Here is a 288,358-nt window from a genome sequence, read left to right as displayed (position 1 = left end):
TTTTGTGGGTTTGGAAATCTCTACTTAAATATGTGGGTTTGGAAATCTCATTAGGGTAGAGAGAAATGGGTTTCAGTGGGGATGGGGGATGGGGTTTGCGGTGGGGGATTGGGTTGTGGTGGAGTTTGATTGTGATAGAAAAATTGGTGAGGATGATGAAGAAGATGAGAAGATGGTGATGGCTGGTGTTTTAATTAATTAAATTTTTAGTTAATTTATTATTTTAATTTAATGAATTTTCAGCTTAAAAAAAGGAAATTATAAACGTCTGTTAAGTTTTTTTAACAGAAGGACCAATACGAATGACATTCGCTACATTCAGGGACCGCAAGCTGGATAAAATTCATTCAGGAACGAATGTGAAGTCGATGTACACTTTCAAAACCAAAGTAACCATTTACCCGCGAAATTATTATCCGCCGCATATTACTTTATTTGAGCTGTTATTGTCATTGTGTTGTTATTTTCCCCTATATTATTATTTTCACCTCATCTATTCTTAATCAATATGAGACTCCAATTCTTACATGAATTTCAACACTAGTATCTTGTAATAATTATTGTACGAATTAGACAAAAGTACATTAATAATTTAGATATTATATTTTTAACCGTTAATAATAAAAGGTGGAAATAAGCTCAATTTCCACAGTGGAACATAGAAACATGGTCGGGGAGGAGGAGCAACTTGAATAAGAACTGATCATAAGACTTTCTAGCTAGCTAGCGGATCTAAATATCCAATCATGCACAAAGAATTTCCCTCAACCCTACTGCTATATGTTTTACCCACTTGAAACTCTCTAACAGTAAGTGACTCTTTCAACAGTTAAAGGTCAATTCTCAACCCACCAGTCAGAACCTATTTAGATGCTATATAAGAAGTGTAGTGCTTAAGACAAGTAGGAATGTGAAACCATAAATTGCCAACACCCAAGATGACATTAGCATTATTGTCCCAACACTCCCTTCAAAAGTATGTGGGAACAGACATGGCGTAGTGCTGAGATCATAAAAGATAACACACTTCTTCACCAAATAAAATTCAGCCCCCACTTCCATATTCCTTGCTCTCAATCATTAATTGATTCCTCCCTCTTTCTTTCTTCATTTAAGAACAAGCACTTCTATTTCCATATCCCTCTATAGCTAGCACAATTGAACCAAAGAACAATTCTAACCATAAATAGGCATTATTACTATGGGGGAAGTTGATGATCAAGTATCAATCAATAAACAAGACATGGATGATGGTGGCTCACAAAACATTGCCAACAATGAATTTGTAAGCACTGAAGGGGATAACAACTTAGGACAATGGTTGAGTTTGGGCCTCAGAGGAACCATTAATCCTCTTGAAGGTTCTGATCAATCAAAACCCCTCCCAAACAAGGTGTTCTCATGCAACTTTTGCATGAGAAAATTCTACAGTTCACAAGCCTTGGGGGGTCACCAGAATGCACACAAGAGGGAACGAGAAGCGGCAAGATGCTACCAATCTCATAGAATCATGGTAGCATCAACAGGGCGTGCTGCTTACTCTTCACTTGGAATCCAGCCACACTCGCTTGTGCACAAGACAGGCAGAGAAAGGTCTTCTTCTCTGGTGGCTCGGTTCAATGATGCAAGTTCTGGGGTTGTTGGAATGGCATTAACACCTTTTGTGCTTGAACAAGCTGCAATGGATTTGATTTGGCCAGGGAGCTTTCGGATGGACTTGCCAAAGCAAGAATCAGACACAAATAAGCTTGATTTAGATCTTCGGCTCTGATACAGCTTCAGAGTATTGATTTTACACTAGTGCTTTCTTCTTAATTTTTCTGCTCTATCTCTATGCTATATTTAAGATTTTTAAGTTGTGGTCACTGCTGTCGTTGTGATTATGTTGCGAATTACAAGTTGACGCAACCACATATTATTGTTGGGAGACTCAAAGGCCGCGTTTGGATAAACAGCTTAATTAAGCGCTTATGGTCATAAGCGCTTATGACATAAGTGCTTATTCATAAGCTATTTTTAAAAATTTATTGAAAAAAATTAAAAATAAGCTGTGTATAAGCATAAGCTGTTTTTCATAAGCTATCCTGAGTAGCTTATGAAAATAAGCTGAAAATAGCTTATGGCAGACCATAAGCTGTTTGCATAAGCTCTCCCAAACACTGGTATAAGAGCTTATGTTGTCAGATAAGCTCAAATAAGCTCTTTCAAACTGGGCCAAAATCAATTCATGTTGCGGCCGCAATCACAGTTGTCAAACATACTACTCAAGTTTTATTAGTTGTCTTGAGATTGGAAAGGGGAAACTAGATGATGTCGATGTGCATTATAAGTTTACATTAAAAGTTACCTTCCTTTTTATCTCTGAAGGTTAGATTATTACTACTTTATGTATATAAAGTCATAGTAATTCTGTTAGGTACTATAGATGATAACTTCCCTGTATCTTTTTGGTTACAAAGGAAAATTACAAAGCAACACTAACTAAGCGCATCCTGGCACAACAGAGGTACCACGATATATGGTTGAAAAACCAGAATAAAAATAATAAATAGGGCTGATACTGGGCAAACTTTTACATGTTGGTTCGTGAGAGGGGGTTATAATGCTGTTTCCCTCATACCCAATCAACGAATGCCATGTGTAACAGTGTGACATGTCATTTTAACTTATAAAATTCATAATTTGATCATTCAGCTATTTTTATTATAAAATTTTCCATATATAAAAAGCACAATTATTTTTTTCCATAATGTATATTTTCTGATTTTGAAATTGATTTTAACTTGAAATTAATTCTAAACATTTTAAGTTGATTTGGGGACAATTAACCTAATTCTTCCTAGTTCCTTCAATCCTCCTCTGTGTTTCATCTTCTTCTGTCGTGTTCATTTTCTTCTTTACCAAGACGTCGTATACTTTGCCGCTGTGTGTTGTGGTTGATCGTCGTGCCATCATCGTGTTGTCGTGGTCTTCGTCTGCTATACTAATGGGAACAGAAGCAATTTCTTGTTAATATTCTTCTCTGCGTTGTTCTATATCACGTGGATACAGATTTAGGGAATATGAAAATTGCAGATGAAATTACAATTGCAAATTACTAAAGAAACATTGATGGGCCTATAGTTGCTTGAGCCTTTTCCAGATCACATCATATAGCCTAAGTCCACTTAGGTGCTGTTCTCCCCCTCTTTGAGGCACGAATCACACCTTTTTTCATCGTTTCCGGGTGGAGGGCATCCTTCATATTCATGGTCTTCATCGTGTTCATTGAAGGGAGAGAGGAATTTTTTTGAAGGGAGAGAGGAATAGATGTAGGTAATTACAGATTTACTAAATTTGGGGATTTACTTAGGGTTTACTTAAAAAAAAAGTCAAATTAATTGGTGGGATTTAGTTGTGGGATAAAGTGAATAACTTAAGAAGTTTAGGGACCCAAATTTAGAACATAAAAATTTAATGGTCAAATAGATGACATGACACCATAACATCTTACCATTGGTCACTATAAGGGGGGCATGGCTGTTGTTTAAAATACAACCATCATTTTTAAGTTCCCTGATACTGGACTAAAGAGGGAATAGGCCGAGGTACTTGAATACGAAGCTGCTTTTTTTATTATAATTAAGGCTACTTTATTTCCATCCAAAATGCAGGTCAAAATATTGCATCAGAATGCAGGCTACTTTTCAAATCCACCCTGTTATCTAATAATTTTGAAACCTCACTCTGGAAAGTGAGGCACTCAAAAACCACACCTTCCTCCACAAATATCCACGTCATCTTTTCTACAGAATATACCCTCTTTCTCTTCATTTGTGAAGCCGTGTTCCTCACGCGCACAAAACTGCTTCACTCTCACTTTCGGCATTCACTTCCCTCAACTCCTGAAATTTCTCCCTTCTAAATCTGTTATCTGTTATTCCTCACTCCTGACATCCGCTTCCAATTCACATATCATGGATTTGAAATTGAATTTCCCAAATCCAGCGCCCTGTGCAAAAATTTTGTGCTTTTTTAGGGAGAAATTCACGGGTTTCAAATTCATCTGCTTAGGTTACCGCTATCTATTATCATTCTGTAGTCATATGTATGGAACTGTTTTCCCAATTGTTATTTCTGCAGAAGATTCATCAACAGGTTCAAAAATTTATTCATCTCCTATCGGCTTTTTTCTTTATGGTTTCAAATTCCCAATCTATTTTCTTTCATGTACAGATTTGACAAATTGGAGGGGAGGCCCTTTTCAATATCAGATTCTTTTTTGAGGTTCCATATAACAAGGTAGCGTGAGCATTATGGTTTAGTTCTTTATGCGTTATATTTGCTTATATGACCTGAATATCAATGTGAATTGGGAACCAACTTTAGCCAAGTTTGCCAAGCTTTACTGTGTTATAAATTTGGTGCTTAATTCCATATAACTAAAGTGCATTTTTGGTTTCAATTTATTTGCTTATATGACCTGAATATCAATGATTTGGAGGTGGTATTACTAATGCATATTTTTACACAGACATTGTGTTTAAAATTGATGTTTTTTTACCCTAAAAAAAATCTCTGCAATGGTTCATTCTTTTTAAAGATCATAATGAGTAGTTTTAAGGTTCAGCACCAATGTTACTTTTGAGTGGTCTCATTGACCACCACTGTTACTTTTGTGTAGTCATTTAATTAGAGTTCAATGTTAATTTTGTGTGGTTCATTCTTTAGTGTTTAAATATTGATTTGCTTGGCCAATTTTCATATCAGTGCGATAACCAAAACTAGAACCCAAACTACATATAGTATACTTTGGTCTTTCATTTTAATGTAAGAAATACCATTGTCAAATTTGTGTATACTACTTTGGTTCTTGCATGTGGCTTATTATATTTAGGTGCTTAGGATTCATTCACCTCTTTCATTCTCTTGTTAAGTGATCTTTCCCATATTTATTCTCTTCTTTATAAGCAAAGCATGTAGATTTGTCCTGCTACAAAATTTATAACTTAAAAACACAAATTAGGTTGTTCAACTTTATTGAGATCCTTATTTTGCAAAAGCATTCTATTTTTGGGTTTTGTAGGGTACACATGTTGATTTCTCATGCTACAGATTTTATAACTTCAAAACACAAATTGGATTGTTCAACTTTATGTAGGCTGATGAGTTGCTCGGTATGCCTCCTGTTGCATTGGATATTTTTGTTGGAAAAACTTTCATATTTAAGATAAAAACTGATGATAGTAAGAATGGAAAATATGCAAAGAGTTATTCTGTGTACACAATGACTGATGCTCCTGATATGATCAAACTTTTCACCTCAAGTAATGACACAGTAAAGGTATGTCTTAGTCCTTTCATGTTATTTTTTTTAAATGTCCTTAAGTGTTATTATTGATGGCAACTATCATTTTATAGCCTTCGTGAAAAGCATCAATCTCCTTACATATGATTTTCTTTTTTAGGATTCGTTGCAAATTAGTAGTATTGATGCAAAATTGCAAATAGTGAGTTATTTATTCAAAAGCATCAATCTCATGACACTGTAAGATTTTATTCATTGTTTGCACACATATATTTAATTTCACAATAATTTATGAAAAAAAAAATCTAAAAGTATGTGGTTTGTACTTACAGGGTAACATATCTATTACAAGTGAAAATGAACTTGAATCATATTCTCAGCACAATGTTACTCCTATGAAAAGAATGTCACATCAAAATCTTGATAGTTCTGACATAGAGGAAAACTCTTCCTCAACTAAGGAGTTAAAACGTGTTAAGATAGAGAAGTGAAATAAGAACTTGATTGCAATGAGACTTCTCTACATTAGTTTATGTTGCAAGTTTTGCTATTTATGGTGTTTAAAAGAGTTAATTACATTATTTGGTTTGGTATTAAATAAACTCGAATGACCAATTTTAATATTATTCATGGATCTATTTTGATTTTACTTCAGACTATTTCTTTTTTATTTTAATACATGACTATAACACATGATATTATGACATGTTTTAATTATTTATTAATTTAACACAATTACTTAAAAAAACTACAATAATAAAAATAGTTTTAAAATTACCCGTGCATTGCACGGGCTACATACTAGTTTCTACAATCCAAGAAACATTGAAAGTAATTAACACTATTTCAAGAATCAAAATAGTAGATTTTGAAATTTAATAAAGAAAATACTTCCCCCGTTCCTAATTATAAAACTTAGTTCTAAATTTTTTTAAGTTCCTAAATATAAGACCTTTTACAATAATCTAGCAAAGAATATTTTACTCTTCCATATATACCATTTACAGTAATTGTGTGTTTTTATTTTCAAAACTTTAATTACCCCTTACATTAATGCAATAATTACTAGTGAGAGAAAATGACAAAGAGTAAATATGGAAGAGAGAATAATTTTTTTTAAAACAAATACACCAATTAGGCACATTTAGTGTTTTAATAAGCGCAATTTTTTGCATTATAAGGAACAAATGGAGTAATTAATTAACCTCGAGGAGTTGGTATATTAGTGGAGTATGACATGGTATTTGTGACACCCGGGGCCGACGAGGGCGGGGAGTGATCGCTGATGTAGTGAGGCACAGACAAGGACCGGCTCCTAGCAGCCTTCTAGGCGGAGGGACACAGGAATGAGTCGATCTCGCACCCAAACAAGAGATATTCTGAGTCTATACAGTTGAGGAGGGCATAAAAGATCTGATTGGTACTACTCATAACAACAAGATGCATCTTCTTTTAGGGAGCCCAACTCATAAAAACTCCAAGGTTAAGTGTGTTTGCCTTGGAGCAATATTATGATGGGTGACATCCTAGGAAGTTTTCCCGGGAAGTGCGCGAGTGAAGACAAAGCGCACTGAAAAGACTCATGTTGTTACCATGAGGTCAGTCGTCTGATCGGGATATTACAAATGGTATCAGAGCCAACCTCTCCTAGTATGGTGTGGTTCGAGGACGAACCAAGCGGAAGCTAGTGGGTCTGTGACACCCGGGCAGACGAGGGCAGGGAGTGATTGCCGGTGCAATGAGCCACGGACAAGGAGCGGCTCCTGGCAGCCTTCTTGGCGGAGAGACACAGGAATGGTCCAATCTCACACCCGAACAAGAGTTACTCCGAGACTATATAGGTATGAGACTATACAGTTGAGGAGGGCATAAAAGATTTGATTGGTACTACACATAAAAACTCCAAGGTTAGGTGTGTTTGCCTTGGAGCAATATTATGATGGGTGACCTCCTTGGAAGTTTTCCCGGGAAGTGCACGAGTGAGGACAAAGCGCACTAAAATGACTCATGCTGTTACCGTGAGGTCAGTGTCAGATCGGGATGTTACAGTATTGTACTTGACAGATCGTAAGTTCGCCTCGCTAGTGCTAAATGTAACTCTTTTATATGTGCTCTTTGATTCAGATAGCTTTCCTTGACTTCAACTGAGGCACCATCTAGCATGATTAGCAGTTAAAGACACTGAATTTGCACAACATTCTTCTGGTTGGAGAAAGATTTCATAATGAACGAGTTTGTCAAACAGTTCATCAAAGAGAAATGGAGTATCTCTAGCGCGAATAGAGGTTGTGAACACCTTGAAGCCTTGACCTAAACTATTGAGAGCATCTACAACGTGGCCAAGGGTCGTGATCATGAGCTGCATGGAAACTGAGTGCTAGTTCACCAACAATTGACTGAGTCGAGCGGAGATAGTCATGACCACTCAATGTACCTTTGGTAACATGTTTGAGTATCTCTTTGAGAGACATTACCAATGCACGGGATTTGTTGCCAAATACTTTTTGTAATTTTGACCAAGCATCAAGGGAAGTAGCGAAGGACATGACATTTTGCTCCTTAGGATCATATTCAAAAAGGGCTAAGGAATTATGGTCATCTTGGCGACACCAAAGAAAATAAGCTCGATTGAGAATTGCACTGGTGCCTATTCCAAATTTTTCATCAGTGATTTGCTTCAAGAAAATGAGTAATTTGCGTATGCCATATTGAGTAGTTGGTTGAATTCAGCTTGATGAGTAGTTTGTAGGCAAAGTTGAATTCAACAAGATCTAAGGAAGTAAGTGTGGATGGCACCATGAAGGATCAATAAAAATTGTTAGGTTAGAGAGTAGTCGGATACCACATAGAAAATGATAAAGATATAAAATTCTTTTATTGAAATATGTGCACATTACATTAGTAGAAATAGAGTACAATGAATAATAACAAATACACAACAAGAAAATATTTTGGTACAAAAGATAATGGAAGGGAACTTTTGAATCTGAAAATTGGTAACAGATTCATTACCCAGTTTTATTGATGACCTACAACAGGAGGTCCCATATAAAAGAGTACTTTATGCTTCCTTTACGTCTAACACTTCCTGCTTGAAAGTGTGTGCTTGAACATCATATAGTTTTGCTTTGAAAATGAGTGCTTCCTTGTCCTTCACTAATATATGATAGGATTTGTACGAGTTATGATATATACACATTTCACCATTTTTTTTCCGCCTTCATTTTTATCTATTTCTATTTTCTCTATCAATCAAATCACCTATCACATCTTTACTTTATCTCTCTTTTCTTCCTATCTTTCTCTTCCTCCACCTCTCAACATCTATTTTTGAGATGTAAAGATATAATTATTCCATTTGTACTTCTTGAGACAGCTATTTGTACTCGCAGCTAATGCTTTGTTTTGGGGACAAACAGCTGATGGGTCAAAGCATTTCTCAATAATATTCCCAATGGACACAAGATGAATCGACAATCATTTCCACGGGCCAACACAATTCATGAGAGAGAAATTAGGCCCGCCCTTATATAAGTCCAACAAGCCATTGGCTTAGCTAGTTCAAAGGGGTACTCTCCAATGATAAGCCATTGAGTAACTTTTTTTATTATTATTATAAATGGGGAAAGCCCAAAGAAAACAAAAACAATAGGGAACCACTCGGGGAAAAGCAACCACAATTACATCATCTCTCAGAACAGAACAGGGAAAAAAGAAGGTGGAACATGAGCAAAATAAAACTCTTCTCCCTGGGAGGCATGCCCACGTCGAGCCAAATGGTCAGCCCAGCGATTAGCTTCTTTAAAAATCAACTTAAAAGATAAGAAGCTAGATACCGGATATCTTGCACAAGGTCTGCGCAAGGATGCGCATTCGGACATTTAACCGTGATTAGATCGTGGGTTGTTTTTTAATCAATCTCCACAATTAAAGTTGCAGGGGCAATGACACCCGCCACTCTAAGACCCTTCAAGACGCCTTAGAGTCCGGCACGAACCGTGGAACAGAGACTAAGAAGGAAGGAGAAACCAGCCACTACTCTTTCAAAGGAGTCTCGAATTAGACCACCACGGGCTGCTCTAAAGTTAGCTTGGAAGACAGAGACATAAGAATTTAGTTTACATGAACCTGGACGTGGGTGACTCCAACGGATGAGCTACATCGATTAGAGAGAGAGAGAGAGAGAGAGAGAATTCGCTACATTGAGTAACTTTGGACGTCAAAATAAAAGTGATGTTAATGTTAAAGATGAGAGAGCACAAAAATAAACAAAAATATGTGCTATGTAATGAAAAGAAGAAATAAAGCAACTCATACTCTATTTTTCATTATAACTTAGGTTGCTCATTCTAATATTTTAAGGATAATTTTAATTTTTAGGCTTAATTGCACGTTCGATTCCTCATCTATTGCATGTTTATGATTTGGCTCTCTCATACTTAAAAGGAGCAAATTTGATCTCATAACTTTTAATTTTTGAAAATTAGGTCCTTCCATGAGAAGGACATTCAAAACCTAATGGAGTTGACTTACATTAAATGGCGTAGATGTCAACTTGGGTACATGTAGATGTCATGTCAATTTAAAATAAAAGTCCAAAGTCATTGACGCTAAGATTTTCTTTTGTTTTTGGAAAATGATTTTTAACCCTCCAGGTAAAATAATCGATCACACATGGCGCAGTTGTTGTCGCAATAGGTTAGAGTTCCATTAACCAGTCTTCCAGGTCTTGTGTATGTTGATCACCCTCATGTTGAAAAATGAACATTTAAAGGGCTGAAAGGGTAGCGACATGATGTAGATGTTGATTTTGGAGGTCGTGAATTATAGTTATAATGACTTTTACACGGATGATGCTTCACCAAAATTAAATCTATCTTAAGGAAATGTAGAAAAATAACTGAGAAGTTTGAGATGTGATAAATGATCTAATTAAAAAAAAGATTTAAAAAGTAAGAATATAATAAAATATTTATCTTTTTTTTACATAAGGATTTGATTTTGATCATCACCATCTCTTTTTCTTTCACTAGGTTTTTAGAAGGGGGGTTTTTCGTAGTAAGGTTTTAATGAAGCAACTTTTTAAAGTCTCACCTCCAAGAAAGGCTCTTGGGAATTTGTATTTTTTTTTCTTCCTATTATCACTACTTGTATTGGGTTGAAGTACCCCTTGTACTTCATTTTAATATATAATTAGAAATAATACATGTGCGTTGCACGGGTAACGCACGGATTTATTTACACTATTTTTTTAATATATTTTAAAAATTATTATAGTGCAATTGAATTACCAAATATCAAAAATAGGTTTTTACATCAAAATAATAGTTTTGGTGTATTAACTTGCTCGTACTAAAGTTCTCTTTGCGTAAAAAAATAATATCACTCAAAATTAGTAATTGATAATTAATTTTAAAAATTTTAGTTGTAACATATTCAATTGATTTGGATTCTCTGTTTTTTGGTTTATTTTTGTGGTTTCAATTGCAGAGGGGCTGATTTATCATATATCCAGCTGTAAACATTGATACTCAGTTAAGGGGAATATTGTCTCCAGATTTTATTCTATTTTTTTTATCATAACTAATCCTTAAAAACCAATTTAATAAGTTTTTTATTTAAATAATTTGAAAAATTCTTAAGTGAATTCGAAATATTTTAAATCAAGTAATAAGGTATAATATAAGTTATAATAACATATTTTTTTATACTACTTTATCAACAATGAAATAATTTTAACTTTCAAAATTATAATAGGTTTTAAATATAATTTTAATGAGTACCGCTATTTGGTACGAGAGGTTAGTGCACGAGCAAGCACGAGCCTTGTCTTACAAATTTTGTTAAAATATAAATATAACTAAATATATATTCAATTAGATGAAAACAGAAATGCCTAAAAATCTGCAAACTTTTTTTTTACTCCCATTAACTTTTCGTCTCTGTATCTTATCTTTCTCCCATGGCTACCCATTTAATTCTCCACCGAATCACAGCGACCTCAACGAAGCTGTCGACAAAGAGGAAAAGGCGGTGGTGGGCGACAAGGATGGTGTCGCCGGCGGGATGGAAAACTGGCAAATTGGCGGTGCAGCATCAAGCTTTGTGGCGACCTCACTCCCATTTGCCTCCGGCAGGGAAATAACATCGTCGTTATTTACGCCCGCGTCGGCGACGAGATCCGGTGGCCGCTCGCGACGGACAAGACCGCCGTCATGGATCCTCTCACTTCCTCCTCTCTCTACCCCTCAGTCGATGTTATAGATCTGGTCCAAAATTTCACTTCACCGATCTCGACAAGGAGTGCAGCGTCGAGCTTTGCGACAACTTCACACCCATTTGCCTCCGGCAGGGGAGGACGAGACCGTCGTCAAGGAGAACGATGATGATTCTCATATTTAGACTTTAATGGTAACTGGTAAGAAAGCGAGAAGAAGAGGAGAAAGGCTGGGGTTTTCTCTGATTATTTTAATCCTCGTGCAGTGTGCTTGAGTGGCTCGTGCCATTAAGTATTTTCCAATTTTAATATCATAAAATATTATTTAGTAAATTTAAAATTTTATTCAACTTTTGTTATAATTATTTTTCTCTGTTATGCTTCCTCAAGTTATTTTTATTTCTATATTATAGATCAAAAATCATATTTAAAGAATAATTTTCAAATAATACATACATCCAATATAGTAACAATAAATATCTTATAGAGCCATGTTTTGAATTTTCAGCTATTTTTCGACATTTTTTATTAATAAATATTTTTTTATAAGTAAAAGATAGTAATACGTTTTATTTGTTATTTTTTAAATTTCTAAATTATGATTTATAACTAAAATTAAAATAATTTTTAATTATAATTATAATTATTATTAACAATTAGTAAAGAATATAAACAAATTATTATTAACAATATATTGTTGTCATTAATGTAAAGGTTGTCAATTTTAATTTTTATTATTTTTAAAAAATTCACTCAAGTTGTAATGAATAATTAAAATTAAAATTATTTAATTTTAAATAAGAGAAATTGAAAAGTTTTAAATTTTAATATTTACATTTGAATATGAGAAATTGAAAATTTTAACAATTAATAATTTGTTAAGAATAAAGTGTAAGCAAGAGATGGAAGAGAAAGGAGAAGAGAGAATGCAAGAGTGAGACAAATGATTCTGTGGAATGAGGTGTGTGATGCTTGGTGCATCATCCTCTTATTTATAGCATTAGGGAGACAAAAACAGATGGGCTTGGCCCATTGGCCCATGTGGTCATCTATTCACAACACTCCCCCTAGATGATCATCCCTTAAGAATGTGTCTCATTAAAACCTTACTAGGTTAAACCCTGTGGGATAAAAACCTAGTGAAGGAAAAAGAGTACATCATTCTATGGTTTGTCTTTGTACATTGTCTCATTAAAAACCTTACCATGAAAAACCCAATGGGAAAAAAACACGGTTAAGGGAAAAAGATTACAATGCATATTAATTTGAGATCTTTCAGCCGACGAACTCCGATATTTTGCACTAGATTTTGTGGTTGGAAGGGTCTTCGTAAATAAGTATGCCAAATTATCACTTGAACGAATTTGATGGATGTCTATGTCATCATTCCTTTGTAGATCATGAGTGAAGAAGAGCTTCGGTGATATGTGATTTGTTCTATCTCCCTTGATGTATCCTTCCTTAGCCTTGTGTTGTCTGCAAGGTGATGCACGAATCTCCAATGTAGAATTTTCTCATATTCAGATTTAGGCAATGGAACCGAAACTGGTTAAAACAATGTTTCATTTTGTCAATCAATGACCAATTCAGAATCAAACAACAATGCAACATCATTTTCCACATTTGGGGTATAGACTACAAGTCCAAAGACTCTTATATTTTTGCAAATGAATTGCTTCTTTATATGTTGACCAACCACACCCTTTAATATGGGTTCAATATTCTCGCTCTTATAATATTGAGCGCTACTTCATTTGTCGACAATTTTCAAGTTCTTGGTTCCTTGTTTCAACTTGTAGAGATATAATTGATTGAGATCTCTTTGTATCAATAATCATAGTTACTTGAACCTCTTCAGGAGGTTTAAAGAGTTTTCGTAATCTCTACACTTTTCATGATAGTTTTCCTCATAATAAGACCATCTTCCTTCTCTAAGATTTATCTTTGGAACCAAGTTTAGGCATGTCTTAGCCTAATAAAATTTCAATAGAGAAGAACATTTGCAGCATAAAGAATTTAGAAATCTCTTTTTTGTTAAGAGAATGCATATTCTGAACTTCAGGTTCATATTGTTGTGCGCGAGTACATATATGCATTATATACAAGTTTTCAGAGCTGCTTAATTTTTCTCTCCCCCTGATGCCAAGAAATAATGATAAGTAAGATATGCAATATCTTCTAGAAATAACTCAAATTCATAGCATAATCTCATCTAAGTGTTGTCTGCTGGACAACGGAGAACACATAGCTCACATAAAAGGTTCTTAGCTGAGACATATTAGGTTCCTGACAATGAACCAATTGCAATGGAGAGAATTATAATGACTCATTGGCTTGATGCATATAGATGTTGCTACTAGCAACATCACATATCCAAAGAAAAGGACATTTGTTCTCTTAATACTTGACTAGCTATAAATAAGAAGCATTTAGCTAAATATCTTTGCTAGATCATTTTAAATATGAACATGTGCAACTCGACATTCAAAATCATGTCACATATCAAGGTTGGAAATTTCACTCTATCAAGGTTGATGCATCAATAAACACATAATATGCGCACATGTATCACATCAAATATATTCAAGAATCATAGGGAAATCCCCTTATTTTGCCACAATTTTAATTTTTGGATTTGAGAACAACATCTAAGAAATAGACTTTCGCATCATAATACTCGGGATGGTCTGATCGGTCATATGTCAATCACACACTACAAGAAATTTGCCATATACCAACGGATATTTTTAGTGACACTAAGGTAAACCGTGGGTATAAACATTCTTTACTGACAGAAACATTTGTAACCGTGGCTATAGGTATTATATACCTACGAATTGATATTACTGTAACTAAACTCATTAGTGACAAAACATAAACTATAGGTAAAGGCATTATATACCAACAAACATCTTATTTTGTCACTATATCTTTTAGCGACAAATTTAAAAGTTGTGGGTATATATTACCTATACCTACATATGTAGGTTTCGTCACTATATTATATAGTCATGGATATAGAGCATGTGGGTATAGACATTTTTTTACCGACGGAAAAATTTGTAACCGTGACTATAGGTATTATATACCTACAGATGGATATTACTGTAGCCAAAGCCATTAGTGACGAAACATAAACTATGGGTAAAGACATTATATACCAGCGGACATCTTATTTTGTCACTATATCTTTTAGCGACAAATTTAAAAGTTGTGGGTATATATTACCTATACCTACAGATATAGGTTTCGTTACTATATTATATAGTCATAGATATAAAGTATGTGGGTATTGACTTTATATACCAATAGAAAGGTTTTTACCGTGGCTATAGGTTTCATATGCTGACAAATTCTTGTGTCGTCGCTAAATCATGGCCGCCAAAATTTTCACAGTTTAGAGCCTTTTATTAAGGTTTTGTTTTCATTAAAAACTTATAAAATGTACAAAGGAAAAAAACCATTTATTATCTCTATGTTGAAACGCAAAACCTAGCACTTGATTCATCCATCACCAAACCAGGTACATCATCACCAACTAAGCCTCGACCCCCCTTCAACGCATACAATTGAGCATCTTTTATTTTGGCAAAGGCTAATTTTTCATTAAAAAATTATATAATGCTCAAAGGAAAAAAAAAATCTTTACTATCTCTTTGCTGAAACGCTGAGCCTAGCTCTCGATTGATCCATCACCAAACCAGGTACTCCACCACCAACGACCACCACTAAGCCTAAATCCCCTTTAGCGCAGACAATTCACCGCCTTTTATTTTGGCAAAGGTTAATTTTTCATTAAAAAATTATAAAATGTACAAAGGAAAAAAATACCTTTATTATCTCTCTTCTGAAACGCAAAACCTAGTACTCGATTCATATCCATTAGCAAACCAGGTACTTCACTACCAACGACCACCACTAAGCCTCGACCCCCCCCCCCTTCAACGCATACAATTGAGCGCATTTTATCTTGGCAAAGGTTAATTTTCATTAAAAACTTATGAAATGTACGAGGGAAAAAAAACCCTTTACTATATCTCTGCTGAAACGCCAAACCTATAGCACTCGATTCATCCATCACCCAACTAGGTACATAATCACCAACGACCACCACTAAGCCTCGATCCCCTTCAGCGCAGACAATTGGCCGTCTTTTTATTTTGGCAAAGGTTAATATTTCATTAAAAAATTATAAAATGTACATAGGAAAAAAAAACCCTTTACTATCTCTCTGCTGAAACGCAAAGCCTAGCACTCGATTCATCCATCACCTGACTTGGTACTTCACCACCAACGACCACCACTAAGCCTTGACCCCCGTTGAGCGCAACAACGACCACCGTCCCATACCTCGAAATCCAAACGACACCACCGTGCCTCAAAACTCTCATCTTGACATGAACCACAAAGATCTAGAGACTAAAGCTAGACCGAGCACGAGGCCCCTCCGCGGTGAATCGCACAACCCGACCACTATGAATCCCTTATTGAGAGCCAAGTTTCGGCGAATCACGGTCAACAACACAAAACCTATTTGAAACACAAAACTTCTTTCCAAAACGCAAAGCTCGATCAATGGTGTAGTCCACACCTTCTCTACCTCGCATGTGTTGTCCCTCGCCTCCTCAACCTCGCGCGTGGGTGTCCTTCTTCTCCTCCACTTTGTGCGTGCAGTGTTCCTTCTTCTCAATCTATGTGACCGTGCGACTCCTTCACCTCTGTGCGCGCGACCTTTCTTCTTTGCGACAGCCATCACCGTTTGTACGATAAAAAGTGTGAGTCTTAATATTGACCATGACTATAGATATGACATACAGAACTAAAGTATAGATTGACGAAATTGAAACCATGGCTATAAACATTATTTTATACTAACCAATATTTTAATTCGTCATTATTTGTTTTAGGGACAGATTTAAATTTGTGGGTATATATTACATATACCTACAAATTATTTATTTCATTAGTATACTATTTTGTGATATATAAACAAAAAGATGGTATAAACTTTGCCCGCCAAAATTTTCACCTCTATGCGCCTTTTTTTCCTGCCAAAATTTTATTTTTCAAAAAACACTTAAAAATAATTATAATTAATAATAACTAATGTTAACCCTTTTCTCTTTGTACCAAAGTAAAACCCTTAATTTACCAAACACGTTCCAATCACCGTTCTTCTAAGCAGCTATGGATTCCTCTCACGGCCCTTCTTGTCTGCACCACAACGAGTAGCGCAACTTCTCTCTCACCGGCGACCTCTGTGCCACTTCTCTCTCACCGGCGACCTCTGCAAGGCTTCTCTCTGCTTTCTCTTTACTTTAGGTACACAAATCTTCTCTTCCCTTCCTTCTCTGATCGCAACTTCTCTCTTCCTTCCGTTGCTTCTTTTATTTGAGAGTTGAGACTATATTGGCCAGATTTCAGAATCAATTGATATACACGAATGTTTCCTCTGTATGCCTTGCTAATTGTGACATCATCACCAGTTATAACATAACTAAGTCCATTACATTCATTGTCCAATTATGGTCAATGCCTTGCTACACGTGAATCCCAGAAAAAACATACATTAATTTTGTCATTTTCTTGTTGATGGGATACACATGCATATACCCATTCTCTGTTTTGGATTTTGCTGTTTTAATGCTACTTCTACAGGGAAGAGACACTTTCACTAAGCTTTAGTGAACACCTTGTATAGTCATAGAAATTAACCACTCATCAATCGAGACCAAAATTCCATTGCATTTTTCTTTACAATACAAAGAATACCAGGATGTGAAAACTCAATGTTCTGCTGAAAATTTGTGAAAGAATCTGAAATAAGGGATGATTAAAAAAAAAGAGTTTTCTTAATTTCTCTTTTGTATGTTTGTGTGCGGTCTGTTGTTATTTGAGCAGAGATGATGACACTGTGCATAAACTTTTATTACATCCTCATTATTTTTTAGAGAACCCATGGGATTTTTTTCTCTAATTGGTAACCTCTTTGCTTCTCTAATGCAAGTTACTTCTGACTGCGAAATCAAGCCAAGGAGAAGAACACCAACACAAAGACAGCACCCAAGCGAGGAGAAGAACACAAACGACTTTAAATCAACCTTTATTCTTCCAGCAGCAGCACAACTACAACGGGTAATGTCTCTACATTGTGGTTATTTTAATGTTCTTTGTTTTGTTTTGCTGGGCTTTTTGTGCAGCATCCATGAGGTTACTTAGAATCCTTTCTAAGTAAATTGTCAATATAAAATGAGACTGCTATGAATTCATTGAATTTGTATATGAATGGTTGTCACTTTTCAAACACTTGAGTGCATGTCCTTCCCCTTTTCTTCTAAATTTGATTCAATTCTAATTTATAGAATTGCAGATTTTTTTATTAGGTTGGTGATTTTAGAACTGATAGTAGCCAAGCAGTTTTGAACTAGGAAGCAAAATTCAGTATCTTCTAAGATGGGACAATTGTTAATGAAAAGGTTGCAGGAGTAGTTGTAAGATTTACTTTCTTTGTTTCTGTTTTGTTTTAACTTTTTTGCATAGTTGACTTAAATTGTTTTTTGACATATCTATGATATACATTCTTGCACAATAGTAACTGTTTTTTCTTGTTTGTTGGCATATCTACGATTTTCAGCAAGAGTTAAACAAACACACTGATGCTGAAACATCTCAATCAACTCAAAACACACAAATGCATACATCTTGGAAGGATGACATATTCTCTAAAGTTCAAGGACTTGAGAAAAGAGGGCGTGTTCGCTGCATGGGCAAGATGCCAAAATGTAAAAAATCAAAAGTTTCTTTATCTAAACATGAAGAGCTAAGTCATCGAGTGAATTATTTGGAAAACTTGTTGACAAGTTTTGTGTCCGCGGTTCAAAATCGTTTACCTGGAGAAGAGTTTAATGATATTGCAAGACAGGTGACTTTTCCCACTTCAATGCTCTTTTTTCTACACTAATAATATAAGTTTACAAAATAAATTTAGATACATACAAAGTGACAACCCCCATCCATGTTAACGCTCTGAATGTTTGTATTTTACAAGTTAGGGTAGCTGAATGCATCTGTAACTGGAGGTTTGCTTCATGAGTTTATTGCTGCCACATGAGTTTCTGTTTCCTATAATTGATATGATTGTAGCTAAAGTTAGAATGGTAAAACTAACTGAAAGTTTGTATGTCTTAGCTATAACATGTTATCTCCATGTTCTTGCACTTGATATGGGTCCACGATGTGCTAATGTACAAAAGAGGCAGATGCATCTTTGAAGTACATCTTTTCATATTTGCTTTGATATTGAACACGCCTCTCTAGCATGATATTTTAATACATGATGGGCCTTGGTTATTTTCTTTGAAGCTAAGTACTTTGTTCTCATGTTCTCATAAGGTGTTTAGATCTTCTTCTTTAGTTTACGCAGATTACAATCCGTAAGTTGCATTCTTTTACTTTTAATAGGTTGCAGATACTTCGCGTGCTCGTGACCATTTGAATTCTCCAAGTTCAAGCTCCAATGAAGATAGTGAATATGGTATATATCTTCTTAGCATGTACTAACTTGTTACTAATTTAAATCAACATCTTCTGCTATTCTTTGTTGTCATAGGAGCTTTGAAATTGTTATTATGTTTTTCTTGTTCTGTTTTTATCCTTGCATTGGGTTGGAGCTCACTTTATTGATCAAGCTTTCACATACATTTAGTTATTTGGCAGTTTACTTTTGTTGGTGCTTATTTTTTATGTGATCATTTTATATTTTAATGTAAAGCTTTGTGTTTATATTTTAGAAAAAAAGTTATATTTTGTTAATGATATGTTCTTTTTTATACTTGCAGATGAAATTATTAGGAAGCGGCTACTTTGTCCTTGGAGATTAAACATGCATATGATTTTGTGGAACCTTTAGGATTTATAATTAAGTTGAGATTTCGTCTTCTGAATTGTTTTGATTGAAAAACTACTTATGTGCGTACTTTATATTACTATGGTACTTTTTGGTGGTGATGATCCATTATGTTGTATTGTGATGTTTCCAAGACAATGATAATTTTTATGTGATATGGTTGTGTATAGAACAACCATTTTAATGTCTCACTTCATATTATGATCTTCCAATTTTTAATGTGAGATGCAATTGTATTGGTGTTTTTATCTTCTGAAAACAACAGGGCCACTGAATCCCATAATAATAAAGCTATAATTGTGATTATTGCAATTTAAAATGAGTTATTAAAATATATAAAAAAAACCGTGGGTATAGAAAAATTATGTATATGAAGTATACTTTATACTGACAGTTAGTTTCCGTTAGTATATCTTAATTTCAAAACTGTTACTAAACTCTGTAGTAACGACAATGAAACCGTGGGTGTAGAAAAATTATGTATTTCTAGTATACCTTATACTAACAGTTAGTGTCCGTTGGTATATCTTAAAGTTCTATTGTAATGAAAATAGAACCGTCACTAAAGCCTATAACATTAGCAGTTAAACTGTTGGTATTGAGAATTTGTGGGTTCCTGCTAATACTTATACCGATGGTAAAAAAAGCGTAGGTATATCTTAAAGTATGTACCTACAGATGCTTAACCGTAGCTAAAAGATATACCGACGGAATTTTACCCGTAGGTATAGCGACTCAAAGTCTACGGAATGAATTGGTCGTTGGTAAAAGTTTTTGGGTCTATACCTACGGTTTTTAACTCTTTAGTGACAGTTTGCTGCCGTTGGTATATGACAAATTTCTTGTAGTGACAATCACTTCTTCCATATGAAGAACTTCGCTAATCAAAATAATGCTTCAATATTTCAAAGAATATTTTCTCGCATTTTGTATCCTTCAGGGATTTTCACATTTTTATCTTCATACTTTGATATCACTAGTTGGGGAAATTGGAGAGCTCAAAATAGAAGTCTCTAAATCACACTTGAATTCCGAACGTTTTCCCCCTCAAGTGTGAGTTACCACCATATTGCCATGCGATTTCATAACCTCTTATAGAGTCACCATACACTATCATATATCATTACATGTCATTCAGGGACAATGAGTAATTCTTTTATAAAGAATTACAACTTTTTATCATGTTAAATGAAATATTTACTTCTTGAAATATTTCAATCATAATAATACATGCAAAATCATATCTCAACTCAGGGAATTCAATGACCATTAATATATTTATCTAACAGAATTGTGTTTTATATAAACAATGAAGCTCTCAGAATGAAGCTGAAGAAGCATTTTTCTAACGGAATTTTCTTTTCAATCAAAGCCAATTAAACTAATGATAAAGGCTATGATGGGAAGACGTTTCAAAGCAATAGAAACGGTAGAAAAAATAAGCTTTGACTGAAACTGATATATGGAATTATAAAGAGGAACTTAAAGGTGGAAAAAGCAAGTAAAACACCCCTAAATTAAACTAGAGCAACCGAAAGAGATTACTTGTGCCATTGATCCTTCACCAAGCCTTAGCCAAGTTCTAAATCACTTGACAAACTATTTCATCAAACAACGATTGGAGGACCCCATTAAAATTCTTACTCTGGTTCAAAACACATCAACCACATAACATAACAATCATGATCACTTGGTGAATACCATGACTTTTAGCCCACAGAAACAAACTCAAACATGCATCACCATCATTAATAACCTTCAAGGCTTGAGTAACATCATGTTTTGTACAAACTTTACTTTATTCAATTGGGCACCATGTTCAATTCTTGTAATCCACGTTCTTCTTTTCTCTTCTTCAAAATATTTGAGTCATAAAAAATTCATAACATTTGAAGCATCTTCAAACCGTAATGGGCATTAAGCCCCATGTATTTTCACTCTTTCTTTTGGGATTATGAATTGGTCATTCTGATGAATCTTCAAGATCCATAAAAAAAATTCAAATCTTCTTATGAATCTTCAGGATTCATAAATTTTTTTTGTCTTTCAGACCTTTAGATGACTTTAAAAATTTGTCTTGTAGACCTTTTGATGAATCTTCAGGATTCATAAAAAAAATTCACTTCATTATTCTGAAGGATCTGAATCTTCAAGATTCTTGATAAATTATTTACTACAGTTCTTTTGGACTATGAATCTTCAGGATTCATAATAAAAAAAAAATCACTACGATTCTTCTGGACCCGTAGGATAAAAATATGTAAGAAGATCAATAGCTATAACTCAATTAATCTCATTGCAAATGAGATATGTTACCCATCCAACAACATAAACATAAATAATTGAGAAAGAATCCTCAAATTGTCATAATCTAGATCAGAGTGATGTGAACACTTAGAGAGCTAAACATGAGAGACAAACCTGTTTTTGTGATGAAGAACGCGTTCACGTTTATGAAAATAGAGAAGAAGCAGAGCACATGAAAAGTACAACAATTCGGAGGGAGATATAAGCAAAAGAAAAAAAACGTATAATCATGTTTTTCGTTTCTTTTATAAATAGCAATGATATGTGCTTTAAAATGTGATTATAGTATTCAGATCTGCTCAATGTGGTATGTAACGTTCCAGTCAAAAAAAAAATGTGGTATGTAGCATTTACTAGAACCTGCAAACAAATGAAATAATGAGAGAAGATGAAAAATTGACTATGCTACAAAGTAACAACGAGACAGATATGGGAAATTGGATGGATAGAGATCAAAGAAAAAAAAATAGATATAGATGAAGAATAAGTGATGTTCCCTTGCTTGATCCTTTGATGAGATAAATAGTACAATCGTGCTGATAACGTGTTAAGAATAAAGTATAAGCAAGAGATGGAAGAGAAAGGAGAAGAGAGAATGCAAGAGCGAGACAAGTGATTCTGTGGAATGAGGTGTGTGATGCTTGGTGCATCATCTCTTATTTATAGCATTAGGCCACAAAGACATATATATGGGCTTGGCCCATTGGCCCATGTGGTCATCTATTCACAACATAATTAATATTTAATGACTAATAAAGTGGATGTAGTTTTTTTTTTAGTTTTCAATTTTTTATTTAATGTTTTTAATACAAAATAATTTTCTTATTTATTTATGTGTCTAATGCTATTTTTTCAAGTATGCTTTACATATTTATATAGATATATATAGATAGATAGAATTTTTTTTATTTTAAAAGTATTTTATCTAAATTAATTATTAATAAATATTATTTTATTATTAATTTTAATTTTTGATATTTGTTAAATGCAAAGCTCAAGTGAATTTTAAGTTTATGGATGTTGTTATTTAATATAAGTAGTTGAATAGTTTTTATAATACAAAAAATTTCAGTTTTTAATTTATTTAATATTTATTTGTTAGTTTTTAATGTATTTAATATAAAGATGTGGGAGCTTTCATTATTTAATACATGCAAAAACTCAAGTCTCCTTTATATATATACTAGAAATTAAACCCGTGTGTTGCACGGGTTCGTTTTTAATTTGTATTTTTTAATTGTAATATTTAAATTTGCAGAAAGGTAAGAAAGCTATTATTTAGAAGAAGATTTAGAATTAAATATAATTGAGTTATGATATTCTCACACTTTCTTTCTCTAATAAGGGAAAAAAGGATCAAACAGGTAGATTTCTTTTTTTTTTCTTCAACGGAAGAAAAAATAGGTAGATTTCTATTGAGATTGAAATAAGAGTAGTTTTTTTTATATAAAAGAAATTTAATTACTTACTTAGATTAGTATTGAAATGAACGTGGTAGTTTACTATTTTTTTTTTCTAATATTGATTTAGTCATTGCAGTAATGTTATCAGTTGTGCTAATTTTTTTTTATCAAGATTGATGTGGTTGTTTACCATTGCTGGTGGCATAGAAGTTCTTTTAAAATCACTTCCACGAACATAAAAAATAGATTCTATCTAACTGCAAGATGGACGTCATTTGTTCCCTTTGAATGATTAAGTTGCTATTTTTTTTTCCATAATATGACAATATTGAGGAGTGAAAGATTCCTATTTCTTATCAAGAATATAGTGAGTACTACATTTTACACTTATCTTTCTAGTGCAGTATATAAATTTATGTGGCTCACACTTTGTTACTAATTTGTGTCATATAAATATGGAAATGATGATATATTTGTATGATTTCAATTGAATGAGAAGAATTGTTTAGTAAATTACCATATATGTGAAACTCACAGTTTTATTTTCCAATCATCGGTAACGGGGAAATATCACTAAGTAATGTGTGTTTCTTGTTGTTGTTGGTGATCTTTCTCCTGCAATAAAGAAATAAGAATGAGTAATTTAAAAAAGCAATTTTGAAATTAACTAAAATAATTAAAAATGACATACTTGTTGAAGTAGTTAGAGACAATTGTCATTTTTTTCTCACCAACAACTGAAGTCTAAGAAATATGAATAATTTGAGTTTGTGAGTGATTTCACTGGTTTATTTATATAGAGATATAATAGATGCATGGTTCAATATAATACATTTCATTTTTTATTTATTTAATGTAGATAGTTGAATAGCCTCCTGACACTAACAATTTTATTCAGTTTTTGACACTGGTATTGCCATCATGCCACTATTTTTAATTTAATGTTAGTTTTTCTTCGGAGTTACTATGTTAAGGAATTCTAAGAGTTTGCGAGTTTAAGAAAAATAGACATATATTCCTGCAGAAAATTGGACTGCAAACTAAGACCATTGCATATCAAGATTTATTTTGGCGGAAGTATGCTTTATTGTTAATAGTTTTTTTTTCTTGGACTAAATTGATATTAGTTTAAAATTAACATTAAATTTGATTTTAATTTAAGGTACTGTGCTAAAACCATTTGCAGATATAACTTTGTGGTCTGTTACACTTTTGGCATGAATGTTACTCTTTTGTTTATACATTTGATATTTATTAAGTTTAAAACTGAAATCGTTAGTGCACAAGTTTCCACTACCCGTTCATTCACTCACTAAGCTATCTCATTAAAACACCAGTTTTTTTACTAATATATATAGATAGATAGATATTTTTTTTTGGAAAAACCAAATATATATATAAATAATTACTTTGGGAAATAAGAGCCCCAAGTACAATATAGATAGATGTATATTGATAGAATTTTTTTATTTTAAAAGTATTTTATCTAAATTATTTAAGAATAAATATTATTTTGTTTTTTATTTTGATTTTTTAAATTTGTCAAATGCAAAGCTCAAGCCAATTTTAAGTCTATGAATGTTGTTATTTAATATAAGTAGTTGAATAGGTTTTTATAATACAATTTTTTTCAGTTTTTAGTTTATTAAATATTTTATTTTTAATGTATTTAATATAAAGGTATGTGAGCTTTTATGGTTTAATACATATGTGTATTTGTACTTAATACTTAGCTCAAGTGAGCTTTACTAATATATATATATATATATATATATATATATATATATAGATTATTCCCTATAAAAAAACCAGAGGTTTGGAGCGAATTATGATGGTGATCTAGGAATTAGATTAATTAGTGTTAATAATTGTATCACTAATCTAAAATGGAAATAGGTAAAAACGAAAAGAGCCCACATATGCATCATTGAACATGTGGGTGTGCCATGTAAGATTCAATCAGACTCATATATATGACATAGTGGTCGGAACTAAATTAAACTAAGTTACTTCATAAAACAGAATATGAGTTTCTAACAATGGATTAACACGAAATCTCATTGGCACCAAAATGTTAGCTAACCCTTTTCTTTTCATTTTTTAGAAAATGTTTATTTCACCACCAAATAAGTGAAAAGTGAGTAATATAGGAAAATAAGTGAAAAGTTAGAGATTCGATAGGTGATCTAATATATCTCAAAAAAAAAAGTGAGTAAAAATAGAATGAAATATTTATCTCTCTTATTTTACATAAGATAAACTAATGATTGGAAGGGACGTAAAATTGAGTGGATATTTGGATACATGATAGAAAATCACCATGGAACTAAAGTCACGGTGAACAACACTAAAAGAAAAGAAAAGTTACTTATGTTTGCTGTGACTTTAGCTCACAGTGTGTTTTCAAATATGCACGAGTTATAAGAGGTTTTTACCTCCTTCATTTCTCTCTTCTCTTCTTAAAAATTAAACCAAACAAAATAAGTTTAAAAAGTCTCCCCTTTTCTACCAAATACTATGTACAACAAATGTGAATGTTTAAAAATAGTTTCTTAGACTATTCAAAAGGCTACACTTAGAGGGTATATGACTAAAATAACGGTATTTTTATTGATGATCGAGCGAATCTGGTCAATTGATCACCTAGAAGAGTGTTGATTGAAGAGGAACAGTAAACTTCATGGTAAAGATATGATGAAAGGAGGTGCTCCACCATGTCTCTATCACCTCGTGTTTCTGAGAGGTCCTTACAATGACACTTTAACGCCCAAGTTAGAGCATGCATGAGATTGAGACGAAGTATATGAGATAGGTTAATTATCTTATGAAATATTCTTTGATCACACCTTTTATATGAGGGTCGACCCTTCGTTGATTTTGAGGGTGTAATTAGTGCATATATAGAGTGGTGTTTCATTCTCAGCTAATGGATTCTCTGACAATCGCCTCACCTAGGTGGGTAGGGTCAGCTATAGCGCCTCAAGCTCCGCAGTAGCGCGATGGGAGGGGTGAAGGTGAGAGATTGGCCATGATCAGGAGTCGATGTCCGAGCTCAATAACTCTAGTGCTCGAGAGCTCGGTGCGACAATAAAAAATCTTCGTCATAAATAGTAGCTCTCTACCTCTAGCCCACAATGAGTTTTGAGGCGAGAACTACAAGCATTAGGGTAAATGATAGGAAATCCCCGTCAAACCAATTGGGGTTTAACACAACAGATAAAAAAATGAAACTAAAGTTTCCCAATTGAGAACAACTCAAAGCTAACTAGTTTTTTTCATATAAGAAAAAAAAAAACAGTTAGCTTTAAGTTGTTCTCAGTACTATAGTATCTATGTCCTGTTTCCAATTCTTCACGCAGATATCCTAAGATATCCTAATAGTACATGTATACCCCACTATGATCACGCATGATACTCATATCCTTGACTCTGTTTCTGTCAATGTTGGTTGCTTTAGTAATTCAAAATTGGCCTTCAAAATTAATCCTCGCTGGATCCAATAATTCGTATGGTGTGCCAGGATAATAGTCATAGAGGTGAGAAATAACGAGATAAATAAGAGATATTTATGCTATTTGCCTATTAGGGTGTCTAAAATTACTATCTAGTATAAAAGAAGAAAAGAAGAAAAGAGAAGAAGAAAAAATATAAATATAAATTGATGTACTTGAAAATGTTATCCATTGGTATCAAACTTTCATAGATCACGTGAAAATGTTTGTTTTTTCGTAACCTAGGCTAGCTGCTATGTGTGAAAACATACATTATTATGTCATGGATCCCTCGCTGATTTCCACTTTCCGCCAAACAGAGTCGACGAACCACATACGCCAATGTCACATATTTACGTGTAATCGATCACCTCACAATTCTTATCACCAAATTCAAAGTATGACCGATGGTTCTTTTCTTCCTTTAATTTGTTCTTAGTACTTCTTCCATAACTTTTATTTTGATTTATCCTTTTTTCCGGTATAATTTGCAATCTAGTATTTTGTATTTAAAAAAAATGAATTGAATGATTTATACCTCCGAATTTAAATGGATACCAAAATAACGCCTTTTTTTAGTTTTATTAACTAAATGCATATATATGTGCAGTTGGGGGATAAGTGATGCCCTTATAAACACAACCTTTTTAAATTGTGATTAGCAACCGCAACTATAGTCACAATATAGAGTTTTGGGGTCCTCGTGATTATATTTGCAGTTAAATAGTTTCATTGACTTCTCCAACGTGTGTTTTATGGATTAAGAATATTTTATCCAATATGATCGAGTAACGTATTCAAACTGATTAATTATTATGACTGGGCCCTTGATCCATGTCCATACGTGTAAGAGATTAAAGTAGTAAGGCTATATAGTTTAAGTTTGTTTGTCCAAAAATGTCACCAAATTTGGAGTCATTCCTCTGTTTCCTGTAACCTTCAGATGTGGAATTTTGTGTTGTGCAACAGTAATGTTCTAGTACGTAGTCAATCAAGATTTTTGAGGTAGATCGATCATTGTTTTGGTTGAACACAATCTTGTGTTTAGTCACGTCTATGTTATAGCATTTCGCGACAGGAGGTTTCCCTGGTTGAAGAAACTAGGGTGGAATCGATATATTTAATTGTTCTTTTCATTTTTATTGTTGAAGAGTTCTAAGGTTAAATGTATTTAATTATTGATAGGGAACTATATAACGGTCAATAATTCAATATTATACTGTCACAGACAAAGATTTTGTATCGGTACATGTATGTAAGCCGTATAAATTATTGTGGATTTACAATGGGTTTTGATCTTTGTTCCCTCTTTGATCTTAGCCCTTTTATATCAAATTCCTACCTACAGTTGTGCACCATGAGATTATTTTGACATTATCTCCGCTCCTATTTATAAAAATTAAATGAAATGTTTTCTTTTGTCTTTATTTAATAAGAATCATCTTAGAATTTGTGCTGCATTAATTATTTTTTAACAAGAATAGTATATATTATTTTATTGAAATTTCTCTCTTTTCACTTTCCTAAGCATTAATGATGCATAGAAATTAAAAACAATAAGTTAAGGGCAATTTTAAAAGTTCAATATATCACTCCTCATACCGTCACTATTTTGATTCTTATCTTGTTCCTATTTAATTTTCACTTTTACAATTTTAAGAGAGCATTAATCATGTTTTACCAACTTTACCCTTAACATAATGGTGGTAAAAACATTGAAATGTTTGAATTAATAAGAGATATAAAAAGTATATTAACTTATTTGTGGCCATGAGGAAGTTGTTTGTGAAACAATAACAATAAACGTTATTCTTTCATATGCATATGTCACAACCTTAAAGTGATAATTATTAAGGAACGGAGAAAGTTTTTTTTTTGATAAGCTAAGAATATATAGAAATGAAGAACAAGAGGTACTTCAATCCAATATAAAAGTGAGATGAGTAAGTAGCAAAATGCAAAAACAACAAAGACTATTATAACTCATAGAAGAATTGATACAGCGGAAGTCGTACTAGGATTGCAAGCGCAAATCCTAAAAGAAATAGGTTTCTGGAATCCACCAGAAAGGGAATTAGCCAACACTAAAACCCTAAAAAATTCACTGGAATCCACCAGAGTTGATAAACTGCAATCCACCAGAGTTTGAGAGAAATTTCTTGAATTTTATTATCAAAAACTTACTATGACTCATGCCTTGCAACTGCTTAAATAGAGAAATAAGAAAACCCTAATGAAACAAAAAATATTCTATTCTAAAATTAAAAGATCATATTCTCCGAAAATAAAAAGATCCTAATTAATATGAAAATAAAAAAAATCATAATCAAAAGTTAATAAAATATACAAATTAAAAGACCCAACGACAAATAAATAAAATTACTAAAATACTAAAAATATCCTAAAAAGCTCCTGCATCAAGAATAATTGAGCGGGGAACAAATTTAGGTGCTTGCTGTGGTACCTTTAGCCGGATTAGGGTGTGGTACCCAAAATGAGTTGGTTCAATAATAAAGACTCATGTATCGATTAAAATTTTGATTTTGTTATATTATAGTGATGAAGTGTTCCATTCTTAGGGACATGAGATATGCTAGTTGTGTTTTCTGAGCTTTGTTCATCCATTAACCATGATCATTTTACGCGCATCTCCAACACCATCATTCGTTTCCACCACTCGTCCATTTTTCATTAAGAAATGAATTTCATGAGATAAAGTCAATTGATAAGTGAAGTAAAATCTAAAGATGTAGTATTTACCTTGAATAATATGATAATAATCTATTAAATCATCTAGTTCGGGTACCACACCCAAAAAAAATTCAGAATACCACAGAATTTACCACAAATATAATGTACTTAACTATGATTTTTTTTTTATAGTTTGTTCTAGTTTTATTACATGTATGTTTATCCTTGTTTTTAAATTAATCTGATCTATCTTCACAGTCCGGTGTGTCTTGGCTATACAAAGCATTAGAATCATGTTTACCATAGAAGGACAGATAATACTTTATAAACTTAAAAGCAAGGTTCTGATCGATGTTTACTCCTCAATTCAATGTATGTCCTTTTTGTCAACTTTATTATGTTCAATTCAATGTTTTCAATCCTGATAGCTACTCTGAAAATGATTGTGTTGCTTTTTCCTACGCGTCCCTCGTGCTCTCAGTACAGTGCTGGTTTGGTTTAATTTAGAAGTTTGCAATTTGAGTGCAGATAGGATCTTTTTCCTCCCCTCTTGTCATCCACAAATATATCAATTCACTACCTCAGAATCTAGGTGATTTTGTATTAATAATTACTTGGATCCTGTTAAAGATATATAGAATTTTCCTACATATATAGGGGGATGAAGTCAGCATAATATTTCATGATCTATAAGGAACAAATCTTACCTATACTATTAACTTTGGGATTATAGACTAATAATTTACATGATGACTTCAGTCTTGGACTCTTGGCCTCTTGGGTGATTCTAACATGAATCATTGAATTTGCTGGTATAATTATGGCTAGAGTTAATATAGCTATTTTTTCATAGCTGATTTTTTAACTGTATTCTACCTAATAGGAAGTTGTTTGTGGCCATGAGGAAGTTGTTTGTGGCAGTGGTGATGAGAATTGATTTACGGAAATCCCCACAGACAACGCTGTTATTCTTCCCAAATTAAGAGTACGTAAAATGATTCGCTAAATAAGCAGGATGGTGCTAGGTTGGGGTCACGGTGGTAAATGTTGCGGTGCAACATGAATTCGCGACTGGGAGCTAGACACCTGTAAAGGCACTCCGTCGCTCAAGTCAACTCAAGAATCAGAGAAAAAAAATCAATTTATAAAAGAACAATAAGAATGTAAATTTAGTTGTGTTCAACTTACCGTGCGACCAAACCTGTATATATAGTGGCCAATTGATCAATGGTACAAATACTGCGGTTTCGACCTCACTTATGCATACTTAATTATAATCTAACAGCTTAGTTTTATATTGGGCTAGTTGGTTACAATAATCGAATGTTTGATTATTCTGGCTGACCAGTTTGACAGATATTGATCGCTTAGTCGCTTATCAAAAAAAAAAACCGATCGCTTAGTCATTTAGGACGACCAAATTTTAATAAGCCAAATGCTCGATAAGGTTTACCAAAAATTTCACAAATTTGATAAAGAGTTGGAACTATAAATTTGATACCATTATTCCATAGAAGTAATGCACAAGTCGTTTTTCTCATCGATCTCGATATTTGGACCCTCTTACTTCTAGACATATACAACAGTGCCACACGTGTTTAGGTGCAGTTTCATGAATCGGGAAAGAATAATGTTTTGCGAAGGTTTTATAACTCCATTTAATAAAGGTGACCCCTAATGTTGACCACTTTTAAAGTGGTCTAATTTTAGACCACTTTTTTTAACCTGTTATAACAGGTCAACACATCATTTTTTAAAGAAATTTAATATTACAAATTTTTAATGATATTTTTTCTTAAAAAAAATAATGTGTTGACCTGCTATACCCGGTCAAAGTAGGTGGTGTAAAATTACACCACCTAAAAATGGTGCATATTAGGTTCTCCCTTTAATAAAATCTCCCAACTTTTGTTGGTACGACTGTAGCCCAAAAACCGTCAGGATCATTTTTTTATTTTTTAAACTCTGCAGTTGATTTATAGTGGTATTAAACCTCACTAAACGTCTGATGCAGTTTTTTTACGCTTTACGTTTGTTGGTTAAAAAACGTTACTAAACACGCATGCTTATTGTATCCAGTAAATTACTGACCATATAAACGTTTCTTAAACATCTCATTTTCTTTTTATTTCTCACATCATATTACATGAAATCATATTCATCTTATCTCAAATAATTTTTCCCCTCTATTAAGGATCTATATCATTCATTCAGGGGCGGATTCAACGCCCGACGAGCTTGGGCCTATGCCCAGGCTCTAAGGGAAAAAATATTTTTCTTTTGACCAGCTTCTCTTTTGGGCCCAAAAAAGAAAGAAAGAAAAGGGCAAAATTTTAACGCAAGCATAATTTGACCAAAAAAAAAACGCAAGCATAATTGAGGGACTATTTTAAAGCAAGCATAATTGAATCCGCCCCTGCTGTGGGTCGTGGTTAAGGCCGTGAGGGTGACTGGGTGAGTGATTGAGTGAGCGGCGGTGGGTGTGGGTGAGTTGAGAAGAGGGAGTGGCGGTGTGCCGGTGTGGCCTATGGTGGGTGAGGATGAAGCGGTGGGTCATGGGTGAGGTCGTGAGGATGGGTGAAGAGGGTTGAGTGTGTCGCTGTGGGTCAGTGGGTGAGTGAAGAGGGGGAGCAACGGTCGGTGGAAGTGAGTAACAGGGTCAGTGTATCGTTGTTGGCCTGTCGCTGTGGAGGGTTGTGTGTGTCGGTGTGTCGCACACTCGCTGGCTGCAGCCTGCTGCCTGCATGCGGTGGCCGGTGATACTCGAGGCTTGAGGCAGAGTGAGAGGTAGAGAGTGAGTGAGGCAAAAACTAGAGAGTGAGTGGCACAGGCGCATAGCTGGTGATGCTTCTTTGAACCTTCAACTAGCCAAAGATTAAGGAATTCTGTTGGGTATTAATTACAAGTGGATCCTAGCATGCTGTTGTTAGGAAATAACACAGCTGAAAAGTAAAATAAACCAGGAGCGCAATCAACAACACAAAAATATAACGTGGAAACTCCAAAATCGGAGTAAAAACCACGGCTGTTGTCAAAACCGACAACCAGAGAATAAACACTATGTGAAAATTGTTACAACACATAGACTTCACTCTCAACCACCCCATGACCCCAATACACCCACACTTTCACAAAGCAAATATTTGAACTACATCTCACAATGCTCTAAAACAAGAGCATAAGAGAAAAGAAAACGCAAATATAAACTTAAAGTGTTTTCAGGTGCTACTACTCGGTGTTTTTGGTGTGTTGAAACAAGGAGCTTGAGATCCCTATATATAGCCTTGGACCCTCTCACCCCTCACTAATCTAAGCGATGTGAGACTTCTCCAAGATGCATAACTTGATCTTTTTTTCTCCTTTATTAGTAATGTGAGACTTACATTGCAATCAACCCCAACAGCTGTGAATATTGAATATTGAAGCAGATCCGGTAGTCTTGCTCTCTAATGTGTTGTGAGGAAATCATCATCTTTTCATCTAGAAGTGGGGTCCGCATTTCTTTAAGTCTGCAGCACGTTTGATGATGTGCCTTGCCTCACACTAAAAGAAAATGCATTAAGATAACTCATGTCTTAGCTATTCTAGACTTCTAGCAAAGTAATATATAGTCAGTGTGTGTCTTGTGGAAGTCTATCCATTAATTTGTCTTCTTGCTTTACTGCGAGATAGTGGATATTTTACCAGTTACTAGTTTGGTGAATTCCCACTTCTAATATTTTTAAAAAAAGTCGAACAATTGAGATTAGTTTTTTGACTTTTTTATCACCATAGTGTAGTTTTGAAACATATTTACCATTATAGTGTACTTTTTTTTTATTTACCAAACTAGTGTAAATCGTCACTTAGAGTGGCGATACATATATTTTTTTGTTTTTTTTTTTAAGAAATCGCCACTTACCGTGGCGACACTTTAAATTATTATTATATTTTTAAGAAATCGCCAGTACTAGTGACGACACCTTATTTTTTTATTTTTTTGACTTTCTATTTTAGTGACGGAAATAAATCCGTCACAAAAGCCTTAATTGAAAGCAATAAGTGACAGAATATGGGGAAAGAAATTTTCCGTCGCAAAGGATATTACGTCCCAAAATCCAAGAGAACAATATTAAATAAATTAGCGACGGAAATTTGAGAAGGGATTCTACCGTGGCAAAAGGGTTAGCGATGAAATTTCTTTTTTGTGACGGATAGTTTTTCAATCCATGTTCTGTCACTAATTCTTTTAAATCATATACCAAGATTTTGTGACGGATTTTTTCCGTCACTAATATAGAAAGTCAAAAAAATAAAAAATAAGGTGTCGCCACTACCGGTGGCGATTTCTAAAAATAATATTAATAATTTAAAGTGTCGCCACTGTTAGTGGCGACTTCTTAAAAAAAACAAAAAAAATATATATGTATCGCCACTTAGAGTGGTGATTTACACTAGTTTGGTAAATAAATAAAAAATATACACTATAATGGTAAATATGTTTCAAAACTACACCATGGTGGTAAAAAAGTCTAAATCTAGTTTTTTTGGTGAAGTTTCAAAGTCAGTTATTAGGTTAATGTCATCAAAGTTACTTTCTCTTATTGAAATTTGCATTTATTTTATGAACAGTAGTTTATGTGGCTCTTGTCGGATCATTTTCATTCAACTCTTTCTTTCAGGGTACTTTGGATTTGCGGTTTATAAGTTTGTCCATGCTTCACAAAAGTTCTGGATCAGCCACTGCATTCATTCACTTGTCTATTAAACATTTTCCTTTATTTTTTTCATACAAAGGGGCATATGTTTATTCATTGGTCAATTTCCTATCACTTAATACTCTGACTAACTAAGAGATTGGTTACAAAAGCTATTAGATGAAAGTAGGATACCATGCATATATTCATCACTTTTGGACACCAACAAACCCTGCATGCATATGGCCACGTGGTTCAGCTGACGATTACACTTGGACTGTTCATTGCTGACCTGGGGATACACCTGCCCCACCTGTCGGCCACAATGCCTCATCCTTACGTGTTCTGTGGCCCACATGTTTCCTCTCGAAGCTACAATAAAACAATAAAATAAACAATCTTTTGTCTCACATACATATTCTGCGCGTTAAGGATTGAAATCAACCCTGCCCCGTTTGTCACAACTGCCTCAGCGTCCTTCCAAACCACTGTTTGCTCTCACTAAGCAATGTCCTACTCTGTCAATTGTCTCAAAAGTCTTTTCCACTTCGTCTTTATTTACTATATATTGTTATTAATTAAACACCTAAATTGTACCTAAACACTCATGTTAGGGATGAGAGCAAGGAAAACAACACGGATAAATCATTCATTCACACCCTAATTTTAGCCATACCTGGTGAGATAAGAAAAGATTAAAAAAAATGTGATATGAAATATGAAAAAAAGACATATAATATGAGAATATTGTGTTCACACTTAATCCACCTTTACTTTTAGTGAGATAAGAAGTGAATATAAAAAAAAAATGAGTGATATGATTAATAATGTGATAAAGAAAGAAAAATAGAGAACAAAAAAGAGTAAACATAAGATGGAAGAGAAAGTAATTAAAGTGTGAATATATATAACAATTGAAAAAAGAGAGGAAAAATAGAGGTGTATATCACATAATTTTTTTTTGGCACAAGTGAGATATGGAAATATATGCCATTTAGAAAAATATGGATGAGTTGCAACAAAATTTATAAATGTACATGATAATGTTTATCTATGGGAAAAAATGGGGACAAATTATCTTGACCTGTATGGCTGTATTTAAGGTGTTTGGATATCATCAAATAAGTTGTAATAGAATTTTTTTAAGCTTTAACTTTTTGAAAATAAGAATTATAGCTTTTATAGCATAAAATATTATTTAATAAATTTAAAAAAATTCAACTTTTGTGATAATTGTTTTTTTTCACGTAACTTTTGTGATAATTATTTTCCTTTGTTATGCTTCCTCAAGTCATTTTTACTTATATATTATAGTTACCTTATGATGAAAGTTTTAATTTTAAAATTATTTTAATTAAATTATTTATTTATAAAATTTATTTTATTATTAATTAATTTTAATTCTTAATATTTGTCATTGATGCAACAGTCAAGTCAATTTTTTAATTTATAAATATTATTATTTAATACAGGTGGTTAAATAGTTTTTGCCAATTCAGTTTAATTTTTCAGTTTTTTATTTTATTATTTATTATAATTTATACAAATAAAATTTACTATGTTCTAGTGTATTTTAATATAAATGTAGGAAAATTTTATTTCTTAATTTATTGAATGTAAAAGTTCAAGTTAGTTCATATATTTTAAATTTTAGTCATAAGCTAGTTTAAAAGATAATATATAAATTTTAATGAAAATGACAATAAATAAGTAATTAATTTTGTCAATTATGTAAAACTCAAGTCAATTTTAAAACTTTAATATTTAAGATATTACCATAGTATTTAACTTCAATACTTTATGCATTTGTTATACATTAAAAATAGTATTAAGTTTTATTTTTTATTTTCTAAACATTTCTCAACTTGTGATTAATAATTAAAATACAAATAATATTAATTAAATATATAAGATATTGGAATTTTTTTCAATTTTATATATATAAAAATATTATAATATTGTTATTAATGTAAAGGTAGTCAATTTTAATTATTGTTATTTGAATAGTAATTAAAAATTAAACAATATTGACAATAAATAAGTAATTAATTTTGTCAATTATGTAAAACACAAGTCAATTTTACAACTTTAATATTTAAGATATTACCATAGTATTTAACTTCAATACTTTATACATTGTTATACATAAAAAATGGTATTAAGTTTTTTATTTTTTTTTAAACTGAATAAATATATAGAGATAAGGAACAACATGAGAATAAAACTCTCATGTAGAGGTCATATCAGTCTAGATACAAAAAAACCAAAAGACAGTTGCCAACACAACCCCACTACTATGCCCACACTCAAGATTAAGCCTCATTTAAAATCTTTTTTAGGATAACCCAGTGGGAAAAAACCATAAAAAAGGAAAAAGAGTACCCAATTATCTCAACTTAACTTGTGATTAATAATTAAAATAAAAATAATATTAATTAAATATATAAGATATTGGAAATTTTTTCAATTAGTTAAATATATATAATTTAATATTGTTATTAATGTAAAGGTAGTCAATTTTAATCATTGTTATTTGAATAGTAATTAAAAATTAAAAAATATTAATATTTAATTTTAAATATGAGAAATAAAAATTTTAAAAATTAATATAATAAATAAGGGTTCATTTAATGTACACAAGTTTTTCCTTGTGTAAGGTTGCACAAACCTAGCTTTTACCTGCCCTTGTAGGTTATCAGGTCATTTGTATTTTTATTTAAAAATTTATATATTTATTTCCTCCTCCTCTTTGCCACCTCCCTCCCCTCAGCCTCCATTCCCTCCGCCGCCGGCACCACCAAATCTTCTCCACCCTCCCCCACCACTCACCACCCCTTCCTTCCTCCACCACCGACCCCCCCCCCCCCTCTCTTCCCCTCCTTCATCCTTCCCCTATAACCCAACAACACAACCAGTGAAAACCCCCACTCACCACCACCCATAAACCCATCCACTTCTGCCCCTTCCTTTCCCCCAATTTCGCACCCAGAACCACACCTAGCTACCACTATACCACCACCACCACCACAGCATCACCCCAATTGAAAGGAACCCAATCTTGAAACAAACTCATCTCTATCTACTTCATCCCCAAATTTAAACCTCTGAAATACCCACTGCAAAACCATCTTGGGTAATTGCTTTTTCACGGTGTTGTTGGAATGAAAGAAGGAAGAGGATCAAGATTGGATTGAGATTAAACATGACAAACACCCATGCTGATTTTGGATGTGGAAACAACAGAGGGTTGTATCCCCAAATCTATTGCACCTCTCTGTGTGCAGCGTCTTGCATGTGGGCGGGATCGGCGACGACAGAGAGTGTGCGTACATTGGATGTCGGTGCGGCGGCGACGACAGGATTCTGGGATGACGATGACGTTGGTAGAGGGGAAACAGAGCAAGGAGGAGAATGATGAAGGGGAAGACAAGGCGCTGGCAACGAGGTCGCCTCCCTTCCCTTTTGTTCCGACGACATCATCGCCTCCTGTGGAAGCTCGATGGAACAACGGCGGTGGTGCAGTGGTTTCTGTCGACAGAGCAAGGGTTAGGGGAAGGAGAGTGGTGGAAGCCGTGGTTCTAATGGGTAGTTGTGGGAGGAGAATACAAAAAAAAAATAAAAAAAATAAAAAAGTAATTAACCGGGAAAATAACTTGAAATAATAGGTAAAGCTAGGTTTGTGTAACCTTACACAAGGAAAAACTTGTGTACACTAAATGAACCCAATAAATAATAAAGTGGATATGTATTTTTTCAATCTTCAATTTAATTATTTAATGTATTTAATACAAAATAATTTTTTACATTGGTATTTAATGCAAAAGTTCAAATCTCTTTTACATATATACTAGAAATTATACCCGTGCGTTGCACGGGTTTATTTATAATTTTTTAAAAATTATATATGATTATTATAGTTTTAATAAATATATACATATTAAAATATGTGTAATCATAAAATATAATAAATTAAATAATAATGGAGGTGAGACATTTCATTGAATAGAATTCGAGTTTACTCAAATTTAATAATTGATATTTTTTAAAAAAGAAAACTGTATTGAAACACAATAAAAATGAGAACAACCTTCTCATTTAGATAATTGCATTTGATCACAACATACCCATATCTGTTGTTCCCTACCACACCCTTGATTTGCCAAAAAGTTTGTCAGAGTGACGCAATACATGCACCACACCAACACACTGAATTATAGACATCTAATGATCTATATGATTAAATATATGTTCCAATTTCCTTGACCTCCTATCTCCCCTAGACACTCATCCAACCCTAAGGAGGAATCACTCTCAACCACCACATTTGAAAATTTAAATTGCTGGAAAAATAACAAAGCATGTAACACTACTTGAACCTTTGTCAAAAGCCCACAACATTTTAGTTCCTTTTGCAAAGTAACCTGAAATCTCCCCTTCTTGATCCCTCAAAACCATGCCAATACCACTCACCATTGGGTTCCCTTTCGACGCCCCATCCACATTAAACTTCAAAACAGTGGCTGACGGTGACTCCCAATACATTGTTAGTGGCATCTTTTGTTTTCATGGCCATTCAATACGCTCAAAGCCTCTAGCAAACTGTTCCAAATCATATCGACAATCATTCAACTTCCCCTTGACCCACCAAAACACACAAACCAAGCAATAGTCTCATATATGTTGAAGAGAAATAACTTTGTTATTAAACACGCGTGCATTTCTCTCTAGACTCTAGTAATTGATATTAAATAATTAGTATTGAAGTAGTCTTAATATTTTATTCATTTGAAAATATAGAAATTCATTATGTGAATTTGAAATATATTCAAGTACTATGTTTTTAATATCAAAAATAATTTATAATGACATATTTTTTACACTTTATATCCACAATATAAGAAATGATTTTTTAGAGTAAAAAATTATTTATTAGACTTAAATTTATTCAACTTTGGTCATAGTTATTTTACTATGTTATTCTTTCTCAAGACATTTCTACTAATATATAATAAATCAAAAATTATATTTTAAGAATTTTTTCAACGAATACACACACATTATAGTTAACGGTAAATACCGATAGAGTTCCACTTTTTATTTAAAGACTACTTTTTCTTAATTATTTTTAATAAATATTATTTTATTATAATTAATTTTAACTCTCAATATTTTTTGTATATCAAAATATTACTTAGTTTTATATTAATTTTCTCCCCTTCAATTTATGATTGATAATTAATATTCTAATTTTTTAAAATTAATATTGGATAAACTATTTTCTTATAAGTAACTGAAATTTATAATTAATCGATAATACAATTAACACAAACATGAGTTTTATATTATTTAATGTATTTTCTATTTTTACTATTTAATATATAGTACTGCCATATGATTTAATATTTTTTTTTATACTTGATGATTTTTTTTCCTGAAATAAAGAAATATTTGTATTATTTAGTATAGGTAGCTAAATAGTCTTTAGTTAATTTCTTTCAGTTTTCAATCTTTATATTTAATGTATTTAATAAAAAAATTATAATTTAATTTTAAGGTTACATCATATTGGCATTTGTAAAGTCAAAAAACAAAAAGATTGAGATGTTTCAAAAGTTACATTATATTGAAAGTTGAATAGAAATTTAATTTTTTAAACTTTATTGTTTAATGCATTTAATACTTATAGCTCAAGTGAGCTTTACATATATAGATAGATAGATAGATATAAATACATTCTGATGGATTGGAAAATGAATCTTCACACTAATTCATATCCACTTAATAAGCTAATAAAGATATAAAAACAGCTTTTCAAAAAAAAATATAGAAAGAGAATGAGAAATTTAATTACTTTTTTAAAAGGCGAAAATTATTTCTAAAAAGTAAAAACAGTATTCAAAAGGACTAGCACTCTATAAATACCATCTCACTTCACAGTCCCATGCATGCCTCATCTAATTCCTCTCCTACTACAAAGTTACCAACTTACCATATCCTTCTACCTAAGCCACCGCATTCTTCTACCTTCCTTCTCTCCCTCTTCTTTTTTCCTGCGCTTAAAATCCCTGAAAAACCCAAAATCATGACCATCCTTGCTTCCGAGTTCTCCTCATCCCCAAATGCACTTCCACCAAGCGATGACAAGAGCGCAAAGACTCTGCAGTTCATTGAAGACATGACCCGGAACACAGACACCGTCCAGCAGAAAGTCCTCGCCGAGATTCTCGCCCAAAACGCCAACACTGAGTACCTGAAACGCTTCCACCTCGACGGAGCCACCGACCGCGAAACGTTCAAATCCAAGCTCCCTGTTGTTTCTTACGACGATCTGAAGCCCTACATCGAACGCATTGCCAATGGTGACCGCTCTCCCATCTTGTGCTCTCACCCAATCTCTGAATTTCTCACCAGGTACACATTTATATAACATAATTTAAACAAACACCTAATAATTACTATGAATTATTTGATTTTTTTTCATACATGTTAATATTGTGAATTGATTACAGTTCTGGAACATCAGCTGGTGAAAGAAAATTGATGCCGACGATAGCAGAAGAGTTGGACCGTCGCCAATTACTCTATAGCCTTCTGATGCCGGTGATGAACCAGTACGTAATTGCACTCATTTCTCTTGATCAATAATACAAAATCAACTTAACTGAATGAGTAATTTAATTAATTGCATGATTTATCAGAAACGTGCCTGATTTGGACAAGGGGAAGGGTCTCTATTTCTTGTTCATCAAAGCTGAGACAAAGACCCCTGGTGGGTTAGTGGCGCGTCCTGTGCTCACCAGCTACTACAAAAGCGAGCATTTCAAGAACAGACCCTTCGACCCATACAACGTGTACACCAGCCCGAACGAGGCGATTCTCTGCATCGATTCATTTCAAAGCATGTACACGCAGATGCTGTGCGGCCTCATCATGCGCCATGAGGTTCTCAGAGTGGGAGCCGTATTCGCCTCCGGCCTCCTCAGAGCTATCCGGTTTCTCCAGCTCAATTGGCACCAGTTAGCCCATGACATCTCCACCGGAACACTCAGCCCCAAAATCACAGAGCCTTCCATCAGAGAATCTGTTGCTAAAATCCTGAAACCCAACACGGAGCTGTCGGGTTTCATAATCAACGAATGCTCTGATGGAAAATGGGAAAGCATAATCAAAAGAATCTGGCCGAACACCAAGTACCTGGACGTGATTGTTACCGGTGCTATGGCCCAGTACATTCCGACCTTAGAGTATTACAGTGGAGGCCTACCCATGGCGTGTACCATGTACGCCTCATCTGAATGCTACTTCGGGCTGAACCTCAATCCAATTTGCAAGCCCTCTGAGGTTTCCTACACCATCATGCCAAACATGGGCTACTTTGAATTCCTACCCCATGATGAGGACTCATCAACTCATGACTCCACTGTCATGGTCGAACTTGCCGACGTTGAGATTGGCAAGTTCTACGAGCTTGTCATCACTGTCTACTCCGGCCTTTGCCGCTACCGCGTCGGCGACATCCTCCAAGTCACCGGGTTCCACAACTCGGCACCACAGTTCCGCTTCGTTCGCCGGAAGAACGTGTTGCTGAGCATTGACTCGGACAAAACTGATGAATCAGAGCTGCAAAAAGCAATAGAAAACGCCTCTGTACTATTGAAGGAGTTCAACACAACCGTGGTTGAGTACACCAGCTTCGCCGATACAAAATCGATTCCGGGGCATTACGTGATTTACTGGGAGCTTCTGATGAAGGACCTACACGCGCCGACGGATGAGGTGCTGAGCCGGTGCTGCTTAACCATGGAGGAGTCTTTTAACTCGGTTTATCGGCAGGGGAGAGTGGCGGACCAATCGATTGGACCATTGGAGATTCGGGTAGTGAAGAGTGGAACCTTTGAGGAGTTAATGGATTATGCAATTTCAAGAGGCGCGTCGATTAACCAGTACAAGGTGCCGAGGTGCGTGACATTCACGCCCATCACGGAGCTTCTCGACTCCAGGGTGGTGTCTGTTCATTTTAGCCATGGTGCACCGCATTGGACCCCAGAACGGCGTCATTGAAGGGTGGTTTACGATGACGTGAGAATAATAGTACATGCAGTCAGTCGTGCACAAAATCTTGAAATAATAAAAGTGTGATGCATTGATGATCATGTAAATGTGAATGAAAGAAAAAAAAAAGGTTGTATGTTAATGTCATGATTATCCATTATCACTACGTACCAGCCTTGAGACTTGTCTGTATCTGTGGGTGCGATCTGGTGTTGACTGTTATGTAGCTTTCAACATTTTCTTCTTATCTTTCTGTTTCTGGGTCATGCTTTCTGTCAAACGGTTATGGTGTTTTAATTTGCTTTTGTGTTGATGAAGTTAGCTTAAATGGCTACACGGTGGGATTGTCATATATGCCTTTGTTTACCCATCTATGGAAGCCATGTGCACATGTTATTGTATCTTCTGTGATATTGTTCGTGTGGTATAGACTTTAAATTTCAACAAAGCGTCATTTACACCGTCTAATGTCTGAAAAAAGGACAGAGAATAGAAGGATGGGAAAAAATAAAGAGTAGGTAAAAGATGTGATAGATTAAAAAAGAAGAAAGATAGATAAAAAGTAAAATAAAATAAAAATGAAGCAGCAAAATGAAGGATTATAGGTCTTTAAATTTTAGTAGGGGTTTGGTGAGGCAAAACAAAATATGAGTTTTGTCCTATGCTTGCTATATACTCTCCTCCGTTCCTTATTAATTGTCCATTTTGAATAAATTTTTTTGTTCCTATATAACTGTCCACTTAGAGTTTCAAGAGAGCATTAATTGATGTTTTTCCAAGGAATGTCCTTACATAAGCAATAAATGAAGAAAGATAAAATACATTCTAAAGGGTGATATAGAAAAACAAAAATACTTTTATGAAAATCAACACAATTAATTGTTTTCCTTAATTTGTGTGAACCTTCTCTTCCTGGACAGATAAATAGGAATGGATGAAGTATATTAAAGACTTGATTCTCAAATTGGTCCTTATATTTGTTCATGCCGTCTAAATTAGGTCTCTTCTCAGAAAATTTTTAACAAAAGATTCTCACGTTTGCATGCTTCATTTTTTATACATCTATTCACTAATAAAATAAGGAGCTACATTCAGCGGACACATAAGCATCTCAGGTGACAAATTCTTTTTTAAAAAATCACATTTTAGGTGGAGTTGGGATTAAACCCCTAACACTTACATTGTGATGACTAAGATAGGTGACCTCAGCCCTTAATTGCACATTCAATGGACACATAAGCATCTTATAGTTAACAATTTTTTAAAAAAATTGCAGTGATGATTGAACTCCCAACACTTATATTGCAAAACCAATGTCTTACCACTAAGAAAATGAGCAACTTAAATCAATATAAGCATATATTGATTTTTTTAAAGACACGGTGAATATATACTGACACTAGTTAAAGCTGTAAATGTTAATAGTTATTCAGTATCCAAATAAATCACATACCATATGTTTTTTTGGGCCAAATACCATATGCTGTTAATATAACAAAAAGTGCATCTCTCAATAACCAGTTATTAGCGGTCCAGCTCCTACTACAATGCTGCTAGGCCCAAACGAAATATCATTAAGCCCAAGTGGCTTCAAGATAAATTGAAAGAAAATAAAACTGCGGAAGATGAGTCAATCGGCTACCTGCCGGCTCATTCTTATTCTCATAATGCATAGCACAACATCAATATTGAGTATTGACAAAAAAAAAAACATCAATATTGAGCGAATGTATGGAGTTTATTATTTATTTTGGGTGCCCACTAGGGTGGGTAACTTTTTTTTTTTTTTTTTGGTGTTTTTTGATAATTTTAATAAATAAATATAAAAATTTAAATCTTAAAAGATTCAGACCTTATCACTAGCCATGGCGGTTCAGATCTTCATCGCTAGACATGGCGGTTCAGACTTTCTATGAAAATATTCATTAATCTTGTGCATGTTATAAATGATTTCTCCTTGTTACATGTTTCTTTAAAATCAAACATACATTAACAATATGTATCATGGACATATTTTTCAAGGAAATTATGGGGTTGGTGTCTACCTCAATTCATGATCCAATTTTCCAACCAATTACAACTAAAGGGTATTTTGAGTTTATTATGGTCTTCTAAAAACTTGTGTAAGGTTACACCGTGCCATTTTGACCTGCAGTAGTAGGTTTAGCAGGTTTTAAAAAAAAAAAAAAACATATATATTAGTAAATTAATTAATGAAGGATTAGGTTAATTAGTGAATAAATTATCTTCCTCCTTCCTCAACCCATCATCTTCTCCCACCCCCAGATCTGAAACCATAACCTGCACAATATTCCCAACCTAGAATTCCCAGATCTGGTTCTCATTCAGCAGCTATGGATCCCTTCAAATCTAGCAAAGCAATGACATGCAGCCATGGATGCTCCTTCAACGAAAATTTCAACCCAGATCATCTTTCCCACAACAAACCAAAATCCAAACGCACAATCCCTCCTGGCACCCAAACTAGAACTTCTCCCTAAGTAAGTGAAGCATGCCCACAGTTTGCAACAAGCAAAACGAAATAGAATGGGAATGCAAGCAATTAATTATGAGGAGAACAAAACCAGCAAATTTAGAGAGAGGAAAGAAAAAGAGTGAGTGGGGGGGATCAGAACCAGTAAATCTAGATTATAACAGAAAACCAAAAATTGAAAAAGCAAACCCAGAAACCCAAATGAAGAGCCCAGCAAACCATTTTAACCAGCAAACCTAGAAACCCAAGAACTACCAAAACCCCAACTTAGGAAACCCAGATTGCAAATTTGTGGTTGCAGAAGAAGAAGATTGATGGTAGTGGGTGGCAACGACGGTGGGAGTCGTCGTTCAGCCTCCTTTCTCGTTCAAGTCTGGGTGTGTGGTGCATCAACTTTCGAACTGTGTTGATTTGCTGGTTCCAGATCTGGGTGTAGGAGGGTGGTTGGGAGTAAGATTTTTTGGATTCTTCATGTTGTGGGTCAAGTTTGTTTGTTGGTGCAGGGAGGAGGTGGAAGGGAAGGAGCAATGGGTAGTGAGTGGGTGAGATGGGTTTGCGTTTTGCAGAGGTGGGTGAGTGAGTTTTTTGTTGTTGTTACGGAGGGGGGTGAGGTGGTGGTGGTGGTGGAGCTTCTTGGTTTCTGATGAAAGATGAGGAAGGAGGAGGATAATGATTAAGGATAAATGTTCTTTTTAAAATTAATTAAAAATAAATGTTTAATTAAGAAAATATGAATTTTGATTTTTTTAAAAAAAACCTGTTATAGTGGGTCAAAAGTGATTGGTATAACTTTGCACAAGTTTTTAGATGACCATAATAAATTTTTCCTTTTTTTTTTCCCTCATTTCCAACCAGTGTCAAATTCTTGAATGAGTTGAATCTCACTCCCACAGTTGGGAGTCTGATCACAATCCTGCAATGGCACTAATCAGAGCAATGTGCACTAATTAATTAATAGGCAATTGAATCAGAGCAATGTGATTGAGATGGTTGACCACCATCTCCAGCTGTTGGTCCAGCATTCTTTCCCAATTCTCGGAAACAACATATCATGCACATAAATGGAAAATATCTAATTGGGAAATATCAGTTAACCTTTAACAGTACTTCTGTCCAAGGAAGTATTGGTGAAGGCTATCACCATGAAGAGAGAGAGCCATTTGAATGTTAGGCTTTCATAAATTCTACCCCTAAGGGTTATGCGAATTTTAGAGGTAGGTACCATTAGTTCATGCATTTTCTCATTTCTTTCTTACTCTTTTTTCCCTTCATCCTTTATATCTGTGTAATCTATTTCATGAATTGTTCCAGCGAACTTGTTTTGCTCTACGATGAGGAAGCTTCGTCTCAGGCTGTTGGACAAAATTATTGCTTCTTGTGTCTCCTTCTCCAACGAAGGGAATTAGATTATCTATCAAACACGAGTGGAAGGGGCTGAGACTTCCTCGAAGGTTGAGATAACGACTAGAATGGATATTTCATCTTCGGCTCCAAAGAAAAATCTTCCTCCTCTAAATGTAAAGGACATTCTCAGTGAGAATGAGCCTGTAATTGTTGAGGACAATCTGGTTCTTACGACGAGGGAAGGAATAGCTGAGTGTTCACGATTGATTTGGAGTTCTGAGTGTCTTCTCCCTAAAGGAAGCCCAAAATAATATCTTGTACTATGATTGAGATGACGACTAATTGGACCCGTAACAGCCCCTTTTTTTCATTGTTTTATTTAAAAACGTTTATCAGAGTTTAAAAACATATCAAGGGAGTATTACACTTCTTCACGAAAACTCATTAAAATTAACACTGATTGTGTTTAAAAATTTATAAGTTCATATGCTTTCCAAAGAATGAATTATTTATGCCAATAAAATTTCTAAACCAGCCAGATAATCCCAAGATGCTTAAGATCACTTATTTAAATAGGTTTATCTTCCATGATATTCCAATAAAATTCATCATACTCAGAACTGAATTTCATATGCACTTCGGCCATCAACAATACGACATCACCATGATTTAGAAAATCATTCAACATCTTCCATAAGGAGAGGTTATAAAATCCTCTCAACAAAAATGTAAAAGTAACGTAAAATATCTACCCAGTGTAACATTACAGAGCAAGACACTTATTTTATTATTATAATAATAATAATAACATAAACTAAGACTCTCCGAAGCTACTCCTCATGAGCCACATCTCTATCTCCAGTACCTGAGCGATGTCGCATAGAACATCATTCCAACAGAAGGGTAAGAACTTACATTGTATAAAATATAGCATAACAAAGAGCAAGTAAACAATTCAGATCCTACTTTATAAACTCTCTTCACCTTTTCTTTAAAATCTGAGTGATCATAATATTTGCTCTCAAGACAGTTTCATCATTCTTATTGTTGTTTCGGAAAATTATAAGTTTTAAGAAGAATAATAATTCGACTTTACCACAACAGCAAAACAATTCACCAACAATTCACCAAACACATAAAACCACTGAAAACGTGAAACTTAGTGTGTGAGACTCTAATGTATGCATGTGGTACCAATTGTTAACCTTAGCGGTATCACCGCGTCCACTCCAGACAGTTAGCCACCAATGAAGTCCACTCCAGACTTCCAGAACCACTCCAGTTCTGGGACAAACCTCAGTTTTCCGATGAAAACCGACACGTTGCCTCTTGACTAAATGAAGTGTATTTCGTGCAAAAACTCATAAATTAAAACATGCAATTTGAGACCACTCCAGCCCCAAATATATAACATATTTTCTCACCAAATTCCATAACGGAAATCACACCAAAATTGCACAAAATAACACTTCAACATAATTATCAAATCATTCACTATTCCACCAACATACTAGCAACACGAAATCATCAAATGTTTCACATCAATTACCAGAATCAGTTTCAGAATCAATCACAGAAATAAGCAGAAACATAGCAAACTTGCAGATAATTCTGGTACTAAACGAGCACTCAAAAAATTATGAAAATTTTACCAAACATAGCCTTATACGTTAGCTTTCATATAAAATTGATTTCAACCAATTTGGAATTTTGTAGAGAGAGTTATGCTCTCTACAGCACAGGCTGTTAGGGTGTCTGCGAGCAGAAACAGAGTGAACTTGCAGATAATTCTGGTATTGAACCAGCAATCCAAAAATTATGAAAATATTACCCAATATAACCCTATGAGTTAGCTTTCATAAAAAAATAGTTTCACTCAATTCGGAATTCTTTAGAGAGAGTTATGCTCTCTACAACACAGGCTGCTAGGGTGTCTGCGGGCAGAAACAGAATGAACTTACAAATGATTCTGGTATTGAACCAGCAATCGAAAAATTATGAAAATATTACCCAACATAGCCCTATGAGTTAGCTTTCATACAAAATTGGTTTCACTCAATTTGAAATTATGTAGAGAGAGTTATGCTCTCTACAACACAGACTGTTAGGGTATCTGCGGGCAGAACAGAACAGAACCCAATTTTGCCCCGAACCTCAATTTCGCTCAAAATCAATTTTGCTCACCACATGTTAACACTCAACACAGTCTCTCAGTTCTGAATTTTCAAAGATGTGGGTTCCTTCATGTTAAACTCAACCTCTGTTATTCTACAATTATACAAGGTAAATTCAAACCCTTACCTTCTATGACACCGGTACAAAGCCTCCTTGACCCTTTTCTTCTTGATGATCAAATTCTAGGTTTTCTCCACCTTTTCTCCTCTCCTTCACCTTTCACGTGTTTCTCTGTTCTGCTGCTTCTCTAATCCTAATTTTCTGATTTATCTCTTTTTAATTCTCTCATAACCCTTAAATAATTTTACAATGGGCCCCACTCCCAACTACTCACTTAAAACCTAAAACCCTTATTTCTCTATATCACATAATAACTTAATTATCTAATAAAATCACTTGATGACCTTATCATCTAATTAAATCACATAATCACATAATCATCTAATTAAATCGCATAAATTATCAAAATACCATATAGCATAATAATAATTAAGATAAAATAATAAATAACATAATAACGAAAAGTGGGGTGTTACAGGACCGATGTCGTGGTGAAAATGTGGCAGAGTATCCTGCAAGCACTATAATCGAATGGTGTGTCTTGCACTAGTGGAGGTTGCTTCTAAGAGTGGGAGTGGTTGGTTCACTTCCACCTTTGCATGGTCAGTTTTGTTGACTTGTTCTTTGTTGATTATTATTGGATGCCCTTGCTGGGAAGGTGTGCGATTTTCTTCTTGCCTTTTATAATAATTGCCATGGTTGAGTCCAATTAGAAAGCGGTTTACCGCTCCCGACAAATAATGCCTAGCTATATATTCGATTGTAGAATTTCCGAACATGGGTAAGTGATCATGATGTAGGCATTAAAAGGTTGATCAATGTTTTAGGGTGCTCCTCACGAAAGGCCCTCCTTCTTCTAGTATCAAGTGATCATGTGCGCGCTTATAAAAAAAAGTGACTATGTGCGCGCTTGAAAAATGAAATGAGTACTAGTAATGCATGCAAGAAACTCAAATCATTAAAATGAATGAGAAATAAAAATTATAGTTGAAAATGTAGTGTGTATGTTAATGTTGTGCATATTTACATATAGTTATAACTAACTAAAGAAAATTGATATAATATTATTATATGAGGTGTATATCTCACCTTAAGACCAAGTCAATATTATATATGATTTGTAACAAAAAAAAAATTATATATTATTAAACGGAACCTGTTGTTAAACCACATCAGACAATATAGTAGCTAGATTTATGTATCTGGAATATATGAGTCTCGGCCCCATTGGATACCCGCTAAAAATACCCACAATAGGTAGGGTAAAAACTCGCTGAATGGGTATGAGGTTGGGTATGTAGGGTAAAAATCTGCTAGATGAGTATGAAGTTGGGTATGAGTAATTACCCGCAAAAAATAGTGGGTACGGGTGCGGGTATGGGTACTAAGATACTATAGTACTCAACCCGCCCAATACCCGCACACACTTTTAATTATTTTTATTATTTATATACATACTAGGAAGTATATATATCAACAAACTTAATTAAATTTATAACTTTCTAAGTTACTATTTTAAAAATGAATGAGTTTACTTATTAAATATATGGATAGTCTTTTGTATTTTTAATTAATGTTTTTTATTTTATAATAGTAGTTATATTATTTATTGTTGGAAAATGAAAATTGAATTTTCGTTAACTAAATTACGAGTAATGGCTACGAGTACAGACATATAGGTACCCAGATGGTACGAGAACGAATATTCAAATTGCTACCCATGCGGGTATGAGGACGAGTATGAGTATCTTTTGAAAACGCGGTATGTGAATGAGTACTATAGTACCATACCCAGACCCTACTCATTATTATTCCTATATGAAATGGAAGGACCAAAGCGTTACCAGTTACCACAATACAATGTTTGTGTATGAAAGGAATATAATTATTTGTATCTTTTATTTGCGTCCTTCTCAAATTAGAGAAAAAAACACAAAACAACAATGATTGAGAGGAATATAAAAATGTTTGAGTTGAGTTTGTTTTGATAAATGATTCAAACAGTCATTATATTCGACTTTATTATTAATTTCAAATTTAATTTTAATTTGAGTTTACCGAAAAAGAAATGAGACTTTAATAACCATGATCATGAAAGCGCCATGTGATGTGGAGCACCGTGACCCGTGTAACCACGAGCCATCCACATCGATAACCAAATTCTCCCACTCCTGGTCCACACACGATTGACGTGTAGTGGCAGGCATGCAATTTGCACACAGCCACAGTGACGCACGCTCACACACACTTGTGCCTCTCACACTCAAACCTCTCCACTCACCAACTTCACAAACCTCCGCCTCCAACTATCAAACAAAGCACATACTCCCTCCGGTCCTATTTATAAGCAACAAAAAAAAAATTCACATAGTTTAAGAAATGTAGTTAAATTAGATAAAATGCATTAAATTTATCTTAAATTAAAATGAACTTCCAAAATTACCCTTTGTTATTAGTGTTGAAAAGTGGAAAAGAGAGAGAATAATTAATGAGACACATTTTACAAGTTAGAATTAATAAGGGCATCATTGGAAAAAATTAATTAATATAGCTCAAACTTTCATTTGGTTCTTATAAAAAGGACCAAGATTTTTCTTCTCTTTCATGTTTATAAATAGGACCGGAGGGAGTATTCAGAATAAGCCATGCACGTGCCAAGTCACACCACAACACACAACAAACACAAACCTCTTAATTATGAAACTTAATTAAACATTTCACTTTCACCATTCATAAAAAATGTTCCAAACCTGCAACAAAATGATAAAATATAAGAAAGAACCTCTCATAAAAATAACTCATAAAATAAACAACAACAACAACAACAACAACGTTTTGATATTTTCAACTACGCGATGGCTCGGAACCCGAGAGAACAGGAGCAGCAGCCACTGTTGGAAGTAGAGGAAGAGGAAGAGACGGCGTATGACTCATCGGAGAAGATTGTGGTGGTGGGAATCGACGAGGAAGAGGACTACGGCGGCAAGGTTCCGCCGTTTTCATGGAAGAAGCTATGGCGGTTCACAGGGCCAGGGTTTCTCATGTGCATAGCGTTTCTCGATCCGGGGAACCTGGAGGGGGACTTACAAGCGGGTGCCATTGCAGGGTACTCGTTGCTGTGGCTTTTGATGTGGGCTACTGGCATGGGGCTGCTAATTCAGCTCTTGTCGGCGCGGCTTGGAGTCGCCACCGGGAAGCACTTGGCGGAGCTGTGCAGGGAGGAGTACCCCACGTGGGCTAGGATGGTGCTGTGGGTTATGGCTGAGGTTGCTCTCATTGGTTCTGATATTCAAGAGGTTATTGGTAGTGCTATTGCGATAAGGATTCTCAGTAATGGGGTTGTGCCCCTTTGGGCTGGGGTTGTCATTACTGCTCTTGATTGGTAATCAATTTCATTCATTCAATTCGCTTTTACTTTTAATTTGTTGGATATTTGGTAGGGACCCTTTTTTGTGGTGCTTTCAAAATTGGGTTATTCACAAGTATGAGGTTTTGTTGTGAGTATAATTTCAACCAAATATCTATTTAAAATTCCTCCTTTGAAGCCCTCAAAAGGTTTTGATAGGTTATACTGTAGAAGAGTGGAAAGCTTTTGCAAATCAATTTAGGTTCCAAAATTAGTAATTAAACTTTTCTAATGACATGTCAAGACAGATAGTAATAAGTTTTAAAATTTGGATTTTATTGATGAACAAAGAGACAATAGCACAATTCTATAAATTAGAGAGGGTATGAGTGAGCTCCTCTAATAGTAGGAAGCTATGAAGTGTAGATTTTGGATAGATATGTACATTGACTTTTCTGTCTACCCTTCAATCAAATACAATCCGAGTGTTCTGTTGCCTTGTTACAGTTTTATTTTTCTCTTTCTGGAGAACTATGGTGTGAGGTCATTGGAAGCATTTTTTGGTGTTCTTATTGGGATAATGGCACTGGCGTTCGCGTGGATGTTTGGTGAAACACAGCCCAGCGGCAAGGAACTTCTTGTTGGTAAGGAGTTATTACATTGATTTAGACCTGCGTGAATTCAAAATCACAGTATGCTATGCTATGAGTAAATTGTTTGTTGTCTTGTCCCTCTTGCTTTAAATCTGACAGGCTTTTGTCTTTGTAGGCATTTTGGTTCCAAAACTCAGCTCCAGAACTATACAGCAGGCTGTTGGAGTTGTGGGCTGCCTTATAATGCCTTACAATGTATTCTTGCACTCTGCTCTTGTTCAATCGAGGAAGATTGACCACAGCAACAAAGGACGGGTTCAAGAAGCTCTTAACTATTACTCTATAGAGTCCACCCTTGCACTTGTCGTCTCCTTTGTCATTAACATATTTGTGACAACTGTGTTTGCCAAGGGGTTTTATGGTTCTGAAGTAGCAGATAGCATTGGTCTTGTAAATGCAGGACAGTATCTTCAGGACGCGTATGGTGGTGGAGTAGTTCCAATTTTATATATATGGGGTATTGGGTTATTGGCAGCCGGCCAAAGTAGCACTATTGCTGGTACTTATGCCGGACAATTTATCATGGGAGGGTTTCTAAATTTAAAGATCAAAAAATGGATGAGGGCGTTAATTACCCGAAGTTGTGCAATAGTACCAACCATGATTGTTGCTCTTATATTTGATTCCTCAGAGCAATCGCTGGATGTTCTGAATCAGTGGCTTAATGTTCTTCAGTCAGTCCAAATCCCCTTTGCTGTTATTCCTTTACTCTGTCTGGTTTCCAAGGAGGAGATAATGGGCACTTTCAAAATTGGTGCTGTCCTCAAGGTATGCTGTTCTTTAATCTGCACTTTGGTGACACTGATCACTTGTCATATACACATCATTGGTTCACATATTCGGTGAAGGACTTTGTGATGCCAAGTTGCCCACATAACTCCTTTTGTTGGACATTACTATCTGTGCATCAGTGCATGCCTTATATTATTCATCAGTCAAATCAAACCTTAATTTACTTAGGAAGGATATAATTCTGAAGTAGCTCAATGTAGATGTTTTCTTGCAGTTCAGACTAGAGAATATAGAACTGACCCATGCATTCCTAATCTCTTCCGCAATTTAGAGTTAGATTCTATAGAGAAAAATTAAGGGGCATGATTATACTGTCCTGTCTAGAGAATTAAAAGGAGGTGTATGAATCCAGTTGACTAGTTTCTTCACTTCTTTTTCCTTATGATCCTACTTCTTTACTTCTTTCTCACATTAAAAGGAGCATGCAACACTGAGAATTAAAAGGAGGTGTATGAATCCAGCATAATGCAGGAAAGTGGCACAATGCCCAGTTTTAAGGATGCACCAAAGAACATACAGTCCAGAGACCCCAGCATAATACATGAAATCCACTGGGCATTGTGCCACTTTCCTGCATTATGCTGGGGTCTCTGGACTGTATGTTCTTTTATTTTATATTTTTTTAAATCAAACTTTAAAATGCAATGTTTCAAGGTGATTTATGAAACATTATCCCCAATACAATTCTTCGTCCATAACAATCTGGAGAAACATATGCTATATTTATAGTGATGGTGATGTATCACATTGTCTATAACTGTAGTCCGAAAGCTAGGAAGGTAGAAGGCTTTTGTTCACTTGACATCTTGATGATATAACTCTAGACATGGTGAACTTGATTGACTTATGTAGTCTAAAGACATTTGTTTCAAAGCAAGCCTTGTTTTTCCCTTTCTTTTCTCTTTTGGTAGATTGATGCTGCTTGTTTCTCCATTGATCTAGCTCAATGGGTTTTGACTTTTACAGTTTGATACTTTGACTTGGGATTAAGTGTTCTTAAACCATAATAACTTATGTGCACCTTGCATACATTTGGTTTCTGCACCATCACCCCCTTCTTCTTCCCATGTCCTGCTTATTGTCTGTTTTCATTGATTAGTAGAAGACTGAGTAGCTTCTCATGTGAATACAGACTATTTCTTGGCTTGTGGCTGCTCTGGTGACAATGATTAATGGCTATCTCTTGGTGGAATTCTTCTCCTCTGAAGTGAATGGAGCAATAGTTGGCGCTGTACTCGGTACGCTAACCGCTGCATATGTTGGATTCATAATATATCTTATTTGGCGTGCATTTACCTTTTCACCTTGGCAAAAGGTTTCCCAATCAAAGACAATTGCTCACTCAGAGAGTTGAGTAATTAATCCTTCTAACCACGCCTAGGAGCTGGAATTCTGCCCAAGGCTTTCATGGCTACTTTTGCGCCTGATCCTTTTTGAAGTATCTCGTGCTTGTTACTCTGAGATCAAGTCGATGCAGTGGGCAGGGTCACCTTATTGTTTGCCTGTAGATTATCTAATAGATCAGAGTAGATTCTAGGACTGTATTATTTGCAAACTTTCTTGTCTCTAATGCTCTGGAAACACACCTCTTTTTATTTTCTTTTTGGCTCCTTGTATCTTTTTATATGTTTTTCTCTAGGGCGGCGGCTGTTATGATCAAATTCTTTGGCCGAAAGTTTAAGGTGTTAGGTATTCCTTTATGCAATAATTTTTTAAGGTTGAAGCGTGTATTATGAATGACCTATGTACGTTGTTAATTTCAATAATGTAATTAGAATGGTAAATGCTGTAGGGAATGGATCCAATTCTATTGCACTTGATTATAGAAATTTTGACATAATACGGTATTATGCCAACAATGTAGATTGTAGCCTCTCTGATTTCCTCAAAACTTGGTAGACGCCTTCCTCCATTAATGTTTAAAACATACTAACATCCTAAGCATAAGTAATTGTGTGAAAGTGGGTATAAATTTACGTTTAACAATAGTCAAATATCTCAATGACAAAGTATTGTTTTCAAGAAAGGAATGCAAAAAAAAATCTTTATAAAATCAATATTGATGATCTTGCAAGTCAAGGTGTTTCTTGCTTCACCTCTGTTAAGGATAAACAATGGATTTCGCATAAGAAATTTGACCATATTAGCTTTAAGCACATTGATAAGATAAGTAAAAATGATTTGGTATGGCAGCGGATCAAATGCATTGTGTGAAGCATGTTAGAAAGCGAAACAAGTTAAATACTTTTTTCAATCTAAGGACATTGCTTCCACTTCTAGATTATTAGACCTTCTATAGCTTGCCTTATTTTGGGTCCTACAATAACTGCAGGTCTTTGAGGAAAATATTATGGTTTGGTCATTTTAGATGACTATTCTAGATTTACATGAGTTCTCTTTCTTTCTCACAAGGTTCACTCTTATGAGAACTATTCAATGTTTTGTAAGAAGGTGCAAAATGAAAAAAAGATTTTCACATATCTTCTATCAAAAGTGATTATGGTGGTGAGTTTGACAACGCAAAGTTCAAATCCTATTGTGAAGAGCTTGACATCTCATAATTTTGCAACCCCTAGAACTCGACAAAAGAATGAGATTGTAGAGAGGAAAAATATAATTCTTCAAGAGATTGTCAGAACTATATATGTTGAATGAGAACTCTATAAACACTTACGGACTTTCACTACTAAACAAACGCGAATTACCGACGGATTTTAGCGACGGATTATTTTCAGCGACGGAATCAGCGACGGATCGACGTTTTGAAAATAAATATTCAATTTTAAAATTAAGCGACGGTTTTAGCGACGGATTGTTTCCCTCGCTGTTTTTTCGTCACTAATTCCCTTGCTTATTACATTTTATTATTTTATATTGCAAATTAGCGACGGTTTTGTACCGTCGCTGATTACCTCCCGTCGCTAATTCCCCCGGTAAAGTTTGTAAGAAGTTAGCGACGGAATAATAACATAACGTGTCCATGTTTTTCATCTATCTTGTTTGTGGATAGAATCTACTGTTTTAGATAGATGATGTTTATCTACAAATTATTTTAAGAGAAATTTTCATCTTTGTTCTTTAATTAGCCATCTTTATCTAACATTTTGTGGGCTGCAATTATATGTTATAAGTTGCTGCAATTTTTGTGTTCCCTGCCTGTTTTTGGTCTAGATACTGTTAGTTTTGCACAGCCCTTTTATAGTTGCAAAAATAGCTGCATGTATTTGACAGACAGATTGTTTGTCATCAAAAACATGGCTGAGATGTTAATATCTAAACATGGCTGAGATTTTTCTAGTTGTCCTACTGCTGTAGTTTTCAGTTTTCATGATGTCTAATATCTAAATCTTATGTGAAGGTTGATTTTGAAACACAAATTGCTGCAAGAGACTCACAGGAGAATGAAGATGGTGCCCACAAAAAATCAAATGATGAAATCTACTTGGAGGTTGTTGGGGGTGCGAACAAGAAGGGGCGGATTTATGGATTAGGTGCAGAGGCTGTAAAGTTCAAACGTTCTACGGTCACGTCATCTCATGGCGTCTCACCCTCAGAGTATGAGACAATGAGAAATCTTGTTTCTACTTTAACAGAGGAGAATAAGAAGCTAAAGGGAAAAATGGAGACATATGATGAAAAATTTGCAAACTTGGACAGATTCTTGGAGAGCTTTCCTCAAAGCATGGCTTCACGCTCTGTTGAACAATCACCTACAAATCAGCATAACATAGATGATGAAGAATTAGAGGATGATTTGGATGACATTTCATTTAGATGAATATATGTATTTGATACTATGTTTTTAATTATGCTTGACATTTTACCATGACTATGTATGGATTCACTACTATGGTTATGTATGTTGATGAACATATCTTAAATATGAAACTTCAAATCAATAGTATATTTTGAATTACTTCTATTTGGGGAAAATATTCAAATTGAATTGTTATTGCACGGGGAAAAAAAAATCTGCTAAAAAAAAAAAATTGGCATTTACACAGTGGGAAATTAGCGACAGATTTTGTCCCTCTCTAACATTTATAAATTAGAGAGGGAACTTTACAGGTAGTTAGCGACGGACAATTCCGTCGCAAACAGCGACGGAAAGCTACGTTCCGTCTTAAATAGTGACAGACCGGTCCGTCGCAAATAGCGACGTCATTTATATTCCGTCGTAAATAGCGACGGAACCATCTGTCGCTAATAGCGATGGAAACATGCGTTAATCATGTAAACACATTAGCGACGGAAAGTAATACGTTTGCGACGGTATATTTCCATCGCTAATAGCGACGAATTTCATATTCCGTCGTTAATTTTTTAGCTACGCCCTTTTGCATGACGGATGCCCTTCCGTCGGTAAATTTTTAAAGACGGAATTTTGCTTATTTAGCGACGGAATTTGCCCGTCGCTAAATAGCTTCTTTTTAGTAGTGTTATAGAAAATTATTCAATATTTAAAACAGTATTGATAAACCCAATATTAAAAAAGGACACCATATGAATTGTGGATGGAGAGAAAATACAATACATCTTCCTTTTATGTTTTTGGATGTGAATGTTACATTCTTAACACAAAACATAAGAAATTGCAGGGCCGAGAGCATTACGACAATACGTCTGACGTCATGTATCAAAGGGATAAAATCATTTGTCTCCTTTTCAAGTTAGAAAAAAAGACAATTTCAAAAAAATAAGTTAGAAAAAAAGACACAAAACATTAATGCATGAAAGAAAATATTAAAAACATTTACTAATTGAATTTGTTTTAATAAAACAGTTAACGTGTTCAAATTTTATTAGGGAAAAATGTGAATTACTCTTAAGGTTTGACTTCCGTGCGACTTAGACCCTAACATTTTTAAAGATGTATTTGTCTCCCTAAACTTACTAAAATGTGCAAAACAACCCTGTTGTTGACTTAAATTTTAATAGACTTTATTACATGACATTTTTTTCCTGCAAATACTCCTTCAAAATTATCCTCCATCTCCCCTAATCCAGCCATTTAGTAAAACAAATTTGTTGATTTCATTGACGAGCTTTTCCATTCGTGAAAAATAATCACGAATTATTTCATCCCTTCCTTCCCCATTAGCTCAAACTGGCGCTTTAAGCCTCGCAACCTCGTCCGTTTGACAAGGTTAGCACCTTCATATGTTTTGATCAAAATTTCGCCAGCCTCTTTTGCGGTTCTGGCATGGAAAATTTTCTAAAAAACATATAACTCTACAGATTGACATATTAACAACAAAGCTTTTTGGTTGAGCATACGATCTTTCTCAACTTGTTGCTCATCCATCAGCTTTTCCTTTATTTTTTTCAGTTGGTTTAGCAAAACCTTTTTTCCATTTTATCTCCATACCCGCTGGTTGTTAAACACAGCTCCATCAAGCATTTCCATAAGGTGAAATTTGATCAACTATCGAACTTAAAAACGATTATTTGCACCTGCTGAACTTGAATTCCTCATGTGCTAGCTTGTGCTTACTGCAATGTTGATAGAACAAGCTCTGATGCCAAATGCTGACAATTAAAATAAATTGCCTAGTTGAAAGAGATGCTATGGGAAGAAAATATGATACACAAAGTATTTCTCCACAAGGAAGAATGATACACTCACAAACTTTGGCTTTTATTAGTAGCCAATATATATACACATTCAAAACAACACTACAATTCACTACTCTCACAAGAGCTCGTTAGAGCCTCTCTCAATTTTTTCTCTCAAGCTCTTGAATTATGCATATATATAAGAATCAAATTCAAAACTTAATTTTAGTATTCAAAGAATATTCTTTCAGAATCCTTTTTTTTTTCAGTTATTAAACTATTTTTTGACCAAGTTTGATTCCCGCTCGTAACGCAGAGCTCGAAGCTTTTCTTCGTAATTTGTATAACATTTTCACAGTGGTTCCGTTCCATGCCTTATTTCATATTTTTTCTTGTTCACTTGTACATAATTGATACTACAACATGGCTTTTAGTGAAAATTAAGAGGTGCAAAGTGTTTGAAGTGGTGAAGCGGTGCAAGAGGTGCCATGATGAACAAGTTTAATTATCTAACAGCTATTAACAAGACAAAATGTTGATATGACTACGTGGAATTGGGTTGGAGCCATGCAATGGCCAATCGGTGTAAAGAGATCATTATTTTAATAAACAAGCCCAGAAGGCCAGAATCACTAACTCATAAAAAGCCAATAATCATACATGACGATATCACGTAACTCACAAGAGCAGGAGCAGCCACCTTTAGTTGACACAGGCATTGAAAAAGAAGAAGAGACTGCATATGACTCGTCGGAGAAAATTGTGGGAGAAGCTATGGCGGTTCACTGGACCAGGGTTTCTGATGTGCATAGCGTTTCTGGATCCGGGGAACCTGGAAGGGGACCTACAAGCGGGTGCCATTGCAGGGTACTCGTTGCTGTGGCTTCTCATGTGGGCCACCGCCATGGGGCTGCTAATTCAGCTCCTGTCGGCGCGGCTCGGTGTCGCCACCGGGAAGCACTTGGCGGAGCTGTGCAGGGAGGAGTACCCTACGTGTGCTAGGATGGTGCTGTGGGTCATGGCGGAGGTTAATCTCATTGGGTCCGATATACAAGATGTTATTGGCAGCGCTATTGCCATCCGGATTCTCAGTAATGGGGTCATGCCCCTTTGGGCTGGGGTCGTCATTACTGCTCTTGATTGGTAAGTAATTTGATTCAGTTTTCTTCAACTTTAATGTTGCTGGATAAAGGTATAGTCCCCTTTAGGCTTTTACGTTTTGCTTTCGAGATCAATAATATTTGGTCACATACGATTTCCACTTCAGTTGGGTGAGATACGAATGATATTATAGGAGATGTATAGAGAGATAGTGCTCACGAAAGAACTTTTCAGTCAGTAAGATCAAATGAAAGAGACCAGTATAGGCCCCCTTTTATAGTGGGTTGATCCTCTGATTCTAACATTTTCGTCTATTACATAGTCAACTGACTAAAGGGAGCAGACCGCGCGGATTAAGCTGGACGTCTTGACTTTACCCTTGATCTTGCCGAGATTGCAGCCTGTCTGATTGTTATGTTGACTCTCACGTGATTGCGGTTGGATCCCTCACCACTAAGTTGACTCTAGAGTGATTATGGAAGGATGAGCTTCTATGATGACTGTTAGGGGTGTAATCGAACCGGATTGGTTCGGATTTAGGGCTTTTAAATGTCCGAACCAATCAACCATATTCGGTTTGAGTTGATTCGGATTTCTTGATTTTTGTTTCAAAATCCGAACCAAACCAACCCGATCTCAAATGGATTTGTTCGGATCGGATGGTCGGATTTGAAATAAAAAAATATTATTTAGAAATTTGCATGAAAATTATTATAAAAACATGAAAAATGATAAAAAAAAACATAGAAAAATCCAATATTTCCAAAGAACAAAACATTCGATAATGACATAATTCATATAATCCAAATAAAACCAACATCTCGAATAAATATATAAATAGGCAATGTAATATTGGGCCTGGAGTGTTTGGACTGACTATAAAAAACAATTCTCAATTCATTGGGTTGGTTCGGATTGATCGGTTTTTCAATCCCCAAATCCGATACCCGAGTCGATGGTGATCGGATGTAGTAAAAAAATCCGAACCGAACCGATGATCCAATCCAACCCACCATAATGTGTTCGGTTCAGATCGGTTTGATGGGTTCGCGGATCGGACAGTACCCGCTTACACCCCTAGTGACCGCGAATGGATGGGTCTCAAAAGCAGCCCGACCGACCTAGTAAAGGTGCCACGTCCGCCCGGCCAAAGTCGTGAAACGGTCCAGATAGGAAGAAAATTAGGTGAAAATGAGATGGAAGAGAAAGTGGAGTATGAATGAATCATTACTCGTTCGAGATTGAAGTTATTCCCAAATATGCAGTAAGGTTTTTTATGTTTAAGTATGCACTTGAAACATTAAGCTTCATTTGAGTTTATCGTATACCATAAACGTTTATGTAAGTGTTTGAGAGAACTTATTTAATAATATATAGTATATGTATAAGCTGTTTTGAGCTTATTTTCATAAGATGTATTTACTATCCTATGAACAAGAGCTTATGGGTCCGTTTGGTACGCTGTATAGTATAAGACCTGATAGTATAAGACCGGATTGTATTAATGTAAGACCCAAGTTTTTAAGTTTTGGATAAGGGAATAAAATACAAGAGTTTATTGGATGAAATAAATTTATGAAAGAGAAGGTTCAGGAAAAGTCCAAGGATTATATCAAAACCGATAAAAGTTATAGCACGACTAACGTTCGCCTAATCTTAGGTCGAAGACCCTAGTGAATAGTTAATTTATACTTTAGGACACGATGGAAACTAATTCCAAAAAAACCTCAGAGAAATATTAGAATTTCTCTTATTCGTCTATAAACAAGTATTTCGACGCGAAACCCTGGAACGTACGAACGTCAAATTCCAATTCTCGGAAGTTTGCCGAAACGGAATCCCTGATAGTTCGAGAAACCTAAGATCGACGGACGATGAAGACTTTTTCTATTCGGAGCTTCAAATGAAGATTCCACCCGCGTTCGCCTATTTCTCTCGTTATTTCTAATCTTTCTTCAGAAGGAAGTTTTCTCATCCGACATCCACTGCAAAAAGTAACTTATCGGGTAAAATAGTTTTACACCGACTTTGCGTTAGTCACCTAAAATACAAGGAAACCTCTGTTGAGTTTTGGAATTCTGTCGTCAAAACCTATCTTAGAATTCACGGAGAACGAAGCCGGAAAAATAGGAATCATTCTTATATTTTTATTTTAACTCTATGAGTTAAATCCTCCGGTATCTAAACTAATCTGTACCGGTTTACAAAATATCTTCTCAAAATATCTCCCTAAAATATCTATTCGTTCTTATCCAATCTTTGATAAATATCTATTCATTCTTATCCAATCTTTGATAAATATCTATTCGTTCTTATCCAATCTTTGATAAATATCTATTCGTTCTTATCCAATCTTTGATAAATATCTATTCGTTCTTATCCAATTTCTGATAAATATCTATTCAACCTTATCCGATCCTTGATAAATATCTACTCATCCTTATCTAATCTCTACAAAATATCTTTACAAAATATCTTTACCAAAATATCTTCTCAAAAATATCTATCCATCCTTATCCATCCACCAATGCATCCTTATCCAAACTTTGCAAAATATCTCCATTTCCTTCACTATATATAGGTTATAAGCTAGAAAATGAAAATTTTGCAAAACTCACCCATTTCTTTCCCCAAAACCGCGGCCAAGAGAGGAGAAGAGGAGGAAGTTGATCTTCGCGAATTCTTGCCCGTTTGCTTCACCGATCGTTGCTAATCGAAGACCTTGAGGTAGGTAAACTATATCTCTCTTCTGATCGTCGTTTCTGTCGACTTCTCCTAAGTCTTTATGTGTCCAAAGTTTTGAGGCTTTTGGAAAATTGTCCAAATAGCTTGATTTCTTTGTCTAAACATCTTCCCTACGTGCTCAGGAGCACTTCTGTCGGATTAGTTTTTTCGTAATGTCGCCGGAATTCCGCCGGAATCAATTCTACCTCAAATACCCATTTTGGGGCAAAGTCTCAATCTTTTAGCTTAGAACTCTCGACTTGGCTTAGTGCTAGTAGGATTAGTTGTCATAAACGTCGTTGTTGACGTCTCCATCCAATTTGTTTTTCAAAAATCCAGTTTTGAAATTCTGAGTTTAAAATAATGACCAAACTACCCCTATGTCAGTTTTCGATCCGAAAATTTTTCCGAGCTTAGATCCGCCTTAGTTACGACTTATGATAACCTAGGAACCAAGTTTGATCGAAGAAAAATCGACCCTCCCAATTAGGAAAAGTGGCCGAGAGCTATACCAAGGGGGGGAGGAAATCCGACTTTTTCGAAAACTTGTCCTAACGCGTTAGATTGGCGTACCACGGAGTTCTAGTGTTCCGTGTGACCCTAGGACTTATTGTTTGCTGAGTTTCTGACTCATTGTGATTGATTTCTGTGAAATTTCTTTAAGGCTCGTTTGAGGAATTCGGAGGACTTGAGGAGGAAGATCGTGAAGGAAAGTTCAAGGAGCGAGCTGGAAAATCAACAGGTGAGGGCTACTCTCTGAATTACTAGATAATGCTTTAGGTGTCGACGAATTCGACTTGATTTATGTGTTATGCACTTAATTGCTAAATGTCTGAAATGATTTCTGAGGCTTCGGCCGATCTTGTTGAGTACTTGATGCCATGATATTGTGTGCTAAATGATTCACATGTTATGTGCTAAATGGTTAATCTAGGATGTGTTGGAATATGCTGTTCATGCTTATTGATTGAGCTGATTTATTTATGTTACTCCACTTATATCTGTTATGCTTCAGAGTGAGGATAACGGGCATGTCATGCCGATTTTATTTTTGAGATTTTGGGAAAGTTTGATGGGACGGACCAAGGTTCGTACCCTATTATTGCTTTATGGATCGAGACCTTCTCAAAGGAAAATGAGCTTGAAAATGTTATTGGAAAAACCCCATTTGAATTCACGTAAGAACTTGGGTTGTTCTGTCTAAGGCAAGAAGGGCTTTTAATGAGGCATTGTGCCCGGCCAGCTTACCTGGGAACTTCTCGGGCCATTACTTGGGTGATGATGGACCTTTTGCTTTGAGACCATCTCCAGGGAATCATTGGAATTATGGGATCTTTGAAACTAATAGGATTAGAGACGAAACTTAAACAATTTCATAATGAATCTCCATAATGTATTAAACAACCTCAAAACCCTTAATATAATGATAAAAGACTCAGACAATAGTTTAGGGCTTGAACATAAGTGTTTTGAAAATGAGAAGTGTCGGCAAATCCAAGATTAGGAGAAACTCATAAGTTTCCAAGTACATTCGTACTCTTTCGCTCGATGAGCAGTTTATTGTTTGGCTATCTAAAGTTTAGCCGGAGACTATAAGTTTCCAAGTACTTCGGTACCTTTTCGCTCGATGAGCAGTTTATTGATTGGCTATCTAAAGTTTAGCCGGGAACCATGAGTTCCCAAGTACATTCTTCTTCTTTTGATTAATTCATTTTGTCGCAGAATCGACATTTGCCTTAGGGTAGGCTTTTTAGAGACAATAAGTTAGCTAGAACACGTGACGACGTGTCGAGTGAAGTCGGAGACGTTGTTTGGCTAATCACTTGCATTCATGCACTCATTTTGAGGTTAATACACGGCAGATTACCGGACCTCGGTGGATTCCAAAATGGTCATAAGACCCGGATTTCCATATTTAGGACACTACGGTGGTCCTCAGTAGCAGACGGAATGGCAGACCTACGGGTTCACTGCTGATCTGACTACTTTTGTGTGGTGTAAGAGGCGCCCGAGCGGAATGGTCCCACTTTGGCCGGTGTTAGGGCTGACTCGATGGTGTCCATCCTTCTTCCGGAATGCATTTTGTTACCCAGCATTGCATTTCATGCAACATACATGCTGACTTAGTTGCTGAGTGTGATTGGTACTTGTTTATCCTACTTGAGGCATGCTAATTGTTATTATGATCTTTATATTCATTGTGATATATGCAACCCTAGGATGTTATCCCTAAACGTATAAGCCTGAGAGGCTAAATAATTATTACCCTATATATCTGGTTTTATTATTTATATAATTCTTTGGAGTTGACCCTCGCGTCTTCTGTGTGTGTTCGGGCGGACTACGCCATTGTCAGTTGAGTATGGCGGACTGGTACGAGACGGTCGTCCCTTCGGGAGGGACCAGGTTTGAGATGTTGGACCAAGACACCCCAAGCTCATGGGTGGTCGACCCCGCCGGCCACTGAGCTATCTATTCATGGCGAATAATGGAGGATCGCATTGACCGGATGCCAAGCCTGACACACGGAGTCTGGAGGCACTACGCTATCAGCTTCAACTTGCCACCGGGTGTACACTGCGGACCTGGACTGGGAGTGCCACCACCACCGTCGCCTTCGGACGACGAGTACCCCTCGGAGGAGGTGCCTGTGGGAGGGACTTCTTCAGGCACTAGTTCACCCACTGTCGCGGCTGCTATAGACTTGGGATCGGGTGCAGAACCCGCTCGACCAGCTGTGGAGACCGATGCAGTCATCGACATAGTCGTCTTGGATTTAGATTCAGACGACGATCTTGGGGATGCATAGTTGGGATTAGTGTAGGAGTAGCGTCTTGGCTCTGATGTTCAGTCTTTCGTTTTGGGCAGGGTAGGTCCCCGACCTTTAGCTTTTCTTGTGGTTCTCTTTACGGAAATCACAGAGAGTTGGTTGGACTAGGGGGTCTTGTTTTAGGCCATCTGGGCTGACTTATTCTCATTTTGAGGGTTTGTATTGCAGACACTTAACCTTTTCTTTTGGATTGTACCTTTTGCCTTCGGGCGTTACTCTATTTTGCTGTCCGTCACTGGAGGGTTACTCGTGACGTGGTTTACTACTTACAGCGGGGGCTGTAACTATTATTGTATATTAGTTTTGTTATCTTCTGTTGTCAAGCTCTATTTCTTTCAGTTTTAATTTTGTATTATCGAGAAAAAAAAATATTCACGTTTTTCCGCATTAAGTATTTCTTTTGGTTACGAAAGTGACGCCACCGAAATCGGGGTGTTACAATTAGGCCTGATAGGATAAGGCCTGATAAAATTGTAATACTATACAGCGTTTGGTCATACACTGTATAATTTGGTGGCAACACTAGTTGTGTGGTAGTGGTGGTATTGAAAGGTGATGATGGTGGCAGTGGTGGTGGATGGTGGTGGCGGTGAGAGTGATGGTGGATGGTGGTGTTGGTGGCGGCGGTGACGGTGGTGGTGGTGGTGGTGGTGGTGGAGGGTGGGGGAGGCGGCAGCGGTGGTGGTGTAGGGTGGTGGTGGTGGCGACGACGGTGGTTGTGGAGGGTGGTTGTGGTGGCAGCGATAATGGTGATGGTGGTGGCGGTTGTGAAGATGGTGGTAGTGGTGAAGGCGGTGGTGGTGGAGGGTGGTGGTGGTGGCAACGACGGTGGTTGTGGTGGCAGCGATAATGTGGTGGTGCCGACGATGGTGGTGGCGGTTGTGACGATGGTGGTAGTGGTGGAGGCGGTGGTGGTGGAGGGTGGTAGTGGTGGCAGCGACGGTGGTTGTGGAGGGTGGTTGTTGTTGTAGGGACATTGGTGGTGGTGGTGGTAGTGGTGGAGGGTGAGATTGGTGGTGGTGGCGGCGACGATGGTGGTGGTGGAGTGTGGTTGTTGTGGTGGTGCCGGCGATGGTGGTGGTGGTGGTGGTAGTGGTGGTTGAGGGTGATTGTGGTCGCGGTTTATTAAATATATTAAAGTAGTTTATACATTGCACTATTATCATGCCTTATCCATCATCTATAGGGTGGATTAAATAATCCATCATTTTGATGTATAAGAGGAGATTGATGTATAAGCTTATACAATACAATGTGAGCACCAAACAATGGATAAGCCCATAATGTATAGTATAAGCTTATACTATCATGTCTAATACGGTGTACCAAACGAGTCCTATGTTTATCTATAACCTATATTCAACTTATTTCAGTAATTTTCTCAAATTAGCTAATATATGTTTATTGGGCCTGTTTATCCTCGCTTATTTTGTGATATAATAACTTCTTTAATTCTTTTCATAAAAATAACAATTTATGTATTTTTGAAAAAAAAAATTTGTATGCTTTTAATAAAAAACAGAATTCGGAAAAAGCAAAATCTGATTATCTAGTTAAACTATTTCTAATAGCTTTATAAATAATCAATTACTTAGCGTGTCATTAAGTGAAAAGTAATCATTATACTTGTACACAAAATAAATCAAGTTCTGCTTTTAAAAAATTCGCTCAAAATCAAATCAATTTTTTACTCAACTTTAGAATCACTCTTATTTGTTAAGCAAACACAAACAGGTTCTTTGTCATAAACACTTAATTAAGTTGTTTTCTAAAACACACTATAAATATACCTTTGGATTTTCATAGAATTCAACGTTAACCCACATTTTAGGGAACATGTCAAAATATTTTTTTTTTCTGTTGATTAGTTGGGATGTGTGTTTTTTCCTCAATGACAATCCATATTGCATGTCAAAATCTTATTTCTTTCTTTAATCTGTTGGGATATGTGTTTTCACGGGAAACCAAACCAAGCGGACAAAAAGTATGTTTGATCAAACTCTCAAAGGTTTTGATGGGTTATCTTGTGGCGGGAGGGCAAACCTATATTATTTTGATAGTCTGTTTGGCTTAATTAATTCCAGCAAAGAAGCCATAATGTGAAGCTTCCCTCTATTCCTATTTATAAGAACTAGGATTAAACCCGTGCGATGCACGGAGATTTAATTCGATTATTTGTTAAAATGAGATAAAAAACCAATAAGGAATTTGTGATTCTTCATGTCCAAAACATCCGTAGAAGAAACATTCATTGGTTTGGTTACCTTGTGTTATGATATGTGATGCATATGATAATGCACGGAATTTAATTGATAATTTGTTAAAGTGAGTTATACAATTTAGTAATATTATATAAATAATTGGAATATAATTTAGAGTTGAATTTCAGTGATAAATAAAATATTCACATATCATACTTGTGTTAATTGCTTTTTTCGCACAGTATAAATGTAGACTAATCACATTAATAACCATGAATGTAGATTAATCACATTAATAACCTTATATATAAACTGTTTGAGTATAATGCATTGGTTGTGGAATAGAACTCATATGATCGTCATATAGATTGTACATGTTTTTATATTTTCAAAACCTTCTCACATATATTAATGTGACGCACAGATGACGAATTAAAAAAAAAGTAAAAAGTTGTTTTATAAAGGCTTAAATATGTTGGAGGTCCTCCTAAAATAGGGGTCCTTTGGTTAAGGCCCCTACAAAATTTTTTGGGTGGAATAAGCCCCTAATGTGAAAATAATATATAGCGATAAGCCCTTGTCGTGAGGTTCTGTTTAATTTCTGATGATTCTGCAAACGGCGTTGACATGGATTATATTTTATGAAAATTATTCAATTAAAGAGGGTGTCAGGTAAGTAAATTAGGGTTAAAAAATAAAAGAAATAAAAACCCAAAGCAAAAAACTCAAGTAAAATCCCCAAACGTAATTGGGTTTTTTACTTTGGGTTTTTATTTTATTTTTATTTTTTTAACCCTCCTAATATGACTCCACAACCAATAATGAATCAGCTGAAACCAAAAAGAAAAGAAAAGGAACAACAGTGATGTTAAATTTAGTGAATGATGTAACATTGCAAGATAGCTCACCTGTGTAAAATATGCAGTAAAGAGCGTCCATAAAATCTCTACTGACATTTATAAATAGAGGTTCATTTGTTGTGTTGTCAAGTCTTGACTTATAATGCTCAAATAATTTAGAGAACAATGGAATATAATATAAATGTACACTGTTAGTGATCAAATGATCAATATTATCAGTTTTTTTTTTTGAAAAAAAAGACATAACTCATCTATCCGCTGAGATTATATTTCATATATTATAATTCATAAGTGATAGTACAGTAGACAGTTACTGTTGAAGAAAGGGAAATGCAAATTGCTCCTATCCGACATCACAGGTGAGGTTGAACTATACATGGATTTTACAGAAACAAAACAGTACTTCAGTATGTTCAACATTTCAGAATTCAAACCAGATATTTTATGGCTAAAAGTTACAAATGAGAGTTTGAAGGAGGATATTACACATTGCTATGCTCAGTAATGTAGCAGTCACTTCTCATTTTATCTTACTTTTCTGCTTAATACATGTAACACTAAATCATTCAATGTGCTATTCTCTGTACTTGCTCTACAATGAGTTTGTCTGTACAGAAACAGCAAACATGGAGGTGGGAGCTAAACCACCCCTCATATGTGCCTCAAAAAATTACCTGTCTGCCAATCATCACTTAGGAGACACTGTGAATGTGCAAAGTGCTAACAAAAAAAGTCTCTCAACTTTATCCGTGGGAGGATTGGTAACTTTCTTCACTGGTCTTCTTGTTATGATGTGTAATCCTTCACCATTAAAATCTCGCAACATAGTTTTCGTGGTACTTGCTCTAAGTTATTTCCCTCTTGCCATGCTTGCGCTACCGAAACCCCTGGTCCTAGATAGCGAACATATATAACAATATGATCGTTGAAAGGATAAGGGTGTTTAACTGGTTTCAGAATATTTTTCAACAGACTACAGGAAACCCAGAAATCCAGAAGTGACTTATCAAAAGACAATACATAGACATAGACCATGCTACCACAAAATTGTAGGTTAGGGAGCTAAACCATCAAGTCAAGTTTCACCAATCATCAAGTTTAAATTCAAAAACTTAATATTATGGCGGGGATGCATCATACCAAGGCACTTGTGGACCTTTGAAGCCCCATATCTGAAAGGGAAAAATAAACAAACAATCTAAGAAATGGGAAAAAAAAAGCTCTAATAATTAAATCCAATTATGATCTTAAAACTCATGATATAAACTTCTTGTGCAATTTGCCCCGATTAGTACTTAAGTGTTCAGGCTCATGATCTTTGAAAACCACATTTGGACTACAATATGTGTCTAATGGCAGAGGTACAAAAAAACATCATCTAAAAAGAAATTTAGAGTTAAAACATATACTTTCGAACAGAAATGACTCACACGTCACAAAACACTATCTAATTAATCTATAAATCATTGTTTTGTATTTATTGAATCATAAGTATGTTAGACCACATGGAACTCCACCATACTAACACCACAAAAAGAAATTAATCAAACAAACTATGTGACTGTTTTAAGTTCTATTTAACAAATAGTTGTTATAATCTAAAGATTCTACAGAGTAATTCTCAATCATTTCTTCTTTCTTCTAATTTCCATCTCAACTTTGATTTCTACAAATCTAAATGGACTGGCATAAGGTAGTTGTTATTCAGGATGCAAAATTCAAAAAAAAATATGACTGAGAAAGTGAAAAACAGATCTCATCGCATTTTCAGTTAATAAGGTAGCAGGCTTGCAATAGTTAGAAGTATGAAGCTTCCTTTGCTTTAAAGAGGTTGAGGAGAGGAGTACCCCAATGACAGTTCCCTCATAATCCAAGACAGATGGAATGTTGGCTTCTTCAGAATCAGTATATATCTGGAATGAATCAAGATTCAAAGTTTAATAACATAAAAAAGTCACAAGTATTCAAATCGCAAGTATACTGAAGGAGCATGAGCAGGCACTGCAGTAAACTATTTAAGCTCTTCAAGTGTAATAATTGCTCAAACAAATTGTGCAAACTATATTTTTGCACACACTTCTCGGGTATGAAAAAAAAACTAATTTCATTAACTCAGAAAAACTTCTAGGATCATGAATAAAAAAAACAGTCATAACATAGATAAAAGAATACAGATGCTTCAGCTTCTGAAATGGCAAAGTTATAGAAAGCTTCGATTTCAGTAATTACAACATGAAAATAATTAACAGAAACATACCAAAATTTGCAGAATCAACATTGAGGGCTCAAGTTCATACCCAAAAAAGGTTCTTTAACAATGTGTTAATCATCCACTAAAAGAGAGACGGTGTGTGTGTTAAAGCATTTTTCTTAGCGCAAGTTGAGTTAGAGTTATACCCCAATGCAATTTTTTTCTCTTCCCAAGCACTTGAATCTCCCACTTGATCATCACTGCATAAAGACCAAAATACAAACAACAATTATGTTAATATGGTACTTTTTGTCTCTTTGAAAGAGAGGAAAGAAGACTGGGAGAGGGAACTGGATGAAGAACCAGAGAGAAACTCAATACAATAGGAGAAAGCAAAACTATTGGAACTGAATGAAGAACCCAAGTCTGAGAAATCACACAATCAACGGGGCAATTTATAGCCACATACCTGCATAGGAGAAACTACAGGATAATATACGCATATTCAAAATAGAGTGTGGACACCAACCTGTAAAGCAAATTGGACAGCTGGTTTTGGCAGCATGAGATGAGATGAGATGATGACCCCCATATTCAAAATAGAGTAGGAGGATGCAATGTTAAGTGATGATGAAGCAAGCTATGGGAAAGGAAAGGAAAAGAACGCCGACGACAGCAGAGGCAAAGGGGGACGATGTCATGCTGTCTGTGCAAGTGATCATGATGCTGTGTGCTTAAATTTTGTTGCCTTGTTACAGTTTTATTTTTCTCTTTTTTGAGAACTATGGTGTGAGAAGATTCGAAGCTTTTTTTGGTGTTCTTATTGGGATAGTGGCACTAATATTCGCGTGGATGTTTGTTGAAACAAAGCCCAGTGGCAAGGAAGTTCTTCTTGGTACATTGGTTTGGACTTCTATAAATTTAAAATCACAGTATGCTATAAGTAAGTTGTTTGTTTTGTCCCTCTTGCTTTAGATCTGATGGTGTTTTTAATCTTTGTAGGCATTTTTGTTCCAAAGCTCAGCTCCAGAACTATACAGCAGGCTGTTGGAGTTGTGGGTTGCCTTATAATGCCTTATAATCTATTCTTGCACTCTGCTCTTGTTCAATCAAGGAAGATTGACCACACCAACAAAGGACGAGTTCAAGAAGCTCTTAACTATTACTCTATTCAGTCCACCCTTGCGCTTCTCGTCTCCTTTGTCATTAACATATTTGTAACATCTGTGTTTGCCAAGGGGTTTTATGGTTCTAAAATAGCAAATAACATTGGTCTTGCAAATGCAGGACAATATCTTCAGGAGGTGTATGGTAGTGGAGTATTTCCAATATTATTTATATGGGGTATTGGTTTATTAGCAGCCGGACAAAGTAGCACTATTACTGGTACTTATGCTGGGCAATTTATCATGGGAGGATTTCTAAATTTAAGGATCAAAAAATGGATGAGGGCATTAATCACCCGCAGTTGTGCAATAATACCAACCATGGCTGTTGCTCTTATATTTGATTCCTCAAAGCAATCACTGGATGTTCTTAGTGGGTGGCTTAATGTTATTCAGTCAGTCCAAATCCCATTTGCACTTATTCCTTTGCTCTGTCTAGTTTCAAAGGAGGAGATAATGGGCACTTTCAGAATTGGCGTTGTCCTCAAGGTATGTTGTTCTTCGATCTGCATTCTGGTCACCCTGATCCCTTCTCAGATACACATTATTGGTTCACGTATTTAGTGGAGGACTTTGTGATGCCAAGTTACCAACTTAATTTCTTAGGAATTGCTATGTGTATATGTCTATATTATTCATAAATCAAACCAAACCTTAATTCACTTAGGAAGAATATAACTCTGAAGTGACTCAATGTAATTGTTTTCTTTCCTGCACTATGTTGGGGTCTCTGGTTTTGGATATTTTTTAAAATCAACGTTTAAAATGCAATATTTCAAGGTGATTTACGAAACATTATCCCCAATTGTATTCCTTGTCCATAACAATCTGGAGAAACATATGCATTATTTATTGTGACAACGACGTAGTAAAATGGCATTGTTTGTCTTGTCAGTGTATCCTCAACTGGGAAGGTAGAAGATTTTTGTGTACCTAACATCTAGCTTATATAACTCTAGTCCGAAGACATTTGTTTCAAAGCTTCCTGCCTTGTTTTTCTTTCTTTCTTTTTGTTCTCTTATGAATATTTATTTTGGTGACTGATGCTGCTTGTTTCTCCATTGATCTTGCTCATTGGGTTTTGACTTTTAGTTTTATACTTTGACTTGGGGTTAAATGTTCTTAAACCATAAGTCTTGTGCACCTGGAATACATTTGGTTTCTACACAATCATCTCCTTCTTTCTCATATCCTGCTTATAGTTTGTTTTCATTGATTAATATAAGATTTGAGTGGCTTATGATGTGGATACAGACTATTTCTTGGCTTGTGGCTGCTCTGGTGATAATGATTAATGGCTATTTCTTGATGGAATTCTTCTCATCTGAAGTGAATGGAGCAATAGTTGGCGTTATACTGGGTATGCTAACCGCTGTATATGTTGGATTCATAATATATCTTATTTGGCGGGCCCTTAGCTATTCACCTTGGAAAAAATTCACACAAACAAAGACGATTGCTCTCTCAGAATTCAGAAAGTTGAGTAATTAATCTTAAAACCAATGCCTAGGATGTGCCATTCTGCTCAAGGATTTCATGAGTCTCATGTCTACTTTTACCCCTGATCCTTTCAGGGTATTCTCGTGCTTTTTATTTAGATATCAAGTTGATAGAGTGGGTTTGGGAACCTTATCACCTGTAAATTCTACAATTAGTCATAGTAGATTTTAGTACTGTACTATTTACAAATTTTCTTGTCTCTAATGCTTTGGAAACACACCTCTTTGTCCTTTGTTTCTACCTCCTTGTATCTGTTTATATGTTCTCTATGGTGACAGTTGTAATCAAACTCTTCGACTATGTTAAGAATTCAATGATCCAATGTATTTCTTATGGTTGAAGCGTGTAATATAAATCATTTTTGTAGGTTGTGGTTAACTTCAACTCTGTTATTAGAATAGTAAATCCGGTAGCTAGTAGGCATCCAACTTTACTGCACTTGATTTGACATAAAACGGTATTATAATATAGTATTGTACCAACAATTAGTATCTCTGATTTCATCCAAACTTGATAAAACTCTTCCTTCTATTGGTAACATGGTATATGTTAATGGTTTACAACATAACATCATAACCATAAGTCAATTATAACAGGTATAATTTTACCTGTTACCAGAATTCATGCATAGTTAAAGATGTTAATGACAAAGTATTGTTTTAAGCCAAGAGATGCAAAAATCTTCATCAAATCGATCTTGAAGATCTTGCAAGTCACACAGTGTTTTCTGCTTCATTTATGTTATGGTTTGGTCACTCTAGATGACTATTCTAGATTTACATTGGCCCTCTTTCCATCCCACAAAGATCACTCTCTTTTTTAGAACTTTTCAATATTCTCTAAGAAGGTGCAAAATAGAAAAGGCTTTAACATATCTTCTATGAGAATTGATTATGGTGGCGAGTTTAAAAATGCAGAATTCAAAATTGATGTTTTATACATCTGTTTTTTTTATTATTTAATTTATCGTTTAAAAATGAATTCTCCCATTTTAAAGTAATTATAGAGGGAAGTTCTCCTGCCAGCTTCACCTCTTGTTGAGATTGTAAAATTGAACTTTGATGCCTCTATGAACGAGTTGCGGGTTATTGTGTTTGGTTATATGTTTTTCTTTAGGGCGGCTGTTCTGATCAAACTCTTTGGCCAAAAGTTTAAGGTGTTAGGTATTTCTTTATGAAATAATTTCGTAAGGTTGAAGCGTGTATTATGAATGATCTATGTAGGTTGTTAATTTCAATAAATGTAATTAGAATGGTAAATGATGTAGGGAAGGGATCCAATTTTATTGCACTTGATTATAGAAATTAAATTTTGGCATAATACGGTATTATGCCAACAATGTAGATTGTAGCCTCTATGATTTCCTCAAAACTTGGTAGAAGCCTTCCTTCCATTAATGTTTAAAACATAACATTTTAAGCATAATTGTGTGATAGTGGGTATAAATTTACGTTTAACAAGAATTAATGCATAGTCAAATATCTCAATGACAGTATTGTTTTCAAGTAAGAGGTGCAAAAAATCTTTATAAAATCAATCTTGATGATCTTGCAAGTCAAGGTGTTTCTTGCTTCATCTCTGTTATGGATACACAATGAATTTCGCTTAAGAAATTTGACCATATTAGCTCTAAGCACATTGATAAGATAAGTGAAAATGATTAGGTAAGGCTTGGCTAAGCGAAATCAAATGCATTGTGTGAAGCATGTTAGAAAGCGAAACAAAGTTAAACACTCTTTTCATTCTAAGGACATTGCTTCCACTTCTAGATTATTAGACCTTCTACAGCTTGCCTTTTTTGGTCCTACAATAACTGCAGGTCTTTGAGGAAAATATTATGGTTTAGTCATTGTAGATGACTATTCTAGATTTACATGAGTTCTCTTTCTTTCCCACAAGGTTCACTCTTATGAGAACTATTCAATGTTTTGTAAGAAGGTGCAAAATGAAAAAAGATTTTCACATATCTTCTACCAAAAGTAATTATGGTGGTGAGTTTGAAAACGCAAAGTTCAAATCCTACTGTGAAAAGCATGACATCACATAATTTTGCAGCTCCTAGAAGTCAACAAAAAGATAAGGTTGTAGAGAGGAAAAAAATGATTCTTCATGAGATTGACAGAACTATGTTAACCATTGACGAAAGCAACATGAGAATGAGAAGCCCCAGTGAGCCGTGTAACCACGAAGCATCCACGTCAATGACACCAATTCTCGTGGCCCACGAACAATTGGCAGCGTACCTGCCTTCTCCAAACCTTCCTTCTTCGTCGCTATCCTTGGACATGACATGCACATATACATCTACGGATAAGGAATAAATTCCACATGATTGATGCCTCTTGAAACTAGTATTGTAGTTATTATTACCTCCATTCATTTCACAAAATTTGTTGCCAATAGTCTTAGGCTATGTTTGACATGTCATTTCAGCTAACTTATAGCTTATTTGACTAGCTTAAAGCTTATTTGACTAGCTTAAAAGCTATATAAAAGTGTTTGGTGAAGGAGCTTATTTCAGTAGCTTAAAGCTTTAAGCTATAAGTTATCTGAGGTAGCTTATAGCTTAAAGCTTATAACTTATTGAATTTATTGTCATTTTTATCCTTATAATTTTATTAAAATTCCACCATATATGTAGGTATTAATGTTAAAATAAAATAAGTAAAAATTAATATTATATTTTTAAGATGATTTTGTTTGTTCCTTCGGAAAACCTATTTTTAAGATGATAAATAAATTGAGTCAAATTAAAATATTTAAAGTTATAATAATTTTAATATTAATATCATATAGGTATTAATGTGAAAATAAAGTAATGTTAAATATAAAAATAATTATACAAGTATGTCATTTTATGTCATTTTACAATTTCAGCTTGTTCAACCAAACACTTTTGTTACAATTACATAGCTTTCAGCTATCAGCTTTTAGCTAGCTTGTCAACTTTCAGCTATGAGCTAGTTTTTCAACTATCAGCTAGTTTTTCAGCTTTCAGCTAGCTTATCAGCTAAACGTGCCAAACATAGTCTTAATCTTTTTTCCTAAAATATTTGTTATTTTTAAAAGTATTTTTTTCATTTTTCTATTTATACTCACCTTTAATGGATTTTTGAACATTTTTTTTATACTTTTTGATAAATAAAATAGTGGAAAATGAACTTCTCGAAAATTAATGCAACATGGGTAAACTTCCTTCCTAAAAAGACGTTTTTCACAATGAATCGAGCCACTTTGTGGAGTACCCATGCTCTAGTCTCAAGTATTATAGGCCTAGAATTCTTCCATTAGGTCATATTCCTTTAGTAACCCTTTTATATTAACTTAACTAATTATAACTTTTTTCTTTCTAGTACATTTTTCTCAATTCCAGGTAATATTTATTATTCTTGTTACTATAAACTAGATTTGATGGCTCATGGCTTGCGCATGGTACTACCAAGATTTTCAGTAAAACTATTTTAATCAAATTGTAGTATTAATTATTGTCGCCTTACTCTTTGTGATAAAATCTTGAATAACAAACGTTCTCGAATTAAGATAGTATTATGTTTACACTATATGAGTTTGAGTTTTATGGAACTTAGTTATTTAGCAAGTTACCACTATGCTTAATCAGTTATTAACATTGTATCTTTGTTCCATGTTATAAGTAACTTTTACATAATTCTCTAGGATTAAGAAAAATAGTTAAATTTAGTTTTTTTTTTAACTAAAAATAGTTAAATGTAGTTAGTAGTAATAAACTTGTAGTTTTTTAAAATAAAGTTTCTTCAATTACACTCATTTAAAATTCTCTTTCAATTTTAATATGAGGAGGACTCCGTTTACACTAGTATGAGTCTAAAATACTTACACTAATTATTTACTATTGATCTCAATTAAATCTGATGGCTCTCCAATAAATATAATTAACAAGTCACGTGCCTTACCTTCTTCATTCCCCAGTGATAGCGGCCTAGGAAATAAGGCAAAATTTTAGGAAACATGAAATTTCTTTTAATGTTGAGTATATATATTTATTCTAAAGTGACTTTATATTTTAGGACAATTTTTTTAAAGAAAGTGAGATAATATGGGAAGTACCCATTTGTGTTGCACATGTGGTTTTTTTTTTTTTGGTAATTAATTTAAGACATTCTTGTTCACTTGATAATTGATGGTGATAAAAAATTAATTAAAAAGTAAAAATAAAAATAATTTTTAAAACAATTAAGTGTAATAATTTAAATATTTAATTTTGATATTAAGTGTATTATAACAAATTAAAATGATTATAAAGGAATTGAAATTTATATTAAAAATAATAATTATAATTAAATGAAAATAGTAAAAAGTTCTAAATTTCAACTTCAAAATAAAGGTTACACAAAAAAATATTTTTAATTTAAATAATTAATTTAATTCAGGAGAAATCACACCCCATAAATAATGTGTGAAAGACACTCACCATTTAGATAAAAGAGATAATATTAAGGACAATCTCGTTAAGGGAGTAGACCTCACAATATCTTTACTCTAAAAAAAATACTCTAATTTAAATTATATAATATGTATAGTTTCAAAAAATTATATAATATGTATCAAAAAAAATTATATAATAAAAAATTAATATACTAAAAATAATAAATTCACAGTTTAAAGCAATGTTCATCGTTTGTTTCTTCTCTTTTTGGCTTCACCCTGTCTCGTCCAACTCAGCTTTGGTGGGTGGTGAGTGGTGACTAAGTTAAGAATAAGACAATGTTGATGTGAAGTGCAAGTGGAATTGGGTTGGAGCCATGCAAATATGCAATGGCCAATGATTGTGAAGATATCATTCTTTTAATAAACAATCCCAGAACCACTAACTCATATAAAACACCAATCATTGCACATGACGATATCTGGGAACCCACAAGAGCAGGAGCTGCCACTGTTAGCTGACACATGCATTGAAGAAGAAGAAGAAGAGACTGCATATGATTCCTCTGAGAAGATAGTGGTGGTTGGAATCGACGAGGAAGGGAACTTTGACAGCCAGCAGGTTCCGCCGTTCTCATGGAAGAAGCTATGGCGGTTCACAAGGCCAGGGTTTCTGATGTGTATAGCGTTTCTGGACCCGGGGAACCTGGAGGGTGACCTTCAAGCGGGTGCCATTGCAGGGTACTCGCTGCTGTGGCTTTTGATGTGGGCCACTGGCATGGGGCTGCTAATTCAGCTCTTGTCGGCGCGGCTCGGCGTCGCCACCGGGAAGCACTTGGCGTGTTAGAGAAAACAGAAAGAGAGAAATAGAAATGCATCTGAAAACTTCTATTATGAATTGGTTAAACTGATACAGAGAAGATGAATCCTTATATAGGATTGTAGAAGCTTGTTCAGCAAGTTAAGCTAACAACCTAACTGCTATAACTACTCCTAACTGAATTGACAGCTGGCATAACAGAATTGACAGCTAACATAACAGAATAACAGAAAAGACTAGTGTGTCCAGCTGACATTCCAGCTGGCACAAACACAAGTACACATAGGCGATATTTTCATATCCCTAACCTTCCTATTCACTCTAATACACCCCCTCAAACTGAAGTAGGTGACAACATAAGATGTTTGTCAACTACATTCAGTTTGTCTCTCATAAGTAGAAATCTGGTTGGAGATAGGGCCTTTGTGAAGATGTCAGCTCTTTGATGTTCTGAGGGCACATGCTGAACAACTAGGCTCTTGGCTTGCACTTTTTCCCTGACAAAAAATAGATCCATTTCCATGTGCTTTGTCCTTGTGTGTAAAATTGGATTATGAGTTAACAAAACAGTACTCATATTATCACATAAGACAGTAGGAACAGTAAAAGCAATCTTCAACTCTGTGAGAAGTGATTCCACCCATAGTAATTCTGCTGTTGTGTTAGCAAGGCTTCTATACTCAGCCTCTGTGCTAGACCTGGCCACTAGTGTTTGCTTCTTTGCAGTCCAAGAAATAAGATTTGGCCCCAAAAAGACACAAGACCCAGATGTAGACCTTCTATCATCTGGATCTGATCCCCAGTCAGCATCACAAAAAGCCAACAAAGGAAGAGGCTGTGTCATTGAACAAGGCTGCAAGAGCACTCCATGAGTGATAGTACCTTTGAGATACCTCAAAATTCGCTTTACTGCCTTCCAATGCTCCTCATGAGGATCAGACAAAAATTGACAGACCTTGTTCACTGCATAAGATATTTCAGGTCTAGTTATTGTTGCATATTGAAGAGCCCCAACTACACTTCTATATTCAGTGGGATCATGCAAGCTAGTCCCTCCATGCTTGGTAAGCTTTGCCCCAAACTGCATAGGTGTAGAGATAGGTGCAGCATCTGCCATATTCACCTTTGTTAGAAGATCATTGATGTATTTTGTTTGATTGAGAAGAAGACTGCCATTGGCCAGGTGTGTGACTTGAACACCCAAAAAATAATCAAGCTGTCCTAGTTGCTTTAGAGCAAAAATAGAATGAAGCTTGACAGTGAGCTGCTGAATAAGGACCATAGAATCACCAGTAAGAATTATATCATCAACATATATCAACATATAGATGCAGCCAAGAGGAGAGTTGTAGGTGAAAAGTGAGGGATCACATTTACTAGCTTTGAACCCAAACTGAAGCAACACTTCTTTAAGCCGATGAAACCAAGCCCTTGGGGCTTGTTTGAGGCCATAGAGAGCCTTGTGCAACTTGCACACCAATGTCTTGTCCTTATGCTCAAACCCAGGAGGTTGAGTCATATACACTTCCTCCTCCAAGACACCATTTAGAAAAGCATTATTAACATCTATTTGCTGTAATGGCCATCCTCTGGAAATAGCAAGGGACAAGATGAGTCTCACTGTGATTGGTTTGACTACTGGAGAAAAGGTCTCAGAGTAGTCAAAGCCTTGAACTTGATTATAGCCCTTAGCTACCAATCTGGCTTTGTATTTGTTGATGGAGCCATCAGGATTCTCCTTGACTCTATAAATCCACTTGCATCCCACTGCTTTTCGGTTGGAAGGGAGAGGGACAAGAGACCAAGTACCATTGCTCATAAGAGCATTATACTCTTCCTTCATAGCTTGTAACCATTTGTCATCCCTCATAGCTTGTTTAACAGTGGTTGGTTCCATGTGTGTCAACAATAGAGTAGGATTAAGTCTTGGTTTGATAATGCCTGATTTAGATCTAGTTTGCATAGGATGAGCATTCACAGGTACTGCAACAGTAGAAGCTGAACTTGCAGCATGTACCCCTAAGGATGTAGCCATTTCTTGATGTGCTGATTCTGAGGATGCATGCTCAGCTGGCTGAGATGTTGAAACTAAACCAGAACCAGTAGGAATTGGAGAAGGTTGTGACTGCAGGTCTGATGCTTCGGATTGTGGAGAAAGTGGCCCAGGATTAGCCAATTCAGTAGAGATTGGAGCTGGAGAGGGCTGAGGCATGCTCCTAGATATGATAGGAACAGTAGAAAGAGGAAAATACTCTGCTGAAGAGGTTGGTGGTGAAAAAGGTTCAGAAGGAAAGAGAGTAGTATAGGGGAATCTATGTTCATGAAACAGAACATCCTTGGAAACATATATTCTACCAGATTGATCAAGACATTTGTAACCCTTATGACTGGAAGAATAACCCAAGAACACACACTCTTTTGAGTGCAAAGACAATTTGTTGGAATTATAAGGCCTGAGAAATGGAAAACAAGCTGAACCAAATATTTTGAGGCTTTTAAAATCAGGATGATTAGTAACTCAAAGAAGTCCCACATTGCCAAGATTAGCAAGTGCACAAGTGCATATATAATAAAGAACACACACACCCATTGCCTTAAGCCTAAGGTTTTGTGGTGTTGTGTGGTTCTAACTAAGGATTTCTAACATGGTATCAGAGCTGGTCTGATCCAAGCCATGACTTCCGCTTCCCAAAAAAAAAAAAAAAAACGAAAAAAAAAAGTAAAAATCCGAGAAAAAAAAAAGCAAAAATGGCAGTCCCATTTGCGCAAGCCAAGGCCTCAGACTCAGACGAAGGAGCACAAGTCCAAGGAACTCCGATGCTCCCACTAGAGTACTAGCCCAGACAAAGAAAGTCGAAAGGCAGACTCAGACGAAGGAGCACAAGTCCGACGACCACTGATGTTCCCGCTGGAGTGCAAGGCACAGACAACAAAAAAAAAAAAAATGGAGTCCCAATTGAGGGGGAGTAATAGAGATAATGAAGTGGTAACTCAAAGAAGTCCCACATTGCCAAGATTAGCAAGTGCACAAGTGCATATATAATAAAGAACACACACACCCATTGCCTTAAGCCTAAGGTTTTGTGGTGTTGTGTGGTTCTAACTAAGGATTTCTAACATGGCGGAGCTGTGCAGGGAGGAGTATCCCACGTGGGCTAGGATGGTGCTGTGGGCCATGGCGGAGGTTAATCTCATTGGTTCTGATATTCAAGAGGTTATTGGCAGTGCTATTGCCATTCGGGTTCTTAGTAACGGGGTCATGCCCCTTTGGGCTGGGGTTGTCATTACTGCTCTTGATTGGTGAGTAATTTGATTCAGTTTTCTTGAACTTTCATTTATTGGATAAAGGTAGGGTCCCCTTGGAGTATCTAGTATCTACTATGGTTTTATTATGTTTAGGTATTTAACTTTCTTTTGCATCTCATTTCTTATTTTCTATCTTTTTTCTATTTTCCTATCACATCACACATCCGGTCTCTTCATTATTTCTCTTCTCTTTCATTCTCTCTCTGATCCAGTTTCCTTTTACAGACGGTTTTTATTATTATGAATAGGAGCTTATGTCGTATGTTTATCGATCACATATTTTCAACTTATTTTTATTAATTACTGAAACTAGCTTATGTATAAGTGCTTACTGTCTGTTTTCCTGACATGTATCTATGAATTTTCATTGAACTCAACACCGACCCACATTTGAGTGAACATGTCATAATCTTTACTTCTTTGTTGATTAGCTGAGATGTGTGATTTCCGTCAAGGTCGATCCATTTACATGTCAAAATCTTATTTCTTCGATAATGTTTTGCGATATGTATTTTCATGGAAAATCAAAGGCACTAGTTCTACAAAATCTATTAATAATTCCTCATTTGATTAAGCTCTCAAAGGTTTTGATGGGTTATCTTGTGGCCACAGGGGAACTCTCTGTTATTTTGATAGTGTGTGTGGTTTAATTGATTCGAGCAAAAAAGCTATGATATGAAACTTTTGGATTGAAGTAAGTTAGTTTGTATTTGTGTATACCACTCAACCAAACACATATTGAGTCTTTCCTCCAGCAACATTTTGGAAGCTACTAAAACAAGTATTATTGTTTCTTGAAACTAATGTCTGGTAATCCCAAATTAAACGTTGGTGTGCTAATATTTTGTTTCCTTGTTACAGTTTTATTTTTCTCTTTCTTGAGAACTATGGTGTGAGGAGATTCGAAGCTTTTTTCGCTGTTCTTATTGGGATAATGGCACTGTCGTTCGCGTGGATGTTTGGTGAAACAAAGCCTTGTGGCAAGGATCTTCTTCTTGGTAAGGTGTTTATTACATTGATTTGGACATATGTAAATTTAAAATCACAGTATGCTATGAGTAAATTGTTGTTTATTTAGTCCCTCTTGCTTTAAGTCTGATAATTATTTTTCTTTGTAGGCATTTTGGTTCCAAAACTCAGCTCTAGAACTATACAACAAGCTGTTGGAGTTGTGGGTTGTCTTATAATGCCTTACAATCTATTCTTGCACTCTGCTCTTGTCCAATCAAGGAAGATTGACCACACCAACAAAGGACGAGTTCAAGAAGCTCTTAACTATTACTCTATTGAGTCCACCATTGCGCTTCTCGTCTCCTTTGTCATTAACATATTTGTAACATCTGTGTTTGCCAAGGGGTTTTATGGTTCTGAAATAGCAAATAGCATTGGTCTTGCAAATGCAGGACAATATCTTCAGGAGGCCTATGGTAGTGGAGTATTTCCAATATTATACATATGGGGTATTGGTTTATTGGCAGCCGGACAAAGTAGCACTATTACTGGTACTTATGCTGGACAATTTATCATGGGAGGATTTCTAAATTTAAGGATCAAAAAATGGATGAGGGCGTTAATCACTCGAAGTTGTGCAATAATACCAACCATGATTGTTGCTCTTATATTTGATTCCTCAGAGCAATCACTGGATGTTCTGAGTGGGTGGCTTAATGTTCTTCAGTCAGTCCAAATCCCATTTGCACTTATTCCATTGCTCTGTCTAGTTTCAAAGGAGGAGATAATGGGTACTTTTAAAATTGGCACTGTCCTCAAGGTATGTTGTTCTTTAATCTGCATTTTAGTCACACTAATCTCTTATGACATGTTTAATGAAGGACTTTGTGATGCCAAGTTGCCAACTTAATTCCTTTTGTAAGAAATTTCTATATGTTTATGTCTATATTATTCATCTATCAAACCAGACCTTAATTCACTTAGGAAGGATATAATTCTGAAGTTACCCAATGTAGTTTTCTTTCCTGCATTTTACTGGGGTCTCTAGTCTGCATGTGCTGCTATTTTGGATATTTTTTAAAATCAAAGTTTAAAATGCAATATTTCTAGGTGATTTATGAAACATTATCCCCAATTGTATTATTTGTCCACAGCAATCTGGAGAAACAGATGCATTATTTATATTGACCGTGATGTATGTAAAAAGACATTGTCTTGTCAGTGTTGTCCTCAGCTGGGAAGGTAGAAGATTTTTGAGTACCTGACATCTTTGATGATATAACTCTAGCTTTGGGGAACTAGATTGACTTATGTAGTATAAGACATTTGTTTCAAAGCATCCTACTTTGTTTTTTGTTTTCTTTTTGTTCTCTTCCGAATTAATATTTATTTTGGTGGATTGATGCTGCTTGTTTCTCCATTGATCTTGCTCATTGGGTTTTGACTTTTAGTTTTATACTTTGCCTTGGGGTTAAATTTTGTTAACTCATTAGTCTTGTGCACCTTGGAGGCTTGGATACATTTGATTTATACACAATCATCTCTTCTTTTCTCATATCTTGTTTATAATTTGTTTTCATTGATTAATAAAAGATTGAGTGGCTTCTGATGTGGATGTAGACTATTTCTTGGCTTGTGGCTGCTCTGGTGATAGTGATTAATGGCTATTTCTTGCTGGAATTCTTCTCCTCTGAAGTGAATGGAGCATTAGTTGGCGCTATACTGGGTGCACTGACCGCTGCATATGTTATGTTCATAATATATCTTCTGTGGCGAGCCATTACCTGTTCACCTTGGCAAAAATTCACACAATCAAAGACAATTGCTCACTCAGAAAGTTGAGTAATTAATCTTAAAACAAATGCCTTGGAAGTGCCGTTCTGATCAAGGACGTCATGACTTCTTTTACCCCTAATCCTTATTGTTTACCTGTAAATTGTATAATTAGTCAGTAGATTTTAGAACTGTATTATTTGCAAATTTTCTTGTCTCTAATGCTTTGGAAACACACCTCTTTTTTCTTTCTGCGGCAGTTGTAATCAAACTCTTTGGCTATGTTAAGAAATTCCTTGATGCAATGTATGAATGATCTCTGTAGGTTGTTAATTTCAATTCTGTTAGCGATGGGATCCAATTTTATTGCACTTGAATATAGAAATTTTGACATAATACGGCTATATCAACAATGTAGTATCTCTGATTTCATCCGAAATTGGTCAACACTCTTCCTTTGATTGATAATGTGGTATATGTTAAGGGTTTAAAACATTTCCTATGAAGCATAAGTGGATTGTTGTGTGATAATGAGTATAATGTTACCTTTAACAAGAATTCATGCATAGCTAAATATCTTAATGACAAAGTACTATTTTTAGCCAAGGGATGCAAAGTCTTCATAAAATCAATCTTAAAGATCTTGCAAGTCAAAGTGTTTCTTGTTTCATCTCTGTTAAGAAAGAACAACACATTTTGCATAAGAAGTTTAACCATATTCCCTAAGAGAAATTCTACAAACAGTTGCTCACATTGCTAAGCTAAGTGATCGGGAGGACCAAGCTACCCGGTGTGTGAGGGGTAGCCGAGAGAAGCAGGGGAGGTGGTGAGCCTTCGAGCTCGACGTTCCCGGGAGGGGCAAGGGACTCCAATGCTAAAGTAAGTAAAGGTACCAAGAATGGGAGTGGTGAAGTGAAGAGAATGAGTTACCTTTGTAAGGAGGGGGAATCCCTCCTTATATACACGTCGAGAGGCTAGGGTTGGAGCCATGCAACGTCATGCATGGCTCGTACTTGGTTCGCCCTGGGTCGTTGGATTCTCTGCCTCTCCTGTCGCAAAGCAGTGATCTAACGGTCCAGGGTACCTTGGGATGTGCACCCAACCACCCTAGTTTCGTAGGGTGGTTGGCCTAGGTCAACCCCTATGCAGTGGGGGCCAACTGTGGTTCTGCACTATAGGGCGAGCCTGGTCGCCAGCTCCGGGAGGGGTGCGAGAATACGTTTGGTCGTCCTTCGATGTGATCGTCCACATGCGGTATCCGTCCCGGTTATCGTCCTGATCGTCCGTACTCGGGGATTCCCAGAACAGTAGTCCCCCAGCTCTGGTCCACTGTTTGAGTGGATCGTGAGCTTAAGAGCGGACACCCGTCCTCGTGTCCTCCTTGGTCGTCCGTACTCGAGAATTCCCAGAACAGTAGCCCCCCAGCTCTGGTCCACTGTTTGAGTGGGGCGTGAGCTTAAGGGTGGGTGTCTGTTCCGAGGTAAGGGCGGTGAGACTCTCATCAGGTCCTCCGGCGGCGTTCCCGGATCAGTGGAGTTATCGGCTTAGCCGGCGCCGCCGGGGACCCGCTTTCCGCCGGTCCTGTTGGAAAAGGTTGGTCCCGACGCTCTTCTAGGCGAGTTGGCGCTTCAGACGGGTGAGTCTGCGTTTCCTGGGACGATCTGGCACCTCTGACGAGCGGGGTTCACGTCCCCTTTGGCGATCTGGTGCCTTATACAATCGATGTGGGGTGAGTTAAGGTGTGGGCGACTATGGACTGGAGTGTCGAGGGGGGCACGAAAGGGTTGGTCCTCAAATTTTCTTGTCTCTAATGCTTTGGAAACACACCTCTTTTTTCTTTCTGCGGCAGTTGTAATCAAACTCTTTGGCTATGTTAAGGCATTCCTTGATGCAATGTATTTCTTAAGGTTGAAGCGTGTATTATGAATGATCTCTGTAGGTTGTTAATTTCAATTCTGTTAGGGATGGGATCCAATTTTATTGCACTTGAATATAGAAATTTTGACATAATACGGTTATATCAACTTGTAGTATCTCTTATTTCATCCGAAATTGGTCAACACTCTTCCTTTGATTTTATTTTATACATCGGAAAGATAAATTACGCTCACCAGAATTCGATCTCTGGACCTCCTCCTACCCAACCCATATATCTCCAGCTCCGATTGATAATGCGGCATATGTTAATGGTTTAAAACATTTCCTATGAAACATAAGTGAATTGTGTGATAATGAGTATAATGTTACCTTTAACAAAAATTCATGCATAGTTAAATATCTTAATGACAAAGTACTATTTTTAGCCAAGGGGTGCAAAGTCTTCATAAAATCAATCTTAAAGATCTTGCAAGTCAAAGTGTTTCTTGTTTCATCTCTGTTAAGAATGAACAACACATTTTGCATAAGAAGTTTAACCATATTCCCTAAGAGAAATTCTACGAACAGTTGCTCACATTGCTAAGCTAAGTAAAAAGGATTTGGCAAGAGGCCTACCTAAGCAGGTTAAATGCATTGTGTGAAGCGTGTTAGAAAAGGAAACAAGTTAAATGTTCTTTTCAATCTAAGGATATTGTTTCCACTTCTAGACCATCATCTCCACTTTGACTTATTTGGTTCTATAATAACTACATATCTTGGACGAATATATTATGGTTTGGTAATTGTAGATTTTTTTTTATAAGCCAAACAATGGGTTATTCCTAGATTTACATGGGCTCCATCCCACAAGGATCACTATTTTGAGAACTTTTCAGTATTCTGTAAGAAGGTGCAAAACGAAAAAGGATTTCACATATCTTCTATGAAAAGTGATTGTGGTAGTGAGTTTCCAAATGTAGAGTTCAAAATTGATGTTTAATTTTTTTCGAAAGCAAAATAATATTGATATAAACATGAGGAAATAGACAACGATATACACTCTTTTCAAAGGGGGAAAAAACACCATAACCAACCAAAAGAATCCTTAAAAAAAGTCCATAGACAAAAAGCTCCCAAAGCCTCTCACAAAGCCTAGGAAAGCCCGATAAAGCCCGCGAAACCTACCCAACAACTACCAAAAATAACCATCAAAACAAACTTGAGCCTCCCTCTGCAAGAGCTAAAGATGTCTTCTAGCCAAGATCTGAGCTGCGATCGTGCCATGGGCAATGACGTCTGGACAGTCGTACGTCAATCCAAGGCGCTTCCCCAGCAGGATGACACTTCTCGCGCAGGTCATAAATGTTTAATACAATTGTTTTGATTCATTATCTATCATTTCAAAATGAATTCTACCCCTTTAAAGTAAAAAATAATTTTAGAGGGAAGCTATCCTTCCATCTTTGTTGTCTAGACCACTTGTTGGGATTGTGAACTGAACTTTGATGCCTCCGTTAATGAGCTGAAGGTTGATGGGTTTGGTTTGATTGCTTGTGATCGCAATGGGGAGGTATTAGCAGTGACGTAAGCTTCCCCTTTTGATGTTTTATCGCCGGTGATTGCAGAGGTTTTGTGCTTCAGGTGGGTCATGTCTTCGGCTACTAACTTAGATTTTAGGTAGGTGTGCTTTGAAACGGATTGCTTACAGCTTTTTAATCTTTGGTGTAAACCTGCGACGGGTAGATCGTATCTCTATTCTATTTTTTGAGATTGTCATGGCTTTTCTCTTGTCTCTTTTTTTTTGTTGGTAGGGGTGGCCACTGTGTTGCTAATCATTTAGCCACAAAGACTTTCTCTTATTGTAATTCTTTTTGGATTGAAGACGTTCCTCTCTTTTAAAGTTGGTTCACCATGATGTATTGACTTGAAAACCGATTTTTTTTTATTAATTGAATTCATATTTCCTTTAAAAAACAATTGATAAATATCAATGAAAAAAATTAATAGTTTACTTATATATAATTCCAATATTTGCCTCTTCTTTGCCGGAATGTTCTAGTTTAGTTCTTTATTCTTTACTTTCTTTTTATAACCAAAAAAAAAAAGTCAGAAAATATTTCATATTTTTTTTCAGTTTTAGTGTTTGGCCCTGCTTATTTTTTACTTTTAAGTTACTTTTAAATTAAAGCTAGGCCAAACAAAATTTTAGAAAAGCACTAAAATTTTAAGAGCTTATTTTTTATAGTGTAAAATAGGGAGAAGTTACTTATTAGAATAAGTTAGCCAAGAGTTACTTTTTACTTAAAAGTACTCCCTCCGTTCCTATATAACTGACACTTTAAGGTTGTTGCACAAGTATTAAGAAATAACAATTAATGTTCTTGTTTTATTAAAATTACTATGTAACTTCCTATTATAACCTTTATCTTTCTTATTAATTCTAACTTTTCAAGTTACCTACCACCAATAAATGAAGGGTACAATTGATAAAGTATAATTAATACTCTCTTGAACTTTGTAAAGTGACAGATAATTAGGAACAAAATTCAGTTAGAAATAGTGTCAGTTATTTAGGAACAGAGGGAGTAACTTATTTTTACTTTGATATATTCCATGAAAGCATCGTTCCTCCAGGTCTCACTGTCGGTGGTGGTCGCCTGTTCTCTCATCGTGGTCGTTTTCTGCATATCTCCTTCACCGCCGTACAATCATTCACTGCCATATTTCTCTCTATCACACCATAGTTTTGGTTTTCCCCTTCCCTTAACCTGCGATCAGTGAAGGGGACACTTGGTTGTTTTCATTGTGAGTCTGCTGCCATTCTTTTGTGAGTCCCAGACACTTGGATTATGAACGCCGTTATTTTGCGAGTCTACTGCCATTCTTTCTAAAAGTTATTTGTAACCATTTATACAACAATAGAATGAGAGGAAAATGGCTGAGTGGGTTGGGGTTGGTGGTGAACTATACGGGCAATGGTCAGTTGGTCACAATCACATACCTTTTCTTCACCTTTTTTTTCTGGAAAAAAATTCAACATGTTAATTTTGTGAAGAAAATTATCATGTTAATAAAGATGAGTGTTAGCTTGCATACCAACCATTTGATAAAATGTTTAGATCAGCATATGTGACAAAACAGAGATTATTTACCAAACGCTTTTTACCTTAAAAGTAACATTTAAGATATAAAAATATGAAAATTTCCAACCAGCTTAAGCTTAATTTTTAAAGCTCTTATTTTTCACTTTGACCTATAAGTAACTTTTAAGCTTTAAAAAAGCTGGGTCAAACGCTACCTAATTAAGCATAATAAAATTAACACACATTTTTTATAAGCAAAATAATACACATATAAAGAAATAAAATAATAAACATATAAAAAATAAGGTTAATTCATCTCATACATTCCAATATGGATAAAGAATGTTCATCTCATAATTCATCTCATACAACAATTTGGAGAGAGAATGTTTACATACTCACCATACCACGATAAATAAAAGAAATCATATATCTAACATCATGACAGAGAGAGAAGTAAATACTAATACTTCAATATCCTCTACAGGAGCACTTCAATGATCATATCCTTTGAGTTCTAACTTTGAAACTCGATAACCTCTTCGCCTCTGTATTCCCGGGTGCTACCTCTAGGTTTGGCCTCAATCCCCTTAATGTTGCAGCTGTGGTGGCCCGCCATGCCTGGCCAAATTTCAGTTGAGGAGCACCAAATAATAATTGGAAATGCTTGTCTCAAGGAAGAATTGAATTGCATATGCACCCTGACAAATAAGTTCCTTGGAAAGCCAATCTCGTCCTTTGCTAGTCTCATGGGTCTTCCAACCTCACATTTTGGGCTTAAACTCGACATTGGGAGGAAAGGGATTGACAGCTCTAGCTCCCTTGGCACCTCATTGCCAATGGGACTTGATTTTGGAGACGGTGTCATGGGCACTCCATCTTTAATGCCCAGTCTAACATCACCAACGGGATTGATGAGAAATGATCCTCAACTCGACAGATCAATGCTCATTGATCTTGCATTGGCTGCTATGGAGGAGCTGGTGAAGATGACCCAGACGGACAACCCTCTCTGGATGAAGAGTGCAGAGGGTGGGAGGGAAGTTCTGAACAATGAAGAATATGCAAGGTTGTTTTCTCCTTGCATTGGTCCGAAACCCACCGACTATGTTACTAAAGCCTCAAGGGAAACAGGGTTCATCATCATCAACAGTTTGTCCCTTGTGAAAGCTATGATGGATGCATTGCGATGATGACCCTCAACTTATAATTGGAAATTTAGTTGATTTGATTGAAACTTTTCTATTATTATTCTCAAATGAATAGTTATTGAAATATCCAACAAAATTCTAGTAGAATTTGATACATTTTATCATGTGGTGTAAAAGAAAGTATCTTCTAGGAAGACACTTTGACCTGGAGCTTTTGTTCTTGATGGACCTGACTATTATTTTAGTTGGGATGTTGTAGGGTTGTTTAATGGATTATGCTTACAATTTAAGGTCATCCATGCATGCAACATGAACAAGATATTAAACAAACCTACACTAATTTCATACTAAAATAATAATCAAGTCTATCAAGAACAAACAGATCATGCTAAAGTGTCAGTGTCGTCTAGAAGAATATTGCTTTGACCCCTATAGTAAAATGTATCAAAATATAATAGAATGTTGGATATTTCTATAATTCTTAATTTGAGTTTTAAAATATTAAATTTCAAATAAAATCGGTTAAATTTACAATAGGAAGTTGAGCATCATAGTCATACCGTGTCCAGTATAGTTTCCACAAGGGACAAACTGTTGATGATGATTAACCATGTTTCCCTTGAGGCTTTAGTAACATAGCCGGTGGTTTTCGGACCAATGCAAGGAGAAAATGACCTTGCATATTCTTCATTGTTCAGAACTTCTCCCCGCCCTCTGCAATCTTCATCCAGAGAGAGTTGTCTGTCTGGGCCATCTTCACCAACTCCTCCATAGCAGCCAATGCAAGATCAATGAGCATTGATCTGTCGAGCTGAGGATCATTTCTCATCAATCATGTTGGTGATGTTAGACTGGGCATTGAAGATGGAGTGCCCATGACACCGTCTCCAAAATCAAGTCCCATTGGCAATGAGGTGCCAATAAAGCTAGAGCTGCCAATCCCTTTCCTCCCAATGTTGAGTTCAAGCCCAAAATGTGAGGCTGGAAGGCCCATGGGACTAGCAAAGGACGAGATTGGCTTTCCAGGGAACTTATTTGTTAGGGTGCATATGCGATTCAGTTCTTCCTTGAGACAAGCATTTTCAATTATTATTTGGTACTCCTCGATTAAACAAAATTCGGTCAGACATGGTTGGGCTACCATAGCTGTTACATACGGGAGTGTTCATGGCTTCCTTCATCAAAATGTTCTTGGCTCGAAGCTTCTTATTTTTCTTATTTCAACACTAAGTCTCAACTAGGCCTGTTTCAACAAAACAATTCAATTAGCACGTTTGTATCAGATAATTTTTTCTTAGAATCAATTCTGTCACCAAAATATTCACTGTAAAATTGATTTTACCTTTAGAATCAATTTTAAAATTATTTTCAAACATGCACTATATTCAAAATTGCAACAATTAACTATTTACATGTGTAATTATACAATAGTATTCAAACTCACTTATAATGTAAATTTTATTATGAAAAGAGTTAGGTTAGAAAAGAATAGAGTATGATAAAAAAAATCACTCATCACATGATGCACCATGTCAAAAGGGAAATTTCAATGCAATTGAATAACTCTCATCATATTTTTACTATTCTTAATAAACAAAAACATATCACTGCATCTCTCCTCTTTGGAAACATGCCCAACAATAATGTGTAAGAATCATTCATATACATTTTAACTATAAAGTGCCCCTAAAATTAAATACCTTAAATATTAAGAAACTAATATGAAAATATATTCAATAAATTTGTGCAAACAAAGTAACTTTGGTGGAAATTTATTCATATAAATTCATATTATAAACAAAATCATTAATTGACTTAATTGTGCAGTGTATAAACAATTCAAAAAAAAATTAAGTGCTTCACATGAGTGGATCTCAATGTATCAAACTATCATATATTGTATTCCGTTTTAGGTGGAACATGCAACTCAATATAAAAGTACAAATAATTTCAACTAAGGAGGCGAATAATATCACAGATTTCAAAGTACTCTAAAACATTATTTGTAATATAAAATATTTCGCAAAGAATATAGTTTAATTTTTTTGAATAAATGACTAAATAAAAAAATGACTAAATAATTGTAACGAAAATAGGGTGAAATATACCAAGTTGCGATGCAATTGGCCAAATTATCATGCATTAGGCGTCTGGCTCTCGATTTGGTTCCTTGTCCCAATATCATTAGGTACCTTTCGATTTTATTTTACAAATTTATAAAAATCATAAGGTAGGACTAAAGGATGACAAGAGCCTAAACTTGTAATTTCCCAACTGGTTGGATCGTATGCATCATTTGATCACTTTATATAATTTATTGATACAAATAAAATTGCTGAAACAGAAGACATTCCAATTTGAATTTTTCTCACGAGATATCTTCTTGTGCATCGCTTATTAGTAGTTTGGATATTAGTTTTTGAAAACACTCAATTTAAATTAGAAAAACAAAATACAAATAAAACTTATTTGATTCTGACCGATTTGGTTAGATCAAAACTTTATTGCTTCATTTATGAAAGTTCATGATAATTTATTTCAAGACATTGCATGTCAAAAACACAATCCACAATAATAAAACTGAAAATCATCGGAGACCAAGTAAAAGAAATAAATTGAGATCACATATATGATTATAGAACACTAAATGAGATAAATTTTTTACGTGTAATTGATTGATTTGATTGAGATCACATATATGATTATAGAACACTAAATAAGATAAATTTCTTTACGTGTAATTGATCGAAGATTGGATGATCTCCCTTGAAAATCGTCTTGTTTTGGTCTCTACATCCTGCAACAGTCAAGTGACTACAAAAGTATATCACACTCCCCCTCACACTTGCTGCGGCGCAAGTTCTAGATGTTTTATTTGATGACTACATCGGAACCTAAAAAGAATATATATATAACCCTAGTCTCTTCTCATCTTGGACTTATCAGTTAGGGCCTACACTAGGTATCCAAGCCCAAATAAATGGATACCAAATGGGCTTACTAACACCCCAATCTAGATTACGAGTTAGCCTGTTTTTATTAAATTAAAAAACCCACAAAATTTAATAAATAATTTTAAAATATTGAAGATGATTATTTCTACTATTTCATATGAAAATATTTGTTAAAGATCGCAAATAAATGGTTACCTATTAATTATAAAATATATGGATATCAATATTTTTGACTCATTGTAATATTTTCTATGTGCTTGCTTTTGCATTTTGGGTTATTCTTACCACTTAAAAAAACTTGGGATATCAAACATTTATGAATTTCAGTATCAAAAGTGTCTCAAACATCTATGGAGAAGGCATGAGAACAACATATAAAAACATCACAATTGTGTAGACTTTAAGACTAATTCTACCAAGATATGCTGCTCTAAAGCAAAGCAGAAAAATAAGAGCACAAGAAAAAATGCTAAGCAAATGCCCAATTTTCTTCTTACCTTTTTTTGAAAATTCTATACACTTATTTGAAATTCCAAATCCTAATATTTAGAGATGTGTGAGTGTGACAAGTATCGCAATCCTATTACATGAACATTCTAGAAATAACTGGAAGAGGTGTTTTGTTTTTGTGGAAGGAAGAGGTGTTTGAGAAAATCTGAATTCCGCTACCAAAATTATTTATATTGGGCTCAAGCATGTCATTTTTTTGTGGTGAATCAACAATTCTTATAAATTAAAATTGAAATAGTTAATCTAATTTTATACTCTAAAGTATATCTTTCAGTTTCAGTTTTAGTGAATCAAATTAATGTTTTTTTTTTTCGAAAGCAAAAATATATTGAGATAAATATGAGGAGATATACACTCTATTCACCTTCCTCAAAGGGAACCAAAAAAGACAACGCAAACAAAAAAGCCCTCAAAAACACGGGAAGCCAAACCAAAAACAGAAAAAAAAAAAAAAAAGCCTAGCACACCCGCTAGAGCCCAGCAAAACCCGCTAAAGCCCATTCACAAAAAGACCCCATTAAAAAAACACCCCAAAACATCGAAAGCCTAGGAAAATAAGGCATCAAAAACAAGAGCCTCAAGCCAACAGAACAAGAACCTGAAGACAACATATCAAGAACCTCAACTGCTCCCTCATCACAGTCTAAACACGTCTTCTTGCCAAAATGTGAGCTGCAATCTGACCTTCAGCAATGAAGTCTGGGCAATCATACGACAAGCCATGTCTATTAATATCCTTTACATGAGACAATCCCATTTGAGAAAAAATATCGTGATTGTCTGAATTAGGTTAGACAAATCGGTTCAGAAACATACCAAAGTAGCCATAAAATTCAGTAAAAAATCACTTCTTTCATCAAGATTTCACCCAATATTATATATTATGTTATGTAAAAGTTTTAGAAATTACTATTTAATTATTCCCGGTTCGATCACTATTAAATTATTAAACTCCTGAAGTGGCACCTTAACCAGTTTAATTTTGATTTTAAAACTATTAGGGAATATGGAATATGTACTATTGACCAACCATGATGTCCATTTTTTTTCTTATTTGATGGTTTTTTTTAAACAAGAGTGCATTATTTATTTCTTGCCGCCTCGGAAAATTACAAACAAACACACACAAACTAACTAAGGCCAAGAGAACCTCTCACTAACACATGCACCAAATCTTAAGGAGGGTCCTCCAAATCCTGAAGCTCATCAAGGACCTGAGAAGCTCCCAATCGCGCGAGCTAGTCCGCTACTAAGTTAAATTCACGTCAAATGACTTTCACCTCCACATACCAATCCTTCGACAACCACCACTACACCTCGGCCAGGAGCGGCATGAACCTCCTGCTTTCTTCATCTTCCAGTGCCACGAGTAACTCCCTGCAATCCACCTCCACCGTCACTCGACAAACACCTCGATGCCATACCAATTCTAATCTGTCCCTAAACACATTATATGAAGAGGAAATAGGCAGAGACCAATTTCATTTTTATATTTTACATCAATTTTTTTTTTTTTTTTCACCAAGGTATTCTACGGCCGAAATAATATTTTATTTTTTCACGAATTCCAATTTCCCCCAATTGGATTAAAATCGCGGACAAATTAACCCCAATTCTCCTTCTCATCAACGAGAGCGTAATAGCTTATCCCTGTTCGCCACTTGTCTTTCGTCTTCCTATTCCGTTTCTGCGCTTCGTCATTCTTCCCTAATCTCGCACCGCACAGACTAAGATTTCGAATCTCTCCCCGGAACCGCACTCAAAACCTTCAAATTGGGCGCTAACTCTAGGGCTTGCTCAAGTAGCAGTTTGTTTGGCATAACAACGAGTTTCTCGCATCAGAAACTGAGGTACCATCGTTCTCCCCTTCTTCTTCTATGCCATTTTGACTGAATGTTTAGGTTTCATGTTTTCATTCTTTAATCCGTAGTTTATTTGAATGGAAAGGATTTGGCATGTGATTTTGGAACTGGAATTTTTTGTTTTTGAGTGTAGTAGAACTAACATAACTGCTAATGCTTTCTGCAACAATGGCTATTTGCTGTGTTTTGTCTTTAATATACCACAATGGTGCTATTGGGCATTCACATATGAAACCCTAGAAAAAAAAATCATTTTTTTTCTTAAACCAGTTGAATGTTGGAAAATATTGTCATTTTGTTGTGTTTTGAATGCAAGCATAATACTTGTAGATAAATGGTGTGTGAAGATATGAAGAGGGAGGTTGGAGGTACACCCTTAGGTAGAGAATTATGAGAAAGAAATGGAGGTATTAAATACCAAGTTAATGTTTGGTTAAAATTGCGGGCTTTAAATAATTTCGGATAGTTTCCAGCTCTTCCAGTTGTGGAAGAAACCTCCATATGGGGGAAATTACTTATCTACTATTATTAATGATCGTCTTTTTGTTTCGTCGTTCTTTTGATTACTTTTCAGTTATTTTTGTTCGCCGTTCTAGCAATACTGTTGCAGACTTTTTGGCCAGGAATGCCCCCTCATACGCCGGTTTAGTGTGGATTGAGGAGGTTCCTCCTGAAGCCGTTTCTCTTGTAGCCACAAACATTTTGGCATCTTTGCCGGTTTAATCTTTTGTTGTTTTCGTTCAAAAAAAAAATTGCGGGCTTTTAATGATTTGGTCTTTAATCCATTTGATTTCCTGTGACAAAAGGAAAGGATAGAGCAGTAATTACTGTTTCTTATTTTTCTCATGTGTTTATTTTATGTTTGTAATAGTTCCTAACTGTTTAATTGATTTGCTCCTCGAGCGCTGTTGGTTAGGCTGCGTGAATATGGGGGACGTGGAGCAAGGGAAGGAAAATAACGTGGAATCTATGATAGAGCAGCTTGCTCAGGCATTTCTTGAATTGGAAGCTCGAAAGGGGGCTTCTGAGGATAAGATTCAGTGGGTTGAAATTAAGCAACATTTCCTTGACCTTGAGACGGCGTTGACTAAGAAACATGAAGAACTGGAAGCCAGGGAGAGGGAGTATGAACAGAAACAATCAGAAATGAATACACTACTTGCAGAGAGAAAGGAAGAGGTTGCTAGGAAAGAGCAAGACCTTTTAGATTGGTTGCAGGAGCTTAAAGATGCAGCTGTAGCTTCCATCGCTGAGGCTCATGCAAATAACCATACTGGCACTATGGAGTCTGTATATGAGGGGGAGAGCAAAGATAACAAGGTAAGCAACTCTCTTGACGATACAAATTCCATTGAGGAGGACCCTGAGGAGGAACCTGAGGAGGATTTTCCTCATAAATCAGGTGAAAAGTCTGAGGGTGTGGCCGCTGAGATTAGGCCACATCCGGAGCTGACACTTTTAATCGAGCTAATGGATGCCAAAGGTCTTCTGAATTATATTGCGGAGAATAAAAAAAATCTGTCTGTTATTCGTGAAGAAATCTCTGTTGCATTAGAAAGTGCAACTACTCCAGCACTCTTGGTGCTGGATTCATTGGAGGGGTTTTACCCCACCAATGAAACTGCCCAACTAAACGACAAAAAGGATGCTGCCCTTCAGGGCATGCGCAAATCCTGTGTTTTACTTTTGGAAGCCATGGCCACTCTATTGGCAAAGGCTGACCCAGGTGCAGATCACATTCTGAACCCTGAAACCAAGCAGCAAGCCAAAGCAATTGCTGATGAGTGGAGGCCCAAGTTAGCTAGTACAGACATTGATGCTGCCAATGGACATTCATTGGAAGCAGAGGCGTTCTTGCAACTCGTTTCAACTTTTAGGATTGCTTCAGAGTTTGATGAAGAAGAACTCTGCAAGCTTGTACTTGCAATTGCTCAGCTTAGGAAGGCACCTGAGCTCTGCCGCTCAACTGGGTTAATTCACAAAGTGCCAGGTTGGTGTTCTTTTAATAAACTGACCTGTGAAGTCTGCAATGAAGGATTGGCCTGTCAAATATCATCCCTATACTAGATGAGTAGTTTTCTTTAGGGGCAGTATAGCCAGAATGCTAGATTACCTGAAGAAGCATAGACACGTGTGGCATATACTCAGCTGCTTTTGGTATGATTTTACATGCTTAGAGGTGATATGATTATCTGATATTGATCATTCTATTTTTCACTATTCATGCAGCTGTTGTTGAGTTATTAGTCAATAACGAGGAACAAATCGCAGCTATACATTTTATTCAAGCCTTTCAGCTTCAAGAAAGTTTCCCTCCTGTGCCTCTTCTGAGGTTATACCTCAAGAACCGAAGGAGAAATGTCCAAGTAAAGACTAGAAGCGTGCCTGATATTGCTAGTGCAAAGGTATCTTTGTTGCTTTGACTGAAATTTCAAATTGTTCTGAATTTTTCTTGTTCTGCAATGCTTAAATATGCACATTCTCATTTATTTGTAGAATGACGCCAATGCAAAAGAGCTTGCAGCTGTGAAAGCCGTCATAAGTTGTATTGAAGAGTACAACTTCGAATCTGACTACCCTCTTGATACACTTCACAAAAGGGTTTATCAACTAGAGCAATCAAAGGGAGGAGATAGAAAGAGAGGTGGAGAGTTTAGTAAACGTCCGCAGCAGTCAAAGAGGCCAAGGCCTAGTGAGAGGCAAAGGCCTAATGAGAGATATTTTCAACGCCGTTCATCTGGTGGAAGTGCTGCTTCAGCCGGTGTTATGGGTAGGCAGGTTCTTCCTGTTAGGGCAGCTTATGCAGGAACTGCTGATATATATCATCACGGTGGCCACTATCAAGTTCCTGGCCCAGCTATATACACTCCACCAGCTAATGTTCCTCCTTCCAACTATGGTCATTATGTAGGTAGTAGTAGTTTGCAATCCTCGCACCTGCCATACATGTGATTGTTTACATCTTACTGAATAGACCATATACATGAGAATGACCAACCCTAGTGGTTCTACCTTTGCTTTTGAAGATGTTCCTTATTTATTTGGTTTTCTTTTTGTGTATTATGACTTCTGCTAAATCCAATTATGACTTGTTTTAAATTAAGTGCATGATACTCGCTCCTCTTGGTCTTCGGGTACAATGAAGTATCCATGCTTCAGAGTGCAGTATTGGCCTTTGTCTGGTTTAACAAGTCTATTCCTTTCTTTAGCACCATCGTTGTTTTATTCCTTAATGATGTTAATGTTAATGAGGATAGATTCGTCGTAAGGACTCAAGATTTTAAAAGGAGGAAAGAAATTGTGGTTGATAAAGGGAAATTCCGTTCAACTTGACATTTAGAGTGAAAACAGATTCCATCTGAGATTGGTGATTTCACATGGAGAGTACTTTGAAGCAAAATGAAAAGATTATGATAGATTTAGTCTTTCCGGAAGAATGACGGAACCGGAAAGTACCTACTTTCAAACAAAGAATAATAACTTTTAAAAATGCAATAGTCGTTTCGCAACTATGGGTATATGATAACTATGTCCTTTGGCATAGCTCATCATCGGGAAAATCTTTAGCGAAACAGGTGTTAGTATAGTGATAAACAAGTTGGATCCCATAAGAATGAGAGTACAAGTTTAAATTATGGGAAAAACATGCAACCGTATTTTGAACGAGTGACGCATCCATTAAAGACAAAAAAATTGTGGAAATGTTTAGACTAGGAACATGGACACTTGAATCCAAATGTTTTCATTGTTCTTGGAGAAGTTACAAGAGCACCCATAATGAGAGCGACTTATTTGGATTAGTTAATAATGTTTTTATAGATCTAAAATATCATGTTGGATTTAAGCTATTCACAAAACACTCTTCTAGTTTTTACTTTGAAAATAATTTTTATTTATTTATTTCACAATAGACAAGACATATTTATGTTTTTTAATTATAGTTAATTTGATTCAATAAATGAATGAGAGGAAAAAAAATGTATTTCTAACTTAAGCGATGGCTAAACAATGGCTTGCACAAGCAACCAGGGTCGGCCCAACATGATTTGATTTGAACCAACGCTCATCAACGGATCACGACGTGAACTGTCAATTGCTCTACCACCGAGCTACCGAGACGCTAAACAATGGCTTGCACAACCAACCAGGGCCGGCCCAACACTAAATAAGGTCTAAATCAAACTCTAAAGTGAGGCCTTAATACCTAAATGAGGACTATAACAAACTTTAATTTTGGAGGCCTTTTTTACTTAGTAAAATAATATTTAGAGACCTTTTTTACTTAGTAAAAAAATAAACTTTTTGGAGGCCTAAAGCCCTTGCTTGGGTGGCTTTACCCTTGGGTCGGCACTGCAAGCAACTTCTCTCAAATTTAAGCAACCATACTTTCCATATAAGCAAACTCCAATGCAGAAATAAAATAAATAATGTGGTTTATAACTAAGCAATTTGGTATTCTACTCCCATTTGGATCCTCAAAAGAAGTTTAAACATTGTTACATATAAATTAAAGGCTTAATAGCTCTATAGGCCCCTAAAAATGTATCCCGTATGAAAATAAGTCCTTGAATTTTTTTCCCGATTTCGGGTCCCTAGAAATTTTTTTTTGATCAAAATAAGTCCCTGTGCGTGTTTTAAGCTGAGGTGGCTATATTTAATCCTACTCACTTTTTCCACGTCAGAATCATGGTGGTCCAGCTACTATTATACATGTAAATTACAAAAATATCCCTTTTTATTAAATTTGTTTTCCATCTTTCTCCTTCTCCTTCCATCATCACCCTCTCCTTCCATCATCACCATGGTATAACAACACCACCACCGCCACCTGCTCCGGCCGCCATCACCTGCTCCGGCTGCCGTTAGTTAGTTATTCTTCTTCTTCAGTTTCATCTTCGTTCTTACTTCCGCTTTTCTCAAATTCAACATTGGAACAAAATAGAAAAAGGTTCAATTTTTATTCATAACCGATGCTTTATTTGGAACAAAAAAGCTTGAATCTCTCAGATCTGGTTCATTGTTCGTGGAATCATCTTAGACAAGAAAAGAAGAAGAAAGGGAAAAGTAAGCATTAAAAATTGCCAATTTGTTGAAGAAAAAGGAAAACGTCAATGTCTTTCAATAGCATTTTCTAAGAATCAACTGGATCTGGAACCTTGAGTTGAAGTTTCTGGTTCTTCTTCTTCTTCTTCTTCTTAATTTGGCAACTGAGATTGAACCAGAACCAGAACAAGAAGCAGAAGAAGAAGATGGGTTTTTCATGGAGCAACAACATCAGCAACAGAAGAAGAAACAATTACCCTCACTCACCTCCACATCTCTCTCCTCCTTACTACTACTCACACCACCTTCATTCATCATCCGCAGCCGACAATCCCCCTTTATTCTCCATCTCCTTCTACCTCTGGTTCTCCATCTCCTTCCCTTTCTTCCACAATCCCCCTTTATTCTATCTTAGGTTTAGTTTTGATTTTGATTTAGGATTAGGGTTAAAGGGGAATTAGGATTAGGGATTAATTTTAGTGTTTTTTAATTTTAATTTTTCATTAACTAATTAAAAAAATTATTAATGCAGACGTGGAAAAAGTGAGTAGGATTAAATATAGCCACCTCAGCTTAAAATACGCTCAGAGACTTATTTTGATAAAAAAAACTTTCTAGGGGCCCGAAATCGGAAAAAAAAATTTCAGGGACTTATTTTCATACGGGGTACAATTTCATGGGCCTATAGAACTATTAAGCCTAAATTAAACATCCGATTCAGAATTCACCATAAAAAGTACAACATCCAATTCAATCCGATACAATAGTCTCTAAATGTTAGCTCAAGTAATAAGAACTATGGACATAAAGGTAGAGAAGAATGAATGAGTGAAAGGTATAGAGTTTTAACTCTGAGGAAAAATTAATTTACTAACATTGTCAACAACTAACAACTAACACGTTTACTTATAAAAAAATTAAAACAATTTTTTTTGAAACTAACAAATAAATTAAACAAATAACAAGAATAATCATTAAAATTAAAATAGATCAAGGTAGATAAAAAACCAAAAAATAGTAAACACCTAAAATTAAGATATTAAAAAAGGTAAGTAATCAATTAATAATATCTTATTATTATAATCTACTATTTACCTTTCCTTCATGGAAACGATGTCCTTTCTTCCCTCCGTTCTACAATTCAGAGAGAGACTCTCCACCGGCCTTCCCTTTTCTCTCTCATTTCGATCCGTTCAACTCGGATCCGGACTCGTTCGCTCAGCCCGAGTCACCACCTCATGGCGCGGGCGTCAACTCACCTCATCTCCACCCTCTCCCTGATCCTCCACCTCTTTCACCTCCTTCGTGGCGGCGACGCCGCGATCCTTCAAAACCGCCACCATGGCTCTCTTCCTGCAATGGTCCTTCCATTATACCTCTCCGCTTCCAATTCGTCAACATCAGAGCTCGATCCCCGTCGCCAGCTCCATGGATCCGAGTCCAAACGCCACCCTAATGCTCGCATGAGACTCCACGATGATCTCCTCCTCAACGGGTAAACCAACCTCTTCATGCACGCGATTCGTTCCTCTTTTTCATTTTGTCCAATCAATTTTGAATCTGTTTTGTGTTTTTCTTGTTGGTTGATTGCGGAATTGATTGATTGGTGCAGGTACTACACAACGCGGCTTTGGATCGGTACTCCGCCGCAGATGTTTGCTCTCATTGTTGATACGGGGAGTACTGTTACGTATGTTCCGTGCTCGTCGTGCGAACAGTGTGGCAGGCACCAGGTATTGCTGCATTGCTTTTCATTTTTTTTTTTTTTTTTTTTTCTGTTTTTGCGTACAATTGTATCTCTCTATATGTGTATTTTGGGGGGAATGATGTTTGTGTGCATAGCTTGATCCTTTTGTACTCTTTTATGATGGACACGGATCGACGTTGACTCTGTTAATGTACCTCTATTTTGAAAATGGAAAATGAAAATTATGCTAAAGAGCTGTTATTGGGTTGTGGATATGATGACTGAGGTTATGAAAATAAGGGTATTATATACCATAGTTTGGTTTCGGTTGATGCGTGAAGTATTGATGTGTCACCATTATGTGTTGGGTAAGAGTAAAAGTTGAAGGGTGTAAAATGGAGGAGTGGTGATTGATACTTGATGGGTTGTTTGGACATGATATAAGGTTAGATGCTAAAAATAATATGTTGAATTACACTCCTCACCCTGGATTAATGCTTAAATTACATTGTCTTTCGCTTTATATGTGCTTTACGTTAGCTCAGTTTAACGTGATTGAGCCTCCTTGACGTTTGTCTCTTTCGATGTCACTCAATACCATCAGAAGCTTCCTGTTTTTGGAGTTTAGAAGATGAAATGATTGCTTTTGGTGAAATTCCAAAGCTACGTTTTATATTAAATCCTAAAATTGATAATATGGCATTCAAAATTAGTTGTAGGTGACACTGGTAGCTGCATAAAGAGGGAAAAAATGGCTTCAGAAAACTCGTTTATAATTGTTTACCACTGCTAAGAGGTTTCTTTTTGTATAATTACAATGAACTAATGTAGCATATTTCTTTCTTGGGGGAAGGAACTGAATTTTTTAAAATTAGAAGTGATGGAAGTATAGTTTACCCTAATAATTTCTTCTTCATTTTCATTCTTCTATATCTACTCTATTTTTACTTGTAGCAACCAGCAAGCACAGTTGCTAAGTGCTTTACCAGTATTGCTCTCTAACCTGTTTTATTTCCACCCCTATTAATGCATTAGACTACTTATACTTTGTTTGTTTCTTACCAAGTTACCATCAATTTCATGCTAGAAGATATGTAAATGAGAGATTTTAAATAAAAATTTTGTACCTATGGATATGCAAATTGTTACTTGTCCATTTATCTCAAGTAAATTGGATTTGTGTCGATTTATTTTAACAGGATCCAAAGTTCCAGCCAGACTTGTCAAGCACCTATCAACCTGTCAAATGCACATTGGATTGCAATTGTGATGATGACAGGATGCAATGTGTGTATGAGAGACAGTATGCTGAAATGAGTACTAGCAGTGGTGTCCTTGGTGAGGATGTCATATCCTTTGGAAATCAGAGTGAGCTTGCCCCACAGCGTGCTGTTTTTGGCTGTGAAAATGTTGAGACTGGTGATCTTTATAGTCAGCATGCTGATGGCATCATGGGTTTGGGCCGTGGAGATCTTAGTATCATGGATCAACTGGTTGACAAAAATGTAGTTAGTGATTCATTCTCACTATGCTATGGTGGAATGGATGTTGGTGGGGGTGCAATGGTTCTTGGTGGCATATCTCCCCCGACAGACATGGTCTTTGCATATTCAGATCCTGTGCGCAGGTGTGTATTTCAAAATTCTTATTATATGGATATGAGATAATGCATTTTCATAACAAATGCATTTTATTAATCTCACACATTTACTCTAGTTTCGGGGTGGCGACAGTCCCTATTACAATATTGATTTGAAGGAGATACATGTTGCGGGGAAGCGACTGCCTCTAAACTCAAATGTCTTTGATGGAAAACATGGAACTGTCTTGGACAGTGGTACAACTTATGCATACCTACCAGAAGCCGCATTTACTGCATTTAAGGATGCTGTAAGTTCTTTCACAAATATGTTAATAAGAAGTTCTTGGAATTGCATTTTTTGTCTCACCTTCCGTTTTATAAACCCCTTTGATTACTTTCTAATTTGTTACATGTTATCAGGCATGGAGCTAGAATAAATTATTCAATGGGCCAATATAATTATATTAGAGTCTCTAAGAACAATTTAACCTTTTTGAGGAGGTCATGTATACATACTGTAAGAATTATAGTAAAAAGAAAGAAATATTTTCAGTATTGAATGTTGTGGGGGGAGGCCTTGACTTCTCTACTGCGCAAAGAGGAGCCACCTATTGCTGCTGAACATATTCTGCCCTTCCTACATTTTAAGTAGAGTTGAAATATTTCAACACATTTAATTACTTTCTTGATGACATTTCTCTGGAATTTCTTGGAAATTTATCTGATTAACTCTGCCAAAAGTCACTTATACTCTAGGAAATAGGAATATATTTTTACTCTTTCCCCATACTATTAAAATTATTGCATGTAAGCCTGGATACATATCTGGTTAGGTTTTTTGGATGGTTTCTCTAGACTCTTATATTTGATGTAGACTTTGGTGCTAAATTTCGAATGTCAACCCTTGGTAGCTCTTTTTATAGGGCTTCTAGTTACAATTAATGTTGTTTAATCTTCCTGTCAAAATTTCTTTTAATAGCACAGTTAAAGGTTCCATGAATCATTGTTGACGTTCTGCATTCAAATAGGCAGAATATGTATGCCCATACTTTTAATTTGGCATTTGATGGTTTCTATATATTTTGAGGAATCTCCAATCAGTTAATTGCGGACTTCATCGGTTTTCTCTGTTATTTGTCCCAAGCAGATCAGGATTTGAAGTATATTATTTTGCTTTGATCAGTGTGCGTCATTTGGAGTGTATTTTCTTTTAAACACAAAGTGCTACTGACATAATTGTATCTTGTCGAACTGATGAGTCTGATTATGTACTTATCTGTTTGCAGATTGTCAAGGAACTTCAATCTTTGAATCAAATCAGTGGTCCAGATCCAAATTATCATGATATATGTTTTTCTGGTGCTGGAACGTATGTATGTAAAATTAAGAGTTCACATGACTTTTCCGTTGCAGTTTAATTGAAAGTTTGGGTTTACTTGTATTTCAGTGATGTCTCTCAAATCTCTAAAAGCTTTCCAGTGGTTGACATGGTATTTGGAAATGGTCAGAAGTACTCGCTGTCACCTGAAAATTACATGTTCCGGGTAGCTATATAAAATCATTAGTATCTTTAGCTTTGTTTATTGCTTGGTGCAATTGGTTATGAAATCTTACTGGTTTCATTATCCCTACTTTTTTATGTGGTATTCTTTTGTGAAGCATTCAAAAGTGAGAGGTGCATATTGTCTGGGAGTTTTTCAAAATGGAAAGGATCCTACTACTCTTTTAGGAGGTAACTTATTTACTTTTGGTATTTTTGTGCCCTTTCATGCTTTACCTTGTGATTTATTGTCCCTATCAAATTTTTTATATGGCTAACTTCTGTGGTATGAGTTTCCGCAATACTTTAGTGACATTTCCCATGTCATTTTTGTTTGCATAGGCATTGTTGTCCGAAACACTCTTGTAACCTATGATCGTGAGCAAACAAAAATTGGTTTCTGGAAAACTAACTGTGCTGAGTTATGGGAAAGACTACAGACATCTGTTGCCCCACCACAAATGGCTCCAAATACAGAAGTAAGAAATTCAACCAAAGCATTGGCGCCTTCAGTTGCTCCACCTGTATCGCAGCATCATGTACCCGCAGGTATTATAAGCTGCCGATATGTATTTAGAAGTTCATACAAATATATCATCTATTAACATGGATCAGGTTTTGACGTCTCCTGAACATAAGTCATCATGCTTTTTATATATATCTCCGAACTGAGTGCAATCTCTTTTACTGTATATGCTCATTAGTGACTGGTGTGCTTTAATCAACTTTAATGCACAGGTGAACTCAAAATTGCACAAATAACAATTGCAATATCATTTAACATCAGTTATGTGGATATGAAGCCTCACATCACAGAATTGGCTGGATTGATGGCACATGAGTTAGATGTTAATACTTCCCAGGTTAGAAAATTATCACTACATTGCAGGAACATTTTGTTTGCATAATTAAAAGCCTATGTTATCGATCACGCACAATTGCGCTGGGATTGCAGCGTCGCGTCGTGCTGACCCCTTGGGGCGGCATGGCTCATCGCGTCTCAGTTCGCCGTTGCGGCTGGAGCGACCGCTATCGCGGTGTTCACGTGCGGTCGAGGTGTGATAGGGAAGAGGCCCTAGACTTATGAAAATACTCTTGAATTAAAAGGTTAAGAGGATACTTTTAGGGGCTTTTATTGAATTTCCCTACGAAAGGAACCCTAAATTGAAGACAGCCTGCGCGCCTCTGCCTCCACAACCTGGGAAGCACGACTGTCTCCTTTGCTCTCTCAAGCACGAACTGCCACCACCCGGCCTCTCTCCGATGGACCTCCGGCGACCACAGTTTCACCGGCCATCCCGCTGTGTAGTATCCCGCTACCCCAGTTTCTTGGGAAGCCGCAGTGTTCCGCGATTGATAACATAGATTAAAGATTTAAGTTTGATAAATAATCTTAATGCAATTAGAAGTGTTTGATTAAAAATATACATGTGCTTAGGTGGCTAGCTCCGGTTGTTAGGTGAAGTTTAAGGCTCCAAGTCGTGATGAAAACTTTCTGAGGAAACCAAATAAACTATATGCATTTTTAGCAAATTTTGCCTGTAGTTTGTTTTATTAATTCGTCTTAAATTGGTAATAACACTCTTAAATGGATGTTCACAGGTTCACTTACTGAATTTTACCTCTTTTGGAAATGGTTCCCTCTCTAGATGGGCCATAACCCCAAGGCCGAATGCTGATTACATTTCTGATGCAACTGCAACGGTAAGTTGACATTTGTGCATCTGTATTTGTGCGAGGACTGCCCATTTGATGGTGATTTTCTATATGCAGAGAATAATTGCTCAGCTTTCTGAGCATCACATTCAACTTCCTGGCACCTTTGGAGGTTATAAGTTGATTGATTGGAATGTTGAGCCTCCACCAAAATGGTAAGCTTTTTATTAAAAGGAAAAAAAGCTTTAAATTTGGAAATTTAGCTGTTCCATACCATCTTGTAGTTGGCATCATGTATTACTTCACAGATCTCACCTTATCTACAACCACTTACATGCTAACACTTCTTTCTAAACTGATTCAGGAATTGGTGGCAGCAATATCACATGGTTGTGGGTTTAGTTTCTATACTCGCGTTGCTTATAGGATTGTCAATATTAGGAATATTCTTAATTTGGAAAAAGAGACAGCAGAACGCCCATCCATACAAGCCGGTTGATGAAGCTGTTCCTGAGCAAGAACTTCAGCCATTATGAGCTAACAAGTTTGTGCTACTACTGCTTAACATCATACTTGATTAGTTTCAGTAGCATATTCAACTTACCACCATCAAGAGCAATTTATACAAACCATAGTCACTGAACTGGTCAAGTTTTGTTTTGAAAGAAATCAAGCTGTCCTCGATATCGAGTGATCATTTAACCCTGACAGAGTACATAGACAATTCTCTATATATTCCATCATCTGTAAACGGAATTTTGTTTGTGAATATTGTAATATACAGGTGAATCAAAGGGTGCAGCAAGATTGAAATACAATTTCGCATGTTGTAATTTTTACATTTCTTTTCAGCTGTTGTTTTTTGCTAGTTAATGCTCTTATTACCTTGGTAAAATAGAATTTGCAATTTCGAAATATACAGCATTTCATAATCTTGTAAAAAGAAAACGGATTCCTCCATTTTTGTTCATGTCACGGTGGTGCTACGGAAAAAAAAAACCTGCACAATTTCTCGTACCTGATTGGGTAACATGTTGGTGAACTGTATTTGGAAACATGGAAAAAAATCATTGACTTTTCATATTATCTTTTGTTATTGTCTACGTTCGTTTCTTCCCTAATTCCAAATGTCATGTTAAAATTTTATTTGACTCCTATTAGATGCACATAATTCACCTGTATGAATAGCTTAGGTCATGTTTGGGATGATTTTTAGTTTTATGTTTTCAATTTTTAAGAATCTAAACTAGCTTCCAATTTTGTACTTCAAGTTTTAGTTTTTTTTAGCGATTTTTATTTAGCATTGAAAAGTTCATTTTTTCTAACCTTGTAAAATTTATAAGTGCTGCTTCACTATTGAGTATCATTTATCGCCTTCGCCGCTGCATGATACTCTCAATCACCTTCACATTACTTGGTATCCTCCTCCACCATTCAACATGCTCTGCCATTTGTGGTGAAGGCCTCGGGTAATCACGACTATGGTGATGGTGCAAGGTGGCAACAATGGTGTACGATGTTGAGTGGTGGATGATGTCGAGCGGTGGCAGTAATGGAGGGAGACAAAGACAGTAACGACAAAGTGTATAGGAAGTAGTGGCAGTGATGGAAGGTGCCAGGTAATAAGCCAGAGGTGAAGGGGGGGTGAGGTGAGGCAATGACATCATTGGAGGATGCTCAAGGATGGAGATGAGATGATTGTGAGAACAAGTATTTCATGTCCATGGCAGAAGAATTTTGATGAGCACAACCCGTAAAGAGGATGCATGAAGTCCTAAGCTTTAGTTTTCACTTACCTCTCAATAATTTTCATAGAAAAAGAGAAAATAGGCCGGCCGGGTTGTCAAGAAATTAAAGGAAAGGGGAAATATGGGTTTGGATCCTCTCATGTGTAAAAAAAACTTGAGAACAAGCATCCAAAAGTTGCAAGTTGAATAGCATTGCAAAGGGAACATCAAAATTTAATATGTAACTATTATTCGTGGTTCTACCTACATATGTGGCTATGTAACGCTTGAGGTGAATATCTTTGATAAGCTGTTTTTTGTTCTGTATACAGCTGCCGAACAATCTCATCTTTATGGTCCACCATGACAAAGACCTTGGAGTTTTGTCTCTTGTAAGACTGTAATGGAGGTCTCTACTCACATTAGGTTACTATTTAATAAATCTATACTCCTTTGCAATAAAAAAACAGCATATTTTCAATAAAATGCCTAAGAATTTAACAGACACAAGAGAAACTTAACAATAGAATGATAGAATAATAATAAGAATCAGAATGAGTAACAATGTAAATCAATGTAATGATGCGTGCCCATCACAGAGCCAAAAAGGAAAACAAATTAATAAATTATAATACAAGAATATGATGATAAAAGCAATATTGTCTAGAACATAAAAACAAGAACAACCCAGCTCATAGCCAAGCCTCCCATCATCTTCAAGCTCCTCATGGTTTCAGCTCCACTCTGAAAAAAAACACAAAAATCTCAGATCCCAAAATTAATTAAATAAACTTCAAATTCTAAAATTAATATTAAATTATATTTTTATTTTATAAATAAAAAAACACAAAAGACAAACGATTCCGTGTTGTGTTGGTGAAAGACAAAGATCTAAACTCAGTAAAGTTAAACAAGCATGTTACTCTTTCATGAACTGCAATTGCAAATCTCAGATCTGAATCTGAAGCACATTGTTGCTAAACACAGAGAACAAGACAACGAAACTAACTAACCTCATCGTTCGCGGTGCCGGCACCATCTGGACCAGGAGAAACCGCATCACTAGGTCCAGGAGCTCCAGCCGGAGGTGAATCTGGAACCACCGGTGACGGTGCTGGTGCGGCGTCCTTCTTCGTCTTGCTAGGAGCCGGAGCAGGAACCTCGGGGGTGGTGACAGGCGCTGCAACGGGAACAGCTGTAGGAGCAGGTGCAGGTGGAGATTTGGCTGGAGGTGAGCTGACTGGAACAGCAGCAGGTGGTGGAGAGGCAACCGGAACAGCCGCCGGCGGCGGTGAGGTCACTGGCGTCACAGGTGTGGTCGTCGCCGGAGCAGGAGCTGTGGCTGTTGAAGGAGATGCAGCGGGTGTTGTGGCAGCGGGTTTGGGGGAAGCAACGGGAGCTACTGGTGTGGAAACTGGAGTGGTTGCTGACGGAGTAGCCGGTGATGTGGTCGGCGCCGCCGTGGGAGACTGGCCTCCGACGCCGGCGACGACGATGCAGATCAATGCGAGTGAAAACACGCCGTTACGATCCATAACTAACTCACAGGGTTTGTTTTTAGAGAGAGAAAGTGTTCGAGTTAGAGAGAGAAAGAGAGGGTTTGAGAGATTTGGGTGAAGGGTTTGGTTTATATAGGGGGTTTGATGAAGGCATTGTGGGAACGTAACGAATATATGCCGATTGATCTGGACCGTTGGTTTGTTAGGTGGGTCCCAGGGTGTGATGGGCCACCATTAGCCGTTAGATGAACGTGGTTTGAAGTAGGAAGACGACATGGCACCGGCTTTTAAATCTAGAGTGTGTGATTCTGTTTTAGTAGTTTTTTGTTTTTCCTAATAAAATGTTGGCTTCTATATAATAAACAAAAAGCATTTATGAAATGTTTGATGTTTTTTCTTTAATAAGTAAAAAGTATATAACAGCTGTATGTATCACAGGGTAAGATGGGTTCTAAATCTAACAGTATGATTTGAATTTTGAAATCAATAATTACTTCAAGTAAATGATTGTTTTTACTTTGATGTTAGAGTTTTTTTTTGGTTTGAACTACAAGTGGAGTTTATACTTACTCATTAAAATCGTATAATCTCATTCTTAAGATATGGTGATGGTCTTGTTGGTAAAAACAAATCACATTTTTTTAGAAGATAGTTTGTTTGATCTCGCCAACAATATGGTTGTGTTGGTGGACATGTATAAGTAGGGTGGGTCTTGAAGACATGCACTGACTCATAGTGGTGACGGTAGGCAAACACATCTAAAATTTTTGTAACAAAAAAAATTCATAATACATTAGTCACAAGGTGTGGTAATTATTTTTCTATTAATGTAAGTACTGACAATGAGAGACTGGCCTAAGAAAAAGTTGTGATACATTGTCTAAACTTATAGTATCATTATCTTATATATAGTATTACAACATACCATACAGTATCATTATCTTATATATAGTATTACAACATACCATACATTGCAACCTCTTAATTTTCATATGGGCCTCTAATCTAACTTTGTGTCACCATGTTTGAATGTGTTGAAAATACATTTACCTAACTCGTTTGAGTCCTAAACCCCATTCAACTCAAGTTTCTCTTTTGAGTTCACTTAACCCACATTCAACTCATGCAATGGCATAATTGAACTTTATTTTCCTGATTAGTCTTTCACTCATACTTTTTTTAGTAATTACACATTTGAGAGTGCTTTAATTTGAACTAATTTTATCCAAACAAGATCAATTTTTCAAAATTACTCTTAAAATAAAAATATCTAAACATAAATCACATTACACTTATTAAAATATTATGGGGCACGTTGGGTTGGGGGTAATTTTATCTCATATTAACTTTGAGAGTGATTTTGAGAACACCGAACTATAATACTTCAATGAATAATATTATAGTTCTTAGATGTGCCTTTGAGGGTTAGGAAATCGCACTTTCTTTCTTTTTTTGGGTTCAATTTCTTAAGTAATTATGCACTTTGATTGATACAGAAAATAAATTTGAGGCAGGCAACTTTAGTAGTAATATTTTAAGCTCTAACATGTAATCCTCAACACGTTAAGCCCTTTTCCATTGAAGAAAAACAAAAAGAAAAGTAGAGTAGCATGGCAAGGCGCTTGGTCCAGTCTGGAGTGGGCCCATTTTGGGCCATAATAAGTCATCGGAGAATTGAAAATTGCGGGTGACACCTGAGCTAATGAGTAATAGTTAGTGGCTTTATTACTCGTTTAAACACCGTCTCTTTGCTGGTTCTCTTTTGGTGTTTTGCGGGGCCAAGTAGCAGTTGGTGTTGGTGATGAATGTTGATAAATGATGATGATACAGCTGGTTTTGTTGTGGATTGCTTTGGTGGGTTACTTCCAATTCAATGAGCCATTAGTTAGTCTTGTCCCATGACAAAATGTCCTTCAATCATTCCTTGAATGGCTTGAGAATTTCATGCTGTTATGTGCGCAACACAACTAGCTCTAGCACCACCTCAACCTTGTGGGCCCTGTTCGATAATGTCTTCACAACCATAGTCATTTTGTATATCAAATTATTGAACAAATCATAAAGAGCATAAGTTTGAAAATACAAGCTTCCTTTAAGGTGGTTAGTGAAAAAGTGATTTGTGGGCAATCTTGTAACATTATGTTTAGGCTGTTGGATAGTAATTTAAAACTATGATGGTTCAAATTAAAGAAGGGTAACTTATAGAGAAAGTTATCCCCCCTATTTTGTTTAACTCTAGTGCTAATTTTTCGTCTATCATCTTCACCATGTTCATCTGCACCATGTTCTTCATCTTCATCTACATTTCCACCTTATTCTTCACCATCTCTAGAAAATTGAACACCCAAAACAAGAAAAAAATTACAGAAAATGAAAGCCCCAAACCTGTATTCAAGAACAAAATCCTAGAAAACAAAATCTTCAAACCGAGAAAGAGTAATAGAAACCCAAAAAATAAACCCTACAACTCAACAAATGTTCATATTCATCAAAGGCACAACATGGCACACTAGAAAGCCCATAAATTCAAACCCAAAAGAAAACGCATTCCCTGAATACGCAACACATACATCACCTTCAGAGAAAGTTTCATCTCCATGTTTAAATACACACAATCGAACCCATAGGAACCCAGATCAGAGACATCTCCACCACTGTGGTTTTAACACACCAATGAACCCAGAGGAGCAATGGGGTTTGAAGGGAGGTGGTTGCGGCAGTGGCTTTCATCGTCATCCCTACCCCATCGTCCATCCCTACCCCATCGTCTTCTCTGCCTCATCATCATTTGTCGCTCGTTGGGGATGGGTTTGAGTTTTTGGGTATTTGATTTGTGATGAATTAGTTTCAAGTGAATAAAGGATGATTAATAGTGGCTTGCCCAATCACATGACCTATCACAGAGAATTGTTCAAGAGTTTGCACAACACCAAAGTTAAATGGGTGAGAATTGAGAATGTGAAAAAAAATACCACTAAATGGCAAAGGAACAATAGCTGTAGCAAGCTTACAGGTATAAAAACTCTCTCTGATGTTTATCATGTACATGAAATTACTTGAAATTTGCTTAGTGTTGGACAGATCCTTGAGAAAGGGTTCAAGGTTATCTTTAAAAATAAAAGAATGTATCAGTGAAAATCGAGAAGGTCGTGAAATGACCAAGATAAAATTATGGAGCAATAGTTTTTCATTTGGCTCAATAAAGGAGGAGCAAACTGCATTTTTTAGTGATTTGACTGACAAGCTTGTCACCATTCTTAGTGTAGGTGATGTGGAGTGCTACTATTACTCTTGAATATGGTGGAGGTGTTGCCGCATCCATGGTGTTTAAAGTAAACATGTATATACTAAGATGCGCACTACCTACGAAGGGGTGAATCAATTACCAACAAAAATCGCAATTTAAAACAACATGTAAATTTAGACATGTTTTGGCAATTTGTTACTGCGCGAGTTGGTAACCTGTTTACAGTTGCGCTGGTAATTTGTTACCGCTTCTCTTCTCTGGTCTGGTAATTTATTATCACAACATCTCTATCACTTCTTGCAAACCTGCTATTTTTTCTCTTCACATATGTTACAAACCAGAATAAATCAATCTTGACGAACAATTATAAAAAAAACCACAAAACCCAAATATCACGATAACTCTAGAACTACTTCAATCAAATATCAAATGCCTCTCGGAAACACAAAGAACAGGCCCTGGTGTTTCTCTGGAAAATCAACATGACTAAACCAAACAACCCAGAATTTCCTTCCCTTGGAATCTTTAGATGCATGGGGAAACTGATTAAAAAATGTGTATAAAAGTTGGCTTCTTATGCATCAGAGCATATATATACCTTAATATGCAGCACACATCATTGGATTGCTTCATGGTAAGGTAAGTTGGGTTGAACAAAGTGCTGCACTTTGAGCACTGGGTCATCTTGCAAGCCATGAAGCAACTTTTGAAGCTGTTGAGGAACATGAAGTAGAAATCGTGGAAGCAGGCACTAACTTAACTTCAACTTGCCTAGACGAGGTGTATTATATATTTGTTGGCTTGAAGTAATCACAGAGATTGGAGTATCACAGAAACCTGTTAACAAGAGGGCTTGGAACATTGGAATTATAAAACAGAAAAGCAGAGGAACGGGCTAGCCGGCTTCAGTGTTGGTCTCTGCTTCTCCTTGATTGCTTTGCACTAGAGAAAGATCTCTTGAGTTGATCTACAAGAAGCAACTCTTGTAGAATGTGGGGAAGCCTTGCAAATTCCTCTTCAGCTTCTGGAATTGGACTTCTAAGAACACTCTGTCACGCCCAGATTTGAAGAGAAAAAATAGCAGGTTTGCAAGAAGTGATAGAGATGTTTTGCGATGTATCAAGATCCTCATATGAAAGGGAACACATGGCTATGGAGAGTCTATGCAACTCATTTGTTGAGTTTATCAACTTTATTAGGTATATAAATTAGGTATAAATAAGGAGCGCTTTTAAAAAAGAGTACAAATAAGGAGCACCGAGTGTCTTAAGCAGGTATTGAAGAAAATGTTCACTAGTAAGACAATAAGAAACAAAGAAATTTCATTTTAGCTGCAGTTTGCTGCAGCTTGAACTTCCATAGCATCTGCAAACAGGAAGCAAAATATATTGTGAAAAATAGCATAACTACAGCAATAAAGTTGGTTTTATATGCACACTCAACCATAAAATAATTATAAACGAAGACTGAATATCTCAATCGTGTATGTACACCTAACCGTGAGGTATTATGAGCATATTAAAGATAAAAAAAAAAAAAAAACTGTGATTCATAACCATGAAATTGAGAAATGGAAGTGCGGAGATTAGATAAAAGGATGTTCCAGACCATGATTGAAACGATTCGAGCTGCGAGAGTGATTTGTATAAGATAATGTCGTGATATCTAACTGTGAAATCTTACATTGATCATGCCAAATGCATAAATTAGGTTTTCTAGTTTAATCCTTGAACTGATTTTGAACCTAGAATGAATTGTGAGAACAAACATCCAAGCACTAAAAATTGATTCTGACACATGAGAATCAATTTTAATACTTGTAAATGGAAAAACAAAACATGCAGTAAAACATTGCTCTCTCCTTTTGAAGTAGGGCAAGGACTAATTAAGATTTAAGGAACTAGTGATTATTGAAAATTTTGATGAACAGAAAAATGTTATTTTCATCATCCATGCCATGATTCACATTATGGTACAAAGACTAACATTTGGTAACAATGCAACAAGTCCGTTTGCAATTAAAATGTAGTTAACTCACCTGGCCATTTATCAAAAATCGTCAGAAAAACTCAAAGCAGCAACGACGGACCCTATTGTTTCAAAAGTTGACACAATATCAGGGTAGCCTTTCCATAAGGTTGTCAACTTCAGAGATGGGTATAGCCACGTTTCAACAGAATCTACAAAGGAGTTTGTATCAGAGCTCAAAATTGCTTCCAAATCAACTTGTAAACCCTGTGGGATGCTTCCTGTGAACTCCATATTGGCAGCAAGCAACAAACCCTGCATAACTACAAATCCAACCGCAGCAGATCCCTTATAGAGGGGCCTAAAGTTATACCTAAAAGCAGTTCAGTCAGATTTCCACTAATGATCTTCAAATGCAAAAACACATGACTTACACGGACTGAAAATGTAATACCAGTAATATGTCATTCTTAGAATTGCATTTCGCACGTCTTCAAGCACGTTGAAATCAGTAGATCCATAATTTTCACCACAGTAGGCACTGCAGAGAGTCTGACAGATAAAAGTTCCAAGATGGATACAAGGTAAGTGTCACACAATTCATAAGGTGTCCTGAACTATTAATAAATAAAGCATGTCTTCAGATGACTCTTAAAGAAGAATAAAATATCTGTCAGAAATTTTCTAAAGCTGACAATAGTCACGGAAGTGTTAGTGATGATTGAATGATATAGGTGGCAATGTGGCACGAGATCAAGAAAAGATGCTAACAAGACATTCTTTAGAAGCCATATAAAGTGGCCATAGGCATATCTATCACTATCTGAGTATCAGCTAAATAATATACTAGTAGTTGTTTGGTATGAGAAACATACTTCCCATGCCACTTCCATTTCTGCGTCAAAATCTTCCCATCTAGCAGATGTACAAGGTGTTCTAATAGCAAAGTCAAACCCATGTTCCCCCCTGGAAAAAAGTATTCAATTCCCCAGTAAAACAAACAAGCATGAAAAGGCAAAAGCAGCAAAGAAAGGGAAAATAAGAAAGAAAATAGCTTGGAATTTTCACAAGGTTTGTATCTAGCTTACTTTTTTTCAAGGGTTATCCTTGTCCCTTCAAGCTGCTTCCTGAAGAAACATTAACATCCAGAAAGTAAGCATTTGAAGAGATATGTTTTTTGCAGACATTATAAGCACTAAGGACAGTTACCCTTCAAATGCAGTACTGTTGCACGAGGTAGCCAACCAGAAATCCTCACCAATAACTCTATAAAGATCAGAGCACGATTTTGCTAGCATGACCTACGTATCAAACGTTATACTTTCATGAAAGGTAGACTAGAAAACCAAGATTACTCAAGCTATGTAATATAAAACAGAGGAGCATGTAACAATAACCAGGGACTATTATTAAGCTTAGGTAACATTCAAACGGAAGACAAAAGTATCTGGAAGCATTTTTTTCCCAAAAAAATTTGCTAGAAAAAAAAATATAATCCTTGAGCTTTAATTACATTCACAAAGAATATCTTTTTTTTATGGGTTAATTTAAAACACCAAAACAAATTAATGAGAAAACACAGATTACATGTTTCATAGTTATCTGACTTGTGAATTTCAATTTTCTATCTTAGGCACACATTAACCCCTATAAATTGATAAGGCTGGTTGAGGTTGTGCTATAACCAGGTCTACAGAAAACAAATAAAATATATCTATCCTGCAAGTACAAGAAAACTAAAAGTTCTCCAGAGTCCAGAGCTACATCTTTCGGGGTTAGAAGTATGGTGGAGGTCTTCTGCATGGTAAATCAAGCAATGTACAGGAAAATGTATAATTGGTTTATATCACCAATCAACAACTCACCTGTTCTAATTTTCCATCTTTGGAAAGATTGATCATCTCATCTGTGTTGCTGTACACAAATGATCTTTCTTTCATGACAGTCTTCGCAAGATCCAATGTCCTATGGCATTTGAAAATAATAAGCACTTTCTAAGAAAGTCTACTAATACATAACAGACCAATAAAGCACAGTTCTTTACCTTTCATAATTAGGAAAGTAACGAACAACTTTGGCTTGCCCAAGAATCATAGGTGTATGAGAACCAATTCCAGAATTCAAGTCTTTACTGCAGGGAAAAGAAACCAAATCAGAATCCAACACAAGATCTTAATTTGATCCAACACTGAAATAATCTGAAGAAAAACTAGGCACAGTGCAATAACCAATATTGCTAATGAGGTTTAGCAATCGAAAAAAGAAGAAACCAATCTAACCTTGACCAATGAAATTCTGAGCCTATTATTATCACAAATAGAGGAAAGTAAATGGCGTTTCAAAATTTGCATATTTGAATTAACTGTAAATTAATCTTAGCAAAACCTTCCATAAAGAAGCAAAACCACAAAAAGTGGAAAATAATGTAAATGCTGAATATACTCGGTCATAAGGGCATTCTATCCCTCTTTTATGATCCTTAATTAAATGTTAAATAGGCTGCAGTTTTTGCTGAGACCTAAACAAAAGACATCAATGTAAAGCTGCCACTCTATCTGTCCATCACATAGATCTAAACATTCACACAAAAAAATAGAAATAGAAATGAAAACAAAAGCATCTGAAAATGACACATGTTAACAATCTTACATATGCATAAAAAAATATTGAAGGACTCAACTCTAGTAATAATAATAAGAGAAAGGACAAACCATATATAAAAAATTTAGAGGAACAAATAGTAATTCTTACAAGTAAAGAATCCAAATGAGTTTTTTATCAAATAAAAGATGAATATAAATGATTTATTAAAAGAGATTATGAGTAACTAAATTATTTATAAAAATCATACACATTTTGACCTAGCTTGGAAAAGAGTTAAGACTGAAATGCAGAAGGAGAAGTTCATAGTTAATATCTCCTGAAAATTAGGAGAATCGGCCCAGTTTCCTGATTTTAGATTGATAAATGAGTTGATCAAAAGTAAGGTAATAAGAAATCAGATCATTTTGATTTTTTCATAATAGTAGTTCAAGTCAGCAACTTAGCTGCATACAATACCAGTTTGTCGAAGTACCTTTGAGATTACCATGGAAATTTTCTCTCAAGTCTGCACCCTCCTTGTTTTCTCCCCCAATTTTAGGGTTTTATCTTTTCACTTTACATGTAAGCAGTAAAGTAAGTACACAATCTTAAATCTACGAAGTGTGTTTGAAAATATGAATATGACCTTACAAACATTCATATTACCTACACTGACTGAAAATACGAGTGGGACTTCAATATATTTAATATTTCTGCAAGCTTAGTGTACCACAAAACACGATAGCTCTATCATGCCTCTAGGATAATGGGAATTCATAGCACAATCAACAAGAATATTATTAATGAGACATAAGAGAAAATGCATAAAACAAAATGGAGATAAAATGAGAATCTAAGTACGTCCTAAATATATTATTATACATTTAAGATTATGAAATTTCTCAACAACAAACCAAGGGTATTCATTATATGCTCTAATACAATACAATGCAAAAATGGGGTACCTTAGCTTGTTCACCCACATAACAGGGTCACAAGGCTCAGAAATCTGTCTCCATCTAACAGCTAATGAGTAAACATCTTGCCATGACATTGTACAGCTGGATGATCTATCATCTACAGTGCCATGTAAAGATGTTTCCAAGGTACTGCTCGTACTGCAACCAACACCTCCCCTGTTTTGACTGGGCCTGTTAATTCTTTCCCTTCGCTTGGCCCGTTTTCCATTCTTTGAGTTGCCTTTAGAATATTTCCATTCAGCATGCAGGGAACGCCAAGCCTTTGAGACCTTCTGAGCAATTTCAATAGCAGCAAGTCCTGCCATCCGATGCTGATAAATAAGGAATTGTTAATATGCGGATAAAAACCGGTTAGAAGATGATAGTATCAACAATAATGAAAATAAAACACAGATATTGGATGGAAACAAGTCACTTTAAAGTGTAAGCATGAAAAACAGAAATTAAAATGTATCATAACTTTCAGATATCTAGAATAAACTGTCCAAAAAAATCTAGTTTCATAAAGAGACTATAACAACAACACAACAACAACAAACCTTATTCCACTAAGTGAGGTCAGCTAATGGATCACACTACGCCATTGAGCTCGATAAAAAAACCAGGTTATGAGGAATATCATTGATAATGAGATCATTTTTAACAATATTTTCCCAAGTTCTTTTTGGTCTCCCTCTAGCTCTCTTCACATGACTAAATACCATGTTATCAACCTTTCACACAGGTGCTTCCAAAGGTCTTTTTTGCATATGTCCATACCATTTTAACCGATTTTCCATCAGCTTCTACACGATAGGCACCACCCCAATATCTTCTCTTATCCGCTCATTGTGTAACTTATCCTTTCTAGTGTGGCCACTCATCCTTTCTAGTCAATATCTTCAATATGGATCAAACACTAAAGATTTGAGCTTCACAAAGAGACTAAAAACACTATTTAAATAATATATGGTTTTAAAGTTTTTTGAAAAACATAAATGATATAATTTTATGAAAATCACATGCTTTTACTTTGGGGAATACAGTCAGATATAGTGTTCTTGATAACAATTTATTGGGATGGGCATTTTGAAGTAAGCTATAGAATTAAAACCAAAAAACTGGCATCTTTAACCGTAGCTATTTTATAATGTTACTCAACCATTATATATAATCATTTCATTGTCACTCAAAACATGAAATCCTAACATGCCTTGTATTAGCTACCTGGAAGTAAATGGAAAGATAGAACAATTTTGTTTTTTCTTTTGCAGTTTAATTTTACATGATATTAACAAGGGCATTGGTTTTCTCACCACCCCTTTAGATATTCATACCATCCCCTTCCTCACTTTCAATTTGCGGAATGTATGATTTGTGTACCTCATTTATAAGTGTGGTACGTAATTGGTTCCCGCACACATAAGTGCAGTAAATTTGGGTGGTGAGAAAATGAAAAAGGGTGAAATTAAAACCAATTCCCTATTAACAAAGATCATTAGATTTTTTAGATGTGATATATCCATAAGTCTAGTGGAACAAAGAAAAAAGTACAACTCCAATTTATCAATTTAATACACCAAAGACTATCGAGGAGTAAAGTGGCCCTTAACTGAAAAAAAAGGATTTGTTGGAAAAAGGAAGGAAAATTATTACCATCAATGAGCCACAAGACATAGAAGAGCATGAAACCAGGAATAACTTTACCTGACGTCTATTAGGCAGGAATCCAGGACAATCATACTGGATTTTCTTGCCAATGGAGTCTGCAGCCTGTAGAAGAGCAGCCTTCTGCTTTGTAATAGTAAATTCTTGCTTTCTAAGCTTTCCCTTCCTTAAAGAATCACGCAAAGGAGGTTGTCTGAACACCTTTTCACATACATTCTTTGGATGCAATCTCTTGCACCAGTACTCCTGCATATAAAGAAGATACAAACATATATCATAGAAATGGGAACCCCATGCTTTACAAATGTGAATAAATAAGTATATCATGATTAAAGACCCAATTGCTAAAGATTCTTTAAACCCTTCTTGAACTCCCCATGGGCATGATTATGAAATATTTTCTTTTCTCCAATTTTCCAATAATTGGGTTACTTTACACACATGTCCACGTAGAAACTGACAAATTCGTATGTCAAGAGGGATTTTTAATTAAGACATCTTTGTATTAATAAACATGAGAAGTACTAAGGAGAGGTGGGATTATTTTCATAAACATTACCTTAAAAAGTGCATCAATATCTCCATCAATATCGAACCAGCAAAAATCATTGTTAAACTTTGAGGCTGTGTACAGAGTAATCTCCTTCTGCAACATAAAAAAGGATTGGAACACATCATAGAACTAGGTTCTAAATGAATGAAACTCAATAAGGACCACCTTAACTCCCATAGCACCAATGCCAAACATAAATCCATCCGCAGAATTTTATGATGCCAAATAAAAATGACACGACTAGTAAGCTATATGGAGCTGTATTAAGGGAAGGATACAATTGTTTGCTGATGTTGACAAGCATGATAACTATGCGACCTTAGGAACTAGAGAACAAGAAAACAGCCCTAATTTGAAACATGACTACAGAAATTTGCATGTTTAAAACAGCCCCATCAATTTGTACATTGGTGGGGCCATAATCTCTTTCTGGCTCTACCTGAAGCTTGCTATGATACTCACTATTCAATAACCTCAGCAAAATATTATGTAATGGTGTTCTTTTGGATAAGTAGAATATTATTATGAAAGAAAAAATTTAAAAACCAGATCATTTACAGATATATTATTTCACAGTAAAATAAACCTGATAAAAGGCAAGGCATTGTAGCGCAAACTTCTCCATTGAGTCCGAATCCAAATTCAGTGCAGCATCATAATCCTTGACCTGTGACCATTAGATAAAGTTGTAGCATGACAAATGTAAGCCAACATTGAACCCCAAAAATAAAAATTAGTGATAATTGTAATACCGCCTCTTTGTATTGTCCAACAGCTTGGTAGCAGGAAGCTCTTAAATATAAACAGTCAATGTTGGTGCCATCAATGCTCAAGCCCCTTGTTAAATCCTTGATAGCTTTCCTGTGACAGTTAGACCCAGTTGTAATCAGAAATAAAATCAAACCAAATTTTGTGGAACTTCAGGAATACTCATGAGCACAAAATAATTCTCCCTCAAAGTGTTTGTTCTCTAATACAATCCAAATTTTCCAAATACAAAACCATCCTCTTAATGAGATTCCATTTCAATCAATATAACTGTCATGGAAAACAGCAAGTAATCTAAATTCTCCTAATATCCTTCCATGATCCCTACTTAGTTCCTAAAACCAGTATTATAAACTATTTTTTTTGTTCCTTAAAGCATTCACCTTATTCCATGTTCTACGATCAATATATATTTCCATAACTGCTTGTAAGTGTGCAGCTATATTTTATAGCTTTCCTAACTAGTGTTCAAGGACCAGTCCTTGTAAGAGGATATAGGCATTCATGCAGCTTCATTTGTTTTGCAGGCTTATAGAGTGGTTTTGCTGTTGATAGTTACAGGAGTTTAGCAATTGTATTCTGTCAGTTGTAGTCAGTTTAGGGTTTAGTTGTAGTCTGAGATAGGATTGGCAACCAAAGAGAAGAAAAAGAATTGATTTTATTCAAAAGATGGATACTATTGTTGAGAGTCTCAGCTTCTCTCCCTAAAGTCATTATCTTACAACTTGAATGCCTCACAATAAGTCCTCACTTCCTACTAACTCACTAAACCATTCACAATTTAGGTTAGATAACTATTATTACAATAAAAACCTTTATTAACCCATAACTGTCACTCCCTCGTTCTTATCAGCCTGTTAGTACTAATTGCTATTCTGTTAGTTCAGATAAATCTGCTAGTTTGTTATGCAGTTAGAGCTATAACTGTTGACACAGTATTTAACTAAATATCTGTCTTAGAGATCAGTGCATTGTACATTTTACAATTCAGCTTTCGTTAGTGAGTTCACCAAAATTATCTTGAGCATTTTCTCACTTTCTTTCATTTTCTCTTATTTTCTTGTCTCTCTGTTTTTTCTAATAATTGTCAAGACTCTAAACACTAAACAGTCACTTCAACAAATATTCGACTTTTTCAATTAATCAGCAGTCATGATTGTACAAGTACCTATGCTCACCCATTGCATGAAACAAAACGCCACGCAAATGATACCCTCCTGCAAATCTAACATCCAAATGTAAAAGTAATCAGCCTCAGGTAAAGCAGACAGATAAAAAGTAAACCAGCAAAAAAAAACAATGCCAATATGACTAATAGTAATACACTTCATTCACAACAATTACCTCTCGTCAATTCGTAGCACCTCATTTAGACATTCATGAGCTTTAGTTGCATTTGCTAGATCATGATAGAACTGTCAAAACCATACATCATAACATATTACCAATAAAAGTCATCCAATAGAATAGCTTTACTTAGGGTTTGGTTGGGGAAAAATGAAAGAGAGACAAGGTGAGGGGAGGTTTTTATAAAACTTTCTTGTTTGGTTTAATATTTTGGAGGGGAATGTAATATAGACAACCAAATTCCATCCACACTCAATGTTGGCTTCCCTCCAATACTGGAAGGATTTGGAGGCGAGAGAAAAAGGGTCTAGAATATTTAAATGTATTAACTAAAATATCTGTAGTTTTGAAGCACATATAAGGATATAAAAGTAAATTAGTTTTAAAATCCCTCCTCTCTCCTTATGAACCAAACAAGTAAAGGGTTATTTTCCCACCGGTCACCTCATCTCCTTTGAACCAAATACTGTTAAGAACATGACTGGCAATAAATACTTAAATATGCAGAACCTATGACTCCTAGGTCTTTGTCATCAAAAGCCAAATGCACATTCATACCTACCAAGGCTAGTTAGCAAAATTGCCTAAGAAAAATAGCTTTGAGCCTATATATAAGAAACTATAAAAATTGTAGCCTAGCAAATAGAAATAAACCTATAGGCTATAACTGAATAAAAAAACATGTGAACCAATCTGGTGTGCAATGCATTCTTGAAGTCAAGTTGAATAAGTGAATTGGAATACAGGCACTAGTGAAGTAAAATATAGATACCATCATACCAGAGAGAATACAAGAACACAACTAAACATATTTCAGGCAAACACAATTTTTATAATATGATCACACTATCAGTACAGTACTGGAATGGTAGATAGATACCTGAATCAGATGTGCCCATGCTTCAAGGAAATTTCTGTCAAGTTGAAGTGCTTTTAGATGGGCTTCTTCAGCTTTCTTATAATCACCAATTGAAGATAGTGCTAAACCCTGTGAAGTCATTTAAGTGAAAGAATAATGACATTTTCCATGTAATATAGCAGATCAGGAAAACAACATCAAAGTCCAGAATCAATGAAGATTTAAGTATTAAGACTTAAGGCTCACCAAATATGTGTAGGCGGAGCTATTATCCTTATCTAGAATCAAACAAGCTGAAAGGTCTTCAACAGCAGCACCAAACTCTTTAAACTTGAAATTGACCATCCCTGCATTGAATTTTATGAAAATCAAGCTCCCAACTTGAAACTATGATATCTTAACCAAAAGTAAAAACTAAGGGTAATCACAAGAGAACTAGACAAAGAGGAACCACATTGAAAAACACTCGCGAGGAGGGAGGGAGGTGAAAAAATAAATAAAAAAGCCCCTAAATTCAGAGTGTAAAAAAAATAAAAGATTTATATCTATAAATGAAATAGAAGGATTTTAAATATAAAAATTGCAGTCCCATTGATTGAATTCCTTATGTGACTGTGCTCTCTAAAACCCCATAATGTTGCCCAGAAAAAATACAAACAGACCAGCGGAAGTGAAAATTAGAGCCACGAGACAGAACCCAACCTGAGTAAAAGTCCATATAACTTTAAGCCAACAGACTGAATTTTTTATATAGGAATAAACAAATAAACATCAAGGAAAGAAATTTTACGGCTCATAACATGTGCACATAAAATGAGCACAGGAACCTAACTGACTAATACAATAATCTGATGATCCCAAATGACACTTTTCTGTGTTGCAAATTTGCAATTAATCAATAAGTACAATTAATTACCCAGGTACAGTAAAATAGTATACACCTTGATTGCTAAAATTCCATGCACAGAGAAAAGGTTCTTATACAAATTCATCCAGAATTCCAAATGTGTTGATTCTCTATCTGCTTCTTACAAATGACTATATACATTCACACAAGATATATTAAGAGTAACAAGTACAATCATGTCATGCCACAGAAAAACTTATCCAGTTTCTCTGTCTTAACTTGTAGTAATTACCACAAAATACATGTATGCACCCAACATAGCGAGCAAAAAAAGAGAGGCATAATTAATTATTCCAGCATAAAAATAGTTATGCAAATAGTAAAATGAAAATGAAAGACTCAGTTAAAGACAAGCTACCTCTCTCATGTAAGATATCTGCAGAGTTGGGTTCAAGCTCTAAAGCTTTAGTCATGTCTTCAATAGCCTAATATCAATATTACAAGAGGGGGTAAACGGAAATTGTCACATTTACTGATTGGTACTTGTGCAAAGAAAAATATCATATACCAATCAGAAGAGAGACATCACAGCAGACGCAAAAAAAATACAGTCTATTCATATTTCAAACTTTTTATACAACATAATATCTTGTATGTTGTAGTTAGAGACTGCAATAACATTAAATTTAACAAGATTACAGACCATAGGACTTCTGATGACAACATTAGTTTAGCAACAAAAGAATTTAGTGTTTAGGCAATGCCGAAATATTACTTAAACCAAACTTAGAATCTAAGTTAAAACAAGTAAAGCCAAGCATACATAAAAGCAAAACTTGAAATTTGCTCCCAATTTTTATTTTCAATAATAGAAATGATCATAAAGCAATAAGCAAAGGGTGGCCCATGCCCACCAAGTCTCCCACCATTGTCAGTTTCAAGTCTCAACATGATAATCTTAGAATTAGGGTTAGCAATGCTCACCTCAGCAAACTCTCCCAAGGCTGCCCGGGCCTGACCTCTCCTTGTCCATGCCTCACTGGCCAATGGATTAAATTGTATAGCCTAAGATATACAACATGAAAATTACTTACATATAGAAGAAATACCATATCTCTTTATAGACCTGTTAGATAGTATCTGTTAAAGTACCTTTGTAAAATCAGCTATAGCAGCATCAATTTCTCTCTGGAATGCATATGCAGTCCCTCTTCCTATCAATGCCTCAGGGTATGCAGGGTCCTTTTTCAATATCTGTGAGTATGATGGCAACAAAGCTGCAGTATGTTATTTGATAGAAGGAAAAAAGGGGGGCAAGATAGCAAATGCCAAAAAGGAAGAAACCAAGAGGATTACTAGTGAGGAAAAATGTTCACCTGGTCAAAAATGGATATGGCCTGAGCATATTTTCCTTCATTAACCTGCGAAAGAACTCAATATCAAATATGCTTTTAAACACATAAATACAACAACTCAGAAGTTGTCGTGCAATATTTCTCATTCAAGTAAAAGTATGAAAACAAACCTCTGATATACCCCTGGAGAGTCGAAAATCTATACTTATGGAATTTGTCTTTGAAATCCGAGTAAGACAGAACTTCTTATTCTTTCTTGCTTCATCTTTTATTTCACAGGGAAAAATAAATTTACTGATTGGGTTTCTAAAACTTTCAGTGACATTAATTGAGTCGCTACTATTGGCAGATACTTTAACGCCTGATTCTGAAGAGTCACTTGAGTCATTACATGATTCAGAAGCATAAGATAGTGAATCAAGAACATCAGGGCTTCCATTCACTTGGGCATCAGATTTATAAGTCTCTCTATCTTCATCATGCAATTCATTTTTCGGGTCAGAGTTATCAATTGACTTCAGGCATATCTCAGATTTATCACAAGCATCACCACATAACTGAGCCAACCTATCTTGATTCTTATCAGTTTCACTCGAGTTCCCATTACTCAGAGAACCTGATTCAGAAAGTGGCACAGATGCCGCACGGGTTTCACTCAGTGCATCGTTGCCTTGTTTTGCTGTCCTCAAAAGCTCTTCAAGTTCTAGAAGCTGCCTCAAATCCCCAGAGTGATGCAGAGCATGCTCATAGCCTTGCTCCCACACCAACAAAGCATCTGCTTTCCTTCCCAGCTCCGAGAGCGCGCAACCTAGGTGAGACAAAATAAACCATCACCCCATTCAAAAGGCAACACACATGTCTGAGCATGAAATTTACAAACTCACAACGAAATTTCATCGTAAACAAGAAGGATCACATGATGCTAAATTGCTAATCCATAAACAGCATGAACAAATCCATTATAGAATCAAGAAAAATTCCAACATGATATGCATCAATCAACTCCGTTCTTACTTCAGTTAAGTAAGTTTAAATTTCCTTTTCCCTCTACTGCATTGGTTTCAGAGCGCAATCGTTGTAACCCTAATTCAACTATTTAACTAATCACAAGAAGCAGAAAAATGTTAAAATGCCCCAGGGGATAGAAAATCGAACAAATTTTTCGGATAAAGTCAGCGGCGGCAGCAGCGTAAATTTTCAATTCATAGTGCATTTTACTCTGAAATAACGAGTTACATATGCGATTTGATACAGGTAAGAAAAACCTAAATTCAATCACACCAAAAACAAAAGGAAGAAACAGTGAATTGAATTGAATTGGATACAACACCTTTGAGAATATGAGGTTGAAGAAACGCAGGATCAAGCTGAAGCGCTCTATCACAGTCCTTGATCACATGCTTGTGGAGCTCCAATTTGCTGTAGCAAAAGGCACGGTTGCTGAAGAAACGAAGAAAAATGCAATTAGGCATTCAATCAATAATGGAAAATGGAGAAGGAAGAAGAAGAAGAAGAAGAAGAAGAAGTGTGTGGAATACGCACCATATGTCTTGGATTGAAGCGGAGCGAGAAATGAGAGAATCGAGAACTCGAATGGCCTTGGACCAGTCCTTGGAGGCGCAGAACCGAGTTAACTCGACTCGCTCGGAGGTTGCAGCAGGAGCCATGAGTGAGTGAGTGAGTGAGTGAGGTGCAGGGAATCGGTGTTTTGAATTGTGACTGGGTTCAGTGAATGTGAAAGTTGGGGCAGTTGTTGTGTTGTGCAGTGGTTAGTTAACACTTAACAGGTGCAGGACTGGAAATTGGGAAGAAGGCGAGTGCTAGATAGATAGCAGCGGTGCTTGGAAGGAAGGGTCACTCACGTGCACAGTATAAATGCTTAAGTGTATGGTCAATTGGTCATCGTCTTAGTGGCACTCCACGTGTATTTGGTTGATGACGTGGCAGCTAACTAGTGGCAACATGGCATCGTCTTAGCTTACTAGTTACTTGGGTGTTCACCATTTGGATAGGTTCGGTTTTTTAAAGGAAAATCCATATGATTCATTTTCTTCTTTTTTTGTTTGGATTTGATTGAATTTCGATTTTGAAATGCACAGTAAACACATGATTCTACGTCAACGTTATATCAATTCAGTAATGTCTAAAGTGATTCAGATTAATGTACAAGCTAATATTTAAACATAAGAAGGGAACACATTGTTACATGAAAGTGATACTCAATATCATATGTAGGGGGTTCATCGAATCGATCGATCCAATGAAACCGACGAACCGAACTAAAGCAATTGGATTGGTTTTTTTTTTTTGTTATTCGATTAAAAATCGATCCAAACCAATAAAAATTAATGAAGATTGGTTCGGTTCACGATTTCAAAAATTAAAAACCAATGAACCGATGAACCGAACCGATGATATATATTTATTAATAAAATATTTAAATATATATATATATACATAAATATATGTATTTATTAAAGAAATGTTTTGATGAAATATTCTCTATGTTAGACTTTTTATGTACGGTACATTTTCATGTGGCAAACCCAACATCTTTTGATTTTGCAACTACATTATTCATGAAATAATTTAAGCATATGAGATAAAGATATAACACATAAAGATGTAAATATGTAAGTATGAAAAATATGATACATTTACAAATAAAATTATTTATGTTTATTAATTTTGGAAATGGATTGAATTGGTTTGATTTGGAAAATTAAATCTGAAATCTAAGGCAATTTAATTAAAAAATTATTTTTTTTCAATTTTCGGTCTAGTCTAGGGTTGGCAAGGGGCCTCGTGGGGGCGGGTTTTACCATTCTCACATCCGAGCCCGAACATAACACCCAAACTCAAACACGAACTCAAATTCAATATGGGCGCAAAAGTTAAACTCAAACCCTGGAATTTCGGGTTACCCGAACCCAAACCCAAAACTTGATGTGAGCACCGAACCCGCAAAAAACCCAAAAATCCGACCCGGAAACAACATGAACATAAGCTCATTAAATCTCATCATCTTTCTAATACAAAGGAAAAAATATAGTTCATGAACATAAGCTGATAAACCAAATAATTCATGAATTTTTTACATTAAAGAAAACTCTACTTAGTAACTTTATAAAATATATATAAGAGCTGGTAATTACATGCATAAGGTTTCGGGTTTGGGTGCGAGGTTAATCAATCTCACACCCGAACCCAAACAGGTTTTACAATTTGGGTGAAACCCAAACTCAAACCCGAAGAAATCGGTTTCGCCCGAAATTTCGGATTGAGTCCCGCGGGTGTGGGTTTTCCTGCATATTGAAGTCTACTTAGTTATCTGTTTGATTGAGATTCAATTTTTTTTATTGGACTTTCAGTTTTTAAAAGATTGGATTAATTATGAACATCTTACTAGGTACTATTGACTGAGACAAATTAAATTGGAATGTAAAGTGATTGAAATTGTTCCACGTCTAGTCGTCTATAGGAAATAGATCATTAATTGTCCTGCCTTGCATGAGCTATAATTGTTCAATTCGTAGTTCTACTAACATTATGTTAATAGTCTAAGAGCATCTCCAACGTTGGTTTCTTAGACCAGGTGGAGATGCTAAGGAACCGTTTCTTATTTTTTGGCAGCGTTGGAGTTGATCTAGGTGGCAGTTTGGTTCTTTACAAACAGTGCAAAGTTCCTTCCACAAGGAATTTTGTTTTTTGGTTTCTTAGCACTAAAAAATAATTTTTTCTCTCACCAAAACCCAATTGATTTCCGTGGGAATACAACAGAATGAAGATGAAGGTAAGAAGAAGATGAAATTGAACCCAACACAGATATGCAGAACATAATAGGAAGACATGAAATTGAAAAAAAAACAATATCATTAATTTTTTGAAAATTACAAAGAACAAAAAACTAATTTTTACAGAGAAAAAAAATTCATGGAAGCTCGAATCTTGTAGTGCATGTGTGAAAAGTGACCTCCTTTCCTCCGATCACGTGGAAAAGGAACCACATTAGCTCCAATCTGGTGGAAAAGGAACCACCTCCGATTTGCTCCGATCTGGTGAATTTGATGACGGGTAGTGATGGGGATGTCGGATTTAGTGGAAAAGGAAGCTCCTTTGCGAGCTCAAAGCCTTTGAGCGTATGAAACAAGGGTTGTGGGGGCGGAAGGTGGCTGTTTGGTGGCGGTGGTGGCCGGCTGGCGGCGAATTTGTGGCCGGTTGAGGGCTTAGGCCAGAGAGACAGAAGAAGTGAGGGAGAGAGGATTTGAACCCATAAGTCAGAGGAGGAAGAAGAAGTGATAGAGAGAGGAAGAGAAGAAGAAGAAGAAGAAGTTCAGAAGAAAAGAGGAAGAAGACATGAACGGAAGAAAAAGCAGATTGAGAGCGTGAGAGGAAGGGGTGAATGGAGGCTAGGGTTTCATCAACAGGTTGGGGGATTTGATTTTATAGCTGGTGACTGGTTCACCCGGTCATCCACCCGTTGGGACCGGTTTTGACTGGCTGGAGCCAGTTTTAAGACGGGTTTGGGTAAAAGTGACTGGTTTTTAATATTAAAATTAAATTATTGATTTAATATTTTAATTTAAATAAAAAATTGATGAAAATTAAAATTATTTTTAAATTAGATTACTTCAAAAAAGAATTATTGTTATAAATATTAATAACATTGATTTAATATTAAATTTTAAATCTAAAATGAGTGAAAATATATATTATAAATTAATATTGTATGGTGGGACACGGGTGAGACCCTTGAAATAGTAATTTAAGAAACCATGAGTTGGAGCAAAATCTGCTTCAATTCCTTAGGAGTTCCTTAAGTCTGATGTGTCAATACGGACACACAGAAATAGTGTAGAATATTGATGAATAGTGTGTAAGAAACCAAATAAGAAACTTTAGCACTGGAGTTGCTCTAAGAGCATCTCCAATGCATAATTGCTAGTTGGGTTGCTTAAAAACTATTTCGGTGGGTTCAGACTGACACATAGGATTTAAGCAACCCAAGCAGAATTCGCTCCAACCACGGTTGCTTAGTTTACATTTAGTTGGGTCTCATTATACCTCTTATATTTATATTATTTTAAGGTAATGACACTATACAAGTACATGAATGAAAGAGGAAATATGATTTTTTAGTCAAAAAGTAAGGAGAGAGAAAATAAGCAACCGTTGCTTAAATTTAAGCAACCCAACTGCCACGTCATATTGCTCCAGTGGTGCTTCAAAATAAGGAACGTTGCTTAAGTTGTCAACTGGATTTAAACAACCCCATTGGAGATGCTCTAAGAAGTCATATATGCTTTATGGTTGACCATATATTCTCACATAATAAGCTATGGTGATGGATCGGTACTCATGGTTAGTAGTTAGTTAGCTTAGAAGTGCTAGTAGTTTGTCGGTTAGTTAGAGGAGTTATTCAGGTTTGTTTCCTATAAATAAAAGGGAGTTAAAGTGAGTTGGGGTATCTTTGAATTTTCAAAATCACTTGGATTTGGGGTTAGAGAGAGTATTGAATCTCTCTTAGAAGAGATGTTTGATATCTCTTGTATCTTCCTCTAATTACCAAATTGAGTTTCATCAATAACTTTTTACATTTTTCTGGGTTCTATTAGTGATGGATATGAGGTAATTATGGAAGAGAGTATCCATAGTAATTCATCACATTCACGGATTGTTGCTACTAAACTAACCATCTCACATTTATTTGTTGTTAGTACTTGTTCTGTACTAGGGAGATCTGATGTAAGAGCCTGACAGAAAGTAAACCCTAGCAGAGTACTAAAAATATCATAAAAGGAATATTCTCATTAAATGTTCAAAAGGTACTTTTTACAAGGTGCTGACCACTCCTTTTATAGAGGGAGTGATCGTTGATGTGGACTCCCACGACCCTTCACGATCTTTCCCACTCGTTCTCTCTCTTCCTTTTTCTTCTATAAATACACCTTTTCACTTTTCACTTTTCACTTTTGCTGAAAACTTTCTCTGTAATTCCTCACTTTCTCTCTTCAAGCTCCGGCGAACCTCCACTGCTCCGGCCGTCGTCATTGCGCGGTGCTCCCCCATAGCCGACGTCCTCTTTACTCAATCTTGCAATTCATCCTCCGGTTAGTTTTCCTTCTTTCTTGAAACTCTTCACTTCTGTTTTCTTCTTGAATCTGTTCTTCTTCTTTCTTTCTCGAGTCTGTTCATCTTCTTTTTATTTTCTTTTTATGAAACTGCCTCGTATGTCATTGCCAAACGCTAGCCTTTCTTCCCTAGAACTTTCTTCACCCTCCACCGAGGGGGAAGTTTCTGCCCCCACTGTTATTGAGATTCACTCCTCGCCTTCTACTCACGAGGATTCCGGTCCCGCCGGTTCGGTAGACTCCATTTTGTCTTCCAATGGAGACTTGTCCTCACCCGAATGGCGCTCGAACGCGCATTTGGTTGAAGATAAATGTCTCTGGCGGTCCATCTGGGGCAGCATAGGGAGCATCAACTCACTTCGCATATCTGCCCAAGGATTTACCAAGATAAATCCCGTCACCTCCAATAATGAGGATCTTCTATTGAACATTCTTCCCTGTGGCGAGGATGATTGTGTCCTTTTACGTAAAGAGCCGATCGATGAATCGCCCGATTTCTTCTATGTTTATGGTTATTTTTTCTTAGACTTGAATATCAAACTCCCATTTTCGCCTTTTATATGTCACGTTCTTTCCTTTCTGAACGTGGCGCCTTGTCAACTTCAACCCAACGCCTAGGGTTTTATCCGCTGCTTTGAAATTCTCTGCGAGCACTTGAGTTTCACTCCCACCTACCCCTTGTTTTTCCATTTCTATAAGTCAGTTACCACCAAACCTACATCAGTAAAATGGGTTCCCCTCTTAGCCCGTAAGAACATGAGCCGGTTCACCGCCCTTAAAAGCCATTACAAGGTATGGCAGAAGAAATATTTTAAAGTTATGGAGTCACCCGAAATAAGGAACCTGTTCCGCGATTCTGACAATAATCCTCTCTTCCCCTTTTACTGGACAAAAAACCCTCGCCGAAAAATATTCGTTTCATACGACGCCTTGGATGATTCCGAGCGAGGCGTCGCCGATTACCTTCGCACACTACCAGTAATCTCTGGTCATGACTTGATTGAGGCGTCGAAATCCGGCACTTTAAATGAATTTTTTAGTAAGTTTTTAATCTTTGCCCATAACTTGTTTTTCTTTTTGTTCATGTATCTTGTCTAATTGGTGTCTTCTATGCAGCTACGATGGGAAAAGGCAAGGTTGATGCGAACCCAATCAAGATGAAGGAATACCTCGCCCAATCTGCCGCGGCAGCAAAGAAAAGGGCCGCCGAAAATGAACAAAAGAAAAAGAATGATGGTACTTCGGGCTCTGATAACGTCAGAGACCCTAAGCGCCAAAGGACTTCAAGCGCTGCTGGTGGCAAACCTCTTCATCAGTCCACTCTCGATCCAAAAGGTCATCCGGCGGAGAAAAAGAAGGGACATGACAGTGTCCCGCCCCCTCAACAAGATTCAAGCATACTAATCAACCGCCCTCCAACTCCATTTAGCCAAGCTGGCCCTAGCTCCGCCATTGGTGGCGAGGCTCCTCCCCCTTTGCTGAGCTTATCTGATCCTAACTTCAACGGGTTAGACTTCATGACCCGCACCTTTGACAACCGAATTCACAAGGATGTTTCCGGCCAAGGCCCCCCCAACATTGCTTCTGTGGCGATCCATCACACTCTTTCTGCCGCCAGTACTGTGGCGGGGATGGCTCAATGTGTGAAGGAGCTGATTTCAGCCAAGAACCGTTTTGAGAAGAAGGCGGCCGATTACAAGACTGCATATGAGCGAGCTAAGGCTGATGCTGAGACTGCCAACAAAAAGCTGAAATCTGCTGAGGAGAAATGCGCTAAGTTATCTGATGACTTGGCTGCTTCGGACTTGCTCCTTCAGAAGACCAAGTCCTTGAAGGAAGCCATCAACGACAAACACACTGCTGTTCAGGCCAAGTGCCAAAAACTGGAAAAGAAGTACGATCACCTGAATGTTTCCATCTTGGGGCGTGCTTCTCTACAATTTGCTCAAGGCTTTTTGGCGGCCAAAGAGCAAATAAGTGTAGTTGAGCCAGGCTTTGATCTTAACCGCATTGGATATTTGAAGGATATCAAGGATGGTCAAGTGGTTGGCGATGATGACGTTAGCCTCGACCTCCTTCCTCAATTCAATGATGAAAGTGAGCCTGAAGAAGGAGAAGATGGTGGGGATGGAAATGACCAGAACAAGGATGAGGACCAAGGAAAAGAAGACCCTCAAGCCGTTGCAGGCCAGGGAGGCAGCGCCAACAACGAGAACCTGCCTTGAAGTTATTCTGTTTTTATTTTGTTAAGTCTAAATTTTAGCTTTGGGCCTTGCCCTTTTTGCTCTCTGCTTTGTTGTTTTAAATCATGTACGGGCTTCGCCCCTTTTATCACCTTTAATGAAGTCTTATTTGAGTTTGTTGTTACCTTGAAGTTATTACCACGCTTTGTTGTTATTTATGTTTGCGTACTTTAGCCGATTTTACGACGAGGCTTGGTTTCTAGTGGCCACTAGAATTGCCAAGGCTTGTAATATTTGATGGCGATACTTTCTTATTCCGAAAGATTTATTCGCGGTAGTTTATACCTTGATACAATTTACCTTGCATAAGTAACAAGTTAAAAAGAAATAACGATTCTGTTGAAATGATCTTTTCATTGCTTTTTCATACATGGGAACAATGGTCCCTCTTTATACATGCCGCCTCATTAAAAACCTTTCCAAAGAAAGGAAAAAAGAGTGCGGCTTCATTCATCTTTGTTGTTTCTTAACTAAAATACTGCTTCAAATGAGAGGCGTTCCACGTTCGCGGAACCTTTTGACCATTAAGTTGTTCCAACTTATAAGCTCCTCCTCCAACGTCGCCTATAATCCTGTAAGGCCCGCCCCAATTGGGTGACAGTTTGTTGTGCTTGTCAGGTATTGTATTTTTTCGGAGCACCAAGTCTCCTACCCTCATCTTTCTTGGCACTACTTTCGTTGAGAATTTTCTTGCAATCTTCACTTTCCCCGCCTCGTTCCTTATGTGTGCCTCACGTTGTTCCTCAGGCAGCATGATTAAGTTTGCTATTAAATTTTCCCCGTTGTCATTCTCATTAAACCTAGCCACTCGCCAACTTTGGTTTTCAACTTCGACAGGAAGCATGGCATCGGTCCCATAAGTTAAACGATACGGGGTTTCCTTCGTGCTTGATTGCTCAGTAGTGTTATATGCCCAAAGGACGCCTGGTAGTTCTTCCGCCCAAAGTCCTTTTGCTTCATCCAGCTTTTTCTTTAAACCTTTTAAAATAACTTTGTTCGCCGATTCAGCCAGTCCATTGGTTTGTGGATGTTCTACCGAGGCAAATCGCATTTCAATTCCCATTTCCGTGCAAAATTCCCGGGTGACATTACTTGTAAATTGGGTTCCATTATCCATTACCAATGCCATTGGGACCCCGAATCTGCACACAATCCTTCGCCACAGAAAATTCCTAACCTTGGCGGCTGTGATAGTCGCCACTGCCTCAGCTTCTATCCACTTAGTGAAGTAATCAACCGCCACGATGATATACTTCATTTGTGCCTTTGCTACGGGGAATGGTCCTAGAATGTCTGTCCCCCACATAGTGAATGGCCAGGGCGCCATCATGGTTGTTAATTCTTCCGGTGGGGCCTTATGTAAGTCAGAAAAGACTTGACATTTTTCACATTTCTTTACATATTCTAGACAGTCCTTCTTCATTGTCGGCCAATAGAATCCTGCTCTCAAAACTTTCACTGCCAAGGATCGCCCTCCGATATGACTGGAACACACACCCTCGTGGACTTCCGCCATTATCCCCAAGGCGTCCTTGGTATCAACACATTTGAGCATAGGAGACATGATTCCTCGCCGATACAACTCACCATCCACCAGTGTGTAAAAACTGGCCTCCTTGCGTTTTGCTCTTGTGTTCAGATCATCATCCTTCGGGGGGTTCTCTAGGAAGATTTTGATTGACTCCATCCAAGAAGGCTCGCTCTCACCTACTGACTTTACTGTCTTTAACTTTATTTCTACCAAGTCAATGCTCGGGCGAGGAAGGGTTTCCTGAATGACTGTTTGATAATTACCCAATCTCCCCGTGCTCGCCAACTTTGCTAACACATCAGCTCTCTCATTTTGTCCCCTGGGGACATGCTCTATTTTAATATCTTTGATCTCCATCATCAATCTGCGCACCACTTCCAAGTATTTGGAAAGCTGCGGATCCTTCACCTGATACTCGCCCTTCACCTGTTTAACCACTAGCTGCGAATCTCCTTTGATAAATAACCTCTGAACTCCCAACTCAATGGCTAGCCTTAATCCTGTGATCAAAGCCTCATATTCGGATTGATTGTTGCTTGCTTTGAACTCGAATTTCAGAGACTGTTCAATGACCATTCTATCTGGACTTTCAATAGTTATCCCAGCCCCACTGCCAGTGTTATTGGAGGATCCATCCACAGATAGGACCCATTCTCCTTGAGTCTTCTCGCCTTCCGTGGGCGTTAATTCCGCCACGAAGTCGACCAAACTTTGGATTGTGACTTGGCCCCTTGGTTCATATTGTATATCATACTCCGATAATTCAACTGACCAGCTAACCAATCGTCCTGATAAATCAGGCTTCTGAAGTACTTGCCTTAGGGGAACATCAGTTTTAACTTTGACTTGGAAACTTTGGAAATAAGGCCTGAGTCGCCTTGCTGTTTTCAAAATTGCCAAAGCCGCCTTTTCAATTTTTTGGTATCGCAACTCTGCCCCCTGCAAAGTATGGCTCACGAAATATATAACCACCTGCTTTTTTCCTTCTTCCTGGAGCAACACCGTACTCACCGCCTTGTCAGTAACTGCTAAATAGAGCACTAATGGAACGCCTGGTGTTGGCTTGGAGAGTACTGGTAATGTGGTTAATGTTTCTTTCAATTTGGTAAAAGCTTGCTCGCATTCCTCTGTCCACTGAAACTTTGAACTCTTTTTCAAGCATGTGAAGAATGGGGCCGCTTTGTCACCCGCCATCGGCAAGAAACGTGACAAGGCGGCCATTCGTCCTGTCAAACGTTGAACCTCCTTTACACTTGTTGGGCTTTTCATCTCCAAGATCGCTCTTCCCTTATCAGGATTCACTTATATTCCTCTTGATGTTAACATAAATCCCAAGAACTTTCCTCCCTGGATCCCAAAAGAACACTTCTCAGGATTCAACTTCATTTGATATGCTCTTAATTGAGTAAACGCTTCCTTGAGATCGCCGCCATGATCACTAGCCCTGGCGGACTTTACAATCATGTCGTCCACATATACCTCCATATTCCTGCCCACTTGTTTTGAAAAAATTTTATCCATGAGCCGTTGGTACGTAGCTCCTGCATTCTTCAAACCAAAAGGCATTGTCTTGTAACAATAGTTCGTCTGATTGGTCATAAATGCCGTACTTTCCTCGTCCGAGGGATGCATCATGATTTGATTATAGCCCGAGTAAGCATCCATGAGACTTAAAAGTTCATTTCCGGAAGCTCCATCCACAAGCTTATCGACATTGAGAAGTGGATACGAATCCTTGGGACACACTTTGTTCAAGCTTGTGTAGTCCGTGCACATTCGCCCGTTTCCATTGGCCTTCTTGACCATCACAACATTGGCGAGCCACGCTGGGTACTGTACCTCACGGATGAAGCGAGCCTTGATCAGTTTTTCAGTCTCTAATTGTACGGCCTTGTTCTTTTCATCACTCATTCTTCGCCTTGGTTGGATGACTGGGGTCGCCCCTGGTCGTATGGCCAGTTTGTGAGTGATCACATTGGGGTCAATCCCTGGTACATCATTGATGGTCCATGCAAAGAGATCCAAATTATCACCCAGAAGGGTGATCAATCTTTCCTCTTGCTCCTTTGTTAAACTGTTGCCGATCTTTAAAAACTTATCCTTGATTTGTACTTGCTTGGTTTCTTCCAGAGGTTGTGGGCGGAAGTCATCAGCATCGTCTCTTGGATCTAAACTAAATCCTTCTTGTGGAAAGATTTCTGCAATTCTGTGGCTTTCCTTGGCGGCCTTACGCCCATAGAGCGCCACACTCCTTAGATAACATTCTCTTGCTGCATTCTGGTCTACGCGTAGTATCCCAACCTTCCCATTGCAGGCTGGATATTTGACCGTTAAGTGGGCAGTTGAAATGATCGCGCAGACCTTGTTGAGGGTGTCCCGCCCCAACAGCACATTGTAATTGGCTCTACATGCCAAGACTAAGTACTTTACTTGAAACTTCTTCACAAACTCTCCTTCTCCAAAGGCAGTTGGTATTTCCACGTATCCCCGCACACTGACACGGTCCCCTGTAAATCCCACCAAGGTTCCTTTGTATGGCTTTAAATCTGACTCCTTTAACCCCAGGCGATCAAATGCATCTCCATAAATGATATCCGCCGAAGATCCCTGGTCTAAAAATACTTTCTTTGTCACATAATTGTTAACCCTGATTGTTACCACAATTGGATCGTTGTCATGGGGGATCACATGCGCGAAGTCCTGAGGGGTAAATATAATAGGGGAGTGATTCACCCAACACTCGCTTTCGTTCGCCTCATGTACTGAGTGTACTGCTGCGACATAGCGTTTTCTAGCCCTACTTGAAATTGCACCTCCGCCGAATCCTCCTGCAATAGATGAGCATTCCCCAACAGGATCGCCTAACTCCTCAACTATCTCCTTTCCTTTGCCTTTGTCCCCTTGGGTTATCCTAGCGGCCTCTGGCGCTGCTGTGTCTATAACAAAGTTTGCCAAATGGCCAGCCTTAATCAGACGATCAATTTCCCGCCTCAAGTTCCAACAATTATCTGTGGTGTGCCCCAACGCTTTGTGGTACTCGCACCACCTATTGGTATCCACATTAGCTGGTGGCCGCCGTGGAGGCGGTGGATACTGCACAACGTTCGTCTGCCCAACCGCCCTTAAAATGGTACTTAAGGGTGCATTCAAGTTGGTAAGTGGAACTGGTGCTGGCGTGGCACCCTGTTGGCCGGCTGGGGTCACATTGGGGCCTTGGGAATTTCTGTGCCATGTATTTTGAAACCCAGGTTTGGAGTTTTGATACGGTCCAGGTCTTGACATTCGCGGGGTTTGTGCTATCCTTGTTTCCTTCCCCGCTTTAGGTTTATCCTGTGACACCCCGCCGGATGGGGCCTGCTTGCGTCCTTCCTCTCTTTCTTGTTTTTTCTGATCATCCTGTTCAATTAATATGAATTCCTGAACATGGGCACGAAGGTCCGTCATGTCTTTTGTTGGTCGCCTCGTTAAGTCCCGATTCAAATCACCCGCCCGGAGGCCATTTTTGAAAGACGCCAAGCATACGTCCGGATTGTCCTCCTCCAACTGAACCGCCATCTTGCTGAAGCGTGCCATGTAGGTTTTTAACTTTTCGCCTGGCTGTTGATGTATGCTGATAAGATCAAACATCGTTGCTTTTGTGGTTTTATTGGCGGAGAACTGAGTCAGGAACTTGGTAGACAAATCAGTGAAATTGTCAATGGAGAAGGGTGGTTGTCTGATAAACCACTGCATCGCCATGCCTTTGAACGTTGAAGGCAGTAATCTACATTTCACCGCATCCGTTGCCCCACCAATCACCATTTTGGTGTTAAAATATCGCAGGTGTTCCATGGGATCAGTGTCGCCTGAGAAGGCGTCTAATGCCATGGTTTGTAAGTGTTTTGGTATATCCACCATGGTGATGGCTGGAACAAAAGGTTGGAACTCAACTACACCCTCCGCCTCAAGACGTTGTCCTTGCTTAAAATCTTTCCTTTGAGTCAGATACTCAACTTGGGCTTGTAACTGCTCGTTTTGGGATTGCACCTTCTGTAAAGTAACTAACATTTGTTGCAAAGCCGCGGGCGTGATACCCGTCACCACTTCCTGCGTTCTCCGTGGAGCACTAGTTTTAAAGTCTTCTAAATTCACAAAATCAGGTGGCGTTGATCGCCGCCTAACGCCTGGATCTGATTTAGCGATCAGATCTGAAGGTCTTCCCGGAGCTGCATGCCCCAACGACGCCGGCGACGGCGCCACCGAGTGGACCCCCTCCGAGGAATCCTCCTGCTCTTGCTCGTGAAGTGCGGGACGATTATTGTCCCGTCCGCCGCCGCGGCCGCCTTGCCGACCACCACCGCGCCGGCGATGATCGCGTCGGCCCACGCTGCATGAACGAGTCTCCATGGCTCGTAACTCTTACCTTCTATGTCACCGGAAGATCTAAGTCAGAGCCACAGACGGCGCCAATGTTCTATACTAGGGAGATCTGATGTAAGAGCCTGACAGAAAGTAAACCCTAGCAGAGTACTAAAAATATCATAAAAGTAATATTCTCATTAAATGTTCAAAAGGTACTTTTTACAAGGTGCTGACCACTCCTTTTATAGAGGGAGCGATCGTTGATGTGGACTTTCACTGTACTTGGGCCTGACAACCGGGGCCCAAGTCTCTATGCATATAAGACAAATCTAGAGGAATCTTCCAGCTGGCGTGTGGGCCTGGCTAAAGGAATGGGCGGGATCCCATGTTGTCCCATGAATCCCGCCAAGGCTGATTTCGTTCATCTGTTCGCTTGATTCGGGCGGGCATAGGCATCATTTATGTCCCGCCCAGTCCAGTACTAAACAAACCATCTCTGTTTGTACATCATGATACTTAAGTTGTCGGTAACATGTGACCAGTTTTATATTCTTTCAAAAGTTGTGAAGTTCTAATTAGGTTACTAAACAAATCAGTTAGTTTAGGATGCTCTATATTCTTGTGTTATAGGATTAAATTATGAAACTGATTCCTATAATACAACTCACATTCTCTTCTTATCTCTTTATCTTTTCTCTATCACATTGTTTATCCTATATCTCCAAGTAGTCCCCCACCGGTAAGGTCACTACACCATTTCTTACTTTTAGCAACAAGGGTTATATGCAACGAGCGAAATTTGTTTCTTACTCTATTGCTTTTATATTCTCATTATTTCTTTTCGGGGATGTCTAAATGACCCATGCTCAATTTTGGGTTATATCACTCATGACTTTGTTGTACCAATTATATTGTGACACGTGTCACGTTATTATCCACATCACTTGTAATATTTATTTTCGTAATATATATTTTTACTTAATTTAATTGCATAATAACCCCTACCAATTTATTTAATAGCTTAGTGCTCCTTTTTTTAAAAAATATATCCCCATTCCCCTTTCACGTTTTTCCCTTCCGTTTCAGAAACAAGAAATCGTTCTTCTCTTCGCCGGCGGCAACAGCGACCTAAATCGACGTGGTGCGATTTGATAGCTGCTTCCAAAATTTTAGAAGTGATGCTGGATAGGTGTTTGTTGCCGAAAGCTTCTACATGGGCCATAGTTGTTCAACAACTCTGCAGACCTGAGAACATTAGAAAAACCATTAGTGAGTGTTGGAGTACGTAGACTGTGTTGCTAGCTAATATCTTGTAAGATATGTTATGCTACTACAATTTCCTTGATACAACCTATTCTGGATGAAAGTCATCAAACAGAAAGGCCTGGAACGAAAGGGAAGAACAATTTCTTTTTTTGAAATGGAAGGGAAGACGTGAAAGGGGATTAGGGATTTTTTCAAAAAAAAATAGTACTAAGCTATTAAATAAATTGGTAGGGGTTATTATGCAATTAAATTAAATAATAAAATATATATAATGAAAATAAAATATTACAAGTGATGTGGATAATAACGTGACACATGTCACAATATAACTGGTATAACAAGCACTACACCAAAATATGGCTTTTACAGCGGTTTTTTTTTGGCCTTTTACAGCGGTTTTCAACGGTCCAGAACCGCTGTAGATCTCGCCGCTGTAAAAGCCTTAACAGCGGTTCTAACCGCTGTAAAAGACTCATTATTTACAGCGGTTGATTTAATAAAACCGCTGTAAATACATACCTACAACAGCGGTTCTCTAAAATAACCGCTGTACTTGAGTCTTCTTTTACAGCGGTTTCAGACGGTAACCGCTGTATTTGATAATATATATTACAGCGGTTCCACCACAGAACCGCTGTAATTTGTTTTTTTTTTTTTGTTGAATTAATTACCACACCTGTTCCGCCAAAAGATCAACATTTCTTTTTTTTTTTTTCTGAAAAGAAGATATATTGATCATAATTTAACCGAAAGGGTACACATTTCAAAAGCTATGAAAGCTGACTGCAAAATCAATACACATCACCAAACTAAAACAAGGTATAACACAGTAACATAAGCTAAAACAAGGTATAGCATATAAGCACAGTAACATCTCATGCAAACAGAACCTCTGTTCTTATAGCAAGCATATGGACAGTAATTTCATGACAGCAAAAAAAAAAAGAGTGAATCACCATTTTGGTCCCTAAGAAAGTAGGCGTCGGTCATAGTAGTCCCTAAAAATTATTAATGGTGAAAAAAATCCCTGAAAGTGTTGACGTCGGTCATAGTAGTCCCTATCTATGTTTGGCCGTTAGTCCCTGGGACGGAAAGTGCCCATGTGCCACGTAGGTTTCAATTTAGTCCCCGACGTTATCAATTTAGTCCCTAGGTAATTAAATTTAATCAAAATAATGAGTTAAAATAATAAAAATACAAGAATAGAAAATCTTAATTAAAAAAATAAAAAATAAGCCAAATAGGAAATTCTAATAAGCACAAACATATCTTTGTTTTCCGGTTTTTTTGTTTTTAGAAAAAAAATCTCAAAATAAACAAATTAAATATTTTGTTATTTCTGAAACTCAACCTACTTCAACCTCGTGCAGAACCCAATCCTCCACCCTCCTTCTCCTCCCTCCCCTTGTCCTGAACATTGCATAGAAATCAGATCTGAGGAGCTAAAACCTAGATTGAAAACCTTTGTCATGCACGGCCTGAAAACAAGGACAACCCCAACCCAACAACAAACCCCAGGAACTCGAACCCCACCATTGCAGACCCACCCACATTCGCCACCCTCTCCTCCACTTGCTCTGATTCAGTCCAGAAGGAAGCACAAAAGAAAGGAGACGAACCAGATCTATAAATGCTCAGGAACATGAAAGCAAAAGACACATTGTAATTCGTAGCCGCCGTCGGCAGTGGAGGGCGAGGTGGCAAGGGGGGAGGATCTGGATTTGGTGTTCAAAGACCCACCCATCGAAACTCCACCCCCACACGGATGACCGCCGCCGCAGAAACCTTCACCGATCTGGTGGGCCTCAATGAAGGTTGCGTCTTTGCAAGATTTTGGTGGTGATTCAGCCATGTTTTCCCAGATCTGGTGTGGCACATCCTGCAAATGTCATGCCTCTCTCTCGAGCCTCGTCCTCTCGATCTCCCTTTCGCCCCACCACCACGTCGTTGCCATGAATTTTCTGGGTGTTGGTGAAGGAGGGTGGGTGATTGCGGTTGCGGGGGGGAGGGAGAAGAAAGAGAGGGGGTGGGTAATCTGGGTTGCAGTAGGAAGGGAGGAGAAAGAGTACGGTGGGTGATTTGGTTGAAGATGATGATATTTTTTTTAAAAAAATATATTTTTCAGAAAATAAAAAGAAAACAATATTTTGATTTTTCAAAAAATAGAAATTACCTGGTACCTGCTTATTTTTTATTTTTTTAATTAAGATTTTCTATTCTTGTATTTTTATTATTTTAACTCATTGTTTTGATTAAATTTAATTACCTAGGGACTAAATTGATAACGTCGGGGACTAAATTGAAACCTACGTGGCACATAACTTGACACATGGGCACTTTCCGTCCCAGGGACTAACGGCCAAACATAGATAGGGACTACTATGACCGACGTCAACACTTTCAGGGATTTTTTTCACCATTAATAATTTTTAGGGACTACTATGACCGACGCCTACTTTCTTAGGGACCAAAAGGGTGATTCACTCAAAAAAAAACTCCCATAAATGAGTTTTTGCAATAGAAATGTGCCTTGAGTCTCCAAATCATAAGGACCCTCTCCCCATTTGAGTCTTCCAAACAAAAAAGATCAACATTTTCTAAACACAGGATATCAACTCAGCCATAAAATAAACATTTTCTGAAGCATCAATAGGTTTTACAGATAACTAGGATATTTTCAAATAATGATAATAATTCTAAACTGATCAAAGCATTTAGGAGAGTGTCTACATCTTAAAAAGGGTGGAAATTCAGCAATTCCTCTTTTCTTTTGCTCGCTTCCGGGAACTCCCGCCTTTAATCTTCCAATTTTCATTCCCAGCTGGTTTGTTTTGTTCTTCGATTTCTCGAACCTTCCGCTTCCTAGAAAAAAGTTGATAAACAACGAGTAAGTAGCCTGACGAGCATAGGAAAGTGCATGAACAAGTTTCTATTTTCATTGAGAGGCATTGTCTATTTAAGCAGACAATTATATACTTCACTGCCTATCTTACCTATAGGCTACAAGGTTTTGATCAGCAAGCAGCTCATCTGCTAATGATGCTCTCCTCTCCTTCTTTGTTAATCTTCCTGAGAAGAAGTCCAATGGAGAATCTACAACTGTTCCCATCTGATGATATTCCAATGATCCAAAAATTAAAGCTAACCATATTTGATGTAGCAAATCTATATTGAAGCATATGCTTGTCAATGATCAACATAGTAGTAGTATACAAAAATGAACTTGCCTGGAAATACTTGGGAAGTGTCTTTGATTTTGAATCACCCTTCTTGTAGTGACGCTTGGGATCAATGGCACCCCTCAACTGTTTCAAGATAAGAGCGGTGTACCAAAACAAGATTAGATAGCATGACACAAATTGACGGGATACATTCAAGTTTGTGTGTGCACCCACCCTCAAATGTACATATCCATTGCATGAAAGTTTAACTTGCTAATGTATACAATGTAGAACGAAAAAGTGTATAAAAAGGCAGAGATGTTAATACTAAAAAGCACCTTCAATAACTTGAGATCTTTCTGCAACTCAAGGGTGATGGTTTGAGCCGGCATGTTGAACCTGACAGAGATTTCAATATATTTAGATAAATATTTAATCCATTTTATAGTTTCCAACCAAGAGCAAAAGAAAAATCACGGGAAAAAATAACTGAATAAAATTGACATGAAGATATTGCTTATGTAAATGAAATGAAGATAGATGCATTTGACCTTGGATCAAATGATATCGATAGTGAGTTGTATACAAGAGATATCCAAAGCAATTTGAGAGACTGAGTCACTCCCAATTTCCCAGCCTACCTCAGCCTCCCTACCCCTTCCATGCTTATACTCCGAGTCTCATTATACAGATCCACACAAACTCCCCACAAGACAGTTAGTTTGGCCCTTCTCTCTCCTAATTCTGATAAGCAGCATTGCACCTCATGATCTGATCTGGTGCATTACTCCTCCTATGCCTCCTTTTATATAGTTTAGTGATTTAAGGCCTTGGACCCACACATTTTTTTAAAGAAAATGTTACTACCACTATAACCAGCTAACCAGTGTAAAATTAATAGATAAACAACCAACGAAATCCAAACCCTACTTGTGTTCAGAAAATGAGGATTGAGAGAACAATCTAATGCATACCAATTTTTCCCAGCAGTATCTTTAACTTGTTTTCTCAGTAACTTGTTCAATTTTCTAGGATCATTTGGAGGAGCAAAAAGGCCATCAACCAGCTCTGAAGTGGGTTTCCAAACAGTGCTTCTTGATGCCCCGATTTGAGTTTTTATATGGGATCCATTTGTGGCTTTTAATGAAGATGAAACTGGCAACGGCGGTTGCCATGTCAACCCAACCACTGGCTTCTTTTCTGGCATATTCCTAAATCAAAGTGGATTGCATAATCAGATTCCAAAAATTGTATATAATTATACATATGAGAATGACAATTTCAATCAGCTATGCTACGAAAATCAATTTAATTCTCATGAACAGAGATATAGTTTAAAACATTGGATTAATTTAAACAATATGCCAAAAAACATAATTGAACAAGAGAATAAGCTACACAAATCAAATGAGTCACAAAAGAACAAGCTAAACTCACTATGCTAACCAAAGAACTCATAAACAAACTTGGGTACAGTGTTATCAATAACGACACTCCATGGCGGAAAGCCAAAATACCACCATATATGGTGGATGCCATGGCGGCCTTAATTATGCAATTATACATACACATATTAAAAAACCTGCATAATGCAATTATACAATACAACTAATAAAAATTCTGCTAACTAATAACAACTTATATCATCAAATATAGGCTCAATATCATAGATATAATAGCAAATATCATAACAAAGGTTCAATAGATAATAGATACTAGATATATATTTATTTGAGAATAATTTATTCCCCATATATGAAAAACTACCAATTTCTAAGCACACGCTTTCCTTCTTTTTTATTAGGAAAGGTAAGCATTTACTTCTAATGAAAATTCCTCTGCAAATTCTTAAAGTTTGATAAGATTTTGGCAAACTAATTTAATAATTGATATACTATTTAGAAACAGACGAAACAGCAGGTTTGCTGATTCCTCTTTTTGTAATTGATAAGATTTTGGCAATCCTGTACTCTTGTTTGTTCAACTACTTATTCAGGTTTTCTCATTCAATCCACATTTATCCAAAAGAACCAAACAAGAGGAACATCCACAACCACAATTACTATCAAAATATGATGGTTTTGAAGGTTTTTCATTTTTCATTGTGACATAAAAAGTAGTCACTTAACAGTAATAATGATCCTAATCACAACTCAAAATCTTGAGGATGAATAACCATAAAACTCACCTAAAATCACAACGCAGTGAAGACAAATAATGGAGAACTTGGAATCTAATTAGGTAATTTGTCAATTCCTATAATTGAAGGCTCTAGTATTATTTTTTCATCTAGTGCTGGTACCCCACAACCACAAAGAGAACAAGAAAAGACAACACAACATAACACACTTAAGTTAAACAGTTGCTATTTTATTTGTATATTCTTAGAACATGTTAAACAAGCTGCCGACACTTATTTCCCGAACCTACCCTGTTTCTGCAGCCAGTGAGGCTTGGTTCCAAGCCTTTCAATATTTATCATCCATTGCTTTATTCACCTTTCAAACCTCACACTTTATCTCACTCTTCTGAGTGTGTGTGTGTCCCCTTTCTCATCATCATGATTCATAACCAATATCTTTTACTGCATAAACTACTCCCTCCTCCATCCGGTCCGTGGTTTTGCTATTTACCCCTATGCTAGTGCAACTTTCCCCCATGCCCCCCACATAGAAGATTTCAGTGAATGATTTGAAGCTACCTAATTGATATTTGAACTGATACTCTTAGCTGTAAAGCCAAAATTGAAGCTACCTAATTGATATTCATAACCAAACACAGTGTGAATAGAACAAACAAAAGAGTAATAGCATAGAGTATGGAGAAAATTTCAGGAAATTTCAACAGCAGCAAAACCAACTCAGACCCTAGGCTGTGCAGTTACAAAAATGAAGAACATCATAGCATCAGATCAAAGTATTACCTTATGAGGAAGAGGAAAATTGCTTGTGGAGAGGATTGAGGAACAATGGAAGGTTGATAATGAGAACAGGGCAACAACCGTGCAGGAAGCGACCCAAAACAAGAGAGGCGGAAGGGATGGAGGCGGCGACGGCGGAGGCAGGAGGTGGCGAGGGCTTTGAGAGAAGTAGCAGGTCGAGATTATGTCGTGAGTGGAAGTGGCTGAGCTTCTCCTTTTTGAGGCCTAGAGATGTTGGGGTGATCATTCGGGAGAAACGAGGTTGTTTGGCTGAGGAGAGAAGGAGGGTTAGGGAAATGATGAAAAGGGTTTTTCGATTTGGCCATGGAAGATGGTGGTGTTGGCCGGTGGGAATGGCGAGGACTAGTGAGGTTGCAGAGTGGTGAGATGTAACTGGAAAAATAAGGGTTTGCAGTTATAGATGTAATTTTACAAAATCAATAGAGAAAATAATACTTATATATACAAAACGAATAAACTGACAAAAAGCGTGTAACAGCCCAGTGGAAAGGAACATTTTTTGAACCATTTATTAAAGAAATCAACTAAATCTTATATTAATCTATCATAAAGTGAATCTACCCTAGTGGAAAGACTATTGTGTTTTTCTTAAGGGAACCTGGGTTCGATCCCATACAAAACCTGAATTTTTGATTTTTATTATTTACGTTACTTTTACAGCGGTTAGTTTAATAAACGCTATAAATAATGGAACCTATTTTTTACAGCGGTCAGTATATAAAACGCTATAAAAGCCTGTTACCGCTCCGTGTTTTTGTGTTTACAGCGCCTTCTAAGAGAACCGCTGTTAAAAGGTAATGCTTTTACAGCGGTTAGTTTAATAAAACGCTGTAATAGCCCATCAACCGCTCCGTGTTTGTGTTGTTACGGCGGCTGCCACCTAAACCGCTGTAAAAGGGGCGCTGTAAAAGCCCTTTTCTGGTGTAGTGAAGGCCATGAGTGATATAACCCAAAATTGAACCGAGTCATTTAGACAACCCCTTTCTTTTCCTTATAATTTCATCAATAAAATGGTTTTAATACACTCGTTTTCTCTTCTTCTATTTGCATAATTTAGCTTATTTTCTTGCCACATTATCTATTGATCATATTTCTCTCTTGTGTTTTTGTATTTCTCCAAGCGTGAATAAAATTTTGATGTGAAAGTGTGAAATGATCCATGCTTTTATTTTCTAAACCATTTGAAAATTAGTTTACAAGTTGATTTGGCAGATGCTTGTTGCCACTTGATTCCCTCCACCCTCATAATACAATATAAACATTCGTTGCCCACAACTATTGGAGCACACCACCTACCACAATTAAATAGCACATATATACAAAACAAAGAGCACCAATGCACGGTTCAAGGCAACATGTGCCGCCAACTCCATTTCCTTTGATCTCTTACGAAACAGACACAAATCATAAAGTAACCCTCATAGATCAATTTTATTTGTTTAAAATCAACCCTCAATAATGGACCATCCACCACCACGAACCGCCACTATCGGTCAAAGGCTCAAGTACTCAAGCTGCAATATCATGGCAAATGTGTCTAAGCAACACCGGAACAACAATATCCGGCGAGCTCAGCTGCGGCAAATGCCCCTCCGTTGACATGACCTCCACGATAGACTCACCGCCAACATGCTGGTGGAGATACTCCGCCACCACTACCGGAACCGCCAGGTCTTTCTTGCTTTGTATGATGTGACATGGCACAGTTACCAGGCTTAGTACTTGCCTCATGTCACTTTGAAAAATTGTCTGCAATACGCTTAAGGCTATGTCTGGCCTCATGTTGAACAAGGTTCTGCTGAATTCCTGCACCGCCACTGACTCCATGTCTCCTCCGATAGCCATCGGGGCCCAGCCTGAACACCATGCTTTGTAATTCGCCGCCATGGCATCGAATAACTGGTCCAAATCTTCTTGCTCAAAGCCTCCGAAGTAATCTACATCGTTCAAATACCTTAACCCACAAAACCAAAACACACACGCAACATATATAATTAGTAAATTAATTGACTAATCTACTATATGATGTACACATTTAAATAAAATTTAAATTGCAATAGTGTAATGGATTTTTGAGTCCTTGAATCCGCATCTCTATCACAGTTGCGGTTACATCAACCCACACTAGTAATTACACAATGCAGGTTTTCTCATTGACTTCTTGGCGTGGATGTCTCAACGGACCAAAAGGCTAGCGTAAGAGCATCCGTCTAAAGGTCGGGCAGAACACTTAAGAAGGAGCTCCCCGCCTCGCTCGGCCATGAGATTAATAAGTTAATGTAAAGTTCACTTGCTCACTCAAACCCCTTGTTTAAGGGGTCTCCCTCACACTTGTTGAGACAGTTGTTAGTGACTCTAACCCTATAAATATAGGATTTATAGTCTATTTACATAATATTTTCATTCAAAGAAATTTACGAATTCTACTTAAGTTTCTGAGAACTACTCTCACTCAAACACTGACTTAGGCTTTGTTTGGTTGGAGGAAGGGAAAAGAAAAAGAAATTAGTCTAAATTCACTTCTCGATTTCCGTGTTTTATTTCCTTTCTCTTTTTCTTCCCCCAACCAAATATAGCATTAGAGTATTTTCTGTAGGTACTCCACTACTCCATGGAACCTGAAGCTCAGTCGTGACATTTTACCGCTACCATGTTATCTCCATGTGATTCTATACCTTAACCGAGAGAGATTCGCATAGAATTCTCAGAACCGAGTAAGTGGCAACCGCAACGTGTGCAAAACAGCAATTTCAAATATCAAATAATTGAGAATTGAATTAGTAGTTCTGTTATCGTAGTAATTACCTGGGCGAAGCTGAAACCATGATGAGCTTGGAGAAAAGATCAGGACGAGAAATTGAAGCAATGGTACCAATCATGCCAGAAACTGAGTGACCAACAAAGATGCAAGAACGGACTTGAAGCTCTTCTAAGATGGCGAGCAAGTCATAAGCATAGCCTTGTAAGGTTGAGTAGCGGTCAAAATCGAAGTAATCAGGATTGGTGGTTCCAGCTCCCATGTTGTCATAGAGAAGGACGCGAAAGTCGTCGTTGAGGAGGTGAGGGACAAGGTGTTTCCACACGGATTGGTCGGTGCCGAAACCGTGAGCTAGAACTATGAACCTTGAACCTGATCCTAAGACTTTGACGTTGTGAGCTTCTTCCACTATCCCCATGGTTTGATTTGATTAACTAAGTTTCTGTTTCAGTCTTCTAGAGTTTCAGACTATATATTGCTCCATATATATTTGGGCCAGAGAAGGAATTGATCTACCAACGCCAATGGAGAGAACCACCAAACCAAAATAAAAATGATTATTCGAACAAATATTCCTCTATATGTCCTTTTCAAAAATTAATAAAACAGAATGTGAACATGTATTTTCCATTTTATTATTAAAAACGTAATTAAAATATAGGATGTGATTAAGAATATACTGTACAAGATTGATTATATAAGAATTTACAAGATTGAATATAGCAAGGACAAAGCTAACTCAATTGAAACTTCAACGGCATGATATCAATTTAAAATACATGATTTTTACCTTGTTTTCCTTATGGTTTTATATTATATTGTGACATAATTTTTACAAAACTTGTGTACTCTATGGTAGATTTGCAATAAGCAGGTAAAAAGTTGGAAAGAGAAAATATAGTGGAAAAACAAGTAAAATTGAGCACAAAGTGAAGACTTGCGTATTGAAAAGGAAGCCTGGTTATGCTCTATTAAATTGAAGAGTCATTGACTGTGTCAAGCCTTACACACTCGTGGATGTCATTCAATAGCCACCGATGTGTCCTTTAAGTAGCACGGTCGTGCTTATCGCCTAATTAGAGAGTTTAATTTTGATCTAATGATTTCTACTACATGAGGGTTGAAGGCCAAGGCAGGGCATCATGCAACAGTGCTAACACACTAGAAAAGGCTATCACGAATAACATTGAGCTATTGGAGAAAAAAAAAAAAAAGGCAGAAGACAGAAGGATTGAAGAACTTAATGTTTTCAAATCTCTGGAAGATGTTAGCTACTAGGGATTGTATGCCTTCTTATTTTATGATTATGTGTAGCTAAGCATCCTCTCTTGAGGTTGCAATGTAGGAGATTATTTGAACCCAAGTTTTTATACTTGTTGTTTCTATTTCGTTTATAATTTGTGTAGTTTCTTTATGTGCTTAATCCTATACGCAGTAATTAATCGTATCAATAGTAGGGTAGCTTACTCCTAATGAGGGGAATTAGTCTATGGAATATTAAAGAGAATTAAGTGTAAGGAATTAGTTTTGGTGCGTAGGCTGAGGTATTAGGATTAGTTTTCGTATGCTTTCAACTGGTCTATGATTAGGTACTGAAATATCACATAGGTATAGTCTTTGTTTTAATCTTTATTCAAGAAATCACATATGCATGATGGTTGTGGCTAGGTAGTGTCATTGGGTAGGTAGTGTAGGTATAACCTGGCAGCTTATCTAGCACTTGAGAAGTAGAGTTGACATATATGATTCTTATGCAACATTGATAAAATCAGGGGAGATGATTTAATTAGTTTTCCCTCTAGAGTGTTTTCTCTAGCTGATCCTCAACTTTGTTTGTTATTTGCTTTGCTTGCATGATCACAACACCAACTTCCAAACTAATATTTTCTTGACCTATGAACTCATCCGCGTATAATTGGTTTGTTTACTTAGTCCCTTGGGTACGATAATTGAGACTTCCATATCCTATACTACTTAGAGCAATAGGGTGCTTTTGCATTTTTGTGTGTGTATTTAAACGCAACAAGTTTTTCGCGCTATTGTTAGGGATTATGTTTAAACAATTAATTTTCATAGATTAAGATTTTTCTTGGTTTGTGTTTTTCATGTTTTCTGTTATTTTTCATTTTGGTAGATGTACATGGTCGTATCCCTTGACACACACGGTCGTGTCTACTTGATATCACGATTGTGCTCTTAAAAAATATTATGTTTTTTTTTTTATCTTTCTTGTGTAGTGTAGGTGCATGTTAACCCCTCTTGTGAACCTGTTATACAATTTCACTTGAAATTGAAACAACAACTCATAGCCATATGTTAAAAAGAGAGTGAAGAGAAAGGCTATGGTGGCAAAAGAAGCACCACCTGAAGCAACACTGCAATAGTTCTTCACTCCCACCATTAGAGTGACAGACAACATATGTCATCTTGCAATCGTTGTTGCATATTCAAGTTGAAGATAGCGCTCCTATCATATTGATGGTCCATAATGTTTGACAATTCCATGCAAGGCCAAGATTTGTTGGTTCATCTGAATAAAGTTCCTCATAATCACAAGCAATGTCAAGTACAAGAATATTCTTGTAGACATTATTCACCTTGGGTTATTCTCATTCTCCTTAGAGGATAGGGTGTCAAATTGGATCAATTCCTTTCTCGATGATTGCATAAATACATGGCAGGGTTGTGCCAAGAAGTTCTTGATAAGTACCAGCTTTCAAAGTCTTGCAAGCTGCAAAAAGTATATCATGAACTTTGCTCAGCTGGAGAAATAGTCACTATATGAGGTGTGGGGGAGATTTAAGGAGTCCCTCATATTGTGTCCTCGCCATGGTTATTTTGAAGGCAAGTTGGTACAACCCATTACTATGGAATTAGGTTATTTTTCTTCCTATGGCTCTCCCCTCCTTCATCACCAATGTCGTTGTCACGCTGAAACCCTGTCGCCGCCCACCAACATCACAATCCCATCGTTGCAGCAATACAACCTTGCACCACACTCCTTTCTTCCATGATTTTTTCTTCTGAATTTGAAACCGCACCAGGTCTCACCGTCTCAAACCAAGTAGCAACCCTCAACCCCCCATTAGAAACCCAAACCTCCAGCTAGTTGATATTGAAATTTTGAATTAAATAATACTATGTGCAATAAGGCTGGGGGACGGGTCACCTAGAACAATCAAGGGGCAGTTTCGAGTAGAAGTACAACTAGAGGCCTCGACCATACATAGCGAACTCCAGCTCTAAAAGGCATTTGAAGACACAAAGGCTCTCGAGGAGTCTCTAGCACCTAGATGATTCTCACATCATATCTCGAGGAGACCAACGGTGTTCATGGAATCCATGACGCTTATCTACTTCGCTTCAAGTTTGAAGAGGTAAAGGCCCTCGGGAAGCCACATAGCACGTGTCATTTTTTTTAAAGGCCAAAGAACTAGCATATAAGATAGCATAAGGGGTTCTATAACTCATATACAAATAGAGAGAAAGAAATAACAAAACCAACACTGATGCAAAGAACTAGTACAAGAAATAATTTCTAGTGCAAGGGAAAATATGTGAGCCACCATGCACTCCAAAGCAAGCCAAGCTAGACATCCAGAATCAGCTTAGATCTAGCAATCGCGTACTATTCCAACCAGCACGACAGAAAGCCAAACAGGACCTCGTAGCATCCTCACACCCTCCTCATAGCACATATGTAAAGCACAAAATTATGAAAATACTCCATGGCAACCAAACAGTCAAGGTTCAGACCCAAAGTTCACAATTATGAGGTATCACAAATGCTCGACCAGCTATTCCCCAACAATGCTTACTGCTTACCAAACCAGCAATAAACATCATTGATATGATATCACTTAGCCCAATTAAACTTCTTCAAGACATAGGTTGAGATTCGAGTCCCACTCATAAAAAAAGGAACGAAAGCCCCTAAGCTTACACCTAAGCCATTTCCAAGAACATAATTTAATTGAGATAAGGGTTTTCTCCACATTTAAAGCACCATATCTAAATATTACCTCATTCCTTATGAGCCATAGTGACAAAGTACATGTCGTAATTCAAAGTTTGAACTTTCTAAGGTTGGAAGAATAAAAAATCCATGTTCGCAACAAGAAGGATCCAGAACCCACGATCTGAAGAATCTAGAGGTTCAATACAACACCTCGCCCTCATGACAAAACAACTAGGCATGATTAGACAATGGGTGCGTGGAGAGCAAACCAGGGTTTTAAGGACAAGGAACTCCAAAGAACAACTTAGATTAAGGCAGTTGTCTTTTCATGTAAATTGCTCCTAGGACTAGTTAGTTACTTTCAATTTCCAGTACTATAAATAGATCAATGTAATATTGGAATAAGAGTCGGAAACTGAAATACTAACACTCTAAATCATCCACATGCCGATCACATAGACAAGAGGCTACACTAGTTAATGTATAATAGTTCCTTCCACCCTTTTTTCCTTCCATTTTATGAAATTAATTCAATATACTTTTCTACAAATATCTTTATAGCTTTCTTTTTTATTTTATTTTCTTACAACTTTTTTTACAAGCTTTTCTTTACTATTTATGCATCTTTTGCTTTCAATTGTTTGTTTTTAATGCATTAATTCGCTCCCCGGAGCACCCCTTTTCAAAAATGAAATCTTGGTCCACCAGAACTTTGATTACACTTGTTATCACTGAATAACTTGCACGCATTTACCAATCACTACTTCGAAACTAGAGTCTGAGTTCACCGGGGACTTTGATTCACTGGGTTATCATCGGATAATTTGGCGATCTTCACTCCCTGTGAGTTAAAACCTTTGTGAAAATCTAAGTCTTAGGTTCACCAGAGACTAAATGTCACGAGTTATCATCAAATAGCTCTGTGGTTTTCTAAATTACTTTTCACAAACCAACACCTTTTCGAAGCTCAATCGCATATGAGAACTTATAAATCATCAAAGAAAATTAGTCCACACCCTTAGGACCTGATCCAAGTCTTAGATTACTTTTGGAATTCATTTGTTTGAGCAGGAAACACAGGGCACAATTTCCCACTTAAACACAGCCACAACTTAACATGAGCCTCTACCACTTGCGTAGACAACGACGACATCATGAAGAAATGGCGTAGAAATTATTAGACAAAGGAAGAGATGTGGCTGAGTGTTTTGTGTACGGTTATTCAAGGTTTACGTGGCTCCGAACTATGGTGGGTGAGGAGTTTGGCGGTGATTTAGGAGGGGATTCAGTAGAATTGGGAGTTTAGGGTTTGGAGGTGGAAGTTTTTTGGACTTGAGGGTGGTGGAAGAGGTGGAGAGAAGGAGGAACCCTTGAGAAGAATGAGGAGAGGGGGATCGATCCACCTCTACTTTGAGAGGAACTGCTCCGTCTTAGAGATAAGGTTGTCTTAAGAGAAGTCTTCGATCATCTCCATATACTCATCGGCTAAAAGAAACGAGAATAAAAGGACCTATAGAAGATGAAAGGACCCAAAGTATAAAAAACCACCTTGTTGGCAAACTCCAGCTCCAATGCAGCGGGGCAGATGACAAGAACACCCTAGAAGACCGTAAATGGAGCAAAACACACACGATCATGTTTAAGTTGACAACTCTTGGAGTTATTACTTTGTGATTTGTAACGCCCTGATTTTCAAGGGTCACGGTAACAACTTGATAAAATAAATATGCAATGTTTTCCAAAATCATACATAAGCACGAGTATATATTTTTTTTCTTTTCAAATGTACTTCCAAAACATGTCTTGCATACTCCCAACTACAAAGGGATTTACATCAAGCCTTGAACAAGGCGAGTACCCGAAACCCTAATATAAATTTCTAAAATCATTATGCAAGCTTCAACCAATAATGGTTAACTCTCTAACCCAAGGCTCTAACTCTACACCCGACTCTATTCTTCAAGTCTTCCACAGTTCTTCAAGTTCTCCTCTCCGACTCGTACGAAGGTCAAGACAACAAATAGCAAACAGAAAGGGTTAACTCCATATAACTACCACATATAAAAGAGAAAATCATGCTATTCAAATTTGATTAATTAGCATGGTAAATAAACTAGCAATTTAACTCAAATTAGATGACAATTCATCCTATCGATCATGAAATCAAATCATGTATTTAACATAATTAAACGATATGGTTTTAAAACAGATATTAACAAAACTTAATAAAATAAACTAACTCGTAAATCAATAACTTAACAGCATAGATAAATTCAGATAACGATAACTTCGACAGTATAGATGTAGATCAAAATTTCAACAAAACCAACAATACAAATCAACTCATATATCAACAAAACCCACAATGTAAATCAAATCAGATATCGTCAAGCCAACAATATAATCAATTCAGATATCAACAACCTCAACAATATAACAACCAATCAGATATCAATAATCCTCAACAATATAACAATAAATCAAATATCAATAATCCTCATCAATATCAATTAAACAATAACGTCTCGCAAGACGGGAGAGTCATGTGAAAACATTCACTCCACTGCTGTAACACCCCGATTTCGGTGGTGTCACTTTAGTAACCAAAAGTAAACTTAATGCGGAAAAACGTGAAATATTTTTTTTCCGATAATAACTAAGACAAGACTGAATTAAATAAAACCCAAAAGCGAAAAGTAATAGAGCTAATATACAATATATAAACAGCCCCCGCTGTAAGTAACAACCTCGTCACGAGTAACCTCCAGTGACGGAAAGAAAAGTGTAGCGCCCGAAGGCAAAATGTACAAACCAAATCTAAAGGTAAGTGTCCGCAACACTATCCCTCAAAACTGAGAATAAGCTGGCCCATCGGCCTGAAACAAGACCTCCTAAGTCCAACCAACTCTCTGTGATTCCCGTAAAGAAACCACACAAAAAGCTATAGGTGGGAAACTACCCTGTCCCGAATGAAACAAATAATGTTCAGAGCTAAGACTCTACTCCTACACTAATCCCATCTCGAGGAGCTCACACTAACACTCAATCCTACATGCTAGCATGATCGTCGTCCGAATTCGAAATCCAGAACGACCTAGTCTACATACACCATCCGTCCTTTGCTCGCTATCGCGATGCGCTCCTGTTCCAGCATCCCAACTCTAGTTTCCCCCGAAGGGTGAACCGTCGTGAACCAGTCCGCCAAAGACATCTGACAAAGGGCGTTTGTCCGCCAAAGCACACACAGAAGACGCGAGGGTCAACTCCAAAGAATTACATAAATAATAGCACCAATAGATATAGATAAGAGAATAGCCACTTAGGCTTATAGCTAGGGATAACATCCTAGGGTTGCATATTCCATAATGAACTTAACAGCAATAATAACAATTAACATGTTCCAAATAGGATTAACAAATAACAATCACACTCGACAACTAAATCAGTATGCATGAATGCAGGATGATTAGTCAAACAACGTCTCCGACTCTCACTCGACACGTCGCCACGTGTTCTAGGTAAATTAAAGTCTCTAAAAGCTTACCCTAAGGTAAAGTCGATTCTGCGACAAAAGACACTTCTTCACATCAACATAGTAACTCCTGATGATCTCCGGATCGTCCGACTCATCTCAATCCGATGGTCACAACTGCTCCACAAGCAAAGAGTATCACATACTCGGAAACTACCGGTTTCCCGGACTTATCCCCAGGATAGCCCAACAATTAGGCATGTCAAGTCGATCCAACCCCTTGGGTTGAACATACGGACTCGCACACGCAACAAATGACAACGCCAAGTCGGTTCACTCAAAAGAGTCGAACATACGGACATTGCGCGTGTCCAATGACTATCGCCGAATCGATCCAATCCATCGGATTGAACATACGGATCCGCGCGAGTCGAAAGGTTATCGCTGAATCGATCCAATCCCTCGGATTGAACATACGGATTCACGCGAGGTAAAATGGCAATCGCTGAATCGATCCAATCCCTCTGATTGAACATACAGACTCACGCGTGCCTGAGTGACTACCGCCGAATCGATCCAATCCATCGGATTGAATATACGGATTCGCGCGTGTCGAAAAGTTGTCGCTGAATCGATCCAATCCCTCGGATTGAACATACGGATTCACGCGAGGTAAAATGGCAATCGCTGAATCGATCCAATCCCTCTGATTGAACATACGGACTCACGCGTGCCTGAGTGACTACCGCCGAATCGATCCAATCCATCAGATTGAATATACGAATTCGCGCGTGTCAACAATTATTGCCGAATCGGCCCAACCCGTCGGGTTTGGACATACGGATTCGCGCCGCAAGGTCGAAGATACACCCAACAACATAGCTGCTCCAACAGCACAACCACAATAGCTGCTCCAACAGCACAACAACAAACGCTGCTCCAACAGCACCACAACATCTACATACTCGAAGCCTCTCAACTTTCTCAATGCTGGGATCCGACGACACTTCTCGTTTTCCAAAACTATGATTTGCATCCAAAGCTTCCTTCCGAGATTATTACCATTACTTAAAGATTTAGAGGTTGTTTAATGTCTTATGAGTTTTCTTTACAAAATAATTATCCTTTTAGTCTTATCGCGAATCCTATAAGTTCTCGGGATCTCTTAATCCCCAAACGACTCCAGAGAATGTCTCGATCCATACAACACCACAACAAGGCCCGAATCTCATTCGTCCTTTCAAGCTTTCTCAAAACTCTCAAAATAAAATCGGCATGACCTGCCCGCTTTTCTCACCGTTCAGAAACTCAGATTATAGTGCAAAAGCAGAATTAACTCATCATAATCAATTAACATGTCATATGTCAATATCTTAAGCAATAACCACATAGCACCTAGCATATAAGGCATGCACCACACATCCTAAATTACCCAATTAGCACTTAGCATGTCATTCACTCATCAAAAGCATTCAGTAGATGCATCATCTACATTGTCAGCCGAAGCCTCAGAAAACATTTTCCAATCACACACAATTCCAGTGCATAAACAGTAAACAATGTCGAAACATCGACCCTAAGCATTAACTAGAGATTCAGTGAGAAGCCCTCACCTGTAGATTCTCCAGAGTTATCTCCTAAAGTTCCTTCACAATCAAAGCCTTGCTCCGCTGGAAATTCCTCAAAATCACCTTTAGAGCAAAACCACAGAAATACTATCAGAATCTATCGAAAACTAAGCTATCGATACTTACGAAGGTTACTCGAAGTAATATATACTCTAAGGTACGATAATCTAGCACGAAAGACAAGTTTTCGGAAAAGGAAATTTTCCTCCTCCCCCTTAATAGGGCTCGGCCACTTTAGGTAATTATGGGGCTCGATTTTTCTTCGATCAAACTTGGTTCCTATGCTTTCATTAGCCGTAACTAAGGGTATTCTGAACTCGGAAAAATTATCGGATCGAAAACTGTCGCAGGGGTATTTTGGTCATGATTTTTAACTTAGAAATTTCAAAACTGAAATCCCAAAAACCAAATTTTGCAGGGACGTTACTAACGACGTTTATGACAACTAATCATACTAGCACTAAGCTAAGGCGATAGTTTTTAGCCTAAAGGTTGAAGCTTTACCTCAAAAACTCCAAAAATGGGTATTTAAGGCTAAAATTGATTCCGGCGGAATTCCGGCGACATAACGGAAAATCTAATCCGGCAGAAGTGATCTTGGGCACATATAGAAGAGGTTTAGAATCAGAAATGAAAGATTCAGGATAGTTTTGCAAAAACCCATAAACTATCCGCTCAGAAAACTCTACAGAAAAGCTATGGAAAAAGCGATCGGAGGTAAGGATTAGCGACTATACCTCGAAGCCTTGAAGTAGCAACTGATTGATCAACGATCAAGCAAGAATTGAACAAAATCTTCTTCTCCTTCTTCCTTGATGAACTCGCGGCCTTGAGAGGGAAAATGGAGGAGTTTTGTGTTTTTTTCTCACTTGCTTGCTATATATAGAAAATGGTAATTCGCGGGAAAATGAAAGTTTCGCGAATCTGATTTTTCCGGCATCATTCTCCATGAATTCTAAGATAGGTTTTGGCAAAGGAATTCCTAAGCTAAGAAGATGTCTCCTTGTATTTTTTTGGCAACTAATGCAAAGTCGGTGCAAAGTCGGTGTAAAACTATTTTACCCGATAAGTTGCTTTTTGCATCGAATGTCGGAATGGAAAACTTCCTTCTGAAGAAAGATTGAAATCATCAAGAGAAATGGGTGTACGCGTGTAGAATATTCATTTGAAGCTCTGAATAGAAAAAGTCTTCATTGTCGGTTGATTCTAGGGTTTTGAAATACCAGGGATTCGGTTTCGGCAAACTTCCGATGATTGGAATCGGACGTTCGTAGATTCTAGAGTTTCGCCTCGAAACGATTGTGATATATGGAAAAAGAGAAGTTCTAACATTTCTCTGAAGATTTTTGGAATTAACTTCCGTCGTGCCTAAAAGTGAAAATTAGCTATATACTAGGGTTTCTGACCTAGGTTTAAGCGTAAAACGATCGTGCTATAACTTTTATCGATCATAATGAAATCCTTGAACTTTTCCTGAACTTTCTCCTTCATAAATATATTTCATTTAATAAACTTTCGTTCAGGTTTCCCTTCACATTACATCAACCCTAATCGTGAATAAGAAGTTTATTCACTTAGCATGAACTTAAAAACTCGGGCCTTACAACTGCCACTAAGTAACGCCTCGAAAGACGGGATAATCATGTGAAAATATCCACTCCACTACCACTTGATAACGTCTCGAAAGACGGGACGATCACGTGGGACAATATCCACCACATCGTCACTTCAAAAGCTCCAAAACATTCTGATAATTAAGCTAACAACATAGAATTAAAGCAGATATAAACATAGTCAACAATATATAATTAAAGCAGATATAAACATAATCAACAATATATAATTAAAACAGATATAAACATAAACAACAATATATATAACTAAAGCAGATAATAACAGAAACCAGTAAACGACCGAAGCCTCTCAGAAAACGGAGACACACGTCTCAATAAGTTCACTCGGCCGAAGCCTCCAGAAAACATTCAAAATAAGCAAGCATACAACATTGCAAAACATGTCAATATTTCAATCAATTGTCAATCAAATTAAACACTTTCATCTCAAACGCATGCAGTGCGATAAAAGCATGTAAGACTCAAAGACGCACTAAAACTGAGTTACCCTTACCTTAGCCAATTTCTCCATCCAAGCTCAACATCTCAGTCCAATCCAAAATAAAGCTTCCAAACTCAGCAAGTTCCCCGGGCGTCCTCCTCAGTTGTGAAACCTCACCAATTGCTCCAAAGTCTCTTTCCTCAGCTCAACTCGTTCCAAACCTTAAGCAAAGTATCATTGCTTAATCGCTAAGAAACAATACAACTAATAACACTATCAAAACCCGAAAAGAAGCTTTCGAAGCTCTAGAGTTCGACATTTAGGCACGAACGGACAACGAAGACTTCATTCGCTAAAACGCACATAACTCGAGCTACAGAACTCGGAATGACACGAAACCACAGCCAAAATTTCGACAACGGATAGGGCTACGCTATGGCTCAGGCCATACTAACCCAAAAATTATTTTTGGACACGGTACAGCTCCAAAAAGTTTCGGCCACTTTATAAAATAGAGTTTTCGAACTTTTTCTTCGATCTAATATAATTCCTAGGTATTCATAGGTGATATTTAGGCCAGGGAAACTCTCAGAAATATTTAACGACTGAAAATACGACTTAGGGGTATTTTGGTCCATAATTAATGACCAAAAACTCAAAGTTGAAATTCTGAAAAACAAAATCGATGGTGTTGTTCACAACGACGTTTATAGCACTTAATCTCAAGGGAACTAAGCTTGGTTGCTACTTTTTGATAATAAAGTAAGCACATGTGAAGAAAATGGGTTTTTAGTCAGTTTTTTAGATCTACGGCGACTCGGTGAAAATCTGAACGATCCGACAGTGATTATAGCATGTTGGGTTGCAGTAGAAGATAGTTGGAAAGAAAAATCGAGGTAATCAGACATTTTTACAAAAAACTCAAAACTTTGAGCACATAAATATATAGAATAAGCCGACAGAAAGCAGAAATAGAAGTAAGATTAAACATCCTTACCTCTGTGCCTACGAGTAGCTTTCGAAATCAGGACGATCGGGCAAGAATTGAAAAAGCTCTGCTCCACTCTCTCTCTCTCTCTCTCTCTCTCTCTCTCTCTCTCTCTCTCTCTCTCTCTCTCTCTCTCTCTAAGCTTCGGCCACTTTGGGAGAAAATGAGATATTTTCTCATTTTTTTCCCTTTTTATAGGAGAGGGGAAAATCTGAAAAATCGATATTTTGCGGTTTTCGGCGACAGAATGTCGAAACTCAAATCAAGGTTCATTTAATTGAGGAAAACGTCTCAAAGACGGTGTGGGTCGATTTATACCGAAAAACTACTTTTTGCAGTCGACGTCGGATGAAGAAACTTCCTTCAAGAAAAAGATCACAAACGTCGAAAGAAATGAGGCAACGCAGATGGAAACTTCGTTGGAAGCTCCGAATAGAAAAAGTCTTCATTCAGGGTCTTAGTTAAAGTCCTCGAGAAGTTAAAGTCTGGCTTCGGTGGACTTCCGAAAAGCGAAACCTAACAAGCGTACAGTCCAGGGTTTCGTATAGGAAGGATGGTCATGGGAAAAATACTCAGAGGTTTTTATTCTCTCTTTAATTCTAAAATTCTCTTAAACAGTGCTCTAGGAGCGGATATAGCCTTTTTCGGACACTCTCGACCATAGTCGGGTGCGAATATGGCTCGTGCTATTACTTAAGCTGATTACAGTGTTAACCTTAAACATAATATGAACTTAATTATTATATAAATAGTTTTCGTGACTCGTAATAGAATTCGAGTCATGAAAATAACATAAAACTATAAAATATAATTAGTTAATTAATCAACACGACGAAAGTAAATAAATAATCTAATTATTTAATTCGGGGTCTTACATGATTCATCATTGAATGATGTTCGCGAGCCACTTTCTAGATTTGTGATTAGGGGAGGGAGGTAGTGGAGAGGGGTGGAGTGGGATCCTAAAATAATTTAGTAGAGGTTTGGACTTAAAGTTTAAACACTTTAATTTTTAAATAACCGACCCTAAATTATATTAGGTTTGTACCAAAAGTTTAAACACCAAAAGGTCATAAAAACTGAGTAACCTGATATAACAGGTCAGATGGTCCTAGTGCAACCTTGCACAATTTTTTTTTATACATATATACTAGGGAAATCCTTCTGGCATGAGTAAGAAACTTACCTAAAACACTTCATGGGTGAGGTGGGTATTGAAGGGTGAAGGTTCAGGGTTCAAACCCTAGCGAAGGAACTAATTTACTAACAATTAACAACTAACATTTACTTATAAAATTAAAAATAAAAAACCTAAAACACTTCATTTTTAAGATGAACAATGGAAAACTATAAAAATAAGTGCAAAAGATAGAAAATATGTACATGGAGTCGTGGACAATGGACTATCAATTTTTTTTTTGGCAATGTTGCCTTGAAAATGAGATTCGGGTGTGAAATAGATTGGAAATTTCATTATACCCTTTTTAATGATCGGCCCTCCATCTGAATGATGATCCCTCCATTTTATGTGTGAAATAACTATTCTATCATAAGTTCAAAAAAAAAACTATTCTATCATACTCATTTTTATTACTCTAGCTTTTTTTCATTTTTCTCTCAATTCAAACAATATAAACAACATATTTTTTATATATTTTTTCATCTCATTTTCATGAAACATTTTTCATTCATGCATAGCAAAACATTACACTAAAGGACAAAATGAGAAAGATTAAAGAGAAACCTTTTTCACCCACATCTCACTTTACTTCTAATCTTTATTTTGTTTTCACGGCTTTCCCATCCTCCATTGGATCTTTTGATCCCTCGCGTGACTTGGTGCAGTCCCCCAATCATATTTCACATTCTCCACCCAGCCAACCATAAAGCATAGAAGTTCACACATCAATCATGACTACCATAAGCTTATCATTTTAGAGTCCATCATGGCCACAAATCTCACTCTAACAACGTCTTTAAAAAACCTATTCAATTCAATTATTGGTTTAATCCCAGATTAGCACCAAACTCTAGAAGAGAAAAAAAAAGGAATCATTAAATTGTTTCCTATTTAGGTGCTCACAAATTCATTCTTACACTTAGGAAACATTTTTAACAATCATTCATTAATTGTATAAGACAAAACATTACTTAAATTAGTCTCTAATTGTGTAGAAAATAATTTTGCTGGGGACATATAGGTTAGGTAGGGGAGGGTTAGAGATCGATTCATGACAGGTGCAATTTATCTTTCCGATGTAACAAAAAAAAAGAAAATAACTTTACTCACATTTTACACAATTAAAAATTTGATATATTTCTTCTTCTAGAACGAATTTATCAACACTGAACATGCATCAATTTTACCACTCATTCACAAAAAATTCATGACAGCCTAACAAGAAAGTAAGAAATTTTGATCATAGATCTTGCACTACAATATTATTATAATTCAATTCAAATTAAAGGGAACAAAAGTAGCTGCTAAAAAAAGGTAAAACTAATGAATCAAAATTACACCACAAGCATGCGACAACACCACTCATGATAACAGAGCCTCTTCCTCATCATCATCATCATCAAGATGGTTTGCATGAAGCTCTTTTAGCCATTCAAACGTTCGACGACGTGACATCACCTTCTTCCCCTGCTTTTTCCTCTGCTTCTGCTTCTTCAATTCCATGCCCACTTTTTCTTTCACAGCATGCGTTGTTGTTGCACTCTCTTTCTTGCTATAAGTGCTTTTTGTACCACCACTTTTGATCATTGCCATGTTAGAATCAAATTGCACCACCGTTTCAATCGAACAATCACAGCCACTCAACAATCCACCACTTTTTCCCACAAGTTGTTTGAAAAAATGATTGCTCTTAGTTGTAGCATCAGTTTTGCTACCCAATTTGTCACTATTGCTGCTACTGTTACTACTATTGCGACTGACACAGTTCTTGCTACTACGAACCTTGAGGTCTTGCAATTCAATCTCAGGAGCAGGGACCACACCAAGACGAAAAATTTCCCACACTGATGATTTTCTACCAAAGCTTGTTTGTCTTGGACCAGAGGATTTTAAATTTAACTGAGGCTTGGGACTTGGGTGTGTGTGAAATTGATTTTGGAATCTGGGTTTGGAAATTCTTGGGTTAATTGTAGTGGTGGTGGTGGAGCTAGTGCTGCTTGATGAGTTTTGACTTCTAACACTACTGCTTCTACTGCTATTGATAGAAGAACCATAACCATGTCCTAATGACTCGGATCTTGCTTTGCAAAGTTTAATATTACCGTGTGATTTTAACAAACCAGCCTCAGTGCTGAAAGAGTGACGGAATGGGAGGATTTGACCTTGGAAGAAAACTTCATCAGCCACACACATAATTTCTGGTTCCTTTGAGAAGAGGCCACGGAAATCGAATTCTTCTTCTTTGACATGATGAGGGTTCTCTTGTTTTCTTGGTTGGACTTGGTTGTTGTTGTTGTGGTTGACCATGGTGACTGGAAGATCGCAAAGGGACAATGCTTCTTCTTCCTCTTCATCTTCTTCTTGTTGTTCAGCCAGATCACGTTTTCCTTGGACACTGTTTGTTGCCATCTAAGGAAGTTTAGGAACAAAATAGGTTTTGTTCGAAAGGTGGTGCTGTCGGGGGAATGTGGGAAAGGATAAAATAATATCAGGGTTTTGAAATAGGGTAAGGACATTTAAATAGGAGAGAGGGTAGATGTGAGTGACAGAGGGACAGAGATATTGACATTAACTTGGAATAGAATAAAGTTTTATTCACAATCAAAGCACACTGACTCATCCAAACATAGGAGACAGAAAAATAAATGAAAGATATGATGAGTAATGTAATAAGAGTACAAGAGAAATATATTGAGAGAAAGAAAGTGAAAATGAAATGAAAGAGAAAATGAATTTGCATGAATCAAAATCTTTGAAATATCAAAGGTGGTAAAGTAGCAGAGCACTAAAATAAGATATATATAAGATGGGACAGTGTAGTGATCACCGATGAGTGATCACTGATCAGTGGAGGCGACCAAACAAAGTAGTATTGTCTTTTGTTTGTTTGGGAGTGAAGAAAGGAACTTGTGATGGGCCTGCCACTATTAGAACCAGTACCTCTCCAGTCTTTATTGTCGATAGATGTTTACATCAAAAATCAAATCCCTAATTTGGTGCTAATTCTGATATATTGCAACTTAAGTTATGTAGTTGTAATTATTAATTAGATATCATATAATTAATTAATATGATATGATTGCTTCAGTTTTTTTTTTCTTTTTACTTAGCTTAATTTTAGACTTTGTGTCCCCTCATAATTTTATTTAGTGTACATTATCCTTGTTACGGGTGCTATTCTTCTAGTATCTGTATCTCCATGGATAAAGCCTATCAAAAAAAAATCTCCATGGACAAAAGGCAAGTGAAATTGTCAAACTTTAAATGCTTTAGTGTGTCATGAGATGAGAGAATGTGGGTTTTGAAATTGAATCATACGAGGAATGAACTTTAAAAGGGTTTTGGAATAACGGCTACCATGTATTTAAAAGGGTTTTGAATCTTTAATTTATTCGCACCCGGTTTTATCTTTTTTGGTGAATTGAATTTTGTTTTGGTGAATACACCCGGTTTTGTCTTTTATTTCATTTCTTTTTTTTTCTTCTTTTTATTTGTAATCATATCACTTGTAAGACTTATGAGTACAACCGATTAATTTTGGATTTATTAATCTGAAATTAATAATTTTAAATTCAAACTTATTTCCTGATCTTTTGTGAAAAAATATTTTAAGGTGTATATTTGTTTTCTTTGTTATAAAAAATGGTATAAGAGGGAGAATACATAATTTGACTGCTTGGCAATATGCAAGTGGTATGACTCATACCTAGGTTGAAGTGTCATGGAATTTTTTGAAACATTGAGATATTACTATACGAAAGGGGATTCAAACTTTTGACCAATGAAAATGTGAGAGTTAAACCTGAAACATGTTGTCGTTCGGGGGTACTCGACCCGATTTGACGGGTAAAATTCGTTATGACTGTGTTTGGGTTCGGGTTTACTGTTGGTGATACTTGCGCCCGAACTCGACTAATGTATATGAAATTAAAAAACTACCCTTATTTTATATATATATATATATATATATATATAGAGAGAGAGACTGGGCGGGGCATACACGATGCTCATTCCCCGCCCAAAAGCGAACGACCGAGTAAAGACAGCCCTGGCGGGAATCAGCGAGGCAGCGAATATCCTAGGGACCCACGAGCCAGCTAGGAGATTCTTCTGGATTTGTCTTATATGCCTATGGGTTTGGGCCCTGGTTGTCAGGCCCAAACATAGGAAAAGTCCATATTGTGACCACACCCTCTATAAAAGGGGAGGTCACCCACTTGTACGAACCAACTTTTTAGCATTAATGAGAATATTCTTTTTATGGTAATTTTGCTATTTTAGTGCTCTGCTAGGGTTTACTTTCTGTCATCTTCTTACGTAAGCTTGCCCTAGTACAGAACATTGGCGCCGTCTGTGGGTCTTACCTCGATCTACTACTTGACATAGGAGGAGAGATTTAAGAGCCATGGAAACTCGTTCGTGTGGCGTGGGCCGCCGCGATCATCGCCGGAGGGGTGGTGGTCGTCACGGCGGCCGCGGCGGTGGACGGTACAACAACCGTGAAGTACCTCAAGAGCCGGAGCAGGAGGCTTCTTCGGCGGGGGTTCACTCGGTGGCGCAGTCGCCGGTCTCGTTGGTGAATGCAGCTCCGGGAAGACCTTCAGATCTTATAGCTAGATCAGATCCGGGAGTCAGGCGACGATCAGCGCCGCCTGAATACATAAATCTGGATGACCTCAAAACTAGCGTTCCAAGAAAAGCACCAGAGGTGGTGACGGGAATCACTCCGGCGGCCTTGCAACAAATGTTGGACACTTTGCAAAAAGTACAAAGTCAGAACGAGCAGTTGCAAGCCCAGGTGAAGTATTTAACCCAGCGACAAGACTATAAGCAAGAACAACGGCTCGAGGCCGAAGACGTTGTTGAATTCCAGCCTTTTGTTCCCGCCATCACAAGGGTGGGCATACCAAAGCATCTGCAAACGATGACTTTGGACGCCTTTTCAGGCGACTCAGACCCCATGGAACACTTGCGTTACTTTAACACGAAAATGGTTATTGGTGGAGCAACAGATGAGGTGAAGTGTAGGTTGTTACCATCAACATTCAAGGGGATGGCGATGCAATGGTTCATCCGTCAACCGCCCTTCTCTATTGACAATTTTACTGATTTGTCCACAAAGTTCTTAACTCAATTCTCCGCTAATAAAACTACCAAAGCAACCATGTTTGATCTTATCAGCATACATCAACAGCCAGGGGAGAAGCTCAAAAACTACATGGCGCGATTTAGTAAAATGGCGGTTCAGCTAGAGGAAGAAAATCCGGATGTTTGCCTAGCGTCTTTCAAAAATGGTCTCCGGGCGGGTGATTTGAATCGGGACTTAACGAGGCGACCAGCAAAAGACATGATGGACCTTCGTGCTCGTGTTCAGGAATTCATATTAATTGAGTAAGATGATCAGAAAAGAAACGAAAGAGAGGAAGGACGCAAGCAAGCTCAATCTGGCGGGGTGTCACAGGATAAACCTAAGGCGGGGAAGGAAACCAGGGTAGCACAAACCCCCCGTGTACCAAGACCGGGGCCATATCAAAACTCTAAACCAGGATTTCAAAATACATGGCACAGAAATTCTCAAGGTCCCATTGCAACCACAACTGGTCAGCATGGTGCTACGCCAGCTCCAGTCCCACTTACCAAGTTGAATGCACCCTTAAGCACCATTTTAAGGGCAGTAGGGCAAACAAATGTTGTGCAGTACCCGCCACCGCCACGGCGGCCGCCAGCTAATATAGATACCAATAGGTGGTGCGAGTACCACAAAGCGTTGGGGCATACGACAGATAATTGTTGGAATTTGAGGCGGGAAATTGATCGTTTGATTAAGGCTGGTCATTTGGCAAACTTCGTTAAAGACACAGCAACGCCAGAGGTCGCTAGGATCACCCAAGGGGACAAAGGCAAAGGCAAGGAGATAGTTGAAGAGTTGGGCGATCCTGTTGGGGAATGTTCATCTATTGCAGGAGGATTTGGCGGGGGTGCAATTTCAAGTAAGGCTAGAAAACGCTATGTGGCGGCAGTACACTCAGTCCATGAGGCCAGCGAAAGCGAGTGTTGGGTGAATCACTCCCCTATCATATTTACCCCTCAGGACTTTGCGCATGTGATTCCCCATGACAACGATCCAATTGTGGTAACAATCAGGGTTAACAATTATGTGACGAAGAAAGTGTTTTTAGACCAGGGGTCTTCGGCGGATATCATTTATGGAGATGCCTTTGATCGCCTGGGGCTAAAAGAATCAGACTTGAGGCCGTATAAAGGAACCTTGGTAGGATTTACAGGGGACCGTGTCACTGTTCGGGGATATGTGGAAATACCAACTGCCTTTGGCGAAGGAGAGTTTGTAAAGAAATTTCAAGTGAAGTACTTGGTCTTGGCGTGCAGAGCCAATTACAATGTACTCTTGGGGCGAGACACCCTCAACAAGCTATGTGCGGTCATTTCAACAACTCATTTGACTGTTAAATATCCAGCATGCAATGGAAAGGTTGGGGTATTACATGTGGACCAAAATGCAGCGAGAGAATGTTATTTAAGAAGTGTGGCGCTCTATGGGCGTAAGGCCGCCAAAGAAAGTCACAGAATCACGGAAATCTTTCCACAAGAGGGATTTAGTTTGGATCCAAGAGACAATGCTGATGATTTCCGCCCACAACCTCTGGAGGAAACCAAGCAAGTACAAATCAAGGATAAAGTTTTGAAAATCGGTAGCGGATTAACAAAGGAACAAGAAAAAAGATTGATCACCTTGTTGGGCGAGAATTTGGATCTCTTTGCATGGACAATCAATGACGTGCCAGGAATCGATCCCAGTGTAATCACTCATAAGTTGGCGATACGGACAGGAGCAAAACCAGTCATCCAACCAAGGCGACGGATGAACGACGAAAAGAACAAGGCGGTTCAGGTAGAAACTGAGAAATTGATCAAGGCACAATTTATTCGTGAGGTACAGTACCCAACCTGGCTCGCCAACATTGTGATGGTCAAAAAGGCTAATGGAAAGTGGAGAATGTGCACGGACTACACAAGCCTGAACAAAGTGTGTCCAAAAGATTCATATCCTCTTCCCAATGTTGATAAGTTGGTAGATGGGGCTTCTGGTAATGAACTTTTAAGTCTCATGGATGCATATTCTGGCTATAATCAAATCAGGATGCACCCTTCGGACGAGGAAAGTACGGCGTTCATGACTAACCAGGCGAACTATTGTTACAAGACAATGCCTTTTGGATTGAAGAACGCGGGAGCTACCTATCAACGCCTCATGGATAAAATCTTTTCAGAACAAGTTGGAAGAAATATGGAAGTGTATGTTGATGACATGATTGTCAAATCGACTAAGTCGGAGGATCATGGCGGTGATCTCAAGGAAGCCTTTGCCCAGCTGAGGAAATATCAAATGAAGCTAAATCCCGAGAAATGCTCGTTTGGGATTCAGGGGGGAAAATTTTTGGGCTTCATGATAACAGCAAGAGGGATTGAAATAAACCCAGATAAAAGCAAGGTGATCTTAGAAATGAAAAGCCCAACAAATGTAAAGTAGGTTCAGCGATTGACAGGACGAATGGCCGCCTTGTCACGTTTTCTGCCAATGGCGGGTGATAAAGCAGCCCCTTTCTTCACCTGTTTAAGAAAGAATTCCAAGTTTCAGTGGACAGAGGAGTGCGAGCAAGCTATTACCAAGTTGAAAGAAACATTAGCAACACTGCCGGTACTCTCCAGGCCAACGCCAGGCGTTCCATTAGTACTCTATCTAGCAGTTACTGACAAGGCGGTGAGCACGGTGTTGCTCCAGTTGGAAGGAAATAAGCAAAAGGTTATATACTTCGTGAGTCATACTTTGCAGGGGGCAGAATTGCGGTACCAAAAAATTGAAAAGGCGGCATTGGCAATTCTGAAAACAGCAAGGCGCCTCAGGCCTTATTTCCAAAGCTTCCAGGTCAAAGTCAAAACTGATGTTCCCCTAAGGCAGGTACTCCAGAAGCCTGACTTGTCAGGGCGGTTGGTCAGCTGGTCGGTGGAATTATCAGAATATGATATACAATACGAGCCAAGGGGTCAAGTTACGATCCAAAGCTTGATTGACTTTGTTGCAGAGTTAACACCTACGGAAGGCGAGAGGAACCAAGGCGAATGGATCCTGTCTGTTGATGGATCCTCAAACAACACCGGAAGTGGAGCTGGAATAACCATCGAAAGCCCAGATAAGATGGTCATTGAGCAATCTTTAAAGTTCGAATTCAAGGCAAGTAACAACCAATCAGAGTACGAGGCCTTGATCGCCGGATTAAGGTTGGCCATTGAGCTAGGTGTTCAAAAATTATTCATCAAGGGCGACTCACAGTTGGTTGTCAAACAAGTAAATGGCGAGTATCAAGTCAAGGACCCGCAACTTTCGAAATACCTGGAGGTGGTGCGCAGATTAATGATGGAAATTGGGAAGATCAGAATAGAGCACGTTCCAAGGGGACAAAATGAGAGAGCTGATGTATTAGCAAAATTGGCGAGCACTGGGAGATTGGGTAATTACCAAACGGTCATTCAGGAAACCTTGCCTCGTCCGAGCATCGATTTGGTAGAAGTAAAGTTGAAAGCAGTCAAGTCAATAATTGAAGGCGAGCCTTCATGGATGGAGCCAATCAAGGCTTTTCTACAGAACCCTCCACAGGATGACAACCTGAACACAAGAGCAAAACGCAAAGAGGCTAGTTTTTACACGCTAGTGGATGGGGAGTTGTATCGGCGGGGAATCATGTCTCTTATGCTCAAATGCGTTGGCACCAATGACGCCCATGGAATAATGGCGGAAGTCCATGAAGGTGTGTGTTCAAGCCATATCGGCGGGAAATCCTTGGCGGTAAAAATTGTGAGAGCAGGATTTTATTGGCCGACAATGAAAAAGGACTGTCTGGAGTATGTTAAGAAATGTGAAAAATGCCAAGTCTTCTCTGACTTGCACAAGGCTCCGCCAGAAGAATTAACAACCATGATGGCGCCTTGGCCATTTGCTATGTGGGGGACTGACATTTTGGGACCATTTCCAGTGGCGAAAGCACAAATGAAGTATATCATCGTGGCGGTTGATTACTTCACTAAGTGGATAGAAGCCGAGGCAGTGGCAACTATCACGGCCGCTAAGGTCAGGAGCTTTTTGTGGCGAAGGATTGTTTGTAGATTTGGGGTCCCCATGGCAATAGTAATGGATAACGGAACACAGTTCACAAGTAGTGTTACTCGGGAATTTTGTACAGAAATGGGAATCGAGATGCGATTTGCCTCTGTAGAACATCCACAAACCAATGGGCAGGCTGAATCGGCTAACAAGGTTATCCTGAAAGGATTAAAGAAGAAACTGGATGAAGCAAAAGGGCTTTGGGCGGAGGAACTACCAGGCGTTCTTTGGGCATACAACACCACTGAACAGTCAAGCACAAAGGAAACCCCGTATCGTTTAACTTATGGAACTGACGCCATGCTCCCAGTGGAAATTGAAAACCAAAGTTGGCGAGTGGCTCGGTTTAATGAGAATGACAATGGGAAAAATTTAATAGCAAACCTAATCATGCTGCCCGAGGAACAACGTGAGGCTCACATAAGGAATGAGGCGGGAAAAGTGAAGGTTGCAAGAAAATTCTCAACGAAAGTAGTGCCAAGGAAAATGAGGGTAGGAGACTTAGTGCTCCGAAAAAATACAATACCCGATAAACACAACAAACTTTCACCCAATTGGGGCGGGCCCTACAGGATTATAGGCGATGTTGGAGGAGGAGCTTATAAGTTGGAACAACTAAATGGACAAAAGGTTCCACGAACATGGAACGCCTCTCATCTAAAGCAGTATTTTAGTTGAGAAACAACAAAGATGAATGAAGTCGCACTCTTTTTTCCTTTCTTTGGAAAGGTTTTTAATGAGGCGGCATGTATAAAGAGGGACCATTGTTCCCATATATGAAAAAGCAATGAAAAGATTATTTCAACAGAAGCTACTTTTTAATTTTTAATTACGAGTTTATGCAAGGTAAATCGTATCAAGGTATATAATACCGCGAATAAACCTTTCGGAATAAGAAAGTATCGCCATCAAATATTGCAAGCCTTGACAATTCTAGTGGCCACTAGAAACCAAGCCTCGTCGAAAAATCGGCTAAGGTATTTAAACCTAAGTAACAACAAAAGTTGATAACAACTCAAGATAACAACGATTGAACTTAAAATGGTCTTCATTAAAAGCAAGAAAAAGGGGCGACGCCCGTACATGATTGAGAATGATGACAAACAAAAGGGCAAGGCCCAAAGAAAAAATTTTAACTTCATAAAAATAAAAACAAAGAAATTCAAGCCAGGTTCTCGTCATTGGCGTTGTTGCCCTGGCTTGCTCCAGCTTGAGGGTCTTCCTTCTCTTGATCCTCATCCTTGTTTTGGTCATTTCCATTCCCGCCGTCTTCTCCTTCTTCAGGCTCACTTTCGTCATTGAATTGAGGAAGGAGATCGAGGCTGGCGTCATCATCGCCAACCACTTGACCATCCTTGATCTCCTTCAAATAGCCAATACGGGAAAGATCAAAGCCTGGCTCAACCACACTTATTTGCTCTTTGGCCGCCAGAAAGCCTTGAGCAAATTGGAGGGAGGCGCGTCCCAAAATAGAAGCATTCAGACGATCATACTTCTTTTCCAGCCTCTGACACTTGGCTTGGATAGCAGTATGTTTGTCGTTGATGGCTTCTTTCAGAGACTTGGTCTTTTGAAGAAGCAGGTCTGAAGCCGCCAAGTCATCACTTAACTTAGCGCACTTCTCCTCAGCAGATTTCAGCTTTTTGTTGGCAGCCTCAGCATCAGCCTTTGCTCGCTCATATGCGGTCTTGTAATCAGCCGCCTTCTTCTCAAAACGGTTCTTGGCTGAAATCAGCTCCTTCACACACTGAGCCATCCCCGCCACAGTGCTGGCGGCAGTAAGGGCGTGATGAATCGCCACAGAAGCGATGTTGGGGGGGCCCTGACCAGAAATATCCTTGTGGATCCGGTTGTCAAAGGTACGGGACATGAAGTCCAATCTGTTGAAGTTAGGATCAGATAAGCTCAACAAAGGGGGAGGAGCCACGCCACCAATGGCTGAACTAGGGCTAGCTTGGTTAAATGGAGTTGGCGGGCGGTTGATTAGCGTGCTTGAATCTTGCTGAGGTGGCGGGACATTGTCATGTCCCTTCTTTTTCTCAGCCGGATGACCTTTTGGATCGAGAGTTGACTGGTGAGAAGGTCTACCACCAGCAGCGCCTGAAGTTCTTTGGCGCTTAGGGTCTCTAACGTTCTCGGAGCCCGAAGTACCTTCATTCTTTTTCTTTTGCTCATTCTCGGCGGCCCTTTTCTTCGCCGCCGCAGCAGATTGGGCGAGGTATTCCTTCATTTTGATGGGGTTTGCGTCAACCTTGCCTTTTCCCGTAGTAGCTGTATGAAAGGTAACAGTTAGACAAGATACATGAGCAAAACAAAAGGCGAGCATGTGAAAAAATCATAAACTTACTAAAAAATTGATTTAAAGTGCCAGATTTTGACGCCTCGATCAAATCATGGCTAGATATCACTGGAAGTGTGCGAAGGTAATTGGCGACACCTTGCTCGGATTCATCTAAGGCGTCGTATGAAACAGATATTTTACGGCGAGGATTTTTTGTCCAGTAAAAGGGAAAGAGAGGGTTATTGTCGGAATCTCGGAATAGGTTCTTTATTTCGGGCGACTCCATGACTTTGAAATATTTTTTCTGCCATACTTTGTAATGGCTTTTGAGGGCGGTGAATCGACTCATATTCTTACGAGCTAAAAGGGGAACCCATTTCACAGAAGTAGGTTTAGTGGTGACTGACTTATAGAAAAGAAAAAACAAAGGGTAGGATGGAGTGAAACTCAAGTGCTCACAAAGAATTTCGAAGCAGCGAATAAAACCCCAGGCGTTGCGCTGGAGTTGACAAGGCGCCACGTTCAGAAAAGAAAGAACGTGACATATAAAAGGCGAAAAAGGAAGTTTGATGTTCAAGTCTAAGAAGAAGTATCCATAAACAAAAAAGAAGTCAGGCGATTCATCGGTTGGTTCTTTGCGCAAAAGAACACAGTCATCTTCGCCTCATGGGAGGACATTCAACGAATGATCCTCATTATTGGGTGTGGCGGGATTAATCTTCGTGAACCCTTGGGCAGATATTCGAAGCGAACTAATGCTCCCAAAACTGCTCCAGATGGAACGCGAAAGACATTTATCTTCAACCAAATGTGCGTTTGAGCGCCATTTAGGTGAAGACAACTCTCCGTTAGAAGAGAGGATTGAATCTACAGAGCCGGCGGGACCGGAGTCCTCGTGAGTAGAAGGCGAGGAGTTAATTTCAATAATGGTGTGAGCAACAACCTCTTCCTCCGTAGAGGGCGAGGAAAGTTCTAGGGAAGAAAAGCTGGCGTTTGGTAACGACATACGGGGCAGTTTCATAAAAAGAAAAAAGGAAGATGAACAAACTCAGAGAAAAAGAAGATGAACAAACTCAGAGAAAAAGAAGATGAACAAACCCAAAGAAAAAGAAGATGAACAGAGGTGAAAAGAAAAAAGAAGTAAAAAGAGGAGTTTCAAGAAAGAGGTAGAACTAACCAGGGGAAGAACCGTGGATTTGAGAAAGGTGGACGTCGGCTATGGGGGAGCACCGCGCAATGACAACGGCCGGAAAAAGGAAAGATCACTGGAGTTCAAAAAAGAGAAGGTGAGGGTAGAAGTGAAAAGTGAAAAATGAAAAGTGAAGAAGGGTTTTTATAGAGGGAAAAGGAGGAGAGAGAATGAGTGGGGGAAGATTGCGAATGGACGTGGGATTTGAAATTTGAAAGGGTGTAACTCCTCGAGACGCACAATCGCATTTATGGCAAATGATGACGAAATCCCGGAAAACAAGGATTACGTGCGTCAGTTGAAAAGACGTGATTGACGGTTATGATCAATGGCGACCCATCTTTGAAACGGCAACAAAGGTGGCGATGTAACAACGAAGATAAGATGGCGACGTAACAACGAAGGCAAAATGGCGATGTAACAACGATATGGCGAGAAATAACGGTATCCTGACGCGTCACAAAGCAAAAGATAAAAGCGGGCAACAAAGTTACATATTAAAGACATTTCAACTCAAGTTACCTGAGCCTCATGTCTTGGGGGCATGTGGACTGGGCGGGGCATACACGATGCTCATTCCCCGCCCAAAAGCGAACGACCGAGTAAAGACAGCCCTGGCGGGAATCAGCGAGGCAGCGAATATCCTAGGGACCCACGAGCCAGCTAGGAGATTCTTCTGGATTTGTCTTATATGCCTAGGGGTTTGGGCCCTGGTTGTCAGGCCCAAACATAGGAAAAGTCCATATTGTGATCACACCCTCTATAAAAGGGGAGGTCACCCACTTGTACGAACCAACTTTTTAGCATTAATGAGAATATTCTTTTTATGGTAATTTTGCTATTTTAGTGCTCTGCTAGGGTTTACTTTCTGTCATCTTCTTACGTAAGCTTGCCCTAGTACAGAACAATATATATATATATATATACATTATTGGTGATTAACTGATCATGGAAAGACTTAGATATAAGAGTTTCTAACCATAAATACATATTGTAATATTTTAGTTGTGTTGCTTTGTTCTAATTCCTATATACAAAACTTGATGGGTTTATCCCTCAATTTGTTAGAAATTCATTCATATTTGAAAAGTAAAGTTTCAAACTTTTTTTATAGAATGATATAAAACGGTTTTTGCAACATAATAGCATGAGTTATGTCTTATTTTGCAAAAAAACATAGGTATCAAGTCAGGTTAGGGCAAGGGTTTGAGGTCAAAACTAGTTCGGATAAACCCGAAACTCGACTAGTTGAGTTTGGATTTGAGAGTTCGGATTTAGGTTTGGGAAAGTAAAACCTAAACCCAACAGAAAAACCTGAGTCTGACTCAACCCGTTGTCATCTCTGTCATCCCAAGTTGATTTTGCACTCTATTTATAATGATATAATATGCACACATGATAATGATCTTGCAGTAATTGGTCATCAAGTTGATGATTTCTGTAACATCTCGACTTGACGACTAGTCTCACAATAACAACACGGGTCTTAATTTGCAACGCACTTTGTCATCACTCGTGCACTTTCCTGGAAAACGTCTCAGGAGGTCACTCATCCCAATGTTGTTGCAAGGCAAGCACACTTAAACTTGAAGTTTTAATGAATTGGGATCCCGAAAAGAAGATTCATCTTGTTGTTATGGTACCGATGTAATATTTTATGCCCTCCGGATTGGGATCACAATGTAAGGTTTTTTTTTTTTTATTTCATTCTAAAAAGTTTAAAGCTTTAGACTAGGATGAATTGAAAAAATATTGTATTAATGTTAAGGTTTACTGAATATTCTCACATTGATGGTTTTGTATTTTTCAGAATTGAAAGTACTAATAGAAGTGTCAAAAAAGAAATTAACATTTTAATAAACTTTAGATTTTTTTCCAGATGTATATATTGTCTTTAAATTTTTATTAACGGTTGCTATAGCTAAAAGATGTTTTTACGAAAACTCTAATAAATGAGTTAGTTATCTTATCTATTAAAAGTGATATGTCAGAATTGCTTGATTAGAAAACTCTGATAAATGATTGCGCAGCTCAAAAACTAAAAAATTTAGATAACAAATGATAATTTATATGATATATTGAATCTCTTTAAAGTACTTAGAACCCAATACACGGCTCTGTCCCCAGATTAGCTCCTTACTCAATCAATGAGTTTAATGACTTTAATCACAAACCCAATCTTTCTCAAACATAGCACCATCAATAAAAAATTCTTCGGGGGTAAGCTAATGTGAATTGTCGGTTTTCTAATTAATTACGGCATTTTCTTTTTGCTAATCACGATATTAGTGGAGGTTGTCATACTTTTAGTGTTGACCAATGTTGACCAATGAGGCTAATTCTATTAATCTAGCTAATTTTTGTGAATTAATGGAAATTAAATTGATCATGACATATATATGTCACCAATTATGGGTGGCAATAAGGGATGTGACCAAACCCAAGTAACATTGATATGTCAAAATGTGGGTTGGGCTAGCTAATTTTTAACACTTGAGTTCAAAATCTTAACACAATCCATATTTTGACGGACCGAACCAGCCCACTTAAAATATGTAGTAAAATAAAAAATATGCAACTTTAAGAAACTTTTCACTTTTTATATTTTGACACACGCAAAAAATCATCACAATATAATACATATTTTTTTTATCTTTAAAGGTTTTGAGCCAACAAAAATGTCTCACCAATAATAATATCAAACATATTTACCATGAATTGCTATTAAAAACTGTTATAATTTCAATAGCAACCATTCAATAGCAACTATTAAAACATGTAATTGTAACTTCAATAAGTTTAAATGACCTTTACTAAATTATCAGTAATATCAATTTTAATTTTTCTTTGTTGCACACTCACTTAATCTTCTTAAAATTATTGTGTTATATAGTCATCGACAAAAGTTTATAGTCAATAATAACAAACCAACAATTATAAACAATAATGTCATGTAATTGTAAACATGAAATATTTAGATAAAACATAAACCTAAACCACAACTAAGAGTGAAAATATGGGTTAGCCAGCCAACCTAACTCAAATCATCATTAATCCATCAAAATACGAGTTTATTTGAAAATCTCAATCAACCCACCAAACGGGCAGGCAGGCCCAGCGGTCCATTTGCCGCCCCTATCACCAATCCACCAATCAATCAATAACTATTAAAACAGAATCACTCCAAGAAGTTTTTAGCTGATGTGTCAGCTCCTCAAATATTTGTCAATATTTTATTTCCACACCCTGAATAAACTTTAATATTTTATTCCCCCACTCATTATTTTATTAGGTACGTAGCGTTTGGTAGACAGGTGGGAAGGGAACGGAATAGGACATATGGGTTCCGTTCTGTGTTTGTCTGTCATGTTTTTAAGATGGAATGGAACAGGACAAAAGGCTCCAGGAACGAGACTCTTTGGTTCCCTGGAAAAGGGTGGAACGGAAGGGAACAGAACGGAACCCTCTCTTAAAACTTTTGCAAGTTCAAAACTACCCCTAATTTATATTTGAAATTTTATATATCTAAACATCTTAAAATCACTTCTAAAATTGAAAGCACTTATTATATTTGTAGACAAAGTTAAATAAAAATCTACTTTTTCAAAAAAATCACTTAAAATAAAATCAATTATTTTTTTAAAAGTAAAATCACTTTTTGTAAGCAATGATAAACGAGCCAATTAAAATGCGTTTGATTCAACTTATTTTGAAAAATCACTTTTTAATCAAAAAATCACTTTCAAAATCAAAATATCACTTTTTGTGTTTGTTTCAGGTGAAGCTGAAAACAGATTATTTAAAACAGTTATTTTAGCTTATCATGAAAATCTGATAGATGAGAGGAGATAAAAAAGTGATTTTAATTAGAGTATTCAATTAAAAACGAATCAACTTAATTAAAATAAAATCAATTATTTTTCCAAAAGTAAAATCAGTTTTTGTAAAAAATGATAAACGAGCCAATTAGAGTGCGTTTGATTCAACTTATTTTGGAAAAAATTACTTTTTAATCAAAAAATCACTTTTTGTGTTTGTTTCAGGTGAAGCTGAAAACAGTTATTTTAGCTTATCATGAAAATCTGATAGATGAGAGGAGATAAAAAGGTTATTTTAATTAGAGTAGTCAATTAAAAACGAATCAACTTAATTAAAATAAAATCAATTATTTTTCCAAAAGTAAAATCAGTTTTTGTAAAAAATGATAAACGAGCCAATTAGAGTGCATTTGATTCAACTTATTTTGGAAAAAATTACTTTTTAATCAAAAAATCACTTTTTTGTGTTTGTTTAAGCTGAAGCTGAAAACAGATTATTTAAAACAGTTACTTTATCTTATAATGAAAACCTATGATGATAGATGAGAGGAGATAAAAAAAGTGATTTTAATTAGAGTAGACAAACACGAATCAACTTATGCTTTTCTCAAAATCTCTTTAAAAAAATTATAGTTAAAAATTAATATTTTTTAATCTACACAAACGCACTTAAAATAACTTAAATAGATAATTAGGTTTCTGCTTTTTTCAATAGCATACTATACTGAAACAACTTAAACAATATATAAGTGATTATTTTAAAGAAATAAGTGATTATTTCATGAAGTAAGCAATAACAAACGGTTTCTATGCAAAATGTTCAATTGAGTTCAATTTGTTTTTCTCAATCAAATATTATACATGCAGGGTTATATATGTAATTAAAATCATTGTTCTGTTCTATTGACTTGAAATTACCAAACATAACACACATAACATCATTGTACTGTTCCATCCTGTTCTGTCCCGTTCCGTTGTGTTCTGTCCTGTTTCGTTCCGTCACCAAACGCTACCTTAGGCTATGTTTGGATTGATGGAACATAATGGAGCGGAACAGAGTGGAATATAATGGAATGGAATGGAGCGGAACGGAATGGAATGAAAATCTCAGTCCATTGTTTGAGTATGTTATGATGGAACGAAACAAAGTTACCACTTCATCGTTTGGATAATGGACAGAGCAGAATGAATTATAACTTTTTCATTCCAATATTACCCTTTCTTATATTTTTATTTTATTTTTATAATTTTTCAAATATAATTCTCAAATCATATAACCCAAGTAAACATATTTCTTTCCATTCTAATATTATTTTAATTATATTATTTTACCTCTTGTCACAGAATTTATTTAGCATTTGTCATTCATTCATTTTTTTATAAAAAAACTCAAATATTTGAGCTTTGTGGCTGTGACTTTAGCTCTGTGGCTACGTACAACTTTAGCAGCCTCATTAACATTGAAGAGAAATAAAAAACATACCTTGCCAAGAGAAACAATTGATGGCAAAATCTGAAGTAGCGAAAGCAGGAGCTTTTTCACAGTTTAAGCAACGTAAAGGGAGAAGAATGGTGAAAACATGGAATTATGGAGGAAGTTACAAATGGGTAAAATAGTATTTTAATGGCTTAAAAGCATTTTTAGTCCCCCACGAAAGGCTAAAGTGCAAACAAAGTCCTTAAACTTTGAAAATAGCATTCCTAGTCCCCAACGTTACCCTCTGTTAACATTTTTGGTCCCCTTCCATTTTCCATCCAAAAAGTAACGTTTTCTGGAAAACCCAGAAAAAATTCACATCTTCATCAGTGTCTCCAGAAAACCCAGAAAAAAATATATCATCTTTCATCCCTATAGTCTTCATCTGCATTCTTCCATAATCAGTACAAACAAATTCAAAATAAAAAACATAAATGTTGGGAAAAGCCACCACCTTGTTTCTTGACCAGATCAACAATTAATTTTCATGGTGGCACCGTCCGCGCGAATGAACGAGAGTCAACATATAAGGGGAAAAAGCAAAACCCCAATATATATGCAGAAACCATCCATAACAATGAATCGAAGAATAAATTCATAAAATTAGGAACACAAAGAGTCAGAGAGGACTTTGCAAGTTTCAATTGGACAAATTCCAAAAACGATTTGATTCATCAAGAAAAGAAAATAAAAGGGAGATTTAAGCCAAAATGAAAATGGGGAGAAACAGAAGGAGGTCGGACGGGACGTGAGGAAGATAAAACTTATGATCTTGTGATAGGACATAATCAGAAATGGGTTTTCTCTAAATCTGGGTTCCCTCACCACCAAACTCTTCCAAAGATTCGACCTTTGAGTTGTTGAGGGCCACAAGATCTACTCATTCACATGATGAAGAAGAAGGTGCACGACCTGCCAAAGAGAGAGGCAGAGACAGAGCGAGGTCCTAAGAAAGATCAGGAACATTGTTGTGAGAGAGAACAGAGATTCAGGTGAGACGAAGGGAAGAAGATGAAGAAAGGGGGAGAAGATGAAGATGGATGGAGGTGATAAGATTTTTTTATTTCTTATTTTTTAATTAATTTTGTAAATTAAAATAAGCATCCACGTCATTTAAAATGTGCCAGATGAGACAAAATCGTTAGAAAATTGACGGAAGGACCACAAATGTTAACGGAGGGTAACGTTGGGGACTAAGAATGCTATTTTCAAAGTTTTAGGACTTCGTTTGCACGTCAGCCTTTCGTGGGGGGCTAAAAGTGCTTTTAAGCCTATTTTAATAATTGAATTAGACATCAGTTTTTTTGCTCCATCCCATTCCTCCCAAATTTGGGGGAACGAAAGTGGGGGAAAGTAGTGGTATGTGATGGAATGTGTGCCACTGAATTCCATCACTTTCCATCCATTTTTAATTAATCCAAACAAAGGACCTCTTCCTCCATTCCCTCCCCTCCATCCCGCTGCATCCCCTCCCACCAATCCAAATGAAGCCTTAGAGTTTATTCCTTCATCCCCTTATTTTATTATATTTTATTCCATACACCCTCTCTCACCCCTCTATCAACAATGTTTTTACTCTTTTTCTCTCTCCCACCATCCAAATATTTTCCACACACGTCTTCCAAATATCACCTCTCAACCACTCACAATAATTTCACACAAACAATTCATTGCAATTTTGAATTTCAAATTCAAAAGTTTGTGGCTATCTATACTTACTATCCCTAAATCCCTTTCAAAATTTTCTCTATTTCTCATGTGCATGCCAATGAATTCTTGAAATTAATTTTCTCTATTTTCTCTAATTCAATGCATTCCATCCTTCCACCTCTGCCACCCTTACTTCCAATTAGTTGTGTTCATTCCCACTCAACCTCCTGTCCTGACCAATTAGTTGTGTTCATTCCCACCCACTCATCTTTCCAAACTAATTCCTCTCTAGCGTTGGACTTTTTTTAGAACGAGATTTTGAAACCTTGCTTGGCCTTCTCTTCTTCTATTCATCGTCTCCCGCTGCTGCATCTCCAGCCGCCCCATCCTTTTCTCTCTCACGCCTCAACCCTTGATTCCTCCGGAATCCTCATCCGCTCCCAGGTCGAACCAATGTTGTCTTCTTCGTTTGATTATCTTACTGTTCAATTGATTCGTTTGTGGCTTATGCAATGACATCTCCAATCCAAAAACACCCCACCAATAACCTATAGCTAATAAATTTCAACAATTAATACATTTTCTTCAACATCCAAAACGTGTTATACAACAAAAACCAAGAAGCTAAATGCAGATTCTAAACACAGGTGTAATGATCTAACAAATCACTAACCTTATTTTTGGTACAACAAATCACTACTAACCTAATCACAAATCAAAATCCAAACCAAGCCAGAAATCAAACCACATTTTTTTTATTAACCTAAAATGAACTCAAGACAGCATCAATTAAGGGACTCCTTGGCGATTAATGACATCAGTTCCAGTTGGCTGGGCCTTATCCTTAGCCTGAGCCTGGGCCTGAGAGGAAACCGCCGCACCGGAGAGCGTAGGTGCCTCCGTGGCGCCGGCGCCGCGACCGGCCTTCGGTTCCTGATGACCTTCAGTGCCATAACCCTGACGCTTATAATCCTCCAAATCCTTGTATTGCACGTAGGGACTGTCCTCAAATGGAAGCCCTTCAATGCTTCCTTTAGCTGATTCACTCTGCGCCTTTGTTTCCTTCTCCATTCTTCTTCAATATCTTTACTTTCTCACAATACCATTCTTAGTTTCCTTATATAGGAAACTAGTAGTTCCATTTTTCAATTGTTGTTCTGGCTGAGTGTAATACACGTGGTGAAGCATGAGCAATTTCAGGGACACGTGGTGGATTTATGAGAAGCATTACATTCCTATCGACATGATAATTACTGAGCATTACATTCCTATCGACATGATAATTACTGACCAGTAGAATTTCCTCATATTTCTCAGGCCCGTGTATTCCTTGAAGCTTTTTGAGGTGCCGACATGTTTCCATAATGACATCCAGCAGTGCGCTAAAATATCTCAATAATTATTTTCCCTCGGATTCTGAGTTATGAGGTCTGTTGCTTTCTCTTTTCTTCTACTCAACTGTCAGGATTTTGATATCAGGGATTACAAATCAACAAAAGGATTTATATGTGTATGTTTAAAAATACTAAAAAAATTTAATGGACAAAGACAAAGTACAGTTGCTATTCCTCACCATAATTTTGGTTGTAATTTTTAGTGTTATTCAAAATTCATTATTATGTATCTGAAATTCATTATGTTAAAAAAATAAATGTTTCTTTCTCACAAACGCAGAAGGATATATGGAATTATGGATACCTATGAGTATGAAGCACGGACTCAGGTAAAATATAAGCGTTGTTAGTATAATACTTATCAAGCAGTGCTATATGACACAACAACTTTTTGTCGTGTTATGCACGATTTTCATTTTTTGGCGGTTTAGAACCACCAGAAACATATAACTGTCACAAAATGCAAAAACCCGAGTGACGGTTTTTGGCAGTTTTCACATTACAAGCGGTTTGAAACCACCACAAACGGATTTCATGCAATAAACGATAGCACCTAGTCGTGTAATACAACATTTCCGAATACTTATCATTAAAAGTACTTTACAAATTTAAGCATTGTAAGTATAATATTTATCCAAGCATGGTGTGTCTAGGTGTTCGACACGAGAGCATGTAAATATAATATTTATTGTACTTTTTAATGATAAGTATTATACTTACAATGCGTGCATGTGAAGTACTCTTTAGTGTCTAAAAAGGGTAGTACATGTAATTTGTATTTATTGTTGTAAATGAAATCTTAAACTGATACAATTAAGAAATTTGATTTGTTTAATTGAGCTTTGAGTTGTTGAGGATAACAAAATTATAAGTTGTCATGCGCGCATGAAATCTAAATTATTGTACATGTAATTCCTTTCTCTTTTTTTTTGAGAGTCATATTTTTTTTGAAAGTGGGTTTCATTCAATCAAGAAGAAGCCTCAGAGGCAAGTACATCATATTGGATTTGAGATGAAACCTTTAAAGGAGTCTCTTCAATCCAATCCAAACCATACATCACAAACGGAAGACTAATTTCGCCAAAGCGTCTGCAACAAAGTTGCCAGTTCTATGAACAAAACAAAATTCAAAAACATCAAAATCACGAAGTAATAAACGACAGTCACCAACATCTGTCTCTAAATGAGAAAACCCCCTTCTCGCCGACCCCAATAGTTATAGAGCACCATGCAGTCCGTCTCAAGCGATATGCGCCGGAACCCCAACTCCTTGGCTACACCCAAAGCCCATCGCATGGCTAAGGCTTCTGCTAAAACCAGATAAAGAATATGACCCATTGTTGATGTTGCAGAAGCTAAAATCTCCCTATCCTTGTTCCTAGCGATGAAATCGAAACTTGCTTCATGGGAGCTCAACAGAGAAGCGTCAAAATTCAATTTGAAGATGTCAGCCGGCGGTCTGCTCCAAGAAGAAGGATGCTCCCGCTGGGTTCGGGTTGGAGGTTGTTGCACAGCCAACGTTGGACGAAGCCACATAGCCCGTAGCAAAATTTTCTCCAGAGATGAAATTTTCCTCGTGAAGAGAAGCTCATAAGACTGTAAAACAAACCCCAATAGCCTCTGTGTCAGCTGCAGCAAGGAAACCTGTAAAGAATTGTTGCACATGCGGACACCGAAAGAGTGCATGTTGGGCAGTTTCCACCTCCTCCAAGCACCGTGGGCATAAGGGATCTGCCACCACTCCTTGACTGAAGAGAGTTGAGCGGACCAGAAGGAGATCCAAACACGCGTGCCAAGCGGTTTCGCAGCACCGGGGAGCAGCCACCGCTTTCCACAGCTTATTCCACAACGTTGGCGGTAACGATGGGGCAGTCGAGAGCTCGACGTATCTCCAGCTGAGAGCTGATTCCTAATAAACTAATAACCTGTTTTCGCTGAATAAATTGATAATACTAAAACTTTGAAATTTCTTAAACTCGAAGAAAATCTTTTTATCAATAAATAAATTAAACGATACAACTTGTATTTGAAGGGCTTAAAATTCATGAAAGTTTTCCTCCTTGCAAGTGTGAAGGAAATCATTTAAGTGAGACTTTCTAGCACAAGATAGTCTTCGGTTTGTCTCATCTTCATTTTGCTATAGCTTGGTCTTTTGTTGACAGTGGTCATGGCGAGTTGTTCAACCTGGACCTTCTTGTGACTACTTAGGTGCACAACTTTTTGGTCGCCTGAAACGCTAGAAGATCCGTTGTTTTCGTAGCCGGAACATCTTGAAAACATTTTTGAATAAATAGTGTGTCTAAATTTTCGTTTTAGAAAAGACTGAATTTTGTGACCTAAAGAGTACCAACGAGTGGACATCTAATTGCACTCTCACTATCCCTATTCGAAGTTGAGTTATATTACAGAAAGAGAATGATACTTGTTAGTTAAATAATTTTGAGAATTATGATAGATGAAAAATTGAAAGTAGTAGGTGAGAAATATAATATTAAATGATTGTATATATGGAATAAGTTGTGATAAGTGGTATTAAAATTCTTAAATAACAAACCATTTTAGCAGAAAATATGTGAAAAACTAAAACAACAATCATTTTAAAAATATTATTGATAACCTGTAGATAAACATGCTCTAACTAATTTAAGTTTAATTCTTTTTAGGTCAGTTTAAGTTTAACTAGTTTTTTTCTTTTTTTTTTTCAAAAATTAACTAATTTAAGTTTAATATCCTTATCCCTAGTATCAGCAAATCTTTGCTGATACTATTACTTTTCCATTTTCTTTGCTGAACCCAAATATATGTCAATTGTATTCAAGAAGGATTAGTTCCTACTCAATTTTATGAGAAAACTAAGGAAGGAGTCAATAGTGCAAATGGATCCAAAATGAACATTCAATACAAACTATCAAATGCCAAGATTTGCAAAAACCAAATCTGTTTTAGATCGTCATTTGTACTAGTCAAAAATATGACAGAAAAAATTATCTTAGGAACTCCATTCATCTGCCTATTATATCCTATTGATAAAATAGATGAAAAAGGAATAGTTACAACAGTCTTAGGAAAGACTATTACTTTTCCATTTATAAAGCCTCCTCAGGTAAAAGAATTAAATTATATTTCATTAATTCAACAAACCAAAATTGAAGCATGGATAAAAACCTATCAGCTTACTCAAAAAAGCAAGAAGCAATTATCCGCCTCTCCGGCTCCCTGTCTCTCTCAAGAAGCCTTATTTCTTCAAGAAAAATCAAAAATCATGGCAGAACTAGCCTCTGCCAGCTCGCCAGTGGAATTTCAAAAAAGATTAGACATGATATCAATATATAATTACTATGACTACACAGATGCTTGGTATAAAGCCCTGTATCTTAGACCCTTTCAACACTCTTGGTTTATATGGTTTCAAAAAGGGATTTCCCTGAAATTCCCACAATGGTTCAAAGTCTGGTTCTATCAAGTAGGTCTGGATGAATCAATTTTTCCTGAAGAAGTTAAGCCTTTATTCAAATATTTTGTTCAAAGGACCAACTTCGTTATGGAGGAACAGCTCCTTGTGTTCGCAGCTTCTCAAGCCATTTCATGGATATTAACTTGGGACTGGAGATCTGTCCAAATCCTTGATGATACAGAATTATACCAACTTTATCGAATCTTCAGGATAAAGTGGTGGGCAAAGTTCAATATTTCATTAATTCAACAAACCAAAATTGAAGCATGGATAAAAACCTATCAGCTTACTCAAAAAAGCAAGAAGCAATTATCCTCCTCTCAAGATTTTTGATAAAAACTGATTGCAAAGCAGCACCTTCAGTTTTACAAAAAGATGTTCAAAACCTAGTTTCAAAACATATTTTTGCTAGATGGCAATCTTTACTTTCCTGCTTTGATTTTGAAATAACTCATATCAAAGGAGATAGTAACTCCCTCCCAGATTTTCTAACAAGAGAATTTTTACAGGGTAAACATGAGTGAAAAGCCCAAGTCAAAAGATCAATACGGACCCCCACTAGGTTCTTCTTCAACATCCAAAGACAAAGCACTTGCAATAACTCCTCTCAAGAGTGCTGGATCACCCGTACCAGCCACCCCGTCAAAATCCCACCCCGTCAAAATCCTCTCCAAGACTTACCACCTCACAAATTGTCAAAACACCTCTTCAAAATCAAAAAGCTCCTTTAGTCCCACTGACTAATAAATATACCGTATTAACTGAACCCTCTTCAAAATCTCCTGTCAAACCTGAGTCAACAGAATATTTAGAAAAGCCAGAAGGCTTGCCATCTCTCATCATAGAAAAGGAGTATTTCCATTTATATCCCAAAGAGATAGCTACCCAATTATTTCCTCCCAACTTTCAATATGTTCCAGGACATCCCAAAAAGACCCGACTTTTTTATGAGTTTATCCTCGTTGATTCTGACTCAATAGAAGTTACTCATAATCCTGACAAACAAGGAGAGATAGCCTTTTCAAAAATCAAAATCATCAAAGTTCTTTCAGCACAAGACTGGAATGCCATGTTGATTTGCGAAGGGGTTGGAGAATAATTACTAGATTCTTCATCTTGATATATAGGTGTTGCTATACTAGGACTAGACGTTGTATCTAATCAACAAGGAATCTGCTGCTTTTATCATAATCTATTACTTTTATCATGTAACCCTAGTTGCTTTTGTAAACCATAGTTACTTTCTTAAAAGTAATCATGGTCAGAATAACCTTAGTTACTTTCAAAAACCAGAGTTACTTTTACAAGTAATCATGGTTAGTTTAATGTGTATAAATAGGCCTCATAGAGCCGAAGAGAAGGCATCGGGTTTTTACCTACCTTTCTCTCTCTCTCTCTCTCTTTCCCTCCACTAGTATGCTTGTAATTTCTGAAGTTCCTCTTTGAATAAAAGCTTGTTTCTGTAAGTACTCTGAGTTTTAATATTTTCATATTTGTAAAATGTTTTTTATTTTCCGCAGAATTTGGTATCAGAGCCTTTTCCCGTGAGGGAAGGGTTCTGGAATCAGTAGTTAGTCTTGTTGGATTCAATCTTTTGTTTTTCTGCAACTTTATTTCTTCTTACTGTTTTCATTAATCACCTTGTTATTATCTTCAAGTCCTTAAGACTTAGTGTGAGGTATCCCTGGAGTCTAGTGGTCCCGGCAGTAAAGCCTGAGAGGTTGTGAGACCGTTGGTTTAGCTAGATTGGGAAGAAGCGTTATCCTTCTTAAGTTACTTAAGTAAATAACATGGCTAGATTAATCAAAACCCTAAGTGAAATGAGTTTAGGAAAGAACAAACAGATCATGATTCCATCAACATCCAACTCTGGTTCTAGTAACCAAGATCAAGAACTCTCTAGGGTAGCCCAACAAGAGTTAGAAATAGCTTCAATAGAAAGAGCACTTCAAAATTGGTCAATCCCTATAGTTAAAAAGAAAGAAATATATAAACAACACACTTTATTCAATAGAGCAGATGATTCTATTTTTACAATAGAATGTTGTCAACATAGTTCTGATCATACAAGTACTATAAAATTATTAAATGAAGATGTTTTAGATCAACACATCAAAGATGGTTTTAATTTCATTCATGTAGGTTTAATACAAGTAGCTGCAAAACCTAACTTTCGTTTAGGAATCAATTCTCCAATAATAGTAATGTTAAGAGATATGAGGCTATTAAAGCCACAAGATTCATTAATTGCAGTCTTAGAATCAAATCTTCATGATGGTCCTGTTTTCTTTAACTGCTATCCAAACTATGCTATGAATCTTCAGAATAGTTGGACCAAAAATGCCATACAATTAGATCTATTAGCAAACAATGAGATTTTTGAAGAAGAAAGTGATCCTTTCTCAATAATATATAGAGTATATTATAAAGTTTCAAAAATCAATTATAATTTTAAAGCTCTAAGATCATCACCAAAACAAGAAACCATTATGCTAGAAGCAAACCTTAAAAGATCTTTAGTACAAGTTCCAAAGAAACTTACTCATGAAGAAGTTATGAGTAAAGTTCCTGAGGAATGGGTATTCAAGAATTCCCTGCCTCAACCAAAAGTTCATAATACTCAAGTAAGAGAATTATTTCAAGAAGGAGCAAATCTCACTTTAAGAATGAATAGATCAAACTCATTTAGTATTAGAACTCCTCAACAGTTATACAGAGTAGATCTTCCAAGATCTTCTGTATCATCAAAGCTTAAAGGATTAGATACAACGTCTAGTCCTAGTATAGCAACACCTATATATCAAGATGAAGAATCTAGTAATTATTCTCCAACCCCTTCGCAAATCAACATGTTAAGTAGGGTAAAACCTAGTTTTGAAATAGACAAAGATTTCATTAGAAAAGATTTTATGGCTGAATACAATAAAGATAAAAGATTATGGTACTTCGAGAATTACAGTAAACAAGAAACTGAAACTCTTAGGGCCTTATATTATGAAGAAATGGAAGTTTCTGAGACAAACATCTATTTCTTTGATTGGTTCGAAAACCATTGTATTAAAAATAATCTTAATTATCCTTTCTGGAAAAACGTCAATCCAATCACAAAAATAAATACCACGTGGAAAACTCCTGATAATAACACTATTACTTCAGAATACCCTCCACAAACTGGAGTAAAAATAGTCATAAAAGATGGTCATGAAATCGAAGCATCTCCTTATAAGGCAGAAGCTAACAAAGTTCATCAACAGTTAAATTTTACAAATACTATGTTAACAGTCATATCAAAACAGCTAGGAAGAATAGAGGTTCAAAAACCTGAACCCTCTATAACAACCAAAGAAGCTTCTTCAGCATTTACTCTAGGAAACCCTTTACAAACTCCTATTTTCAAAATTCCTCAATACACTAAGGAAGAATTTAATTCCTTTAATCTCTCAGGAAGTGTAGAAAAATTGAAAGAAAAATTAAACAAGCTTTGAATAAATCATTTAGATAAAGATTTAAATATCAATAAAATTAGAAAGTTTGGGCCAGATAACAACACAAAAACCTACTATCCAAGACCTTCCTATTCTGATATGAGGTTTGAAGAAAGAAAAGAATTCATTCAAAATACCTTTAGTGGAACTAGCCTTGATGAATGGAATATCGATGGCTTTAGTGAACAGAATATATTAGATATTACTCATCAAATGATTATGGCCGCCACGGCCTATAAAGTCCATAACAACACAGATAGAAATGCAGCATTAATGATTACTCATGGCTTCATTGGTCAGTTACGTGGTTGGTGGGACAATATCATGACCCCTGAAGATAAATCAACCATATTAGAAAAGAAAAAAGAAAATGGAGAAGAAGATGTTGTAGCAACATTAATATATACTATTATACTTCATTTCATAGGAGATCCCATCATATTTAGAGAAAGAGCTTCAAGCCAGCTCGCTAATCTCTATTGTCCTACCATGTCCGATTACAGATGGTATAAGGACACCTTCTTCTCAAAGGTAACCTTAAGAGAAGATGGCAACAGCGCCTTCTGGAAGGAGCGCTTTATTGCAGGATTACCTAGATTAATGCAATCAAAAGTATTAGATAATTTATCACTTTTTAATCAAGGAAATCCAGTAAATTTTGGTTCGCTATCATTTGGACAACTTCATAACACTATAGTACACACAGGAATACAAGTTTGTACTGACTTCAAACTCCAAAATAAAATGCAAAAAGATATACAAATCTCAAGAAAAGAAGTAGGTAGCTTTTGTGAACAATATGGGGTAGAACCTCTACAAGCTCCTAGTTCAAAAGCTAGAAGAATTAATAGATCAAAAACCAAGCCAACTCAGGGCTATAAAAAGAAAAGACCATTTCAAAAGATAGCATATGAACAACATCCTTCAACTCAAAACCCTACAAACAAAAAAGCCGTAAATCCTAATAAAAAGAAAAATGTATGCTGGAAATGTGGAAAGCCAGGACATTATGCAAACAAATGCAAAACTCAACAAAAAATAAATGAATTAGATTTAGACCAAAAGCTAAAAGATAGTCTAATTAGTGTTCTCATTAATAATGAAGACCCTCACTACTCTTCAGAATATGAATACGAAGGAGATGAAGACCAAGATGTAAACCTGGTCGAATACTCATCAGACTCTCATTCTTCTTCAGAAGAAGAAAGAGAATGTGTCAAAGATAGTTCAGGGTTCTGTGATTGTGCAGGATGCTTAAGACAAAATGTCAACACGCTAACACAAGATCAAACTATGAGTTTAATCTCTATAATAGACAAAATGGAAGATTCTCCTTTGAGAGACGAATTCCTACAACAACTAAATCTTTTAGTCAAAAAGGAAGAAACCTTAAAAAAAGATATTAGCCCTCCAATAAATAGTATGAATGAGATTTTCAATAAATTTCGGCCTAAGCCAACAATAACCTTATCAGATCTTCAAGAAGAAGTGAAAACATTAAAAGAAGAAATTAATCAACTAAAACAAAATGATCTTAGCTTAGAATTTAGATTAATGGAACTAGCTGGAATAAAGATTATTGAAACCCAAGAAACTTTAGCTAGTGCTTCAGGACTAAAACAAATTCATGATAAAAATAATGAAGAACCAAATGAAAATTACCTTAATCTCCTTAATATAGTTATAACTCATAAATGGCATTCCGAAATAACCCTAGTCATTAATGATTTTCGAATCAATATAATAGCCTTAATTGATAGTGGCGCAGATGTCAATTGTATTCAAGAAGGATTAGTTCCTACTCAATTTTATGAGAAAACTAAGGAAGGAGTCAATAGTGCAAATGGATCCAAAATGAACATTCAATACAAACTATCAAATGCCAAGATTTGCAAAAACCAAATCTGTTTTAGATCGTCATTTGTACTAGTCAAAAATATGACAGAAAAGATTATCTTAGGAACTTCATTCATCTGCCTATTATATCCTATTGATAAAATAGATGAAAAAGAAATAGTTACAACAGTCTTAGGAAAGACTATTACTTTTCCATTTATAAAGCCTCCTCAGGTAAAAGAATTAAATTTATTAAAAGAAATCTCCACCTCCAAAATAAATATGATCTCTAGAAAAAAGAATCATATTAATTCTTTACAAAAGGAAATAAAATACTACAAAATAGAGGAACAACTCAAGAGATCTAATATTCAAAAGATTATTAAGGATTTTCAAGACCAAATAGAAAAAGATCTATGTGATCTAAATCCCATGGCCTTTCATCATAGAAAGATACATACCATAGCATTACCATATATAGATGGGTTTAATGAGAAAGACATCCCTACCAAAGCCCGGCCCATTCAAATGAATGAACAATATTTAAAATATTGTAGAAAAGAAATTGGAGAATATCTCAATAAGGGCCTGATCCGCCATTCCAAATCTCCTTGGAGTTGCACAGGGTTCTATGTCATGAATGCTTCTGAGTTAGAAAGAGGAGCCCCTAGATTAGTCATTAATTACAAACCCTTAAACAAAGTATTAAAATGGATAAGATATCCATTACCTAATAAAACAGATCTCATTAAAAGATTACATAAAGCAACAATATTCTCAAAATTTGATATGAAGTCAGGATATTATCAAATTTCGGTGAAGGAGGAGGATAGATATAAAACCGCCTTTGTCGTTCCTTTTGGTCATTATGAATGGAATGTAATGCCACAAGGTTTGAATGATATATTTTATCCATACATGGATTTCACCATTGTATATCTAGATGATGTCTTAGTATTCTCAAAAGGTATAGATCAGCACGTTCAACATTTAGAAAAATTTATAGAAATCATTAAGAAAAATGGATTAGTAGTTTCAGCAAAAAAGATGAAAATCTTTGAAACCAAAACCAGATTTTTAGGTTATGAAATTTATCAAGGACAAATTACCCCAATACAAAGATCATTAGAGTTCGCAAAAAACTTTCCAAATGAATTAAAAGAGAAAACTCAATTACAGAGATTTCTAGGTTGTGTTAATTATGTAGCAGATTTTATCCCCAACATAAGGATAATTTGTGCCCCCTTGTTCAAAAGACTTAGGAAAAACTCCCCGCCTTGGTCTGAAGAAATGAGCCATAGTGTTAGGGAAGTTAAGAAATTAGTTCAAAGTCTACCCTATTTAGGAATTCCAGATCCAGATGCCTCATTAATTATAGAAACAGATACATCAGAATTAGGATATGGTGGGATACTTAAGCAGGTAAAACCTCAGTCTTCAAAAGAGCAAATAGTTAGGTACCATTCAGGTATTTGGCACCCAGCTCAACAGAAATATTCCACAGTCAAGAAAGAAATTCTTTCAATAGTCCTATGTGTTCAAAAATTTCAAGATGATGTTTTTAATAAAAGATTTTTGATAAAAACTAATTGCAAAGCAGCACCTTCAGTTTTACAAAAAGATGTTAAAAACCTAGTTTCAAAACATATTTTTGCTAGATGGCAATCTTTACTTTCCTGCTTTGATTCTGAAATAACTCATATCAAAGGAGATAGTAACTCCCTCCCAGATTTTCTAACAAGATAATTTTTACAGGGTAAACATGAGTGAAAAGCCCAAGTCAAAAGATCAATACGGACCCCCACTGGGTTCTTCTTCAACATCCAAAGACAAAGCACTTGCAATAACTCCTCTCAAGAGTGCTGGATCACCCGTACCAGCCACCCCGTCAAAATCCTCTCCAAGACTTACCACCTCACAAATTGTCAAAACACCTCCTCAAAATCAAAAAGCTCCATTAGTCCCACTGACTAATAAATATACCGTATTAACTCAACCCTCTTCAAAATCTCCTGTCAAACCTGAGTCAACAGAATATTTAGAAAAGCCAGAAGGCTTGCCATCTCTCATCATAGAAAAGGAGTATTTCCATTTATATCCCAAAGAGATAGCTACCCAATTATTTCCTCCCAACTTTCAATATGTTCCAGGACATCCCAAAAAGACCCGACTTTTTTATGAGTTTATCCTCGTTGATTCTGACTCAATAGAAGTTACTCAAAATCCTGACAAACAAGGAGAGATAGCCTTTTCAAAAATCAAAATCATCAAAGTTCTTTCAGCACAAGACTGGAATGCCCCTCTTCATTACTTCAAAAACTTTTCTAGGAAGTTTGACCCCCCTAGTTATAATTACTATGACTACACATATGCTTGGTATAAAGCCCTGTATCTTAGACCCTTTCAACACTCTTGGTTTATATGGTTTCAAAAAGGGATTTCCCTGAAATTCCCACAATGGTTCAAAGTCTGGTTCTATCAAGTAGGTCTGGATGAATCAATTTTTCCTGAAGAAGTTAAGCCTTTATTCAAATATTTTGTTCAAAGGACCAACTTCGTTATGGAGGAACAGCTCCTTGTGTTCGCAGCTTCTCAAGCCATTTCATGGATATTAACTTGGGACTGGAGATCTGTCCAAATCCTTGATGATACAGAATTATACCAACTTTATCGAATCTTCAGGATAAAGTGGTGGGCAAAGTTCAATATTTCATTAATTCAACAAACCAAAATTGAAGCATGGATAAAAACCTATCAGCTTACTCAAAAAAGCAAGAAGCAATTATCCGCCTCTCCGGCTCCCTGTCTCTCTCAAGAAGCCTTATTTCTTCAAGAAAAATCAAAAATCATGGCAGAACTAGCCTCAGCCAGCTCGCCAGTGGAATTTCAAAAAAGATTAGACATGATATCAGTATCAGGAAGTCAGAAATCCGATTCATCAGCTGAAGGCTCCTCATCAGCCAAAATGGAAGATCATCTTCAAGATAATGAGGATGACTGTTTTGGAATCAGTTATCATCCATTCAATTAATCGGCCCCTGGTTTCCGTTACAAAAAGACAAAAAGATCAACATCAAAACTCCTCATTATGGCGGACAAGGAATCTGCTGCTTTTATCATAATCTATTACTTTTATCATGTAACCCTAGTTGCTTTTGTAAACCATAGTTACTTTCTTAAAAGTAATCATGGTCAGAATAACCTTAGTTACTTTCAAAAACCAGAGTTACTTTTACAAGTAATCATGGTTAGTTTAATGTGTATAAATAGGCCTCATAGAGCCGAAGAGAAGGCATCGGGTTTTTACCTACCTTTCTCTCTCTCTCTCTTTCCCTCCACTAGTATGCTTGTAATTTCTGAAGTTCCTCTTTGAATAAAAGCTTGTTTCTGTAAGTACTCTGAGTTTTAATATTTTCATATTTGTAAAATGTTTTTTATTTTCCGCAGAATCTGGTATCAGAGCCTTTTCCCGTGAGGGAAGGGTTCTGGAATCAGTAGTTAGTCTTGTTGGATTCAATCTTTTGTTTTTCTGCAACTTTATTTCTTCTTACTGTTTTCATTAATCACCTTGTTATTATCTTCAAGTCCTTAAGACTTAGTGTGAGGTATCCCTGGAGTCTAGTGGTCCCGGCAGTAAAGCCTGAGAGGTTGTGAGACCGTTGGTTTAGCTAGATTGGGAAGAAGCGTTATCCTTCTTAAGTTACTTAAGTAAATAACATGGCTAGATTAATCAAAACCCTAAGTGAAATGAGTTTAGGAAAGAACAAACAGATCATGATTCCATCAACATCCAACTCTGGTTCTAGTAACCAAGATCAAGAACTCTCTAGGGTAGCCCAACAAGAGTTAGAAATAGCTTCAATAGAAAGAGCACTTCAAAATTGGTCAATCTCTACAGTTAAAAAGAAATAAATATATAAACAACACACTTTATTCAATAGAGCAGATGATTCTATTTTTACAATAGAATGTTGTCAACATAGTTCTGATCATACAAGTACTATAAAATTATTAAATGAAGATGTTTTAGATCAACACATCAAAGATGGTTTTAATTTCATTCATGTAGGTTTAATACAAGTAGCTGCAAAACCTAACTTTCGTTTAGGAATCAATTCTCCAATAATAGTAATGTTAAGAGATATGAGGCTATTAAAGCCACAAGATTCATTAATTGCAGTCTTAGAATCAAATCTTCATGATGGTCCTGTTTTCTTTAACTGCTATCCAAACTATGCTATGAATCTTCAGAATAGTTGGACCAAAAATGCCATACAATTAGATCTATTAGCAAACAATGAGATTTTTGAAGAAGAAAGTGATCCTTTCTCAATAATATATAGAGTATATTATAAAGTTTCAAAAATCAATTATAATTTTAAAGCTCTAAGATCATCACCAAAACAAGAAACCATTATGCTAGAAGCAAACCTTAAAAGATCTTCAGTACAAGTTCCAAAGAAACTTACTCATGAAGAAGTTATGAGTAAAGTTCCTGTAACACCCCGATTTCGGTGGCGTCACTTTAGTAACAAAAAATAAACTTAATGCGGAAAAACGTGAATATTTTTTTTTCGATAATATAAACATGACTAAAATAAATAAACGCAAATGCGAGAGATAGCAGAACTAAAACACAATAATAATTACAGCCCCCGCTGTAAGTAGCTAACCACGTCACGAGTAAACCTCCAGTGACGGGAAGTAGAAAAGTGTAACGCCCGAAGGCAAAGTTACAATCCAAAAGAAAAAGGTAAGTGTCCGCAACACCATCCCTCAAAACTGAGAATAAGCTGGCCCATCGGCCTGAAACAAGACCCCCTAAGTCCAACCAACTCTCTGTGATTCCCGTAAAGAAACCACACAAAAAGCTATCGGCGGGAAACTACCCTGTTCCCAACAGAAAACATAACGGTCAGAGCTAAAACTCTACTCCTACACTAATCCCATCTCGAGGAAGTCGCTTGAAGGCCAGCGGGGTCGACCACCCCTGAACCGTAGTCCTCCCGATCAAGCATCTCCAATCTAGTCCCCCCCGAAGGGTGAACTGTCATAAACCAGTCCGCCATGGACATCTGACAAAGGGCGTAGTCCGCCAAAGCACGCACAGAAGACGCGAGGGTCAACTCCAAAGAATTATATAAATAATAAATCCAATAGGTAAAGATAAGGGGTAGCCACTTAGGCTTATAAGTTAGAGATAGCATCCTAGGGTTGTATATTTCGCAATGAATATAAAAGACGATAATAACAAATAGCATGCATCAGATAAGATTAACAATTATCAATCACACTCAACAACTAAGTCAGTATGCATGTTGCATGAAATGCAAATGACGGTTAACCCAGTTAACCAAATGCATTCCGGAAACGGATGGACATCAACGGATCAATCCTAGCACCAGCAACGGTGGGACCATTTCCGCCCGCGTGCCTCTTACACCACACAAAGGTAGCCAGATCTGCTACTAAGAGTCGCCTAACAGCGCTCTTACGCGGAAATCCGGGTCTTATGACCATTTTGGAATCCACCGAGGTCCGGTATCACGCCGTGTATTAACCTCCTATGTATGCATGAGTGCAATGTGATTAGCCAAACAACGTCTCCGAATCTCACTCGACACGTCGCCACGTGTTCTAGCTAACTTAATGTCTCTATAAAGAATACCCTAAGGTAAAAGTCGATTTCTGCGACAAAATACAATAATCATAAAATGAGTGCAACCACTCACGATAACTCTTCGAGTCATCAATGCTCTCACGAAGTCTCACGCTTCAGTGGAGTCTCACACATTCACAAAGTCTCACGCTTCAGTGAAGTTTTATGCTTTCACGGGGTCTCACGCCCCAGTGAATTTACACACTTGCACGAAGTCTCACGCTTCAGTGAAGTTCCATGCTATTCACGAGGTCTCACGCCTCAGTGAAGATCCATGCTTTCCACAAGGTCTCACGCCTCAGTGGAGTATCCCGCATTCACAAGGTCTCACGCCTCAGTGAAGCTTCATGCTGTTCACGAGGTCTCACGCCTCAGTGAAGATCCATGCTTTCCACAAGGTCTCACGCCTCAGTGGAGTATCACGCATTCACAAGGTCTCACGCCTCAGTGAAGCTTCTCGGCACATCCCTTGGATGGCTAAACAAACTGCTCCCAGAGCGAATGAGTATCAACATACTCAGAACTCACAATCTTTCTCAACCCTTGGATCCGAAGACACTTCTCGCTTTCCACAACTAAGATTCAATCCTCAACTTGCACTCGAGATTGTTATCATTATTTAAAGGTTTAGAGGTTGTTTAATGTCTTATGAATTTTCCTTATAAAATAATATCCTTTTAGTCTTATCGCAAATCTTATGAGTCTTCAACATCCACCAAAATCCCAATTAACTCCCCGAGAATGTCTCGATCCATCATAACCATAACAAGGCCCGAACTCCGTTCGTCCCGTCAAACTTTCTCAAACTCTCAAAATAAAATCGGCATGACTTGCCCGTTATTCTCACTCCTCAGTACCACAGATATATGTGAAATAATATAGTTAAATAAGCGCAATCCAATAAGCATAAACAATATATTCCAACACATCCTAAATTAACCATTTAGCACATAACATGTGAATCATTTAGCACACAATATCAAGGCATCATGAAATCAACAAGCTCGGTCGAAGCCTCAGAAATCATTTCATACATTTAGCAATTAAGTGCATAACACATAAATCAAGTCGAATTCGTCGACACCTAAAACATTATCTAGTAATTCAGAGAATAGCCCTCACCTTAGCCAATTTCCATACTAAGGTGCAACTCCGATCCGATTACATCTTTATTTGCATATGTTGGCTCGATTCCTCCCATTGTGTAGCTTCGATGCAAGGTGCTTCCGTTCATCGTACGAAAATCAAGTTTCTGAAACTTGTCGGCGAAGAGTCGCCAGAGAAAGTTGCGGCTCACGAGGTTGACGGAGGAACTGTCGTCGGAGACACAAAGGAAGGTTGTTCCTTCATCCTTTCGCGGCCAGAAACTCAACGGCGCTGTCCGTTTCCCCAAAGAGTCGACGGTTTGCCCAGAAAGTTCAGCCGAAGGTCGACGGTGGTTGTCGGGGTCGTCGAATAAAATGACCCAAATACGAAATTGAAGATAGGGTTTTGCTTTCCTCACGGCAAGGATCGTAGCAGTATCCTCCGTTTTTCCATCGGTCACCGGAGTTGATCGGAAAAAGCTCCCGAAGGCGGCAGCGGCGGCGGTCGACGGCGACGGAACGACAATCCGGAATATGGGTTTTGTGGTGGACACCGCAAGGGTTCCAACGGTACTAACCTCGCTGTGAACGGAGGTCCGAGTACACCAGAATCGAAGGTCGAAGTTTGCGATGTCGGCGACGTCGGCGCGTCGTTATGCTCTATTTTCACGTCTTGCTTCCTCTGTTCTTGTTCATGGAGCTCGCCATGGTGCTCTCGGTTGGTGGCTGTTGCTTGCGACCTTGAACCAGAGGTGGTGGCTCGCGTGGAAGGTGGTGCGTGGCGGTGTGGCTCACGTGATGGTGAGGTGGTGGTCGTGGCGTTCTCGTTTGTGGCCATGGAGAAAGAAGCTTGTGATGATGGCTGCTGTTCTGTTTTGGGTGGAGACAATGATCCATGGTGGTGTGAGTTCTTGGTTGCTACCATGAGAGGAAAAGAAAGAACGGTGATGAGGAAGAAGAAACATGGTGTGCGTGGACAGCAAAGGAGAGGAAATTGGTGATGGTGTATGAGATGATGATGAAGTGAAGTGGATGGTGATGTGTGGGTGCTGAACGTGAAGAAGAACAGGGAGTATGGTGCTACTTGGTTGAAGAACAAAATGATGTGGGTGTTGGCAGCAGAAAAGAAAAGAAAAAACTAGTTTTCACATCGGGTATTTTTGAGTTTTAACATCGGTTTTTATCCGATGTAAACAATGTTGATGTGGTATCTCCTAACCTTTTCACATCGGGTTTACAACCGATGTGAAAGGTTTCACATCGGTTGAGGCAAGCAACCGATGTGAAATGTATACCTTTCACATCGGTTCAGCCAGCCAACCGATGTGAAAAGTATACATTTCACATCGGTTCTGTCAGCCAACCGATGTGAAAAGTATACATTTCACATCGGTTCCGTCAGCCAACCGATGTGAAATGTATACTTTTCACATCGGTTAGACAAAAAAACCGATGTGAAATGTCTACTTTTCACATCGGTTAGACTTAAAACCGATGTGAATGCTCAACCATTTTTTATCTTTTTTTTTTTTTTACACGAATTTGACCTGAATATACATATTTTTTTTAATGAAAATTTATTAAATAAAAAGAGAACTTTTGAACACACTCTCTCAAGTGAGTTAAACATCCAAGGTCCCACAGGCCAAGTTAGTGAAATAGTACACAATGAATAATCTGTCTAAGCACAAACTAGCTCAAAAACAACCCAGAGCTATATAAAAACCCACCACCAACCCGCAAAATGACTACAAACATCACCCAAGACAAGGCCTCATTAAAACCTTGTTAGGAAAAACCCAGTGGGATAAAAACCTAACAAGGAAAAAGAGTACCACTATCTTGGGTTAGTCATTCTGCAAACGATCAAAAACAATACATTTGTTGCCCTCCTCCGGTCTAAGTTCCTTTACCTAAGAGCAAAACAATGAAAAACAGTAGCAGCAAACGCCTCAACGGCAGCACCAGCAACAACAAGACATAACCAGCACCAGCAATCCAGATCCGCGTAAAAAACAGCAAGAACGCAGCAGCATCAATCAGCAACAGCAACAGCAAGAAACATCAGCAAAAACAACAGCATTTACAGAAACAGCAAACAGCACCAGCGGGATCAACAACAACAGTTCAGCAAATTAATGCACCAAGCAGGAAAGCCACCAGCACCATAAGCATAAATTAGGAGAGCAGCGGAGATGAGCAACTTTGAACCCTACAAACAGATGCAATAAATACAGAGATCAACAATCCAAGTTATAATGTAAAAAACAAATTGCCCAAACTTTAATTCAGACTGTTTAGGCACAAACTTTAAATACATACCAAATAAGTTCTAAGGTTTATACAAGTCAAGAAAGCAAGTTGCCCAACTGTTTCGCAAATCATACAACTCTTGTTCTGTTAATGCCGTTGGATCATTGAATACCTATAATTTGTAGAATAGGTTAAAATACCTATTTTGTGACATTTTGATGAAAACTCAAACAATGAGACAAATAGGGAGACAAACATTTGTAATACCTCTATCCAAGACTTAGTAATACTAGCAGAGACAATGTCAACCATATTCTTCATCACATAATATCCACAATCATTCCCATTAGGCTGCAACCTTGCCTACAAATGAATAGATTTTTATACACTGAATATATATCAAAACAGTACATATTACAGCTAGTGTTAAGTAGTATAAACAGCAACATCAAGACGCAACCATAATCTACACTACACTTACTTTGGGCTGAAGCCATTGAGTCTTTTTTTTATTACCCTCAGCCAATTGATAAACCGACATAGCTCTATATAAAAAACAATCATCGAAGTAAGTTATACATTTTAGTGTAAGGACATAATAATATATAACAAAAGCGACATAAAATATACACTTACTTTGTAACAATATTCTTCATTTGTGAATGAAGATCATTGTGTAATGAACAAAGGAGAACTACAGTATTGTCTTTAGGACAAATGATTATTAATTGCCAATGCCCTCTGTACACGTGGAATAACAATTAGTGTGTTAAGTAAGATAGAGTTATGGATAAAAATAAATAAGAGAAAATATCAATTTACATATACTTACTTTTCAAGATATGGTGCTAAGTAACACACTTTGTCCAAATCACGCAACTTTTCTTGTATGTATGTTTGAACTTTATGTTTAGACTTTGTGGAATCTGGATAACTGAAGAATACTGGGTCCAGAATTCCAAACACATCTGATTTGTTACTTTCGTCACATAGACGATGGATATACCTGATTAAATTTGAAATTAATATAAATTAATATTGAATATTGCAATCATGAAAAATAATAGTAAAAATGAAAGTCTACTTACGTGCACCAAACTTGTAGAATAGAGATGTCAAGCCAAGCATCACCCACCAACAACTCTCTGATACACTTTGGTGAAATCCAAAAGTTTTTTACAGCAAGATCATGTTGTAATGGTAAACATATATGTTTTTGCTGTTTCAAAAACATGAATAACACTCTCTGAACATTGTCAGTGGTCGAGTCCTCCTTGTGATTTTCTTGTGCGGCGGTACAAGATTCTTTTGTGCTTCCATGCAGAAGAACATTTTGTTCTCCTTGTTGGTTTGGTGGGGAGATTTCAGATAAACCCATAGTCTTAAGCGTCTCCATAAATGATTGTTGCATCTTCTCACTCGCCATGATCAACTGTTGTTCAAACTCTTCTTTACATTCTGCTTTAATCTTTGCTGCAAGTTTTTGTTCAAGTTTCGCCTCAAGTTGTGCTTCAATCTCCTTAACATCTATGGACTGTGTTGGACGTGAAGACCTTCCGAAGTAGTTGCTTAGATTAGCAAATCGTCCAACACCACGAACACGACCACCATGCTCAGATGTTCCAATTGCCTTTGTCAAGATATCGTCACGTCCTTGTGAAACAAAGGTTCCTTGTTCAGTCTCTTCAGCCAATGAATCCTACATTTGCACATAAATTTAATATTTCATTAGTGGTAAAGAAGGATGTCGCATACAAGAAACACATACAACCATAATGAGAAAGTAATCATGGAAAAAGTATTTCACTTACAATTTTCTCAGCAACAACTCGGGTAGCCTCTGATGTGTATTCCCATCCTCGCCTTTGTCTTGCTCTCTTCCATTTGTCATGACGTGACGGTGGAGATGGAATACGATCTAATTCTCCTGATGCGTCTAGTTCTTGTCTCTTTTCATTAATCATTTTCTTCTCAAGCAATTCATATCCTCCACGAGATAATGTATGTGGGTATAGATTCTTAGCCACATTATCCTTACCCTTTTGACTTTTTTCCTATTATAAATCAAGCTAAAGAAGTAAGCAAAAAAATAAGCATAGATAAACGACCAAAGTTTGCTGGTTTGGCTGTGATATGCTAAAAGTTTTGAAAGCTTTGGCATTAGGATAACAGGAATGGTTCATGCAGCTTTGCAGAGGATAAAACGCAGTTCCTAAAATACAGCTTTATCACTCAACATTTAAGGATGATAATCAAAATGAATCACGATATATCCTAACTTCTCAGGTTAAAAATAAAACTGAAACTGCACTGTTCTTAAAATCAGTAAGGTAGTAATGTTTTCCTTTGGATAGTCAGACAGAGAGTGAAGTAAATTGAAACTTCACAAAGGCACATAATATTTGCAAGTAAACAAAATAAATTCTTATGACAGATGTATAATTTCCAGTCCATTCAATTTCTGTTTTAGGAGGGTAATAAAAGGCTAACTTCCAGCCACTCATCAAAAAGACCAATTTTTGAACATGAATATGACTAAAACAAGAATCAATGCAAGAAAAGAAAAATATTATTAATACTAACCTTAAATGTAGGGGTATTTCGATGCTCCAAAAACTTCTCCCATACATCTTCTTTAATATAAGGATACACTTCATACGGAGGAAGGCAATTGGGGTTGGGGTTAGTGATATAATCGGAAGTGAGTTGTGTCTTAAAAGCTCTCCATCGGTCCCCCAAATACTTCAACCATTTTTTCTTCAAATCACACTTATTTGAATCATCACTTTCTGTGATATCAAAATGAAGCTATACACATAAAAAAAGTTGGTGTTAGTACCAAAGAATGGGTAAACAATAGTGAATTAAGAATGCAACAATAATACCTTAAGATCATCCCAAATTGAATTTTTTGAGTCTACATCTACCAACCGCCACTCATCTATTAAAATACTACAAGTACTTCGAGCAAGATATGCTACATAACTCCTAAACTCATTTGAATTTTCACCAATACAATCCCCAGTGTGTGGATCAAACTCAATCTTCAATTTCACACCCGTTTTCCGAACTTTGGCAATTTTAAGCATCTTAGTGCAACCTCTAACCATTCTCTTTTTATCTGAACTAGACGAATGACTAGGTCCACTAGATGAAGGAGGGGTGTTGGTTGAATCATCCATTTATCTGTTTACAGAAAACAAAAAGATTTCAGATTCAAAGCACAAATAAATGCAAAAATATAAGCATCATAAGCATATAAACGAATGACATATAAACTAATTAATCAAATAGATGGGTACTGAATTTACTAACTTATTTCAACACCCTAATAGAAACTCACTAGCTCTCCCATATCCCTTCTTCATGATCCAAACGAGTAACTTGCACATCGTCTACTTCATTTTCTTCGTTGGAGGTAAGCAAATTTGTTGCAGAAGACGGAATCTCAGAAATATGAAGGGATTCTTCATTACCATGTGTGGTTTTTGGTTGTAGAGCCACCGACCACCTTTTGTTAGAAGGATCTGTGACATAAAACACCTGTTTTGCTTGGGATGCCATAATGAAAGGTTCTTCCCTATAAGCTACCTTGGAAAGATCAACCAGTGTATATCCAAATTCATCAATTTTTACACCATTGGAAATATCAATCCACTTGCATTTAAATACAGGCACTGTAAATGTAACATAATCAACCTCCCAAATCTCTTCAATCACCCCAAAGTACGGTGTAGATGCCATTATAGGTCTTTTATCTTTGGAACTAGAGAAGTGCATGGACTCGGCCACAACCATAACCCCACTATTTTGCATAGTACTTCTATCATCTTTTGATTTTGTATAAAAGGTAGTTCTATTAATATCATAAGCACTCCAAGTCATAACATTACATTTAGGCTCAAATGAGAGTCGTTTTATTGTATCAGAAGCACTTTCATCATTAGCAATTGTTTCTTTAAACCATTCAGAGAAACTCTTATTGTGCTCTTTTAACAACCCTATTTCATTCATCTTGGGGTATTTTTCCTTTATAAAGCTTTTGTGGGCAGATAAGTAAGGTTGAACTTCATCAGTGTTATTCAATATATACAAATGCGCTGGATGACGTACCTTCCAAGTCATGGACTTGACATTTAAACCTTGTGTACCCTTACCATCACATCTTCCATCATGACGAGACTTTGGAACCCCTATAGCATCCGCTTCTGACAAATAATTTGAACAGTACTCAATAGCTTCTTCTGCAATGTACCTTTCAACAATCGAAGCTTCCGGACGGTGTGGATTCATAGTATACCCTTTTAGTATCTTCATGTACCGTTCTACCGGATACATCCACCTTAAACAAACTGGACCGCACAATCTAATCTTCCTTACCAAATGAACAATCAAGTGTTCCATAATGTCAAAAAATGAAGGAGGAAAATGCATCTCAAACTGACACAAGATGACTGCAGCCTCATTTTCCAACTAGTCTAACTTCAATGGATCAATGACTTTACTACATATTGCATTGAAGAATAAGCACAGCCTAGTTATAGTTTTCTTAACTTTAATAGGCAATATTCCACGCATAGCCACTGGTAGTAATTGCTGCATCAGAACATGAAAGTCATGAGATTTTAAGCCAATTAACTTGAGATCTTTCATTGAAACAAGTCTCTTGATATTTGATGAGTAACCTTGCGGTACTTTGATACCTTGTAAACACTCACAAAAACTTGTCTTCTCTTTCTTAGACAAAGTGTGACATGCTGGAGGCAAATATGTCTTGTTACCTATCTGTTGTGGAGTTAACTGTTGTCGTATACCCATTTCAGCCAAATCTAAACGAGCACTTAACCCATCTTTTGTCTTGCCATTAATGTGAAGAAGTGTGCCAATTAGACTTTCACAAACATTTTTCTCTACATGCATCAAATCAATACAATGTCTTACATCAAGACTTGACCAATATGGAAGATCAAAGAACACCGACCTCTTTTTCCATACATTTTTTTCAGCAGGCTTCTTTTGTTTCTTTCCAAAGATAACCTTCACATGTTGTTGTCGTTGATAAACTTCCTCTCCAGTCAAGGGTTTTGGCGCAACACCATACTCTGATTTTCCGTTGAAAGCTTTCTTCAATTTACGATATGGATGATGACGGTCTACAAATTTCCGATGCCCAAGATAAACGGTCTTCCTTCCATGATTAAGCTGATGGTAACTTGTATCTTTCTCACATATAGGACACGCTTTATGCCCTTTAACGCTGTAACCAGACAAATTACCGTATGCCGGAAAGTCATTGATGGTCCAAAACAACATGGCACGCATATTGAAATGCTCACCAGAATACGCATCAAGAACATCAACTCCTTGCTCCCACAACAATCTTAAATCATCAATCAATGGACTTAGATAAACATCTATGTCGTTTCCTGGTTGTTTTGGGCCCGGAATCATCATAGATAACATCATATATTTACGCTTCATGCACAACAAAGGAGATAGGTTGTAAATTATCAAGAGAACAGGCCATGAACTATGGTTACAACTTAGACTACCATACGGATTCATTCCATCGGTAGCAAGTCCAAGTCTAAGGTTTCTCGACTCTTTTCCAAAACTTTGAAACTTCAAATCAATTTTCTTCCATTGCAAAGAATCAGCTACATGGCGAATTTTTCCATCTTCATTTCTCTCTTCTGCATGCCATCTAAGGTTCTTTGCGTCATTTGCATTAGAGAACAATCTCTTGAACCTTGAAATTATTGGTAGGTACCATAACACTTTTGCAGGAGGACCCTTTGTGCTCACATCATCACTGGAATCACCATCTTTCTTTTTGTAGCGTGACGCCTTGCACTTCGGACAATGATCATAGTTTTCAAACTCTTTTCTGTATAAGATGCAATCATTAGGGCATGCATGTATTTTTTCATACTCCATGCCCATCGGACACAATACTTTCTTGGCTTCATAATGACGATTCGGCATTGTGTTACCTTCTGGAAGCATTTCTTTCAACAATCCAAGCAAATCAGTGAAACTTTTATCACTCCATCCATTTTTCGCCTTCAAATTAAACAATCTTAACACAGCTGACAACCGTGTAAAGTTTGTGCATCCCGGGTACAAAGGTTCTTCCTTGTCTTTACATAAAGTATCATACACATGCGCTCTCTTAAATGATTCTTCTCCAATATCATGTATCATGTCTTCCAGCCGATCATCCATATCTACACATACTTTCTCTCTTTGTGATACACTTGGCATTACTACTTCACCATGCCATATCCATTGTGTATAATTTTGACAAATCCCTCTCCAAGCTAGATGGTCCCTTATTTCATCCTTAGTAAGTTTTGGGTCCCGGTTCCCACAAGAAACACAAGGACATGGAAAGAGTCCCTTATTGTTCGGAAGATTCTTTTCAGCAAATTCTAGAAATTCAACCACTCCATTATCAAACTCATCACTTAATCGATTAGCTCTCATCCAACTACGATCCATAACTATGTTCTGCAAATTATCACATACTAAATTAAAGAATTGTGACCCTTGAACCAAACTCATCAACATTTTTCAAATGATAAGCTAAAGACAACCTAAAAATTAATTGTAAAAAATCGAACATGAACAAGCATTCAAATTAAATAAGCCAAAAACGAATCACGAATTCAGAGAAAACAAACTTACAGCAAGATGGAAGAGTTCTGCAGTGGCTGGAAGAGTTCGTCGGAGCTGGAGTGGCTGGAAGAGTTCGCCGAAATCAAAAACTAGAAATCCTATCTAAAATATGAAAACAGTGTGCAATCAAAATTCCTGTAATCCCTGTCTCTGCTGGATCTGTGATCATCACGATGCCTGCAAATAACACAAATCGCGTGTAACTGAAACATCACTGCCCAACTTCTACTATCACAACGAAAAAAAATTTGAAATTGGTGCTTTCAACTTCCAAAATTCTCAGAACAAAAATCAGCAGCCACTAAAACAGCACATGACATACCTTCTCCTGGGGCTGCGGCTCCTTGACCCTGCTTTGCTCTTTCCTCTGATTCAATAATTCTTCCTTTGTGACTGCAATTGCAAGAAACTAGAGTGATTGAAGCATAACAGAATGCAAGTACCCAATAACTCTTTCCTTTGTGACTGCAAATGCAACATAACAGAATGCAAGTACCCAATAACTCTGACCAACAAAAAATCCTTATTAGATTGAAGGCTAAGGCCAATTAAACATCATCACGAGAAAAAGAAGAGGCCAAGTTATGGGTAAAAACCAAGGACTCTCCGCTGCCAATTTAACATAGAGCAACATCCAAACCCAAGCTAGTTAAAATAAGAGCTTAAACAAAACCGAGAGGAATAAAAATGAAGTTCTTTAACATCTTAATTTGTTATTAGTTGAAAGTTTTATACATCTTCAGTTCCACAGTTTAGTCTTTCATGCCATGAGGTGCAACCATGTCCTATAATTGGAAAAGCTGCACTTTTCAGGTTGGATTAAACCACTTTTTATTTCATGATAATCTCATTTTCTCATTTTTATGGAGAGGTGTTATTTTTGTAAGGAGTTTGTCTTATTTGCTGGGAGGGTAGAAATATGAGCCTCATCAAGGTTAACTAATAGAGGCCAATTAAAACTGTAACAAACTAAATGCAACCAGCAATTACAGAACAAAATCAAATACTGAAATCTATTACCTCAGAGAAATTTTATCAGGAAATGCTGACTTCACCACCAGAACTTTAACGTTCTCATCAACTGAAAGTATATCGCTGACAGAAGTAATTTCAGCTCGACTGATATTTGAAATATGCAGCAACCCACTGAAAGGCACCGAATAGATTCATTTTAAATGTCAGGTCGATGTGTACGGACAGGTTTAATTCACCTCTAACAAGTTAAATTCATGATGTTGATATCTTGTGTATGATAAGGAATTAAGGATAAATGTGTGCATGGGAATATTAAAACAATGATAGGTAGGGACACAAAGAAGAACATTATGCAGGAACTAGTATTGACCCACTTCATTAATTTGTCAAATTCAGTTGCTAAAAGAATCAATGTTCAATGAACTGGCACCTATACCTGTTACAAATCATGTAATATAGATATTGTGCAAATTGAGCAAGTCAGACAATTGAGCAAATATTTACATCAGTCAGTGTCATCTTGAAATTTCAAGGAAAACACTTATTTACATCTCTCAGTGTCATTTTGTTCCAAAGTGTGAGTGAACCCTAAAACTCCTTACTAATTCCGAATATGGTGCTTCCCAATTATTATTTTTTGGGAAATTCAACTTTCTAATTTAAAGGTTATATTCTGTCAGTAATGATCTTATCAGATGAAACTTGTTTTCTTTTCCCTGTAAGATCAGGTTTTATTCTGCTTCTTTAATAATTTGTAAATAAGGTATAACTGAGGTCTGAGTCATAAGAGAAAAAGATTAAGCAGTAATTACTTTGTTGTAGATGCTCCAAGTTCAAACATGAAAACAAAGTTTCTGATGTCATTAACGTCAAAGAAGCACACCTTCTCCTTAATTTTCAATGTCAGTTTATGTTTTTCTAACTTTAATGCAAACATGCTCTAAGAGATTCCTAATGCCAAACCAATTATAGAATATGCTCCATAAGGGATCATGGAGAAAACAAAATGATACTTGAGCCCATTACAAACTTAGAATTGGCTCTCATTTTTCTGGTTGGTTAATTGGAGTCCTATTGTTATTAGTTGCACTTCTCCAAAATGTTCTTTACAAGAGTGAAACGAGTTTACAATAGAGGATTATTAATCAGCTTGAAGGTGATAAAACTTCCTATATAGGTCTCATAACCTACAAAAATCTCAATACCAGCAAGTGGATTGAAAATCTCATAAACTGGTGATAGAGAAATAATTTTGTAGCGAGAGGTATTTTCAAGCCAATGTACATGGTATGCAAGAAAAAATATATCACTCTAGCATAAGGGAATGGCTTAAACTTACAACTTGGCAGAGATCTTTTTCACAGTCCCATCTAGAAAGCTTTTCCTGCAACATCATTTTGCACAACAGGAATTTCAATGTAAAAAAAGAGAATGTAAAATTTGAAAACTTAAACTCATAAAATTTGAAGCAAGAAAGCAAGGAAGAATAGGAAAACGACAGATTTGAATACTAACCCAAGCTTTCTTCTCACTAAGCATTAAAGAATTAAAGAAGGTACCTGCGGCAGTGCTTCCAGCAGTGAACCGTGGTTCCTGCAAGTTTAACGACAGAGGGAGGGACCTGCGAAAAGGAGAGAAAACCAGAAGGAGAATCTGAGTGAGTATTACGGATTCACGATTTAGGGATTCAATGGAGTGAAGGGAATATAGGGATTTAGTGGAGTGGGCGAACAACGGCGAAACAGGCCGGACCTGCACAACGCACGAGCGACGGCAAGCGACGGCTAGCGACGGCAAGCGACGGTGAAAGAGGAGCAAGAGCGTAGGGCGACTTAGGTTTTCAACGGTGAAAAAGGAAGAAAGCACTTTGAACGAATACTACTCTTTGTATCCTGTGTAAAAATTAAAAAAAGAATGATCTTTCACAACGGTTATAACAAAACCGATGTGAAAACTAAAAAACTGAGACTTTTCACATCGGTTATAACATAACCGATGTTAAAACTAAAGAAAATATGGACTTTTTACATCGCTTATACTTCAACCGATGTAAAAAGTACTTCATTAAAATTTCAAAAATGCCACCGCATTTAGCTTTCACATCGCTTATTATAAAAACCGTTGTAAAAAGTATTTCCTAACTACTTTTCACATCAGACATATTCCCAACCGATGTGAAAACTATCATAAAAGTTCACTATAATTTCAATATTGCCACCGCGTCATCTTTTACATCAGGTTATTGATTAACCTAACCGATGTGAAAACCCTGATGTGAAAAGTCTTTTTTCTAGTAGTGTTGGTGATGAGAAGATTGATGTGTGTGGGTTCTGCACAAAGAGGAAGAAAGGGTCAGACATGGTGGAGAAAAAAAACGTTGATGATGAGAGGAATGAGAAGGCATGGTGCTGGTTCCATTGAGAGTGAGGGATGCACGATGGTGGTGGGAAGAAAATAGAAAAGGTGTGTGTGCTGCAGCTTTTGGAAAATAAACAGAAGAAGAAGTAGAAACAAAAGAAGAAGAGTACATAATATATATAGAAGAAGTAGGAAATGGGTCTGCAGAAGAAGGAAGAAAAATGAAAAAGTGTAATGAGAGAGAGAGGGATGTCGACAGAGTGAGTGAGGGAGGATAAGGAGGTTTAGATATTTAGGAAAAATATTTGTAAACTGGTATAAATTGATTTAGACACTGAAGAATTTAGCTCACAAAGTTAAGAGAAAAATATATAATGGATATATAACTATACTAAAAATTATGAGGAACTTTATGAAATAGTAAAATATAAATTATGATCACTTTGAGCAAATTAAAATGATCCATTAACCAAGAAATGAGTAGATATATATCAAAGATCGGATAAGGATGAATAGATATTTATCAAAGATTGGATAAGGATGAACAGATATTTTGTAAAGATATTTTCAAAAGATATTTTGTAAACCGGTACAGATTTGTTTAGATATCGGAGGATTTAACTCATAAAGTTAAAATAAAAATATAAGAGTGATTCCTATTTTTCCGGCTTCATTCTCCGTGAATCCTAAGATAGGTTCTGACGACAGAATTCCAAAACTCAACAGAGGTTTCCTTGTATTTTAGGTGACTAATGCAAAGTCGGTGTAAAACTATTTTACCCGATAAGTTACTTTTTGCATCGAATGTCGGAATAGAAAACTTCCTTCTGAAGAGAGATTGAAATCATCAAGAGAAATGGGTGTACGCGTGTAGAATCTTCATTTGAAGCTCCGGATAGAAAAAGTCTTCATCGTCTGTTGATTCTAGGGTTTTGAAATACCAGGGTTTCAGTTTCGGCAAACTTCCGATGATTGGAATTGGACGTTCGTAGATCCTAGAGTTTTGCCTCGAAACGATTGTCATACAATGAATAAGAGAAGTTCTAACATTTCTCTGAAGATTTTTGGAAGAAATTCCTACAGTGTTCCAAGGGTGGAACATAGTCTTATTTCCTAAGGTTCTTGTCCTAGGTTTTAAAGCGAATATTAGTCGTGCTAACTTAAATCGACTTCGATACAATCCTTTGACTTTTCCTGAACTTTCTCCTTCATAAATTTATTTCATTAAATAAACTCTTGTTCAGGTTTTCCTTCACGATCCATCAACCCTAATCGTGAATAGGAACTTTATTCACTTATTCTAAGCTTAAAAACTTGGGTCTTACAGTTCCTGAGGAATGGGTATTCAAGAATTCCCTGCCTCAACCAAAAGTTCATAATACTCAAGTAAGAGAATTATTTCAAGAAGGAGCAAATCTCACTTTAAGAATGAATAGATCAAACTCATTTAGTATTAGAACTCCTCAACAGTTATACAGAGTAGATCTTCCAAGATCTTCTGTATCATCAAAGCTTAAAGGATTAGATACAACGTCTAGTCCTAGTATAGCAACACCTATATATCAAGATGAAGAATCTAGTAATTATTCTCCAACCCCTTCGCAAATCAACATGTTAAGTAGGGTAAAACCTAGTTTTGAAATAGACAAAGATTTCATTAGAAAAGATTTTATGGCTGAATACAATAAAGATAAAAGATTATGGTACTTCGAGAATTACAGTAAACAAGAAACTGAAACTCTTAGGGCCTTATATTATGAAGAAATGGAAGTTTCTGAGACAAACATCTATTTCTTTGATTGGTTCGAAAACCATTGTATTAAAAATAATCTTAATTATCCTTTCTGGAAAAACGTCAATCCAATCACAAAAATAAATACCACGTGGAAAACTCCTGATAATAACACTATTACTTCAGAATACCCTCCACAAACTGGAGTAAAAATAGTCATAAAAGATGGTCATGAAATCGAAGCATCTCCTTATAAGGCAGAAGCTAACAAAGTTCATCAACAGTTAAATTTTACAAATACTATGTTAACAGTCATGTCAAAACAGCTAGGAAGAATAGAGGTTCAAAAACCTGAACCCTCTATAACAACCAAAGAAGCTTCTTCAGCATTTACTCTAGGAAACCCTTTACAAACTCCTATTTTCAAAATTCCTCAATACACTAAGGAAGAATTTAATTCCTTTAATCTCTCAGGAAGTGTAGAAAAATTGAAAGAAAAATTAAACAAGCTTTCAATAAACCATTTAGATAAAGATTTAAATATCAATAAAATTAGAAAGTTTGGGCCAGATAACAACACAAAAACCTACTATCCAAGACCTTCCTATTCTGATATGAGGTTTGAAGAAAGAAAAGAATTCATTCAAAATACCTTTAGTGGAACTAGCCTTGATGAATGGAATATCGATGGCTTTAGTGAACAGAATATATTAGATATTACTCATCAAATGATTATGGCCGCCACGGCCTATAAAGTCCATAACAACACAGATAGAAATGCAGCATTAATGATTACTCATGGCTTCACTGGTCAGTTACGTGGAGGGTGGGACAATATCATGACCCCTGAAGATAAATCAACCATATTAGAAAAGAAAAAAGAAAATGGAGAAGAAGATGCTGTAGCAACATTAATATATACTATTATACTTCATTTCATAGGAGATCCCAGCATATTTAGAGAAAGAGCTTCAAGCCAGCTCGCTAATCTCTATTGTCCTACCATGTCCGATTACAGATGGTATAAGGACACCTTCTTCTCAAAGGTAACCTTAAGAGAAGATGGCAACACCGCCTTCTGGAAGGAGCGCTTTATTGCAAGATTACCTAGATTAATGCAATCAAAAGTATTAGATAATTTATCACTTTTTAATCAAGGAAATCCAGTAAATTTTGGTTCGCTATCATTTGGACAACTTCATAACACTATAGTACACACAGGAATACAAGTTTGTACTGACTTCAAACTCGAAAACAAAATGCAAAAAGATATACAAATCTCAAGAAAAGAAGTAGGTAGCTTTTGTGAACAATATGGGGTAGAACCTCTACAAGCTCCTAGTTCAAAAGCTAGAAGAATTAATAGATCAAAAACCAAGCCAACTCAGGGCTATAAAAAGAAAAGACCATTTCAAAAGAAAGCATATGAACAACATCCTTCAACTCAAAACCCTACAAACAAAAAAGCCGTAAATCCTAATAAAAAGAAAAATGTCTGCTGGAAATGTGGAAAGCCAGGACATTATGCAAACAAATGCAAAACTCAACAAAAAATAAATGAATTAGATTTAGACCAAAAGCTAAAAGATAGTCTAATTAGTGTTCTCATTAATAATGAAGACCCTCACTACTCTTCAGAATATGAATACGAAGGAGATGAAGACCAAGATGTAAACCTGGTCGAATACTCATCAGACTCTCATTCTTCTTCAGAAGAAGAAAGAGAATGTGTCAAAGATAGTTCAGGGTTCTGTGATTGTGCAGGATGCTTAGGACAAAATGTCAACACGCTAACACAAGATCAAACTATGAGTTTAATCTCTATAATAGACAAAATGGAAGATTCTCCTTTGAGAGACGAATTCCTACAACAACTAAATCTTTTAGTCAAAAAGGAAGAAACCTTAAAAAAAGATATTAGCCCTCCAATAAATAGTATGAATGAGATTTTCAATAAATTTCGGCCTAAGCCAACAATAACCTTATCAGATCTTCAAGAAGAAGTGAAAACATTAAAAGAAGAAATTAATCAACTAAAACATATATATATATATATATATATATATATATATATTGGATATTTGCACTATGTGTATATCCATTGTTCGATTAGATAGAGAATCTGGTGAGACTTTCCCTCATAACTAACAACGTCATGCGGTGGTGAGTGCCTTGAAGGTGACAACGGTGTTGTTGAACCACGACTAGGAGGGTACCTGCAAAAGACATATTGACACTCATGTCAGTATCAGTGTGAATGAGATGATTCCTGAGTCTCACTGAACTCAAATATCAATGCTTGATTTAGAAGCTACTCCCTCCGTTCCTAATTATAAGACCTAGTTTCAAAATTTTCATGTTCCTAAATATAAGACCTCTTATAAAAATCTAGTAAAAGGTTTTGTACTCTTCCATATTCACCCCTCACATTAATTGTATGTTTTCAATTCCAAAGTTACAACCTACCATTAATTATTACTATTTCAACTAACTATGAATACAATGATTATTAGTGAGAGAAAATGACAAAGGGTAAATAGGGAAGAACGTATGCATTTTTAAAAAACCAATACACTAATTAGTCACATTAAGTGTTTTCTTAATAAGCGCAATTTTTTGGAATAGGTCTTATATTTACGAACGGAGGGAATAGTTAATAAACGATGCAATAACTACCAATATTTATAGGACTTAGAATCCATAGCAGTTATCCTTGCAAGTGTGAAGGATCGGAAATCCTTTAGTGGGATTTTCAGGAACAAGATAGCCTTCAATTGTCTCGACTCGGTTTGCTATAGCTCGGTCTTTTGATCGATCGATGACGAGTTATATTCAACATGTATTTCTGGTGAGTGTTTAGGTGCACGTCTTTTTGGTCTCCTAAGACCCTAGAGTGTTCGACGTTTTTGTAGCCAGAACATCTAGAAGTCATTTTTTAATAAATAATGTGTTTGGCTTACCGTTTAAAAAAGTCAATTTTGTGACCTAAAGTGGACATCTACTTTTTTTTTTTGTTTTTTGATAGGCAAGTGGACATCTACTTGCACTCTCACTTTCCCTAAGAGGACCCACGCCTAATCAAATTCTCAAGTTAACGTTGTGAGTTGGGTGGAACTACATACTATCACTATTTATTTCACCCTTCACTTTGTTCCACTATATGCATCATTAATTGCCTTCATTATTATCCCTTTCGACACCATCAACAACAATTTTTCTCTAGACAGCAAAGCCAACCAATCCAATCGAATTAAATGGCGCTCAACCATGAAAAACAGCTCCTTCAATCATCAATAAGTTTAATATCGGGTCAGGGATGTACATCTATGATCTATCCATGTAAAACCACCAATGTGCAACACACAACTATACACAAGACAATTACAACACTTCAATTAAAAATGGAAAGTAGACACGGCATAAATGATAAATTAATTAGTAGGTAGCAATGGTAGGATGAAAATGAAACTCAGTAGCAGAAAAGATTAATGGTCATATTCAGCAATGATTAGAACACTGTATGTACACTGGAAAAAATACACAAGAGAAACATTTATTTCCCTCACAGTTTCCCCCAGAGAACAAACACCAACCAAACACTAATCCCCAGCTGAATTCATGAGTAAAGTCCAAACCCAATTATCATCATCTTGTCCACTAAATTCAATAGATATATTTCTTAAATATACTAAAATCACAAGCTAATCAAGACACACCCCTCTTCGAGTGAGTGATGAACCATTGATCAAACTTATCAATAATCAATTATCACTCATTCCCAACTAATTGAGATAGGTGTTCCAACCACATTCTTCCCATCAGACCATTCCAACCGTTCAAACCCATTCACCCTCTGTGGTGCAGAACCCGAGGACGTGAACGTGACCGTATACGATTTTTTCTCACTCTCCTTGAAACTCAACACTTGCGGCTCAATCGAGACTTTCACGGATGGGTTATTTTTCGTCACGGAAGCCTTGTACGTACCCGCGGGCCCCACGTTACTCAGACTCCGCGTGTGTTTAACTACACTGGCCCCACTCTCAAACACCACACCAAACGAAGGGTAGTTAAGCTCGGTCACACTGTATTTCTTCCCCGCGTCACACTGGAATTTCCTCCTTGCCAAGGTTGTTATCTCAGTTGCTGTGTAGTTCAGCGCGCAGAGGAAATTCAAATAATCATCCACCGTTAGATCGTAGACTAAACCTGGGTTAACGGCTGCAACAGGGTCCACGTGTCCAGCACCATGATCGAACGGTGTAGAGGGTTTTCCTGTTGCGCTGTCTTGGAGCTTTTCTCCGTTTTTGTAAGCTGTGTAAGCCGTGGTCATGAGAGCTGATCTAACAGCGGCTGGGCTCCATTCCGGGTGAGCCGACTTGATCAGCGCGGCTAAGCCACTCACGTGAGGGCAGGACATGGAAGTGCCAGAGATTATGTTGAAATCGACGCGCCTGTTGTCTACTGATAATCCGGTAGGACCCACTGCTTTTGACCACCCCGCTAAGATGTTGACACCTGGCGCGATCAGATCGGGTTTCAAGATTTGCGGTGTGATGGAGTTGGGACCACGGGAGCTGAAAGCTGCAACCACCGGTGATGGCTGAATCCCCACCTTTGTTCCCTCAAAGAGAATCTTGACCGTCGCTTTTGGATCGGAGAATAGGTACTTTTTAATAGCGTTACCTGCTTTCTCACCCACGGCGGAAGTCGGCAGAAGATGAGCATCAGCCACCAATTCCTCGCCGTTCGCGGCGGTGTTGCTTAGCACCATGCCTAATCCTCCGGCGCCTTTCACCACCTGCCCTTTCTGCACCCTAGCATTCATTCCTCTGTCACACATGACAATCTTCCCGGCGACTTTGTCCGGTGACAATGTCCCCATCATGCAGAGGTTCCCGTTGGTGGTGTTGCTGATGTTTCCGGCGTAGACAAACGGTAGAGGATTATCCGGTAAGGAGTTGCCACGGTAGAGTGACACGCCGGAGTAGTTTAGCCCGTTCCCGAGTTCAACCAACGCCGGGAAGTCACGGTCTAGTGTGCCAGCTCCCACGGTGGTGATCCATGGCGCCACGTTGGAGAGACTGTAGGCACTGGGACCTGCGTTTCCGGCGGAGCAGGACACGAGGATACCTTTCTCCATGGCAGCGAATGCTCCAATCGCGACGCTGTCTCTGTAGTAATCCGCCATGCCTCCGCCAAGGGAGAGGGAGAGAACATTGACGTTATCCGCTATGGCTTTGTCAATGGCGGCTAAGATGTCGGAGCTGAAACAACCTCCCTTCCAGCACACCTTGTAAGCCGCGACTCTAGCGTGTGGGGCCATTCCACGCGCCGTTCCGGCAGCATAACCGAAGAGACTCGCCCCGGAAACAACCGAGCCCGCGGCGGTGCTCGCGGTGTGGGTGCCGTGGCCGTCGTCGTCACGTGGAGATTTAGACTCCGCCGTTTCATCAATCGGACCCAACATGGCTTCAGCGCCCTTTGAAAAGTACCTCGCTCCGATCAGCTTCTTGTTGCAATTCGCCGCTGTGAAATTCGTACCCGATTCGCACTCACCTTTCCAGGTGCTGGGAACTGGTCCAAACCCGGTGTCGTCGAAGCTCTTGCTCTCCGGCCAGACACCGGTGTCGAGAACACCGACAATAACCTCGCCGCCAGCACCAGAGGCAGGGAACATGTCAGCGCTCTTATCGAGGCCAAGGAACAGAGGAGTCCTGGTTGTATGAAGCTCAAACTTCCTCTCCGGCAGCACCGCCAGAACCCCGGTTTGCGCCTCCAGCAAACGCGCTTCCTCCGGCGTCAACCTGGTGGAGAATCCATGAATGGCGTTGTCGTAGGTGTAGAGCATTTCAGCTGAATCAGACACAGATTGCAGCGACGATTCGTACCACGCCGCGTGGTGCTCGAAGCTCTCCGGCATTTCAGATTTAGCCACGTGTACTATGTAAGTACCCTTGTTCTCCGGTGTAGCATGGATGCAGAGAGTACTGAGAAAGAGAACCAAGAGAGTTGAAGTGTGAAACGAAGCCATGGTTGGTTGTGTGGTTCGAAATGGGGAATGAGAATGGAACAGATAACACTGCTTTATAGTTTTTTTAACTCTTTGCCAGTTGCCACTAAAGTGAGGAAGCGGTGGGTGGTTGTCTGGTTCATAGCATTATTGCGTTGAGACAAAAGCTGAAGAAAGAGAGAGAGTGGAGATAGTGGGGGGGGGAAAGATGGAAGCATCATCTCTGTTATATAATCTTGTGAAGATATTGCATTTCTTTTCGTGTGTGTTTAGATTTCTGTTTAACTCTATTTAAATTTGTTTAGATTTACCGTGTTAAAATTATACTTCATTAGCTCATTTATCCTAAATCTATAATGTGACAAAATTTAATCTTTCAGTCTTGAAATCATGTTAATGTTATCTCTAATACTATATACATAAACATTCAAGATATTGCATTTCTTTTCGTCTGTGTTTAGATATCTGTTTAATGTGTGAAAGTAATATTATTCTTTCAGATATATTTGAATTTAACGTGTTAAAATTATACTTTATTAGCTCATTTATCCTAAATCTATAACATGACAAAATTTAATCTTTCAGACGTGAAATCATGTTAATGTTATCTCTAATACTATATCAAACGTGTATTTTATATTCTTTACATATGTATTTATTGATTTGTTTACATTCTATTTTTTACATTTTTCTCATTTCACTTTCACTCACATTTTTTTCTATCTCTCTTATATTTTTACTCGGTCATTTATCATATATTTTACTTATTTTTCTTCTCTTTGTGAACATAAACATTATTATCTCTGTTTGGGGCCAAGGCTATGTCAGTTGAGTGAGAGCGCCTGACATTTTTAGATTTATTTCTCTGTTGCTTTTGCTTTCTTCTGTTTGTGCAAGTTAAAACGCCACTGTTCTTGGCTCTTTTAATAGGAACCGTGCAGGCATTCCGTCACATTACGTGTTCCTAAAACATTACTTCATACACCAAACCTTAACCTACTAACCTTGAATTCCCAACTGCGTTTGTTTGGTCATACTTTTAATTTCCTTTATTTTCAAGTGTGCTAGAATTACTATATTTTAAAATTTGGATCATCTCAAGCAACAGATCTCTCTCCGGTCAGTTTAACTAAAAGGCAAATGTTAAATTACACTTAGCTCCGTCACATAATTGTGTTCTTACATTTATGCTTTGCTTCATCTTCCACAGCTGTAGATGATTCAAATTCCTATTTTATTAATTTTTTAAGGCCATTTTAATAATTCATTTTTAATAAAATTGAATTTGAGAGGATGAATTTATGTAAAAAAATGCTTTTAAAGATAATAATGCCAAAATGAACAATGTGTTAATTAAAATATGCATCGATGGTGTAAAATGTTTTTACATCATTAACTAATCAGATTTCAAAGATGTAAGAAAATCTATCTTTTTATTTAATTTTATTAATTAACGTGACACATCCTTACAATCTGATTTGTTGACGTTGTAAATTTTTTTTACACCATCAGTGCATCATACTTTTTATTAAAAACATTTAAATCTTTCAAACCATGAAAAATAAGATAGAGAACAATCCAAAAAAAAAAAAAGATAGAGATAACTACTCTAACCTCGCCTAAATTTAAATCTTTTCAAACTCAACTCTACTTTATTTTAAGATATGGAACAATCATTTTTATGAAATATCATTCTTCTATCATCTAACTATTTTAAAAAAATATGGAACAATCAATTTTATTAAATATCATTTTTCTATTGTCTAACTTTTTTTAAGTTTAACCATATTAATATATTCTTATTTGACTCGAGTGTGGTAAAAATTAAAAATCTTCTTAAAAGTGTGTATTCTAAAAATCAGACCACTCCTGACTCTATAGGAGTTCAAACAACAATTTTAAACTACTGTAACCGGCACTTATTAGATCTATTCTCTTAATTTAATTTTATTTAACTTAATTATAAAAGAAAAAAATTAAATACAGTACAATAAATATTAATTTTCTCCTATCAGAAATAACTTATAATGACCTACAATTCTTGATCATCCAACACACCTTAATTAAAGAGATCATATTGGTTTGGTCCAAATTCGACCGCCCAATACAAAAATACATGCACCCAAGTCACGAAACCAAATGAGTGAAGCGTGATTTAGAAACACTCTTTTAATTTGGATCATCTTCATCTAAGATTGCCTAATACAAAAACACATGCACTGATGCACTACTCAAGTCACCAAGCCAAATAAACAAAACTTGCATTACGTAGAAGCACTCTTTTAAATTTGGATCATCTACATAGTAGCTAAACGCCTAAACCGCTCAACGCAGAATCACATGCCCTTAAGTCACGTATACATGTCTAAACTCAACCCATGTCTTATGTCTAAGCTCAACCGCCAATACATGAACAATTATCAATGAGAAGTTTGAAAATGGAACAATAATAATGCATTCTCGAGACCCTTTTTTCATAAAAAGAAAAATATTCTAAGCACACTCTTTATCCATTATTATATAATGGCTAACCAAACAAGGTCATCCATTACAAACAAAGAAGCAATTAAACATTCTGAATGGTGCATGCGTTGCATATATACGGTGCTGAAAGAAAGCGATAAGATGAAGCCGTAAAATATTGTAAAACACGCATATCAGATTCACGGGTATTTATTTGTAGTGGTGGACATTAGACAATCCTCACTTTACCTTATTAAATGCAAGATATTTTAGGTTTAGAGCTTCTCGTTTTATTGTCTATACCTGCCAACCAACCAAATATGTTTTTCTCCTTTATCTTCTCTTTTTGCTTTGTTAAGAAACTCACGGTCATGGATCCACCCAAAAGGTGGAATCCACATTCACGGGCTTACTTCTGTGTGCTGGGAATCTGCAAGAATTGATGATTAGTGAGAACGACTATTTTGTTGTTGTTGATCGATAACTTTGTTAATCAACATAATATATATTGTATGTTTGTAAAAATCCCATCATCATAATAAAATTTGATGGGAAATTCAACACAAGTAATAATAATAACTCAAACAAAGCAATATACAGTGTATAATAATTTTCTCAGCTTGTTGAATCTGTAATAAGCAATAACAAATAATACAACAACTAAAAATCACAATCAAAGAGACACTAAGATTTTCAACGTGGAAACACCTTCTAAATGTGAGAAGTAAATAACCATTGGTACAAGAGAGTCTCAAAATATAACACAAATCGTACTCAACAATTGACCAAACAACAAAACAAGAAACTCAAAATAGAGAACTTAGAGAATCTGAAAAACCAAAAAACACTGCTACTGTCCGCGCCCAATTTCTCCCATCTCAGACAACGTCTCACTGATCCATCCGTCCATAATGAAGTCTTATGAATCACTAACCTGCTGCCAAATTAAGTTTCAGCCTGATCTGACGGTGAACGAAGGAGAAATCGCGAATCTCGTCTGACTGGTCTGGGTTTGTGCTAACCATATTTGCTCTCTTCTCTCTCACTTATCTCTCTGCTTCTCTTGCCAAATCAAACCTCTCTCAATTGCCCTAGTTGATCTCTCTCCACTTGTTTAAGTGAGACAAATGAGCTTACTCATATTGGACATTTCTTCACATAGGAAGTGAGCCCAAAATCTCAAGAAAAATATCTTAAAGTTAAGGCAAATTGCTTTCTACTTCTATGTGATGTTGGCTTCCCGTGGTTATTTCTGAATAAATAAAGCTACTAGTGATCTGATATTAATCACAGAAATGATGTTTTAATTCATCTAATTTCGTAGTTGAAATTAGTATGGGGCCTTTAAGTTGGGCTAAAATTAAAGTAGCAATTAACAACATCATAGTTCTTAGCCACTATTCTACATATTTGGAAGCTTGTAATAGAACAAATAGGGACGAGCTAGAGATTTTTTTGTGTGTATTTTAATTAATGTTAATTGTCAATTTTGAGACATTTATTCTATGGATACACAGCAACACGTTCATTTGTTTATACTTCCTTTTTTTTAGATGAGCATGTATACTTCCTTTTATGGTTACATGACAATAATAATCAACACAGGTTTTATTCATTTAAGTTAGGGTGAAAAAACTCTTTAGTTCTGTTACGTTTGGATAAAAAATTTAAAAATTAAATAATTGATTTGTAATTATAATCCGTGGTCCATACCATCTTTTCTGATTGATTCTTGACATATTTTGCTTCATATTATCATATATAATACCATTTTTCTGAATTTGCTTTTGATTAGTATTGGCTTTATTTTATAATTTTGGAGTACTCATATATACATTTTCTAGAATAACATACATACTCACTAGAATTTAACTTTTGGAATTATATATTGCAATTAAAAAAAATCAGGAATCGATACATTGTAAAAGATTGTTTTTATATATAGAGAGAATAGAGACTCAATTTGATTCGTTTTTTAAAAGTTAAGTTAGAGAGCATAAACATATTTAAGCAAAAAATAATAGTGTTTGTGAGTGTTTGAAAATGTTTTATGATCTACCAATTGGGACTGGGAATTTATTTATGGTTTAATCCTCAAAATGGTCTCTGTCATTGTCTCGCCGTCTGAAGTAGGTCCCTCACCAGAAAAATTTATGGAAAAGGTCCTCATCTTTGTAAAATGTTTGGAGCAAGTCCTTGCCGGAGCCCGGAGCTCCGGCGAGTGATGATTTGACATGCTGACTGGGCTAATAACGCTTATGTGGATTTAAAAAAAAATTAACACATCATGAAATTAAATTAAATTAACAAAAAATAAAACAAATTAACAAAATTAACCCTAATCTAATTAACAAACCCTTGTTCAAAAATAAAAAAGAACTAACAAACCCAAAACCCTTCACTATCTTCATCATCCAGTGAGCCATCTTCATCATCTTCATCATTCTAACCTAGAAAATTACAAGTCCAGAATTCTTGTTCATTGATTTGTGCTTCTTCTCCTTCTTTGATCTCTTAGACATGCAACCCACCAAAGCAAACAAACCCACCCCCCACCCTCGACAGAACCCCCAACCCAACCGAAACCCAAACCAACGGCTCTCCACCCCAACCGAAACCGAAACCCAACCCTCCCACTCCTCAACCCCAACCCCAATTATACCAGAAAAGGGAGATGAAAGAAAGAAACAACACAAGTTCCATGGAGATCGCATGAAGAACTTAGAGGATGCAGGAATTGGAAACCCAGATCGACAACATCATAGCCTCCGCACCCAGCACATCATCCTGACAATCATAGAACCCTAGATCGCACCTCTTGCTAGCTCAGATCATGCCTCCATCAACCCTGATCGCGCCTCCCTCAGCCCAGATTCACGGTGGTCAAGCATGCTTGAGAAGGGTATGTGAGCGGGGAGGAGGTTTTCATTCCGGGTCGCAAGGGAAGGAAGGAGGTTTATATTTGCTGAAAAGAAGAGGCGAGGGTTCAGATCTGATGTTGTTGGCAAAGAGAAGAGCTCGTGTTTCAGGTTCTTCCTTGTTGATTCTATACCTTGCTCTTCTGTGTTCTCTATGTTTGGGATTTGGTTCTCTCATTTCATATAAAAAACTTTTTTTATTCTTCTATGTGCAGGTTGAACACTTTTTTATCCCACCTTCGAAGCTTCAAGCATGCCTTTCGTTTTCTGATGTGTAGAGATGCAGAAGATGAGCCTAATTTGACTGGGAATTGAGTTAATTTGGGAGAATTGGATTTAATTTAGGGGAATTGATGCTGTTAATTAATTTAGGGTTATTTTTATTAATTAGGTTAAATTATCTGATGTGTTATTTATTTATTTATTTTATTTTATTAAATCCATGTAATCGTTATTTGCCCAGTCAGCAGGCCAAATTATCCCTCGCCGGAGCTCCGGAGCTCCGCCGAGGACTTGCTCCAAACGTTTTACAAAGAAGAGGATATTTTCCACAAAATTTTTCGGTGAGGAACCTACCTCAGACGACGAGATAAAGATAGGGACCAATTTGAGGATTAAGCCTTTATTTATTATTTTCTCTTTAGATCTGACAAATTATGAAATTAAAATAAAGAGGATGTAAAATGCTTCTGCTACTAGATTTCACAGTCAATCAGTCAAGGACTCAAGGGTCATGTTTTCACTGCACGATGACGGGTCTTTTTGGCCACACGCTAACATAGAATCAAGGCTAAAAAGCACTTTTGACCCCTGATGTTTCAAGTTTGTGCAAATTATGCCCCTATTCTATTTTTGTCGACGTTTCTACCCCTCATGTTTTCAAACAGTGCACTGTCTACCCCTCCGTCACTCATGCTTTCTCAGGAGAGGTTCCTGAGTGGATTGGAGAGATGAAGAGAGGAGTATATGAAGTTGATGATGATCAAGGAAATGATATCAATTAAATTTGCTTGATGTATATATCAATTATGTATGTAACTGAACTAGTTAAATACATGTTTTACTACTTACAGGTCTTGAGTTTGAATCTCCCATGCCCAATTTTTCCAATTTCACTTGTAATTTCCATGTGACAGATCCAAATAATATAAAAAAAAAAGCCAAATCAGCTCATTCCGTTAGTTTTTTAACGTGTGAGAGTGACGGAGGGGTAGACGGTGCACTGTTTGAAAACATGAGGGGTAGAAACATCGACAAAAATAGAGTAGGGGCATAATTTGCAAAAACTTGAAACATCAGGGGCCAAAAGTGCTTTTTAGCCTAGAATCAATCAGAATGAGAAGTACTTGCATGCATCATGCCTGCGTATATATTATCCGATGATTGTGATGATCGAGCTGATGATGATGGTATCTATTATCTCCTTCACCAACTAATGCTCATTTTGAACATGTTTCCATTTACACTTGCTTTGTTATGGTCTGTTTTTTTAGGAGGAGAAAAGGAGGTGAAAGAAAATTAGAAGATTAATACAGAGGACAAATGAGATAAAGAGAGTGGACCATTTTGAGTAATATAAAAGAAAGAAGTCTGTTTATTTCTTTTAAAGCTCTCTTCAAACATATGTTTTACTCAGTTATTGCAAAGATAGTGATACCTATGACAATGTTGTCTTATTTTAGAAGGTTATACAGAGGACAATGAGATAAAGAGAGTGGACTATTTTGACAAATATAAAAGAAAGAAGTCTATTTATTTCTTTTAAAGCTCTCTTGCAAACATATGTTTTACTTACTTATTGCAAAAATAGTGGTGCTTCCAATGTTGTCTCTTTTTTTTTATATATAATTTCTATGAATTCGAGTATCACTGTATTTTGATAGATGGCTTAGGGTTTAGACCTAACACAAGCTGGACTCTGAAAAATTTCCAACCACCTCGAGAGTAATCCGATTAGGGCCTTCACCCGACTACACGTGTAAAAGAACCAATGACGCCCAGCCTGCAAATTGATGGTCTTGCAATGTTGTGGTCCCTATCCACATCCCAAAACTCAAGTCCTTACCATCACCACATCACGTCAAGTAATTATGGCCCAACAACAAAGGTAAGGGTACGAAGCTCAAGAAGGTACTAGTCACTTATGACAACCTCTGGTCATGTGAGCTCAACCTATAAAAGGAAAGCCATGGAAGAACAAAAAGTACCACTGATGCGCCCACACTGACTTGACTTCTCTATGTCTTAACATCTCCATCGCTTTCCACCCACGCTCTGACTTGAGCGTCAAAGTGTTCATGAAGGTTACTCCACTGATGTGCCCAAATGACACAGGTCGCTAATAAGTGTCATAGTTACCTAGTTTTGATGTGCAATTTAAGCACTTATCTTTGAAATTAATGAGTTATATTTAACAACTTCACCCTCTTTTGATTAGAATTTCTTGATATGTGAAATTTAGTTAGAATGTGCACAAGTATTAATTCTAATCTCAAAAATTGTTGCAGGATTGAAGATTGAAGAAAATGCAAGCTTTGGTTAGGAAATATAAATTTGAAGTTCAGAGTGTTGAGCGCTTCTCAGAGGCCGCTGGGCGCTCCTAGCGGTCAAGGAAACCTCACTTTGAAGAAAGCAGAGTGTTGGGCGCTCCTCAGAGGCCGTCGGGCACTCTGTCTGACGAAATTTCCTATTTAAGCCCCCTCTTTAGAAATCTTAAAGTAAACTTGATCAGAATAGAACCCAAACAGAGAGAACTTGGAGGAGATCATCAAGGGAGGTCTAGGAGGCTAGAGAGAAGGCTTTAGAGCCAATTTCATCGTTGGGGAACCGTCATGGATTCGGTTTTTTATCATTCTTCTTCTCTTTTATGATTGTAAATTAAAACTATCCATGGAAATGGATAGCTAATTTCTCATTTGTTGGGATTAGAACTAGTTGTTTTGATGCTCATGCAATCTATTTGATTTCCTTTCATGCAAATTTCATGTTTCTAGGGTTAAAGAATCAATGGTTTTCTCTTTTCCTTCATGCTATATCTTAGGTTGATTCCCTTGGGTATTTTGATTGATTCAAACTTGTGTAGGGAACTCACATGTTCTTGAGTCTGAACTAGAGTTAATCATAGGTATATTTTCCATGATTCAATAATTTTTACCTTATGCTTCATGCTTATTTTGGATTGATCACCTAGAACATGAATTTAGATTTAATAGGATGGTGGGAAGTAGCTATTTAAATCTGAAATAGGTAAAATATCTAATGATTCTAAGGTCTAGGGATAGGGTTAGATCATTAGTCTATTCAAACATCCAAGCTTAATGTTACTCACTATTGTTAATCGATCAAGGGATTGGGGGTTAATATAGTTGAGTTGATAATCTTCTACGCCGGGGGACTGGGTAGTAAGATAAGAAATGGAGGGAAGAGTCAATTTCATAGAACAATATTTGCATGTGAATCAATAGGTTACATAGAGGTCCAATAATGAAACTCTAATCCCAGCAAAACTATCTACCTTGGTGAATCCAACTCTTTTATCTTCTTTATTTATGTTTTTATGTTCTTAAACAAACAATCAATCTCTTTGTTAACCATCATTTGAGTTTGTTAGCTATTGAACGACATAAGTATTACACCTCCCTGTGGATACGACAAAACTCTTTACTATACTACAATTGAGTCTTGAGAGATTCAAACGTATAGTGGTAAAAAAATCTTTCAACAGACACGCCTAAGAGCACGGAGAATCATCGATTCATCCGCCAAGAACCATTGCACCCTCGTTGCTCTCCATCTCACACACTCACCTGAGTGATTTAGTCAGTTTTTCCTGATCAATTGACGCTGTTTGTGGGAACGGTAATTTTCTCCCACCTCAAAATGTTGGTTATTCCCCAAACACGACGTCCACTAATAGGATAGCCACAACCCCGTCAGCAACAGGGACAGTCCACATCCTTTGGCTTTGACTCCAACACTGTTAAAGAGAGCTTCCACACTTATAGCACCACACATCATCCCCATTAGCGATGAAAACAGAATAAACTACAACATCTGAATCTGAAAAAGGGTGACTTCAAGAACTCTCTTGCCATGCCCATCCACCCTTCCACAAAGTCTAACTTCGACTAACCCCTTTTTCATAAACCAGATCATGAAGCCCCAGGTTTTCCCCTCACCACATCACATCAAGTGACTATGGTCGAACAACCAAGGTAAGAGTACGAAGTTGAAGAACGAACTAGGCACTCATGACAACCTCAGACCATATGAGCTTAACTTATATAAAAGGCAAGCCATGAAAGAAAAAAAGGTTCCACCCTTGCGCACCCATATGACGAACACGAAGAATCACCGATCCATCTGTCAATAACCATTGCACCTTCCTTGTTCTTCATCTCACAACACTCACTTGAGTGATTTAGTCGGATTTGTCTGACACATGGATTACAAGACAATGTTGTCTTATTTTACTGTCAATGGGTTGACCCAACCCAAGGTAGAAAGACAAGAGTGAATCTAAAGCATAAAAATGTAGAAGTCAAAATAAATATCATTATAATTGTAATGATCCATTTACCATTGCATAGAAAGCAAGAAAAGCAAATTTTATCTTCACACTTTGCTCTTTGCTCTTTAATTTTTGTAAATTTACATTTACTTATTCAATAAATTAAATGAATTTCACCCGACGATCATCAGAATCACCAAGACCATTCCTGCGGGTAGGATACACTCAATTACCTTTTAGGAAGAAGAAGACCATGATACCTCACATTGATGAGGATTTGGATCATCTCCAACCAATTTCCCTTCAGCCCTCCTTCAGCCAAATCTGATCCACTGATTTTCAAATTCAAGGGCCTTGACTAATTCAAAGAGAGAGATTCAATATTTATTTTATATTGCACTTCACCCTTCCTCCCAGGCTGTAGGTGGAGCAGCTGGAGATGATATTTTTCCCATCAACGATAGCATTCCACCAACACCCACCACCAAGTCTACCTCTTCCTACCGATCCCACCACTTGATGAGCCGCTTCAAAACATAGAAAAAGAGAGTGAGGATTGGAAAATAACCCACAATCCTAATGTGGTAGTATTACATGACATCATCTCATATATGACCCGCAAGCTTGAGAAACTATAAAAAGAGAGAAAAAAAAAGGGTTAATGATCAAATTAGTCTTTAAGTTTGATTTTAGTTCATATGAGAAAAAATGACGTTTAGTGACCGTAAAAAACAGTTAGTAATTGTAAAAATGACCGCCCCTAAACGTCATTTTTCTAAGATAGATTGAAATCAAACTCACTTACAAACTCCTCGTAGACAAATTTTCATCATTAACCCAAAAAGAAAGATGAAGATGAAGCAGAAAAATAACAATGTGTACTATGAGAGTTGAATTTTAAAATTCACAACTGTTCAAAAAATTATCTAAGCTGTAATTCCAACTACTGTTTTAGAAAAAAGCAGACTGGAGTAGGAAAATTCTCTTCAATTGACCGGGTACTCACGGGAGTTGGGTTTGAAGCCCCACCCCTTAGGCTTTGCACCCCACTAAAACAGATACAGAATTTAAATTTCCGTATCAATACGGAAAATAAAATTCCGTATCTATTTTAGTATATAATGAGTGGTTAAAAATGTGACACGCATGCTTAAATATAGTACGGAATTTTAAGTTCCGTATTCAATATGGAGAATACGGAACTTTAAATTCCGTATTTGATAAAGTGGGGTGCCAAACCCCATAGGTGGGGTGCCAAACCCAACTCCGCGTACTCACTGACACGATGATGAGCTGATGATCCATCTGAAATCCAATAATAGAACCAGCAACTGAAAGTCAGAGAAAACACCCAACACTTCTTCTTCTTCTTCTTCTTCTTCAAGTCTTCAAGCAACAGTTACCAGAACTCAAATGAAAGCCAAAACAGTGAAAGGAAATTTGAGCTCAAGATCAAACAAGCTCACCTTCCCTTACATCTTCCTCATATGCATCTTCTTCTTCCTCGCTGGATTCTTCGGTTCCACTCTCTTCTCTCACTCTCAGGTTTTCCTTCCAAATCTCAATCACGCTCTTCACGATTTGAAGCAATTTCGTTTTTCCTTTTTGATTTTGCTGGAAAATAGTTGAAGTTGAAGTGTTGAATTAACCGATCGCAGGACGATGGACGTGGCTTGAGGCCGAGACCGAGGCTGCTTGAGTCATCGGAGAAGGCCGAGTACAATTTGATGACTGCAGGAGAGTTCGGTGACGATTCCATCACATCGATTCCTTTTCAGGTTTGCGATTTTGTTCCTTCAATCATGCTAGCTTAAGTAGAAGTTGAATTTCAGCACTTTCGATTATTGTGGCGTTTTTTTGATTCGTTATCTGTTTAGATTTAGTTTCTAAAAGTGCAGTAGTTTGCTGATTTAGGTGAATTTATGTTCATGTATACTAATGCTACTAGCTTAGTTGGAATCGGAGTTTGTGGATGGTGATTATTGCATACAGATCAGTGTTATGTATACATGATCCTTGAATAGTTATATATTCTTAGTCCTCTTCGTTGACTCTTGAATAGAGATTTATTTTTTGATTGTGTTCCTTTAGGTTTTGAGCTGGAAGCCTCGAGCTCTATATTTTCCGAATTTTGCGACTGCGGAACAATGTAAAAGTATAGTTGGTGTAGCAAAGGCTGGCCTCAAGCCATCAGCGTTGGCGTTACGCGAGGGAGAAACCGAGCAGAATACCAAGGGAATTAGAACAAGGTATCTTGTATGAGTTATGAACTGGATAGAGTAGAAGAGTTAATTGTATGACTTCATCACAAACTGCATGAAGTAGAATTGTTAACTTTGTTTCTTTGATTTTTATCACTAACTAGAAAAAAGAGTTAGTAGAACTTGTTCAAGTCATAGGTCACTTGTAAGAATTTGTTATTGTAATGACTACGGAAAGAAACTTACCATAACAGGCTAACCAAGTTGGAAGATTCTTTGCTTGTCCAATTTTCGTGATATATTCTGGAATGGATTACAAATCTGCCTGAGATTTTTTGCATATCAGAAATTGAGATGCAATCAAATTAATTCCAAAATACTGGCTCATCTATTACTTGCAGCGTTGCCTCTAACTTTTTTTTTTAAATGTGCGTTGCCTCTAACTTAGACAATGAATGTTTTGATCAATATATTAACTCATGATATTTTACTGGTTTCTATATAGTGCATGTGTAACCTTTAGATAATTCATTTGGCCCGTGAAGAAAATTGGTCATTTTGGTTATGACGTCCTTCTTATAAATCATAATTGGACATTAAATAACATTTCCTTAATTTCCTCATAACTGCATTTTCTTTTGATTTAAACAGCTCTGGTGTGTTTGTTAGTTCTTCTGAGGATAAAACAGGGACTTTAGCTATCATTGAGGAGAAAATTGCTCGAGCAACAATGATTCCCAGGAGTCACGGAGAGGTAAAATCATTATTTAGACTCTGTGTGTGTGTGTGTCTGCAGAAAAGGCATTTTAGAAAACTTTGCAGAATCTGATTATAGAGCCGCTCCTATTTTTAAAAGAGTGTGCTCACTCCTCATAAGAAAATTTAGCCAACTGTGATATTTGAAATTTCTGATATTTGATCGGACTAGTGCAATCTAATCATCTCGACAAAACCAATGGGAAAACAAGTCCATATTCACATTTAAGAGCAATGTTTTGTATGCATAAACTATCGAACATATTAGGCTCCCTGGGATTTATGTTATCTTCAATTAAGGTTCTTTATTATTTTGTTGAATTTGTAAGCCTCTCATTTTCAGGGTGATTTTAAATTGTCTGCGGAATCACCATGTTTCAGGCATTTAATATCTTACGCTACGAGGTCGATCAAAGATATAATCCTCATTATGATTCATTCAATCCTGCTGAATATGGCCCACAAAAGAGCCAAAGGGTATGTCTGAACTAAAACTCGTACATTCTGATTTTCAAGTAATTTTAGTCAAGAAATTTGTGGTTAGTTGTAATGAAGATAGAGTCTAGCATCCGAGAGCCGGTCATTTCACAAGATTGATATTCTTCTAGAGGCTACTTGGTGTGGCTTGGATGAAATAGAATAGATGCTGTTGAGTGAAGGAAATTATACTTTAAAAGTGTAGGATTCTGTAGCATATGACCTAAATCTGTTTCATTCTAATATAGGGATCTGTACAAGAGTGAAGCAGTGTTACATGTGGGTCTAGGTCCAATTAAAGTTCATATGAATCTATTTAAAAACTTTGATATCACAACGTGTCGAATAAATGATTGATTGCTTGCTTATGAGCAGTGAAGGAATGTTTGCAATCTCAAAAGTATTGTCTTTGTTAATGCCTTTTTTTAAGGTCTCTGTTAATGCCTTAATTCATATTGAATTGCCTCCTATCAAATTTTATGTTCACACGTATATCAATTTGCGTTTTCCCCTTAAAATTATGAAATATAGAATGCATTTCATTCAATATCCTCATTTTCTCTCCAATTTGGTGCATATGGTACGACATGAGTTTTCTTTTCCGTTTCATCATAAAATCCAAACGATGTAATTATAATATCATATTATTTCACTTCATTCCATTCTATTCCACTTGTCATTATTCATACATAATAAAACTGGTCTTTAAAGTGTCCTTCTATTATAGACATCAACTGATCAAAGTCATTCTTCGACGTCAATTCATGCCATGAAATTTGTCTTTAAAGACATCAAATTGGTCCTCAAAGAATTAAATTGATAGCATTAATTATCATTAATTATCAAATTGGTCATTTCTTAACTTAAGTTTTGGTTAATAATGCAGATGGCTTCATTTTTGCTGTATTTAACTGATGTCCAGGAAGGTGGCGAGACTATGTTTCCATTTGAGGTAAAATAAGGTTTGTCGTTGTATCTTGTTTCACACATGCATTGATTTGCCTACGTAGTTAGCCCATTATTTTTCTGTAGAATGGCTTGAACATGGATGTCAGCTATAGATACGAAGACTGCATTGGCTTAAGAGTAAGGCCACGACAGGGTGATGGACTTCTATTTTATTCATTGTTCCCTAATGGTACAATTGACCCGGTTAGTATTCTTCTCATCGTTATTGTTATCATCATTTTTTTTTTTCTAGTAATCTTCTGGGTAAGGCTAAATTAACAAACCAAACATGTGAACGCTAGCTATCTTGTCCCTCAGCGCGGATATGAATTCTAAACTCATAATGTATCTCTCTGAGCGTTTCACCAAGCAAAGATAAAGTCCAATTTGTATAATATATAGTTATATATTTGTTGCCGTTACTAGGCATCAGTAGCAGTCTATGTATAGCCGGTCCGGATAAAGGAGGAATGTTGTGTAATTGTGTTAGACTTTCGACAGTCATTGTAAAACTGACTGTATCTTTAATATGGATCAGGTGTTGTTGTTTGTTTTTAAAGCAGATAATGTAGAGCTTTATGCCTTTATTTAGAATAACGCGTGTTGGACTTTTTTTCTTTAATATGAGCAATTAAACAATGCGTAACAACAAGGTCTCAGAAATGAGTGATTAAACTTTGCAGTTGCAGAGTTACTCATTTAGTTGATAGCCTTGGCCTAGTGCAAACTGAATTCTGGTTGTCTGATTTGTCGTGTGTATTCTTTGGCAGACATCACTCCATGGGAGCTGCCCCGTGATAAAGGGGGAGAAGTGGGTTGCTACAAAGTGGATAAGGGATCACGACCAGGATTATTAGATAATTGGCTCCTGCAATCAACATTTTGTGTATTTGATCAGATGCTGAGATGTACTACTAGCTGGGAATGATATTGAGTGGCTCCATTGGCCCCTACCTTTTGACTCCTAAGTTGATTGCCGATTATCTATTTTTACTGCAAGGCCGCAGATTTTGTACGATATTTATAATTGAATAGGTTCAGAATCAAAACTATATGCCATCTAACTCAAGGGGTTGGTTCAGTGGAGTAAAACGAGTCTCTAATCTTAAGGCCAGTTTTTGTTGGTTTGGAGAATTTCCCAAAACCAACAAATTATGGGTTCGAAACCAACACAAAACAAAGAAAAAGTAAGTTAACAAGTTTTAACTTTAAATTTGCGATATATTCCTAAAGATGTGAGTACTAACTTACTCTTACTACAAAATGATTAAGAGTAAGTTAGTGATCCCCATTTCAAAAAAAAAAAAAAAAAGTTAGTGATCCCCACTCAACAATATTTTTCTCACGATAGGGGCATGCACCAAGGGTAGGGATGGCAATGAGTCTCAGACTCATAGGGTACCCGCAAAAAAATACCCACTATGGGTAGGGTAAAAACCCGCTACATGAGTATGAAGTTGGGTATGGATAATTACCCGCAAAAAGTAGTGGGTATGGGTGCGGGTATGGGTACTATAGTACCCAACCCGCCCATACCCCGCACACATATATTATTATTATTATTACTATTACTATTATTTGGTAATATATGGACAAATTAACTTAAGCTATAGCTTTCCAACTTACTCTTTTTTAAAAAAATAGGTGAGTATTTAAGGTATTCATAATCATCGCTAATTTACTCTCACTTATTTTTTAAATTTGTAAGTTATTAACCAACAACTTTAGGGCTATATTATAAATCTAAAACTATAAATTTAAAGTTATATCTTTTTTTATTCCTTCTAAAAAAAATGCTTAGTATTGGCAAAAGCCTCTTTTAGTTTTTTTTTTCTCTCTTAATTTTTCTTTCATTTTCTTACTTTGATTTTACTTGCTACCAAGTAAAATCAAAGTAAGAAAATGAAAGAAAAATTACCAAGTAAAATCAAAGTAAGAAAATGAAAGAAAAATTAAGAGAAAGAAAAAAAACTAAAAGAGGCTTTTGCCATGGTTTGGGTAAAGTGCTATTAGCCATGATTAATAGAGCTATTATTTCGCATTCTCTGTATGAGATTAAAATTGCTAGGTTTGTACCTATTTTTCTCATTTGTTGTTTGCATATGATAGCATCGTTTTTGTCCGTGCAACTATTTAAGCTACAAAGTGTGTTTCTAGCATTCTGACTACTTATGAATGAACTTCTCGTCAAATGATCAATTTTGATAAGTTCATGTTCTCCGGTAGTTGTAATGTGCCTAGTTTCATATGTGATGAGCTTAAACAACTTTTGGGAATTAAGCCCGTAGAGTGTTATGATAAGTATTTGAGTATATCGACTATCATTAGTAAGACAAAATTCAAATTTTTGAGTTTTTCAAGGAGTGTGTTTGGAGGAAGCTCAAGGGGTGGAAAAAGAGCTCTTTTTCTTGTGCATGGAAGGAAGTTTTGATTTAGGCGGTGGGCAAAGAAATTCATTCTTATGTTATATAGTGCTTTGCTCTTTCGGGTGGTATTTGTTATCACATTGGGAGTATTATGAGTAGGTTTTAATGGCGTGAAGATGTTTTTGAGCGTGATATTAATTGGATGAAGTGGGGCAGGTTGTGAACCTCTAAATGTGATGGGGGTCTTCGTGACTTTAGAGTATTTAACACGACTCATGTGGGCAAGAATTAGTGAAGGATTTTGAAGCATCCTGATTCTTTGTTTGGCCATATTTTCAAGGCGGTTTCTTACCCTCATAAAAACCTTACGGGAGCGAAAAAGGGATACAAAGGAGGCTTGTGGAAAATTGGGGATCACTCTAGTATTGATGTGTTGAATAATAGTTGAGCCCCAAATGCCCTCATACTACTTATCATCATGAGGATGCAGTTGATCTTGGTATCAAGTATGTGTTGGATTGTTTTTGTCTCCTGTAGGTTGGTATCGTCGTTTGATCAACACATTTTTTTGTCCTTCTACTATAAGGTGTATTTTCTCTATCCCATTGGTCTTTTAATGATGAAACCTAATATCATGTCAAGTCAGGCAATATTTTTATCTGTCGCTGTGTTGTGCTGTCATTGACCTCCTCTTCAACTGGTCATAATTTACGACATGCTATTTGGAAGAAGTTATGGATTTCATAGGCTCTTGACGCAAGAATTAGCTTGGCGTGGGTGCGTGGGCATTTTTTGGTTGCAAAGCAATTTATACGTTCGTGGTATGGATGTTGATTTGCTTTGTCCTGTGTGCATGGAGGAACCCGAGACGGTCAGACATTCCCTTCTCTTCTTTCAGGAAGCTCGTTGGACCTGGTTTGCCTCCTCCTTGGTGTTGTAACGTACCTTAACAGTTTTGTTCCTATTTTTTGTTTGTGGCTGATTTTAGGGTTGTTAATGTGTTATTAACAATTTTAATTGTGTTTGAGAGTGGAGGAACGAGCTGGTTCATCATCATATTGGACCCTTGTGGGTGAACACACTGCTGCGTGCAGGTTTTCTAGCTGCTACAACGACACTACATGCACACGTGTGTGCTTCTTCAACCATGACACTATCCCTTCATGCGAGCTGAAGTGGTTAAAATGAACTTTGCTATTGCGTGGGCTCGAGTAGTGTTGCTAATTTTTGCTGTTTTTCGCGTGATTGAGACGGAAGGTCTTGGAAGCATTGTCTATAACTCCTTTTGATGTTTTATCGCCCGTCATTGTTGAGGCTTTAAGCATTCTTTGGGCATCATCTTTGGCCGCCAATGATCTCTACTTTCCTTCCGTGTGCTTTAAGACAAATTTTCTTGAGTTTATTCGAGTTATGGGGAAGCCTGGAAGGAGGTACTTGAGTTTATTCGAGTTATGGGGGAAGCCTGAAAGGAGCTCTTCGTACCTTTTGGAACGATCTTTTAGGATGCACGGGCCTAGATGCAGCTTTGAGTTTTTTGATTTATATTTTTCCAATTGTTAAAGTAGTTGTGTCGCTGACTATTTAGTTCGGAACTCATTCTTGTATCGTGACAATGTTTGAGCGGACGACGGGACGAGGTTTCTTTAGGTCAAGACTAAAAAGGTTTCTTTAGGTCTATAATACAATAGGATTGAAAACAAAAAGAACTTGATAATTAGGCGGATATATAGATAGGCTTGAGTAAATGGGTTCCAGCTACCAAATTGGCGCGTAAAGGTTACGTGGGCTTATCCATGGGCTGACACAGATGCCACCTGTTTTGAAAGAAGTTAATATGGAACGCAACGCACTAAGCCAAACGACGCCGTTTCAACGAAATCACTCGTATTTATTTACAATCTATCGCCAAATCCTGATTCCGCACACAGCACTCAACAACTCAACTCTAGAGAGAGAGAGAGAAAGTTAGGGTTTCGTGAGTTCTCTCTCTCACATCACAACCATGGGAGGAGGCAATGCTCAGAAAGCAAAGATGGCTCGCGAGAGGAATCTCGAGAAGCAGAAGGGCGCTAAGGGTAACAAACCGTTCTCTCTCTCTCTCGCTCTCTCTCGCTTTCTCCGATTTGCGCTGTTGTTTTGTTCGTCTTCTCCTTCAATTGCCGACAATTGAAAATCGATTTTACGAGTAAACCTGAAATTGAAGTGTGATTTTTGTTTTTATTTGTTAGATCTGATGATTTTGATTGATTCTGCAGGAAGCCAGCTTGAAACTAACAAGAAAGCCATGTCGATCCAGGTGATTTTCAATCATACCTGCTTTACATGTTTCCTTTTCCTTTGATTGTTCTCTGTTGAAGCTGAATTTTAGAGATTAGGGTCCCGTTTGGAAAAACAGCTTAAGCTATTTAAAAAAAAATTATTGAAATAAATTGAAAATAAGCTATATATAAGCATCACTTTTTCATAAGCTATCTCAGGATAGCTTATGAAAATAAGCTCTAAACAGCTTATGGTAGGCCATAAGTTGTAAGCATAAGCTCTCCCAAACACTAGCATAAGCGCTTATGCTATCAGATAAGCTCAAATAAGCTCTTCCAAACGGGGCCTAGTTCTTTGTTTATTGTTTATGGGGATTAAGACTGGTTTTCATGTTTTCCTTGTATGCTATATGTATGGGTTAATGGTTTTTACTTGATGCTTTTGGTTTTTTGTAACTGTGTGATCTGCTAATTTTGGCAATTTGTTTACTGTTATGAAAAGGTTTTTCCTTTGGGCATAGGGCTTTTTTTTATTTTTCATTATTTGTGTTGTATCTTTTGCATATGTAATACAATTTCCTGTTCATAACAAGGGTGGTAAATTTAGAGCTGGGAAAATCTGATCATGCATCATAGGAGGTCATTGTTATTGCTTAGAGAAATTGTTTGATATCTGTTTGATTTCATGCGTTTGTGTCATATGAGCTCATTTAGAGGAGTCTCATGTGTCCTTTTTGCGTATTCACATTCCTGAAATTCGTTATGTTTGGTAGAGAAGGGGAAGGGAAGGGATCAAAGGGAGTATTTCAGATGGACAGTGAGAAGTTAAAGGGAGGGTTAAACAGAAAGATTGATGATGAATTATGATACATTTTTCCAAATTGATATTTTGTTAGTATCTACTTAATTATTACTATAACTGTAATAAAATTGCATATTGTTATTGATGTTTAATAAAGTGGTCAATAGGTATATTGTAACTTAGTTCTCCAAAAGTCCTGTGTGGGGTTGAGAAAGTCAGATTTGGTGTCTAATAAGCAGAAACATGGATGCAAACCATTATTTTTAGTGTTTTGACATGGATACATATAAGTCATATGACCTCATTTTTTATAAATGATTCTTGCTGAATAGTTGAAAGGTTATGGAGAATTAGCTGAAAGTCTCTGTTTTCCTTCCTTTTCATAGAAAAATTTACTCGAACAGACTCATTGATGTCTTTCGCAGTAACATAGTCAACATAGTTGTTCAGCAGTTGGTTTTTTTGTTAATTTGTCACAGATAATTAGGTACTTTGTTCTTATACTCAGGTGTGGTATTTCTGTTAGACTTGGACTACGATAACTGACATTCAATGTGCAACATGCTGTTTGTTTGCTAAATTTGTGATGAGGCCTAATTGTTTCTATATGTCCAATGTATAAACTATATGAGAGACTGTTCCAACTAAAAATTTTCTAGTCAGATAATTGTAATATACGCTTTACGATTGATGTTTCACCACACTAATGTTAAAGTTTCTTCACCTTTTGAAAACTTGATTATAGATGTGTGATATGTTAATCTATTGAAGGTTTTGGAATTTTCTATTGCAGCAGGAGAGTTCTTTTGCTCTCACTGCATTACTGTAATGAGAACAGCAGAATTGAGTCTTACTGATTATAATCTTGTTATTGATGATTGCAGTGCAAGGTGTGCATGCAAACATTTATTTGCACCACATCAGAAGTGAAGTGTAGGGAGCATGCTGAAGCCAAACACCCGAAGTCTGATGTCGTTACTTGTTTTCCTCATCTTCAAAAGTAAATTTGAGGCGAGGGCATGTAGGGACATAATATCATCATGGCCTCTTCTATAATCTATCTACAGAAATATTCCGTTTTATTTTATATCAAATGTATGAGTTTGTGTCTTGGGGGTTAGGGAGAGACGAGTGGGGGTTAATTAGTACGTTTTTCCCTTGTTAAAGTGTGAGAAACAGTGTTAATTTTCTCTTATGTTGTGTCAAAGTGTGACTTTGAATGACATCATTAATGTTAATATTAAGCGTCTTAAAAAAATAATGGACTTCATGAACCAGACAATTGACACCACTCGTTATCTTTCTTAGCCAGTAACTTAATCTTATTCTCCTGCTAATTGTCTGGCAAAAAAAAGGGGCCTGGTGACTGTAAAATTTGATTTACCTCAGTTGTGATAAAATACACGAGACTTCACTTTCAGGTGATTAAATTGAGTGTTTTCAATGATTCAAGCACTTGAACTTGTCAGGACAATTTCATGTTATTCTGAATGTGTTCAGTTTTATGTTTGCAAAATCAGAAGTACGTACTTATTGATGAAACATGGATCCGGTGAGTTTTAACATGTATGGATGATGTCGGTTTTAAATTGTAACATGAGTGAAGCTTTGCCTTCTGTCATAACCCCTGGCTCACATTGTTATCATTAAGTTAAGTCTTTATTCAACTTCCTATTTGCATTATCTCTTTTAATTTTGTACCCTTGTTTCAGCTCATATCTTTACTATTTTCTCTTTTCAAAGGGTTGTTTTCCCTCAACTCTTTTTGTTGGATTATGCTATTTTCAAAATTATTTTTACTACTATTCACAAACAATTTGATTTATCAAAAAAAAAAACATACAATGTGGTATCACTATTTCTTGTTTAACAGCTAAATCTTTTTTATTAACTTAGTAGAATTCTTTTAAATATTTTTTTTGAAAGAAACTAGATCAATTACAGTCATTTATGTTATAAATTTTTCATCAAATCAAACCTTATAATAAAATACCGTGAGCTGCCCGTCAAAAAAAAAAAAACCGTGAGCTTTATTTGCATCTGACTAGAGTCTACGCTAACAGCCTAACATTTCAAGTTTAGTACTCTCTAAGTACGCCTAAATATTTGATGAGTTAACACAAGTATATGGAAGAGGATGTTTTATATCATCTTGATGGCTCATAATGATGTAGATTCTTGCACCAGGTTATTCAAACTTGTGGATCCTCTTTGCAGAGTTAAGAGTATTTTGGAGAAGCATTGCTATGGTCATTGGACCTACTCCTCCAGGCACTGTGTCACAGCTGAGGCAACTTTTATTGCTTCTTCAAAGCAAACATCTCCGACCAATCTATAACCTTGAGGGCTATTCGGATCCTCTACAGGGTTGATTCCAACGTCGATAATGACAACACCGGGTTTTATCCAGCTTCCCCTAACCATGTGTGGTTGTCCAACAGCCGAGATAACAATATCTGCTTCACTTATGATCTCTTCAGGGTTTAGGGTTCTTGAATGGACAACACTGACAGTAGCATCTTCCCTTTTGCAGCAAGAGAGCAGCTGGCATTCCTACAAATATTGCTCAATCACGACAGCCCTCTTTCCCTTAATAGAAACACCATATCTGCGGAGTAACTCTATGCATCCCTTTGGTGTACAGGGAACGAGCAGGGGTTCTCTATCACGCATTGCAAGATGACCGATATTCAATGGATGAAAACCATCTACATCCTTCTCAATTGTAATAGCATTCAAGATGTTCTGCTCATTCATATGAGAAGGTAAAGGTAATGGAACAAGAATGCCATGAACTGAAGGATCTTCATTGTAGCCTGAAATATAATTCAAAACTTCTTCTTCAGTGGAATCTTCCGGCAAAAATGCTTCCAAAGAATTTATTCCAGCAGCTTCACAAGCCTTCTGCTTATTACGCACATAAGTTGCGGAGTCCTTCCTATCTCCAACAAGGATTACAGCTAACCCTGGAACCACACCAATGGCTTCTTTCATCCTAGAGACTTCAGCTGTTCTCATCTCTGATTTGCCACTAATTTTCCATCAATCACCTTAGCAGAAGCCTCAGTACCCATAGCAGCAACGGCGGCAACACGGGATGACTGAGAAGGAGCAGCAGCTGAGTGAAGGGCCAATAAGCGGAGGGAAGTGGGACCCACTCTGATGGGGTGGCGGCGGAGGGTGGTGGCGGTGGAAGAAAAAGGAGAAAGGTGGCAATTGGTGAAGAAGAGAGTAGAAGCCATTGGAACTTTGTGGTTTGTTGCTTCAATCAATGTACTCTTCTCCCTGCTTTGCACAACAAGAAGAAGAAAATGGTATGTTATGTTTTTTAAATATTATTCCTATATTATCATTCATTTCATGAAACTAATTTAATAAATTAATTCATAATAAATAATTGGTGCAAATAGTGTATGTTGATTATATTTTGAAAGCAATAAAAAAAAAGTGTATTCAAATATAAATCACATTATTTTAACTTACACTTTCTGTTTGTGCTTCTCGTCGTGCCTACTTATGTTATGGTAACCCTCTCGCGACAAAGGCAGGTTGAAATTGTGTTCAAGCTTCTGTTTCTATTCATGGGAGCGAAATTCGGATCAATTTTGAATCTGGGTCAGGCTCAAATCTGAAAAGTTAGGATTTTTCTTCTTGTTCTGGGGTCTTCTAGTTCTGGAAAACTGCATTGGGGTCTTCAACGAATTGGGGATGTGACATAATTGATTTAATCACCAGATTGGGAAAATTGTTGGAAAGAAACAAGGGATTTTATTAGGGAAAATTTGCTACTGTGATCAAATTAAAAAATTGTTCTCATCCCTTTTAGTTTTTAAAGATACTTAATTTTCAAGACGGTGATTGATGTTCAATGTTGGTAAAATTGAACTTTAATAATTGATTTGGGTGAGGGGGGGGGGGGGGGGGGATGTGGTGACGGTGCTTGGTTGGGCTTCAATGGTGTTGAGTTTCTGATTTTGAAGGTTGGGTTGGGAGGAAGAAGATGAAGGTTGGGTTGTTTAATTTTGTTTTAAGTTAATTTATGTGTTCTGATGAAGAAGGAGAAGGAAGAAGAAGAGGATATGAAATTGATGATGATGATATAAATTAAATTTTCTTGCAATATATATCAATTATGTATGTAGCTCAACTGGTTAAGTGTTAGTTTTCTAACGTCAAACTGACGAAGGGGTATTCGCTACACTTTTCAGTATCATTGAGGGTACAAACATAGACAAAAATAGATGAGGGGCGTCTTGCATATTTTGCACAAAATGAAACATCAGGGGCAACAAGTGCTTTTAAGCCAAATATTTAATTTTGCAGGAACCAATTTTACCAGAATTAATCATGTAACTAAACACACAATCCAACTTAGGTGTTGTTATGGAGGAGCAAGTGATTATCTCAGTCGAATCTAAATGCATAACACATGCATTTGTTTCTATTCGCACTCGTCATGAATGTAACGTTGGAATAATGAACAGATTTGTCTAACATGCACGAAAAAAAACAGGTGTAATAGAAAAATAATAGAAGTTGAAATAATGTTATGTTTTAAACTTCTACCGGTATTAGAGTAAAAACATCTTTTCTTTTTACTGCAAATAGAAATCATTTATTAATCAAATCGAAAGAACATCCAATGAGAGTAAACTCGCCAGGAGGATAATCCTCAAATGGTAAGATATGTATTGAAATTTGTGGGGCAGTTGAAAATCTACTTTATAATATTTACACCATGATATATTATAACACAAATATGGTTGCCCTCGCACTAACCAACATGGATCCGTGCCTATCTGTCACCACCACTAACACCCACCATCATCATTCACCTCCACTACTACTACTACCTAACTCCACCGCTACAGTTTTGCTGCCACCCCTTTCTATCATAAATTTATAAAGTTGACAATGGTATTGACTCCTATGAATTTATTAAGTCAATAATAATATTTTTGAAACTTAAAAAATATAAAAAGAAAAACTAAAACTACTTTTTTATTCTTTAAAAAATGCTAACTAAAAACCAACCCCAACGAGACATTCATTTGTATTGTTTGTTCCAGCCCCGAACCAGGAGGATGAGCTGGAGGATTAAGCTCACGGAAATGGGGTGGAGGAGGGCTCATTGTTGGGCGTGGGAGAGGCCCTCCAATCCACAACCATGTTTTTTATTGGCATTTACTGGATCACTGAATTCTACCTCATTTCCTATGTTTATCACGACTTTGTCACTTACACCATTATTATATTGGGATATATTTTACCAGTTACTAGAAAAGGTTGAATATAAGTATATAACACATAATCAGAATGAACTTCCCCCCTGTAGTTGGTTAGAGACACATGAACTTTAGATTCTCGTCGAACTCAATGAGCATCAATATTGAAATTAACGTGTCAATATCATGTTTATCCGATTCATCTTAAACTCAGCATAGTCAATTCTAACTTCTTTTTTGATGTATTGAGATGCATGAAATCACGTTTGTGTGACTCTAACGCCAAACCAAACATGCACTAACGTACCGGATGAATCAGACAGATCTCTGGCAAGCATAAACTCTTTAAGTTTAAACACATTAGTTAATCTTGTATTTAAAATAATTTATAATCAGCATCTTGTGCAAGAAAAATTTGAGAAATACTAAAATTTAAACAAAACCAATCACGCCCTTATAATTTTAAGACATAATTTTAATTTTCAACGACATGTTAACAAATTATTCAACTGAACAAAGATAATGAAATTGATATATAATCCACAAGAAAACTAACCGGCTATAACTAAGGCAACCAACCATACCGCCTGTTAGGGTATTAGAAAACAGTCCCACATATATGAATTCGGGTTTATGATTCCACATATGAAGTTACTGTGTTCTCATAGAGCTATTTTCTGCTGCCCTAACCAGAGAGAAATATGGATGTTCCTACAGAATAGTCAACAACAAAAAGTTACAGCAAACAATAATGAAGTACTGTGTAAATTAAGGTACTAACACAACAGAAGAAGAACCATGTTGCGGTGAATAAATGAGCTCTTTATTACCATTGCTTCTCTTGCCGTTAGCCTGTCCTGGTGGTCATATCGAAGAAGCTTATCAAGAAAATCGATTGCCTGCATATTGAATATAATGAAATAAGTAAAATCCTTACATAAAAATTGTTTTTGGTCTTAATGCCATAATGGGAATAGATTAAATGACCTCTGGAGACACAAGATGCTGATTATGGGAATTGATAAATTTAGTCCAAGGCTTGCGACTGTGACTGCAACCGGAAATAGCATAACAATGAAATCAGTAATACTTCTTCACATATCTACCAAGAGGAAATAAAGTTAAAACAAAAGCAGCAAACATTTTAAGGAGAGCTCATAGAGATACAATTGCATTGCCAAGGAATATATTATAGAGGAGTTGCTAACTCACTAAATCATATTACCTTCCAAGTAGAGCATCAAGTTCAGGGTCAATCACAAGATGATACTTATTCAGATATGCATTCAATTCATCAGTCCCAAGCACCTGCAGATCACATACAACATATTTAAAATTACATTTTATTGTTTTCAAATACATTGTAATTATCGTATGAGGTAGAAATATTTTTGAAGATATTTGAGTGGGAGTTGCTGAGTTTGACATTGCTGAAAAGATACCCATGATTAGCCTCTGAAATGTCTTCAAAAGGAATCTCAAGCTTGAAACACTCACTGTCAAGCCATATCCATGGCTCCTCATTTCAGACACCCTCCCAGATCTCGAGAAAACTTATTTGGTGGAGGGCAACCAGGAAACTGGCATAGAGAATGCTATTGTCAACATTCAGAGCAGTTGGTCATGGTGGGAGAGTGGTCTCGAACTGCACACAGTAGAAACCAAAGAGTCTTGCTAGGATTCGATGGACTGCACTGAGTCAGAATGTTGATGGATTTGGGATACATAGTAACGTACAGAAAAAAAGGTGGGGCAATTCAGATGCAATTGCATCGAGGAGATATGTTAGGATTTATGTAGTTTGAACATTAGATTATTTGTGAGCTAGCTAAAACAATTATGTGGCAAACATATAGCTGAAGTGACATGGCATTGCCCTCTAGCTCAGTCTTAATATATTACTAATAATTACAAAAAATGCCACCAGTGTTTTCAAACTATGCAGTCAAAACTAAAACATTGCGTTAACTTGCATGGCATCAACATGATAACTTCGAAAATTTTATACATTGTTGCAAACCGCCATGATTGTTACCTTAGCTATTTTTACAAGCTGATCGTTGTTGTCCTGACCACAAAAGAAAGGTTCCTTGCGAAATATCTACATGAAGTAAAATTATCATAAACCAGAGTTACATGATTTTGCACATGTATATTCAAAATTAGATTTCACATAAAAATGCCAAAGGGAATACCACATAACCAGTAAATTGTAACCTGTAGCTGTAAATCTTACCATTCCAGCAAACATGCAACCCAGGCTCCACATGTCTAATGAGTAGTCATAGTCTTGCAAATCTACTAGAAGTTCAGGGCCCTTAAAGTGTCTGAGAAAGAAAGCATAGCACATCAAATATATTGTCAGTGTCATTCAATAACTTGAAAACCCAAAACTAATCCTCACACAACAATAGCATATAAGTCTAGGAAAATTTAAACAACCGTAGTCATGTAGTCAAGTTTATACCAAACTAACAAATATCAGCAAATTACAAACAAAATAAAAAAATGTCAACAGTAAATTAACAATGGCCTGGAAAGAAGCTAAGAATGCTTATATGATTAAAGATAAGTGTTAGACTAGGAACCTGAAACATGCTACTAACAAGAACCAAAACTAGGAGCCTAGTTGGAAACTATAAAGCAGAATACCACTAAACTAGAACAAAAACCTCAATTCTTGGAACTCCTTTATCTTCTTGCTTATTCCTTCTGCTTACAGCACTTGCACATGGCAATGAAGACTAATCTTTGTGCTCTTTCTTAGAATTCAAGTTAGGCTTAACTATACCCCAACAGCTAGCTTAGTGGTTAGGGTTGCTTTACCCTTTATAAACACTTGTTTGGCCATATCTCTAGTCAATGTGGGACTTCTAAGTTCTAAACACTCTTAATATCTTCAGCTAGGCCTAATAGACTCATATCCTTTCAAATTGCTAAGTGGGAACTGGGAAGGGTAATTAAATAAAGAAATCAGGGTCACATAATCATTTGGTCACTTTTGACATACTTTTCATTGATCTGCTTCATCCGGCTATCATAAATGTCAGATGGCATCAGTGTCAGACTGTCAGCGAAAAATAAGCCTAAACACCCCCATGAGTGGCATTTCACAATACATTACACATTAATCTTATACAAGTATTCTGTAAAGCACGATTTAGGGCATATTGTGTATTATAAGCTTCAGAAATAAAAGTCTAATTGTTGTTTATAAAATACGAGTCTCTTAAGATTAAACAAAAAATGTAGCTGAAAATATAATAGCACAGTGAACATAGGAGAGACCTTCACAAGAAACTAGAATCAAAAGGTCTTAAGGGATTGAGAATCTTGATATAATTAAAAAGGGTGATTTATTCAAACTCTATTTTGGAATTTGTATGAAATATTTATCAAGCATAAATTGGTAGAAGTGTAAGTATTTGCTACAATCTTTTTGCAAGTATTCAGTTCCACTATGTTTAGTAGCAATGAAGGCCACATCTCCCTTGACCAAAGTAGAAATCTTTTTGCAAGTCTTTCTCACTGTTGGTTGTCTCGAAATCTTCAGAATGACATTTATGGATATATCGATACTTGGCACACAAAGTTTTCAATAATCTAGTCTTTGAAAAAATCATGCTTGAACATGCTAATGATGCCTTACTGATTTTGATTTTAGCAATATAGTAATATACTCTGGTTCATCCATTTTACATATCTTTCTGGACTTTTAAAAATTGGTCTGAGAACATTACCTTGAAGCCACACGAACATTATATTCCTTTCCAGGATGATAAAATTCAGCAAGACCCCAATCTATCAAGCGAAGTTTATGAAATTCATGATCGATCATTACATTATGAGGCTTGACATCTCTGTGCATTATGCCTTGAGAATGGCAGTAATCTAAAGCCTACGATTCAAAACTAAAAAGCATTCATGTAACACGAAAAGGTTCTAAACATCTCTTGCACACATGAAGAATAATTTCATGATGCATTGATGCATAAGCAAAAGCTTACACACGTAAATTAGATGCATAATTAATATAAGCCTTACCCAAGATTCAATATTTCAATTACTTTTAGTTTTACCAAATAATATATTTATAATGGAGAGGACACGAAGAGCAGCATCCCAAGAGTAACACGAGAGCGAAGAATTACATTACCTTCAGAAGCTGATATATGTAATAGCGTATGTCACAATCAGCCAAAGTCGGATACAGAACTTTAAAATCTGTACTGTTGACATGCTCAAATATTAAGCTTGGAGTTTTAGAGTGTTGATCTCTGACAATATCAAGAAGCTTGACAATATTTGGTCCTCCACAGAGGTTCTGAAGTATTTTTATCTCTCTTTTAATCTGCAAAATAATGTTAAAGATCTCAGATGGTGGTATCACAACCATGCTATAAAATTAGATTATGAACTACGATTTCAATATTGATATGCCTGTTGTTTATTATTCGATAGAAGTTTTTTGCCTAATATTGATATTCTATAAATCTCCATGTTTGAAATTCTATTATATTATGTCTCCTTATGATAAACTCAAGTTACTTGTTTATATCCGAAACAACTGTTGTAAACTGTGTTAGGGAGATTCCGCAAAGTGCTAGAGTTGTAATCCAATACAAAGAAGATTGTAAAGAGTATATGAGAAATTCTTTTTTGTGTGTATAAATTACAGCATTACTCATTGTACAGCAAATTTTAGGAGAATAGTTCAGGAAAAAGCACCAATGGCTGGCTTTATTCATAATCCTTACATCCCAAAGGAAAGCTAGCATACAACATTAGTATCATAAACAAAAGCTGACCTTCTTTTTCTTCACAGGCTTGAGAATCTTCATTACACAGGGCTCATTGGTATTAACATTTACGCCTTCGAAAACCTCACTGTACTTCCCCCTTCCCACTTTCCTCACAACCTCATAATTATCTTGTTCACTGAAAAGTAAACTCCATACATAACATTAATCAGGAATCCAGAGAAAACAAAAAAACACCAGCAATTAGTAACATTTTAATTTTGGTCAACACAAATCAGTGTTGTTAATCGCGGATCGCGGACTATAGCGGTAAGCCAAAAATCCGCTATTTCCAGCCTCTTAAAGCGGAAAATATAGCGCTATGGCGCGGCTATAACCGCTATTTGACAACACTGGTTCAAATCACATATGATAACACAACACAGAAACCCTAAAACTCGGCATATGATTGATGATTACCCCCATTGAATGGCGAGAGACTCGTAGTCCCAGTACTCCTTGGGGCGAAGAACGTTGACATCGGTGTAGACACGCGCCTTCGACATGGCTCGGCGGCGGCGATGGATCTGGGGGACGGTGGTGGTGGTGCGCGGGTTTGGAGGTTGCGCGAGCGGCGCTACTAGTGTGGAGAGTAGGAAGAAGCGGAGGAGTAGCGCGGGTGGGTTGTTGTGGGGATAGTTAAGGCGCGTGTGGAGATATTTGCACATGTTTTGATTTTGAGGATTGATTTTGATTGTCATCATTTTTCTTCCCGCGCGGCAAAACTCACTCGTCCTCTGTCTGCATTCAATTTCCAACTTGGACCAAATCTTTGACAATTTTTTTTAAATGGAAATAAATAACTATTGAAAGACAAGTATCCATATTATTATTATTATTATACCTAATAGACTTTCCTATGTAACCAAAATAATATTATACTTAAATCTAGAGTTGAATTATTAAGAACAGCACCCTTAGTGAAATATTACACACAAAAATATCAATATTATAAGAGAAAAATATATTCTTTAATTAACCTTAAAATAAATTATATTGATTGACTTTGAATGGTTGATTTTCCAAATACGGTCACAATAGATGGCGTTTCCCCATAGAATGACCATTGTAGTGGTATTTTTTATAGGCCAATTTTTTCCCAGGAAGGTGAGCTTTTTATCCTTTGTAAGATTTGATTTTGCATCGGCATTTACTCATCTTTCAACTCTTACTTTTCAACTCTTACCGCTTGAACTATTCTTTTGGGGCTATATGATCAAGAATGTGTGCCCGACAACGTGGAGCAGCACTAGCGTCTCGGTGTTTTCTTTGGCTAATCCAATTTTACTTTTTTGGCCATCAAACTAACATAATTATTATAATTTAAATACCTTACTTTTCTAAACCGTGGATGAATATAATGGTCTGAAATACTACAGAGGGAGCTGGAGGCAAGTACTGCCGGGGAGGATTCCATTCCTAATAGGCAAGTATAACGTATTTTTCATTCTAAAATCACCAACTCAACCAACTAGACTCTTGGACCTTGGATATTGGAGAAGAATGCATCCTTGTCTTCATGCTCTTACAGTCATCTCAGATGTAGTCTCAAAACTAATAGTAATACAATACAATGAATATATACAAGAGCAGCTTCCGAAGAATTTGAAAATCAGCTAAAAATAAGAGGATCAAATCATAATATGGAGAATCCTAAATGAAGAGGGTAAAAAAAAGCAGAGAAAGATGTAAAAGATGAAGGAAAAGGGGGTCAAAGAATAAATGAAAGTGGAATTTCTTGTATCCTTGTGTAATGTCACTACTGTCTCTTCATATTTAAATTGTTCTAGGTTGGACTTGCTCATAGTCAAAAACCTCAAACATCAGACGTCTTACATCACGCTTCCCATATACAGCATATGAAAGCCCGTGAAGGGCTTGTTGAACAGATGTTGTGGCCGGGTTTCTCAGTCTATGACTGCGCCCGTAAGCATCTTTAACCTTATCAGAATATATAATGTAATGGTGGAGTTGTTTGGCCCTCAAATATCTTCCACAATACTTGTTCATAAGTATGCGGCGGTGCTTTTCTTGTATCCAGAACCCAGGAGCATCTAAATGCTTCATCAACAATCTTTCAGCCATCACCAAATCCTAAACAAAATACACAATAAATCAATAAATAAAATTATACGGCATGCAACAAAGAGGAGGTGAGCAAATTTTAGAATACGATATATCAGACAGCAAAAAGAGTCGTCTACCTGTATCTTCTGGCCAAGGTATTCTAATCTCTCGTAGCAAAATCGAGGATGTTCGAACTTGTAATTTGATGGATGCAAGAAACATAGCTGCAATTCAACAAGAAATTCAATAATATCAGAACTTGGAACAGAAGCAAGGAACCTTCAAGCTGATCAATTGACTTGTTATCTTCCATGAAAGGTCCAAGGAAGATACTATAGAAAGTTGTAAAATAATATTTCCTAGTTAACCTATGAACATACTTGTTATAACTTGCAAGGAATTGAATGTTGGGTGGTAAAGAGTCAATAAGAAAATAAGCCCAATGTTGCAGAAATAAGAGTGTTATGAAGGATAAATGGACACACAAGGTATGATAGGAGTATGAGGGATTGCATGTCGAAGGAAGTTAGGATATAACCTATGGGTGGAGAAGACCTAAAGAAGCTCTATTAAGGAGTGTAGATCAAATGTAGGGTAGTCCAATCATAAGAAGTAGAAGAAGACCTAAAAAACGATAGGCCAAACCATTATGAAGGATTCAGATTTCAATGGTTTGTCAATAGACATATTTAGAATAAAAAAATACGGTGTCATTTGATCATGCATCCAACTCCACCTAGTGGGAAAATGAATCTGTTTTTGTTGTTGTAAACAATCAACATGCAATACCCTGATACTTGATAGTGCCAAAGAAAAAGCAGAATAAGAGGCAATATTAGAGCTACCTGCAATCCAAGTCCAAGCTCTATGTTCCTAGCATCAGTAATTCCTGGAATTCTATCTTCCATATCTAATGGATATCCGAGGATTCGCATTACTTGGGGTCTGCTATCATAATCCCATATATTTCCTCTAAACCGATGCATGCCTGGGGGGATACAAGCTCTGAACAGCCGTGGATTTGCAAACAGGGCATCTGCAGGAGGCTGAATGGAGAACAGTAAACATCATTGCTGTTCTTCCTAATAATAATATCTGCAAATTATGTCATATGAAAGGAATTTTTCATGCATATTTCACAATAGAGCATGAAAACAAACATGAACGTAAAATAGAGTTTGTCAACCATAGTAATAACATGTTTGGAAATCCGAAATCCTCCTGGAATTGATTCTACAATCAAAATCAATTATTTGGGGAGAAGGCGAGAAGCTACTGTGAATACTTCTAAGTGCCAGAATTGATTCTGAGAGAAAACAAGATGATCTAAACATGCTATAAGTAGACAATATTTAGATCTTTACGTGCTAACTTGTCAAAACAAATAATACTATGACATAAGACGTGTAGAGCTTGCCTTATATGCAACCACATCTTGCCAGCTTAGCTTGCCTTTAAATTCAGCAGATACATGATCTATATCTTCAAGTTGCCTACGCAATTTTGGCTGGCAATACTCAGCTTCTAGATCCATTCCAAAGACTTCAAAAAGAACACGATACACTTCTGGCATGCCAAAACACAGATATATTGCCCCAAACAAAGCCCAGAATACAGACCTGCCAATGTATAAAAAAAAATTAGAAAAGCAGTGAAGAATACATTTCAGAAACAGTTATGGGTAGAGACCAGCCCCATTGATTAAGATGGTTCCACTATAAATTATTAGACAACAACAACACCACATCATCTAAGTCTTGCCCCACTGAGTAGAGTTGGTTACATGAATGCTCTGTCACGATAAATGATTAAAGCAAACAAAATATATATCATCCTGGAAGTTCAGCCAGCAATTTTTCTCTCCTTTGCAAGTTTTTTCCTCACAGTAAGCTACTTATATTTAACTATTTACAATTCATGAATGATAACAGTTTGGTCTTGAAAGATAGATGGGTGTTCAGCCAGCAATTATTCTCATTTTCTAAATTTTTTTCTGATACTAAGCTACTTATATTATGTACGTTTCATGAAATAACAGTTTGGTCTTGAAACAAAGATGGCATCAGATGAAGAAGGTCATTGATCTCAGAAATATCCACATTATAGCATCACCAACTCAGGAGCTGTTTGAACAAAAATAACATCAACACAACTTTCAAATCTCAATTCTCTATTGCTTAAAAAAATACCAAGGGGAAAATTTAGCAACTTACAAGCAACTAAAAAGCAATGTGTTAACCTAATCAATCAATTCAGCTTGGCCAGTCAGGTGACTGCAACCAAGTTGACTCCATGTCAAAATCCTCCCCACACACACGGCATGGTTTTAAAACACAGCCCGAGACTGCAATTGCGGCCAAAATATCATGATTTTAGATGTCTATACAAGTCTACAACTACCTTGTGTGACCACATCAGAAGCATTTGTTTACGATAGTAACAAGAATCTTGATATAACCACAACTGTAAGTGTAACTAATAATCACACCTTCAAGTATAGTAAACAAACTTCACAGTAGGAACAGCACTACTAGACTACAATGATACTATTCATCCCCCTAAAAACAATCAAGTAACACCATATGGAAGTAGAGCTTACTTTACGATCGGCTCCCTGTCCTTCCTAACCAACTTATCCATATTAACATTGGGGAATATCAAATTCTGCAAACTCGCAGCTTTAATCCACATGGGCAAGCTCCTCTTCCCAATCAACCCAAAAACCCGCTCCCTCATCGGTCCGGGCGACTCCCTCGGGTACCTCTGCAAGAAAAACTCCGCCAACGCCAGCTCCAACACATACTGCCCCAGAAACACCAACCTCGAGTGCGCACACCTCACGTGCCTCGCCCTCGACCTCTCACACTTGGGGTGCTGAAATGCCAAATACAGCAGCGTATCGAGCATCTTCGCCGGATTCCCCTCCCCCATCATCACCTCCTCCGACGGCTCCAAAGGGTACCCCAACGCCTGCTTCGCTTCCATCAAATGCTCCTCCATCCACGCATTGTCGTTATCATTGAGCTTCGCGTAAGGGAGGCATGAACTCAGCACAGGGAAATTGTTCAGCGTCAGTTGTGGGCTATTCAGGAGCCTGTTGGCGAGTTTCTTGTCGTTAACCGGAGGAGTGAGGACGAACCTTCTCGGCGGTGCTCTTCTTTTCGGAGAGGGTCTCTTGCGTTCGGCGAGCTCCTGCAGGAGGCGGCGGGGACTGTTCTGAGGAAGCTCCTGCGGCGGCGGGTCGATGGCCACCGCGGAAATACGGAGGATTTGGGTGGTGGGGTGTCGGGTTTTTGTGGTGATTCGAAGTGGGTTGTGTAAATAGGATGATGAGTGAAGTGGTTTATGGGGAAGTAGAAAGGAAGAAGAAAGCTCCATTTGTGTGTGGGGAGAAGAAAATTCTAACATGGTTGGTATGTGAGAGTTGAAGCCATGGAAGGGTTTTGAGGTCTTAGTTGCAGGGTTTTTGTTTGAGCTTCCACACTGTTACTGCTGGTTGGATAAGGAGCAGCTGATACAACTTATGTCACCGAACAAATTTGTGGTGGTTTTTGACCGTCACAACTTGCCAACTTCTAAAAAAAATGAAAACGCATTTTGGGCACGTCGTAGAAATGCGTATGTATTGTATGTATGTATATAAATCATTATTGATATCCAATCAATTTATGTCATGTATGAGAGAGTTAGATTTATTTTTAATTTTAATTGAAATAAAAATATATTTTCTGATTTGACGGAATTCAATTAGATGTTTCGGTAAACAAAGTTTACACTGTTGGTGCATATACCTTTTAACTCTTTAGATATAGAGATTGTATGATTTGGGTCCTTCCGTTTGATGGACGTCCTAAAGCTAACAGAACTTGCTTATCTGACGCTCATCAATTGATGTGGATAGAGCCTTATTGATCATAATTTTAAGAATAAAACATTATTATAAGTAAAAAAAAACCTAAAACACAAAAAATAAAGAATAGTGGTTCACCTGAAAACAACCGAACAACTCTTCTGAACGTGAACAAGTTTTGGGAACATGATGAATATTTTTATTTTCTATAACAACATGCAGCTTGCATTCATCCAAGTACAACATAAAGCCCCAAACAAATGAGTTTGATTTTCCTTTGATACATAAACTATTTTTCTTCCCTTTACTTTCTTTACATAATCTTATAATTATTCAGAAGTTCATATCCCGTCAATTTATATAATCTATATATATATTAGAAAAGAACAACTTCTAGCATGACGTGTCGCTCTCACAGGTCAAGTTAGTGACGTGTCGCTCCGAGATTAATTCTCACTTAATTATTTACACGTCAGCTTTTCCACCTATTAATTCTCATTTAATAATTTACACATCAGCTTTTCCACCTTGGCCTTATTTGCCACATGTGCCATGATTTTTCTTTACCTTATTTCTCCAAAAACATTTTTTCAATTGCACAGTTCACTGTATCTTTTCAATTGCATCTCGGTAAAAAGTCTGCTAGGGTTCCACTGTCTTTCTCCTAGCGCAGCCCCTACTTGCGGTCGCCAGTGGACTCACTTCGACATCAACCTTCTACTCTCTGAGGCTCACTCCTTGCACCGTCGCCGTCGCCGTCTCCGTCTCCGTCTCCGTCTACCGCAACCGTCGCCGACAGGTCTATCTCTCTCTCTCCCCTCCCCTATGTCCGACCATCTCAACCCCCCTCGCCGCGAGCCCCTCCATTCACGGCCATCTCAACCCTCGCCTCTCATCCTCATTCTGAAGAACCCTCGCCTCTCATCCTCATTCTGAAGAAAGAAGCGATCAAATTAGCTTTTTAATTCACTTTTTTTTCCATTGTGCGGCTCACCATATCTTTTCCCTAAATCAAAGCAGTATGTAGGCATGGATTTCTTCTCAGAGATGGAGACGGCTAGGGTGCAGATGAAGATAACTCCATTAAAGCCAAGCCAACATCCTCTAGGTTTGGATTTCTTCTTCTGATCTTCGATTGAGATTGCAAACCCTTCATATATTCAGATTTAGAAGTTTCAATTGCTAAGGTGTTTCCTATTTCGAATTCCTGACATAAACACTGATTGATTTCACTGAGGAATTGAATTGAATTGAATTTCTGTGTTTTTTTCTATACAGGGAAGTGGATTTTCCCAAAGATGAACGACCTCATGACCAAGTCATTCACCAACTACGTGGCTCTCGCTGGTTTCCTCGACTTCTAGATTCGTCTAACATCATGGTCAGTTTGAGCAGGTGCTACCTTTTGTTTGTTTAATATGAGATGGTTTGCCTTACACACTCACATTGATTTTTTAATTTGTATCAGTGTACTGATTCTCACATTTATTGCTTTCCATGGAGTAAACTTTCAGTACACACCTATATATATATATTTTTTATCACTCATTACTCCACCTCTCAGGAATTTGTAGTTATCCCCATTATTTTAACGCTAAAATATAATCATTGATACAGATGGTTTACTTCAATGAATTAACCTTCATATTGGTCCCGTGGAGATTTAGCAAAGCTCTAAAGGATAAATTAGTCTTCATATTGGTCCCTTATTTTGTTTACCTTCTGCAGACTTGGCATCTCTTTTGGTTGATGTATATGCTGATAATAGTTTAAACAGGCGGAAGAATGTTTGAGAAAAGGAAGGAGAGTATATGCTGAACTTTTGGTTGATGTATATGCCGATAATAGTCCCTCAAATGGTTGATTTATATGCTGATAATAGTTTAAACAGGCGCTGCAAAAGTTTAAACACTGCTTTGATTTCTTCATGTAATTATTTTCTCAGCAAGTTGAACTGCTCTTCGATAATTAGAAAGTCGTGATGGTGAAAATAGAACTCTTTGAGAATCTTACCACAACCTTCCCTAAATGAGATGACAGCTCATTGCATCTGGTATTTTTTCTTCAATTTTGTTGATATAAACATCTTGATTTTGTTTGATTTTTAACTCTCTTTAAATTAATCTCCTCCCTTTTGGTCATTGCTATTTGTTGAATCTTTGATAGGGTTTCAATTTTGTGAAAATGTTAGCTTTCAAGTAGGATAATTTGTTTATCTATTTATTTGGTTTATTAGTTTTGAGGCCAGTTATCATTTTGAACAAATATGTTTTCTTTTTTAATTTTAATTGGGAGTACTATGATTCTATTGATACATATTTGACCTTCCATCTGGCTTTCTGATTTTAGGAATCTCTCATCTAAGATTTTTCATTTTCTAACACTCCACTCAATGGACCTTCTTTTGAGGAAGCTGATTTCAATGTGGAATTCGCTCAGCGAGGGGCTGTCTATGTTGATGAAGTTGATAAGATTATTTCTATTACTTTAGATACTAATAGAATGAAATATTTATGAGCGAATTCCACATTGAAATCAGCTTCCTCAAAAGAAGGTCCATTGAGTGGAGTGTTAGAAAATGAAAAATCTTAGATGAGAGATTCCTAAAATCAGAAAGCCAGATGGAAGGTCAAATATGTATCAATAGAATCATAGTACTCCCAATTAAAATTAAAAAAGAAAACATATTTGTTCAAAATGATAACTGACCTCAAAACTAATAAACCAAATAAATAGATAAACAAATTATCCTACTTGAAAGCTAACATTTTCACAAAATTGAAACCCTATCAAAGATTCAACAAATAGCAATGACCAAAAGGGAGGAGATTAATATAAAGAGAGTTAAAAATCAAACAAAATCAAGATGTTTATATCAACAAAATTGAAGAAAAAATACCAGATGCAATGAGCTGTCATCTCATTTAGGTAAGGTTGTGGTAAGATTCTCAATGAGTTCTATTTTCACCATCACGACTTTCTAATTATCGAAGAGCAGTTCAACTTGCTGAGAAAATAATTACATGAAGAAATCAAAGAATGAAATATTTCATTCTTTGATTCCGTGTTTTTTGTGATAGTATAAAATGTTTTTTTGGCTGCTAACTTTTGCGCTGCAAAAGTTTAAACACTGCTTTGATTTCTTCAAGAAATTATTTTCTCAGCAAGCTGAACTGCTCTTCGATAATTATAAAGTCGTGATGGTGAAAATAGCCTGTAGCATGTGCTTACATTCTTTTAGGATTATCTATGAATTCCCTATTGTTGACAAGGTATATCATTCACAGAAACTTACTTTTTTCCCAGTCACAATTTGATTATTTATGTTCTCTCCTGGGATATTCTTCTGCTGCTATGTGTAGATTGCAGCGGGTGCTTTTGTGGTGATTGAGCAATAAAAAAAATGAAGGGAATGTGCAGTGTGTCGAGGATCTCAACTACCACCACAAGTAGCTCATTTTACTGCGGAGGACCTGAGATGCAGAATTTCCTCTTACCAAACGATCTGCCACACCGGGGTGAGTGGGTCATAATTTTAGTTTGAATCCTAATCCTTACAAATTTCATATTGAGGTGATGCATTTCACACAATAAAAAGCAATTAGCGGAGCAGGTCCTTTGAAATTGACACATTTGTTCAGTTTTGCAGACACCTATAAAGATTGAAAAATTTGATGGTCGTATATCAGAACTTGAGACCATATACACAGCACTCCTTAAAGCAAATATGGTAAGGTTTCATTGTTTCAGTATTTCCTGTACTTTTGCAATGTATATTTACAGCTTCTACCTAATAACGGTGATACCCTGTTTGAATTGAAGGATCATTGCTGGCTTCTAACTTGCCTGTAACATTAATAGATTTGTTTGTCATTGATGCATTTTGTGAACTGATATTTGTAGGAAATTTAGAATTAGAATATTGTTCCTCTTAGGCCTTAATGATACTCATTTCCCATAAGTTGCACAACTGGTTCCAATACAACGTTGTTCCCTTAATGTATATGTGATTTGTTTTTGATTCATACATCTTTTATTCACTTTTTCTCTAACTCAATTTTGCATTGATAGGAATTTTCTTTATCAATCTGACTGAATTTTTCTTTGATTTACAGGAGGGTAAAGCAAGGCACAAAGTTGAGAAAAAAGATAGCATCCATGTGCATCCATGCTGCAAGTCGAATTCCATTTTCACGGCAGTAACTAAGAATAGGTTCATACTCCTGCCACCGATTTTGTAGCATCTGCATTTTGGTAACACTCTAAGGTTATAAAGAAGGCATTCATGTCCACTCAGTTTAGTAGTTTTCATCACATTTGTCCAATTTTGTTCTCCTTCTGTGCAATGTTTTATTCCTTCTATATTAATAATTTATTTCCATGTTCATCAATTAAAGGCAAAGTTGAAGTTGTGCGATTAGCATGCTTGGCATCAGGTCTACGTTGAGGTCTCATACTGATGCCTGACATGATTCCCTTTTCACTAAAGTAGGAGTAGCATCATTCCTTCAGCTTTCTAACCTTGCATTGTTCATTTTTTTTGTTTCAGTGTCAAGTTACTTTTGTGAATTGAAGTGTCCATAAATGGTTGAATTTGAAAACCTTAGATTAATAGTTTAGAACTGCTGTGGAGTGTGGAGTCTTCAGTTAGCTTTAGCTCAAAGAAACTTCAATCTGTTTCACATGTGCAGGTAAATATGAGTATTGCTATACTTCCTATGTCAGCAGAGTACAACTGGAGCCCCAGCACTTTCGGTTTAATACAGTCTTCATTCTTTTGGGGATACCTCCTCACTCAGGTAAATGTGATTTCATTAATCATATTATTTCTGTTTGGTAGATAAATTGGACTAACACCCATAAAAGAAAAACTTAAGGAATAAAGCCTAGCAAAAGCAACCCCTGCAACAAGAACTCAAATTTATAACAGCTATCTGTATTGCCTACTCTGACATGTTATTGACTGTTGTAGCCCTGCAACAAGAACTCAAATTTATAACAGCCATTTGTATTGCCTACTCTAACATGTTATTGACTTTTTAGCTTCCATTATTTTTTTAAGCTTGGAAGGGATCTGGGGAGATAATATTAATTATAATTTAATGCAGGTTTTGATGAGCTTCAGGTTCTCAACTACCACCACAAAAGCATCCTTTGTTCTGAGTTGAACTTGGTACCCGAGTTTATAACTAAGTAATAGTTTCTATATTGAATCTACTTGAAGAATAAGTATTTGGAGAAGTTTCTCCTCAAAGGAAGCAACCCATGTTTCATCATAATAGCTCAAACTTTACTTATCTTCCATGTTAGTATTGTTTAGATTGGTTCCTTTATACTTTTGCCACATTTTGGTCCATGAACTTCTTATATCCAGTTCATATATACTTGCTTAAATGGATAAAATCACGTTTTTCAGTCTAAAATCAAGCAAAGAAGCAAGAACAAGGAGAAGGAATGTTACTGCCAGTAAAAAGTTATCTACTAATGTCAATAATGAAAACTGCATAGATCTTGGCCCTTAGCATGACTTGGTTTAAAGGCATTGTCATGCATGAACCCCTTCAAAATCAGGTTTGCTTCTTTGACCTCTATTTAATCTTAAATCTTTTATATATCTATTTTTGAAACAACAACAACACTCATATCAAGCTTAGAAAGCACCATGAAAGATGCTCTCTTTATCATACCCTGTGCATATGTGCTGAAAGATACTTGACTTTGCAGAGTACATTTGTGTTAGGAAACAAAGTGGCGGCTATTTAGAAGTAGCTGCTTCTGATGGTATTTTTGGCGCTTGGACGTATAACCATTGCTTCAGTCACAAGTTTGCTGGAAAAAGAATGATTTATTAGAATGAGTCCTGGAAATTGCCTTTGTTGATCTTTTGTAATGTTTGCTACTTTACATCGTGAAGCATTTACCACTTAGTATGTTTTTTCTTAGCAGTTAGTATTATGTCAAGATGTGGCTATCAAAAATCATTAGCCTTAGCATTTTGAGAATGTCTGGCCGCACCACTACTGGAGTTGATGCACGAGAATAATTACATGATCTACAAGTATTTACCTTGATTGGCTTTTGGGAGGTTTAAGGTATTGGAGAGATAGCTTGGCCTGGACCTGTGATGTGACTGAATTCCTGAAATACTTGATAAGACAGTGATGCTTTCTTTTGTAAAGTGCATGGTCTACTGTTGTATATGCTTTTAAGTGTTTTACTGTCCAATTTTGAAGTGGTTTGGGGATTCTAGAGCTTCATGCTAAGTTATGTATTTGTTCAGGTAGTACTCTCCACCTAAGTTGTGAGAATGTTATTCTCATGTCCCATTTTAGTGGTATAAGTTGTGTTTTATTAAAAGCATCCACTTCATATAGTTACTTCTCAAATAAGACCAAGTTACAAAAAAAAAAATTAGAAGGTTAAAAGCACTCTCATGAGAAATACCACTCTCAGGATTTTATGAGTTTTTATTGTGATTTGCTAGATTTTGATAGTTTTAATCTATCTATGCAAATTTTCTGGAAAAAAATAAAAACTTCAAATCTTTGTTTTCAAAATGAGATCAGACCCTTCTTCAACCTAAAAACAATTAAAAACTAAATCGAATGTGAGATTCATTTAGTCCCAAAAAAAATATTATAGGCTCCAAAATAACCTATTCAATAAGTGATTTTAAACATTATGTAATATGATTTCGTATAAGGTTCTTAATGATAGTTCCAAACAGGAAATAACAAAATATGGTTTACTTTTATTATTTATTGTGTCAGTTGAAATTAAAAGTTCTTAATCATATATAATTTTACACAAAATCTAACATAATTTGATTTCAAAAAAAAATTCATTAAAAAAAATCTAACCCTATTTTCGTTGAAATCATTTATTTTGTTGTATTTTTTGTAAATTTAAAACAACATCTGGATTTTGGTCATTATTATAATTTAATTTCGGTTAAAGGTGGGTGTTAAAAAAATTATGGAACTTTTTTTTTAATGGAAACAAAATGACAATGTTATTGCACGTGGCTGAAGCTTCTTGAAAACAACTCTACTTTTCATACAGATAATAGATTTCATTTGCTATACTTTTTTATAAAAATTTCAAATATTTTAAAAAATAATTGCAAATAAAAACTATCATTATATTTTTTTAAACAATTATTATATTCTAAACTAATTGATTGATATTATGTTAAATTCAAATAAAATCAAATGAGCAACATAATGCATTCAGTTATTAATGGAGAGAAGAAAATTCTGCACCTAAAATTTATTTCCAAAACAAATCTATCTTGGCTAATTTAAAAACTTTAAATCTGATAAACTTTTCTATAAAATATTAAAATTTTAAATCCACGCCGTGTATTAATTTTCTTAAATTAATAACATGGTTGTAAGATCCACGCTTCTGTAAGAAAGTTGGAGTTTCGATCATGCTTCTTCGAAACATAGACCAAGCGGCTGGTTTCTGTAATGGAACTCGGTTGAGAGTCACTCATCTTACTTAATATATAATTGTTGCAACTGTTTTATCAGGAATCAGGCTGGGTAAAACAGAGTACATACCAAGGTTAACCTTAACGCACCGGAAACCCGTCCTCTTATATGTTTTGGAGAATTTGAGATTTCGTTAAACAATCTTTTTATTAGTTAATCAGTTGTTTACTTCGCATTTCAAACTCTTATATTTCATCTTTGTTTATTAGTTATTCAATCGCACGAATTTCAAACAAGTTTTTCAATTTAAGATTTTTTCACCACTTTGCTTAAGGTTTTTAGACTCTTATATTTCATTTCATTTGTTGTTTAATATGTTGGTAATGCCTTATATCTATGATTTGTTCTATTGCCTTTATGTTTTTGACCGCTTTGCTTACCATTTAAGACTCTTCTATTATATTTAAAATAATTAACATATTGATTGACGTATAAAATACGACAGACAAATTCCCCGTGCATCGCACGGGTAAAAAAACACTAGTTAAGAAGAAAAGATTAAATTTCTATTAATCAATATTTCTTTCTCTTTAGATATGTTTGTAGGTTTTGAATTGGTTGCCCGAGACTCAAATGGCGAACGTTAGCTGCTATAATACTTAGGAATTCAGTTATGCTTAATGCATCTTTGGCTGAAGCATTGCCATTTAAGGTAGGTTCTCATGGATTTTATAGACCGTGTCAAGTACGACTTTGTGTCAAACTATGGTGGTGGAAAGGCTACTAAAGCTCTTGCCAACAACCTTAATAAGGAATCTATATATATATGAAAATAAGGTTTTCATCTAGAAGCCTTATGCCACATGTCCCCCCTAAGTAATTTATTTTCCCTCCAAAACAAAAAACTTATTTTCACTATTTTTTTGGCACATTAATTGCGGTGTTTAATAATACTTAGACCATCCACAATGGATGGTTGAAACCATTGTTTAAGTTTGTTGAATTTTGTTGAAATGGTTTAATGGTTGTTGAAGTTGGTTGAAAGGGGGAGAGAGAAAAAAATTGTTGAAGATTTTCAACAGAATTAAAGAGCCTGCGGTGTGCCACGTGGTGCGAGGCCAGTGGCCACCGCAGGCGCGTGTGCTACACGCGCAGACGCGCCTTGTCTGCAGGAGAGAGAAATTTTTTTTTTCAGCCCCTGCCACGTGGCTTCCTCTGGTTGGTTGCTCCGGATTTCGTTTTTCCTTATCTTTTGAACTCAATTATTTCATCAAAAAAATTATTTTCTGAAAAAAAAAATTATACCAAAATTCATGATTTTTTTTTCTCTATAAATAGAGACTTGGTTCGTTTGATTTGGACACAGAAAAAAAAAACCAAGTTTTTTCACTTTCTTATTATCTCTCTCACCATCTTATTTATCTATTTAAAAAAAATTATAGTCTATATTTAAAAAAAAATTGTTAAGTGTTTATTGTTTTAATTTAATTTAAATCGATAATTGTAATTTTATGTAATTATAAAAACAAAAATATAAAATTAAATAAAAATGTGAAATAAAAAAGTGGTGGGGTAGGGTGAGTGGTGAGTGGTGGGGTAGGGTAGGGTGTTGAGAGTTAAGTAAAACCATTGGAGTGGGTAATTGTTGAGAGTTTGTTGAATTGGAGAGGGAAGATGATGTGGAGTGTTGGGAAGAGAAAAAGTGGGGTAGAAAAGGGTTAAACAAAACATTTTTTTGTTTAACCATTGTATATGGTCTTATGAGTTATGACCAAATACACAATAAATAAAATAATAATTTACGAAAAAGGAATATAAAACTATTTTTTCTAAATCTATGACAGTATTAGTTTTTGAACTCATATATAACAGTTTTATTATCTCAACGTGTAAATTTTTAAGATGAAACCAAGAACCATTTTTTTTATGGTCACACTTAGAAGTGAATTATTTTTTTAAGAATAAAACATGAGTTTACAAAAGCTATAAAACTATATATATGAAAGGGCTCACCCAATTGAATACAGTGGTTATTAACAATTGAATACTAATCTTTCAAAAAAAAAAAACAATTGAATACTAATTCTAATGGTTTTCAATTTTTCAACATGGCACCCCAAATTTATCCATTCCCTCCAAGAAAAAAAAATATTCTACTTTTTTGTCACAACATACAAATTCATGACTCATCCTATTTATTATTGTCTTATTTAATTAAAATTATAATTTTCAGTTTAGCACTTATATTATTGAACAACCATATTTAAATTAATATATTGATTTTTTTTAAAAAATTTTAAAACGCATAGTTTGAAACAGTGGTCATTAACAATTAAATTAATTAAATTAAATATATATATGAAAATAAGGTTTTCTTCTAGAAGCCTTATGCCACATGTCCCCCCCTAAGTAATTCATTTTCCCTCCAAAACAAAAAACTTATTTTCACTATTTTTTTGGTACATTAATTGCGGTGTTTAATAATACTTATGAGTTATGACCAAATACACAATAAATAAAATAATAATTTACGAAAAAGGAATATAAAACTATTTTTTCTAAATCTATGACAGTATTAGTTTTTGAACTCATCTATAACAGTATTATTATCTCAACGTGTAAATTTTTAAGATGAAACCAAGAACCATTTTTTTTTATGGTCACACTTAGAAGTGAATTATTTTTTTAAGAATAAAACATGAGTTTACAAAAGCTATAAAACTATATATATGAAAGGGCTCACCCAATTGAATACAGTGGTTATTAACAATTGAATACTAATCTTTCAAAAAAGAAAAAAAAACAATTGAATACTAATTCTAATGGTTTTCAATTTTTCAACATGGCACCCCAAATTTATCCATTCCCTCCAAGAAAAAAAAATATTCTATTTTTTTGTCACAACATACAAATTCATGACTCATCCTATTTATTATTGTCTTATTTAATTAAAATTATAATTTTCAGTTTAGCACTTATATTATTGAACAACCATATTTAAATTAATATATTGATCTTTTTTTAAATTTTAAAACGCATAGTTTGAAACAGTGGTCATTAACAATTAAATACTAATTCTAATGGTTGTCAATTAAAATAATACTACATTCAAATTTTATCAATTAAAATAGTATTTCTCCAATGTTTTCATATAAAACAAAACTAAAATTTCTCCAAACACTGCCTAAAGTCAAGGCAATATTTAAAACTAATAATTATATCTCCAAAATCAGGATTGCGAACAATAAAGCTTGAAAGATAGTTGTCAGAGTGCTATGACTATGGAGAGTCCTCAACACAAAGCAATCTGACAAAGCGGAACTTCATTGACATGATCTTCATGAATGCTAAGGTTTGTTAAAAAAAATCATATCAAGCGTTTTTTTTAGAGATAAACACTTTTTCCAAGATCTGAGTATGTTGATGTTTTTTCCCAAAAAAAAATCTTGCATCCATAAAATGTTTTAATGAAACTCCTACATTTTTCAGAGTGTATAGTTTGGAGTAGCCCCGTTGTAAAATTTGAATCAGTCTTAAAAGAGAGGTTGTGCAACGAAATTGTCATACTCAACGTCCCTATCAATTTTCAAGTTGCAAACTGAAGTAAAACCTATAGAAGCTGGAAAAAATTTCCTTTTACGGGTTTAATTTCGCACCATATCCTTCAATATTTAAAAATTCTACAGAGGATGAGAAATTGATCGGTATGTTTCAAACGTATTTGTATGCGGAATTAAGTAATATAATTTAATTGTCTTTCAATTTTTAAACTTTAAAAACTACCACTACCAGAAAACAGTCATTTAGCGACGGACCAAATCGGTCGCTAAATGGGCTAAATCGGTCGCTAAAACCGTTAGCGACTGATTTTTGCTGGTTGGTATTTCACTCGTCGCTAAATGTTGCGACCGATTTAGCGACGGACTTGTAGCAACCGATGTAGCGACAGAATTTAGCGACTGAATTAGCGACAGAATTTAGCGACTGCATTAGCGACGGAATTTAGCGACTGCATTATCGACGGAATTTAGCAACTGCATTAGCGACGGAATTTAGCGACGGAATTAGCGACGAATTTAGTGACGGAATTAGCGACGGTTTCAGCTATAATATAGCGACGGAATTAGCGACAGATTTAAAAAGGTTAGCGATGAGTTCAGTGACGGTAATAAATATAAAATTATCAAAAATAATCAGTTTTGTGACAGATTTTTTTAGTGTTAAAAATATGAATATAACCATAATCATCATTGAATCATCATGTTCTTGCAATGAACATTGATGAAAGGTATAGTACCTAGAGAGTGGAGAATTGCGCTAGAGAGAGAATGCTGAATTTCATGTATGATTTTATCAAATGAGCAAAAGTCCCTTCCAATTGGTAACTACCTTCTATTTATAGAGCTTGGGTACTACCTATTGGGCCAATTGGGCCTCCGAGATCAAGGCCCAATTTTAAGGCCAGGGCCCCGCCACAGGGCGGGCTACATGCTGGGCGTTGCCCTCTAGGGGTTCGTCCAGTCCACTAGTCCACAAGACACCGAGCTCGAAGTATGAGAGCTAAGTGTGTCTTTTAAATGCCTTTACATGCGTCCTATTGTACACTGGGATCTAAGCTGTCAACATGACTTGAGAAAAGTGTGGTAAACTATATCGCCAACATGGCGTGAGCAAAAGGGAACTAACATCTTTAGCCACCCAGTCCACTGACTTGGCGAGCAACCCGAGCCGGCAAGTCCACAAGTCCACAAGCGGCGAGAGCGATTGCTCCGTGCTGGCGATTAGCTGGAGCAGGTACATGATCGTTCGCCGGCGGGCATCATTCCGGAGCGACTAAACTTTGTTGCTGGTATCACCTGTCAGGCGATGGCGTTTGGTTTCTTCAGTGGCGAGGCCTTTCGCGCTTTCCCTTATTTCAAAACTCTTTCAAATCCCTAACTGCCCCACGTGACTGCCCCACGTGATGTGTCAGTTACATCAATTTCCCTCTTTCTCCGGAACCGTCACTTCACCTTTTCATAACCGTCCCATCGTGCGCAGTAACTCCCCATTACACGCGACCCACCTTCCCAAAACCATCAAGACTTCCAACCTTCCACACGCGTCCAACACGCGTCACCCTTCCAAACTCCCTCCTTTCCCTATAAAAACCCTTCTTCCCTGCCATCACCCCTTTCCGAAACCCCTCTTCACCTCCCTAATCGCTTACCAGACTCCTTCTGCCAACTTCCGTTCCGGAGCCATCGCTTATCACCCCTTCCGCTACCCACTCTTCACATCTTACTCCGGTGAGTCCCACTGTCCTTATCTCTGCATCATACACATACTCATCTTTTCCTTTCTTTCACTTCGCTGCCTTCTAAAAATGGCTTCAAACCCTACCTCCCCTAATCACTCCTCTTCCTCCTCCAAAAGCGACCCTGATTCCACCGCCGCCGGCGGCCTCCGTTTAGAGGTTCCGGAGATCCCTGCTTACCGACTAAAAACCTACGCCACTCTGCCCCTTCCAGTCCAAGTAGCCCCCAAACACGAGGCTATAGACCAACCCTCCATCTTCCAAGATAGCGATCTCATTATGCAATTCGTGAACTCCCTGGGTGGCTTGTCCAATGACGATGAGTTTAACGCCAAACTCAGGATCTGGATTTGCAGTCCCGGGGATCGCCCCTGGCTTCATAAGCCAAACGGCGACATAAAGAGATCCCACTTTTTCTTTGCGTATGAATACATGTTTAGCGAGCTTGGCATCAGGCTTCCTTTCTCGCCCTTCGTCCAAACCGTCCTCCGCGACATCAACGCGGCTCCCTGCCAACTCCACCCCAACGCCTGGGCCTTCATTCGGTGTTTTGAAATCTTATGCGCCGCGGTTGGCATCGCCCCCTCTCCCACCAGTTTCTTCTACCTCTACGATGTTGACCCCAAGTCCATCAAAAACAGAGGATGGATTTCCTTAAAGGCCCGAGCCGGCCGGAAGTGCTTGAATCCCCACAAAAGTAACGCGAAGTCCTCCTTCGCGCGGAAGTACTTTCGCGTGGCGGTTCACCCTGCCTATCCAGAGGCCTTTACCCTTAGGGATGGGACCGCCCTTTTCCCTCTTTACTGGACGGAGAAGCCTAATGGGATTACTGATCCCTCAGAGGAATCCTTGTCCCCCAACGACAAAGCTTTTCTAAATCTCCTTGCCCCGCTCCCCATCCTTGACTGCTCAACAGTCCTTGAGGGCGCTGACCACTCAAGGACTCCCAAATACCTAGGTTGTCCATAGCTTGGTTTTCTTATCGACACCTTCTTTTCTCATCTTCTGAGTTGTCACTGATGTTTTTTATTGTTGCAGAGGATATGAATTTCACGAACGCCGAGCTCCTGAAGGCCCGCGAGAGGAGAATGGCTCGCTTTTCCCCAAAGTTCAACACTGAGGGCGACGTGAAAAAGCGGGGCGGTGCCGAGAACCAAGCTGAGGGCGCCAAAGCTCCCAAGAGGAGAAAATTGGTCAAAGCCTCCTCCGGCGCCGGCACCTCCAACCCTGGCGCTCAGACCTCCACTGCTGCTGCGCCTAAAGGCAAAAATGTCGCTGAAGCCTCCGTCGCCGCGGTCACCGAGACAACCACCATCCCGGCTCCTACTTCTGCCACTGCCACCGCCGAGTCCACTGCTGGCGCCGAGTCCACCGCTGGCGCCACAATCGCCTCCTCCGGTGCCATAGCCTCCTCCGCTGACACAAACACCAACATTTCCCAATCTCCGGCTGCTGAGAAACCCGCTGCCACCAATGCTGCTGCGTCTTCCGATACTCCTGCTGGGGAGAAAGAAAAAGAAAATGAAACCCCGAAATCTCCCACCCACCAGGACGCACCACCTAGCCCACCCCCAACAAATGATGGGGGCTCCATGCTCTCCCCGCCTCATCAAGAGGAAAGATCCTGCCCTGGCGCCACCATTACCTCTGAAGCAGCCCGGATTGAGCAAGCTCCTGCTCCCGAGGGCGGCTCTTCAAGCTATTACAATATGCTCCCCAACGCCATCGAACCCTCAGAATTCCTGCTCACTGGCCTCAACCGCGACGCCATAGAAAAAGAAATGCTGAGCCGAGGCATCAACGAGACTAAGGAGGAAACCCTTGCCAGTCTTTTACGTGCTGGGTGCATCTTTGCCCACGCGTTTGAGAAGTTCAACGCCGCCGCCGTTGAAGCTGAGCGGTTGAAGGCCGAGAGTGCTAAGCATCAAGAAGCCGCCGCTGCTTGGGAAAAGCGTTTCGACAAACTGGCGACACAGGAAGGAAAAGACAAAGTCTATGCCGACAAGATGATTGGCACGGCGGGGATTAAAATCGGCGAACTGGAGGATCAGCTGGTGCTGATGAAGGAAGAAGCGGATGATCTTGACGCAAGTCTTCAAGCTTGCAAGAAGGAAAAAGAGCAAGCTGAGAAGGACCTGATCGCCAGAGGTGAGATGCTGGTTGCTAAGGAGTCGGAGCTCGCAATATTGCGCGCTGAGCTGGAGTTAGCGAAGAAGGCGCTGACGGAGCAAGAGAAAAAGTCTGCCGAGTCCCTGGCCCTGGCGAGGTCTGACATGGAGGCGGTGATGCAAGCCACATCTGAGGAAATCAAGAAAACGACCGGCGCTCACGCTGAGGCCCTCGCCATGAAAGATGCCGAGATTGCTTCCCAACTGGCCAGAATCAAAGTGCTCGAGGACGAGCTGGCGACGGAGAAAGCCAAAGCCACTGAGGCGAGGGAACAAGCCGCTGACATCGCCCTTGACAACCGCGAGCGCGGTTTCTACCTCGCCAAAGATCAGGCCCAACATTTGTACCCGAACTTTGACTTTAGCGCCATGGTAGTAATGAAGGAGATAACCGCTGAAGGACTGGTTGGTCCCGATGATCCTCCCCTGATCGACCAACACCTCTGGACAGCGACTGAAGAAGAAGAGGAAGAAGGAGAACAAGAGAAAGAGAAAGAAAACAATGAATAATGTAATTTTAACATCACTTAGCTTTTACTGCCTTCTTGTCATGCACTTTTCTGCCATTCATATATATAAGCAACTTTTCGCCATAGCTTTTATATCGCCGTTAGATATTTTATAAATCATGTTGGAATGCTTTCGCCAAATATTCATCCGCCGACCTTATATCTTGCGCCACTTTTTCACGCGTCATATGATTGAATTACGCCTAACGATTCTGTGTGCTAATTTTAACTAGGACTTGTTGCTTGGTATTTCCCCACCAAGACTTTAACATTTTCCACAAAGGGATAAATGGCCTCCATTCTCGAGGGCTACGCCCGGGGCTTTGCCCGCTCGGGGCTTACAATGCTTGGGTCCCAATGGCCATTTGGGGGTCCCAAGACTTTTGCCTAGTTAACGGTGCTCGTCGTATTCTGGCGAGACTTACCCAGCACATCGTTTACGGGACCGGCGATCACATTAGACTTTCCGGGGGGCGATTCCCAGGCGTCAAAGGCCATTTGTGGAATCGCCGCCACCATCAGGGTTCTAGCAGGCCCCTTTGGGGATCAAGCTTGCCCCACTTAGTAATCGCCGTAATTCTTTAAGTCGATCGGCAATTCCGATCGTCAGGGAATCCCTGGAATTTTTGGACACGAATTTCGTGAATTTTCGTTTTATTTTATTGATGGAGCGCCTCATTAAAAAACTCCTTTCGGAGAAAAAGAGCACGCTTTATTATTGCAATACATTGGAGAATTTGGAAACACTTTTCAGAAAATTTTAAAGATATCTGGCTCCGGCGACTCCGCCTTGCTCGCTTTCTCGCCTGCGATCAACTATAATAGTAGCGCAAACTCAAACCATTGAACGACCGAGGTAGCCGCCTTCCATCAAGCTCTTCTAAATGATAGGCCCCATTACCAAGAACTTTAATAATGCGGTAGGGCCCCTCCCAGTTAGGAGTAAGCTTGTTTCCCGGGGCTCCCGATCGCCACTTGAGGACCAGGTCGCCGACCTGCATATCTCGGACGCGAACCCTGCTGTTGAACTTTGCCGCCACGCGCTGCTTCATCGCTGTTTCCCGAATGTGCGCCTCGTCACGCGTTTCCGACAAAAGGTCCAACTCCGCCGCCATATTGGCCTGATTCTCCCCTTCAAAATCTGGCTGGGTTCGCCATGTGAAGTTGTCAATCTCCACTGGCAACATAGCATCAACCCCATAAGTCATTCTAAAGGGGGTTTCCCTTGTAGTGGATTGCACAGTGGTGTTGTATGACCATAGCACCACCGGGAGTTCCTCCAGCCATGCTCCCTTAGCCTCCTTGAGCCGTCGCCTTAATCCACGCAGGATTACCCTGTTTGCAGATTCCACTTGCCCGTTTGCTTGCGGATGCTCCACAGAGGCAAACCTCATCTGTATGCCCATTTCCTTGCAAAATTCTCTAGTTTGATTGCTTGAAAACTGGGTCCCGTTGTCGGATACGATCGCCCTTGGGATCCCGAACCTGCAAACAATTCGCCTGCAGTAGAAGTTGACTATTTTTGCAGAGGTTATTTTGGCCAAGGGCTCGGCCTCAAACCACTTGGTGAAATAATCCACCGCCACCAATATAAACTTCATTTGCGACTTGGCGATCGGAAAAGGTCCGACCAAGTCCACGCCCCACATGGCGAAAGGCCACGGGGCGCTCATCGTTACCAGCTCCTTTGGCGGTGCCTTAGATAAATCAGCAAACACTTGACATTTTTTGCATTTTTTCACAAAGTCCATGCAATCTTTCCTGAGGGTGGGCCAGTAGAATCCCGCCCTCAACACCTTGCAAGCCAAAGATCTCCCCCCAATGTGGCTTGCGCACACTCCCTCGTGCACCTCAGACATGATCGCCTCGTATTTTTCTGGCGGCACGCATTTTAACAATGGCGTCGAAAAACCACGGCGATACAAGTGTCCGTCGATGAGAGTGTAGTGGCTCGCCTCTCGCCGCTGCTCCTTTGTGCATTTCTCTACTTCCGCCGGGTCCCCCGCCAAGATAGACAATATAGGCCCCATCCATGTCGCCCCTCTGTCCACACATGCCATAAGCTCGCCCTCAATGCTGGGGAACGCCAGCGTTTCCTGAATCACACTTCTATTGTTGCCGGGCTTCCGCGTGCTCGCCAATTTGGCCAACGCGTCCGCCCGCTGGTTTTCAGTCCGAGGAACATATTCCACCACAACCTCTTGAAAAAGCGTCATCAAATATCGCACTCGCTCCAGGTACTTGATCAGATTAGGATCTTTGACCTGGAAAGTGCCCTTCACTTGATTCTCCACTAACTGCGAGTCCGTTCTTATCAACAAGCTCCCGATCTTTACTTCCCGCGCCAACTTCAACCCGGCGATGAGAGCTTCATACTCTGCCTGGTTGTTTGTGGCTTTGAACTCAAATTTCAGCGATTGTTCCAGTACTAGATCTCCTGGTCCTTCCAACGTTACTCCCGCGCCACTGCCGCTGCTATTGGAGGATCCATCTACAAAGAGAGTCCACTGTGTGTCTACTCTTTCAAACCGATCTGGGGTTAATTCCACCACAAAATCAGCCAGCGACTGTGCGCCAACCTTGCCTCGTTTATCATATTGCAACCCATATTCGGACAATTCAACCGACCAGGTGACCAATCTGCCTGACAAATCCGGTTTTTGTAACACTTGTCTCAGGGGTAAATCCGTCCGCACCCTTACTGGAAAACTCTGAAAGTAAGGTCTTAACCGCCGGGCGGTGACGAGGACCGCTAATGCTGCCTTCTCGATTTTCTGGTATCTGGCCTCTGCACCCTGGAGTGTGTGACTAACAAAATAAACAATTCGATGTTCGCCATCTACCTCCTGCAATATCACAGAACTCAGAGCACTATCGCTCACAGCAAAATACAAATGCAGCGGGTGTCCCTGTATTGGCTTCGACAAAATTGGTGGCGACGATAGGAGTTCCTTGAGGCGAACAAAAGCTTCCTCACACTCCGCCGTCCACTCAAATGCGACATTCTTGCGAAGACACTTGAAAAAAGGGAAAGATCTGTCACCAGACTTAGGAAGAAACCGAGATAACGCTGCTATTCGCCCTGTTAAACGTTGGACCTCCTTCACATTAGAGGGACTTTTCATCTGCTGAATCGCCTTGCATTTATCTGGGTTTATCTCTATTCCTCTGGATGTGATCATGAATCCCAAAAACTTGCCACCCTGAACACCAAAAGAGCATTTCTCCGGGTTGAGGCGCATATTGTGCTTCCTTATCTCGCCAAATGCTTCCCCCAGATCTTGATGATGGTCCAAAACACGTACCGATTTAACAATCATATCATCAACGTAAACCTCCATGTTTCTTCCCACCTGCCCAGCAAAAACCCTATCCATCAACCTTTGGTAGGTCGCCCCAGCGTTCTTTAGTCCAAACGGCATGGTGCGATAGCAATAATTGACTCTGGCGGTCATGAAAGCCGTTTTGTCCTCATCTGCCGGGTGCATGCGGATCTGATGATAGCCAGAATAAGCGTCCATCAAGCTAAGCAGTTCGTTGCCCGAGGCACCATCAACGAGGCTATCAATGCTGGGAAGGGGATACGAATCTTTTGGACATGCTTTGTTTAAGTCTGTGTAATCTACACACATTCGCCACTTCCCGTTCGCCTTCTTCACCATTACGACGTTCGCCAACCACGTCGGATACTTCACTTCCCTGATGAACTCTGCCGCCAGAAACTTGTCAACTTCCTGTTGAACCGCCTTTCCCTTGTCTCCTCCCAAGCGCCGCCTAAGTTGTGAAACAGGCTTGACACTTGGATTCAATGCTAGTCGATGGCAGATGAAGTTTGGATCAATTCCAGGCATGTCTTTGCAGCTCCAAGCAAACAAATCTAAGTTCTCCCCAAGCAGCTTTGTCAGGCGCGTCTCCTGCTCTTCTGTCAGTCTGGTCCCAATCTTCAAAGTGCGATCGCCAAACTTTAGCGCCTTCGTTTCTTCAATTGGCGTGGGCCTGTTTACCCGCCCCTCGCCACGTGGGTCAAGATTTTCATCCGAAGCTTCAATTTCATAACATCTATGACCGACCAGCGCACTCTTCTTGCCATACAAGTTAAGGCAATTATTGTAACACTCCCTCGCCATCTTCTGGTCCACCTTCAGCTTTCCAACATTTCCACTGCTTAGTGGATACTTGACCGCCAAGTGGGCTGTTGAAATTACAGCACAAAGGCGATTCAATGTATTTCGCCCAATGATGACGTTGTAAGACGCCACCACCTGGAGAACCAGATACCTTACCTTCAAAACCCTGGCACACTCATCTTCCCCGAATATTGTGTCTAGATCAATGTATCCTCGCACCATCACTTGCTCCCCCGCGAAACCTACCAAGGTTCCCGCATACGGAGTCAGATCACTGTCAGTTAGTCCCAACTTGTCGAATGCATCGCCATAGATAATATCAGCCGAACTACCCTGATCCAGGAGTACCCTTCTAACGTTGAAACTGTTCATCCTTAACTGCACTACAATCGGGTCATCCTTATGAGGCTTTATCCCCTCAAAGTCTGCCATCGAGATTGTTATATCAGGGTGTACGAATCCAAAAGCGACCTCATGAACGGAATTAACCGCACGAACATGGCGTTTCTGCGCCGCATGGGTGTCGCCACCGCCGCCAAACCCTCAAGCGATGGTGTTTATGGTCCCGACGGGCGGTCCTGAGTGTTGAGCGAACGTGTCATCAGCTCCTCTTGTGGCGATAGCCGCTGATTCTTGCTTTTTCTTGCCTTTAGTGTCCACTCGCTCCTCCTCTCGCTTATGCGTTTTGTTGTGATCGCCGTTGTTGCGCCACTGGCCTTGGCGATTTCCTTGATATCCCGCCCGAATCAACTTATCAATTTCCCGCTGCAAAGTCCAGCAGTCGTCTGTGCTGTGCCCGGCGGACCGATGGAATTCACACCACTTCTTGGGATTGGCGTCCTGTGATTGATACTTAGGGGCCTCTGGCTCATCCACTAGATTTGCGCCCCTCGCCTCACGGAGCATATCCGTTAATTCAGTATTCATTACCATGTCAGCTTCCTCCCGCTGGCGATGAGACTTGGATTGCCATGGCCGGCGCTGTTCATAGTCATCACGCCGTGGATACTCCTTGATCGGCCTCAACGCCGGCTTCCCTTTATCTTGCCTCTGCTGCTTGCCATCCCCCTTATCTTCGTCATTCTTATCTTTTTCCGCGCGCTTGGGCGACGTGTCGCCCTTTTCCAGCTTCGCGCGCTTTCTTTTGAAAGCGTCGTCCTCCTCATCAAGAATATAAGTGCTGGCGCGAGCACGCATCTCCTCCATCGAACGCGCCGGCTTACGTGTCAATTTGCTGTTCAATCCTCCCGGTAGCAAACCGTTTTTAAATGCTAGAGCACAAGCTCGAGGCTCCTCGTCCTCAACCTTGACCGACGCTGCGCTGCACCTTGCCATGTACTCTTTCAGTGACTCTCCTTCTTGCTGGCGAATATTATATAGGTCATTGATCGTCACCGGCTGATTCTTATTCGCCGAAAATTGCACTAGAAACTTTGATGAGAAGTCTCTGAAATTCGAAATCGATCCGCGCGGCAAAGTTGTGAACCACGCCATCGCCGTCGATTTGAACGTCGATGGAAACATCCTGCACTTCACTGCATCTGACGCCGCAATTATCACCATCTTCGTATTGAAATACAGAAGATGATCCTCCGGATCGGAATCTCCGCTGTAAGAATCCAGAACTAACGTTTTCATATTATCCGGAATCGCCACACTCTCGACATCCTCCGAGAACGGACGAAACTCAGCCACGGAATCTGCTTCTCTGCTTCCATCGTCCCGCTGCTCGCGACGGTAGAAATCCAACTGAGCCTGTAGATGCTCATTCCTCTGCTGGATGTTGCCAATGCTGCGCATCAGATGGCGCCATTGCTCCTGTGTCACCGCCGGCTGTTGCTCCGGAGCAGGTGAATTCTCTGGTGAGCGCTCCAGAGATCCAACCTGTGAAGGCGATGGAGGAGGTGGTGGTGATGGAGGAGGAGAAGGCGGCTGTACTCCCGCCGTTCGTACCGGAGAATCCAGGATCACACGATGAGGCCGCCGAGGCGGCGAAATTCGCTGTCGCACTGGTGAATGATGCTGCCTCCTGCGTCGAGTCTCCATCCAAACCAAGAACGATGCAAACTCGATCGGAAAACGAACACCGGTTACATAATCAAAATCAAAAGTCCAGAGAATTGCCTAATCACAAACAGAGATAACTTCCTGCACAATCAATCCACGTGAATGGGAGTAGAAAGTTTACGGTCCCCACAGACGGCGCCAAATGTTCTTGCAATGAACATTGATGAAAGGTATAGTACCTAGAGAGTGGAGAATTGCGCTAGAGAGAGAATGCTGAATTTCATGTATGATTTTATCAAATGAGCAAAAGTCCCTTCCAATTGGTAACTACCTCCTATTTATAGAGCTTGGGTACTACCTATTGGGCCAATTGGGCCTCCGAGATCAAGGCCCAATTTTAAGGCCAGGGCCCTGCCACAGGGCGGGCTACATGCTGGGCGTTGCCCTCTAGGGGCTCGTCCAGTCCACATCACAAAACACACAATCTTAACATATCCACCTAAATTCATCACTGAATCATCACAAAAAGTATACCATGAACTACTTAAACTAGTCTAGTAGATTACTATTACATTAAACATAGTCTATTACATTAAATATAGAAACAAAGCTTGACAAAGTTTTCATGGAAAAGCACCAAGATCCTCCTCATTCTCTGACTCATCAGTTTCTAACTCCTCTTGATTTGGGGTTGGCATTGGTGGTTGTTGCATCATTTCTTCCATCATTTGTTTTACCATTCTTTGAGTCTCCCTCAAAAATGCACTTGTATGTTCCCTTTGGCTAGTTATGGTTCTATTATACATCCAACCGCGAATTTGACGGATGTCCATATTCTGTCATATAATCAAGCATTGAATATTATATACAACATATTTACACTCCAACTAACAACCATTGATGACATTAGTCCATACAACATTCAATCCATGACAACACAAACAAACTAGCATTACACATCCAATGTTAAGAACTTAAATAACATACCTTAGGCAAAAGATCAAAGTATTTGACTTAAGAGCATCAACAAGTGACCATTTGCGGGAGAAATTTAAAAACCATGTAAAAGAGTTTGCAACTCATTCATACTCTCATCCACCAAAAAACCTGTAAACACAAGCATAGTTTAGAGGAAAGAGAACTTATCCCATCATTGAAGACTATATGCATGGTTCCCTATTTTTCCTTTTAACCAAACTCACTAAGTTAGTGCTTATTAAATATTTACTTTATGTATTAGAACCAATGAGAATCTGAGATATTACAAACTTACAAAAAAGCAAGAAAATGAAATAACATGAATGTTCAATCCAAGTCCCCAACTAACTGCAAGTTTTATTTGATAAGCAAAGATGATATAACACATTATCACCTTCCCAAAAACCAGATTAGTTTTTTTTATAAGCCCCAAAAACCAGATTAGTGAAAAAGAAAGAAAAAGAAAGAAAACTAGGTCGATGGCACACTACAATCAGAACAGGAAGAGAACTGGGGCGATGGCACACTACACCCAAAGCAAGAAAAAGAAAGAAAAACTCTAGAAAATCCATTTGCATATAGTATTATCATAGAATCAGGAGAAGCAAGTTCATTCATATATGTTAACTTAGTGAGAAAAAATGCTTGAAGAGAAAAATGCTTTCATTTCCTCTCTAGCTCTTTATTGTTAGTTTTATGCTGCTATTATGAATTAACTTCAATTTCTATTTTTCTATAGCAGCTATCAGTCCTGGACTTCCTTAGAAGCCATCTTGCACATAAACCAGAACAAGCTACCAAACAGTCTAACATGGATGTTCCATGTAAATGTTTGTAGTTTGTAGTTTAATACTAAATATGATCGATTAATATATGAATTATACTTGTCAATTGTCATATATATGTAAAAATAAACATAACTATTGTACCTTTATATCACTTGTCCTCTCTCTATCTTTCCTTCTTATATTACTTGCCGACAACAGATTCTATTTCTTTCCTCCATTCACCTTTGGGAAGTTACTTGGAGTCAATTTCAGCAGTGAATTAATGAATATCCAGCACCTAGACATCCATCCAAAATTGTAAAGTTAAGAAACCAATATTAGCTTCCGGAAAAACTTCCCCATTTTCAGAAAAACTCACACTTGACTACATCAATTTAAGCAAGTAGCAAACCTTTGTCAATAGTTGAGAAAAAGGAAACAGTAAAAATTTATTGTTATATAATCATACACATCATAATGTTTATGAGAAACTAATTGAAACATGTACTTGTTGGGTGTGACATCAACATCACGTTCCATCTTTTTTCAGGGTCAATGCTTTCTTTAATGAACATATTCAATCTAGAAGCAAACACATCAACCTAACCATAACACCAATTGTGTAACTGCTAGAAAGCCAACACCCTTACCTTATATGAAAGACAATCCCATGGTCATTATGCCTCTGCTTCCAAAGGGAAGTGTCCCCGTACTGCATTAACCCAATAGGAATCAAACCCAATACTGTCAGTTTGAAGCTAAAAAACCAAAAACAAAACAAAAAATAGATTAGTTAATCTAGCAACAAACTGTCTATTTGAAGTTAAATCTAAAAGAAATTATGGTAAAATCCAATAAAACTTATGGCCTTACAAACTTTGGAACACCCATAAAAACGTGACCAAACCATCCTGTAACAACACCAGCAATGGAACAAAACCAGAATTCCTCCTCCACATACCATTCATAAAAAGAGAAAATTGCAGTTTTCAGAAAAAATCAGAGGCTTCCATAGCAATTTTTTTTTTTTTTAAACTAAAACACTCAAGGCATTCAATTTTTTTCAATTAACTTCTGAAATACATACCATGCAAAAATTTATAATTACAAAGAAAACATGCACGGCTGGCTGATCTTTTCACAGCAACAGCCTTGACAAAAAATGGCAAATATAAGAGCAAATGAAAATAAAAAGAAAGGTGATGTTGGTTTTAGCCACCAGCTGACATGCACTCCAGTTTTTTGGTGCAGCAATTGTCGACCCTGGCGTATGCTCAAAGAAATCCATCTATACAGCTTGCTGAAGATATTGCACATGACTTGTTAAAGACATTTCTCACCAAATTTCCACGGTCCCAGCTGCCAAAGCTGAAACACTTTAATATTCTGTTCTGTTCCGCTTTTATTCTCAAAAGAAGCAAATAAATAAGCAAACCCATTCGTTCAATCTACAAACCTCAGCTATCCAAAATGGGAAGAAAACATTCTAACCATGTTCAATATATATAAACAAAGTCCCTATCCATCCCTAACCGAATCCTTCACACAAAGCATAAATGCTTTAATCCGTCTAAGCACTGCACCATCATCTCTTACAGATATCCAAACATGACTCCTATTACTACTTTACTTTACTAGTGAATGTGAATTCAAATTCCATACCAGAACAAAGCATCCACTGTGGGTCCACCTAAATAGCAGCTTTCAAATGGAAAGCCAATGGTGAATACTCCCAGTCCCGGACATGTTTCAAAATTGCAATTCAATCCGATTCCGATCAAGGCTTCCATAGCAATTAAAAGAAAAAACATAGCACAGAAGATGGAAAATTGCAGGAAAAATATCGGTTACAAACCAAACCTTGATAATGGCAGCGGAAGGTGCGGCGCGCCGTGGGATGCAGTCGCGCTGGAGCGGACGGGCTCGGTGAAGAAGAAGCAGAACCCACACGAGCTTGAGTGATGGAAGCGATGGTGAAGACGAAGCAGCAGAAGGAAGGTGTGGTTTGATTGATTGAAGCACGGTGAGGTGAAAACGAAGCAGAGCAGAAGGAAGGTGTGGTTTGATGATGGAAGCACGGTGGTGAGGAACCCTAACGATGGAGGTATGAGCGATGAAGAGAGTAGAGAAGCAGAGGGTATGATTTGGTAGATTGACACATAGGGCTCGTTTGGCACGCCGTATTAGGCATGATAGTATAAGCTTATACAATACATTATAAGTTTATCCATTGTTTGGTGATGACATTGTATTGTATAAGCTTATCCATCAAAGTCCCCTTATACGTTAAAATGATGTATTATTTAATCCATCATGTGAGTGATGGATAAGGCATGATAAGGTTGTGACGTATAAGTCACCATCACCACAACCCTCCATTGCTGCCAACTTACACCACCATTGGCACCACCACCGCCACCACCCGATCACCGCCGCCGCCGCCGCCACCACCGCCCTACCGTCACCACTGGTGTTGCCGCCACCACCACCACCGCCGCCCTACCGCCACCACCACCACAACCCTGTCGCCACCACCACCATAATCGCCGCCACCACTCTATTGCCACCACCGACACTACAACCACCACCCTATCGCCACCACCACCACCATTGCCTCCACCCTCCACCGTTGCCGCCACCCTACTAAGACGCCACCGCCTTACCACTACCACCACCTTATCGTCGCCAACACCACAACCACCATCGCTGCCACCACCTGATCACCACCACCGCCACCACCGGTGTTGTCGCCACCGCCACCACCGCCCTATTGCCACCACTGACACCACAACCACCACCCTATCGCCACCACCACCATAATCCTCATCACCACTCTATTGCCACCACCGCCACCACCAACACCACAACCACCACCCTATCGCCACCACCACCACCATTGCCTCCACCCTCCACCGTAGCTGCCACCGCCTTACCACCACCACCACCACCCTATCATCGCCACCACCACAACCACCATCGCTGCCACCACCACCACCAACCTATCTCCACTGTCACCACCACCGCCACCAACACCAACCTACCACCATTGCCACCACCACCACCAACCTACCACCACTTCCATCATCACCGCCACCACCATTATAATCACCTCCATATTTGATTTTTATTATATATCACTATTCAATACTTCATTAAATATAAAATTGCATTAATTTAAACGATATGGTAAATTATACAGAGTATGACCAAACGCTGGATAGTATAAGGAAGTTATCAGGGCTTATACTATCAGGCCTAATACTATCAGATCTTATACTATCAGGCCTTATACTATACGTCGCACCAAACGGACCCATAGTTTTGAAAACATTAGGGTTACGTTTTATTAATTAATATATATATGTTAAACGCAAACAAAACTAAGGAAGTTAAATAGCTCAACTGGCAAGTCAGTAACTATGATTGCTGTGGATCCTGGGTTCGATTCCAAGGTATAACATTTTTTCAAAAGGATACTTTGTGAATTATATTTATTATACTTTTTAGCGACGGAAAATCCGGTCGTTAATTCGACCGTCGTTAAATCAGTCGCTAATAGCGACCGATATATCCGTCGCTAAATAATCAGTTGCTAATACCGTCGCTACTTTATTTATTATTTTTGCTATACTTTTTAGCGACGGTAAAGTCGGTCGCTAATACAACTGTCGCTAAATCGGTCGCTAATAGCGACGGATAGTTCGGTCGCTAACACAATCTGTCGCTAGTTCAGTCGCAACATCACTTTATTATTTTTGTTCTACAAATTTAGCGACAGAAATGTCGGTCGCTAAATATTTCGTCGCTAATTCAGTCGCTAATAAGTCAAACTTGAATTTTGACCAAAATATCATGGATTCCGTCGCAAACTCGGTCGCTATTTGTGACTGAAATATTTCGGTCGCTAAATCCGTCGCTAAACAGCGATTTTCTGGTAGTGTACCTAATTACTTTAGCAATTAAATTCCAGCGGAAGTAAAATCTTGAAGTGTACACTGTGGGAAAATTTCGCTCAACAATTTTTACAATATGTTGCTAAAGGACACGATGGTCCAGTGGTTCTTATTATGCAGTTGACTAAAACGAAAATGTACAAATGTACTAACATGTTACCAAAAAAATTCTGTTTTATTTATTGGTAAATACTTAAATCATTTCTATTTATTGGTAAAAACGAAAATATATCATAAATAATTTAAAATTTAAAATTAATATTTTACATACAGAACTTTAAAAATAATAAATAAAGATCATTATTTTTTAAATATTGAAATACAGATGTGTTTTCTTAAATAATAATTGAAGAAAAGTACGAAAATACATATTTTTGTATTAATTGTTTTTAGAATAAAATAATAATATTTTTTTGTAATATTAAATTTGATTAATTCTTTTCATAACAATTTGGAGGCAAAAACAATATTAAATTTGTATTTGAATTTTGAATTTACTTGAAAGTAGTCATTTAGTTCAAAGGAAGAGCATGTATTGAGACAAGTTCAAAGGAAGACATGAGGATGTTTTATTTCAACAAAGGAATGATGAGTTAGGCCAATGACAAACCTATCAAAGGATAATATTCAAGAGCTCCAAGATAGAAAGACATACACAAAATGAATTTGAAATGTGATCCAAGTTTTTGTGAATTAAAATAAATTTTCATTTTATATTTTATATTTTTCACATAAAGGTTTAACTTTGATCCATACTTTTACACGTTTAAAGATCAATCACTTTGTAATTTTAATAATTTCCTTTTTACAAGAAAGAAGATTTAGTAAGTCAGACGATCATCTTCTTAGTTTGCTCAAAGCATTAACCTGCTAGATTTACAAATGTTTTCTAAGCAATATGCTTTGATGCACAGTTTGATTCTTATCTTTTGTATGCGGAAGGCGTGAAAAAATAACTTAATAAAAGTAAAATATGCAGCGGTCGTTGCATTTAGAACAAACAAATATTATTTATTTAATTTTTAGATCACCATTTCAATAATTTTATGGGTATATATATGTGTGTGTATATATATATATATATATATATATTTTTAAAAAATTAATGTATACTTTTTGTCCCTAATGAAAAATGAATTTTAAAGATATTAGTGATCTTAATATAAATATTAAATTCATTTTATATAATTTTTTTGTTACAAGAATTTTATATAATTCATTTGCTTCATTATTTAAGAGTACTTTTTAAAAATAATATTAAATATTTTATAAATTGATAATTATGAAAACAATAACAACAAATTGATCATTCTAAACCATTGATGTCACAATTTTTTTGGTTATAAAAATGGTAGAAGGAAGATAAAGTACCTCCAGACTATCGGGTAAGGCGCCAGTTGCATGCTGAGGAGGCCAGCAGAGGCTCACTCCTAGAAGGAGCGCTGAAGGATCTCCCTTAGGAGGGTTACAACCAACTGGGACCTATGAGGAGGTGAAAGTTAAACTCGAAGCCAGTTGTGTCGACCCATGTTGGCTTGATGTCACATTTTTTTTTTTATAAGCGTCACATTTTTTGGTATTATGGTTTTAAAATAAAACATCTTTTGTAAAATTTCTATTTGTCTCAATTGACATTAATATATCTTTTTTTAAATCAATGTATAAAATTCATTAAATAATCTATTATATATATATACCACACATTTATATTTTTATGTAATTAAAAATTGTACAAAATTACATAAATATAATATTACACAAATTATAAATATTATATATATATAGTAAAGTAACCCGTGCAATGCACGGGTGATTCCGCTAGTTTGTGTATTAAGCTTGTGTTCTATAAAGTTTAAGCTGGTGTGTTGATAGTATTTTGGATTTGGCTAATGTATCAAACTCTTTGCGCAAGCGAAATGGGAGGAACATATGCAATATTGTGTTGGTCATCCTGAAAAGATAAAATAAATTTCAACGGTGAAAGCTCAAGTAGCTGATCAAGTTAAAGGTGTCATGATGGAGAATATAGAAAGGTATTGTGACTTTTTTAGGTGCATTCGTTTAAGAGAGTTTTTTTTGTCAGCTAACTTTTTTATACAAAGCACAAGGGGAACTTCAACCCTTTAGACAACAACCAGTAACTATAAGTGACAATTGATTACATACGACTTATTTATTAGGTAATTTGAACTCAGTATCTAATCTAGCTTAGTATGTTTATTTAAGATGATGTTGGCACATAAACTGTAAAGATTAGATAAATGTCTTCAAGAATCATTTTTGGCAATAGAAACTATAAATGTATATTAGTTCCAAAAACAATGAAGATAATATAACAGAGTAAATGTCTGACTCTCTGAGCACAATTGAACATCAATTTATTTTAGTTTGTATTTTATGAATTTCATGCATTGTGCTTGTGAAACATTGATATAACTACATGCACAACTTAGACTTGTTAGGTGTTGATTTGGCATAAGTCCGTTCATGATCCAAATATTATTTTTCATTTCATTTTGTAATTATTATAGATGTGTGTGAGTTGTGTATCGGGTAGATATCCAGCTTGGTATTGCAAACCAAGACTTACCATTTTGTACATTGCCTAAATGTGAGCAATTCAAATATGGTAAACCATTTTTGTTTCCAGAGGGTGTTATCCGAGATAAGTAGCATGGTCATTTGTAATGTTTGGAATAATTAAAACAACTCAATATTATATATCATCAATTGTTCGAGATTGCTTAGCTCTTGCTTTTTCTTTTTCTTTTTTTTTTAATTTGGTTCATATTAAAAGGAGTGGAAACTCTAGCAACAAATTTTATGTCTAAGTTAGTATCATCACATAGCCTTTTATGTTATTAAATGCAATATCTTTTTCCGTTGAATGAGGTCCCCATGTTCAAATCTCAAAAAATAATATCTTATTGTCAGCACCCAATTTTGTCCTACCTTAATATTATTAATTTAATATAACTTATATATCCACAATATAATACTCAAAGTTATAAAAATAATAATAATTAATTAAAATTTTCAGAATTTATAATAATTATTAATAAAATAAATACGAAAATAATAATAAATGATAAATAAATTAGGTGATTCTAGTGTTTCTTCATCAACAAGTATGGTTGAGAATCGTTCCAAAGAATATTCTAGTTAATTTAGGAAATTGAAGAAACAAATCAAGGATAAATCAAGTTCATATTGAGATTGGTGAGCAAGAAATCCTAGACATGCAACTATAAATAGAGGGGGTTTTTGGTGGTAGAGACATGTTCAGAGATAGGCAAAATTGAGTGTTCACTTGTAAGAATTGGGGTTTCATTTTTAAACCTCAATTCTAAAAATTAGACATACACTGCGAGAGCAACAAGTTTGGAAGGAAGATCGGAGCACCAACCTACAAGAGAGAAGCCACTAAGAAAGTTGGCAAGAGAGGAGGAAAAAGAATTTCTTCCAATCAAGTAATGATTTGTTTATCTTCTCTAAGTTAAATTTCATTTTCTTTCTTGTGCGATATATGTGATTGGTTTAATTTCATGATAATATTGTTGCTGGTCCCCGGTAGTTAATTAATTTCTGGTGAGCATCATTGGTTTGAACCAGTAAATAAAATACTCAAAAGTTAATTTATTCAATAATTCCAATTCAAATTTTACACCAGAAAGAAAGAGAATATAAATTGGAAAAGCCTTTGTTTTATTAAATGTCTCTCCCATTTTCTTTCTTTCTCCTTTTCTCGACAAACCCCTATTTCTCTTTGGGTGAATTATAATTTCCTTTTTTCCATGTTACCCACCAACTTTAAAATCTTTTTTTACGCAAAAGGTGGAACACATTACTATAATGAACGAAACATTTTTTTAAATATTTAAAAAACACAAACCAACCTAAAATATTATAAGAACTACCTGGCCTTGAAGACCCCACTGCACATTGGGAGATATGTAGGAGCAAGCCTCAAAAGCTTGTTGGGCCCAATTCATTTATAAATTTTTTCCCTTACTCATCAATAAACATTTTTCAAAGTTATTAGATTTAGCACAATTAATCGAAGGTAACTGTTTTTACGGACGTTGTGAGGTTCTTGTACCTTCCACACACGTAAAATACTCCCGAATCAAAACTCTCGTTGTAGACCAGTTTTATATTTATTTTTTAGGGTTCCAATTTCCCTAAATAAATTGGTGGCGGCTCTATGTTATTTATTATTATTTACCGCCGCGACCCCGGTTGCGACACTTATATATTCTTCTGCATCTTTTCAGCATCATACACTTATTTTATATCGTTTTAGAATATGATATATCATATATCATTTTTAAGTAAAATAAAATAATCAATTATTTCTTGCACTGCTCATCGTGCAGGTTTGAATTTAGTTATATATAACTTTGTATTGTCGGAAATTAGCGAATTTGTCATGGTATGAATTGTTTGAAATACATTACAATGACAATTATTCCACTTGCAAAATGCTAATTGTGCTCGATTAAAACACTAATTGACTTATCATTGGGATCATCATCATCAATTAGCTACTAGTTTATCACTATATTTAATAGTTTGATTATCGTTTATCAAATTATTATGTACACACTTAAAAATATGAAAACAATAAATCACAAATACAATGAATAAAAATTCACAATTTAAAAAGAAATCTTGATCCTTTAAAAATGTGAAAACTATAGCTATTTCTTGGAAATCAATCATTACAA

The 288,358-nt window shown here is 37.0% G+C and overlaps 21 protein-coding genes, 4 long non-coding RNA genes and 1 pseudogene across 44 annotated transcripts; 12 read left to right on the top strand and 14 right to left on the bottom strand.

Moving 5' to 3' along the window:
* The first annotated feature begins 913 nt into the window (after window positions 1-913).
* LOC130715241 (zinc finger protein 7-like) lies at window positions 914-10,146 on the top strand. 2 transcript variants are annotated; one of them, XR_009011600.1, is made up of 5 exons: window positions 914-1,783; window positions 4,216-4,281; window positions 5,141-5,323; window positions 5,448-5,527; window positions 5,620-10,146. XR_009011600.1 is itself a non-coding variant. In XM_057565319.1 (1 exon), exon 1 carries the CDS (start codon window positions 1,202-1,204, stop codon window positions 1,769-1,771), a length of 570 nt encoding a protein of 189 aa, XP_057421302.1. In that variant the 5' UTR covers window positions 915-1,201; the 3' UTR covers window positions 1,772-1,911. The 2 variants fall into 2 exon arrangements, 1 of the variants encoding a protein (XP_057421302.1); XM_057565319.1 differs by lacking the exons at window positions 4,216-4,281; window positions 5,141-5,323; window positions 5,448-5,527; window positions 5,620-10,146 and having other exon boundaries at window positions 915-1,911.
* A 7,314-nt stretch (window positions 10,147-17,460) lies between these two features.
* LOC130715585 (uncharacterized) lies at window positions 17,461-19,595 on the top strand. The gene is made up of 4 exons (XM_057565704.1): window positions 17,461-17,639; window positions 18,139-18,426; window positions 18,966-19,038; window positions 19,343-19,595. The coding sequence occupies exons 1-4, from the start codon at window positions 17,463-17,465 to the stop codon at window positions 19,411-19,413; spliced, it is 609 nt and encodes a 202-aa protein (XP_057421687.1). The 5' UTR covers window positions 17,461-17,462; the 3' UTR covers window positions 19,414-19,595.
* A 20,331-nt stretch (window positions 19,596-39,926) lies between these two features.
* LOC130715659 (probable indole-3-acetic acid-amido synthetase GH3.1) lies at window positions 39,927-42,143 on the top strand. The gene is made up of 3 exons (XM_057565777.1): window positions 39,927-40,389; window positions 40,488-40,589; window positions 40,677-42,143. Exons 1-3 carry the CDS (start codon window positions 40,061-40,063, stop codon window positions 42,037-42,039), a joined length of 1,794 nt encoding a protein of 597 aa, XP_057421760.1. The 5' UTR covers window positions 39,927-40,060; the 3' UTR covers window positions 42,040-42,143.
* An 8,757-nt stretch (window positions 42,144-50,900) lies between these two features.
* LOC130711366 (metal transporter Nramp3.2-like) lies at window positions 50,901-54,685 on the top strand. The gene is made up of 4 exons (XM_057560948.1): window positions 50,901-51,485; window positions 51,957-52,093; window positions 52,218-52,870; window positions 54,027-54,685. Exons 1-4 carry the CDS (start codon window positions 50,959-50,961, stop codon window positions 54,246-54,248), a joined length of 1,539 nt encoding a protein of 512 aa, XP_057416931.1. The 5' UTR covers window positions 50,901-50,958; the 3' UTR covers window positions 54,249-54,685.
* Window positions 54,686-59,237: 4,552 nt separating this feature from the next.
* LOC130715690 (metal transporter Nramp3.1-like) lies at window positions 59,238-73,356 on the top strand. The gene is made up of 4 exons (XM_057565807.1): window positions 59,238-59,593; window positions 71,116-71,252; window positions 71,360-72,012; window positions 72,778-73,356. The coding sequence occupies exons 1-4, from the start codon at window positions 59,253-59,255 to the stop codon at window positions 73,012-73,014; spliced, it is 1,368 nt and encodes a 455-aa protein (XP_057421790.1). The 5' UTR covers window positions 59,238-59,252; the 3' UTR covers window positions 73,015-73,356.
* On the bottom strand, window positions 68,431-71,210 carry LOC130715691 (uncharacterized). 3 transcript variants are annotated; one of them, XR_009011741.1, is made up of 4 exons: window positions 70,887-71,210; window positions 70,564-70,617; window positions 70,014-70,079; window positions 68,431-69,338 (listed from the first exon to the last, which is right to left on the bottom strand). It is a non-coding gene; the product is annotated as an uncharacterized LOC130715691 (long non-coding RNA). The 3 variants fall into 3 exon arrangements; XR_009011742.1 differs by lacking the exon at window positions 70,887-71,210 and having other exon boundaries at window positions 70,464-70,805; XR_009011740.1 differs by lacking the exon at window positions 70,887-71,210 and having other exon boundaries at window positions 70,564-70,805.
* A 4,732-nt stretch (window positions 73,357-78,088) lies between the features above and the next one.
* On the top strand, window positions 78,089-84,673 carry LOC130714951 (metal transporter Nramp3-like). Its single transcript, XM_057564937.1, has 5 exons — window positions 78,089-78,267; window positions 81,356-81,547; window positions 82,415-82,551; window positions 82,672-83,324; window positions 84,125-84,673. Exons 1-5 carry the CDS (start codon window positions 78,104-78,106, stop codon window positions 84,344-84,346), a joined length of 1,368 nt encoding a protein of 455 aa, XP_057420920.1. The 5' UTR covers window positions 78,089-78,103; the 3' UTR covers window positions 84,347-84,673.
* Window positions 84,674-95,436: 10,763 nt separating this feature from the next.
* LOC130712129 (FRIGIDA-like protein 3) lies at window positions 95,437-98,797 on the top strand. The gene is made up of 4 exons (XM_057561968.1): window positions 95,437-95,682; window positions 96,611-97,684; window positions 97,924-98,099; window positions 98,191-98,797. The coding sequence occupies exons 2-4, from the start codon at window positions 96,622-96,624 to the stop codon at window positions 98,644-98,646; spliced, it is 1,695 nt and encodes a 564-aa protein (XP_057417951.1). The 5' UTR covers window positions 95,437-95,682; window positions 96,611-96,621; the 3' UTR covers window positions 98,647-98,797.
* A 3,046-nt stretch (window positions 98,798-101,843) lies between these two features.
* On the top strand, window positions 101,844-108,020 carry LOC130710398 (aspartic proteinase 36-like). The gene is made up of 12 exons (XM_057559646.1): window positions 101,844-102,232; window positions 102,350-102,470; window positions 103,624-104,051; window positions 104,158-104,314; window positions 105,293-105,375; window positions 105,454-105,550; window positions 105,666-105,738; window positions 105,889-106,095; window positions 106,285-106,409; window positions 107,149-107,250; window positions 107,320-107,417; window positions 107,567-108,020. Exons 1-12 carry the CDS (start codon window positions 101,976-101,978, stop codon window positions 107,736-107,738), a joined length of 1,920 nt encoding a protein of 639 aa, XP_057415629.1. The 5' UTR covers window positions 101,844-101,975; the 3' UTR covers window positions 107,739-108,020.
* Window positions 108,021-109,446: 1,426 nt separating this feature from the next.
* LOC130710400 (lysine-rich arabinogalactan protein 18-like) lies at window positions 109,447-110,541 on the bottom strand. Its single transcript, XM_057559647.1, has 2 exons — window positions 109,943-110,541; window positions 109,447-109,673 (listed from the first exon to the last, which is right to left on the bottom strand). The coding sequence occupies exons 1-2, from the start codon at window positions 110,462-110,464 to the stop codon at window positions 109,593-109,595; spliced, it is 603 nt and encodes a 200-aa protein (XP_057415630.1). The 5' UTR covers window positions 110,465-110,541; the 3' UTR covers window positions 109,447-109,592.
* Window positions 110,542-114,834: 4,293 nt separating this feature from the next.
* LOC130710975 (suppressor of RPS4-RLD 1-like) lies at window positions 114,835-128,419 on the bottom strand. Its single transcript, XM_057560386.1, has 24 exons — window positions 128,125-128,419; window positions 127,913-128,022; window positions 126,753-127,390; window positions 126,604-126,648; window positions 126,380-126,481; window positions 126,212-126,292; window positions 125,646-125,712; window positions 124,627-124,727; window positions 124,402-124,509; window positions 123,519-123,589; window positions 123,343-123,399; window positions 122,159-122,267; window positions 121,993-122,073; window positions 121,413-121,499; window positions 120,893-121,099; window positions 119,192-119,517; window positions 117,688-117,774; window positions 117,509-117,608; window positions 116,853-116,944; window positions 116,732-116,770; window positions 116,519-116,609; window positions 116,098-116,195; window positions 115,714-116,016; window positions 114,835-115,040 (listed from the first exon to the last, which is right to left on the bottom strand). Exons 1-23 carry the CDS (start codon window positions 128,247-128,249, stop codon window positions 115,725-115,727), a joined length of 3,114 nt encoding a protein of 1,037 aa, XP_057416369.1. The 5' UTR covers window positions 128,250-128,419; the 3' UTR covers window positions 114,835-115,040; window positions 115,714-115,724.
* A 16,045-nt stretch (window positions 128,420-144,464) lies between these two features.
* LOC130715080 (rRNA-processing protein fcf2-like) lies at window positions 144,465-148,596 on the bottom strand. The gene is made up of 6 exons (XM_057565080.1): window positions 148,179-148,596; window positions 146,230-146,466; window positions 145,594-145,654; window positions 145,322-145,399; window positions 145,088-145,203; window positions 144,465-144,956 (listed from the first exon to the last, which is right to left on the bottom strand). The coding sequence occupies exons 2-6, from the start codon at window positions 146,460-146,462 to the stop codon at window positions 144,845-144,847; spliced, it is 600 nt and encodes a 199-aa protein (XP_057421063.1). The 5' UTR covers window positions 146,463-146,466; window positions 148,179-148,596; the 3' UTR covers window positions 144,465-144,844.
* A 746-nt stretch (window positions 148,597-149,342) lies between these two features.
* Window positions 149,343-151,491, bottom strand: LOC130715318 (probable esterase D14L). The gene is made up of 2 exons (XM_057565399.1): window positions 151,002-151,491; window positions 149,343-150,150 (listed from the first exon to the last, which is right to left on the bottom strand). The coding sequence occupies exons 1-2, from the start codon at window positions 151,370-151,372 to the stop codon at window positions 149,706-149,708; spliced, it is 816 nt and encodes a 271-aa protein (XP_057421382.1). The 5' UTR covers window positions 151,373-151,491; the 3' UTR covers window positions 149,343-149,705.
* Window positions 151,492-165,462: 13,971 nt separating this feature from the next.
* Window positions 165,463-166,730, bottom strand: LOC130715374 (uncharacterized). Its single transcript, XM_057565467.1, has one exon. The coding sequence runs from the start codon at window positions 166,642-166,644 to the stop codon at window positions 165,598-165,600; it is 1,047 nt and encodes a 348-aa protein (XP_057421450.1). The 5' UTR covers window positions 166,645-166,730; the 3' UTR covers window positions 165,463-165,597.
* A 5,102-nt stretch (window positions 166,731-171,832) lies between these two features.
* Window positions 171,833-178,740, top strand: LOC130712333 (uncharacterized). Its single transcript, XM_057562170.1, has 3 exons — window positions 171,833-171,952; window positions 172,088-173,060; window positions 178,694-178,740. Exons 1-3 carry the CDS (start codon window positions 171,833-171,835, stop codon window positions 178,738-178,740), a joined length of 1,140 nt encoding a protein of 379 aa, XP_057418153.1.
* Window positions 178,741-184,390: 5,650 nt separating this feature from the next.
* On the bottom strand, window positions 184,391-184,927 carry LOC130715814 (uncharacterized). Its single transcript, XM_057565935.1, has one exon. It carries the CDS (start codon window positions 184,897-184,899, stop codon window positions 184,618-184,620), a length of 282 nt encoding a protein of 93 aa, XP_057421918.1. The 5' UTR covers window positions 184,900-184,927; the 3' UTR covers window positions 184,391-184,617.
* Window positions 184,928-207,467: 22,540 nt separating this feature from the next.
* LOC130712332 (uncharacterized) lies at window positions 207,468-209,495 on the bottom strand. The gene has a single exon (XM_057562169.1). It carries the CDS (start codon window positions 209,493-209,495, stop codon window positions 207,468-207,470), a length of 2,028 nt encoding a protein of 675 aa, XP_057418152.1.
* An 8,715-nt stretch (window positions 209,496-218,210) lies between these two features.
* On the bottom strand, window positions 218,211-220,957 carry LOC130709904 (subtilisin-like protease SBT1.7). The gene has a single exon (XM_057559034.1). The coding sequence runs from the start codon at window positions 220,769-220,771 to the stop codon at window positions 218,510-218,512; it is 2,262 nt and encodes a 753-aa protein (XP_057415017.1). The 5' UTR covers window positions 220,772-220,957; the 3' UTR covers window positions 218,211-218,509.
* Window positions 220,958-231,921: 10,964 nt separating this feature from the next.
* On the top strand, window positions 231,922-236,115 carry LOC130714478 (probable prolyl 4-hydroxylase 9). The gene is made up of 8 exons (XM_057564373.1): window positions 231,922-232,186; window positions 232,300-232,419; window positions 232,733-232,890; window positions 233,494-233,596; window positions 233,980-234,075; window positions 234,962-235,027; window positions 235,108-235,227; window positions 235,794-236,115. The coding sequence occupies exons 1-8, from the start codon at window positions 232,055-232,057 to the stop codon at window positions 235,878-235,880; spliced, it is 882 nt and encodes a 293-aa protein (XP_057420356.1). The 5' UTR covers window positions 231,922-232,054; the 3' UTR covers window positions 235,881-236,115.
* A 3,182-nt stretch (window positions 236,116-239,297) lies between these two features.
* LOC130715798 (uncharacterized protein At2g23090) lies at window positions 239,298-241,740 on the top strand. Its single transcript, XM_057565918.1, has 3 exons — window positions 239,298-239,464; window positions 239,645-239,685; window positions 241,334-241,740. The coding sequence occupies exons 1-3, from the start codon at window positions 239,392-239,394 to the stop codon at window positions 241,451-241,453; spliced, it is 234 nt and encodes a 77-aa protein (XP_057421901.1). The 5' UTR covers window positions 239,298-239,391; the 3' UTR covers window positions 241,454-241,740.
* A 752-nt stretch (window positions 241,741-242,492) lies between these two features.
* LOC130715797 (bifunctional protein FolD 4, chloroplastic-like) lies at window positions 242,493-244,340 on the bottom strand (annotated as a pseudogene).
* A 1,698-nt stretch (window positions 244,341-246,038) lies between these two features.
* LOC130715796 (casein kinase II subunit alpha-2-like) lies at window positions 246,039-251,242 on the bottom strand. Its single transcript, XM_057565917.1, has 10 exons — window positions 250,894-251,242; window positions 250,483-250,612; window positions 249,831-250,025; window positions 249,415-249,572; window positions 247,911-248,001; window positions 247,710-247,775; window positions 246,900-246,982; window positions 246,662-246,725; window positions 246,505-246,573; window positions 246,039-246,385 (listed from the first exon to the last, which is right to left on the bottom strand). The coding sequence occupies exons 1-10, from the start codon at window positions 251,175-251,177 to the stop codon at window positions 246,326-246,328; spliced, it is 1,200 nt and encodes a 399-aa protein (XP_057421900.1). The 5' UTR covers window positions 251,178-251,242; the 3' UTR covers window positions 246,039-246,325.
* A 717-nt stretch (window positions 251,243-251,959) lies between these two features.
* LOC130715149 (ribonuclease III domain-containing protein RNC1, chloroplastic-like) lies at window positions 251,960-256,122 on the bottom strand. Of its 3 annotated transcripts, XM_057565203.1 has the most exons (5): window positions 255,140-256,122; window positions 253,958-254,159; window positions 253,386-253,586; window positions 252,678-252,764; window positions 251,960-252,567 (listed from the first exon to the last, which is right to left on the bottom strand). In XM_057565203.1, the coding sequence occupies exons 1-5, from the start codon at window positions 255,946-255,948 to the stop codon at window positions 252,250-252,252; spliced, it is 1,617 nt and encodes a 538-aa protein (XP_057421186.1). In that variant the 5' UTR covers window positions 255,949-256,122; the 3' UTR covers window positions 251,960-252,249. The 3 variants fall into 3 exon arrangements, with proteins under 3 accessions (XP_057421186.1, XP_057421189.1, XP_057421188.1); XM_057565206.1 differs by lacking the exon at window positions 255,140-256,122 and having other exon boundaries at window positions 253,386-253,576; window positions 253,958-254,097; XM_057565205.1 differs by lacking the exon at window positions 255,140-256,122 and having other exon boundaries at window positions 253,386-253,635; window positions 253,958-254,095.
* Window positions 256,123-256,962: 840 nt separating this feature from the next.
* LOC130711351 (uncharacterized) lies at window positions 256,963-262,747 on the top strand. Of its 15 annotated transcripts, none has more exons than XR_009010668.1 (10): window positions 256,963-257,498; window positions 257,669-257,771; window positions 258,008-259,662; window positions 259,753-259,908; window positions 260,032-260,120; window positions 260,506-260,603; window positions 261,082-261,189; window positions 261,499-261,695; window positions 261,807-261,961; window positions 262,115-262,747. It is a non-coding gene; the product is annotated as an uncharacterized LOC130711351 (long non-coding RNA). The 15 variants fall into 15 exon arrangements; XR_009010672.1 differs by having other exon boundaries at window positions 256,965-257,498; window positions 257,669-257,785; window positions 258,119-259,662; XR_009010670.1 differs by having other exon boundaries at window positions 256,966-257,498; window positions 258,119-259,662.
* Window positions 262,748-278,402: 15,655 nt separating this feature from the next.
* LOC130715792 (uncharacterized) lies at window positions 278,403-279,528 on the bottom strand. Its single transcript, XR_009011782.1, has 2 exons — window positions 278,921-279,528; window positions 278,403-278,769 (listed from the first exon to the last, which is right to left on the bottom strand). It is a non-coding gene; the product is annotated as an uncharacterized LOC130715792 (long non-coding RNA).
* Window positions 279,529-279,852: 324 nt separating this feature from the next.
* LOC130715791 (uncharacterized) lies at window positions 279,853-281,813 on the bottom strand. Its single transcript, XR_009011781.1, has 3 exons — window positions 281,539-281,813; window positions 280,329-280,390; window positions 279,853-279,976 (listed from the first exon to the last, which is right to left on the bottom strand). It is a non-coding gene; the product is annotated as an uncharacterized LOC130715791 (long non-coding RNA).
* Window positions 281,814-288,358: the final 6,545 nt, after the last annotated feature.

This window comes from Lotus japonicus, chromosome 4, assembly GCF_012489685.1.
Source record: "Lotus japonicus ecotype B-129 chromosome 4, LjGifu_v1.2".
NCBI lineage: Eukaryota > Viridiplantae > Streptophyta > Magnoliopsida > Fabales > Fabaceae > Lotus > Lotus japonicus.
Note: the sequence above shows the minus strand (reverse complement) of the source record. Positions and strands in the feature narration are given on the sequence as shown.

Coding starts and splice junctions, on each gene's coding strand:
- LOC130715241 (XM_057565319.1), top strand. CDS start 1,202: ATGGGGGAAGTTGATGATCAAGTATCAATCAATAAACAAGACATGGAT.
- LOC130715585 (XM_057565704.1), top strand. CDS start 17,463: ATGGGATTTTTTTCTCTAATTGGTAACCTCTTTGCTTCTCTAATGCAA. Junction 18,427..18,965: donor TTAATGATATTGCAAGACAG/GTGACTTTTCCC, acceptor TACTTTTAATAG/GTTGCAGATACTTCGCGTGC. Junction 19,039..19,342: donor CAATGAAGATAGTGAATATG/GTATATATCTTC, acceptor TTATACTTGCAG/ATGAAATTATTAGGAAGCGG.
- LOC130715659 (XM_057565777.1), top strand. CDS start 40,061: ATGACCATCCTTGCTTCCGAGTTCTCCTCATCCCCAAATGCACTTCCA. Junction 40,390..40,487: donor ATCTCTGAATTTCTCACCAG/GTACACATTTAT, acceptor AATTGATTACAG/TTCTGGAACATCAGCTGGTG. Junction 40,590..40,676: donor CTGATGCCGGTGATGAACCA/GTACGTAATTGC, acceptor ATGATTTATCAG/AAACGTGCCTGATTTGGACA.
- LOC130711366 (XM_057560948.1), top strand. CDS start 50,959: ATGGCTCGGAACCCGAGAGAACAGGAGCAGCAGCCACTGTTGGAAGTA. Junction 51,486..51,956: donor GTCATTACTGCTCTTGATTG/GTAATCAATTTC, acceptor GCCTTGTTACAG/TTTTATTTTTCTCTTTCTGG. Junction 52,094..52,217: donor CGGCAAGGAACTTCTTGTTG/GTAAGGAGTTAT, acceptor TTGTCTTTGTAG/GCATTTTGGTTCCAAAACTC.
- LOC130715690 (XM_057565807.1), top strand. CDS start 59,253: ATGTGCATAGCGTTTCTGGATCCGGGGAACCTGGAAGGGGACCTACAA. Junction 59,594..71,115: donor GTCATTACTGCTCTTGATTG/GTAAGTAATTTG, acceptor GCCTTGTTACAG/TTTTATTTTTCTCTTTTTTG. Junction 71,253..71,359: donor TGGCAAGGAAGTTCTTCTTG/GTACATTGGTTT, acceptor TAATCTTTGTAG/GCATTTTTGTTCCAAAGCTC.
- LOC130714951 (XM_057564937.1), top strand. CDS start 78,104: ATGTGTATAGCGTTTCTGGACCCGGGGAACCTGGAGGGTGACCTTCAA. Junction 81,548..82,414: donor GTCATTACTGCTCTTGATTG/GTGAGTAATTTG, acceptor TCCTTGTTACAG/TTTTATTTTTCTCTTTCTTG. Junction 82,552..82,671: donor TGGCAAGGATCTTCTTCTTG/GTAAGGTGTTTA, acceptor TTTTCTTTGTAG/GCATTTTGGTTCCAAAACTC.
- LOC130712129 (XM_057561968.1), top strand. CDS start 96,622: ATGGGGGACGTGGAGCAAGGGAAGGAAAATAACGTGGAATCTATGATA. Junction 97,685..97,923: donor GTTAATTCACAAAGTGCCAG/GTTGGTGTTCTT, acceptor CTATTCATGCAG/CTGTTGTTGAGTTATTAGTC. Junction 98,100..98,190: donor CTGATATTGCTAGTGCAAAG/GTATCTTTGTTG, acceptor ATTTATTTGTAG/AATGACGCCAATGCAAAAGA.
- LOC130710398 (XM_057559646.1), top strand. CDS start 101,976: ATGGCGCGGGCGTCAACTCACCTCATCTCCACCCTCTCCCTGATCCTC. Junction 107,251..107,319: donor TTTCTGATGCAACTGCAACG/GTAAGTTGACAT, acceptor TTCTATATGCAG/AGAATAATTGCTCAGCTTTC. Junction 107,418..107,566: donor GTTGAGCCTCCACCAAAATG/GTAAGCTTTTTA, acceptor AAACTGATTCAG/GAATTGGTGGCAGCAATATC.
- LOC130710400 (XM_057559647.1), bottom strand. CDS start 110,464: ATGGATCGTAACGGCGTGTTTTCACTCGCATTGATCTGCATCGTCGTC. Junction 109,674..109,942: donor CCGGCACCGCGAACGATGAG/GTTAGTTAGTTT, acceptor GTTTTTTTTCAG/AGTGGAGCTGAAACCATGAG.
- LOC130710975 (XM_057560386.1), bottom strand. CDS start 128,249: ATGGCTCCTGCTGCAACCTCCGAGCGAGTCGAGTTAACTCGGTTCTGC. Junction 127,391..127,912: donor TCAACCTCATATTCTCAAAG/GTGTTGTATCCA, acceptor TGTCTCACCTAG/GTTGCGCGCTCTCGGAGCTG. Junction 116,610..116,731: donor AGGATAACCCTTGAAAAAAA/GTAAGCTAGATA, acceptor ACTTTTTTCCAG/GGGGGAACATGGGTTTGACT.
- LOC130715080 (XM_057565080.1), bottom strand. CDS start 146,462: ATGCCAGAAAAGAAGCCAGTGGTTGGGTTGACATGGCAACCGCCGTTG. Junction 145,204..145,321: donor CACTTCCCAAGTATTTCCAG/GCAAGTTCATTT, acceptor GAATATCATCAG/ATGGGAACAGTTGTAGATTC. Junction 144,957..145,087: donor CAAAACCTTGTAGCCTATAG/GTAAGATAGGCA, acceptor ACTTTTTTCTAG/GAAGCGGAAGGTTCGAGAAA.
- LOC130715318 (XM_057565399.1), bottom strand. CDS start 151,372: ATGGGGATAGTGGAAGAAGCTCACAACGTCAAAGTCTTAGGATCAGGT. Junction 150,151..151,001: donor ATGGTTTCAGCTTCGCCCAG/GTAATTACTACG, acceptor TTGTGGGTTAAG/GTATTTGAACGATGTAGATT.
- LOC130715374 (XM_057565467.1), bottom strand. CDS start 166,644: ATGGCAACAAACAGTGTCCAAGGAAAACGTGATCTGGCTGAACAACAA.
- LOC130712333 (XM_057562170.1), top strand. CDS start 171,833: ATGGCGGGTGATAAAGCAGCCCCTTTCTTCACCTGTTTAAGAAAGAAT. Junction 171,953..172,087: donor AAACATTAGCAACACTGCCG/GTACTCTCCAGG, acceptor CATACTTTGCAG/GGGGCAGAATTGCGGTACCA. Junction 173,061..178,693: donor AATGGCGGAAGTCCATGAAG/GTGTGTGTTCAA, acceptor TGTATTTTTCAG/AATTGAAAGTACTAATAGAA.
- LOC130715814 (XM_057565935.1), bottom strand. CDS start 184,899: ATGGAGAAGGAAACAAAGGCGCAGAGTGAATCAGCTAAAGGAAGCATT.
- LOC130712332 (XM_057562169.1), bottom strand. CDS start 209,495: ATGGATCGTAGTTGGATGAGAGCTAATCGATTAAGTGATGAGTTTGAT.
- LOC130709904 (XM_057559034.1), bottom strand. CDS start 220,771: ATGGCTTCGTTTCACACTTCAACTCTCTTGGTTCTCTTTCTCAGTACT.
- LOC130714478 (XM_057564373.1), top strand. CDS start 232,055: ATGAAAGCCAAAACAGTGAAAGGAAATTTGAGCTCAAGATCAAACAAG. Junction 234,076..234,961: donor GCCCACAAAAGAGCCAAAGG/GTATGTCTGAAC, acceptor TTAATAATGCAG/ATGGCTTCATTTTTGCTGTA. Junction 235,228..235,793: donor CTAATGGTACAATTGACCCG/GTTAGTATTCTT, acceptor ATTCTTTGGCAG/ACATCACTCCATGGGAGCTG.
- LOC130715798 (XM_057565918.1), top strand. CDS start 239,392: ATGGGAGGAGGCAATGCTCAGAAAGCAAAGATGGCTCGCGAGAGGAAT. Junction 239,465..239,644: donor GAAGCAGAAGGGCGCTAAGG/GTAACAAACCGT, acceptor TTGATTCTGCAG/GAAGCCAGCTTGAAACTAAC. Junction 239,686..241,333: donor AGAAAGCCATGTCGATCCAG/GTGATTTTCAAT, acceptor TGATGATTGCAG/TGCAAGGTGTGCATGCAAAC.
- LOC130715796 (XM_057565917.1), bottom strand. CDS start 251,177: ATGATGACAATCAAAATCAATCCTCAAAATCAAAACATGTGCAAATAT. Junction 250,026..250,482: donor AGCCTGTGAAGAAAAAGAAG/GTCAGCTTTTGT, acceptor ATTATTTTGCAG/ATTAAAAGAGAGATAAAAAT. Junction 249,573..249,830: donor ACATATATCAGCTTCTGAAG/GTAATGTAATTC, acceptor TTTGAATCGTAG/GCTTTAGATTACTGCCATTC.
- LOC130715149 (XM_057565203.1), bottom strand. CDS start 255,948: ATGTTAGAATTTTCTTCTCCCCACACACAAATGGAGCTTTCTTCTTCC. Junction 254,160..255,139: donor GACAGGGAGCCGATCGTAAA/GTAAGCTCTACT, acceptor ATACATTGGCAG/GTCTGTATTCTGGGCTTTGT. Junction 252,765..253,385: donor AGCTTGGACTTGGATTGCAG/GTAGCTCTAATA, acceptor GTTGAATTGCAG/CTATGTTTCTTGCATCCATC.